The sequence below is a fragment of the Lampetra planeri genome, chromosome 10, assembly GCF_965212315.1.
Source record: "Lampetra planeri chromosome 10, kcLamPlan1.2.h2, whole genome shotgun sequence".
NCBI lineage: Eukaryota > Metazoa > Chordata > Hyperoartia > Petromyzontiformes > Petromyzontidae > Lampetra > Lampetra planeri.
In genome coordinates, this window is record NC_136116.1 from 1,008,130 (window position 1) to 1,253,727 (window position 245,598).

At 49.9% G+C, this 245,598-nt stretch overlaps 3 protein-coding genes and 1 long non-coding RNA gene across 14 annotated transcripts; all 4 read right to left on the bottom strand.

Annotated features, from left to right (window-relative positions):
• Positions 1-7,282: 7,282 nt before the first annotated feature.
• On the bottom strand, positions 7,283-126,605 carry LOC144721123 (obscurin-like). Its single transcript, XM_078598518.1, has 153 exons — positions 125,676-126,605; positions 124,495-124,611; positions 122,854-122,973; positions 121,353-121,596; positions 120,615-120,887; positions 120,063-120,323; positions 119,637-119,942; positions 119,146-119,421; positions 118,405-118,674; positions 117,667-117,933; positions 117,149-117,415; positions 116,665-116,777; positions 116,167-116,320; positions 115,003-115,164; positions 114,369-114,656; positions 113,358-113,630; positions 112,317-112,583; positions 109,302-109,571; positions 108,599-109,024; positions 107,439-107,708; positions 107,020-107,289; positions 106,657-106,923; positions 105,808-106,077; positions 105,439-105,705; positions 104,660-104,929; positions 103,387-103,653; positions 102,847-103,017; positions 102,487-102,663; positions 101,220-101,489; positions 100,857-101,123; positions 100,037-100,306; positions 99,669-99,935; positions 98,851-99,120; positions 98,482-98,748; positions 97,641-97,910; positions 97,082-97,348; positions 96,242-96,511; positions 95,684-95,950; positions 94,881-95,150; positions 94,515-94,781; positions 93,732-94,001; positions 93,235-93,501; positions 92,296-92,562; positions 91,630-91,896; positions 91,189-91,455; positions 90,472-90,704; positions 89,614-89,803; positions 87,558-87,629; positions 87,033-87,299; positions 86,610-86,882; positions 86,060-86,326; positions 85,654-85,920; positions 84,783-85,049; positions 84,412-84,678; positions 83,989-84,261; positions 82,124-82,390; positions 81,718-81,984; positions 81,295-81,561; positions 79,946-80,212; positions 79,546-79,818; positions 79,111-79,377; positions 78,732-78,998; positions 78,296-78,562; positions 77,924-78,190; positions 77,496-77,768; positions 76,349-76,615; positions 75,358-75,624; positions 74,943-75,209; positions 74,552-74,824; positions 74,187-74,450; positions 66,492-66,608; positions 65,928-66,200; positions 62,593-62,856; positions 61,989-62,255; positions 61,637-61,903; positions 61,222-61,494; positions 60,836-61,099; positions 60,058-60,324; positions 58,887-59,153; positions 58,473-58,745; positions 58,040-58,303; positions 57,265-57,531; positions 56,892-57,158; positions 56,481-56,753; positions 56,036-56,299; positions 55,677-55,943; positions 55,317-55,583; positions 54,943-55,215; positions 54,294-54,557; positions 53,935-54,201; positions 53,575-53,841; positions 53,163-53,435; positions 52,719-52,982; positions 52,360-52,626; positions 51,999-52,265; positions 51,534-51,806; positions 51,103-51,366; positions 50,744-51,010; positions 50,384-50,650; positions 49,974-50,246; positions 49,537-49,800; positions 49,181-49,447; positions 48,815-49,081; positions 48,404-48,676; positions 47,964-48,227; positions 47,607-47,873; positions 47,022-47,288; positions 46,620-46,892; positions 46,176-46,439; positions 45,817-46,083; positions 43,102-43,368; positions 41,969-42,241; positions 41,549-41,812; positions 41,189-41,455; positions 40,823-41,089; positions 40,450-40,722; positions 40,021-40,284; positions 39,663-39,929; positions 39,291-39,557; positions 39,039-39,089; positions 38,758-38,874; positions 37,639-37,905; positions 36,308-36,574; positions 35,556-35,825; positions 34,955-35,218; positions 34,264-34,548; positions 33,415-33,708; positions 32,573-32,646; positions 31,949-32,101; positions 31,211-31,411; positions 30,595-30,790; positions 30,051-30,329; positions 29,828-29,885; positions 29,298-29,422; positions 26,285-26,380; positions 25,607-25,825; positions 25,088-25,160; positions 24,628-24,674; positions 24,339-24,485; positions 24,072-24,217; positions 16,492-16,692; positions 15,922-15,956; positions 15,203-15,376; positions 14,696-14,855; positions 14,444-14,557; positions 13,737-13,901; positions 12,765-12,917; positions 12,417-12,633; positions 11,739-11,852; positions 10,834-11,001; positions 10,239-10,293; positions 9,678-9,789; positions 7,283-9,356 (listed from the first exon to the last, which is right to left on the bottom strand). Exons 1-153 carry the CDS (start codon positions 126,588-126,590, stop codon positions 8,496-8,498), a joined length of 37,581 nt encoding a protein of 12,526 aa, XP_078454644.1. The 5' UTR covers positions 126,591-126,605; the 3' UTR covers positions 7,283-8,495.
• LOC144720799 (uncharacterized) lies at positions 67,193-73,896 on the bottom strand. The gene is made up of 3 exons (XR_013585802.1): positions 73,639-73,896; positions 67,552-67,815; positions 67,193-67,459 (listed from the first exon to the last, which is right to left on the bottom strand). It is a non-coding gene; the product is annotated as an uncharacterized LOC144720799 (long non-coding RNA).
• A 3,922-nt stretch (positions 126,606-130,527) lies between the features above and the next one.
• LOC144720800 (gap junction gamma-1 protein-like) lies at positions 130,528-140,752 on the bottom strand. Of its 3 annotated transcripts, none has more exons than XM_078597851.1 (5): positions 140,557-140,752; positions 136,255-136,580; positions 134,331-134,837; positions 133,083-133,229; positions 130,528-132,972 (listed from the first exon to the last, which is right to left on the bottom strand). In XM_078597851.1, the coding sequence occupies exons 2-5, from the start codon at positions 136,554-136,556 to the stop codon at positions 132,720-132,722; spliced, it is 1,209 nt and encodes a 402-aa protein (XP_078453977.1). In that variant the 5' UTR covers positions 136,557-136,580; positions 140,557-140,752; the 3' UTR covers positions 130,528-132,719. The 3 variants fall into 3 exon arrangements, with proteins under 3 accessions (XP_078453977.1, XP_078453979.1, XP_078453978.1); XM_078597853.1 differs by having other exon boundaries at positions 140,619-140,726; XM_078597852.1 differs by lacking the exon at positions 140,557-140,752 and adding an exon at positions 137,687-137,916.
• Positions 140,753-146,726: 5,974 nt separating this feature from the next.
• On the bottom strand, positions 146,727-237,646 carry LOC144720802 (tensin-3-like). 9 transcript variants are annotated; one of them, XM_078597854.1, is made up of 32 exons: positions 237,252-237,645; positions 201,520-201,637; positions 196,543-196,580; positions 187,766-187,804; positions 184,390-184,437; positions 182,678-182,733; positions 181,811-181,982; positions 181,518-181,568; positions 180,452-180,574; positions 179,772-179,836; positions 179,492-179,575; positions 178,448-178,560; positions 177,224-177,284; positions 176,993-177,065; positions 166,267-166,399; positions 164,988-165,053; positions 163,510-163,626; positions 157,262-158,827; positions 156,822-157,015; positions 155,926-156,061; positions 155,592-155,669; positions 154,852-154,996; positions 153,455-154,035; positions 152,809-152,895; positions 152,289-152,420; positions 151,809-151,901; positions 151,083-151,160; positions 150,805-150,885; positions 150,305-150,473; positions 149,570-149,638; positions 149,433-149,462; positions 146,727-149,303 (listed from the first exon to the last, which is right to left on the bottom strand). In XM_078597854.1, the coding sequence occupies exons 1-32, from the start codon at positions 237,396-237,398 to the stop codon at positions 149,129-149,131; spliced, it is 5,118 nt and encodes a 1,705-aa protein (XP_078453980.1). In that variant the 5' UTR covers positions 237,399-237,645; the 3' UTR covers positions 146,727-149,128. The 9 variants fall into 9 exon arrangements, with proteins under 9 accessions (XP_078453980.1, XP_078453981.1, XP_078453989.1 ...); XM_078597855.1 differs by having other exon boundaries at positions 156,822-157,012; positions 237,252-237,644; XM_078597863.1 differs by lacking the exon at positions 237,252-237,645 and adding an exon at positions 232,556-232,577.
• Between the last annotated feature and the right edge of the window lie 7,952 nt (positions 237,647-245,598).

Sequence of the window (245,598 nt, forward strand, 5' to 3'; positions counted from 1 at the left end):
CACCGTGAGCGTCTCACCGTGAGTGTCTCACCGTGAGTGTCTCACCGTCAGTGTCTCACCGTGAGTGTCTCACCGTGTGTGTCTCACCATGAGTGACGCTGTGTCTCACTGTGTGTTTCTCACCGTGAGTGTCTCACTGTGTGTGTCTCACTGTGTGTTTCTCTGAGTGTCTCACCGTGAGTGTCTCACTGTGTGTGTCTCACCGTGTGTCTCACCGTGAGTGTCTCACTGTGTGTGTCTCACCGTGTGTCTCACCGTGAGTGTCTCACCGTGAGTGTCTCACCGTGAGTGTCTCACTGTGTGTCACCGTGAGTGTCTCACTGTGTGTGTCACCGTGAGTGTCTCACTGTGTGTGTCTCACTGTGTGTGTCTCACTGTGTGTGTCTCACCGTGAGTGTCTCACTGTGTGTCTCACTGTGTGTGTCTCACTGTGAGTGTCTCACTGTGTGTCTCACTGTGTGTGTCTCACTGTGAGTGTCTCACCGTGAGTGTCTCACCGTGATTGACGCTGTCTCACCGTGAGTGACGCTGTGTCTCACCGTGAGTGTCTCACTGTGTTTGTGTCACTGTGTGTGTCTCACTGTGTGTGTCTCACCGTGAGTGTCTCACTGTGAGTGTCTCACTGTGTGTGTCTCACTGTGTGTGTCACTGTGAGTGTCTCACTTTGTGTCACTGTGAGTGTCTCACTGTGTGTGTCACCGTGTGTCTCACTGTGTGTGTCACCGTGTGTCTCACTGTGTGTGTCACCGTGTGTCTCACTGTGTGTGTCACCGTGTGTCTCACCGTGAGTGTCTCACTGTGTGTGTGTCACTGTGAGTGTCTCACTGTTGAGTGTCTCACTGTGTGTGTCTTACTGTGAGTGTCTCACTGTGTGTGTCTCACTGTGAGTGTCTCACTGTGTGTGTCTCACCGTGTGTCACTGTGAGTGTCTCACTGTGTGTGTCTCACTGTGAGTGTCTCACTGTGTGTGTCTCACTGTGTGTGTCTCACCGTGTGTGTCTCACCGTGTGTGTCTCACTGTGAGTGTTTCACTGTGTGTGTCACTGTGTGTGTCTTACTATGTGTGTCTCACCGTGAGTTTCTCACTGTGTGTGTCTCACTGTGAGTGTGTCACTGTGTGTGTCTCACCGTGTGTGTCTCACCGTGAGTGTCTCACCGTGAATGTCTCACCGTGAGTGTCTCACCGTGTGTCTCACCGTGAGTGTCTCACCGTGAGTGTCTCACCGTGAGTGTCTCACCGTGAGTGTCTCACTGTGAGTGTCTCACTATGAGTGTCTCACCGTGAGTGTCTCACCGTGTGCGTCTCACCGTGTGCGTCTCACCGTGAGCGTCTCACCGTGAGTGTCTCACCGTGAGTGTCTCACCGTGAGTGTCTCACCGTGAGTGTCTCACCGTGTGTGTCTCACCGTGAGTGTCTCACTGTGAGTGTGTCACTGTGTGTGTCTCACCGTGAGTGTCTCACCGTGAGTGTCTCACTGTGAGTGTGTCACTGTGAGTGTGTCACTGTGTGTGTCTCACTGTGTGTGTCTCACTGTGTGTGTGTCACCGTGAGTGTCTCACTGTGTGTGTCTCACCGTGTGTGTCACTGTGAGTGTCTCACCGTGTGTGTCACTGTGAGTGTCTCACTGTGTGTGTCTCGCCGTGAGTGTCTCACCGTGTGCGTCTCACCGTGAGTGTCTCACCGTGTGTGTCTCACCGTGAGTGTCTCATCGTGAGTGACGCTGTGTCTCACTGTGTGTGTCTCACCGTGAGTGTCTCACCGTGTGCGTCTCACCGTGAGTGTCTCACCGTGTGTGTCTCACCGTGAGTGTCTCATCGTGAGTGACGCTGTGTCTCACTGTGTGTGTCTCACCGTGAGTGTCTCACCGTGTGCGTCTCACCGTGAGTGTCTCACCGTGTGTGTCTCACCGTGAGTGTCTCATCGTGAGTGACGCTGTGTCTCACTGTGTGTGTCTCACTGTGAGTGTCTCACCGTGTGTCCCACCGTGTGTGTCACTGTGAGTGTCTCACCGTGTGTGTCTCACCGTGAGTGTCTCATCGTGAGTGACGCTGTGTCTCACTGTGTGTGTCTCACTGTGAGTGTCTCACCGTGTGTCCCACCGTGTGTGTCACTGTGAGTGTCTCACCGTGAGTGTCTCACTGTGAGTGACACTGTGTCTCACTGACAGCGCTCCCCGTGTCTCACCCCGAATGATGCACCATGCTGCTCCCGTACTGAATGTCCCCTCGGCTCCCGCTCGCTGCTCCCTGCACCAAGAGCCCCCGTCCTGGGCCGGGGGGTTCCGCTCTCTCGCGGGGGGCCCCTTCCCCGTGTCCCTCCGACTGCAGAGCGGCCGCCTCTTCGAGCACGACAGGGAGAGAGCGAGAGAGAGAGGGGGGAGAGAGGGGGGAGAGTGGGGAGAGTTGAGCGTTCGTCGGGCCCAGCTCGCTCCTTATTTGGTGGAGTCTCTCCGCTCTGCGTCACGGATGCAGGCTGCAGGGGCTCCACGTTCACCGCACAGCCTCGAGTTGCGCTCTTCCTCCCATGCTCATCTGCCCACACCCCCCCCCAGCAGCAGCAGGCCGCACTGGCGTAATTAAACAAGGAGCCACTCGGAGAATGTAAATGAGCCGCCCCGAATTGATTTTGGAAAATAATATCCTGATCGCGGCACGGCTGGTCCACACCACACTCATGCACGCACGGACACACGCACAACACAAAGATGAACGTATGTGCTTGAACAGACTGTTGGGGAAGGTGATGTTAGCGATTAGCACCTATGAAGGCTGGGACGGCACACGAATGGGTCACCAACGTCGCTCCTGTCTCCCCAGTTGGGTCATTTGCACATCGCACCAGGTACAAATTTTTGGCTGAGTCGCACAAGGGGAGGCCCATAACCAGTTCAGATATTCACCGCTGATGTTGGCTGTGAGCGGGAATCGACCCGGGCCGCCGGGTTCGCAGCGCGGTGCGCTAACCACTGCACCACCGCTCCCCTTTCCCACGACCGCTCATTCACGCACACATTGCCACGCGGCCTTACAGCGGTGAAGAATTCTGCCGCACGTCCCGTGAGCGAACGCCTTTTAAGGACCGGCACGATACACAACACCAGCACAACGCCCAACCACCTTTGTCTCTCCGATGTGCTGACGTTTACATACTGTACCGCACAAGGTACACATTATTGGCTGAGATATCAATTACCGTTGATGGTAGCCGTGGCCGGGAATCGAACTGCGGTGGCCAGGACCCTGGCGCAGTGCGCAATTCACGGCACCACTGCTCACAGTTTCACTGGACACGGATAGCAGAGGCGACGCGCGGACACACGCGCGGATACACGTGCACACAAAGACAACGATCCCCCCTAAAGCCTTAATAGAGTGTAGGGGCAAGTGCTGTTAGCGAGCACCTATGAAGGCCGGAACGGCAGACGAGGGGTGGGTGGCCAGCACCACGCCCCGCCACCTTTGTCTCCCTAGTGGCGATATTTGCACACCGCCCCAGGTACTCATTTGATGCTGAGTCGACCTAGGGGAGGCCCAGGACCGGTTCAAATAATCGTCACCGATGTTGGCCGTGAGCGTGAATCGAACAAAGCCAAATATACTTACCACTTGAACACAGCCACAGCTCGTCACAATTTGACAGCCACGTTACCAAAGCGGTCGTACCAGGCTAGGTGCACTTAGCGATGAACACAAATACACGCGCTCGTACGTACAGTGGAGTGGCTGCCGCAACTTGGCGATGAAACCCATCGGGGCCTGCGTAGCAGCTGCACAAAGTTTGACCGCTTGGCCGCAAAGCGTCTTATGCGGAGTCGACGGAGACAACGTGATCTTCTTCTCATCGTGGGAATTTGGCCTGGACGTCAATCATTCACGGGGGGAGCGGTGGCGCAGTGGTTCTCGCTCACGGACAACACCAGTGACGAGTATCTGGACCAGTCCTGGGCGTCTCCGAGGTTGACTCGGCCTCAAAGTTAGCACTGTAACCAATGTGTAAACAATGCTACAAGGGAGACAAAGGCGGCCGGGCGTGATTCTGGCCACCCACCCTCGTGTGGGCGTGCCGGCTTTTTTTCATAGTGTTCGCTAACAGCACTTGCCCCACAACAGTGTTACGGCCACACACACACACACACACGTGTGTCTGTACACACACACGTATACACACAAACACACGTGTGTTTGTGTGTATAAATAAACCCCCAGGGCCTCGTGGGTTGGAGGAGGGGTTGGGGCTTGCGATAGTGCCGGCGGACACTCACGGGACACCACCGGAGCCGATCTCGTGGACCCCAAATGTCTCTCGCGATGTCCTCGTTCAGGCGGCGCGCCCCGCGCGTGACTCAGTGACGCGCGGGGAGGAGCGGCCGACTTGACAACCTCAACGATGCACGGGGAGGTCGAGAGAATCCGACAGCGGGGGGAAGACTTCTTAACACGAATCGGGCAAATCGCCTGGGCCGAAGCTGGTTGTAATCGCCAGCGAAACGTCGTCGTGCCTCAAATCGCGAATGTTGTGTGCGGGTCGACTCTCCGGCACAACCGGAGTGCCGGACTCGTCACCGCCACGTCTTGTTTACGTCACAAACCTGCCGAATTGCCTGTCTCGGGTGGTGGTGGATTATCGACCGGCGATCCAACCCAGCACACCCCCCCCCCTACATTATGGATATTGGTCGCGACAGCCGACTACGTGTTAAAGTGGCCACTCTGATTACGTCTCAACGGCGAGGCTGTGGCCGCGAACAATCGAGGGTCCTGACCCTCTCAAAGCCAAATCTTAACCCCTTTCACGTTCACGTGGCGACCATCCCGGAAGAGTCGATTATATAAATGTAATGTCGTTGCCGTAACAATTATCAGCCTTTCTCGCGGTCGAATAAAGCGAAGCTCAAATTGGGTCATTTGTCTCTCGTTGCTCCTCGAGTTGTATTGACCCGCGCGCGCTGTGGACGCGTGAGAGATGATGGAGGGGCAGCGAGTCGCTTGTCCCGTGCTCGGGGGGCCGGGGAATGCGGGGGCCCAGGGGTCCCCGGGTTAAATTTATCCTCCCTGCCCCCCCCCCCACTCTGCCTGGCGCGCACGCGTCACGCGGCAGCTGTCTCAGCGCTAATGGGACCGGGGGCGGTGGGGAGGCTGGGGGTGGTTTGGAGGCATCGTCGCCACCTGCAGCAGCGACAGCAGCAGCACCTCGACTTTCCCCGTCTTTTACAGACGCAGCGCGCGTTTTAAGTGCCCCTTAGCCGTGGCCCAAGGCTTCACGACCAGCCTGGCACGGGTCCAACGAAACGTCGAGGTGCTCCGCCACCTAACACGATGTGGGTGGTTGCTCTCAACGCCGGGGACAGCTCGATTCGCCTCGGCACCAGAACTGTATATTCTGAAAACCCGGCTGGGTCGATTTGAAAATCAATCCGGTACACATTCCTCCATGGCACTCATTTCCTACGGATGAAACCACCTCATTATCGTATGATCTGGATAACAGAACGCTCCAGGAACGAAGACTCGCCCCAAACGTGTTGCCCGTGTTATTAAAGTTATACAAATCTGGTGGCGCGAACACATCTACAGTATTATAAGACGCTCCTTCAACTGTTGGTGTTTTATTCAGGCGGAAAGGTAATAATCGGTAGTTCATCCCAAGCCACAGTAGCCACAGTAGCCACGGTAGATCGTGACATTCATTGCTCGGAGAGCTCTTGGCGACAGCACTCTCGTAAAAGTCCCGTCACACAACACACACAAGTTCGTGTTCTATTCAGTATCATTATTGGAGGATGTGTTAATTGTGCGTATGAGTCGGCATGAAGTTAAGTGGTGTATGCTGCCCCGTGGTGAGCGTGAGGGACATGTCCTGAGGTTGTCCGCGTGGGGGAGCGATGGTGAGCCAAGTAGCCGAGAGGAGGAAAATCAACCACGGCGAGTGATTGTCTCCAATATGATGATTATAACGGTGCATCTCGAGGAGAAATAAGAACCACGGGGAGGAAGGCTTAGCGCGTGAAAGCGGGTCCAATGCAGGCGGGAGCCAGCTGAGTTGACGGGCTCTCGTCTGGAGTCGAGTCTCCCCGAGCAAGTGACGGAGCCTCGAGTGTCTGGGCGATCTCACAGCTCTCGCTGTTCACTCTGTGACGGGCGTCCCCCAGCCCGGCCTCCGTCTTCCCCTTCCCCGATGAGTTGTGAGAAGGTGGCTCGTGACTCCGAGCAGGGAGAACTGCACGAGCCCTGACGAGGGAGCCGAGTGTCGCCTCTGCAATGGGTGAGCTGCAGCGCGACCCCTCACGCCACACCTCCACCCCGCACGATCCCCAGCGCGATCCCCAGCGGGCGAAACGCGATTTCACCACCGCCACGCACCTGCCCGCCCGCCCGCCCGCTTGACACGCAGACCCCCCCGCGGCGCGATGTTCAATACCGACGGGTACCTCGCGAGAGCGGCGGAGAGCGGAGTCGCGTGGGCAGCGCCAGAGCGAGGCCGGATCAACACGGGGGCCGCAGCCTGGGCGCTTCCTCTCACTCGTCTCCCTCTCCACTCCCCCTACACCCCACGGGCCCACACCCCCACCGCACCACCCCCACCACCACCACCCCCACGAGCCCACACCCCCACCGCCACCCCCACCGCCACCACCCCCACCGCGCGCCAGGAGACGTCACCGCGTGGAGCGCGGGGGGAGATGCCACCAGGCCAGAGGGGTTTGGGGGCGGGGGTTGATCTCTCAGCCGCATCGTCATGCGTCACGAGTCGCAAATATTTGGAGTCGCCCCTGGGTGTTTGTCGCTCTGCTCCCCCGTGGCCCGGGGCGCGCTGTTCGGCTCGGGCGCAGAGCGCGCGGAGCCGCTCACGAGGTAGGCGACACGCTCGGAGAGAAGATCTCTGCTCTGTTGAGAGGGCGCAGCCAGCTGAGAAGGGGCTCTCAGTGTCACCCTGCCTCGAGCGGCCCCGACAGTGGCCTCTTCCTCGATCCACCCCATACATCCCCTCGCCGCCGCTTGCAACCCCAGCAAAATCGGCGGCGCGGATCAATCTGTGAGCTGGGACGCGGAGCGCGCTCCGCCGGCTATGAATAGCGCGCGTGAGCGACAGCGCAGGTGCGCGGGTGTTACCGACGGCGGCGGGCGGTGGTGCCCCACTGATCGCGAACTCCTCTCACTGCTCAGGCCTCCGAAGCGAGTCGCGGTCCTCCTCCTCGAGCGCGCGGCGCAGTTAAATAACCCCCCTTCGCGACCGCGTCCCGTCCACGCAAGTCACACAAACACGACACGGGCACGGCGTAGCCACGTGCAAAGTGTCCGCTATTTTTATTAAAGTACAAGTTTGTACAATGCATTCTCATCGCATTCAGCAGCAGCAGCAGAGACGGGCAATCGGCGCGGCCCCCGAGGGGCGACCATGCAGTGAGGCTCCGCGCTCTCGCGGGCGGTACCTGCGGGCGAGGTGACGGCGTGGCGCGCACAGGTTCGCGCCGCGCAAGCGTCGACCCCGGCGTCTCGGGGCGCGCGGTCGCGCAGCCACAGGCAGCCGAAGCCGTCGCGGCCCTCGGGCTCAATGGGCGCCGAATCCTTCTGCCAGCTCAGGCGGGCCCGCGGCGAGCCCGTCACCTCCACGCGCAGCCGAATGTCGCAGTCCGCGCCGATGGCGCAGCTGGGCAGCCCTCTTGCGAACGCGGGCTGGCGGGGGTGCGGGCCGGCCTGGGTGCCGTTGGGGACCGCGGCAACCTCCTCCACCTCGGCGTGCCTGGTGGGGATGATGATGGGGGGGCTCGCCGGGGGCCTCCAGAGGGAGCGCGGAGTCTCCTCCCCTCGCGACTCGTCACCGTCGCTTCTCAATGTCATTTGTGCTTCGGCGTTATGCATTGCGTACCGCTTTAGAATGAACAGCCCTACAAGCAAACTGGCTTTTTTTCTTTACACAAACGAACAGATGTACGGCTACTCTAGGCTACAGCACCACAAACACCACACGAGACAAACGCGCGCCGCCGGGGAGCGAGGCCTCGCCACGGTCACTGCCCGCAGCAGCTGCAGCCGCCGATGTTGGCTCGGACTGGCGGCGGCGGCAGAGGCGGTTGCGCGCGCGCGCTCTCCGCTTTATTTTTATCCGCGCCCCGCCAGCCCCGAGCGGATCGCATTGCAGCAGCAGCAGCAGCGTGAGCCGCGCGCGAGAGGTGCGAGAGCCTCTCTGCGCTCGTCCCGGGGTACAGCCTCGTTGTGTTCAATGCGAGGTTCCTCCGCACGGAACCTCCAAGACCCCCGGAGCTCCTGGACCCCGGGACCTCCCCACGGCAAATTCCGGAGCGGCGTTATCGGGGCGCCTGTGCAAACGCGACAGGCGGAAACCTCGCTACGTCTGTCGCCTCCTCCTCCCGTCTGCTGGACAGCGTCACTCGCGCCCTGCGAGGTCGCGGGCGCCCACATCCAGTGTGGTCACGGCTGCGCCCGCGACCCTGCGGGCCATCGAGTACACGGCCCGGCTCGGGGTTTAACTCGTCCTACTCGAGCTGCGGAGCGGACGCAGACGCGGCGAGGTCTGCCCCCTCCACCTCCCACCCTGGCCCCTCGCCGTGTTTGGCCGTCACGGACACCTCTACGCCGCTATGTTGCGCGTCGGGGGACGGGGGCCGCGCGGGACCCCGGTGCTCTAGAGGGGATGAAACACGATCTTCAGGGGTGGGGGATCCCGGTCGTCCGGGGTCCGCGCCGGCGAGTGGCGACGGCGGCGGCCTCTCCTCCTCCGCCGCCTTGTTGTTGGAGTTGTTGGTGTTGGGGTCGCCTCGTGGGGGGGCCGGCTCCACCGGAGAGGCTCCACGCGTGTGGCTCGCGAGCTGCACCTCCACGCGTTCATCCACCTGCACCCAGCCCGCCGTGGGCCCCTCCCTCTGCGGGCCTTCTCCCGCCGGCGCGATCACTCTGACGCGAGGCACCGCGCCCGTGGTCGCCGTGTCTGAGTGCGCCTGCGTGATGGTGGTCTCCGTGAGGATCTCCGTGCGGCCGGCGCTCCCCGTGGACAGGGTCCAGGAGGAGGACTCGGCACCGGGAGGCCCCGGGGGAGTCATCATCATCGTGGTCGTGGGCTGTGGGGAGCGAGCGCGCTTGGCGGCGCTCTTCACAACCGTGGTGACCGTCTCCTCGCTGCACGGGGCGGAGAGTCCGTGCGTGGCGTGGGGCACGCGGAAGCCACGGATGCGTGGGAGGTTTGGAGGTCGAGGTGAGTGGGTGAATGGAGCAGTGGACGGGGCAGTGTAAGTGGGGCAGTGGGGGTTGCAGGAAAACAAGAGAATTACGCAGGTTAACGAGTTCAGTTGGATTAATGTCAGGACCCCAATACATTCCTGCAGTGTGAATAGACATGGCTACATGTCAGCGTATATAATTCCGAATCAATGCTCTCAAGCAGTGTTTAAGCAGGGAAACAATCTAGATTTCGCCTTTCTAGCCTGGTCAGGAGGGTGTTAAACAGTCGCTGATCGGTTCCCTGATGTTGTTATAGGCGAGCGCTCTCCACGAGCACCGCGGGGATCAGGCAGTGCAATGGAGCAACGCGGCACAACATGTGTCATGCACTGTCGCGGTGTGGGCAATAACAACACTCGCAAACAACCCAACCAACCACATCTGTGCCGTGAGCACGTGCTGGCAACTCGACGACGGGTGACCGCTCGAACAGGACCTACTTGCCCGGCCTGGATGGTCTGCCATGCGCAGGCAGCACGGAGCCACCAGGGGTCACTAAAGGTCACCGGGTTATCATCGAGGAGCAGGGGAGGAGCGCTCACAAGCCTCACCCTGCTTCGAGAAGCGGCGCTGAATCACAGACTGGCCCTGGGAGCAATCGTCTGCTGTGGACCTGCTGGCGGCTTCCTAGGCCTGGCATCTCTGGGGCTGCAGCTGCGAGGCCTTGCCGTGGTCGAGGCGTCACAGACGTGTGCAGGCAGCGCCACGCCAGCAGCGTCTTTTAAACTCTTAACCACAACCGCGCCGGGTGCCTTGCGTCAATTTTGCCACACAAAAGCGATGATGCTTTGGATAGAAGCGCTCGTAGAATTTCACATCACGGCTCTCATGGAAGCAGAACCCCAGTGGTCGTGAAGGCTCTGTGTTTGACAGCTGCTGCGTGCGGGACTGTCAACGCAGAGCGCCGGCTTGCTGTCTGCCGCCAACTCGGAGAGGCTGGTGCCTGAGCCTCCGCGCATGTCTGTGAGGGCTGAACACGCGTGGGGAGGAGCCCGGCTTACATGATGACAGTTTTCTTTGAGCTTCTGGCGTCTTTCTCAGTTTCTTGCTCGGCACCTGAACCAACAAAGTCAGAGGGCACCTGTTGGTTATTCAGTGATCGGCAGCAGCGGATGCTCACACAAGCCTCCTGAATAACTAAGGTGAGAGCCACTGAAGCAGGCGTTTCATTTGCCAAGACCTGGGATGCGAAGAACATATGGCACCAAAAGGTATGCAGTACGGGCAATGCGATTAAAGAAGTATCAAAAATATTCGAGTGGATTATTCACCCCACGGCTCGATGCCAATCGCATGATCATAATAAGTTAGGTTTAACAACAATAATGTGATGCCAAAATATTCACTGGCCAACACAAAATATGAATCGTGTGTGCAGGAAATCCGGTGTATGAGCACTTTGGGCTATACGTTTGAGATACTCTGATGTGGCCCGCTCCGAGGACAATCGTGCACCACCTCTCATCAGTGACACGAGCAATAGCACAGGGCCTGGTAGCGAACCGGTAGAGAGCCCTCGAGAGACCTATACGGCGGCCGTGCCGCGCGGGCTCCCCTTGCACGGTGTGGCGCGTGCGGCGCGAGCGACGGACGCACCGGCGATGCGCAGGGCGGCCGCGGTGTCGGCCTGACCGGCCGCGCTCGCCGCCTCGCAGCGATAGAGCCCCGCGTCGCTCCGCCGCACGCAGCTGAGGGCGAGCGTGCAGTTCCGGCCGTCGTCCACCCGTGGCTTGTGCTCATTGTCCACCTCCAGGGGCCAGCCGTCTGTGGAGCCGCGCCACGCAGGACACTCATTCACGTCGGAAGGCCTCGTCCCACGCAGCTCCGTGCCCACCCGGACAGGGGCTCGTCGGGTGAGGAGGAGCTGCCCACGCCCTGCCCTTGTCCTGTCCATCTCCTGCCCTTCCCCTGCCCTGGTCCTGCCCATGTCCTGTCCATCTCCTGTCCATGCCCTGCCCATCCCCTGCCCATTTCCTGCCCATGTGCTGTCCTTACCCTGCGCTTGCACTGCCAATGCCCTGCCCTTGCCCTGGCCATCCCATGCCCAATCCCATGTCCATCCCCTGCTCATGCCCTGCCCATGCTCTCTTTGCGCCATCAGGTAGCGCTGTAGTGAGAATCGCCAATGCTCTAAAAAGTAACGCTGCCTACAATCAAAATTGCTTCTGGGGCCCAGCGGATGAAGTAATGGGTGAATAGGAGCAGCATAATCATGCATGGCTGGAGCGGTGGGACAGGGGTTCGCGCACTGTGCTATGATCCTGGCGACCCAAGTTGGATTGCTGGCCACAGTTAAGACTGATAGCGAGCGACTGCTGAAGCGGTCCTCGAGATCCCCAACTCGCACTGACCAGCAGAGTGAAATGTTTCCAAACAGCTCACGTGGGTTGATAGAGCACTGTATATGCAAGGCTGTATATGACCCTAACAAATATCCATGCATGGGAGCGAGGTAAAGACGGGCAGGGTTCAGAATATAGCTCGGGCTTTACCGGGCTTACCTTTGTACCAGGTGATGACGGGCCGCGGGGTGCCGATCACGTGGCAGCGCAGTGTGATGGAGTCGCCCTCCCGCACGATGCACTCCTCCAGCTCCTCGGTGAAGCGCGGGGGGCCTGCGCAGGGCCACGCAGAAGCCGCGGCGACACAGACATCCGTGTTTTTGGCTCCCTGCTCTAGCCCATTGGTTTTTCCTCTGCCGACGATCGTCTCTTCCCATGAAACACAATTAGTCTACGTGGAACCTCGTTTGTCCCCGTGATGTGCGCGTCCTACTTTCTGTGCAGCAATCCGAGATGCGGTTTCATTTAGACGCTGTGTAAATCCAGTTGATTGCATGCGTGTTACACATTGCTGGGTAAATCAGGACTCGCTTCCCTTGCGATTTAATGATTGTCTCAATGCGAGAATCAATCGTTCCTTCACCATCGCGGTCCATGTAGAACATCGGGGCTGTAAGGGTCCCGTAAAGCAATTGCACACGTCAAGTACGAATACAAAATTATCAATTGTCTCAAATGATTTGAATCTAGAAATGCGAGTGAAAGATTTAGGTGGCTTAATGGATGCGTGGTCATACACATCTCGTGCACATGTATCACCCATCGACATACATGCATAGCCAGGCAGATATTGCTAATGGTGTTGTGTGTGATACAGGTGAGGTGGGTAATGCGCACCCCAGGCTGGATCTTGTGAATCCTGCGGCGGCTGCTGCTGCGTCTTCTGCGTCTTCTGCCTCCCCTGCAGGAGGTAGAGCTCACAGAGCCACGCGTCCTTGTGGGCCACGCTGGCTGCCTGCAGCATGAACTTGTCCAGCCCGCTCTCGTGCTCGTGCAACAGCTCCAGGATTCGCTCGTGCCCCTCCACCACCTCGCTCACCTCTACGTTCCGCACCTGGACGCCACGGAGGGAGAGAAAGCGCATCTCTCCGTCAATTGCCAGACGTCGGGAGCGCGCCAGGGCTGGAGATGCCGCGACCGAGAGCTTCCCGGGGGGAACGGAGGGGACCGCGCGGCGACGCTCACCGGCAGGGCGTGCAGGCACGTGTAGGCCTGGGAGGCCGAGTGGCTTCCACGCCTCGCCTTGCACACGAGCAGGTGGCTGTTGAAGAGGAAGAGGTGGCGGCGGTGGCCTCGTCGGCTTATCGCCTCGCTGCCCTCCCACGCCTCAAACACGTCCTGCGCTCGCAACGGCGGAGGTGGTTGGAGGGGTGAGCGATGGTGGCGGAGGGGTGGGAGATTCCATCCAAACGAACAAAACAAACACTGATCCTGCCTTCAGTAATGGCTCAATTAATGCTTTTAAATTAATAGGCGTTTGCCGTCTTGGACCACAGCCAGAAGCGCATGAATGGTGCAAGTATTGAACCCCCTCATGAAACCATGTCCACTGTGGTGGACTACTACGATATAAATGATTGCGATGAAATTATATGGGCATTTCGATTTAAAGCTTTCGTGACTGCAGGGATTCATCTTCTTGGTTCTTTCGGTAAAGTCACGTAGAAGTGAAGTAATAAAATAATAAAAATAAAACATAATAAAATAATTCTCACGACGTTTCGGCCACAACGCAAGCAGCCGTCCTCAGGTGGAGAACAGGTCCGTCAAGTCTCTGTCTACTTGATGGACCTGTTCTCCACCTGAGGACGGCTGCTTGCGTTGTGGCCGAAACGTCGTGAGAATTATTTTATTATGTTTTATTTTTATTATTTGATTACTTCCCTTCTACGTGACTTTACCGAAAGAACCAAGAAGATATGAGCATTTTTAATGATGACTCCATATTTTGGTGTTCCTTTTACTCCTGCAAATATCACAAAATATTTAAGTAAAAATAAATTACTTTGTGAATAATAATAATAATTCTGCAACTAAGCTGCTTGCTTCACTCGACTGAGCGCACCTGTCGAATGGGAGAGCGCTTGCTGTGTGCACGTGCCTGCAGGGTTGTTGTGTGCACTTAGTGGCGAATGACGGTTGCTGTTGTTGTTGTACCTGTCGCAGGAGTAGGCCAAGGTTGGCGAGGTTGGTGGGCACCTCCTCGATCATGGACAGCTTCATCTCGTCCTCCGCGCGTTTCGGAAGCGACGCCACCACGCCGTAGGCCTCCTCCAGGCCTCGGCAGTCGCCGCCCCGACTCGCGCGCCTCCGGATCAAGTCCTGTGGGCAGGCGGTGGCAGCGTGAGCGACCAACTCAGGGCAGCTGCGTGACACCGCTGATCTGTGCCACACTGCGGCTGCTGACCACTGAGGGTTTTTCTTCTTTCGTACAGCTGATGTAGATGTAGAGCAACAACTACAATTTCACATTCAGGAGGTCAAGCCAGACAACCGTGTTATCTGGCTTGATAACAAATGTGGGTAAGGTTGGTGGGCGGTGTCCCAGGACGGTAAGCGGTGGCCACACATGCCCGCAGCACTTGAAGACAACGGTTTGTCGACTTCATTCTGTGCTGTAATTCCCTACAAGGTGGCCAGGATGGCAGTACAACAACTAGGATTGGATGACTGCTATTCCTTTGATACCTGTGTGTTTTCCCCAGGTACTTCTTTTCTATTTTCTCGTGAAAAGGAATTTGGAAAACAGCACCATGCAGGATCCTACTCAAAATCAGTTTTGAGGCTCATTGGTTGACGAGACTTTATAGACAAGGACAGGGCGCCTTCCCTTTTCTCAGAGCCGTATGCCCGGCTGCTCTCACCTTCAGTGCCACCTGATAGACGTGCAGCTGCTCCTGGGGCAGGTCCAAGTATTTCTGTATGGACAGCACCGACTCCGGGAAGTGTGTGGACTGGCGTAGGATCTCGGTATATTTCTGCACAGACAGGAAGAGAACATCGGAGAGATTTTAGATAATCCCCACGGAGGACAATCGACACCGATGCACGACAGCTGAGGGTGCGGGTCCGTGGCTTCATCGCGTGGCCAATGGCTTGGGGGAAAGTGGAGCTACCTCGAAGGTGACCCTGACGGCGTCGCTCAGCAAGAGCAGGTCGGCCTTCGGCTTGCTGCGCAGGAACTGCACATACACCTGGAACTGCTCGCGGCTGCCCAGGATGGCGTCCACCACGTCGCTCTCGTCCCTGCACGCCCTGAGCCTGGGCAGGAAAACCCTGCGAGCACAGCACAACACGTGAACCGCCCGTCAGCATACGGCTCGCGTCTCTGCACGTGCACTCTGCTCACGTGGCTGGCAGATGGCATGCGCTCGGCTTCAGTGAGATAAAAAAGACGTTTGAAAAAAAATCAATAGCGTGGATGAAAGATTAAATTTCTTTAAAAAAACAACGTGCTCCATTCAAGACCAAAGCTTATTTACACGTTTTAATATTTTCTAAGGCCACAGTCAATCAGAAGGAGAACGAGTTGGGAGTAATTTGCCCAACATCTATCAGTGAAAACCGGCGACAGGCGTAGGAAATTGGCGAGGCGGTGGCAGCAGGAGGCAGTGATTGCTCACTGTCGGTGGAAGTTGAGGATGTCCTGCACATTTCTGAAGATGGCCTCCCGCTTGGACCTGACCAGTGCGGGGATGTTGACCTGACTCTCCACGAACTGCGCGTGATGCGACACCAGGAAGGACAGCTTCTTCACAAACTTCTCCTCCGCCGCCACCAGCTGCTGCAGGGTGACCCTGCCGCGGGAAACGCAAACGAGGGATCGTGACATTGCGCAGGCAGCTTCCGGAGCACGGTGAGGCCCTTTAAAGCCTTTTTTGATGAGGCCGGAAATTATTGTTTTCCCCCGACATAAAAAATGGTGTGAGATGGTGCAATTCTGGGTAAATTTAGAACAATGTTCGAGTTATATTCATGGTTCTTTCGGTAAAGTCACGTGGAAGGGAAATAATAAAATGATAAAAATATTAAACAAACAATTCTCACGACGTTTCGACTGCAACACAAGCAATCATCATCAGGTGTGAAATCCACAGCAAGAAAATTTCGCTCCGTGCTGGTCCACAGCAAGAAAATTTGCTGTGGATTTCACACTTGATGATGATTGCTTGTGTTGCAGTCGAAACGTCGTGATCATTTAATTGTTTAATATTTTTATTATTTTATTATTTTCCTTCTATGTGACTTTACCGAAAGAACCAATAATATGAATCCCTGCAGTCACGAAAGCTTTAATTCAAAATGTTCGAGTTGTGTGTGACGTAAAAAACCGTGGACTTACTCGATGGGTTGTTCCTTGCGACCCGTGGATGGTGTCTAGAGAACGAGCGACCGTGGACAACAGAAAATAAAGTAACCATTCGTGTTCACGTTTTTTTCTTCCTTTTGTACACAGTTATGAGCGCAGGCCCAAAAGGCCCAAAATGTCAAGCAGCCAGAAACAAACAGCACTATTAAATATGTAACCGATGACAGTTACTATTGTTAGAGCTCAGAGATAATTGACGATGATGGGAGGGAATTCCAAAGTGGAGCAGTGCGAGGGAAGATGCAGAAAGAGAAGTCTAGAGACCTGCAGTGTGGTGGTTTAGTTGAGCGAGTTCACGATTGAGTGCATTGTTGTGACCTGCATTACTGGTTGACAGCATGAGCGATAGGAAACAATCTGGTAGACTGAGTCCTCAACATGGATGGAGGCTTGAACAAGTGAACTTCACGGGAACAGTAACCGTGGTAGTAGCCATAGACGAGTGATGAGAAGGCGACTGATCACCGGTGAGCGAGTGAGTGCAGTGAATCAGTTCCGCCGGCATGTCTGGGGGAGCAGCCGTCTGGGCCGTGCTTGCACTACCTGTGGCTTTTTCTCCAGGTAGGCGGAGGAGACCCATCCCTGCTGGCACGCGGAGGTCTCTGAGGACCTGCTGCGCACGAGCCACAGCAGCGGGTGGGCACAGTCCAGCACCTCCACGTGTTCGCCCCTGCCCAGCGACAGGAACGCGCGCTCCGTGCTGGTCCACGCGTAGTCGGCCACCAGCACGTACACCTCCACGCCCTGCACAACAACACAGCGGGCAGCCCCACCACCGTCCAGCTCTCTCCACCGCGTGTCCCGAGCTCTCAAGAATTCCGGGGGCTAATGGGTCTTAGCCCAGCTGGATCGCTGTCGACCAACGCCTTCAAGCCGCAGCTGCAGGCTGGAGTACTCTGCGAAAGCTGCTGTGTTGTTTGTGCAGTACCACGGCGTGGATTTGGTAGCATCCGGACTCTGCTGGAAATATTTGTCACGCAGCAACAAACTGGTACCTATGACCAAATCACCCGGGACGAGCGCAATGCTGTCAAATCAAGGAAGCAAATCAGGGCCGAGCCTAGAGAGTGCTTGGATGGGTGGCCACTATGCGTAAACAGTTTGTCATAGGTTTGTGGAGCTGCAATGCCCTCTGGGTAGCGGGCATACTTTTATACTCCCACGTCTACGCTCCCTGCCATCACCAACCTTCGCTGACCAGCAGAGTTAAGTATGGTCAAATAAGCGCCACTTCCTGCATGTGAAGTACCGTTGATGACTCTTGGACACTGTTGGTGAGGCACACGTATTTATTCCGTACAAGTAGTCACAACTGTGGACATACAATACTAGAGGGGGTATCGGCCCCCTCACCCGGCTAGCTGGGAATACACTGCTAGCTATCTCTGACCTACCTCCTAGTCCTCCACTAACGGGCTAGGGGAGGCTGTCTGGCCCGACACTGGTAAGTCGGGCTACGGTACCCGGAGTCCCAGAGCACTAGCTCTGGTTCTCGGGACCACGCCGCTGGCTCGGTCCTGCGTGGCCCTGACAAGGGCGGCGTCCCAGGGGAGTCCAGGGCTCTAGCTAGACGATCTTCGGTCTTCACTGGTTTAGCTTTAACATTCTGCCCCGAGCCCTCTGACACATCCCCCTTTATACTCCACCCCCGCTGAGGGGTGGGGCCCCGGGCTGCCTGGTGCGGACGTCGTTGAGAGCACCCCCCCCCGTGCACTCACGTAGCCCCGCCCACTGTGTTTGTTTCCCATAAGCTGCCATGCATAACGGCGCTCTCTCTAACACCCCTACATCACCCCCCCCCCCGCATAGCTTGCAGCCGTCCCGGCTGCCAACATACAAAAAAAACGACAATAAAAGCGCATTTACCCCCTGACCGCGCGTGTGCCTCACTATTTTTCAACATAACGCGAAGAGAACAACAACAAGAACCAGAAAACCCCGAAGGGAAAACAACCCGACGCACCCCCCCTGAATAAATACGAATTCCGTAAAAGCAATGTATATACAAATCGCAAGGAACCCCCAACACACACACAACACAACACAATGTGCCAGGAGCACACCACCGACGCAGCGCACAGTAACCATACACGTGAAAATAAAAAATAAAAAAAAATTCTTCTTTTGTGCATCACAAGAGTCTGCGCATTCTTGCGCGCGTCCTTGCCGCAGGCCCGTCACACAGGGCAACCCCGGATGGCGGACCATCCGGTGGCAGCTGTCCATTTCGAAGTGAGTCTGCGCTTGATGTCGCGAGACCCTCGGCATCCCCCGTAGGGGTTGTTGGGCGGGAGCCCGTCATTCCTGGTGCACCTGGGGGCGGGACAGCCGGCAACACGTCAGGCGAGAGCAGCAGAGACGGACCCTTTGAGTCGGCCGACCCCCCACATGTTTGGCCACGCGTGTGTGGAGTGGGGCCTCGCACCGCAACGAAGGGTTTCAGCCTAGAGGGGTGCACAAACCACCGGCGCTTCCCCCATTTGATGCGAACGCACTGAGGCTGCAAAACCTCAACCACCTCGACGGGGCCCCGCCACGGCCGCACCAGTTTTGAGGAGGTCGCGAGTGGTATCTGGGGACAGTGCAGCTATGCCCTGTCCCCCGGCTTCCACTGTAGCACGTGCGCGCGACCCAGTCTGAGGCGCTCATTCGCTTTCTGACGCCTGTCGGAATTTAGCATGGCAGCATCCCGTGCCTCAGTCAATTTCGCAAGGTTAAATTTAACATGGTCGGCCAATTTAGTTTTTCCCAGCGGTGCGGGGATCTGCAGCTGTGCCCGAACAGGTGGGTCAGGTTCGCGGCCATACATGAGGAAGAAGGGTGAAAATCCCGTCGCAGCATGGGGGGCCAATCTGTATGCTGCCAGGACCCCTTGAATTTGCAAGTCCCAATCGGTCTGTGAGTCCGAAACCTGCTGCGACAACATAGACGTGATGGTTCGATGCAGACGCTCGACCATCCCGTCAGTTTGCGGGTGATAGGGAGAGGTACGAATTTTTTTCGTTCCCAGGAGCTCACAGACCTGTTGGAGGAGTTTGCCGGAAAAAAATTTTCCCTGGTCGGTCAGCAGCCGCTCCGGAGCACCTTTGTCCATGACGTAACCTTGGACAAAGGCCTCCACGATGGCTGCTGCCGACTGGTTGGCCAGGGGCCAGGCCATAGGCCAGCGCGTAAAGTATTCCACCCCGGTCAACAAATATCTATTGCCCCTAGGGGTGGCGGGAAATGGCCCCAGAATATCCAGCGCGACAAGTTCGTTCACTCTGGAGACTCTGATAGACTGCAAAGGCGGGTTTGACTCCCGTGCTGGTGGTTTTCGCTGCGCACACCGAGGGCATGATGCCAACAGATCTGCGACATCCCTCGTCATGCCTGGCCAAAAAAAATCAAGCTGGAGCAAGGCGAGGGTCTTTTGGGTACCCAGGTGGAGGAGGCGCTCATGAGCAGCCCACACCACCCTACCCCGTAACCCAGAAGGGACCACCAGCCGGTGTCGATGGGATTTCCCGTCCCAATGCATCAGCAACCCCGCGTGCATTTCCCATGCGTCGGCATCACCCGTCCCCCGCCCCGCCTCCCCGGCGCGACGACGCGACGCGAGGAGGGAGGTATCCTCCATCTGGAGGCGCCCCCATTCATTAACAGGCAAACCCAGCAGGGAATCTTTTCCCTGTTGTGCGATAGAATTTGGAAGCAATGTTTCGTTGTCGGCGGCGGCCGCCAGGACCGGAACCGGCATGTCCCCTGCTGGCTTGCAACGTCCCGACCCCAGGAGGCATGCACATTCGGAGGTGGTTGGCATGCGCGACAGAGCATCCGCGTTGGTGTGGCGAACGCCCTTACGGTAGGTGGTTTCGAAATCAAAATCCTGGAGGATCTCCAACCATCGGGACAATTGTCCCGATGGCTGTTGAACTCGCAGGGCGTACTGCAGTGCCGCATGATCTGTGCGGACGGTGAAATGCCGACCGTACAGATATGGGCGATACTGTTGGATGAAATAGACAATTGCCAACAGTTCCCTACGGGTGACACAATATCTTTGCTCCGCTGGAGACAACACCCGACTGCCGTACGCAACCACCCGTTCCACGCCGTCAACCACCTGGGAAAGCACGCCCCCAATACCCGTGTTGCTCGCATCGGTGTCGAGCAAAAATGGTTCCGAAAAATCGGGGTAAATCAAGGGAGGAGCTTTTACCAGGGCGTCCCGAAGGGAGCAGAAAGCAGCCTCCTCCTCCTGACCCCAGTGGAACCGAACCCCTTTTGATGTTAAAGCGTGTAGGGGTTTGGCAATCGTCGCAAAATCAGCGACGAACCGTCGGTAATACGACGCGAAGCCAATGAAACTCCTGACCTCTCCCACCGAGGTGGGAGTCGGCCAGGAGCTGACACACTGCGTTTTGGCGGGATCGGTAGCAATACCTGAGCGCCCCACGATGTGCCCCAAATAACGCACCGAATCGCGTAACAAATGACATTTTTGGGGTTTGAATTTCAAATTAGCAGCCCGCATCTTTAGGAAAACCGCCCGCAACCTCTGGAGATGTTCGTCAAAAGTTTTACTAAAGACGATAACGTCATCCAAATAAATCAGGCACGACTCCCATTGCAATCCAGCCAAAAACAATTCCATCAAACGCTGGAAAGTTGCCGGCGCTGAGTGTAAGCCCATCGGCAACCGGTTGAATTGGAACAGGCCATGCGGTGTACGGAAAGCAGTTTTAGGCTTTGAATCATCGTCCAGAGGAAGCTGCCAGAATCCCGAAAGTAAATCCAGTGTGGAGAAGAATCGCGCTCCCGCCAAGGCGTCCAGCGATTCGTCCATCCGTGGGAGCGGGTATGCGTCGGCAACCGAAATTTTGTTAAGGCGCCGAAAATCAACGCAAAACCGCAACGAGCCGTCCTGCTTTTTAACCAGGACGATCGGCGCTCCCCAAGGGCTGGTGGAAGGAGAAATGATGTCGGCGGCTAACATGTCATCAATAGCCGATTTGACATGGTCCTTTTCGGCGGGACTTAACCGAAACGGATTCTGGCGTATTGGCGCGCTGTCACCCGTGTCAATATGGTGACGCAGCAGATGAGTGCAACCCAAATCGTATTTGTCCCGACTGAAAATGTCGGAAAATTCCCGCAGTAGCGTTCTAAGCTGTTGGCGCTCTGAATTTGACAGGTCCGTCGATCCCGCACAAAGCGCATCGAGCCACCCTCCATCGCTGTCCGAATGTGGGTGCGGCCGGGGAGCAGTGCCGACGTGATTCGCAACAGGTTCCTCGCAGGGCACCGGCGTCGCGTGAGCAAGCACCGTCCCTTGAGGAACTACCACTGTCTGCGACCCCACATTGAGGACCGCGATGAAAGGGTCCCCTCTTACGACGGTCTGGGCCGGAATCAAATGAGGTCCACTAACCCCGGCCCTAGATGGTCCCAGCAGAATTCCCTGGTCCCCAATGCCCTCAGCGAAGGGCCGACGAAGTTTTAGAGGCACCAACATTTGAGCTCCTGGCGGCACATGAACTGTTTTAACGACGAACGCTGGTACTGTTACGAACGCCGTCCGAGCCGCAGTAGGGGAAGGCAGGAACGCCATGCGTCGTCCCGACGGGAGCTCAATGCATCCCTGGTCTATTAAAATACGAATCGGCATTTTGCCCAAGAAGTCCATCCCCAGCAGGCACGGAACCGCCAGCGAGGAGGAAACAAAAATCGGGCCCGACAATTTGATATCCCCGATACAAATTTGCGCTCGAATCTGTCCAATGATGCCAAGAGAGCCCCCGTTAGCAGCATAGAATGGGACGTTAACCGGCAGTAAAGGACGGCTCTGGACAGGTAGAATATTGTAAATGAGTTCGGAAATGATGGTCGCCGATGCCCCCGTATCGACCAGGATGCGTACCTCCACCCCGTCAATGTGTCCCACCACGGCCGACGACCCCGACGACGCGGCCACAACGCGATGGGCCAACATGGACCACTGCCTGGGTTCGATTTGAGTCCCCATAGTGGTGCGTGTTGGCCCGTCGCAGCGCAATGTCGGCCCCCCGTTCGTTGCGGTGTGCGAGTGTGTGACGAGTGTGTGCTTGGGCCAAACATGAGGGGTGCCGCGACTCGCCGGATTATGTTGATGGAGCTTGGGAGGAGGAGGGCCGGCGTCCTGTCGAGGCGTCGTCCCGCGCTGCCGAGGAGAGCGGCACCCCGAGGCGACATGGCCCCGGACGCCGCAGTTGAAGCAACGCGGGAGCGCCGGCAGCGATGACGGACGGTCGAAGTGGCTCGACCCATCCCGGCCCGACCGTGCTCCCGTCCCCTGCTGCCGTCGACGGTCGACGGCGTAAACCTCCTCCGCCGGGAGGGTGGCTGCAGCCACCGCACGCCCGGCCGCTGCCCTGCTGGCTTTCCGACGCTGTGACAGCAGGATGGCGTGGAGGAGCCGCGCAGCCTGGAGGGAACTCATCTCCGTGTCCTCCTGTGCAACGACGGCGATGTCCAGGTCGTCTGCCAGCAGGAAGATTTTTTCTGTGACCATGGCGTCCACGCCGTCGTCGTCCATTCGAGGGAAGGCCGTCTTCGCCAGGAGACTCATCCTGTACGCCAGGGGCGACTCCTTTGCACCCCGCTGGCGATCGTAAAACTGCTGCCTGCATTCCGCTGAAGGTCCGTAGACCCCGGCCAGCAACTGCAGCGCCATCTGTAGCGTGGAGCGCTTCTCCCTCAGCGCCGATGTAAGGGCGGCGAGTGCGTCGCTGTCGAGGAGCGCCGGCAGCGCGCAGAGAGCCTCAGCATCCGACCACCGTGCCATTTCTTGGTGGGCGAGGAAGCGTCGCTGGAAGCCGCCCCAGTCGCCCTCCGCGCCAACAAACTCTTTGAGCGGAGGCAGCCGTTGGTGCAGCGCAGCGGTCGCCATGGAAGCTCGCAGGCTGCTGTCCCCGTAACTCGGCTGCACTTCGGCGCGAACGGCAGATGGTATCGCCTGTCGCAGCCGTGATGACGCTCCCTCCGCTGACGGTGACGCGGCAGCCCCAGCGAGAGCGATGTTGGACCCGAGGTTCAGGCCGGCCACGCCCTCAGCAGCTGCTGCAGCGATGGCGGGAGATTCAAAGTTTGAATCCGTTGAGATGGCGGGAAGGCGCATCGGACGTCGGTTCTCCTCGCCCCGTGGTGGTCCACCAGCCCCCAGCCGCGTGATGTGTTCGAGTGTGGCGGCAGCGGCGTAAAGCAGCTCCGCCAGCCTCGCGTGAGCCAGCCTCAGCCCTTCTGATGGCGGCTCCTCTTCATCCTGATGCCCCGGTAAGAATGCGTCCGGCCCCGGCTGCACGATGTCTTGTTGAGCCGTCTCGGGCTCGACAATTTCAGCGGTGTCCTCCACCTGCGGTACTCTGGCTCGAGCTGTCCGGCGCGTGTCCATGTTCGTAGTTGTTCTGACACCAGATGAAGTACCGTTGATGACTCTTGGACACCGTTGGTGAGGCACACGTATTTATTCCGTACAAGTAGTCACAACTGTGGACATACAATACTAGAGGGGGTATCGGCCCCCTCACCCGGCTAGCTGGGAATACACTGCTAGCTATCTCTGACCTACCTCCTAGTCCTCCACTAACGGGCTAGGGGAGGCTGTCTGGCCCGACACTGGTAAGTCGGGCTACGGTACCCGGAGTCCCAGAGCACTAGCTCTGGTTCTCGGGACCACGCCGCTGGCTCGGTCCTGCGCGGCCCTGACAAGGGCGGCGTCCCAGGGGAGTCCAGGGCTCTAGCTAGACGATCTTCGGTCTTCACTGGTTTAGCTTTAACATTCTCCCCCGAGCCCTCTGACACATCCCCCTTTATACTCCACCCCCGCTGAGGGGTGGGGCCCCGGGCTGCCTGGTGCGGACGTCGTTGAGAGCACCCCCCCCCGTGCACTCACGTAGCCCCGCCCACTGTGTTTGTTTCCCATAAGCTGCCATGCATAACGGCTCTCTCTCTAACACCCCTACACATGTAATGAGTGGGCCCTCATCCAGCAGTGGACTGACAAACGGGGACATGCATGCACACCATACCGACGCTGAACCTGGCGTCTGCGGTAGAACGTGCGGTTTTGCGAGCGAGCGAGTGTGGCGCGTGGGTCAACGCACCCGCTGCTGGAAATCGTCCTCCTCGGACTCAGAGGTGGCCTCGGCGGGCCCGGGGGGGCGTGGTGGAGGGGTGGAGGTCTTCGGGGACGGGCTGTGAGCTCTCCTCTCCTCCTCTCCGGCTTCCAGTAGGCGCACGCGCAGGGACGCTGCGGGAGACCGTGCACGGTGGTCAAACACGGCGTCCCATCTAGCTGGCGGCCGGCTGCGAGCGCACCGTCGCCGCGACGGGAAAGCCAGGTTCCCGTGAAGCCCGGAGCGACGCCTCACCCTGAGAGAACTGCGTGGAGACGATCTCGGTGATCTGAGATGTCAGCTTCTGGATGAGCTCCTCCGACAGGAAGATGGGGCTGGAGGCTCGCGAGTCTCGCTCTTCCGGCACCTGCAGCTCCTCCCTGACGCGCTCCACGGCCCGATCTGCACACGGGCGCGAGCGGCTCGTTAACGTGATAAGCGCTTGGCTCGCTAATGCCAGATAAATCGCAGCTCGGTGGCCTTAGGCAAATCCCTGTTGGGGACGGACGAGCTCACAAATCCCAGCCGCACACACGAGACTCACCGCTGCTCTTCTTGGGCACTTGTCCTGCAGCGTCACCTCCTGTCGACCTGACAACAAACAGAAGAATCATTAAACTGGCATTTGCGACTGGATTGCTGAGTGCGCTCCTGCGCAACATGATGAGGCCGTTACCGCTGCCGCACATTACCTCCAACCTTGAGAGAATTCCTGCTTAGTTACGTGGACGTGAACAGCTCCGTGTCTTGGTTATTTAATTAAACCGTCGTCTTTTTTTGTCTTGTAAATCTGTCCACACAGAAATCTTCTGAGGCACGTAATGCTCTCGTCCATGGTCAGTATGACCAAATCTAAATAAATTGTTCATTTTATGGTGAGGTCGAGGCGGACGGAACGTCCACACGCACGCGATCTTGGTGCCGTCGCATGAAGGCGGCACCAAGGAGGTGGATGTGCTCAGCCCCAGCCCCCCCCCCCCCCCACTTCTCACCACCCCTCCCACCTCTTGAGGATGTAAGAGAGATGCTCGTGCTTCATCGCCGACCGCACTTCGCTGTCCCCACTGGGCCCTCGATCTGGAGGAGCAACGGTGAAATTGCGTCAAGACCACCGCAACCACCCCAACGACCCCCCCCAGCGTCGCGCACACGCCTTGCGCGTCACAGTCGAGGGCAGCCACTCCGCCATGACAGTAATGCCCATCGCATGGCAGTCAAACCGCCAGTTTCATTCTCAGACCAGGAATTTCGGCAAAATACACGCAATGCCAAATTGAACGAGATGGTCTTTCGTTGGTGACTGGGCTGAAACCATCAACTCGAGAGCCCGGTTTAACCACAGGTGGCCGCCTGGGTTCAAACCCAGGACCTTGGCCGCGCCAGCTCAGCGCTATGACTTCCGTGCCAGGCGGCCGGCTGCCTCGAGCCGTGGGTGACTTCAATGCTCAGCCGATTGACATCTGCACCCTCCTTTAAAGACGACAACGCCGTGCCGGTTTGGATGGCGCCCTCGCGAGGCGTACCAGGCAGCACCTCCACGTTCGCCGTGCAGATGGCCTGCCCCGCGGAGTTGCTGGCGATGCAGGTGTAGCTGCTGGCGTGGTGTGGTGCCACCCGCGGGATGCACAGGCTGTGTGCGGGCGCGCTGCTCGTCAGACGAAACCCTTCCGTCGTCGCCTTTATCCGGTGCACCTTGTCTGGGGACTCCTCCTTCAGCCACGTCACCAGCGGCTCCGGGCAGCCTGGGCGCACGGAGAACACGCCGACCGGCATTTTGCTTGCGTCGTCACGAGGTGGGCGGTGAGGGGGGTTGTGAAGGGGGGGAGGGTGGTACGGCATGGCAGGGGGCTCCACATGTTCCCCTGCCGGGTGCCTCCCGCAAACGACCTTTGGCAGCAGCGTCACCTGCAGTGGTGGACCATGCGGATGATTTCATCCAGCAGCAGAATGAGAATGGCTTAAGGTGTGTTGTTGCTGCTGTGTGTAAAATGTCTAACGATGCAGATTTGTTTGGCTGACATGTATTTTTGCACTCACGATGCATTTATAAAACTGTGTACCACACATAAGAGATGGGGAATATGAATCATCATCATCGTCGTGCATAAACACGCTTATACAATACACAGAGGCCGTCACTGGGGGCTGGGGGACGCGGAGTGAACCCCTGGTGGAGGCGAGGGAGGGCCGGGTCTCCGTACCCTCGAGGATGACGCCGAGTGTGACGCTCGCTCCGCGCGGCACGCGCCTGTTGGTGAACCTCTCGAGGAACCGCGGTGGCACCAGACTCTCCAGCGCTGGGAACGGCAGTCCGCGCGCACACACACACACAGAAAGATAAAGACAAAGATCCCCCGTGTGGTCTGTAACAGACTGTAGGGGCACGTGCTGTTAGCGAGCACCTATGAAGGCCGGCACAGCACACGAGGAGGTGGGTGGCCAGCACCACGCCCAGCCGCCTTTGTCTCCCTAGTTGCGATGTTCACACATCGCACCAGGTACTCATTTGAGGCCCAGGACCGGTTTAGATTATCGTCACTGGTGTTGGCCGTGAGCGGGAGTCGAACCCGGTTCGCCAGGTTCGTAGCGCAGCACACTAACAGCTACCCTACCACTCCCCACACATACACACACACGCACACACAACAACAACAGCCGCCATTTGCCACTAAGTGGCGGTGACATCCCCACGGCGAAGGCTCACTGACAGGAGGTCACGGGACAGACCCAGGTGCCATGGGTTGACTGAGATGACTGGCAGATGCACCAGTTGTGCCCCGCACTGTGCCAACTGTGCCACGCACACACACGTACGCAACACACGCCCGTGTCCGTACACAGGCCTGCACCCGGCAGCATCAGCACCATGGCCAACCATGGCTGTGTCATAGTTTACACAATTTCCACGTTTTATTGGCTACAGTTTGATGCAGTTTGTATTCACAAAACATCTAAATATGAAAGCAATGTGCAGACGCTGACCTAAACGCTCCTGAATATATAATTGGCTAAACATCCTGGTGCAGGAGCATCCTTTAAAATAAACTTGAGACGCAGCCGGGCTTTCCCGGATAAGTATATTCCATGGCGTCCGTTCGTCAGCAGAATGACAATGGGTTTTCATGTTTCACTTTTTCGCAAGGATTTAAAGTATTTGCACGTCTCCTGCAACGACTGAAAAGGCCGATCCTGGGACGACAGAAGCTGCTATTGCATTTGTCGCATCTGTGATTGGCTGCGGTCCTGTCATGGCTTGATGACTTCTGTTTGTTGACGAGGCTGCCTGATGGTGCCTTGCGCTGAGGGCACGCGTTCGTATGGGGGGAGCTGTGCCGTGATCCTGTGTGCCTTTCTCTTGCCAGAACTTTGCATTCATTGACGTTGATGTCAGAGTCTTTTGAGATTCACGCGTGTGCAACGTCCTTGAATTAACGTTTTGGGCGACCCACAAGTCTCTTGCCATTTGATATCTCAAATGTATTATTAGAGTCTCTTCGTGGAAACTGTTCTGCTACATGCAACTTGTCTGATTTGTTGCAGAAGTTGGTGTGTGTGAGTGTGTGTCACAGCCATTATTGTTCATCTTATCTCACCTTCACCCTTGGGTCTCACTTCTGCCTTTGCTTCCGCAGTCTCTGGGGCTGGAAGGTGGCACAATATCCACCACACACACACACACACGCGCACACACACAATGAAGTGCTTCTCAAATTCTATCTCTCGACATTGAGAGAATCCCTCATTCAGTAATCGATAGATCAGGGTGCAAAATGTGGCAGTGGAAGGTGAGCGGTGGGAGGTGAGGGGGGGAGGTGAGGGGGGGAGTGGAAGTGAGAAGGGGGGGAGTGGAGGGGGGGAGGTGAGCGGTGGGAGGTGAGGGGGGGGGAGTGGAGGGGGGGGGAGGTCAGGGGGGGAGATGAGGGGGTGGGAGGTGAGGGGGTGGAAGGTGAGCGGTGGGAGGTGAGGGGTGGGAGGTGAGGGGGGGAGGTGAGCGGTGGGAGGTGAGGGGGGGGAGGTGAGGGGGGGGAAGATGGGGGGGGGGGGAGGGGGTGGAAGGTGAGGAGGGGGAGGTGAGGGGTGGGAGGTGAGGGGGGGAGGTGAGCGGTGGGAGGTGAGGGGTGGGAGGTTATTGGTAAGTTGCGGGCAGTGGAGAAGCCGCAAGTGGCGTTTGGCTGACCCTGCAGGAGGAGGAAGGCCGAGGTGTAAACGCAACCAGCCATGCTGCTGGCGCACACGGCGTACTCCGCGAAATCCTCGGGCAGCAGGGGGTCGATCGTGAGCACGTGCCGCGTGCCCACCTGACACACCTGCAGCCGCTGGGAGCTGGGCAGAGGCCGCCCGTCCTTGAACCAGTAGAGCCGCGGGGCCGGGGAGCCTGCATGCCGTGCGGGGCGGGGAGCGCGAGAGCGCACGCAGCGATGATGCAGACGGGAATACCAGGGCGGACGGACACGGTCGCTCACACCGACATGGGCACAACAAACAGACAAATATCCCCCGCGCAGCTTTAATAGGCTGTTGGGCCAAGTGCTGTTAGCGAGCACCTTTGAGGGCTGGAATGCCACACGAGGGGGTGGGTGTCCAGCACCACGCCCGGCTACCTTTGTCTCTCTAGTGAGGATGTTTACACACTGCACCAGGTACTCATTTTAGGCTGGATCGACCTAACGGAGGCCCAGGACCGGTTCAGATAATCGTCACTGGTATTAACCGTGAGCGGGAATTGAACGCGCGTCGCCGGGTTTGTAGTGCAGCGTAACGCTAACCACTGCACGACCACAAAGACAACGCAATAGACGCACAGACGTGGACAAAAAGAACCTGCAGGACAGGACACATGGACACCAACATGAAGACATGGACACACACACAAGTATAAGGATATGTTGGCACGGACATACTGATATGGACACACAGACAAGGGTACAATCAAGAAGAGACAGACACAATGACAAGGACACATTGAAATGAACAGAGACACAGTCACATAAACATAGACACACTCAGAGGCAGAGCCCTAACCCACTCATGCAGACATACGGACGCATTCGTAGACGTCCAGACACGCACGGGACCACCGACTCTAAACAATCCACAGTGCAGAGAGACCGGCACCCACGTGCCAACAAGCACCAGCGAGCGGAGCGGCGCCGCGGCTGCTGTCGTGCGTGTGCGTGGTGCGTGGTGCGTGGTGCGTGTGCGTGGCCCGCCCACCTGTGACTCTGACGGACAGGCTGACGTTCTGAGCGCCAGCGGACACATACGTGTCTTGCAGTTCCTGTGTAAACTGGGGAGGTTCTTCCTCCACCTGAGACTCAAGAACCTTCTCCGATTGGTCCCTGCGAGCGAGAGGCACACAGAGCCGTTCACCCAGCAAGGCCTCACAGAGTCACGAGATAATTTTTTCAGGAGGGTCCTGCCAAGTTTTTAGCAGTAGGAAGTGAGCTTGTTAAATGTAACCCTAATTGAGTCATTTGCAGTAAAATGTTCACCATTGTGATGTTTGGCTAATTTCAGCTGCAGTGGATTTGTTTTAGCTACGGAAAGAAACCAGAGAAGCTGAAGAACAGGAGGAGAACGTACAAACTCCACACAAAAAGGCACCCATTCGGGAATCAAACCCAGGTCCTTCTTGCCATGAGGCACGAGTATGGCCACCGTGCTACCCTGCCGTCCTAATAACGACGATTGCCACACCGAGGCTCTGCTGGATGCTGGTGCAAACTCCTGCGACCCGCGCTCACCTCGATAAAGTAGCACCAGCAGCGGCGAACAGGCCCGCTCCACCGGCGTCCCCGGATGCTGCGGGGACAATGAACAACGTCACTAGGACACAGCGGCGGCGATGGCGCTTTCCAGAACGCGCTTCTCGCTCGCACCAAACCCCCGGCGAAGTACCTTTGGTAACATTGCGCTCGACGACCCACCGAGAAATCAGAGGGCGCGATCGGCAAATCCGTAGCTCACCGTCCAGGTGCAGCTCCGCACGGCTGGAGGCGATGCCGGCGCGGTTCTCGGCCACGCAGCGGTACACGCCGGCGTCCTGGGGCCCGCACGCCTGGATCACGAGCCGGTGCCTCCCGTCCTCGCGGGCGCTGATCTCGTAGTGTTTGCTCGTCTCCAGGTGCCGCCCGTCCTTGTACCAGCGCACGACGGGGGTGGGTAGTCCGGCCACGGCGCAGTGCAGCGTCACCTGCTGGCGCAGCAGCAGCTCCTGGCTCCGCAGCTTCCGCAGAAACCAGGGCGCTGCCCGACAAAGACACAACATACATCAACACCAACCATCGCATCACAACATACATCAACACCAACCACCGCGTCACAACATACATCAGCTTAGTAATTGTACGTTTCCCACTGTTAATTACAAGCCATGCGGCGACGGTGCAGCTCCGCTATTCGATGTGCAGTCCCACACCTCGCGGGCATTGCTGTTGATGCGCCGACAGTGCGTGCATGGGTGCCCTTCAACAGAAAGGGGCCCCGTTGCACAGGCCGCGTGCTCGCCTACCGCTGTCGTTCTGCCCGCTGGCGCTGTGCTCGCCGTGCTCCGTGGGAAGCCTCGGGCACGAATGCGCCAGCACGTGCCCGAGAAGCAGGCGGCGGCGCCTGGTGGCCGGGCTCGGCAGGACGGGCTGCTTGCTGACGCGCACCTCGGCTGCCCCGCCGGGACCCTTCTCCAGCAGGTTCACCTCCACCGGCGAGCCCTGCGCATCGCGCCGCCACGGCACAGTCAGCAGCACGCCCTCCGCCCATTCGCACCGTCGCAGAGCGTACGGACTGCGGCGATCGATCTCCCACACTCAGATGATTACATCAGACTGCGTACGTTTCATACGTGTCTATATACACACACGTGATCTACTGGTTCATTCACACAAAGTGAAGGGGCGAGGGGCAGGAGTTCTCAAGCTCCGTCGCTTGGGAAGCGTCGCTTGTATCATTGAAGGATCTGCCAAGGATCCGGGCCAAACAAACGACAGCTACATGGATAACCATTACGATGAAGCGGGAAGATCTGGCTATCACTAAAGTAAATCAACATCAGTGATGATCAATCCACTGTTGGATGATGGCCAAGTATACGAAAACAGCAACACACATCTCAATGTTAAATGAAAAAAGACTGGCGGGGCGATCATGCGACTTGTCACGCTGGTGACCTGTAGTCCAAAGAGCTTGCGGAAGCTCCCGGCTGCCAGGTGTGCCTCTCCAGCGTCCAGGAAGGTGATGTAGATGTAGTGCTCGTCCTCGCGGTATGTCTGCTCCGACGTCAGCTGCTGCTCCTGCTGCGTCTCGTCTTCAGCCTCGGGGGTGGCCTCGCTCGGCTGCGGACGGGAAGCACCTCGTCACTCTCGTCCATGGGTCAGAGCGAGCGGCACCGCGTGCCCTTGTCGACCGTAAAACCAGCGGGTTGAAGAGGCTCGTTAACGTGCGTGGATTATGTAACGTTTTGCCCAGTATTTACGTAGCGGTATGGAAGCTGACAGGGTTTCTCGGTGGGAGCAATGCGTCTGCATATTTGCTCTGGTTTGTGTCTCCAAATTTTGGGCAATAATCTTTAAATCTATGTGGTTGGTTTTCAACAAGGTCCCTAAAAGCAAAATAACTTTTCACTGCAGGTTGGTTCACATTGGATCATCTCTACGGGAGTTATCATGTCCCCCCCCATTATGACTGGATGACAGAGCTGATGCATATAAATGTTTTCAACCTCAGTTGGAAAGCCTAGCCATTGAAATCGGTGACATCGAAGGCAATGTCCTACAGGAAACAAAATGGCCTCAGGGGTATTACACCTCCGGCTTCTGCACACCTTGTGCGTTTGCGTGCGTAGCTGTGTGCACGCGCGCATGCTATTGCACCTCTTCGGTGTAGGACTCCTCGGTGGACTGGCGCGTGATGAGGAAGCGCCGGAGGCTGGTGCGAGTGGGCTCCAGCAGAACGGGCCCCTGAGCGTCGCCTAACTCCGCCTGCGGCTCCTGCTCTTTTTGGCTCCTGTAGTCGCGAAACACCGCCTGGCACGCGCACGGGCAGGGGCTCTCCATCACTTCGCTGCCCACCAACTCGCGCCACCCTACCCCGCCTCACCACCCGCCAACTCACTCGGTCCCCGTCGAGGCCAGGCCTTCATCTGAACACGGCGGTCTCATTGAACTCTCTCTGGCGTCTTGCAAAGCTCAAGCCAGGTGGGGCCGGACAGATGTCATTTTCACCATGTCTGGTTTTTCAAATTCACCGTGGCTGGTAGGCGTTTATATAACGTCACAGCGGGCAGGCATGACAGACCAAGAACATATAAGCAACGGATGACACAAGCGATGGTTCGAGATGGCCAGAGGGGTTGAGTGATAGACTAAGAGTCAGTGGCCCCATAAGCAACCAAGGCAAAAATCACCTCTTGTGCGAGTAGTGGAACCAGGTTGGTGCTTTCCGTGTAGTGGTCCGGGGTGATATTTGCTCATCGCACACAGTAGCCGAGGACCTACCTCCTGCTGCTCTTCCCGCTGCTTCTGCTCCTTCTCCTCCACCTCGGCGCTCCGTGGTGAGCGTTCCGTGTACTCTACACACAACACAGCGGTGGTGGCGGCGCCACGCTCAGCAGAATGCAGGCACTGCTGCGCCAGTCTATGCTGGATGCAGGAGGCTCAATGGAAAGATTGTGTTATGCCCGCAGCTCCAACGCTACTGGTTTTTCGAAGGTGCAAACATCAAATATGTACCCTTTAACTGAGCAGGGGATGGCACGAGCAATTCTGCTCTTACTCTTTTAAGTACAGCCGTCCACAGTGAAACACAAACATTTTCCATCTCCAAATAGCAGCAGCTACACAGCCAACCGTGGAAATCGCATGGATGTAAAGTCAACGCAGATAAAAAGCATTTCGTACATTTGATATTTTCACCATTCTCGTCGCGCGAGGCTATCACGAAGGTGCTGTTTTTCACATAGTCAGCAGGAGTTTCACTGCAGGGGGTGATGTTGCTGTACTTAATCCCAATTTGCAGTGCAAAGTTTTCGAATTAGGCAAATTTGGACCATGATGCTGGGCACGTAATCGCCTACCCTTTTTGAATTATGTCACATCTTTCCCATGGCTGACGTAGATGCAGCGCAACTACTACAATTTCACATTCAGGTGGTCAAGCCAGATGACCGCATCAGGAGCAGCGGAGTGTTACACCGGCAAGCACTTGGCACGTGTTGATGTCCTCGTAAATCATCACTGTGATAACCAGGGCCGGCCTGCCAGTCGATCTGCGAATCTGCGCGTCGATGGGCGAGCGCGCCGCCGCCGGGGTGCCGTGTGAGCGAGGTGCCGCGGCTCACCGAGGCGCACGCTCTGCGGGAGCTGCATGGCCTTGCTGCGGCCGTGCTGATTGACGGCGAAGACGCGGAAGCAGTAGGAGATGTCGGGGAGCAGGTTCTGCACGGTGAGCCGGGTGCTCCGCAGGGGCTGCCCGTGGCACGGGATCCAGCACCTGTCTGTCGACGGGAACATCTCCACCCAGTAGCCCGTCACCCTGCTGCCACGGTCCGCCTGCGGCGCCACCCACGACACCGTGACCGAGTGCCGCGTCACGACGATCACCTCGGCGTCCTCGGGCGGCTCGGGGGGGCCCGCTGTGAGAGGATGGGGGGGGAGGGGGGCCGATGGAAAATGGATGCGCACGGAGCCTCAGAGCAATGCCGTTACTTTGCTCATTGAGGGATTCCTGACGGTGCTTCGTGGAAGAGTGCTAATCCAGAAATAAGCGAGTTCCTCATTTCCAAATTACAACTTTAATTTTCACTGCGAGCAAGATGAGCTTTGTGACACCCTGCACGACTCTGAGGTGCGCGCTTGCGAGCACACGTAGGGGAATTCCTGTATCGGGTGTGTGTCGAGAGCATGTGCCTATATTGTGCATCGAGAGCACGGGTGGGCAACCCGCATGCGGCTCCTTAAGGATCGGCTCGTAGTCACATGCATTGAGGCTCTTGAAATATTACGTTTTATACCGAATTTGAAAAGAAATCGCTCTCGATATTTTGGTTACCGCCCCCTGAATTAGAGTGTGCCCAGGTTGAGCGTGTGTAGAGTGCACACGCCTGCCGAGACTATGTTTGGCGTGCGTGTTTCGACCGTGCGGCCAGGTTAAGTGTGTGCTTAGCACAGGCGCGTGAGCGTGCGCTTACCGGAGACCGTGAGGGCGGCGCGGGAGACAGCGTCCCTCGCCTCGCACTTCACCTCCCCGCTGTGCTGGGGCTGGGCGAAGTGGAGCAGCAGGGAGCAGGTGGCGCCCTCCTGTCTCCGCTCCCACAGGGGCGACGCATCGGCCTCCGCCCCGACCGCGACGCCGTTCACGAACCACGCCACTTCCGTGGGCGGCAGCGCGCGGTTGAACTGGCAGGAGAAGTGCGCCGGCTCTCCTGGCGCCACGCTCACGTCCGACAGGCCACGCCGCACCTCCGTGTGCCACGCTGCCTCGTCCAACAGAGAGATTGAAAAGAGGGACGCCCGCGTGAGTTGCAGCTTTCTCCACGCTGCTGACTGATCAAATCGCTAAAATACACAAAAAACAGTGCTCGCTTTGATGTGTTCTTCAGCAGGCCAGGAGGCACAATGATTTTGGCGACTGCTATCTGTGCTGTTTGTGCTATCTGTTGCCTGTGCCGCCTGCTGTCTGTGCGTTCTGCTGCCTGTGCTATCTTCTGTCCGTGCCAGTGCTACGTGTGCGTTTTTATTTTGTTCACATTGTCGGCTGCTCGTGCTGTCTGCTGGAGGTGCTGTGTGCTGTTTATATTGTGTAGGCCGTTAGCACTGCCTGCTGTCCGTGCCGGAGCGGTGCGACGTTAACGCGGGCGGCGCTGACGGTGGGCATTCAACCTGTGACCCCGAGGATGCAGGTGGTGACGGCATCCCCGCTCTTGCAGGTGTACATGCCGCTGTCGTCCAACGCGACGTGGCGGATGGCGAGGCGCGCGAGCGAGCCGTGCTGCTCCGTGACGACGCGCTCGCTGGGTGGCACCGCCGCTCCGTCCCGCAGCCACGACACGGCCGCCGGCTCCGACAGCTCGCACTCGAGGGTCACCGAGGACCGCTCCTCCGCCACCGTGTCCGATAGGGGTACCACCACCTTCACCGGCCGCTCTGCCGAGGGAGACAGGGAATGGTCACTCGCGTTGAGTGTTTCAGTCGCGGCCGTTCTTTAGCTGATGGCCATTGGTGGATAAAACAACATTAACATCGTTTATTTATCCAGGGAAGGTTTTACACGGATGTTTGTCCTTTCTTTTCAAGGGCATATTTTATAGGGGGAGGAAACTGAAATATACGGAGCGGATACCACTGAAGTCCCGCACAGACAAATTCACAAACCGACTTTCTGAACTGCCATCTACTGACCACCTATCTGACACGATGGCCCAACTAACACGTGGCGACGTTGCACAGGAGAAAGGTGGCGGCTGCACCGAGCCAAGCGTACTGTTCACGGTGAGCATCGCCGAGCTGGCGGCATGGCCGGCCCAGAAGCCGACGGGGCCTCCGTCCTGCGGGCCTGGGCTGAGCAGCACGAGCCTGTGGGTCCTTCCCTCCACCGTGATCTCGTGACTCGCGTCGCTCTCCAGCCGTCTTTCTCCCCGCATCCACCGTGCGTCATCGACGTGCTCGTGGGAGAGCTCGCAGGTGAAGCACGCCGCTTCGCCCTCGCACACCTCCGTGTCCTGCAGCTGCTGCACGATCTGGATGTCCCTCTCTGCAACAAGGGGTCAACAGCAGTCAGTTCGGTCACTATTTTTTCTGATGTTTTGCCGGCAGGTCATCGCCGTGAGTGCCACTGCCGTTGAAGACGAAAATCACCCCCTTTTTTCTTTTTAAATCATGGAGAGTGGTATTGCTCACAAAGACAAATATCCCCCGTATAGCCTTAACAAATTGTTGGGGCAAGTGCTGTTAGTGAGCACCTATGAAGGCTGGCACGGCACACGAAGGGGGTAGGTGGCCAGCACCACGCCTGGCCGCTTTTATCTCTCTAGTGGGATGTTTAAACATCTCACTAGGTACTCATGTGAGGCTGAGTCGAACTAGGGGAATCCCAGAACCCGTTCTACGCGTGGCCAGGAACCGAACCCAAGTCACAGGGTTCGAGGCGCATTACACAAAACACTGCGCCACCTCTCCCCCCCCAACGGAAGCCACGAGCGCGCACGCGCGTGCGCGCACGCGTGGGAAAGTCACCCGTGACGGTGAGCACCGCCGAGGTGTGGTCGTGCCCTGTGTGGCAGGAGTACTCCCCGGCGTCCAACAGGCTCAGCTCAGGGATGAGCAGCACAGCCGAGCAGCCGTCGCGCAGGAAGCCGTGCTTGTGCCCCGACGGGAGCGGCGTCGCGTCCTTGCTCCACGCGACGGGCACGTCCGCCCGCGATAGCTCGCACGCCAGCGTCGCCTCCGTCTTCTCCTCCTGCACGAGGTCCTTCAGGCCCTCCGTGAAGACGGCTACTTTTTCTGAGGATCAAGAAATGTATCACCTCTGGCTGCGTGTGTCAGCACGCGACTCTGTGGTAAACGGTACCAGCTTTCCCTACACCTCAAGCCTTACTCACGAGAACGAGCTTCGAATACAACGATCCAGCACTCACGGATTTACTCCAGTCACTCGCTCAATGACGGTCAGTCACCTCCCTATCGCTCTTCTGTCGCTACTACCACGGTTATTATGAAAGAAAAAGAAGAATGGGTTTTACCTTTTCTGGCAATAAAACAGGTGTTAAGAGGTTCAAACACCGAATAGAATCCTTTTGCAAGGAATCATGTCCGCATTAACCACACGTAATTGTAGTGAACATGCAAACGAACATGCTCTGATAATGTGTGCATTGTCTTTGAAACTGATTGCCCGACACCAGAGACAGCCTTATTTAGGGCCTAGTCTCACGAGCGTCAGACCAGAGACCAGAGAACGCCACAAGGTGAACAGTACAGAGGCAATGCACTACCAGATAATTTATAGCTCGGGGTGAGCAGTTTCAAAGAGAATGCATTGATAATTATCAGAGCATGCTTGTTTGCATGTTCGCCACAAGTACATGTGGTTAATGCAGACTTGATTCTTTATAAAAGGTTTCTATTTGGTGTTTGAACATCTTAACACCTGTGTTATTGCTAGAAAGGGTAAAACCTATTCTTATTGTTTTTCATACTTTGATGTTGGCAAAAAGGTCCCATTTTGTACCATGGTAATTGTTCAAATGATGTGCACTCGTTTATTCCTCCACCCATGTTGAGGTCTACCAGACTGACTGTTTTGCCTCACTCATACTGTGTTCAACCACCAAACTGCAGGTCACGACACTTCCCTTTCTGCTTCTCTCCTTGCAATACAAGACTTTGGAATCCCCTCCCATCATCTCTTCCGCCAAGTTCTTACAACTGCTCGTGCCCTTTCTTGCTGGCTGTTCGGAATTTTGGACATTTCAGCCTGTGCTCAACAACCGTGATTGAAAAAACCCCCCTTAAGAGTCATTCATTTGTGATCCTCGCACTGGCTGTGCTCCACTCGCATCCCTCACCTGTGACGGTGAGAGGGGCAGAGGTGCTGTCATCCTGCGTCTCACAGGTGTAGACGCCCGCGTCGTCCACCGCGACCGGTGCGATCCGCAGGCTCGCCGTGCCTTCGCTGTCCACCGCCATGCGCACGCGGTTGCCGGGCTCCAGCGCCGAGGCCTCTCTCCTCCAGCTCACGGGGGCCGTCTCGGAGAGGCGGCAGGACAGCGTGGCTTCATCCGTCTCCTCGACGGTGACTGGGAGCAGCGGCTCCACCACCAGCACAGGACGCCCTTGCAGGCGTAGCAACAGATCACCGACAAAGTGTGAAGGGCGCGGACCGCACACTCATCCCCTTTGCTCGCCAAAGCCAACAAAGCTCAGTCTGGGAATATGTTGGTCCAAAAACGTACACTAAAGCAACCTTACATTTCATGAAGCTCGGCAAAAAATATTAAGAATCTCAACTGACCATTCTTCTGCCTATGGAGGGGAGTTGATCTGCAATGTTTATTTGTTATGTCAAGGTTTCAGGAGTAGCCTGATGAATATTTGAACCGCTGCCGGCGAATGATCGAAGTGGGCAGTGGCGTTGCTTTGTGGTCTATGGTTTGAAATTGGTGACCACAGTCACACTGCAGGCGATTCGTAATTGTCCAATGCTGTAGAATATAACTGCCTCTGCCATAGGATGTTCTGTATGCGATTCACTGATGACTCCATCTATGGCAATCTAAAGACAGACTGTATGTATGTATGTTGAACTTCTTTCACACTGGAGGTAGCCAGCCACGCTAATCGGAAGTGTGGAAGAAGGACAACAACCTTGACACAAAAATTATTTCTATTGAAATGAGTTTTAAATCTAGATTTTAAAATGCATAACTCTCGTGGCTTTTTTATATTCCAGATGGCCACAGAAGCGTATCTAAAAGCCTGAAATGCAGTGACCATCTTTGTTGAATGGCGAGCCAAAAGCTGCTACGAGGATAACCGGAGTTCACGTGATGGTTCATGCTCCTTGACAAAATCAGCAAGGTATCGTGTTTAATTTGTGGCAATTACTGTGTGAGTAATGAGTGCCTTACTTTTAACGGTAAGTGTGGCGGAGGACGAGGCTCTTCTGGCCCGGAAGGTGAGAGTGCCAGAGTCCTCCAGGGAGAGTTGCACCATGGTGAGCACGTGAGTTCGCTCATCACGAACGCTCATCTGGTTAAGCTCGTTGTCCTGCAACCGTACGTCACCCAGCCACCACTCGACGTCTGCGCACCGATTCGACAGTGTGCATTCGAACGCAGCGCAGGCGCCTGGACACAGAACACGCCGGCGAGACAGCACCGCAGTGAGAGGTCCGTCTACTGTGAATACAATAACGGCTACGTAACCCTTAACACAGGGAACAGAAACACAAGCCACTCTCTCTCACCTGCAGTAACTTCCACATCCTGAATGCAGCCGAGCACCTCCACGGGAAGCTCTAGAAAATACAAAAAACAACAACCCATGGTCACCCTCAGGACAAACAGACATGACATGCACTCTAGCAAAGTGAATTCAAGTACACACTGTGGTACACGTGCGCCAAGCTTGGAATAAGGGCCACAGTGAGAATAAAAGTCTCAATATGAAACAAACCCATTTATTATGTATGGCCAATGAAGTGTGCAATTAGACACACCTATGACATTGAGCCTGGCGGTGGTGACATCGTGGCCAGTGTCACAGGAGTACTGCCCAGCGTCGTGCAGGCCCAGGTGATGCAGGACCAGTCTGGCCGCTCTTCCATCCTGACTCATCTCACACTTTGCTCCAGGGTAAAGCACCCCACCATGTTTCAGCCACGTTACTGGGGCCTCTTCTTTGGACACCTCGCACACAAACACAGCGTCTCCGAGTTCCTCTTCAGTCAGATCCTGCAGGCCCTTGGTGAACACCACTGGCTTCTCTGTACAAAGAAATATCATGGATGAACAAAAATTTTAAATAATATAAATAATATGAATGAAACATATTTTTGAAAATTAAAGTTGTTTTTAAAAGCTGAACCCACCCCACACAATGAGTGAAGCCGTGCTCTGCTGATCGCCGGCCAGGCAGCTGTAGCTTCCCGCATCCTCCAGCTCCAGTTTGTGAACGGTCAAACTTGCAGTGAAGTCCTTCTGGTGCACTTCAAATTTATCATCTGGCTGAATGGGCTGGGAGTCCTTCCTCCACTCCACATCCACTCTGGGTTTGGAGAGGCGGCAGGACAGAGTTGCAGAGCTGTCTTCCACAGCTTCAACGTTCTGTAGATGCTCCATGATCTGAAGTGGCAGCTCTGTTGGATATGAACAATAAGACCAGTTTCAAAACAATAACTTACACATGTAACGTCATTTTTTCGAAGATTACATTTTGTATTGACAAACCTTTTACACTCAGCCTAGCAGACGAGCTGTCACTGCCAACATGACAGGAATATTCCACTCCATCCTTCTTGGTCACACCAAGGATTGTGAGTCTTCCCGTTTTGTCCTGCTGCCATATATGGACCCGATCGCTGGCCTCCATCATTTGCCCAGCCTTCCTCCATGTGACCTCAGATGGTCCAGACAGCTCACACAGGAAGGTCACCTCCCCAGACTCATAAGCCTCAGTGTCCTGCAGTGGCTGAGTGATGTGGGCTGGACGCCCTGTGGATACAACATAATAATTTCAATTAAACCAATTATTCAAATATATTGCCTTACAGAAAAAAATTAAAACATTGAAAAAAATTAAAAGCAAGTGTAATTTATGGGCAGATATTGATTAAAAATTAGAAAAATTAACGCTTGTTATAAAATTAAAAAGCTTACGTTTGACAGTGAGTTGAGCAGAGGATGTTGCATTCCTTGCACTGAAGCTGACAGTGCCACTCTCCTCCACCGTGAGATGGTTTAAAGTCAGCACATGGGTCCTGCCATTTATGACATTGATTTCATTGAGCTCGTTGTTCTGTAGCGGTGTGTCCGCCAACGACCACTTGACTTCCTTCACATTAGCGTGGGAGATCTCACAAGTGAATAGAGCCGAGCCCTGCTCAAACACCTCACAGTCTTTCAGGGCCTTCATGATAGAGATGATGGGTTCTGAAAATGGAATTACATTACATTTCTGTGGGGTCAAAAGTGCAAATATATAATTTACATTGTCCTATTTTCTTTTACCAAAACGACCAGTAAAAATCACCTGTGACATTAAGCTTGGCGGTGGTGACATCATGGCCAGTGTCACAGGAGTACTGCCCAGCGTCGTGCAGCCCCAAGTGATGCAGGACTAGTCTGGCTGCTCTTCCATCCTGACTCATCTCACACTTTGCCCCAGGGTAAAGCACCCCACCATGTTTCAGCCACGTTACTGGGGCCCCTTCTTTGGACACCTCGCACACAAACACAGCCTCTCCGAGTTCCTCTTCTGTCAGATCCTGCAGGCCCTTGGTGAACACCACTGGCTTCTCTGTGAACACATTCCATGAAGGAATAACATTTAAAAGTCATACAATTCATAATTAATGTATGCCTTCAATATAAACAATGAAGTTGGAGCTGAACCCACCCCACACAATGAGAGAGGCTGTGCTCTGCTGATCTCCGGCCAGGCAGCTGTAGCTTCCCGCATCCTCCAGCTCCAGTTTGTGAACGGTCAAACTTGCAGTGAAGTCCTTCTGGTGCACTTCAAATTTATCATCTGGCTGAATGGGCTGGGAGTCCTTCCTCCACTCCACATCCACTCTGGGTTTGGAGAGGCGGCAGGACAGAGTTGCAGTGCTGTCTTCCACAGCTTCAGCATTCTGTAAATGCTCCAAGATCTGGACTGGCAGCTCTGTTGGATGTGAAACACAACAAAAGCTTAATAACTATAATGTACATATTCTGTGGTTTAATTGATTTTCATAAAAATTAAGAGTGGGCAAACCTTTTACAATGAGCTTGGCAGTAGAGCTGTCACTCCCAATGTCACACGAATAATCTCCTTTGTCGTCCAGGGTCACACCAAGGATTGTGAGTCTTGCCGTGTTGGCCTCCTGCCACATATGGACCCGATCGCTGGCCTCCATAACTCGCCCAGCCTTCCTCCATGTGACCTCAGATGGTCCAGACAGCTCACAAAGAAAGGTCACCTCCCCAGACTCATGAGCCTCAACATCCTGCAGTGGCTGAGTGATGTGGACTGGACGCTCTGTATAGACAAAATAAAAAGATAATTTGCTCAAATTATATCAGAATACATATTCAATCGTTCATGAATCATGGGGGATTTAATAAACTACACATTTTTTATGAATTGTTTGATAAAAATAGTAAATATGCTCGTCTACCAGATTCAAAACCTTACGTTTGACAGTGAGATGAGCAGAGGAAGTTGCATTCCTTGCACTGAAGCTGACAGTGCCACTCTCCTCCACCGTGAGGTGGTTAATCGTCAGCACGTGGGTCCTGCCATTGGTGACACTGATTTCATTGAGCTCGTTGTTCTGTAGCGGTGTGTCCGCCAACGACCACTTGGCTTCCTTCACATTAGCGTGGGAGATCTCACAAGTGAATATGGCCGAGCCCTGCTCATACACCTCACAATCCTCAAGGTCCCTGGTGATGGAGATGATGGGTTCTGAAATTGAAATCCAATTATATTATCGTCGGCAGGAAAAAGTACAATTGTATAATTACATTGTGCTATTATGTTTAAGCTAAAATGAGCAATGTGCTCTTGGACAGTGGAAGACATTTTCACTACAGGGCTCTTTTCATTCACAAGGCTATTGTCCATCGAGCTGCTCTGTGTTCGTCTGACCTGTTATTACAAAACTGAAACTAAACCATTTTTTTTATTTTACCAGGTCAGGCCTACTAAGCTACATCGTTATTTTTCAGAAGTGACCTGGCCACAAAAATTGCTCAATGAAGTCGCTTATCGTGTGGAAATTTATAATAACCAAATACTTTAAACGCATGCTCCTAAATGTGGAGGGGAAAACTGGAGGACCCGGAGAAAAATCCACGAAACAACAGGGAGAACATGCAAACTCCAAATATACAGCAGCAGGCATTAAGGGTTGGGATGGAAATCACGACCCCCTGTATTCCAGGCGAGGTAGTTAACATCTCACCACCGTGGCACCCAAAAAAACCTGCGATGCACGTTCTGATTGTCTATTAATATTTCCCAGATTTAGCACACAATATGCATCAAAGGCATTTAACGAAGCTGCCCCAAAGTGTTACAAACCACCTTGTTTCGCCTCTTGGCATCTGTATTCTACCATCTTTGTCTTCATATAAAAATACTTAATTAAAATCCCTGAAGTTTAAGTGTGAATGTAATTTTACAACATAATTGCTCTTAAGTGCGTTTTTAAAATCTGTTATTGTGGAATTATTTGATGTTGTCTGCCCTTGAATAAGAGTTTCTTAGCTCTACGGGCTTTGCTTGGGAAACAAAATTATGATTTTCATTATCATATAAATCACCTGTGACATTGAGCCTGGCGGTGGTGACATCGTGGCCAGTGTCACAGGAGTACTGCCCAGCGTCGTTCAGGCCCAAGTGATGCAGGACGAGTCTGGCTGCTCTTCCATCCTGACTCATCTCACACTTTGCCCCAGGGTAAAGCACCCTACCATGTTTCAGCCACGTTACTGGGGCCCCCTCTTTGGACACCTCACACGCAAACACAGCGTCTCCGAGTTCCTCTTCTGTCAGATCCTGCAGGCCCTTGGTGAACACCACTGGCTTTTCTGTGAATACATTCCATGAAAACATAATTTAATAATCATAAAATTCGGATTTCATTGACAAAAACAATACAATAATTGTTTTTTTACTCTTCTATCTGGCAACGAAACTGACACCTTTTTTTTACAAGGAGTCATGTTTGCATAGACCACAATACCTGCAGCCATAATGCAAACAAAAAACATAACTCTGATCATATATGCACAAAAAAAGGTGTCAGTTTTGTTGCCAGATAGAAGGGTAAAAAACCAATTATCATATTTTTTACTGGCAAATGAGGTTCCTATGGTGTAAATGCTTACCACGAGCTCTCATACTCTGATGGTGCATTGTCTTTGAGTTATGCGCCTTTTCGCGTCATCTGGTCCAACCCATGTGAGACTAGGCTCTAAGGAAAGCTGTCTCGGGTGTGGACCAATCAACGTCAAGGACAGTGATTATATGATCAGAGTTATGTTTTTTGTTTGCATTATGGCTGCAGGTATTGTGGTCTATGCAAACATGACTCCTTGTAAAAAAAAGGTGTCAGTTTTGTTGCCAGATAGAAGGGTAAAAAAACAATTATCATATTTTTTACTGGCAAATGAGGTTCCAATGGTGTAAATGCTTACCCCGAGCTCTCATACTCTGATGGTGCATTGTCTTTGAGTTGTGCGCCTTTTGGCGTCATCTGGTTCAACCCATGTGAGACTAGGCTCTAAGGAAAGCTGTCTCGGGTGTGGACCAATCAACTTCAAGGACAATGAATATATGATCAGAGTTATGTTTTTTGTTTGCATTATGGCTGCAGGTATTGTGGTCTATGCAAACATGACTCCTTGTAAAAAAAGTGTCAATTTTGTTGTCAGATAGAAGGGTAAAAAAACAATTATCATATTTTTTACTGGCAAATGAGGTTCCAATGGTGTAAATGCTTACCCCGTGCTATCATACTCTGATGGTGCATTGTCGTTGAGTTGTGCGCCTTTTGGCGTCAACTGGTCCAACCCATGTGAGACTAGGCTCTAAGGAAAGCTGTCTCGGGTGTGGACCAATCAACTTGAAGGACAGTGATTCTATGATCAGAGTTATGTTTTTTGTTTGCATTATGGCTGCAGGTATTGTGGTCTATGCAAACATGATTCCTTGTAAAAAAAGGTGTCAGTTTTGTTGCCAGATAGAAGGGTAAAAAAACAATTATCATATTTTTTACTGGCAAATGAGGTTCCAATGGTATAAACAATACAACGAAGCTCTCAATGTGAATGCATATTCTGACTACACAATCCACAAAGCCATCACCCCAACCTTGAGGAAGGAGCCATCTGAGGATCCAATCAAAACCATCACCTTGCCATACATAGCAGGGGTAACCAAAAATATTTCCAAAATCATAAACAAATACAAAATTCCGGTCCAATTTAACACAGTACATAAGATTCGTGATCTGATCCCATCTGTGAAGGACAAGATTCCTGACTTGCAATATTCCGGCGTCTACAAACTAAGCTGTATCTCCGGCAGCAGTTACATTGGGGAAACTAAACGACATGTCTTGGACCATGTTCGTCAGCATAAGGCAGGTTTGAAACACGGTAGGACCAATACTTCTGCCGTGGCTGATCATTATTTTAATGCGGCTGGCTCACACGAAATTGATTTCTCTAAGACGATGGTACTTTGCAAGCCCACTGGCTAGCAACAAAGATTTGTTCTTGAAGCCATCCATATATACAGACACAATTTCAACCGAGAGGAAGGTTATAAACTCAGAAATCATTGGAAAGATGTCATCAACCACTTTGGGTCATGACTTGATTTGTGTTTTCTTGTCAACCTCCACCATCAGCAGTGTGGGTGTGTGGAGCGAGGTGCAATGATTGCCGGCAGCCCTTTGATTGGTGTAGTTGCTTGTCTTCCTCCTACATTAACATTAGCTGCCCCGCCCATGCTATTGACACACTTAGGTAATGCCGATCTCTAAACCTTTATTAACAGTTTGCCTTTAGAGGCTAACCCCCTATTTTCCTGATGACGACCGCTTGTGTTGTGATCGAAACGTCGTGGTTTAAAATTTTAAAAATTGTATTTTTATTACTGAAAGAACCAGTAATAAGTCTACATTGTAGACTGCCAGTACGCTCACTCAGGTTAAGAACCAGGCTACAGTCTACATTATAGACTGCCAGTACACTCACCCAGCTTAATAACCATTGCTACAGTCTACATTATAGACTACCAGTACACTCACCAAACTTAATAACCAGGCTACAGTCTGTCATCATAGATTGCCTTTACACTCACTCCAATTAAGAACCAGGCTACCGTCTATATTAAAGTTTATATTTTTATTTTATTATTTTCTTTTATTATCTTTATTCACTTTATTTTTATTATTATTATTTTTCTATCAACGTGACTTTACCAAAAAAAACAAAGAATATAAACAATATACTTGGAGTTTAACCCACCCCACACAATGAGTGAAGCCGTGCTCTGCTGATCCCCGGCCAGGCAGCTGTAGCTTCCCGCATCCTCCAGCTCCAGTTTGTGAACGGTCAAACTTGCAGTGAAGTCCTTCTGGTGCACTTCAAATTTATCATCTGGCTGAATGGGCTGGGAGTCCTTCCTCCACTCCACATCCACTCTGGATTTGGAGAGGCGGCAGGACAGAGTTGCAGAGCTGTCTTCCACAGCTTCAACGTTCTGTAGATGTGCCAAGATTTGGACTGGCATCTCTGTTGGATATGAACAAGATTTCAGTATTTGTGATACAATGTACACGTGTAATGTTTAATTTATTTGAAGATACTGATTATAATTCACAAACCTTGTACATTGAGCTTGGCGGTGGAACTGTCACTCCCAATGTCACAGCAATATTCCCCTTTGTCCTCCATGGTCACGCCAACGATTGTGAGTCTTGCCGTGTTGGCCTCCTGCCACATATGGACCCGATCGCTGGCCTCCATCACTCGCCCAGCCTTCCTCCATGTGACCTCAGATGGTCCAGAGAGCTCACACAGGAAGGTCACCTCCCCAGACTCATGAGCCTCAGAGTCCTGCAGTGGCTGCGTGATGTGGACTGGACGATCTGTAGGGACAACACAAGAACGTAATTTAAACCGAACAGTGAAATATACAACCATACAAATGTACTTAAAGTAACGTAAACATATTAAATAGTAGGTTAAAGATTATGGTAATAGAAATAATTGATTTTAGTTATTCAAATTCATGTTTCTTCAGTATGAAAGAAATTAAAAAACCTTACGTTTGACAGTGAGTAGGGCAGAGGTAATGGCATTCCTTGCACTGAAGCTGACAGTGCCACTCTCCTCTACAGTGAGGTGGTTTAAAGTCAGCACGTGGATCCTGCCATTTGTGACACTGATCTCATTGAGCTCGTTGTTCTGTAGCGGTGTGTCTGCCAACGACCACTTGGCTTCCTTCATATTAGCGTGGGAGATCTCACAAGTGAATATGGCTGAGCCCTGCTCAAACACCTCACAGTCCTTCAGGCCCCTCGTGATGGAGATGTTGGGTTCTGAGAAAAAAACATTTGTCATCCGGATGTGTTTTGTAATAAAATAAATTATAGTATTGTCACCAAATGTGTGAATGCAGAATTGACATCGTACTTATGTTTTACGTCAAATTAACTCGCTTAAATCACCTGTGACATTTAGCGTGGCGGCAGTGACATCATGGCCAGTGTCACAGGAGTACTGCCCAGCGTCGTGCAGGCCCAAGTGATGCAGGACCAGTCTGGCCGCTCTTCCATCCTGACTCATCTCACACTTTGCTCCAGGGTAAAGCACCCCACCATTTTTTTGCCACGTTACTGAGGCCCCTTCTTTGGATACCTCGCACACAAACGCAGCGTTTCCGAGTTCCTCTTCTGTCAGATCCTGCAGGCCTTTGGTGAATACCACTGGCTTTTCTGTGAACACATTCCATGAAGGAATAACATTCAAAAGTCATACAATTCGTAATTATCTTCTTGGTTTTTTCGGTAAAGTCACGAGACAGCGTCTCCCCGGCAGACCTGGTCTTCACCTGAGGACGGCTGCTTGCGTTGTGGCCGAAACGTCGTGAGAACTATTTTATGTTTCATTTTTATTATTTTATTATTTCCCTTCTACGTGACTTTACCGAAAGAACCAAGAAGATGAATCCCTGCAGTCATGAAAGCTTTAAATCGAAATTCATAATAAATGTATGCCTTCAATATGAACAATGAAGTTCGAGCTGAACCCACCCCACACAATGAGAGAGGCTGTGCTCTGTTGATCCACGGCCAGGCAGCTGTAGCTTCCTGCATCCTCCAGCTCCAGTTTGTGAACAGTCAAATTTGCAGTCAAGTCATTCTGGTGCACTTCAAACTTAACATCTGGCTGAATGGGCTGGGAGTCCTTACTCCACTCAACATCCACTCTGGGTTTGGAGAGGCGGCAGGACAGAGTTGCAGAGCTGTCTTCCACAGCTTCAACGTTCTGTAGATGCTCCAAGATCTGGACTGGAAGCTCTGTTGGATATGAACAAGATAATATTAGTGAAAGCAATTTGCAAATGTAACATCTAATTTCTTCATTTTTTTAAATTATGATTCACAAACCTTGCACAGTGAGCTTGGCGGTTGAGCTGTCACTCTCAATATTACAGGAATATTCGCCTCTGTCCTCCAGGGTCACACCAAGGATTGTGAGTCTTGCCGTGTTGGCCTCCTGCCACATATGGACCCGATCGCTGGCCTCCATCACTCGCCCACCCTTCCTCCATGTGACCTCAGATGGTCCAGAGAGCTCACACAGGAAGGTTGCCTCCCCAGACTCAAAAGCCTCAACATCCTGCAGTGGCTGCGTGATGTGGACTGGACGATCTGTGGAGACAACAGTATAAATTTGTGGAATCCAACCCGTGAAACTGTGACTGTAAAAAACAATAATTAAAACGTACTAAAATGACTAAAATCAGGCTGAATCATATTTTCAAATATTAAACCACCTTAACTAATTTAAAGCAACGTTTTTAAGTTATAATTTTTTTAACCCTTACGTTTGACAGTGAGATGAGCAGAAGATGTTGCATTCCTTGCATTGAAGCTGACAGTGCCACTCTCCTCCACCGTGAGGTGGTTTATTGTCAGCACGTGGGTCCTGCCATTTGTGACACTGATTTCATTGAGCTCGTTGTTCTGTAGCGGTGTGTCCGCCAACGACCACTTGGCTTCCTTCACATTAACGTGGGAGATCTCACAAGTGAATATGGCCGAGCCCTGCTCATACACCTCACAGTCCTCCAGGCCCCTTGTGATGGAGATGATGGGTTCTGAAAATAGATTTGTTTAATGAATTTCACGAAGGAAAGTTTAGGCCTCATGTAATTTATTAATATCAAGAATCATTGAACGAGAGAACATTTAATTTAGAAATTGTATTTTAGTACAATATCATTAATCTATATCACCTGTGACATTGAGCCTGGCGGTGGTGATATCGTGGCCAGTGTCACAGGAGTACTGCCCAGCGTCGTCAAGGCCCAGGTGATACAGGACCAGTCTGGCCACTCTTCCATCCTGACTCATCTCACACTTTGCTCCAGGGTAAAGCACCCCACCATTTTTTTGCCACGTTACTGAGGCCCCTTCTTTGGATACCTCACACACAAACGCAGCGTTTCCGAGTTCCTCTTCTGTCAGATCCTGCAGGCCCTTGGTGAACACCACTGGCTTTTCTGTGAACACATTCCATAAAGGAATAACATTTAATAGTCATACAATTCATAATTAATGTATGCCTTCAATATAAACAATGAAGTTGGAGCTGAACCCACCCCACACAATGAGTGAAGCCGTGCTCTGATGATCCCCGGTTAGGCAGCTGTAGCTTCCTGCATCCTCCAGCTCCAGTTTGTGAATGGTCAAACTTGCAGTGAAGTCATTTTGGTGCACCTCAAATTTATCATCTGGCTGAATGGGCTGGGAGTCCTTCCTCCACTCCACATCCACTTTGGGTTTGGAGAGGTGGCAGGACAGAGTTGCAGAGCTGTCTTCCACAGCTTCAACGTTCTGTAGATGCTCCAATATCTGGACTGGAAGCTCTGTTGGATATGAACGAGATAATATCAATGAAAAAATTTGCAAATGTAACATCTAATTTTTTCAAATAATTGATTTATGATTCACAAACCTTGCACAATGAGCTTGGCGGTGGAGCTGTCACTCTCAATATGACAGGACAATTCTCCTCTGTCCTCCAGGGTCACACCAAGGATTGTGAGTCTTGCCGTGTTGGCCTCCTGCCACATATGGACCCGATCGCTGGCCTCCATCACTCGCCCAGCCTTCTTCCATGTGACCTCAGATGGTCCAGAGAGCTCACACAGGAAGGTTGCCTCCCCAGACTCAAAAGCCTCAACATCCTGCAGTGGCTGCGTGATGTGGACTGGACGATCTGTGGAGACAACAGTAGAAATTTGTGGAATCCAAACCGTGAAACTGTGACTGTAAAACAATAATTAAAACGTACTAAAATTACTAAAATCAGGCTGAATCATATTTTCAGATATTAAACCACCTTAAATAGATTAAAGCAACGTTGTTAAGTTATTTTTTTTAAACCCTTACGTTTGACAGTGAGATGAGCAGAGGATGTTGCATTCTTTGCACTGAAACTGACAGTGCCACTCTCCTCCACCGTGAGATGGTTTATCGTCAGCACGTGGGTCCTGCCATTTGTGACACTGATTTCATTGAGCTCGTTGTTCTGTAGCGGAGTGTCCGCCAACGACCACTTGGCTTCATTCACATTAGCGTGGGAGATATCACAAGTGAATATGGCCGAGCCCTGCTCAAACACCTCACAGTCCTCCAGGCCCCTTGTGATGGAGATGATGGGTTCTGAAAATAGATTTATTAATGAATTTCATGAAGGAAAGTTGAGGCCTCATGTAATTTATAAATATCAAAAATCGTGGAGCGAGAGAACATTTAATTTAGAATTTGCATTTTAGGACAATATCATCAATCTATATCACCTGTGACATTGAGCCTGGCAGTGGTGACATCATGGCCAGTGTCACAGGAGTACTGCCCAGCGTCGCGCAGGCCCAAGTGATGCAGGACCAGTCTGGCCGCTCTTCCATCCTGACTCATCTCACACTTTGCTCCAGGGAAAAGCACCCCACCATGTTTCAGCCAGGTTACTGGGGCCCCTTCTTTTGACACCTCGCACACGAACACAGCGTCTCCGAGTTCCTCTTCAGTCAGATCCTGCAGGCCCTTGGTGAACACCACTGGCTTCTCTGTAAACAGATATTCCAAAAATTAATAACAACTAAACATAAAATACATATTTGACAGACGTTGCAAAATGAAAAAAGAAGAGCTGAACCCACCCCACACAATGAGTGAAGCCGTGCTCTGATGATCCCCGGTTAGGCAGCTGTAGCTTCCTGCATCCTCCAGCTCCAGTTTGTGAATGGTCAAACTTGCAGTGAAGTCCTTCTGGTGCACTTCAAATTTATCATCTGGCTGAATGGGTTGGGAGTCCTTCCTCCACTCCACATCCACTCTGGGTTTGGAGAGGCGGCAGGACAGAGTTGCAGAGCTGTCTTCCACAGCTTCAGCGTTCTGTAGATGTGCCAAGATTTGGACTGGCATCTCTGTTGGATATGAACAAGATATCAGTATTTGTGAAAACATTTACGCGTGTAATATTTTATATATTTGAAGATACTAATTATAATTCACAAACCTTGTACATTGAACTTGGCGGTGGAACTGTCACTGCCAATGTCACAGCAATATTCCCCTTTGTCCTCCATGGTCACGCCAACGATTGTGAGTCTTGCCGTGTTGGCCTCCTGCCACATATGGACCCGATCGCTGGCCTCCATCACTCGCCCAGCCTTCCTCCATGTGACCTCAGATGGTCCAGAGAGTTCACACAGGAAGGTCACCTCCCCAGACTCATGAGCCTCAGAGTCCTGCAGCGGCTGCGTAATGTGGACTGGACGATCTGTGGAGACAAAGAGTTTCATTTAAACCAAACATATCACATACGTAACCGTACAAACGAACTGAAAATATGAAATATTAGGTTTTATTTCATGGGAAGATATATACCTGATTTGATCAATTTAAATGACTGTTTCTGAAATATGAAAGCATTTTTTTCAACCTTACGTTTGACAGTGAGATGAGCAGAGGAAGTTGCATTCCTTGCACTGAAGCTGACAGTGCCACTCTCCTCAACCGTGAGGTGGTTAATCGTCAGCACGTGGGTCCTGCCATTTGTGACACTGATTTTATTGAGCTCGTTGTTCTGTAGCGCTGTGTCCGCCAATGACCACTTGGCTTCCTTCACATTAGCGTGAGAGATCTCACAAGTGAATATGGCCGAGCCCTGCTCATACACCTCACAGTTCTCCAGGCCCTTCGTGATGGAGATGTTTGGTTCTGAAATTGCAATTATATTACAGTTGGCAAGAAAGAGATACAATGATATAACTACACAGTGATGTTATTTTAAGCAAAAATAATCAATATATGTATTTGAATATTAAACTTTTTTCGCACGGTATTTAGCCAACCGTGATAATCAATGATGCGATGGAAGGTCAGCAAACATCACCTATAGATATAATTCACCTGTTACATTGAGCCTAGCAGTGGTGACATCATGGCCAGTTTCACAGGAGTACTGCCCAGCGTCGTGCAGGCCCAAGTGATGCAGGACCAGTCTGGCCGCTCTTCCATTCTGACTCATCTCACACTTTGCTCCAGGGTAAAGCATCACACCATGTTTCAGCCACGTTACTGGGGCTCCTTCTTTGGACACCTCGCACACAAACACAGCATCTCCGAGTTCCTCTTCTGTCAGATCCTGCAGGCCCTTGGTGAACACCACTGGCTTCTCTGTAATCAGATATTGCAATAATTAATAACATCTAAACATGAAATACACATTTCAACAGGCGTTGTAAAATGAAAAGAGAATAGCTGAACCTACCCCATACAATGAGTGATGCCGTGCTCTGCTGATCTCCGGCCAGGCAGCTGTAGCTTCCCGCATCCTCCAGCTCCAGTTTATGAACGGTCAAACTTGCAGTAAAGTCCTTCTGGTGCACTTCAAATTTATCATCTGGCTGAATGGGCTGGGAGTCCTTCCTCCACTCCACATCCACTCTGGATTTGGAGAGGCGGCAGGACAGAGTTGCAGAGCTGTCTTCCACAGCTTCAACGTTCTGTAGATGTGCCAAGATTTGGACTGGCATCTCTGTTGGATATGAACAAGATTTCAGTATTTGTGATACAATGTACGCGTGTAATGTTTAATTTATTTGAAGATACTGATTATAATTCACAAACCTTGTACATTGAGCTTGGCGGTGGAACTGTCACTCCCAATGTCACAGCAATATTCCCCTTTGTCCTCCATGGTCACGCCAACGATTGTGAGTCTTGCCGTGTTGGCCTCCTGCCACATATGGACCCGATCGCTGGCCTCCATCACTCGCCCAGCCTTCCTCCATGTGACCTCAGATGGTCCAGAGAGCTCACACAGGAAGGTCACCTCCCCAGACTCATGAGCCTCAGAGTCCTGCAGTGGCTGCGTGATGTGGACTGGACGATCTGTAGGGACAACACAAGAACATAATTTAAACCAAACAATGAAATATACAACCATACAAATGCACTTAAAGTAACGTAAACATATTAAATAGTAGGTTAAAGATTATGGGAATAGAAATAATTGATTTTAGTTATTCAAATTCATGTTTCTTCAGTATGAAAGAAATTAAAAAACCTTACGTTTGACAGTGAGTAGGGCAGAGGTAGTGGCATTCCTTGCACTGAAGCTGACAGTGCCACTCTCCTCCACCGTGAGGTGGTTTATTGTCAGCACGTGAGTCTTGCCATTTATGACACTGATTTCATTGAGCTCGTTGTTCTGTAGCGGTGTATCCGCCAACGACCACTTGGCTTCCTTCACATTAGCGTGGGAGATCTCACAAGTGAATATGGCCAAGCCCTGCTCAAACACCTCACAGTTCTCCAGTCCCCTCGTGATTGAAATAATGGGTTCTGCAAGGTAAAATATCTTCTGTGAATGTCACATTATATATTTATCAACATAAACGACAATGTAGTATGGAGTGGAACACTTAAAGTACCTAAAAAGTACATTGCTAGGTTTTTTGACAAAATCATCAATGAAATCTACCTGTGACATTGAGCGTGGCGGTGGTGACATCGTGGCCAGTGTCACAGGAGTACTGCCCAGCGTCGTGCAGGCCCAAGTGATGCAGGACCAGTCTGGCCGCTCTTCTATCCTGACTCATCTCACACTTTGCTCCAGGGTAAAGCACCCCACCATTTTTCAGCCACGTTACTGAGGACCTTTCTTTGGACACCTCGCACACAAACACAGCGTCTCCGAGTTCCTCTTCTGTCAGATCTTGCAGGCCCTTCGTGAACACCACTGGCTTCTCTGTAAACAGATATTCCAAGAATTAATAACATCTAAACATGAAATACACGTTTCATAGTCGTTGCAAAATAAAGAGGGAATAACTGAACCCACCCCACACAATGAGTGAAGCTGTGCTCTGCTGATCTCCGGCCAGGCAGCTGTAGCTTCCCGCATCCTCCAGCTCCAGTTTGTGAACGGTCAAACTTGCAGTGAAGTCCTTCTGGTGCACTTCAAATTTATCATCTGGCTGAATGGGCTGGGAGTCCTTCCTCCACTTCACATCCACTCTGGGTTTGGAGAAGCGGCAGGACAGAGTTGCAGAGCTGTCTTCCACAGCTTCAGCGTTCTGTAGATGCTCCAAGATCTGGACTGGCAGCTCTGTTGGATGTGAACAACCAGAACAGCTTCATAACTATAAGACATGTATGCTGTTTTAATTTATTTTCCGAACAAATGAAGCACAAACAAACCTTGTACATTGAGCTTGGCAGTGGAGCTGTCACTTCCAATGTCACACGAATATTCCCCTCTGTCCTCCAGGGTCACACCAAGGATTGTGAGTCTTGCCGTGTTGGCCTCCTGCCACATATGGACCCGATCGCTGGCCTCCATTACTCGCCCAGCCTTCCTCCATGTGACCTTAGATGGTCCAGATAGCTCACACAGAAAGGTCACCTCTCCAGATTCATAAGCCTCAGAGTCCTGCAGAGGCTGAGTGATGTGAACAGGATGCGCTGTGGACACAATAGTAGGTTGGCAATTACAACTGCAGGTTATTATATATTTTTATGTCTTAGTCGGAACCTTACTAGTTTAATAGTCTAAAGTTTTTAAACTCAGGATGGTCTCATAATGCTAAGCAAATAAATAACAGTAAACTAGTCTTCATGAAACAACTTCCGGTGCAACAAAAAACAAAACCCATCAGTAACGATAACCAATAATTCGATACTTCTTATCAACGGTACCTACTCTCAAAAGCATCCACTACTAAGCTCCAGCCCTTGGGGATGTCACGCGCATGTGCAAGTTTCCTACACTGTGTTCCGAAAAAGGATTTTAAACAATTACTTGTAATCAATGATGAACATATATCGCGGAAGCATTTATAAACCTTACGTTTGACAGTGAGTTGAGCAGAGGAAGTTGCATCCCTTGCACTGAAGCTCACAGTGCCACTCTCCTCCACTGTGAGGTGGTTAATCGTTAGCATGTGGGTCTTGCCATTGGTGACACTGATTTCATTGAGCTCGTTGTTCTGTAGCGGTGTGTCCGCCAACGACCACTTTGCTTCCTTCACATTAGCGTGGGAGATCTCACAAGTGAATATGGCCGAGCCCTGCTCAAACACCTCACAGTCCTTCAGGCCCCTTGTAATGGAGATGATGGGTTCTGAAATTGAAGTTAAATTGTTATATTTGGCAGGCATTAAGTACAATTATATAATTATATTGTGCTATTATTTTTAAACCAAGACGACCAATATAAATCACCTGTGACAATCAGCCTGGCGGTAGTGACATCATGGCCAGTGTCACAGGAGTACTGCCCAGCGTCGTGCAGGCCCAAGTGATGCAGGACCAGTCTGGTCGCTCTTCCATCCTGACTCATCTCACACTTTGCTCCAGGGTAAATCACCCCACCATGTTTCAGCCACGTGACTGGGGCACCTTCTTTTGACACCTCGCACACAAACACAGCGTCTCCGAGTTCCTCTTTTGTCAGATCCTGCAGGCCCTTGGTGAACACCACTGGCTTCTCTGTAAACAGATATTCCAAGAATTAATAACAACGAAACATAAAATACATATTTGACAAACGTTGTAAAATGAAAAAAGAAGAGCTGAACCCACCCCACACAATGAGTGAAGCCGTGCTCTGCTGATCCCCGGCTAGGCAGCTGTAGCTTCCCGCATCCTCCAGCTCCAGTTTATGAACGGTCAAACTTGCAGTGAAGTCCTTCTGGTGCACTTCAAATTTATCATCTGGCTGAATGGGCTGGGAGTCCTTCCTCCACTCCACATCCACTCTGGGTTTGGAGAGGCGGCAGGACAGAGTTGCAGAGCTGTCTTCCACAGCTTCAGCGTTCTGTAGATGTGCCAAGATTTGGACTGGCATCTCTGTTGGATATGAACAAGATTTCAGTATCTGTGAAACAATGTACGCGTGTAATGTTTAATTTATTTTAAGATACTGATTATAATTCACAAACCTTGTACATTGAGCTTGGCGGTGGAACTGTCACTCCCAATGTCACAGCAATATTCCCCTTTGTCCTCCATGGTCACGCCAACGATTGTGAGTCTTGCCGTGTTGGCCTCCTGCCACATATGGACCCGATCGCTGGCCTCCATCACTCGCCCAGCCTTCCTCCATGTGACCTCAGATGGTCCAGAGAGTTCACACAGGAAGGTCACCTCCCCAGACTCATGAGCCTCAGAGTCCTGCAGTGGCTGCGTGATGTGGACTGGACGATCTGTAGGGACAACACAAGAACATAATTTAAACCAAACTACAACATATACAACCACACAAATGTTCTTAAAGTAATGCAAACAGATTAAATAATAGGTTAAAGATTATGGGAAGATACATAACTGATTTTAGTTATTCAAATTCATGTTTCTTTAATATGACAGCAATTCATAAAACCTTACGTTTGACAGTGAGTTGAGCCGAGGATGTTGCATTCCTTGCACTGAAGCTGACAGTGCCACTCTCCTCCACCGTGAGGTGGTTTATAGTCAGCACGTGAGTCTTGCCATTTATGACACTGATTTCATTGAGCTCGTTGTTCTGTAGCGGTGTATCCGCCAACGACCACTTGGCTTCCTTCACATTAGCGTGGGAGATTTCACAAGTGAATATGGCCGAGCCCTGCTCAAACACTTCACAGTTCTCCAGGCCCCTCGTGATTGAAATAATGGGTTCTGCAAGGTAAAATATCTTCTGTGAATGTCACAATATATATTTATCAACATAAACGACACTATAGTATGGAGTGGAACACTTAAAGTACCTAAAAATACATTGCTAGGTTTTTTGACAAAATCATCAATGAAATCTACCTGTGACAATGAGCTTGGCGGTGGTGATATCATGGCCAGTGTCACAGGAGTACTGCCCAGCGTCGTGCAGTCCCAAGTGATGCAGGACCAGTCTGGCCGCTCTTCCATCCTGACTCATCTCACACTTTGCTCCAGGGTAAAGCACCCCACCATTTTTCAGCCACGTTACTGAGGACCCTTCTTTGGACACCTCGCACACAAACACAGCGTCTCCGAGTTCCTCTTCTGCCAGATCTTGCAGGCCTTTGGTGAACACCACTGGCTTCTCTGTACAAATAAATATCATGGATGAACAACAATTGAAAATAGAATAGAAATAATATGAATTTAACACATTTTTGAAAATATACATTTTTTTCAAAGCTGAACCCACCCCACACAATGAGTGAAGCCGTGCTCTGCTGATCTCCAGCCAGGCAGCTGTAGCTTCCTGCATCTTCCAGCTCCAGTTTGTGAACGGTCAAACTTGCAGTGAAGTCCTTCTGGTGCACTTCAAATTTATCATCTGGCTGAATGGGCTGGGAGTCCTTCCTCCACTGCACATCCACTCTGGGTTTGGAAAAGCGGCAGGACAGAGTTGCAGAGCTGTCTTCCACAGCTTCAGCGTTTTGAAGATCCTCCAGGATCTGGACCGGCAGCTCTATTGGATAAGAACAACAAAAACTCTTCATAAGGAATAAGGATTTGCATTTTTACAGGTGCATTATATTTTTTACATTTGCTGAGCAGAGGACCAAAAGCCCAAAATGTTGAGTAGCCAGTGTCAACCAACACTATCAAAAGATGAAAGTTAACACGTTTCTTGCTTTGAGAAAATCCATAACAGCCCCAGAATCTCAAAGTGAAACGTCGTAGTCAGATTGTAAATGTTGTGGATTTGCTCCCCAACACACCGGTGTGCTGTACTAGTAACGAATTGGCCACGTTCTGTTTACGTGACAAACCTTACTCGTGCGCTGTGTCGGGTGGCGGCGGATTTATATTTACGCCATCTAACCCAAAAAATCTATATAATGGATCTCAAAGTGCTTTGCACCACATCTCAACAATCATTTAAAAGCCCAGCTCTAGTTACACTTCTATTTTGTAATGGTCTAACCATGCGCAATGTCTACCTTCATCTCCATACAAATTAATAGCAGGCAAACCTTGTACACGGAGCTTGGCGGTGGAGCTGTCACTGCCGACATCACAACAATATCCCCCTCTGTCCTCCAGGGTCACACCAAGGATTGTGAGTCTTGCTGTGTTGGCCTCCTGCCACATATGGACCCGATCGCTTGCCTCCATCACTCGCCCAGCCTTCCTCCACGTGGCCTCAGATGGTCCAGACAGCTCACACAAGAAGGTCACCTCCCCAGACTCATGAGCTTCAACATCCTGCAGTGGCTGAGTGATGTGGACTGGACGATCTGTCGAGACAAAATTTAAATATAATTGCTGCAATGAATGCAAAGTAAAAATCCCATTCTGTCATGAATCATGGAAGCAATTACACGTTGTTTACTGAAATTGTAAATTTGTTATAAATGGCTTAATATAAAATAGTAAAATGTTAGCGTTTGAGATTCCAATCCTTACGTTTGACGGTGAGATGAGCAGAGGAAGTTGCATTCCTTGCACTGAAGCTGACAGTGCCACTCTCCTCCACCGTGAGGTGGTTTATTGTCAGCACGTGAGTCCTGCCATTTGTGACACTGATTTCATTGAGCTCGTTGTTCTGTAGCGGTGTGTCCGCCAACGACCACTTGGCTTCCTTCACGTTAGCGTGGGAGATCTCACATGTGAATATGGCCGAGCCCTGCTCAAACACCTCACAGTCCTCCAGGTCCCTCGTGATGGAGATGATGGGTTCTGAAAGTAGATTGCTTTTATTAATATTATGCAGGATAAATTACATCTTGAGATAATTTCTAAACATTAATAACAACAGTTTAACAGAGGACATTTTACGTGGAATTTGTTTGTTAGGACAGTATTGTAAATTTAATTTACCTGTGACATTGAGTGTGGCAGTGGTAATATCATTGCCAGTGTCACAGGAGTACTGCCCAGCGTCGTGCAGGCCCAAGTGATGCAGGACCAGTCTGGCTGCTCTTCCATCCTGACTCATCTCACAATTTGCCCCAGGGTAAAGCACCCCACCATGTTTCAGCCACGTGACTGGGGCACCTTCTTTGGACACCTCGCACACGAACACAGCGTCTCCGAGTTCCTCTTTGGTCAAATCTTGCAAGCCCTTGGTGAACACCACTGGCTTCTCTGTAATCAGATATTCCACGATTTAATAACATGTCAACACGACCTTCACTTAAAACTTTCGTGACTGCAGAAATTCATATTCTATGGGTCTTTCCGTAAAGTCACGTAGATAGGTTAAAAAAACAATAACAAAAAATAACAAAAACAACGACGTTTCGATCGCAATGCAAGCGGTCGTCATCAGGAGGAAAAAGGGGAGGAAAGCTGCTGGGGCAGACTGTTTTAAAGGTTTGAAATGGGTGTTTCCCAATGGTCATAAACGAAGTGAGTGGGGTTATTGATGTTAATGTGAGAAATTAGCATGTTTATGGCAGATCGGAGGACGACCTCCACAACGAGCATGCAGAGGTGGCTATGTTAATGTGAGGGAAATTAGCATGTAATGTAAGATCGCAGAGCCACAGCCACGTCGGCGCACGAAGTGGCTGAGAAATTTTACCTGTTAATATAAAATGTGACATCAGAGAGCCGCATTAACAGGTGAAATTTCTCAGCCACCTCGTGCGCCGACGTGGCTGTGGCTCTGCAATCTTACATCACATGCTAATTTCCCTCACATTAACATAGCCACCTCCACGCGCTCGTTGTGGAGGTCGTCCTCCGAGCTACCATTAACATGCTAATTCCTCACATGAACATCAATAGCCCCGCACACTTCGTTTATGACCCTTGGGCTACACCCATTTCAAACCATTTAAACAGTCTGCCTCAGCAGCTTTCCTCTCCTTTTTCCTCCTGATGACGACCGCCTGCGTTGCGATCGAAACGTCGTCGTTTTTTGTTGTTTTTTGTTATTTTCTTTGAACCTATCTACATGACTTTACCGAAAGACCCATAGAATATGTAAACACGACATTCATACATCACAGATGTTGCAAAATGACAAGAGAAAAGCTGAACCCACCCCAGACAATGAGTGAAGCCGTGCTCTGCTGATCTCCGGCCAGGCAGCTGTAGCTTCCCGCATCCTCCAGCTCCAGTTTGTGAACGGTCAAACTTGCAGTGAAGTCCTTCTGGTGCACTTCAAATTTATTATCTGGCTGAATGGGCTGGGAGTCCTTCCTCCACTCCACATCCACTCTGGGTTTGGAGAAGCGGCAGGACAGGGTTGCAGTGCTGTCTTCTACAGCTTCAGCATTCTGTAGATGCTCCAAGATCTGGACTGGCAGCTCTGTTGGATACAAACAACAAAAACATATTCATAATGACTATACATTTGCATTTTATTGGGTGCATGAGGAATGTTCTCAATGACCCAGGATCTGAAAGTGCTTTACATCTGTAGAAAACTTGGCACATAATATCAACAGAGGTGGAATCTTAGTCACGCAAACTTTTAGACAGCTAAAACAGTGGATACACAGTGGAGAGAGAGAGAGACTATTATTTACGTAAAAGGTCGTGTTTGTAGTCACTCTTGATTTTTTTTTTAAAGTCTTGAATTGTTTAACAACGATTTATTTACTGTTATTTACGTATTCATTGTTACAAGCACATCCCATGGGCAATCACCTTCAGATACTTAATTAGTGAGGTGCCTTGGAAGAAAGTACAGTCGACAACACATCACATCTCTTGCTCGATCATTTTAATGCCCAGCTGTAGTTTTCAGTAATTTTTGTAATAGTCTAACTATGTGTGATGTGTCCTTTCATCGCCATACAAATTAAAGGTAAGCAAACCTTGCACAGTGAGCTTGGCAGTGGAGCTGTCACTTCCAATGTCACAGGAATATTCCCCTCTGTCCTCCAAGGTCACACCAAGGATTGTGAGTCTTGCCGTGTTGGCCTCCTGCCACATATGGACCCGATCGCTGGCCTCCATTACTCGCCCACCCTTCCTCCATGTGACCTCAGATGGTCCAGAGAGCTCACACAGGAAGGTCGCCTCCCCAGACTCATGAGCATCAGAGTCCTGCAGTGGCTGAGTGATGTGGACTGGACGTGCTGTGGACACAATAGTAGGTTGACAAATATAAGTAGGCCTACACGTGTAATTATGAATATTGAAAATAATTATTTGTAATCAATGGTAAACGGATTATACAGCAAGCCTTTAAAAACCTTACGTTTGACAGTGAGTTGAGCAGAGGAAGTTGCATTCCTTGCACTGAAACTGACAGTGCCACTCTCCTCCACCGTGAGGTGGTTTATAGTCAGCACGTGAGTCTTGCCATTTGTGACACTGATTTCATTGAGCTCGTTGTTCTGTAGCGGTGTGTCCGCCAACGACCACTTGGCTTCCTTCACATTAGCGTGGGAGATCTCACACGTGAATATGGCCGAGCCCTGCTCAAACACCTCACAGTCCTCCAGACCCCTCGTGATGGAGACGATGGGTTCTGAAAATCAATTGCTTTTGTGAATTTCATTCAGAAAAATGAAGGCTTTCGATGAAGTATAAACATCAGTAATGATTGTTTAACAAATACACGCTTTATTTTACAATTTGTATTTGAGGACAGCATCATCAATTTAATTTACCTGTGACAATGAGTGTGGCGGTGGTGACATCATGGCCAGTGTCACAGGAGTACTGCCCAGCGTCGTGCAGGCCCAAGTGATGCAGGACCAGTCTGGTCGCTCTTCCATCCTGACTCATCTCACACTTTGCTCCAGGGTAAAGCACCCCACCATTTTTTAGCCACGTTACCGAGGCCCCTTCTTTCGACACCTCGCACACAAACACAGCGTCTCCAAGTTCCTCTTTATTCAAATCTCGCAGGCCCTTCGTGAACAGCACTGGCTTCTCTGTAAACAAATATTCCAAAAATTAATCAAATAAATTAATACATCACAGACATTTGCGAATTAAACGGAGAAGAGCTGAACCCACCCCACACAATGAGTGAAGCCGTGCTCTGCTGATCCCCGGCCAGGCAGCTGTAGCTTCCCGCATCCTCCAGCTCCAGTTTGTGAACGGTCAAACTTGCAGTGAAGTCCTTCTGGTGCACTTCGAATTTATCATCTGGCTGAATGGGCTGGAAGTCCTTCCTCCACTCCACATCCACTCTGGGTTTGGAGAAGCGGCAGGACAGAGTTGCAGTGCTGTCTTCCACAGCTTCAGCATTTTGTAGATGCTCCAAGATCTGGACTGGCAGCTCTGTTGGATAAACAACAAGAACAGATTCATAAGGAATACATATTAGCATTTTTTTGGTGATTTTATTTCAATATAGTTGCTGAGCACAGAACCAAAGGTCTAAACTTTCAAGCAACCAGCAACAAATAGTAGCATCAAAGTTGCAACAGATAAGCGTTTAGATATTGACATGTTTCTCAATTTCGGAAATATTATAAATGCCCCAGGATTTTAAATTGCTTTATACGACATCTCAACAATAGTTTCAATACATAGCTCTTTTTTTCACTTATATTTCGGAAGAGCCAAACCATGTGCAATGTCTATTTTGATCGCCATTAAAATTAAGAGGACAAACCTTGTACAGTGAGCTTGGCGGTGGAGCTGTCACTGCCGACGTCGCAAGAATATTCCCCTCTGTCCTCCAGGGTCACGCGAAGGATTGCGAGTCCTGCCGTGTTGGCCTCCTGCCATATACGGATCCGATCGCTGGCCTCAATCTCTCGCCCAGACTTCCTCCATGTAACCTCAGAAGGTCCAGACAGCTCACACAGGAAGGTCGCCTCCCCAGACTCATAAGCCTCAGAGTCCTGCAGTGGCTGCGTGATGTGGACTGGACGATCTGTAGAGACACAATAAAAAAAATATATCTTCTTGGTTCTTTCGGTAAAGTCACGTAGAAGGGAAGTAATAACATAATAAAAATAAAACATAATAAAATAATTCTCACGACGTTTCGGCCACAACGCAAGCAGCCGTCTTCAGGTGGAGAACAGGTCTGTCAAGTAGACAGAGCCTGAATGGCACGCTCCAGGCTTGGAGCGACTATTTATGCTGGGATGGAGGGGCGTAGAGCTTCTTGACAAAATAATTTGCATATCAAGAGGAATTTAGCATATTTATGGGAAATGCAGATATGCGATTAGTACTACTTGTGAAATGCGTAGGAGGTTTGGCGAGGGGTTTAAAGTCATTATGCCCATGCATTATGCAGGATTAGCAGTATCAAAGGGAGGGAGTAAGGTTAGAATTAATAAAGGGAAGGAATGTTAATAATATGGCGCCGCAGCAACTAATATGCTTATTGACTATACCTTGTGTCATATTACACTATGTTTTATTCTACCCACTTAACTGTATAGCACACTGCTATATATTCACTATAAAATTACGATACTATATATTACCTCATACATTGTATTAAACATTACACTTTAATACTATTTATTATTATATAATATGCTATACACTATACCATAAACCGTGGCGTGAAAGGTATTAAGAGGAAGCAACGAAATATGTCAATGGGAGAGTGGTGGTAGGGAAGCTTGCAGCGGAGCAAAGAATCCATTCCCTGCGGAGTGCATATCAAGAGGAATTTAGCATATTTATGGGAAATGCAGATATGCGATTAGTACTACTTGTGAGATACGTAAGAGGAATGGCGAGGGGTTTAAAGTCATTATGCCCATGCATTATGCAGGATTAGCAGTATCAAAGGGAGGGAGTAAGGTTAGAATTAATAAGGGAAAAGAATGTTAATAATATGGCGCCGCAGCAGCTAATATGTTTTTAGACTATACATTGTAATATTACACTATGTATTATTCTACCCACCCAACTGTATACCACACTGCTGTATATTCACTATACAATTACGATACTATATATTACCTTATACATTGTCTTAAACATTACACTTTAATACTATTTACTATTATACAATATGCTATACACTATACCATTGACCGTCGCGTGAAAGGTACTAAGAGGAAGCAACGAAATATGTCAATGGGAGAGTGGTGGTAGGAAGCTTGCAGCGGAGCAAAGAATCCATTCCCTGCGGAGAATACAAGATATATAGTCAATGTCAGTGAGTGGAACGCGGTCTGAAAGTCACCGTAAACGTGGACACAATCAGTTAAGATCCGAAATGGTTTATTACGTCCTTCCAATGATTGCTAAGCCGGAATCCATCTTCTCGGTTGAAATTGTCTCTGTGTTTGTATATGTGGATCGCCTCATGAACGAATCTCTCATGGTAGCCAGATGGCTTGCAGAGAACCTCTGTCTTGGAGAAGTCAATATCATGTGAACCCACTGAATTGTAACAGTGATCTGCCACGGCTGAGGTGTTTGTCCTACGGCTTTTCAAGTCTGCTTCCTGTTCACGGATGTGGTCCGAGACATGTCGTTTGGTTTCTCCAATGTAACTGCTACCACAGAGGCAACTCAAACACGTACGCCAAGCTCTTAAGGCTAATGGTTACTCCGACTACACAATCCGCAAAGCCATCACTCCAACCATCAAGAAGGATCCTGTTGAGGAGCCTCTCAAGACCATCACCTTACCCTACATTGCTGGGGTCACAAAAAAGATCTCCAAAATCCTGATTAAACACAAGATCCAGGTCTGATTCAACACAGTACATAAAATCCGTAATCTGGTCCCATCTGTAAAAGATGTGGTTCCAGACATACAGTACCCTGGCGTCTACAAACTAAGTTGCCTCTGTGGTAGCAGTTACATTGGAAAAACCAAACGACATGTCTCGGACCGCATCCGTGAACATAAAGCAGACTTGAAACACGGTAGGACAAACACCTCAGCCGTGGCAGATCACTGTTACAATTCAGTGGGTTCACATGATATTGACTTCTCCAAGACAGAGGTTCTCTGCAAGCCATCTGGCTACCATGAGAGATTCGTTCATGAGGCGATCCACATATACAAACACAGAGACAATTTCAACCGAGAAGATGGATTCCGGCTTAGCAATCATTGGAAGGACGTAATAAACCATTTCGGATCTTAACTGATTGTGTCCACGTTTACGGTGACTTTCAGACCGCGTTCCACTCACTGACATTGACTATATATCTTGTATTCTCCACAGGGAATGGATTCTTTGCTCCGCTGCAAGCTTCCAACCACCACTCTCCCATTGACATATTTCGTTGCTTCCTCTTAGTACCTTTCACGCCACGGTTTATGGTATAGTGTATAGCATATTATATAATAATAAATAGTATTAAAGTGTAATGCTTAATACAATGTATAAGGTAATATATAGTATCGTAATTTTATAGTGAATATATATCAGTGTGCTATACAGTTGAGTGGGTAGAATAAAACATAGTGTAATATGACAAGGTATAGTCAATAAGCATATTAGTTGCTGCGGTGCCATATTATTAACATTCCTTCCCTTTATTAATTCTAACCTTACTCCATCCCTTTGATACTGCTAATCCTGCATAATGCATGGGCATAATGACTTTAAACCCCTCGCCAAACCTCCTACGCATTTCACAAGTAGTACTAATCGCATATCTGCATTTCCCATAAATATGCTAAATCCCTCTTGATATGCAAATTATTTTGTCAAGACGCTCTTCGCCCCTCCATCCCAGCATAAATAGTCGCACCAAGCGTGGAGCGTGCCATTCAGACTCTGTCTACTTGACAGACCTGTTCTCCACCTGAAGACGGCTGCTTGCGTTGTGGCCGAAACGTCTTGAGAATTATTTTATTATGTTTTATTTTTATTATTTTATTACTTCCCTTCTACGTGACTTTACCGAAATAACCAAGAAGATGAATCCCTGCAGTCACGAAAGCTTTAAATCGAAAAAAATATATAGTTCCAAATGAATACAAAGTAGCTATCCAAATCATAAATGAATCCTTACGTTTGACAGTGAGATGAGCAGAGGAAGTTGCATTCCTTGCACTGAAGCTGACAGTGCCACTCTCCTCCACCGTGAGGTTGTTAATCGTCAGAACGTGAGCCCTGCCATTGGTGACACTGATTTCATTGAGCTCGTTGTTCTGTAGCGGTGTGTCCGCCAACGACCAATTGGCTTCCTTCACATTAGCGTGGGAGATTTCACAAGTGAATATGGCCGAGCCCTGCTCATACACCTCACAGTCCTTCAGGCTCCTCGTGATGGAGATGATGGGTTCTGAAAGTAGATTTCTTTCATGATTATTACGCAGGATAAATTAATACCCGAGATAATTTATAAACATGAATAACAACAGTTCAATAGAGAATATCTTATCTAGAATGTGCTTGGTAGGACAGTATTGTAACTTAAAATCACCTGTGACAATCAGCCTGGAGGTAGTGACATCATGGCCAGTGTCACAGGAGTACTCCCCAGCGTCGTGCAGGTCCAAGTGATGCAGGACTAGTCTGGCCGCTCTTCCATCCTGACTCATCTCACACTTTGCTCCAGGGAAAAGCACCCCACCATGTTTCAGCCATGTTACTGGGGCCCCTTCTTTGGACACCTCGCACACAAACACAGCGTCTCCGAGTTCCTCTTCTGTCAGATTCTGCAGGCCCTTGGTGAACACCACTGGCTTTTCTGTGAACATACAGGTCACCATACGTCGATAGTGATTAACTGTGAGCAGCCAATAACAGGTATTACAATTTTGGTACCCAAAAACGGCCGGATATACATAATCTACATACACAATGTGCATGCACAATGTATGCTGATTCACTGTGAATCACCCAACCAATAGAAGATATTCATTGTAATTTATGACTACATTAACCCCCCACCCCTCTGGTCTTCGCACCTGATTGTTAATTATAATTAAGAACTGGTCCCGTAAGATTGAAAGAGGAGGATTTCTTCACAATCCTGGCTGTCGCCTGATGAGGCTGGTTGTAATTACCAGCAAAACGTTGTACTCGAATTATAAATGTTGTGGGTTTACTCTACAACACACCGGTGTGCTGAACTTGGCATGCTTTGTATACGGGACAAACCTTACTAATTGGCTGTGTCGGGTGGTGGCAGGTTTAACGACACATTTATATTTATACAATCTAACCCATAAAAAATCCCATTATGGAAAATGACAAAATGTAAACCGTTTTATTTTTATTTTCATACAGAAACATACTTAATATTGACAATAAAGATAGAGCTGAACCCACCCCACACAATGAGTGAAGCCGTGCTCTGCTGATCCCCGGCCAGGCATCTGTAGCTTCCCGCATCCTCCAGCTCCAGTTTGTGAACGGTCAAACTTGCAGTGAAGTCCTTCTGGTGCACTTCAAATTTATCATCTGGCTGAATGGGCTGGGAGTCCTTCCTCCACTCCACATCCACTCTGGATTTGGAGAGGCGGCAGGACAGAGTTGCAGAGCTGTCTTCCACAGCTTCAACGTTCTGTAGATGTACCAAGATTTGGACTGGCATCTCTGTTGGATATGAACAAGATTTCAGTATTTGTGATACAATGTACGCGTGTAATGTTTAATTTATTTGAAGATACTGATTATAATTCACAAACCTTGTACATTGAGCTTGGCGGTGGAACTGTCACTCCCAATGTCACAGCAATATTCCCCTTTGTCCTCCATGGTCACGCCAACGATTGTGAGTCTTGTCGTGTTGGCCTCCTGCCACATATGGACCCGATCGCTGGCCTCCATCACTCGCCCAGCCTTCCTCCATGTGACCTCAGATGGTCCAGAGAGCTCACAGAGGAAGGTCACCTCCCCAGACTCATGAACCTCAACGTCTTGCAGTGGCTGAGTGATGTGGGCGGGACGCTCTTAATGGATGACATGAAAAGGAGGTTTCAAAAAAGCATTTATATTAATGCCCTATAACATACAGTGAGGGAAAAAAGTATTTGATCCCCTGCTGATTTTGTACGTTTGCCCACTGACAAATAAATGATCAGTCTATAGTTGTAATGGTAGGTTTATTTGAACAGTGAGAGACAGAATAACAACAACAACATCCAGAAAAACGCATGTCAAAAATGTTATAAATTGATTTGCATTTTAATGCGGGAAATAAGTATTTGACTCCCTCTCAATCAGAAAGATTTCTGGCTCCCAGGTGTCTTTTATACAGGTAACGAGCTGAGATTAGGAGCACACTCTTAAAGGGAGTGCTCCTCATCTCAGCTTGTTACCTGTATAAAAGACACCTGTTCACAGAAGAAATCAATCAATCAGATTCCAAACTTTCCACCATGGCCAAGACCAAATAGCTCTCCAAGGATGTCAGGGACAAGATTGTAGACCTACACAAGGCTGGAATGGGCTACAAGACCATCGCCAAGCAGCTTGGTGAGAAGGTGACAACAGTTGGTGCGATTATTCGCAAATGGAAGAAACACAAAAGAACTGTCAATCTCCCTCGGTCTGGGGCTCCATGCAAGATCTCACCTCGTGGAGTTTCAGTGATCATGATAACGGTGAGGAGTCAGCCCAGAACTACACGGGAGGATCTTGTCAATGATCTCAAAGCAGCTGGGACCATAGTCACCAAGAAAACCGTTGGCAACACACTACGCCATGAAGGACTGAAATCCTGCAGCACCCGCAAGGTCCCCCTGCTCAAGAAAGCACATATACATGCCCGTCTGAAGTTTGCCAATGAACATCTGAATGATTCAGAGGGCAACTGGGTGAAAGTGCTCTTTGGCATAAACTCAACTCGCCGTGTTTGGAGGAGGAGGAATGCTGCCTATGACCCCAAGAACACCATCCCCAACGTCAAACATGGAGGTGGAAACATTATGCTTTGGGGGTGTTTTTCTGCTAAGGGGACAGGGCAACTTCACCGCATCAAATGGACGATGGACGGGGCCATGTACCATCAAATCTTGGGTGAGAACCTCCTTCCCTCAGCCAGGGCATTGAAAATGGGTCATGGATGGGTATTCCAGCATGACAATAACCCAAAACACACGGCCAAGGCAACAAAGGAGTGGCTCAAGAAGACGCACATTAAGGTCCTGGAGTGGCCTAGCCAGTCTCCAGACCTTAATCCCATAGAAAATCCGTGGAGGGAGCTGAAGGTTCGAGTTGCCAAACGTCAGCCTCGAAACCTTAATGATTTGGAGAAGATCTGCAAAGAGGAGTGGGACAAAATCCCTCCTGAGATGTGTGCAAACCTGGTGGCCAACTACAAGAAACGTCTGACCTCTGTGATTGTAAACAAGGGTTTTGCCACCAAGTACTAAGTCATGTTTGCAGAGGGGTCAAATACTTATTTCCCTCATTAAAATGCAAATCAATTTATAACATTTTGACATGCGTTTTTCTGGATTTTTTTGGTGTTATTCTGTCTCTCACTGTTCAAATAAACCTACAATTAAAATTATAGACTGATCATTTCTTTGTCAGTGGGCAAACGTACAAAATCAGCAGGGGATCAAATACTTTTTTCCCTCACTGTACATACACATTCAAACCTCACCATCTTGCACATGAACTGCCTGAAAATCTATTTCTTCACATTTTAGTCCTGTATACACAAGACAAATAGTCCAGTATACACAAGATGTATAGTCCTGTTTACACAAGACAAACAGTGCAGTATACACAAGATGTATAGTCCTCTACACACAAGACAAAGAGTACTGTATACACAAGACATATAGTCCTGTTTACACAAGACAAACAGTTCAGTATACACTGCCGCCAGAGAGGTGCCAGCAATTAGGGGGAGAAGCAGTAATTTAGCGGGTGCATTTGGGGACAGGCAGGTGTGAGCGTGGGAAAACGAAGTAGACGCTGGAGAGGCGGGAGTTGGAGATGATAAGAGAGATAGAGAGCACGTGCAGGAGGCGCCGCTGAGGCGCCAGCTTAATGGGGGTAACTGAGGACCCTTAATGAGGAGGGGGATATAAGGGTGTGTGCGGAGCAACACGGGGTTGTTGGTTGGAGTTGAAGCAACGAAGAGGACAAGAGCCGGAGAGAAGAAGCCTGGGACCTTGCCCTCCACACCTCGTCCTCCCCAGCTGTGTTGGCTGATCCCCCGCTGGGGGCAAGGACCAGGGTGGAGGTGTGAGAGAAGAGTGACAGGCTAGCGGAGTATTAAGTGACAGGCTAGTGGAGTTTTTAATCACAGGCTAGTAGAGTATAGAGAGAGGGAGTTCGGAGCAAGGGTACGTTGTGTTAGTGTGAGGAGCATCCGTACGGGATGCAAAGTAATAAAGTGACACAGGAGAAAAGCAAAAAATGTCCATGTGAATACACTCCACTATACCCCAAGGCGAGTTGTGGCACACCACACACTTGGCCCCTGAATCTACCTCACTCATTGCGTTCGGATGATTTTCGTTCCCGTCGTGTTTCGGGGCCTGAGGGTTCAGATTTTTGCTTGGGCTGACTGGCCACTCTGACCGGGTTAGTGGTCGGAGTTGGCCCATAGAGTGGTTGCCGCGGCCGCGGGATCATCCACTGTTATCGGAATGATAGAGGGGGTTGAAATCAGAATGCTCATCGATACCGGTGTGTCTGCGACTATCACTTATGAGTTGATGTTTTACATTCTGCCCCCTAAATGTCGTACCCTATGTTCCGTCGGGGTTCCGTGCTTTGCCACAAACGGCGGCTCATTGGGCATCATTGGGAAGATAATAGCAGAGGTGTCTATTGGAGATATCAAATTGACGGGACCAGTTCTTGTATCAACGTCCCTTGCTGTTCCTTGCTTGCTTGGGACTGACTTCCTTAGGAAGATGCCACTCAAAATTTGTATTGATCAGGGTTGCCTCGAGTTACCATTGGGCCGTCGCATGGCTTTTTTTCCTTCTCCCACTCGATTGTGCAAGGTCAATGCTACTGTACAAGTGCTTGGAAGTAGGACCGTAATAATTCCTCCTGGCACGCAAATGTTGGTTCCTTTTACGATTGCGAAAGCCACTTGACCAGGAGGCGACTGCAGAAGGAATCTTCCTAGTGTGCTCAGCGGAAACCCCCGTCTAAACCCTGTTATCCACCGTTGCAATCCATTCAAGTTTCCCGCATAAATGAGGTGGTTGCTCTTGATGTCCTTGGTCCATTTCCTACCACCCCTCGCGTGAATAAGTATTTACTGGTGAGCGTCGAATATTTGTCACGGTGGCCAATGGCCTGGCCGCTTCCCAACCAGTCAGCAGCGACCATCACTGAGGCATTCCTCGATGGCTATGTGATGGACAAGGGGGCCCCTGAGCGTCTTCTGACCGATCAGGATAAACATTTTTCTTCTAAATTGCTGCGGGAGGTGTGTGATTTGTTTGTAACAAAGAAAGTACGTACGTCGCCCTACCACCCCCAGACGGACGGAATGGTGGAGCGGTTGCACAGGACTCTGACGTCCATGTTGAGTCATCAGGTCAGCGAGTCCCAGCTTGACTGGGACTTGCATGTTCCCAAGTTCCTGGCTGCCTACAGAATGGTCCCTCACGCATCCACCGGCTACTCGCCAATTTTTTTAATGTACGGGAGAGAACACAACCCTCCCACCCCATTGATGTCCAATTAGCCGAGCCAAGCAAGGCTAAATCTAAAATTCCAAATTCCATGCGCCTTATCCTTCAAAAGCTTTCGGAAGTGCGCGAGGCTTCCAGGGAAAATTCCAAGTCGGGCCAATTGGCAAATGAGCGGCTGAGGGGTCTCCATCTTTCCGGACATGAGTGGGCCCCAGGTGGCAAGGCCTAGTTGCACTGTCCCCAGGTACTGGTGGGTACATCACCCAAATTGTTTAAAACACTGGAGGGGGCCTGTTGATGTTATTCGGGTCGTTTGGCCCCAGTGTGTTCAAATTCGTTGGGGTCGACGGAGCTGGTTCGTACATCCATCTCCACACAGGGGCCAAGTGTCGGGTGTGTCGGGCGAGCTGAGGTGTGTACCCACTGAGGTTGGTCCTTAGGTGTGTGATGTGATCCCGTCCTCAGGTTCCGCGCGTTTAACGTCCCCCGAGCTGCCGCCTGCGCCGCCTCCGCAAACTTCGGGAGCGGAGGGCTCGTCTGTCCGGCCGACTGCTTTTCGTGAGGAGCTGGGTTCGACGGGACATTTTCAAATTTCCCCTGGCACCCCCAGGGAGAGTACGCCCACCTCACCTGGGGGCCCGGCCACGAGGACTCGATCAAAGACTCTTCAGTTTTCGTGATCCCCATACACACACACACCGTCAGTTGGTTGTCGCACTCGGCATATCGTATTGGTCATTGGTTGAACCTGGCCTTTATTGTGCTTGTGGGTGTTGTTCCACGGTGAGGGTGGGAGATGCCGGTGATGGAGGGGGTATCGAGGTTTCGAGTGTTACTGCGTGTTGTTTTTTCTCTCTCTACTTATCTCTATCTCTCTTCCCTTCCCTCTTCCGTTGTGTACTGTTGGTTCTGTTCCCTTCTCCCATTCGTCACTGTATATATTGTATATATTGTATTTATGGGATGGGGTATTTATTTGTTGAGGCACACTTAGGGGTTTTGTTGTTGTTTTGTTGAAGGGGAGTTGACAGCCGGGACGGCTGTCACTGTGCTGGGTGCAGTGCCGGCCCTAGAGGGGCACGGTGTGCAATGTAACAACATCACGGATACCACAAGGGTGTGGGTGTAGTACCAGCCCTAGAGGGGCCCGGTGAGCGCTGAATATGATAGCGCCAGATGGCACCACGCTTTGCATACAGCGCCAGCCCTACAGGACAATGCATGTGAGTGCCGGCCGAAGGATGAGGTTATGTGAGGCCATGGGACTCTGGTTGACCCGTGAGGACACGTGACCAGTTAAGTCTACAGAGGGGCGCACGCCCAAAAGAATATAGGCCGGGTCCCGAAAGGGACCGGGGTTGTTGTTATCCTGGAAGAAACCTTAATCTACGTTCTCCGTTCAACGAGTCTCCAACACGTGAACCCGGACCAAAGCTGTTGGTCCCGGTCCGTAGTAGCGTTACGTTGTAACTAGTGTAGTTAGCCTGGTGGTCACCACCATAGGTTGTCATTCTGTTAAGGGGAAAGTTAACCCATGTGTTGGATTGAATAAATGTGTTGCCTCCAAGTACGTCTGCGACACAGTTGAACCCACTACACAGACAAGGAGACTATTGACAGTACAGACAAGGGGACTATAGACAGTACAGACAATGAGACAATAAACAGTACAGACAAGACAGAGTACGAACGCGGAAGTACAACAAGGACAGAGACAACTTTGTGAGACAGGGAGTGGTTGTCGTGCAACCAGGTAGAATGGAGCAGCGGTAGCGTGTGGTCAGGCCAAATGCTCGTGCCTCGTACTAGGCCCAGTGGGATAGAGTTAAAATGATTAAGAATACTAGTTTTTACACCCAAACAAGGTCTAATTGTTGCACTCCTTTTATAATAAAAACAAATTATGATGTTGCAAAGGAGTATGAAAACTGTGTCTAACTTTAGCTACATAGCAGACAATGGGTGTGACTATGCAGGTGGCAACAGAAATAACCTACATTTGTAATATATGTAACATTTGTAATATATGTAACATTTGTAATATATGTAATTTAAAACAAAATTAAACTGTTCTGAGTAAGTAATATTTGATAACATTTGAAAAAGCAAATGTGTTTTTTTATTGACAGAGATATCTACACGAGTAAAAAACTGCCTCACCTTTCACCCTCAATTGGCCAGACGAGGATGCGTTCAGGGCACTGAACCTGATCGTGCCGCTGTCTTGTGGCGTGAGATGCTTCATGGCCAGCACGTGCGTCCTTCCGTTCACCACGCTAATCTCATTGAGATCGTTATTCCGGAGTGGCGTGTCACCCAGAAACCACGCGGATTCCCGTACGTCGGCAACGGAGATCTCACAGGTGAATGTAGCCGAACCGCCCTCGTAAGCGACGCAGTCTCCTAGGCCCCGTACAATATTACATGGCTCTGAAAGGCATATGGAAACCAACATTATAAACATGTTTTCATTTTATGTTGGCGAGGCATTTGGTACAAAACAATGAGCAGTACTGCGATTGTTGCTCGTTACGGCACGGCCGGTGGTGGAGGAGCACCTAACCTTGTTGAGGCTCCGCACCCTGTAGTGGCTCCAGCATGATGACCGGTAGCTCTGGCGAATAAAAGGAAAATAAGTGAATGGTTACAAAAACAAAGTGATGAACACTTAAATTTTCTGCATGAGTGATATAAAATAATTGACAAACCTTGTACGCCGAGCTCGGCAGTGGAGCTTTCACTCCCAATGTCACACGAATATTCCCCTCTGTCCTCCAGGGTCACACCAAGGATTGTGAGTCTTGCCGTGTTGGCCTCCTGCCACATATGGACCCGATCGCTGGCCTCCATTACTCGCCCAGCCTTCCTCCATGTGACCTCAGATGGTCCAGATAGCTCACACAGGAAGGTCACCTCTCCAGATGCATAAGCCTCAGTGTTCTGCAGTGGCTGAGTGATGTGGACTGGACGCCCTGTGGAGATGCAATTATATATAAATCAAAATATCCACATATTTAGGAATGTTTTATGCCAAATGGTACTAAATTCATTTATCCAATCATAGTATCCTTACGTTTGACAATAAGATGAGCAGAGGACGTGGCATTCCTTGCACTGAAGCTGACAGTGCCACTCTCCTCCACCGTTAGGTGGTTTATTGTCAGCACGTGGGTCTTGCCATTTGTGACACTGATTTCATTGAGCTCGTTGTTCTGTAGCGGTGTGTCCGCCAACGACCACTTGGCTTCCTTCACATTAGCGTGGGAGATCTCACACGTGAATATGGCCGAGCCCTGCTCAAACACCTCACAGTCCTCCAGACCCCTCGTGATGGAGATGATGGGTTCTGAACATACATTAAAAACAGATGATTTAAACATGCCTGCACATAACGTATGCCTACATTAGCCTAAATATTGACATTATAAATGTGTACAGTGCTCGTAAAATAATACACAGATCACCTGTGACATTGAGCCTAGCGGTGGTGACATCGTGGCCGGTGTCACAGGAGTACTGCCCAGCGTCGCGCAGGCCCAGGTGATGCAGGACCAGTCTGGCCGCTCTTCCATCCTGACTCATCTCACACTTTGCTCCAGGGTAAAGCACCCCGCCATTTTTTAACCACGTTACTGGGGCCCCTTCTTTGGACACCTCGCACACAAACACAGCATCTCCGAGTTCCTCTTCTGTCAAATCCCGCAAGCCCTTGGTGAACACCACTGGCTTCTCTATTAAACATAACATACAGAGGTATTCAGTGGTTACATTTGGTTGTACATAATGAGCATCATGGAAAAAAACCCTTCAAAAACATAACATTTTACCTTAATGTAACACTTTACAGAAGTATAAATATAATGATCAATTTAGCCATACCTGTAAGAGTAAGCGTAGCAAAGGTGCGGCCATCCTCCGTCTCACACTCATAGCTCCCAGCATCCTCTGGTTGAACGTTGTGGATGATGAGTGTGGCAACATTTCCCTCCTGCTTCATCTCATACTTGGCACTCGGTAGCAGAACTGAGGAGTCCTTCCTCCAGGTGACTCTCACTGCTGGCTTTGAGAAGCGGCAGCGGAGAGTCGCAGTTCCACTCTGTTCAACCTCCTGGTCCTGAAGGGCCTCGGAGATCAGCACCGGGGCCTCTGTAAGAAAGATACACGAGGCCACATTATTTCGGGAAAACTATTGTTAGATTCATCTGCGTACTCATATTGTGCATAGATATACAGTATCTTAAAACTAGTATTCTTACTATCTTGATTTGAAGCTTTCGTCAAGTCACGTAGGTAGAAAAAATAATAATCGATCACGACGTTTCGATGACAACACAAGCGGTCGTCCTCAGGCGGAAAAATAATCCATCAATGGAACTGCTGAACCAGCGAAAGAGCTGTTACAAAAATATGTGGCGATGGGCGAGCAAGCAGGGTCTGAGCTGGAAAGGACTTCCATCCCCGGACGCAAGCACGTCAGTTGTGTTAATGGGGGAGATTAGGGACAGAGAGATTAGGGAGAGAGATTAGCATGAAATAAGCTTCCGTTGCCGCATAAGAGTATCACCCCCGCATATGCGCACAACAGCAGTGTTAATGAGAGATTATCACCATGAGAGTGCAATCCAACTGTTGTGTTGGCCGACTCTCTGTGCTGTATTGCATTATATTTCCAAGTTTACTATGTTTGTTTTCTCATTCATTTGTACCTGATGATGGTTGCTTGTGTTCCAATCGAAACGTCGTATTCTATTATCATTGTATTTAATTTCTACGTGACTTTACCAAAAGAACCAAAGAGTAAATAGTATTCTTGTAATAATCTGGCATGACATAGACTGGGGAGAACCAAGTTTTAATGATCACGGTTCACCTTGAACGTGGAGTTTGGCAGAGGTGGCCTCATTTCCTGCATCACAAATGTACGTCCCCGCGTCCTCTGGCCGCAGCTTTGTGATCACGAGTATTACAATCGCTCCGTCTCTGTGCGTCACATACTTCTGAGAAGGACTCAGGTGTCGATCACCTTTACGCCATGTGACTGAGGCACTGGGCTGGGAAACTTCGCAGACAAATTGTGCTTCTCCATTTTCCATGCAATGTACATCCTCCAAAGTCTTCACAAACCTTACAGGCAATCCTTTGCAGATGGTTACACATGGAGATAGAAGCACAGGAGAAAAGGTGTTGAATATCAATGGCATGAAATTGTATAGTGCAGATTTTGACTAACATTCTTCCTGCAGGAAATGGAAGCTGCCATTCCACCCCACTGAATGAGTGCAGCATAAGTCGACATCATAAATACAGCCCAAGTCCATGTTAGAAGCGGACTGAAGTAATTCCATCAGAGGATTATGATGCGATGGTGCAATCACCACCAACATGTGGCGTTGACCAATCCTTCTGATCCCGTGAGTGGGTATCGGTTCGCAGCACGCTGCGCTGAGCTACGAACCCGGCGAACTGAATTCAAGTCCTGTTCATGGCTAACACCAGCGACGATTATCTGAATCAGTCCTGGGCATCCCCTAGTTCGGCTCAGCCTCCACTCATTTTAGGATTGTTTCTATATCATAAGTTACGGTTACAACTTTCTCCCCCAGGGCTAATATTTGTGAACTGCCTTTTTTTCTGGTTTAAAACGTAGGCTTTCGCGACCAATATTATCCATAATAAAGGTTTCTGGGTTAGATTGCGTAAATATAAATGTGTCTTTTTGCTGCTTTCATGCTCCCATTGCTCGCTGTGATGTCTTCAGCCATGCTTGTCTTTTTCTCTGATTTCTCTTCTCATTCTTTTCCCAATCGTTTTTACAGAGTTCTACCTATTCAATCTCCAGTTTTAAATCTCCGCTGATGTTTACATGGACCCCTTCCTCAACACATATTTTATTGTTTCGGACAATTTGCTCTCTGCTTTTGAACCTTTCAATCCAATTTAAATTGACATTAAATACTCGGCTAGTTATTCATTATTTCAAGTGGTGACATCCATTGAAAACAATTTGAATGACCTACCCTTAATGGACAAAGTTGCTGAGGACGTCTGTTTCCCTGCCTTGAAGGTAACACAGCCACCGTCCTGCAGGGTGAGGTTGTTGAGGGTGAGGACGTGTGTTTTCCCTCCGTCCACACTGATTTCATTCAATTCGTTATGATAGAGCCGGCTCTGATCCAGCCACCACTCCACCTCCTGCACATCAGCGTGGGAGATCTCGCAGGAGAACGTAGCCGAGTTGTTCTCAAACACCTCACAGTCCTCCAGGCCTCTCACAACACGAATGTCTCGCTCTGGAAAGACGGATATTTAAATCAATTCTGGTTCTCTCATATTTACATGAGTTCTAAATAAAAACAATTAATTTTAAATGTAAAAAAACCTTCAACAACACTAGAAAAAAACCTTTAAAATTTACGTGAATGTACTTTTAAAATGTACTAATCACCTGTGACAATCAGCCTGGCAGTGGTGACATCGTGGCCAGTGTCACAGGAGTACTGCTCAGCGTCGTGCAGGCCCAAGTGATGCAGGACCAGTCTGGCCGCTCTTCCATCCTGACTCATCTCACACTTTGCCCCAGGGTAAAGCACCCCACCATTTTTCAGCCACGTTACTTGGGCCCCTTCTTTGGACACCTCGCACACAAACACAGCGTCTCCGAGTTCCTCTTCTGTCAGATCTTGCAGGCCCTTGGTGAACACCACTGGCTTCTCTGTGAAATAAGAAGACAATATAATTATCTCCCACCATTGTTTCACAGCGTGAAGGAGCAATTATTTAATCGGAAGAATGTTTAAATGTTTCATGAGAAAAACACCTTTTATTTCCAGCATTGCAGAAGTCCGATCATTCTCCGTCTCACATTCGTAGCTCCCAGCATCCTCTGATTGAACGTTATGGATAACAAGAATGGCTACGTTTCCCTCAAGTTTCATCTCATACTTGTCACTCGGGTGCAGGACTGAGGAGTCCTTCCTCCAGGTGACTCTCACTGCTGGTTTTGAGAAGCGGCATTGGAGAGTCGCAATTCCACTCTCTTCAGCCTCCTGGTTCTGAAGGGCCTCCAGAATCATCACTGGGGTTTCTGTCGTATAAATAAACCAATTTATTTTTGTATAATATACGAAACAGAGTTTGATCGAACTTAAAAAAGAAAAGTAATTACAGAAAATAGATTTAACAATTGCCAATCCAACACCATGACCTCCTTTTACACACGCATTTTTTATGCATTAAAAAACACATTGGCACACCTTTAACTCGAAGGGTTGAGGACGTCCGATCATTCTCCGTCTCACACTCATAGCTCCCAGCATCCTCCAGCTGCACATTACGGATTACAAGAGTGGCCACGTCCTCCTCTAGCTTCATCTCATACTTGGCACTTGGATGCAGGACTGAGGAGTCCTTCCTCCAGGTGACTCTCGCTGCTGGCTTTGAGAAGCGGCAACGGAGAGTTGCAGTCCCACACTCTTCAACCTCGTGGTCCTGAAGTGCCTCATAAATAAGCACCAGGGCCTCTGCAAGCAAAATATGAGGCCAGTTTATGATTGGTAAACTGTGGAACTTGGCAGAATGTCCATGTACCAAGATCACTATTATCTTTGGTTGTGGAGAACCAACACATCTCACCTTGAACACGGAGTCTGGCAGAGGTGGCATCATCTCCTGCATCACAAGTGTACGCCCCTGCGTCTTCTGGTTGCAGTTTTGTGACAACGAGACTCGCGACCGCTCCGTGTCTGTGCATCACGTACTTCTGAGAAGGGCTCAGCTGTTTATCGCCCCTGTGCCATGTGACCGGAGCGCTCGGCTCGGACACCTCACACACAAATTCTGCTTCTCCATCCTCCACACAATCTACATCCTCTAGTCGCTTCACAAACTTCACTGGTACCGCTGTGCACACCACAACGCAAGAAGATGGAGTTGGACTTTAGAGCACGTTCAATATTAATTAATACGAAGATCAACTTCACAAAACAGATATTTAGATATCATGAAATACACAGAGAACCTTTTATGGTATTAACACCAAAGATGGGCTTATTACAGTACGTAGCGTACCCTTAATAGACAAGTTCGCTGAGGACGTCTGTTTCCCTGCCTTGAAGGTAACACAGCCGCCGTCCTGCAGGGTGAGGTTGTTGAGGGTGAGGACGTGTGTTTTCCCTCCGTCCACACTGATTTCATTCAATTCGTTATGATAGAGCCGGCTCTGATCCAGCCACCACTCCACCTCCTGCACATCAGCGTGGGAGATCTCGCAGGAGAACGTGGCCGAGTTGTTCTCAAACACCTCACAGTCCTCCAGGCCTCTCACAATGTGGATGTTTCGCTCTGGAAAGAAGGATATTTATATCAATTCTGGTTCTCTTATCTAATCATTTATAAAGGTTAAGTGTTCACATATACTGAAAAAAACGTTTAAATTCTCGTGAATGTACTTTTAAAATGTACTAATCACCTGTGACATTGAGCCTGGCGGTGGTGACATCATGGCCAGTGTTACAGGAGTACTGCCCAGCGTCGTGCAGGCCCAAGTGATGCAGCACGAGTCTGGCCGCTCTTCCATCCTGACTCATCTCACACTTTGCCCCAGGGTAAAGCACCCCACCATGTTTCAGCCACGTTACTGGGGACCCTTCTTTGGACACCTCGCACACGAACACAGCGTCTCCGAGTTCCTCTTCTGTTAGATCCTGCAGGCCCTTGGTGAACATCACTGGTTTATCTGTGAAATAAGAAGGCAGTAGATTTTATCCCACCATTGTTTTACTGGAAGAATCTAGTTACTTAATTGCAAATATTTTTTGCATGTGTAGTGTCTTTAAAAATTACTCACACTGACACGTGGTAACACGTCACCTGCTTACACTTTATTATTCCTGGACTTAAAGCTTTCGTGACTGCAGGAATTCATATTCTTTGGGTCTTTCGGTAAAGTCACGTTTCTTGGTTCAAAGAAAATAACAAAAATAACTAAAAAACCCTGCGACATTTCGATTGCAACGCAAGCAGTCGTCATAATTTTTTGCGATCGAAACGTCATCATTTTATGACAACCGCTTGCGTTGCGATCGAAACATCGTACTTTTTTGTATGTTATATTTTTTGAACCTATCTACGTGACTTCACCGAAAGACCCAAATAATATTTATTACTCCTGTTCACGCGCCAGTTGTAGGCACTCCTATACCTATCTTTGCTGTCACATAGAGTTGACTTCTCTCCGCTCTCATCTTTTCTGCACCTCACCTATCCTGCACTCAGCAACTCTGCACTCAGCGACTCTGCACACAGCAACTCCTAGAACTCTGCATCTCCACCGTTGCCCTCACGTACATTGCCTCATACCCACTCAACCGTCTGTCCCGTGTGGGGGGTTCAGCCAACACCTGCCCGGCGACGGTGTGAGGGTTGAGGCTTCATTGACAGCTTGAGCGGCCGTGGGGAGATGTCTTCATTCTTGGTTCCCAGGCAACTCCATCCACTCATGCACACTACCGCTTATATCCCCCTGCTCATCCCGAGTCCTCACGCACTTCCCCTTAAGCCACCGCCTGCCCGGTGCCTGGTGTCCTTATTAATCCCTTATCATCACCCCCCATCTCCCATCACCCTGACGACAACCTCCGGCCTCAACCTTCCCACCTGTTCGACCTCGTTTGCAACTGCTTCTCCTATTAATTACTGTCAGTTTGTTGGTGCAAACCTCACGTTGTAACGATCACACTTGTTTGTCCTCAGTTGCACCCACTTAACTGCGCGCACCGCATATATCTATCCTTTACATATGTGTTTTGTGACAATAACCTTTTATTGCCAATATTCCAGAAGTTTGATCATTCTCCGTCTCGCAATCGAAACTCCCAGCATCCTCTGGTTGAACGTTGTGGATAACAAGAGTGGCCAGGTTACCCTCCAGTTTCATCTCATACTTGTCACTCGGGTGCAGGACTGAGGAGTCCTTTCTCCAGGTGACTCTCGCTGCCGGCTTTGAGAAGCGGCAGCGGATAGTCGCAGTTCCACTTTCTTCAACCTCCTGATCCTGAAGGGCCTCAGTGATCATCACTGGGGTTTCTGCAGCAAAAACAAACCATGAGTGTGTAATGGAAGTCTCATAATGTTCAAATTATTTCAAACCAATTTAGTAATTAATTACCAATCTCGTGCAAACTTGTTTTTACATACAGTATAGTAGACATTAATTATTAAAAACTCATTGGGATAACTAACCTTTCACTCTTAGCACTGCAGAAGTCTGATCATTCTCTGTCTTGCACTCATAGCTCCCAGCATCCTCCAGCTGTACATTGTGGATAACAAGAGTGGCCAGGTTACCCTCCAGCTTCATCTCATACTTGTCACTCGGGTGCAGGACTGAGGATTCCTTCCTCCAGGTGACCCTCGCTGCTGGTTTTGAGAAGCGACATCGGAGAGTTGCAATTCCACTCTCTTCAACCTCCTGGTCCCGAAGGGCCTCGGAGATCAGCACCGGGGCCTCTGTAGCAAAAAAAGAGCATCCAATATTGTATAAAGTAATATTTGACTCCGGGTTATTATTCTTGGTAGATAAACTCTTGTACAGAGGTTACCATGACTGTCGCTTGAGGAAAATCATGTGAAGATTATCACATCTCACCTTGAACACAGAGATTAGCAGACGTGGCTTCATCTCCTGCATCACAAGTGTACGCCCCAGCGTCTTCTCGCTGCAGCTTTGTGACAACGAGACTCGCGACCGCTCCGTCTCTGTGCATTACGTACTTCTGAGAAGGGCTCAGCTGCTTATCGCCCCTGTGCCATGTGACCGGAGCACTGGGCTGGGACACCTCACACACAAATTCTGCTTCTCCATCTTCCACACAATCTACATCCTCTAGTCGCTTCACAAACTTCACTGGTACCGCTGTGCACACCACAACAAAAGAAGATGGACTTTAGAGCACATTCAATAATGAATTATTACGAAGATCAACTTAACAAACCAGAAATTAAGATGTCATGAAATACAGAGAACCTTCTATGATATTAACATCAAAGATGGGTACTCTTAGGTTTTTTTCGGTAAAGTCACGTAGGCAAAAAATAGAAATAAATAATAAAATGAAAATACATAATAAATTATTTATGGAACTTAAATTATAAATCACGACGTTTTGGAGGCAACACAAGTCTCCATCATCAGGTGGGACCGTCACAGCTAAATTTACTGTATCAAGTGAGGAAAAATCCAAGAGACAAGCTCTTAAATACAAGTTAAGAGGGGGGGGGGGGGGGCTTATTTGAATGTGGTAGCCAGGGAATGGAATGGTGGGGGGCGGGGCTAAAAGAGAACAATTGGTGCACATCGACTCGGGGTTGTGGCCGGTGTTAGCTGATAATCAAAATAAAAGAAGAAAGCAGTACTGTTAAATGCTGGGGATGTCAACACTCTGTAAAGTAGAATAGTGCATGTCAAATAAGATGGTACAAATATGTGTAGTTAAATCTTTTTAACATGGTTAATAATATCTTTCCAATGATGACTCAGTTTGTACCCATCATCACAGTTGAAGTTGTCTGTGCTTGTATATCTGGATGGCTTCGTGTACAAACCTTTGATGGTAGCCAGAAGGTTTGCAGAGCACCTTGGTCTCAAAAAAGACAATATCATGATTTTTTTTACATACTGTTCTGAATCGTAAATAAAATCCGTGATCTAATCCCATCTGTAAAAGATGTCATTCCTGACTTGCAATACCCTGGAGTCTATAAATTGAGTTGCATCTGTGGTGATTATTACATTGGTGAAACGAAACGTAATGTCTCTGATCGTATTCGTGAGCACAAGTCAGATTTGAAACACGGCAAAGTTGAGTCTTCCGCCGTTGCCGATCATTGCTACAACGCTGTGGGCTCTCATGATATTGTCTTTTCCGAGACCTAAGTGCTCTGCAAACTTTCTGGTTACCATCAAAGGTTTGTACACGAAGCCATCTAGATATACAAACACAGACATAACTTCAACCGTGATGATGGGTACAAACTGAGTAATCATTGGAAAGATGTTATTAACCATGTAAAAAAAAAATAACTACACATATTTGTACCATCTTATTTGACAGATACTATTCTACTTTACCGAGTGTTGACATCCCCAGCATTTAACACCTCTTCTTTTACTTTGATCATCAGTTAACACCGGCCACAACCCCGAGTCGATGTGCACCATTGTTCTCTTTAAGCCCCCCCCCACCCCCCTTAACTTGTATTTAAGAGCTTGTCTCTTGGATTTTTCCTCACTTGATACAGTAAATTTAGCTGTGACTGTCCCACCTGATGACGGAGACTTGTGTTGCCTCCGAAACGTCGTGATTTATTATTTTATTTCGATTATTATTTCTATTATTTTTATTTTTTTACCTACGTGGCTTTACCAAAAAAAAACTAAGAGTATGAATCCTTGCAGTCACGAAAGCTTCAAATCTAGATTCAAAGATGGGCTTATCACAGCACGTCGCGTACCCTTAATGGACAAAGTTGCTGAGGACGTGTGTTTCCCTGCCTTGAAGGTAACACAGCCGCCGTCCTGCAGGGTGAGGTTGCTGAGGGTGAGGACGTGTGTTTTCCCTCCGTCCACACTGATTTCATTCAATTCGTTATGATACAGCCGGCTCTGATCCAGCCACCACTCCACCTCCTGCACATCAGCGTGGGAGATCTCGCAGGAAAACGTGGCTGAGTTGTTCTCAAACACCTCACAGTCCTCCAGGCCTCTCACAATGCGGATGTCTCGCTCTGGAAAGAAGGATACTTAAATCAGTCGTGGTTAAAACCAGTCGTGGTTGTAATGAACAGTATGATGAAATAATTATTTATATTCCACAGATGTTTGTTATTGAATTTAAATTGTAAAACTTTTAATGAAATATCCATTAAATAAATCACCTGTGACAATCAGCCTGGCAGTGGTGACATCGTGGCCAGTGTCACAGGAGTACTGCCCAGCGTCGTGCAGGCCCAAGTGATGCAGGACCAGTCTGGCCGCTCTTCCATCCTGACTCATCTCACACTTTGCCCCAGGGTAAAGCACCCCACCATGTTTCAGCCACGTGACTGGGGCCCCTTCTTTGGATACCTCGCACACAAACACAGCGTCTCCGAGTTCCTCTTCTGTCAGATCCGTCAGGCCCTTGGTGAACATCACTGGCTTCTCTGTGAAATAATAAAACGATCGAATTTATCCCAACATTGTTTCTCTGCGACAAAATTCAATGAGTAAATCACAAGTAATTTTGAATGTGTTATGAGACAAAAACCTGTTATTTTCAACATTGCAAAAGTCCGATCATTTTCTGTCTCGCACTCGTAGCTCCCAGCATCCTCCAGCTGTACGTTGTGGATGAGAAGGATGGCCATGTTTCCCTCCTGCTTCATCTCATACTTGTCACTCGGGTGCAGGACTGAGGAGTCCTTCCTCCAGGTGACCCTCGCTGCTGGCTTTGAGAAGCGACAGCGGAGAGTCGCAGTTCCACTCTCTTCAACCTCCTGGTCCTGAAGGACCTCAGAGATCAGCACTGGGGTCTCTGTAGCGAAAACAAATCAAGATTGTGTAACGTAAAGGAAGCACGGTTTGCTACGCACGGTGCGAAATACGTTCAACAAACATACATCAAGCTCATATCATAGCATAGCCCCCCCAGTCACCCCTGCCACCCACCCCACCCTGTGCGCACCGCACCCATGCACCCCCTACCCGCGCTTCCCCTCGGTGCACCCCCACCCCACGCCCGTTCGCCTCCACTCGTGCGCCTGCTCCCCTATGCGTGTGAGCCAGCACATGGCCTCCAGCCAATCCGAACGCACGCTGGCCGGCACGTTGGCAGCCGGGAAGTTAACCAGCCAGCAAATCTTTTTTCTATAATATAGTATGACTTAGCACTGCCCTCGCAACTGCATAACCAAGATGGAGAGTGGGTTGCGTTGGGGGGTGGGGGGGTGTTATGACGTCGCCACCACGCAAGAATGCGGCTCAGCGCTGTGGAATCCCGCGTCATGACGCAGGTGCGTGCGGTGATGTCACCACTGCGCACTTGCCTGCCCGCGCGTCGGACAGCAAAACTTTTGCTTGACTAATCATAATAAGATATGACAACAAATGCATTCTCAAAACTCAATGGCACATCTCACCTTTAACTCTAAGCATTCCAGAAGTCTGATCGTTCTCTGTCTCGCAGTTGTAGCTCCCAGCATCCTCCGGTTGAACGTTAAGGATAACAAGAGTGGCCAGGTTACCCTCCAGCTTCATCTCATACTTGTCACTCGGGTGCAGGACTGAGGAGTCCTTCCTCCAGGTGACCCTCGCTGCTGGCTTTGAGAAGCGGCAGCGGAGAGTCGCAGTTCCACTCTCTTCAACCTCCTGGTCCCGAAGGGCCTCGGAGATCAGCACCGGGGCCTCTATAGCAGAAAAAGAGCATCCAATATTGTATAAAGTAATATTTGACTCCGGGTTATTATTGTTAGTTGATAAACTCGTGTACAGAGGTAACCATGACTGTCGCTTGAGGAAAATCACGTGAAGATGATCACATCTCACCTTGAACACAGAGATTAGCAGACGTGGCTTCATCTCCTGCATCACAAGTGTACGCCCCAGCGTCTTCTCGCTGCAGCTTTGTGACAACGAGACTCGCGACCGCTCCGTCTCTGTGCATTACGTACTTCTGAGAAGGGCTCAGCTGCTTATCGCCCCTGTGCCATGTGACCGGAGCACTGGGCTGGGACACCTCACACACAAATTCTGCTTCTCCATCCTCCACACAATCTACATCTTCTAGTCGCTTCACAAACTTCACTGGTACCGCTGTGCACACCACAACAAGATGGAGTTGGATTTTAAAGCACGTTCAATATTAATTATCACGAAGATCAAATTCACAAACCAGACACAGAGTTGTGTTTTTTGTTTGCATTCCGACCGCAGGTATTGTGGTCAATGCAAACTTGACTCCTTGTAAAAAAAGGTGTCAGTTTTGTTGCCAGATAAAAGGGTAAAAAAAACAATTATCAGACATTGAGATGTCATGAAATACACAGAATCTTTTATATCAATATCAAAGATGGGCTTATGACAGTACGTAGCGTACCCTTAATGGACAAAGTTGCTGAGGACGTCTGTTTCCCTGCCTTGAAGGTAACACAGCCGCCGTCCTGCAGGGCGAGGTTGTTGAGGGTGAGGACGTGTGTTTTCCCTCCGTCCACACTGATTTCATTAAACTCGTTATGATACAGCCGGCTCTGATCCAGCCACCACTCCACCTGCTGCACATCAGCGTGGGAGATCTCGCAGGAGAACATGGCCGAGTTGTTCTCAAACACCTCACAGTCCTCCAGGCCTCTCACAATGCGAATGTCTCGCTCTGGAAAGAAGGATACTTAAATCAGTCGTGGTTGCACTGTAAAGTACGATGAAATAATTATTTATATTCCAGAGATGTTTGTCATTGATTTTAAAATGTAAAACTTTGGACTGAGTCTATATTTAATGAGATATGCATTAAATAAATCACCTGTGACATTGAGCCTGGCGGTGGTGACATCGTGGCCAGTGTCACAGGAGTACTGCCCAGCGTCGTGCAGGCCCAGGTGATGCAGGACCAGTCTGGCCGCTCTTCCATCCTGACTCATCTCACACTTTGCTCCAGGGTAAAGCACCCCACCATGTTTCAGCCACGTGACTGGGGCACCATCTTTGGACACCTCGCACACAAACATAGCGTCTCCGAGTTCCTCTTCTGTCAGATCCTGCAGGCCCTTGGTGAACACCACTGGCTTCTCTGTGGATACATTATAACAAATAATAAGAGGCGTTATCATGCGGTTTAATTGTGATGCAATTAGTTACTTACCGATTGTGGTTTTGGAAACCTGGTGGAATATTACATTGTGATACATCACTAGAGTTTACTTCTCTTGTCTCTCGTAATACACGGCGAAGCTGGCAATTGCAATCTATTAATTTCAGTAACTGGTTAAACAAGCGTTCATGAACATGCATACTGCCATGCATGCGCTCATGTGAACGGCGACCATACCCATGATGGCAGACAACACAGCCTCCTGTGGCAGCTGCTCCTCCTGGGTTGGCATGGCAACTTCATTTGGAGCTGATAATAACAAAAAGGTATAAGTTACAAATGTCCTATATTGTCCTGTGGTCTTTCCTTTCACAAACTACAAATTTGAATCAGTTGAAAACTCGTCACATAATAAAATTATATACACATGAATTAATCATAATCATCCATGACTTATTCGCAGCTGTATAGTTTCCCCACAAAGTTACCATCCTAACGATCCAGCGGTGCCATGATCTTTATTGCGCTCTATCTGATCTCATAAAATCCACCTGCAAAGTGGTCGACATCTTAGCTTCGGTCTGCTCTTTGGGTGCCATTCCACCGCCAGCCTCGTCCATCGTCCATCGTCCATCGTCCACAGTCCCTGCTAGCAATGTGTTCTGCCCAAGACCACTTGCTTTCATCAACTCTTGTCGTAGAGCGTCGAATTTTCATTTGTTCATCGATCTATGTCTTACTTTTTCTGTCAGTGTAATCCCCAGCATGCACCTCTCTATGCTTCTTTGAACACTTTTCAACGTTTGTTCTTTCGTTCGTGGCATGCATCCATGTCTCAAATCCACAAGTCGTATCAGGCAACATCCACTGATTGAAAACGTTGCTCTTGGGCACACTTTTCTTTGTTGCTTTTCATTACGACATAAAATGACTAAATTCACTCCAACCTGCTTTAGCTTGTCTCCTCCAGATTACCTCCCCCGTCTGTAGCGGTCTGAAGCAATAATTGCTATGGGTGTAGCAGATACTCTGTTGTGCTTCAGAGTTGTGTACTGACAACAACACATTTTATGCTGCTCTTCAGCAAACTAGTGGCGAATGCCTTTTTTGCTCATATTTCACTTCAGCCACAGTTTGCACAGTAATTTACGAAGTTCTTCAGTCATTTCCTGTTGTTTAGTACCGTTGGTTTTCACAACGTATGTTGAACTTCCTTTGCACCGTATATAGCCAACTGTGATAATCGTGGGTACGGGGAAAGGACGACACACTAAACACAAAAAGCAGTTCTACAGAAATCAGTTTTACATTTAGGTTTAAAAGTACATAGCTCCAGTGGCTTCCTAATATCGAAAGGAAGAGCGTTCCAGTCGGCCGTAGAAGCGCATCTGAAAACGTGGGATGCAGTGACCATCTTTGTTTGATGGTTAGCCAGATTACAACTCATTACAACTGCGATGTAATGATAACAGCAGCAAGCCCCAATATCTCTCCCCCTGTCGCCCAACTTTATTTCCCCCCTCTTCACCCGCTGACCTAATTTTCCAGAACAAAAAGGCCTAATTGCAAATTAAATACTTCTAAACCCAAACACGCTGGAAAGAGTAACATAAACAATGCGTGTGCATGCGTTTTCCTAACTTTTTAAATTATTAATTAGTTTTTGATCAGCTTGTATTTTTCACAGAATATGCAGGTCATGAGCTCTCGATTGACACCCAACTCAACGTAACCCAGGGACAGGGGGGCCATTGCAGAAAATATCTTCTCGTGAGCTGTGTTGTAATCCCTTCCTCATAGATAATTTTGGCTAAAAGCCTATTTTTATCCATGCGAATTATATTAATATGTAGATGAAATTAAATCCTCAACTAAAAACAGTAAAATCTATGAAAAACATTGTTTGCTACGACTCAAAAAAGTATAAAGTGAAATTTTTACTTTAAAAACGCAGAGTACGAAACTAAATATCCACTTCATTCACTTGCTGTGTATATCTCCTCAAAGACATGCGGTGTACAAGGAATACAATAAATGTTTCCTATGATTTAATAGTACCATGAATGTAAAAGTAAACGTAATACATTACATTAACTGGAAAAATACACATTAAGTTACAGACGTGCAATGCTCCCTCCAACACCTCTACGAGTGAGCAGGAGCTCACAGTCATACGTGAATTATTATCATTCTTACGTTCAAAACATAGGTCGTGTATAGAAATGTGTACCGAATAATGTTGCTTTACCTTTAACAATCAGTGATGCACATGTCCTATCATTCTCCGTCTCACACTCGTAGCTCCCAGCATCCTGTAGCTGCACGTTGTGGATAGCAAGAGTGGCCACGTTACCCTCCAGCTTCATCTCATACTTGTCACTCGGGTGCAGGACTGAGGAGTCCTTCCTCCAGGTGACCCTCGCTGCTGGCTTTGAGAAGCGGCAGCGGAGAGTCGCAGTGCCACTCTCGTCAACCTCCTGGTCCTGAAGGGCCTCAGAGATCAACACCGGAGCCTCTGTAAACAAGGTTGATGAAGAAAGGTCATGATTGCAAAACTGGACGCAACACCAGCGTAGAGTTTGTGTCTTTAAATGTTCGTGAGCTTAGATGGGGGAGAATTACCTTAAGATGATCAAGGCACCTAATAAGTGAAAATTATTATTTTTGTTATTAAGTTTCACCTTGAACGTGGAGTTTGGCAGAGGTGGCATCATCTCCTGCATCACAAGTGTACGCCCCCGCGTCTTCTGGTTGCAGCTTTGTGACAACGAGACTCACGACCGCTCCTTCTCTGTGTATCACGTACTTCTGAGAAGGGCTCAGCTGTTTATCGCCCCTGTGCCATGTGACCGGAGCGCTCGGCTCGGACACCTCACACACAAATTCTGCTTCTCCATCCTCCACACAATCTACATCCTCTAGTCGCTTCACATACTTCACTGGTACCGCTGTGCACACCACAACACAAAAAGATGGAGTTGGACTTTAAAGCACGTTCAATATACATATTTAGGAAGATCAACTTAACAAACCAGACATTAAGATGGCATGAAATACACAGATCCTTTCATATCAATATCAAAGATGGGCTCATCACAGCACGTCGCGTACCCTTAATGGACAAAGTTGCTGAGGACGTGTGTTTCCCTGCCTTGAAGGTAACACAGCCGCCGTCCTGCAGGGCGAGGTTGTTGAGGGTGAGGACGTGTGTTTTCCCTCCGTCCACACTGATTTCATTAAACTCGTTATGATACAGCCGGCTCTGATCCAGCAACCACTCCACCTCCTGCACATCAGCGTGGGAGATCTCGCAGGAGAACGTGGCCGAGTTGTTCTCAAACACCTCACAGTCCTCCAGGCCTCTCACAATGTGGATGTCTCGCTCTGGAAAGAAGGATATTTATATCAAAGTTAAGTGTTCACATAAACTGAAAAAAGAACCCTTTTTCATTCTCGTGAATGTACTTTTAAAATGTACTAATCACCTGTGACATTGAGCGTGGCGGTGGTGACATCATGGCCATTGTCACAGGAGTACTGCCCAGCGTCGTGCAGGCCCAAGTGATGCAGGACGAGTCTGGCTGCTCTTCCATCCTGACTCATCTCACACTTTGCTCCAGGGTAAAGCACCCCACCATTTTTCATCCACGTTACTGAAGCCCCTTCTTTGGACACCTCGCACACAAACGCAGCGTCTCCGAGTTCCTCTTCTGTTAGATCCTGCAGGCCCTTGGTGAACACCACTGGCTTCTCTGTGAATTACAAAGAGAGTAGTGTTCATCTCAACAATCATAAAAATCAATTGTATGGATACATGTCATGCTGTGACGTGTCACGATGTGTATACGTGTCATGATGTGACACGAACCTTGTACTGTCATTATTGCTGAGGTCTGATCATTCTCCGTCTCACAAACGTAGCTCCCAGTGTCGTCCAGCTGTACATTGTGGATAACAAGAGTGGCCAGGTCTCCCTCCAGCTTCATCTCATACTTGTCACTCGGGTGCAGGACTGAGGAGTCCTTCCTCCAGGTGACTCTCGCTGCTGGCTTTGAGAAGCGGCAGCGGAGAGTCGCAGTGCCACTCTCTTCAACCTCCTGGTCCCGAAGGGTCTCGGAGATCAGCACCGGGGCCTCTGTAGCAAATAGAAGCCAACGCCATTCTTAAACGTAGCTTTCATGAACAAAGTCATCCAGTTCTTATAAACCTTGAGAAGGTAGCATCAAATGATTTCATAATATAATTATTTTAAGTGGTATTCTGATTTGTAAGGCATAGAAAACTGTTGTTATATGCACCGGTAGCTTACCTGTGACCAAAATAGTAGCTACTGTTCTATCATCTCCAGTGTCACATTCGTAATCTCCAGCATCCTCCAATTCAATGTCATAGATTACGAGTCTAACTATGTCCCCGTTCTGGACCATGTTGTACTTTGCGCTCGGATGAAGCAGCTTGGACCCTTTTTGCCAAGCAACCGGCACGTCTGGTTTGGAGAGTCGGCAACTGAGGGTAGCCGTCCCAAACTCCTCAACCTCCTGGTCCCGGAGGGCCTCACGGATCAGCACCGGGGCTTCTGCGAGTGAGACATTATAGGGGCCAGATTACTCAATGCAAAACTATTAGTCGATCAATCGCTTTGCTGAGATTACTGTGACCTTCGGTTGGGGGGAGAACCAACACATCTCACAAAGCTTTGGCAAAAAAGGACGACAACAAATCCGTGTGGAACTTTCAAAGCAAGTGTGGCTCATAGAATATGTGGAAATATGACCTCTAAAATGATCGCAGGATCCATGCCAGACAGTGAAGTGAAGTTTTAGCCATAAAAAAAACCCCGCAATTGAGCACGAAAAGAGATGTGCACTTTCTGATCTTTTTTAAATCTGATTGGACTGAGTTATGTAAATTCGTGAAATAATAATTGCGTCAATGTATGAAACGTTGACACGATGCGATTGGCGAAGAAGAGTACCTTGTACGAGCAGCATTGCCGAAGTCCTGTCGTTGCCTGTTTCGCAGGTGTACTCGCCGGTGTCGTCCAGCTGCACCTTGTGGATGATGAGCGTGGCCACGTCGTGTTCCTGCTTCATCTCGTGGTCGGCACTGGGGTGCAGGACAGTGGAACCTTTCTTCCAGGTGACTTTCACTGGAGGTTTTGAGAAGCGGCAGCTGAGAGTGGCCGTTTCAAACTCTTCAACCTCTTGGTTCTCAAGAGCCTCAGAGATCAGCACTGGGGCCTCTGTGGGTGGATTTTTGTTTCGAACACATTAATACCATACTCTTTGGGTCTTTCGGTAAAGTCACGTGACTTTACCGAAAGACCCAATCGTGACTTTACCGAAAGACCCAAAGAGTATGAATTCCTGCAGTCACGAAAGCTTGAAGTCAACATTAATGCCAGTTATTAAAACAGGAAAACTAAACTAAAAGTAGCAATTATTTTTATTTCACCAGGTGAGGCTCAATGAGCGATATATATATATTTTTTTGAGAAGCGACCTGGCCACAAATAATAGCTCAACGAAGTTGCTTTTCACGTGGTAATTTACAGAAGCCAAATATTATAAATACATGTTGATTCTAAATGTGGAGGGAAAGACCAGAGGACCCGGAGAAAAATCCACGTGACCATGGGGATAGAGACATGCAAACTACAAATATATAGGCGTCAGGGTCGGGATCGAAACTATGCCCTCCTGTATACCAGGTGAGGTAGTTAACATCTCATCACCATGAGTCTCAAGATTCTGTGAGGCTCCAGCTTTGGCGAATTCCATTCAAGAGCTTTTGGAATGTGGGAGTGAATCCAATTACCCAGAAAATGCCAATGCATACGAGGGAGTGAAGAACAAACAGCAATACACATAGCATTTGTTCGTGAAGTACAAACACTTGTCATGTACATGGCTACCTTGCACAATGAGCAGCGCCGAGGTCTGATCTTTCTCAGTCTCACACGTGTAGCTTCCAGCATCTTCCAGCTGAACGTTGTGGATGAGAAGAGTAGCCATACCTCCCTCCTGCGTCATCTCATACTTGTCACTCGGGTGCAGGGCTGAGGAGTCCTTTTTCCAGGTGACTCTCTCTGCTAGTTTGGAGAAGCGGCAGTGGAGAGTCGCTGTTCTAAACTCTTCTACCTCCTGGTCATGAAGAGCCTCACGAATTAGGCCTGGAGCCTCTGTAAGTAAAAAACGTAATACCACCATTTGCTTTTGAGAAACACAAAATGAAAATGCACAGTATACATATCAATATTCACATTCTGCTTGATGCCAACCACTAGAAATGGATTAATTGTTCAACGCAACAATTATATGACGTTTGTTAATATTTGGGAGAATAAGATCCTACTTTAACTGTTAAACATAAACATTGCAACACTTTTAACATCTACGTGACAAAACATACCTCTAACTGTGAGCACTGCCGATGTTTTCAGAACATCCCCAATCTCACATTCGTATTTTCCTGCATCGCCTGTCTGCAAATTGTACACCGTGAGCTTAAGGATATGTCCAGTTTGTCCAATGGAGTATTTGGAGCCAGGTTGTAGCGGCGAAGTTCCTTTCCTCCATGCCACCCTCATGCCAGCTTTCGAGACGCGGCAGCTGAACGTGATGTTCCCGAGCTCCTCTCCCTCCTGATCCTGGAGTTGCTCCTCAAGATGAATGGGGGCCTCTGTGGGTGGACGCCAGCATGATCCAGGACAGGCAGCAGACTTGGGTCACTCGAGCCGTGGAACAGGGGCAACTTTGTGTTTCAAGTTTATTTTTTCAAGCAGGTGAGAACCCACGAGGTAAGCGTAGTCACTTCATGTCAAAAGATGAAAGCCACACGCGACCACTGGGCATTGCATGATAAGCAGAGCTCGCGGATTTGCGATTACAAAGGAAAGTGGCTCAGGTCACATAGCTAAAACACCATTAGCACATAAACATCACACATTTGCTGTGAATTAAATCCCTCACTAAGAAGCTAATGGTTAATATTCCCACAGCTAAAAGAGAGAAATGCACGAGGATATATTTAGAAGAGACAACTCTGATTGAAAATTTACATTTGTTAATGCATGCCTAACAACATCACTATTACATATTCTCTCGTAAAAACTCAATTTGACAGGTATCACTATTTATTCATTTAATGTTCAACCAAGAAAATATTGAAATTCCGTCATTGGCTAGAGTTTACCTGTGACAGTGAGCTTTGCTGACGTCTGGAAGTTCCCAGAGTCGCACGTGTACTGGCCACTGTCTCCCAGCTCCACTGAGCTGATGACGAGGCTGGCCTTCCTGCCCTCGCGCACCATGCGATACTTGGCTCCAGCTTTCAGGATCTTGTCACCCTTGAGCCACACGACTGGAGTGTCTCCACGAGATGTTTCACACGTCAGCTCAGCCTCGTGTCCTTCCTCAACCGACAATTCCCCAAGCTCTTTTGGGAATTTAATAGGGAGCTCTGAAAAAGAAAATGAAAATTTTAATTGGTCGTTTACATGTTATTATAACAATTACACATTCAAATTTTACCTACGTGAGAATTCAGGAGGAGCTGTACCTGTGACGTTCAAGGTGGCACTGGTTTTCTCAAAGCCTGAGTCACATACGTACTTCCCGCTATCCGTTAGCTCCACGTGACTGATCTTGAGCACCGCTGCCTTTCCATCTCGCTTCACATAGAACCGCTTGTCGCTACCATCCAGCAGCTGGTCCTCATGGTACCACTGCACTGGTGACCCGGCCTTGGAGGTCTCACACGAGAGGGTGACTTCACCCTCTGCCTGGACTTGGGTATCGGACAGAGGTTTCGTGAATACAACTCCAGATTCTGAAATAAAATATGCAGATATGTTTCTTTTAAGTCAGTTTCCGAATTAAAGACATTAAACACATGTCTTTGTCTACATAAATACACCATGCATTTGGATATCATATCATTTAGTTTAGGTGTGTCGATCATAAGGACATCAGTGGGCTTGGGCAGCATACTTTGCGAGAAGGGATGATGGTTAAGTGGATTAGACAACGGACAACCAAGGAAGAGAAGACGGCCGAGTGAATGAGCGCTGCAGGGATTGAGGGATGAGATCAGTTCATGTGCAGGAGTCGGATGGATTGTGGAATCGTGAAACCATGAGGGAATGTGATGGCGCGGAGATAAATGAATGAATCTGATGATAAACCATGTCTGATGATGATATGAAAAGTTGACATGGTAATATTTGGACATCACTATCAAGACGGGTTCTTTGATGGAAAAAAAACAATTTACACAATATCACCGGTGGTTTCAAATGCATTACAATCACAAAAAACAAAGCATCTTCGGATACACCACAGATTATTCAGTTGAATGTTTACCTGTGACAGTGAGCTTTGCTGACGTCTGGAAGTTTCCAGAGTCGCACGTGTACTGGTCACTGTCTCCCAGCTCCACTGAGCTGATGACGAGGCTGGCCTTCCTGCCCTCGCGCACCATGCGATACTTGGCTCCAGCTTTCAGGATCTTGTCACCCTTGAGCCACACGACTGGAGTGTCTCCACGAGATGTTTCACACGTCAGCTCAGCCTCGTGGGCTTCCTCAACCGATAAAGATCCCAACTCCTTGGAGAATTCAACAGGAAGCTCTGAAAAGAAAATTCACATTTTTGTTTTCAAAAGCCTTCCCTGGTGTAGACCAATCAATTTCAAGGAAAATGCATATATTATCATAGTATGTTTTTCGTTTGCATTTTGACTGCAAGTGTTGGTTGTGGTTAATGCAGACATGAATCCTGATAAAAAAAGGTTTAAGTTTTGTTTCCAGAAAAAAGGGGAAAAACCCTATTATTATATTTTGGCATTGGCAAAGGAGGTCTAATGATATAATAATTACATATTCAACTCTGAATTATGTTTGTATTCAGGAGGAGCTGTACCTGTAACATTCAAGGTGGCACTGGTTTTCTCAAAGCCCGAGTCACAGACGTACTTCCCGCTGTCCGTTAGTTCCACGCAACTGATCTTAAGCGCGGCTGCCTTTCCATCTCGCTTCACATGGAACCGCTTGTCGCTACCATCCAGCAGCTGATCCTCGTGGTACCACTGCACTGGTGACCCGGCCTTGGAGGTCTCACACGAGAGGGTCACTTCATCCTCTGCCTGGACTTTGGTATTGGACAGAGGTTTGGTGAATACAACTCCAGCTTCTGAAATAAAATATGCGTATATTTTGAAAGTCAGTTTCCGATTTAAAGACGTCAAACACATGTCGCTGTCTACAAAAAGACATTATGCATTTGGATATTATATCATCGGGTTTAGGTGTGTTGATCATAAGGACATCAGTGGGCTTGGCCAGGACACGTTGCGAGAAGGGATGATGGTCAAGGGGATGAGACGACTGATGTAGAGGCTGCCAAAGAAGAGAAGACGGCCGAGTGAAAGAGCGCTGCAGTGATTGAGCGATGAGATCAGCTCATGTGCAGGAGTGGGATGGATTGTGGCACCGTGGAACCTTGAGGGAATGTGATGGCGTGGAGAGAGATTCATGAAGCTGAGGATAGACCATGTCTGATGATGATATTAATAATTTACATGGTAATATTTGGACGTGAATATCAAGAGTATACTTTGAGGTGATATCAAAAGGTAACGGGTTCCTTGATGGAAAAGGCCCATATAAATGTGTACAATATCACCCGTAGTTTCAAATGCATTACAATCACAAAAACAAAGCATCTTCCGATACACCAAAGATTATTCAGTTGAATGTTTACCTGTGACAGTGAGCTTTGCTGACGTCTGGAAGTTTCCAGAGTCGCACGTGTACTGGTCACTGTCTGCCAGCTCCACTGAGCTGATGACGAGGCTGGCCTTCCTGCCCTCGCGCACCATGCGATACTTGGTTCCAGCTTTCAGGATCTTGTCACCCTTGAGCCACACGACTGGAGTGTCTCCACGAGATGTTTCACACGTTAGCTCAGCCTCGTGGGCTTCCTCAACCGATAAAGATCCCAACTCCTTGGAAAATTCAACAGGAAGCTCTGAAAAGAAAATTAACATTTTTGTTTTCCGTCCATGGTGTGGACCAATCAATGTCAACGAAAATGCATATATTATCATAGTATGTTTTTTGTTTGCATTTTGACTGCAAGTGTTGTGGTTAATGCAGACATGAATCCTGGTAAAAAAAAAGGTTAAAGTTTTGTTTCCAGAAAAAAGGGGAAAAACCCTATTATTATATTTTGGCACTGGCAAAGGAGGTCTAATGATATTGTAATTATACAAATTACATATTCAAGTCTGAATTATGTTTGTATTCAGGAGGAGCTGTACCTGTAACATTCAAGGTGGCACTGGTTTTCTCAAAGCCCGAGTCACAGACGTACTTCCCGCTGTCCGTTAGCTCCACGCAACTGATCATAATCGCGGCTGCCTTTCCATCTCGCTTCACATGGAACCGCTTGTCGCTACCATCCAGCAGCTGATCCTCGTGGTACCACTGCACTGGTGACCCGGCCTTGGAGGTCTCACACGAGAGGGTCACTTCATCCTCTGCCTGGACTTTGGTATTGGACAGAGGTTTGGTGAATACAACTCCAGCTTCTGAAATAAAATATGCGTATATTTTGAAAGTCAGTTTCCGATTTAAAGACGTCAAACACATGTCGCTGTCTACAAAAAAGACATTATGCATTTGGATATTATATCATCGGGTTTAGGTGTGTTGATCATAAGGACATCAGTGGGCTTGGCCAGGACACGTTGCGAGAAGGGATGATGGTCAAGGGGATGAGACGACTGATGTAGAGGCTGCCAAGGAAGAGAAGACGGCCGAGTGAAAGAGCGCTGCAGTGATTGAGCGATGAGATCAGCTCATGTGCAGAAGTGGGCTGGATTGTGGCACCGTGGAACCTTGAGGGAATGTGATGGCGTGGAGAGAGATTCATGAAGCTGAGGATAGACCATGTCTGATGATGATATTAATAATTTACATGGTAATATTTGGACGTGAATATAAATAGTATACTTTGAGGTGATACCAAAAGGTAACGGGTTCCTTGATGGAAAAGGCCCATATAAATGTGTACAATATCACCCGTGGTTTCAAATGCATTACAATCACAAAAACAAAGCATCTTCCGATACACCAAAGATTATTCAGTTGAATGTTTACCTGTGACAGTGAGCTTTGATGACGTCTGGAAGTTTCCAGAGTCGCACGTGTACTGGTCACTGTCTCCCAGCTCCACTGAGCTGATGACGAGGCTGGCCTTCCTGCCCTCGCGCACCATGCGATACTTGGCTCCAGCTTTCAGGATCTTGTCACCCTTGAGCCACACGACTGGAGTGTCTCCACGAGATGTTTCACACGTCAGCTCAGCCTCGTGGGCTTCCTCAACCGATAAAGATCCCAACTCCTTGGAGAATTCAACAGGAAGCTCTGAAAATGAAAATGAACATTGCAAATGGATACATAAATATTGTAATCATAACAATTACATATTCAAGTCTGAATTATGTTTGTATTCAAGAGGAGCTGTACCTGTAACGGTCAAGGTGGCACTGGTTTTCTCAAAGCCCGAGTCACAGACGTACTTCCCGCTGTCCGTTAGCTCCACGCAACTGATCTTAAGCGTGGCTGCCTTTCCATCTCGCTTGACATGGAACCGCTTGTCGCCACCATCCAGCAGCTGATCCTCGTAGTACCACTGCACTGGTGACCCGGCCTTGGAGGTCTCACACGAGAGGGTTACTTCATCCTCTGCCTGGACTTTGGTGTCCGAGAGATATTTGGTGAAAACAACTCCAGATTCTGAAATAAAATATGGAAATATTTAAAAAAAAGTTATTTTTGCCATTCATATACACAGTTTAAAAAGGTGTACCTTTCTACCGAAACAAAATTTTCATAAGGATATTTCACCCAGTTCAGGCGTGGGGGTCTTAAGGACATCAGTGGGCTTGGGCAGGACACTTTGCGAGAAGGGATGATGGCCAATTGTATGAGACTATAGATGTAGAGGCAGCCAAGGAAGAGAAGAAGGCCGTGCGTATGAGCGCTGCAGAGATTGAGCGATGAGATCAGCTCATGTGCAGGAGTAAGATGTAATGTGCCATCGTAAAACTAAGAGGGAATTTGATGGCATTGAGAGACATTCATGAAGCTGTGGATAGACCATGGCTGATGATAGGAATAATTGACATGGTAATATTAGGACATCACTATCAAGAGAAAACTTTGCGGTGATATCCATAGAAAGATGGTTCCTTGATGTTTGAGGCCAATGCACACACTATCCCTTGTTACCAAAAAACAATGTATCTTCGGATTCACCACAGATTATACATTTCATTATTTACCTGTCACAGTGAGCTTTGCTGTTGTCTGGAAGTTTCCAGAGTCGCACGTGTACTGGTCACTGTCTCCCAGCTCCACTGAGCTGATGACGAGGCTGGCCTTCCTGCCCTCGCGCACCATGCGATACTTGGCTCCAGCTTTCAGGATCTTGTCACCCTTGAGCCACACGACTGGAGTGTCTCCACGAGATGTTTCACACGTCAGCTCAGCCTCGTGGGCTTCCTCAACCGACAGCTCTCCCAGCTCTTTGGAAAATATAACAGGGACCTCTGAAAAAGAAAATAAACATTGTAATTGTACATATAAATATAAAAATACAATAATTACGGATTCAAATCCTAATTATGTCTGGCTGCAGTAGGCAGCATACCTGCGACAGTCAAGGTGGCAGTGGTTTTCTCAAAACCCGAGTCACAGACGTATTTCCCGCTGTCTCTTAGCTCCACGGGACTGATCTTCAGCGTCGCTGCCTTTCCATCTCGCTTCACATGGAACCGCTTGTCGCTACCATCCAGCAGCTGATCCTCATGGTACCACTGCACTGGTGACCCGGCCTTGGAGGTCTCACACGAGAGGGTCACTTCACTCTCCGCCTGGACTTTTGTATCGGACAGAGGTTTGATGAAAACAACTCCTGCTTCTGAAAGAAAATATGCCAGTAACATTTTTAAAGTAATTGTCCCATTCTAAAATATATTTTAAATACATGTCACTTTCTACCAAAATACATTATGCATATGGATATGATATATTCCGGTTTAGGCATGTCGGTTATAAGGACATCAGTGGGCTTTGGCAGGATACTTTGCGAGAAGGGATGATGGTAAAGTGTATGAGACTACTGATGTAGAGGCAGCCAAGGAAGAGAAGACGGAAAAGCCAACACGTGCTGAAGAGATTGAGTAATGAGATCAGCTCATGTGCAGGAGTGGAATGAATTCTGGCATCATGAAACCCTGAGGGAATATGAAGGCGTTGAGAGACATTCATGAAGCTGTGGCTAGACCATGGCTGATGATAGGAATAATTGACACGGTAAGATTTGGACATCACTATCAAGAGAATACTTTGCGGTGATATCCATAGGAAGATGCTTCCTTGACGTAAGAGGCGAATGCACACAATATCCCTTTTTTACATAAAACAAAGTATCGTCGGATTCACCACTGATTATACAATTCATTATTTACCTGTCACAGTGAGCTTTGCTGTTGTCTGGAAGTTCCCAGAGTCGCACGTGTACTGGTCACTGTCTCCCAGCTCCACTGAGCTGATGACGAGGCTGGCCTTCCTGCCCTCGCGCACCATGCGATACTTGGCTCCAGCTTTCAGGATCTTGTCACCCTTGAGCCACACGACTGGAGTGTCTCCACGAGATGTTTCACACGTCAGCTCAGCCTCGTGGGCTTCCTCAACCGATAAAGATCCCAACTCCTTGGAGAATTCGACAGGAAGCTCTGAAAACGGACATTCAAATTGGACAAATATATATTATAATGATAACAATTACACATTCAAATCTGCATTACGTTTGTATTCACGTAGAGCTGTACCTGTGACGGTCAAGGTGGCACTGGTTTTCTCAAAGCCCGAGTCACAGACGTACTTCCCACTGTCTGTTAGCTCCACGCGACTGATCTTAAGCGTGGCAGCCTTTCCATCTCGCTTCACATGGAACCGCTTGTCGCTACCATCCAGCAGCTGATCCCCATGGTACCACTGCACTGGTGACCCGGCCTTGGAGGTCTCACACGAGAGGGTCACTTCATCCTCTGCCTGGACTTTGGTGTCCGAGAGCGATTTGGTGAAAACGACTCCAGCTTCTGAAATAAAATATGGAGATAAAAATGCTCGTTTCTCATTCGTTAATTTCTCAATCCGCTTGTCCTGGCAACGATCACGGCGGCAGCATGTTGAATAGGGCAGTCCACAGCTCCCTTTCTCTGGCGACAGACTGTAGCTCTTCCTGGGGAATTCCCAGGCATTCCCAGGACAGCCGAACGACATTCTCGCCAGTGTGTCCTGGGCTGGCCCTCCAGTCTTCACCCAGTGGGACATGCACGGCAGAATTCCAGGGGGAATCTATCAGGGTGCATCCTTACCAGGTGCCCTAACCACCTCAACTGGCTCATCTCGAACTGGAAGAGCAACACCTCATCTCTGAGACTCTTCCCGGATTACCGAGCTCCTCACCCGATCACAGAGAATGAGCCCGGCAACCCTTTGGAGAAACCTCATTTCGACCCCTTGTACCCGCGAGCTCATCCTTTTGGTCATTTCCCAAAGCTCATGACCATAGGTGAGGGTGGGAATGTATATCGACCTGTAAACCGAGAGCTTTTTTCGAGAACTCATCTCCCGCTTCACTACCATGGAATAGTACAGTGCCCACAACACTGCGGACGCCGCACCAATTTGCCAGCTGATCTCCCGCTCCCACTTACCATCACTGGCGAAGAAAACCCCGAGATACTTAAACTCTTTCACTAAAGGCAGCTGTTCCCCCCTGATCTGGAGAGAACAATCGACCATCTCCCAGGAGTGAACCATGACCTCAGATTTGGAGGTGCTGATCCTCATCCCAGCTGCTTCACACTCGGCATCAAACCGTTCAAGTGCATGCTGGAGATCACAGACTGACCAGGCAAAGAGAACAACGTCATCTGCAAAAAGCAGCGACGCGGTAATATCCAAAGGTAAATGGTTCCTTGATGTAAAAGGCCAACGCACACAATATCCCTCCACGTGTCAAAGGTCATTACATTAACATCAAACAAAGCAACTTCGGATGCACTAGAGATTATACATTTCATTGTTTACCTCTCACAGTGAACGTTGCTGTTGTCTGGAAGTTTCCAGAGTCACACGTGTATTGGTCACTGTCTCCCAGCTCCACTGAGCTGATGACGAGGCTGGCCTTCCTGCCCTCGCGCACCATGCGATACTTGGCTCCAGCTTTCAGGGTCTTGTCACCCTTGCGCCACGCGACAGCAGTGTCTCCACGAGATGTTTCACACGTCAGCTCAGCCTTGTGTCCTTCCTCAACCGATAGCTCTCCCAGCTCTTTGGTAAATGTAACAGGGAGCTCTGAAAATACCAAATAAAGACGTTATTTTATCATATTGCATGCCATATTTTGGCTTGGAATGCAGCCATGTCTGTATTCAGGATGAGCTGTACCTGAAACAGTCAAGGTTGCACTGGTTTTCTCCAAGCCCGAGTCACAGACGTACTTCCCGCTGTCCGTTAGCTCCACGCGACTGATCTTCAGCGTGGCTGACTTTCCGTCTCGCTTCACATGGAACCGCTTGTCGCTACCATCCAGCAGCTCATGTTCGTGGTACCACTGCACTGTGGACCCGGCCTTGGAGGTCTCACACGAGAAGGTCACTTCACCCTCTGCCTGGACTTTGGTATCCGAGAGAGATTTGGTGAAAACGACTCCTGCTTCTGAAAGAAAATCGAACGGTGGTTTACTCCTTCTCAAGATACATTCAATTACTGGTTTACTTAATGCATTAACGTATTTTCAGACCTGAGTCAATTTCATTTTGGGCGTAATAATCATCACGAGCAGACTCTGAATGGACTTCGAAGGTTGATTACTTCATATATAGTGATCAAGTGGTTTACGTAATGTCGAACATTGCTTTGATGGGTGCTATAAACATTTTTACAAAGCGTCTTCAGATCGACCACAATAAATAAAATAGTGTTTACCTGTGACAGTGAGCTTTGCTGACGTCTGGAAGTTTCCAGAGTCGCACGTGTACTGGTCACTGTCTCCCAGCTCCACTGAGCTGATGACGAGGCTGGCCTTCCTGCCCTCGCGCACCATGCGATACTTGGCTCCAGCTTTCAGGATCTTGTCACCCTTGCGCCACACGACTGGAGTGTCTCCACGAGATGTTTCACACGTCAGCTCAGCCTTGTGTCCTTCCTCAACCGACAGCTCTCCCAGCTCTTTGGAAAATGTAACAGGGAGCTCTGAAGAAGAAAATCAACATTGTAATTGGATATATAAATATTATAATTATAATAATTTCATTTTCAAGTCCGAATTATGTTTGTATTTAGAAGGAGCTGTACCTGTAACGGTCAAGGTGGCACTGTTTTTTTCAAAGCCCGAGTCACAAACGTACTTCCCGCTATCCGTTAGCTCCACGCGACTGATCTTGAGCACCGCTGCCTTTCCATCTCGCTTCACATGGAACCGCTTGTCGCTACCATCCAGCAGCTGATCCTCGTGGTACCACTGCACTGGTGACCCGGCCTTGGAGGTCTCACACGAGAGGGTGACTTCACCCTCTGCCTGGACTTTGGTATCCGAGAGAGATTTGGTGAAAACGACTCCCGCTTCTGAAAGAAAATCGAGCGGTGGTTTACTCCTACTCAAGATACATTTAATTACTGGTTTACCTAATGCATTAACGTATTTTCAGACAACAGTCAATTGTGTTTTGGGCATAATAATCTTGGGCAGACCCTGAATGGACTTCCAAGGCTTATTCCTTCATGTGTAGTGATCAAGTGGTTATCTGTAACTTCAAACATTGCGTTGATGGGTGCTATAATAATTTTTACAAAGCGCCTTCAGATCAACCACATATAAAGAAAATTGTGTTTACCTGTTACAGTGAGCGTTGCTGACGTCTGGAAGTTTCCAGAGTCGCAGGTGTACTGGTCACTGTCTCCTAGCTCCACAGAGCTGATGACGAGGCTGGCCTTCCTGCCCTCGCGCACCATGCAATACTTGGCTCCAGCTTTCAGGGTCTTCTTGCCCTTAAGCCACACGACAGGAGTGTCTCCACGAGATGTTTCACACGTCAGCTCAGCCTTGCGTCCTTCCTCAGCTGACAACTCACCCAGCTCTTTGGAAAATTTTACAGGGAGCTCTGAAAAACAAAATGGGTTAATTTGTTATACTAATTAAAGTAATTATAATAATAAACCTTTAAAATATAACTTCGTCTGGCTGCAGTAGACGCCTTACCTGTGATGGTCAAGGTTGCACTAGTTTTCTCGAAGCCTGAATCACAGACGTACTTCCCACTGTCCGTGAGCTCCACGCGACTGATCTTCAGTGTGGCTTCCTTTCCATCTCGCTTGACATGGAGCCGCTTGTCGCTACCATCCAGCAGCTGATCCTCATAGTACCACTGCACTGGTGACCCGGCCTTGGAGGTCTCACACGAGAGGGTCACTTCACCCTCTGCCTGGACTTTGGTATCGGTCAGAGGTTTGGTGAAAACAACTCCAGTTTCTGAAAGAAAATGTGGATAAAAATGTTGATCTTCCCATTGAAAGAGACATGTTAAACCCATGTCCCTTTCTACAAAAAAACATTTCGCATATGGATATCATATAATCCGGTTTAGACTTATCGGTCACAAAGACATCAGTGGACTTGGGCAGGACACTTTGCAAGAAGGGATGATGGCCAAGTGGATGAGACTACTGACATAGAGGTAGCCAAGGAAGAGAAGAAGGCTGAGTGAACGAGCGCTGCAGTAATTGAGCGATGAGATCAGCTCCTGTGCAGGAGTGGGATGGATTGTGGCATTGTGAAACCATGAGGGAATGTGATGGCATGGAGAGAAATTCATGAAGCTGAGGATAGACCATGGCTGATGATGATATGAATAATTGAGGTAAATAATTGCGTTGACCAATATCAATTAACACACTATCACCTGTGGTTCAAAAGTCATTACATTCACATATATAAACTCATTGTCGGATACTCCACAGATTATACAATTCATTGTTTACCTGTGACAGTGAGCTTTGCTGACGTCTGGAAGTTTCCAGAGTCGCACGTGTACTGGTCACTGTCTCCCAGCTCCACTGAGCTGATGACGAGGCTGGCCTTCCTGCCCTCGCGCACCATGCGATACTTGGCTCCAGCTTTCAGGATCTTGTCACCCTTGCGCCAAACGACAGGAGTGTCTCCACGAGATGTTTCACACGTCAGCTCAGCCTCGTGTCCTTCCTCAACCGACAGCTCTCCCAGCTCTTTGGAGAATTCAACAGGGAGCTCTGAAGAAGAAAATCAACATTGTAATTGGATATATAAATATTACAATTATAATAATTTCATATTCAAGTCTGAATTATGTTTGTATTCAGAAGGAGCTGTACCTGTAACGGTCAAGGTGGCACTGGTTTTCTCAAAGCCCGTGTCACAGACGTACTTCCCGCTGTCCATTAGCTCCACGCGACTGATCTTCAGTGTGGCTGCCTTTCCATCTCGCTTGACATGGAACCGCTTGTCGCTACCATCCAGCAGGTGATCATCATGGTACCACTGCACTGGTGACCCGGCCTTGGAGGTCTCACACGAGAGGGTCACTTCACCCTCTGCCTGGACTTTGGTATCCGAGAGCGATTTGGTGAATACAACTCCAGCTTCTGAAAGAAAAAAGTTCAGATTAAAAAAATATGTTTAAGTTATTTTGCCATTAAAAGAGACATTTTAAACATGTGTCCCTTCCGACAAAGAGACATTATGCACGTGGATAAATAATCTGTTTTAGATGTGTCGGTGATAAGGACATCATTGGGCTTGGGCAGGACACTTTGCGAGAAGGAATGATGGTAAAGTGGATGAGACTACTGACGTAGAGGCAGCCATGGAAGAGACGATGGTCGATCGACTGAGTGTGGCAGAGATTGAGTGATGAGATCAGATCATATGCAGGAGTGAGATGGATTGTGGCATTGTGAAGCCATGAGGGAATGTGATGACGTGGGGAGATGTTTATGCAGCTGAGGATAGACCTTGCGTGATGATGATATGAATAATTAACTAGGTAACATTTGTACATCATAATCAATAGGATATTTTGAGATAATATGCAAAGGTAACTGGTTCCTTGATGTAAAAGGCCAATATCAATTTACGTAAAATCAACTGTAGTTTCAGGACATTACATTCACGTGACGCAAATCATCTCCATATTCACCACCGATTGCAATTTCATGGTTTACCTGTCACAGTGAGCTTTGCTGTTGTCTGGAAGTTCCCAGAGTCGCACGTGTACTGGTCACTGTCTCCCAGCTCCACTGAGCTGATGACGAGGCTGGCCTTCCTGCCCTCGCGCACCATGCGATACTTGGCTCCAGCTTTCAGGATCTTGTCACCCTTGCGCCACACGACAGGAGTGTCTCCACGAGATGTTTCACACGTCAGCTCAGCCTTGTGTCCTTCTTCAATAGACAGTTTTCCCAATTCCTTGGAAAATTTAACTGGGAGCTCTGAAAAACAGAATGGTTGTATGTTATACTAATTCAATAAATCATAACATTAAACCTCTAAAATATAATTATGTCTGGCTGCAGTAGACTTCTTACCTGTGACAGTCAAGGTGGCACTGGTTTTCTCAAAGCCCGAGTCACAGACGTACTTCCCGCTGTCCGTTAGCTCCACGCGACTGATCTTCAGAGTGGCTGCCTTTCCATCTCGCTTCACATGGAACCGCTTGTTGCTACCATCCAGCAGGTGATCATCATGGTACCACTGCACTGGTGACCCGGCCTTTGAGGTCTCACACGAGAGGGTCACTTCACCCTCTGCCTGGACATTGGCGTCAGACAGTGGTTTGGTGAAAACAACTCCAGATTCTGAAAAAAGGTAACAGTAATTAAAGTCTTGTTTTATCTGCATTTACTTAAATTTTCCATGACGTTTTGTAAAAGTTTACTTGTTTATACGTTTTAATTGCTGTGTAATGCACGTTTGTATCTGAAATGTGTGCGTTGTTGGACCAAACCTATGACACTGAGTTTGGCTTTGGTAGAGGCAGCTCTGGCCTTGAACGTGACATCTCCACTGTCCTTCGCCGTCAGCTGCTTCATGGCAAGGGCATGCTTCTGGCCCATGGAGCTCATCTCTATCCTGTTTCCTGCCTTCAGCTCCTTATTGTTCAACAGCCATCGGCAACCAGAGATACCCTCGTGTGAAATCTCGCAATTAAATGCAGCGCTCTCCCCCTCTTTGGCTTCCACATTCTCGAGCGCTTTTATGATGGTCACTTTCAGCTCTGTAACACACAGACACATCGCATTACACTTGTTACGGTGGCGGGATGTTAATTACCTTGCCTGGCAAGCAGGAGGGCCGTGGGTTCGATCCTAACCCGAACGCCTGTAAATTTGGAATTTGCATGTTCTCCCAGTGATTGCATGGATTTTTCTCCAAGTCCTCCGCTTTTTTCCCTCCACAATTATAAACACGCATTTAGAGTATTTGGCTGCTATAAATTTCCACCTGATAAGTTACTTCGTTGATCTATCATTTATGGCCATGTCGCTTCTGAAAAAGAGCTATATATATGATTTGCGTCTTTCGGTAAAGTCACGTAGATAAGTTGAAAGAAAATAATAAAAAACTACGACATTTTGATCACAACACCAGTAATTGTCATCAGGAGAACGATCGCTTGTGTTGTGATCAAAACTTTTTTTGTTATTTTCTTTCAACCTATCTACGTGACTTTACCAAGAGACCCAAAGAATATTAATTCCTGCAGTCACACAAGCTTTAAGTCAAGGTTTAAGAGCTATATAGCTCAATGGGTCTTCCCTGGGAAAATAATTTATTTTTAATAGTTTATAGTTTACATAAATGTTGCACAAAACAGCAAAATATAACAAATATATATTTTTGTCATTGTAAACAACATTGATTTTAAACGATTATTACTTTTTGTTCAACACGTCAACAAATAAACCCCCATGAAAAATTAACGAGGTTGACAAGAAAGATGTATTGGGAATCTTGAATTCAGAACCACATCGCAAATACTTGCTGGCTGCATCTGGACATACTGGTGTACACTGTGGAGCGATTGTTAACCAACACAAACAAACATCAATTCATGTACAAAAAAACCCCCCAGTAAAATCTAAACATCTTAATCGCTGAAGTAACCTTGCACGTGCAGAGAAGCGGAGGTGGTGTCATTGCCCACGACGCAGGAGTACTGTCCGCTGTCGGATGGCTGAAGGCGACGCACGAACAGGCCCAGGCTGCGGCCAGCCTGCAGCAGCTCGTGCTTGTCGCTGGGGTGCAGCGTGTGGGGGCCCTTCCTCCACGCGATGGCGCTTGGTGGCACGGGCCGGGACACCTCGCACTCCAGTGCCGCTTGGCCGCCCTCCTCCCCGCTCACTGCCTCCAGTCGTTTCGTGAACACCACCGGCTTCTCTGCGCACGCGGGAGAAGTATTCCAACAGCTCAGCTGTGATTCTGTGATTGGCCGCTCACGGCCACGTTCTCCCGACTTCAAAAGAGTGATTGATTTGATGACCACTTTGATTGATTTCCTATACAAATGACCACTGAGGCAGCACTCATCTCCTGTTTAATACCCCGAGACAATAGTGGAAATTCCTCATTCCTATGGCAGAAGCGATTCTATCCATAGGTTAACCTCTCTTCATTCCCCCACGAGGTAGTATCTATTTTACCGGCCCTGGGAGGAATGATAATAATAATTGACATTAAAGGTGCATTTCAGCCGTAGATCTCAATGCCCAATGATGGGCTGCATTTCACCACTTCGTTTGAGCTAAAAGAAGAATCTCAATCAAGTCAATAAAGTTCGGGATTTATGAAGAACGTTGGCGACACTGACCTCGCACGTGCAATTGAGCGGTCTCCTTCACGTCTTCCGCCGTGAAGACGATGGTCCCGGTGTCGTCCACCGTGACGTTTCGCAGGACGAGCGTGTGGCTGCTGCCATCGCGCTTGATCTCGTTCAGCTCGCTGGACACGAGGCGCGAGGCGTTGAGGAACCAAGCGACGTCCTCCACGTCGGCGCGAGAGAGCTCGCACACGAACACGGCCGTGCCTTCCTCCTCCACGGCCACGTCGCGCATCTTGCCCAACACCCCGAGCTGACGCTCTGAAGGGGCGACATTGTCCGTCTTTATTTAACCAGGGTAAACCCCCTCAGGATTCGCATTTCACTTCGGAGGGCTTCCGACGCAAACATTTTTAGTTTCCACGTAAAAACTGCAAAATCGGTAGATATGACCACTAATGCAACAGATAAATAATTTTAAAAGTCACTTAAAAAATCCCTCCTCCTTTCCCTACCCCACTTGTGTTCATTAAAAGCAAAGAACGACCAACCCTGTGATATTCCAACGATAGGCTCTGTAATTAAAGGTGCGTATAACCTATAACGTTGGGCAGTATGTTAACTGTTGGATTGTACCATGCATCGTAAAACGTGAATAAAAGATAATATAAAAATATTTAAGTAAACTAAATTAAATGACAGCGATTTCAAATGAAACGTTAAAATCAAATACAAATGACTTGAAAATCTAATATCAAATGTTCTAAATATTTGTGGGCGGCAGTAACAGGGGAAATCGTTCCGCAGCTTGTGACACCGCAGCCCTGTGAATTGTTGTGCTGCTCGCCACAGCCACCGAGCTGCTTCGTTGTGACTTCTTTAATCAATGCCTCACGCGTGATATTGTAATCCACTGCTAACATTTCCAAGTTTCATTGTTGTTCTACGCAACTGGGTGATTTACAGCATCAGCAAATTCTCCAAGAATTAAATGTCCACGAAGCAGACATTATGTTGCTATATTTTCTCTGGACAACTCAACCACTTGACAGGAAATGTGGCTTCTGGGTTTCATGCCCAAAGGAGAATCCATGCATAATTGATGGTCCAGTACCACGTGGAGTGGTAATGCAGTGGATAACGCGCTGTACTTCAAACCCGGCGACCTCAGTTAAATTCCTGGCCACGTCTAACATCAGTGGTGAGTGCTTTCTCTATGTATACTCTTAGGGTTTTTCTTTAAAGTCACGTAGGTAAAAAATAAATAATAAAAATAAGTAATGAAAATAATAGAAATAAAATAATAAATCACGACGTTCCGGAGGCAACACAAGCTGGAAGAGGTATGTGGATGACACTTTCGTCATTTGGCCACATGGCCTACCAGCATTGAACCACTTCTTGGACCACATCAATTCTAGACACCCATCCATCAGATTCACCATGGAAGTGGAGAAAGATGGCAAACTACCATTCTTAGATATTCTATTTGAGAGGAGACCTGATGGATCCTTGGGACATTCTGTCTACAGGAAAGCCACCCACACAGATTCCTACTTGAAACCTGATTCCCACCACCACCCGTCTCAAAAGAATTATCTCATCAAAACACTATACCACAGAGCTCATGGCATTTCTGACCAACACCACCTGGCCAGTGAATTAAGACATGTACATCGGGCCCTCAGGATGAACGGATACTCTGACCGCACCATCCACCAAGATGTTTCTCTCACCATACAGAAACAGCCACTTGAAACTCCGATCAAAACTATCACGTTGCCATACATAGCAGGCGTGACCAAAAATATCTCAAAAATTCTAAACAAACATAAGATCCAAGTCCGATTCAGTACAGTACATAAAATCCGTGATCTAATTCCATCTGTGAAGGATGTCATTCCTGACTTGCAATACCCTGGAGTCTATAAACTGAGTTGCAGCTGTGGTGATTGTTATATTGGGGAAACGAAACGTCATATCTCTGATCGTGTCCGCGAGCACAAGTCAGATCTGAAACACGGCAAAATTGAGTCTTCCGCCGTTGCCGATCATTGCTACAACGCTGTGGGTTCTCATGAGATTGTCTTTTCCGAGACCAAGGTGCTCTGCAAACCTTCTGGCTACCATCAAAGGTTTGTACACGAAGCCATCCAGATATACAAATACAGACATAACTTCAACCGTGATGGTGGGTACAAACTGAGTAATCATTGGAAATATGTTATTAACCATGCAAAAAAGATTTAACTACACTTATTTGGACCATCTTATTTGACAGGTACTATTCTTTAGTTACCGTACAGTTTACTGATAGACAGCCAGTTTTGTTTTTTCATGTTTAGCTTCTTTTTTCACACGCTGGTGGCCTGCTTTGAGTTTTACCCATCCAGCAGCATAGCAAGGGGCGGCTTGGTCCTGGCTTGCTTATCTGCTTCTGCCATCTACATTACAAAGGCTCAGTCCCAGCAGCCGTACTGACCATCTCACAACAACTCCTCTCCCGCGGCCCATCCTGGCTCCTCCCCCCTTAACCAGTCTCTTGGGACTTCTCTTTACTTGATACAGCAATTGTGCTGTGACGGTTTCACCTGAAGACGGAAGCTTGTGTTGCCTCCGAAACGTCGTGATTTATTATTTTATTTCTATTATTTTTTCTATTATCTTTATTATTTTTTATTTTTTACCTACGTGACTTTACCGAAAAAAACCTAAGAGTATTAATCCTTTCAGTCACGAAAGCTTCAAATCTAGAATTCTGTATGTATGTTGAACTTCTTTCACACTATACATAGCCAACCATGCTAAGTGGAGGAGCAGAGGAAGGACAACAAACTAAACACATAAGTAGTTTGAAAGAATTTAGTTTTCAACCCTGAACGAGTCCTGAGCCCCATACATTACCGACCCACACGAAAAAGCGTGGTGAAGTATGGTCAAACAACTCACATGACCTACAAACCATGAGAAATCCTTTATCTAGCAGGAGAATAGCAAATGACTGCAAATGATCGTGCTTGTTCGTACCACAACGATGGAGGGACGGTGCTGCGGGGGAAGGCTCACCGTTCACGCCGATGGTGGCGGTGCTGCGTGTCTCGCCGACGCGGCACGTGTAGGTCCCCGCGTCCCTCCTGCGCACCTTGTGGATCGTCAGCAAGGCCGTCGGTCCCTCGTGCCTCATCTCGTGCCTGTCCGACGCCTCGATCCGCTTGCTGCCGAAGTACCAGAAGGGCTGCCCCACCGGTCGACCAAACTCGCAGTGCAAGGTCACGGAGCGATTTGCTGTCACGGTCTTGTCCTCCAGCTCTCGCACCACTCCTACTGGCGTTTCTACACATCCCGGACAGCAGAAACCCAAGGCCGCATCACACACGCTCACGGCTAGGTGACTCACATCCATATTTGTGCCACACGCCATCGTGGGAGGATTTTAAGCAACTTAATTTCAGCAGTAAAATTTATCGTTAAATGTACTTTGTGACCAAAATTATGTTACAATAATGGTAATGCTGGTGTTGTACCCAATTCATGAAAACCAACCAGACAATAACTGCTAGTTATATCGATTTGGTCAGGGCTGTAAGAAAGTCTGTCCGGACAAATAAGAAAACGTAATCCTATCGTCTTATAGATGCTTCCTGTGCAACTATTACATTATGATATATTAAAATACATTTGCTGTGCAGTTCCCTCCGCATGTCGCCGGGGATGGGATAATGAGGGAATGCCTTCTAGAGCTGCTGTCAGTGGCGTAGTGTGGTTGGCGTGGCCCCTGGCATGAGGAATAAAATGATGCCCCCAGTCCAATCCATGGGCCCTGGTGCAGCTGCACCACCTGCACGCTCGATAGCTCCGCCACTGATTGCTGTGTGGAAATGCACGTTATGTTTGTAGAACTTCTCTCGCACCGTACGTAGCCAACTGTGCCAACTGGAGGTACGGGGGGAAGGACAACAAATTAAACGCAATAAGTAGTTCTAAAGACATGAGTTTTCAACCTATATTTAAAAGCAAATCGCTCCAGTGGCTTTCTAATATCGGTGGGAAGAGTGTTCCAGACGGCCGCAGATATGGGTGAGACGCACAGACACGTGCGGCAGCTACCGTGCACAATCAGCTGGGCGCTGGTCTTAGCCTTTCCGACGGTGAAGCAGACGGTGCCGGCCATGTCGTGGCGCGTGGACGGCAGCGCGAGGCGGTGTACCGCGCCATCCTGCTCCGTCTGGGCTCCGTGAGAGGCCAGGTTTGCCTCGTCGCCGTTGAGACTCCAGCGGGCGCCCTTCACCTCATCAGCGGAGAGCTCACACTCGAACGTCGCGCCCTCCGGCTCCGTGACCTCGGCGTCGGACAGCGGCCGCAACACCTGTATCTCTTGCGCTACACCGACCAGAGAAGAGAAAAAAAGATGCAGATGATAATTTAAAAAATACGCCACCGCTAACAATGCATCACGTTCGCCAATTAGTTGCAGTGAATGAACGTTCGCTAGCGCCGCGTCAAAACGGAGGATGCTTTTCCCCTGCAAAATGGATTTTGTGTGTGAAATATTTGGTGTCGCAATCTGGCAAGCATCACAGTGGAGAGGACAGAAAAGAATCCCCCACCTAGATCCACTCTCAAACAGAGCTGAGAACACGGCTCCCTTCTGCCATCGGCATGTTTTGCACACGCGGGCGCTTGCGACCAATATTGGGATTCATGATTGTTTATTGGGTCATGTCGTATAAGTAAAATGTTTGTCATACACCCTACTCCACCCGACACAGGTAATTAAAAAAGTGGTCACGTAAACAAGGGTGCCAATTTATTAGTGCTGCAATAGCAGCACTTGTATGCTGGAGAGTAATCCACACACAACATTTAGCAATGTGGATTTCATTATTCACTGTGCGACTCACGCATCCATTGGGTCATTTCACATGTTACGACTAATGTTCTTGTTATTTTCTGCTCACATGTTCATTATTGTTGTACGTGCGGGCGAAGGACAACAAACTAAACACGGAAAAACCCATTCATTTTAAAAGGGGAGCACATCTTTCGAACGCCATGATTTCTACAAATGTGCAAAAACTCGCGTTTGCACGAACAACAAGGAAGAAAGTTCAGTGAAACCTTCGACTAAGAGGTTTGCGGAGGTGCGGTCGGCGCCAGCGTCGCAGGTGTACAAGCCCTCGTCGCTCCTGACGACGCTGACGATGAGCAGCTGGCGGTAGCAGCCCTGACTCAGCAGCTGCACGCGCGGCTCCTCGTCGCCCGCGGCCTCCGAGTCAGCCAGCTCGACATCGTCGTGAAACCAGCGCACGGAGGCGCTGGGCCGCGACACCTGGCACTCCAGCAGCATCCTGTGCCTTTCCATCGCCACCTTGTCCCGGAGCGGCTTCACAAACCGCACGGGTTGCTCTGCGGTGCAGACAACGTTGCAGAGGGTCGGTTAGGCGAGCTGTCAAGCCGCGTTCGTGGCTACGAATCGCGTGCGGGGTCTACAAGGGGTTGCTGGCAGTAAAAGGCATTTTGATAAATTACCTATCATCAGCAGCTTGGCCCTGCAGGTGACGTTTTCTGCTATAAATGTGATAATTCCCGCGTCCTCCGGCTCCACGTTGCTCATTGTCAAAATATGCCTTCTCCCTGCAACGAGGAATTTAGAACCATTAGAGACAGAATGCCTTCGGGTCATACAACCATCGACGAACAAAGAGCACCGTCGTTAAAAGTCCCATGAATATTTTTGGCGAGCGCCACTCGCCTTCCTGGCGAATACGGACGCTGTAGCTGGAGCGGAGCTTCTTGTCATTGAGAAGCCACTGCACGTCCACGTCGTCGTGCGACGTCTCGCACACGAACACCGCATTGTCGTTCTCGTTCACCAGCTGGTCCTCCAGGCCTCGCAGAATGCGAATCTCGCGCGCTGCAGAGGGCAGGGCGAGAATTGGCAACGTGACCCGTCGGGGAAGTCTCGGGGGGTGGGGGACCTTTGGAAAATGGGAGCCCAAACCGTACACAACGTGACTACATCATCGCCTCACGCAGGGCCACATTAGGCGAGCAGCCGCCGGGGCATCGACGAGGCGCCTTTAGCTCCCCACCGCGTCCCATGAGAGACACGGCGGGGTCGGCACTCGCAGGCAGTACCGCTTCATCAGGGTCAGACATCAACTCAGCACCTCTGTTATTTACTGACTCAGTCAGCACGCCGCAGCCTCCTGCAAATAGCTACAAGTGGACCGCCATGCATTGTTGATTTTACACAGTTAATAGACCACCGTTGAAAATAAAAGCCCATTTATAGCCGGCAATCTATCCCTTCAGCAACCTTCCTACTTGCTCCTAAATAATATTACTTAATCGCAGCCAGCGGGGGAGTGGTGGCGCAGTGGTTAGCGTGCTGCGCTATGAACCTGGCGACCTCGGGTCGATTCTTGGCCGTGGCTATCATGGGTGATGAGTGATATCTGGATCGGTCCTAGAAACCCCCTCCTTTCACCAACCCACACTGACCAGCAGGGCGAATTGCGGCCAGACACCCTCCTTGCCCAACACGGCGAGGGGAGGTTTTCATCTAATAGCGTATTGATATAGGGCTGTAAATGATTGTGATTTTGTTGTTATAATCACAGCACGTTGGAGAACGAGGTTGACAGATGTAATGTATATACAGCATGTTGAACTTCTTTCGCACCGTACGTAGCCAACCATGCTAATCGGAGGTGGGGGAGGGGGGTGAGTGATGCTGTGAGCGGGCGAGTGACGAGGAGGAGGACACTGTTGCCAATGAGGGTGACCAGGCAGGAGATGAGCAGGCTTGTCTTGCCTCGTGAGGTTACACAGTGGGCGTGCATCTGCCGTGAGCGGCGATGCCCACGTGGTGTAAGTGGAGTGCGACATGCGTGCGCGTGTGGCCGTGCCGTACCGTGGACGTGCAGCGTCGCCGCCGTGCTGTTCTTGTCGGCCTGGCACACATAGAAGCCGCTGTCCTGGGGCTCACACCCGGTAAGGCGTAGAGAGCGCCGCACGCCGTGCCCCACCACGCGGATGCGCTGGTCCGATTTCAGCTCCGAGCCGTCCTGAAGGTGGGCTCACGTGAGTTGACCTTGCTGTCATCTTCATCATCATCACTTATTACCTCATTATTTATACTGCGCCTCACACGTGGCACTTCTCAAGGCGCTGACTCAAAGAGTTGTTTGAGATAATCACAAGAAAATATATTGGTGGGGAAGCCATGGCAGACCGTTTACACCGAGCAAAAACAATGCAATATGGACAATAATCAAGGACAAATGAGAATAAACGGAACTACAAAGCTGAATTGTGCACAAAACCCTGTCCACAGGTGAAGTCACTATTATCAACACCAATTTACAGCAAACGCGTCGAGGCAATGAAAGTGAAATTGATGACGAATCACCTTGAGCCACTTGACCTCCGCGTTGGCACGCGACACTTCGCATTCCAGCACCGTGCTGCCTTTGTGAGGGACGTGCGTCTCCTGCAGCTGCTTCGTGAAGGTCACCGGCGATTCTGTTGACATCGTTTCACAAGAGCGCACTTCTGGCACAGCCGCAAGCAGCCACCGGTGGCGTAATTGTGTGCGCGACGTGTGGCCTCGTGAGTTTGCGTATCTCTCGACCGCGGGGTGAACCTGTGCAGGCACGGCCCACGAGGGCACCGGCTGCTCGTGAGCGGCGATCCTGCCAAGGCTAATGGATGGCTCTTTGCGCGCGTGGCCACGCGCCCTTGCAGGCTGCGGAAAATTTCTAGAGGCGTATGCGCGCAAATTCTGCCACGGTTATATCTGCACGCACTCTTGAATACGGCGCACCAATAAAACAAAAGCCTCGTGTCGGTGAATATCGGACCAGCTAAAGCGGTGCACTTTGGGATCACGTTACCTGCGACTGTGAGCTGCGCTGACGTGCGCACCCCCTCAGCCTGGAACGCGATGATGCCGACGTCGTCCTCTCGCACGCTCAAAATGGTCAGGCTGTGCGACTTCCCGAAGGTGGAAATCTGGCATCGGTTGTTTTGCCGGAAGCGGATGCCGTCCCTCGACCACTGGCCCTCCACACCCACGTGGGAGAGCTCCAACTTAAAGGTGGCGGCCTCCTTCTCCATCACGGTCACAGGCTCCAGGGGTTTCACCACACGGATTGCACGCGCTGCGGGGGTGGAATATGGCAGGGTCACGTGGGAATGTGTCGACAATATCTGATTGCACGATTATATATTCCAATGACTAGATATATACTAATTAATGGAGTTGGCCATACATCACAAATATAGGCTCACAGAACTTTGGAAATTGTTGACGCCTGTTCCGGCTGCCTACCCGCGTGTGGTTTCCCTCAGAAATTGTGCGTGTGACAAGTTCCACAACGTTTTGAGGCAATACAACTACCACTGCACTCACGTTGGATGGTCACTTTCGCTTGGGTCTTCTCATGCAGCGTCTCGCATGAGTAAAGGCCTCGGTCGCCCATCTCTGCCGAGAGTATGGTCAGGGAGCGCCGGGAGCCGTCGGCCTCAAACAGGAAGCGCTTGTTCGGCTGGATCACCAGGCCATTGCGCGTCCACTTCACTTCTGCCGAGGCCTTGGACACGTCCACCTCAAGCACGAACGTCTGCCGCTCCTCCACCTCGACCGGGCCAAGTTTCCGCACGAATGAAATCACAGCCTCTGCGGGAAGGCGCAAAAAACGAACGTGGTTCATGGGAGACAGCACAAAATAAATTACTGATCGTTCCAAGAGGGGTATAAGAGAATAAAGATGTTAAGACAATTAAAGCGAAAGTCTCGATAGGGCTTAGTCTTCACTCTACAACTCTATAACAGAGATGATCAAATGAAGGCAGGACACTGCCCCGTGACATCGACACGTCATCTAACGGCCAGGTGGCTCAGCAGCAGAGCGAGTGGCTCACAATCAGAAGTCTGTGAGTTCAATTCTGGTTGGGGGTTGACTCCCTCTGTGGGAAGGAACAACAGTAGATGTCCTTTGAAAAGACTTGCCCTTGCCATAACATTGTGGAATTTCCACAACTGGCTCAGGGCTGTAAACGGGAGATGAGCACTGCCTCCGTGTTCATTTGAACAGCAGGAGATCGCTTTGACTTGATCCAAGCCAGCAAGGGCATCCCCCTGGCTCACCTTGCACCTGCAGCTTGGCGGTAGAACGAATGCTCCCCGCCACCGCCTTGATTTCGCCGGTGTCGGAGAGCTTCACGTTGTGGAAGGTCAAGCAGTGGCAGGGAGGCTCCGCCGAGATGGAGATGCGGCTCGTGGGCTTGAGCTGCACTCCTTCGCGGTACCACTTCACCGCCACGTCGCTCGGTGACACGGAGCACCTGAAGGTGACCTCCTCGCCCTCGGCTGCCACCTTGCTGGCGATCCCCGTGTTGAACGACACCGTCACAGAGTCTGCCGAGATGGGGAGACGGGCAGAATCGTTTGTCACCTCTTGGTACCGCTTGCATCTCGTCAACTTCACGCACGGACACTTGATGATGAAGTTCAATCGTGCATCGTGCATGTATGTATGTTGAGTTTCTTCCACACCATACATAGCCAACTGTGCTAAGTCGAGGTGCGGGGGTAGGACAACAAACTCAACACAAAAAAGCAGTTCTAAAGAAATTAGTTTTCAATTTAGATTTAAAAGTGCATAGCTCCAGTGGCTTCCTAATATCAGAAGGAAGAACATTCCAGACGGCCGCAGATGCGCAACTAACCTTGTACTTGCGAGGCAGCTGACGATGCAACGATGGGTTCTGTTGAATGACAAACAATGGAAACCACCAGTAAATGACAGGTCAAATAAAACAACGGCTGACCCTTCGCGCCCGTAAGCACGGCTCGCCTGTGGCGTCGCAGCAGCGTGCGGGAGCCGACCTGTGATCTGCAGCCGGAACGCGGCGTCTCCGCCTTGCGAGCGGCACACGTAGGTGCCGGCGTGAGCGCCGCTCGCTTGCTGGACGACGAGCCGCTGCACCGAGCCGTCCTCCTCCAGCAGGAAACCTCTCCCGGACTCCAGCCGCTCCCCATCCCTCAGCCACTCGACGGCGCCGCCCGCGTCGAGCAGCTCGCAGCGCATCACGGCCTGCCCGCCGGCCTCCACGCGCACCTCCAGCTGGGCACCCGGCTTTGCCATCGGCCTCGCTGCTGGGACTGCGCACCGCACGGTGGAACAAACCGCGGGTCAGCGGTCGCGCCGCACCGCCTCTGTTGTTGTTGTAACGAGCGCCAAGTGACGCATACAACTCAAAGTGGCTGTAACGATGGCATTCGACGCATGTTACATAGTTACAACAAATATACTCTTTTTCTTTTAATTAAAAAAGCCCCACTGCTTTGTCAAGCTGACAGGCACAGCTCGTACCGACCTATGTAGTACGTTCCAGGGATGTCGACGCAGAGGCTGCGCCCTGCCGCGTTGACAGAGGAGAGCCGCAGTTGGTAGTCGCCCTCCTTGGAGAAGTTCTCCACGAGCAACTCGGGCCCGGGCACGCTGGCGGATGCGTGGCAGCGTGTCCACACGCTGCTGCCGAGGCGATTCGCCTCCACCACGTATCCCTCCACGGGGGCACGGCTCCGCTCGGGAGGTGCGCACCAGCTCAGCAGCAGCCAGCTCTCCGACTGCGCCCTTGCAATGGCATCCGTCGGCGGAGCTGGCGGGGCGTACCGGATCGCTGAAAGTACAAAACACAGTGCCACGATCACGCTGACCTCCACGGATTTATCACCGCCCGTCGACTACAGGAATCATTGCTCCGACGGATAGAATCGGCACTCTCTGGTGAGGTACGCACCGGTGACAACGAGTTGCGAGGTTGTCCTGGAGCTCCCCGTAAGGAAGACGATGGTGCTCGATTGCTGCTGCGTGAGCTCCGTGAGCCTCAGCGTGTGACTCGTCCCAGAGACCTCCACCTTCGCCCGGGGGCCAGGGCGGATCTCTACGTTGTTCTGGAGCCAGCGACCCTCCAGGCCCTCCTTGTTCAATTCCACAGTGAAGCAAGCAGTCTCCTTCTCTCGTACCTCCAGCCGACGTGGCAGCTTTTTCACAATCACCCCTGCCGCGAGCAGCACAGTGCAACATCGGAGAGTGGCCGCTTACGATCTGTCGAGGTTCGTGACCCGCAAAACCCCCCCACATGCAGCACTCCACATCAAGTATTCATCTTGCTATGGCTGTGGCTACTAGTCACGTGCATAGTCCGGTCTACCAGCGACCGAGAAAATATTAAGTGAGAAATGAAGCCCTGCTTGTGATAAACTATGCCTAAGATTTTTTTTAAAACCCCAACAACAAAGCCGAAACGCGTGCGGCGCATGAGGTCTCGGGTGGCACCACCAGCACGTACCCTTGACGGTGACCTCGGCCACGGTGCGGCTGCCCTCGGACATCTCGCACACGTACACCGCCTCGTCGTCCGCCGTCACGTTGCAGATCGTCAGGCGGCGCATCGTCCCATCCTCCTCCATCACGTACTTGTCCGGATGAGGCTCCAGCTCTGTCTCCTCCAGGTACCAGCTGGCCTTCACGCCGCGGTGCGGCACCTCGCACTCCAGCGTCACCGACTCCTTCTCTCGCACCTCCACATCACGCAGCTTGGTCCTGAAGGGCACCCGTGGCTCTGCAGATGGGAAGATTCGCGACCGTCACCCTCCGGGTGCCACGTCACGCCGAGTACAACGACGGGTTCACTGAACAAAACAAAATACTGGTTTAGAAGGACACAGCTGAAAAAGAAAACAGAGTGTGAGTAGCCAGGCCAATGACTCAATGTAACTCACATCATATTAACGGTTAAATTAAGTAAGTGGGCTTGGATAGGACAAGTCGCTACAAGGGACGCTGATGATGATGGACAATGGATGATGAATGGAATGGCAGCCAAATGAAAGAACATCCACAAGAGAATAACCACAATGGAGAAGGCATGACGAGCTCAGCTTGTGAGCTGCAATGACACGCACAATGGCAATGCAGGAGCTTGGCGAATCGCGGCAACAGTGGATAGACCATGGCCATTGCGCAGGATGATGATGATGCATTATATATATTCAATGATGCAGGCTGCGCCTTCCCCGGTAAGTACCGTGCACGATGAGCTGTACGGGGCTGTAGGTCTTGCCCACGACGTTGGTGGCCGTGCAGGTGTACAGGCCGTTGTCGCACTGCTTGGAGAAGAGCACTTTGAGGATGAAGTACCCGTCGTCGTCCTCGTAGGTCAGGTGACGGCGTCCCGGGACGATGATCTCACTGTCCTTCTTCCACACGATCTCTGGCTTCGGCTTGCCCGTCACGTAGCAGCTGAAGCGCGCGTGCTTCCCTTCGGTGACCTGCACGGAGCGTGCACAGAACAATCGGGCTCACAGGGTTACCGGTAACGAGATGGGACGGCCAGACCGGTGGCTCAATAATGTCGCAGACAGGGTTGGGCTCAGCCACTGGGTGGATTTGCATGTGCAGGTTGAGCTACTGCTGGAGTAAAGCCATCATATGCTGGGCTCACCTTGAATTTCAACTTTGATATACCGGCAAATGAATTAAGTTAAGCCAACTCCAGGACTGGTGTACCAAACAATTGCCAGGTTCCTTGTCATGCAGTCGAAATTGCGGTCAAGACAATTTAAATGGGGGCTCGTAGATAAAAAAAAAACTGTTGCTTAGTACAGTCCCAAGTGGAAAGCGACAAACAACATTATCAAAGTTGTTGTGCGGTGAGTAAGAAAATAGCTCGTGATTAGTTTCTTTCAGGTTATTTTGACAGGATAAATCGACTAAATTATGCTGACTTTTTAACATTATGGGTTGCTAAAACACGAAATCAACACACGTGACAACTTGATTTGATTGGTTCTGTCGGGTGGTCGAGAGCGATAGTTGAAAAAAAATACATTACACCTCTACGATCACACGAAAAAGAACTAATTCTGAATCTTAATATTGGTCATGAAAGCCTAGGTACAATATATAAAACTGAGCTTTGTTAAAAATGTATAATTAAGCCAAATTATACATACGTTCAAAATATAAAACATGTATTTTTTCTCCAAATAATATATTACACTTGTGAAATTTGTGTCATGTTACGAAATGAACATATTTCTATTTTGAACTCTTGCAGTGAGTAATACACCACCTTCTCAGGGTACAGCCGCAGAAGATGACATTACAGAACCACAGCAGGACTGAGCGCTTGAATGTGTGCGTTTAGTCACAATAGAAGCACACATTTAAATACCCTGCAAAGGGTGTTTGTCACATGTCATTCAAGCCTTAAACCAAGTTTTATATGATTCTTTTATCGCATGGCGGTTAGCCTGCGCCCTTCAATTCACTCCACTAAACTAAGGTGGCTGCCTGGATTCAAACCCAGAATTTGAGTGGTGTCAGCTTAGTGCTCGGAGCCAGCATCAGTTTTAGCCTCCTAAGCCACCCTGCCATTTTATACGGCCTCCTAAGCCTCCCAGCCGTAATATATATTTAGGCATTTTTGTGTGCACCACCGAAGCTTGTGATTCACACATTTAACTGGAGGTCGATAAAAACGTGCCAAGCCGCCGCTCGCAGCGTCCCAGTGGTGCCTTGCGTACCGTGAAGGTTTTGGTGGTCTTGAGCAGATTCTCCGTGGAGTAGCGCGAGGAGCCCATCCTGGTGTCCGGTGTTTCCTCCACCAGGCGCACGGGAGACCGGGACGCACTCCTGCCCGGCTGCTGCCCGGCACGGCGAACACAAAGCAGACACGCGCTGGTCCGCAGTGCTGCAACTGTTCGGCCCGACTCGCTCAAACCACTCGACGTGCCTGGGCAATTTAGGGTCAACGACTCACTCAACTTCTATCAATTCAGCATACTTAAGAGGTTCAATAAACGGCATGTGCAAACGATTCAAACACGGATGTGCACAAACCAATCGCGCAGATTTCAATGTGCGCAAAATGCATTGTGTACAAGGACCCACTCGTGCACTGTGAATGCCACTGCAGAGTGGTCGGTGCTTGGGGCATAATGACTCACACAGAGTTGCTCACTGACTTTTGATCAGTAGGAAGCACTCAACTGGCCTACACTTTTAAAAAATTGTGGGCCTTTAGGCATTTGCACTTTCTGTCTGCTCATAACGGAGGGTCACTATTATTGTCGTAAAGATGATTCAATATCCATCAAATTGTAGTCGGCCCAGGCACAACTGGCTGCTGCTCAGGCACTCAACACATTTTGAAGTCCCAACTGAAGGTGCTTGGACAGCTGTGGCGTATTGGTTGACGTGGAGGGCGTCGTGACCCCGTGCTGCCATGTATCCCGGTGAGTGAGTCCAGTACAATGCCGTGTTGCAGTCAGGGACTCAGTCAGTGAGTGAGTGAGTCCAGTACAATGCCGTGTTGCAGTCAGGGACTCAGTCAGTGAGTGAGTGAGTCCAGTACAATGCCGTGTTGCAGTCAGGGACTCAGTCAGTGAGTGAGTGAGTCCAGTACAATGCCGTGTTGCAGTCAGGGACTCAGTCAGTGAGTGAGTGAGTCCAGTACAATGCCGTGTTGCAGTCAGGGACTCAGTCAGTGAGTGAGTGAGTCCAGTACAATGCCGTGTTGCAGTCAGGGACTCAGTCAGTGAGTGAGTGAGTCCAGTACAATGCCGTGTTGCAGTCAGGGACTCAGTCAGTGAGTGAGTGAGTCCAGTACAATGCCGTGTTGCAGTCAGGGACTCAGTCAGTGAGTGAGTGAGTCCAGTACAATGCCGTGTTGCAGTCAGGGACTCAGTCAGTGAGTGAGTGAGTCCAGTACAACGCCGTGTTGCAGTCAGGGACTCAGACTTTTTTTTAAACCGGCCACATTGATCGAAGAGTTGCACAAAACCTGGAGACACAAAACCAGAGGAACCTGGAATATTTACAAATATGCAAATGTGTCTGTGTGAGCCACTGAGGTCGTGGCGGGTGTTGTGTTTGTATTCCTTGTTGCTCTCTGCATCCTGCGCCGTTCACGTTCCACTGTAAACGTTCACTGATGCCTACTATATTGAGGGCAATACTGGCAAAATAAATATTGATTGATTGATGTTTTACTCAGCTTTCAAACAGTTGCAAAGCATTACATCACCTCCATGCATATGCGTGATTTGTATCATGGACGAGCAATCTGGGGGCACACACGCACTCCATCCACACTCTCCTAGGGACAATCCAGCTGCCTCTTGGCACCACGGCGTGGGAGCGAAGATGGATGTGGCCCCTCTTACCCGGTAGCTGGAGGTGGTGTGGGCAGGCGACAGGTAGTCCTTGCCGGGGCGGCTGGGGGAGGGGGCGCGGGGGGCCCGGGCCTCCTGCCGGTAAATGGGCGACTTGCTTCTTGCACGCTGCGGTTCAACACACGGGGGGTTCAACACACGGGGGGTTCAACACACGGGGGGTTCAACACACGGGGGGTTCAACACACGGGGGGTTCAACACACGGGGGGTTCAACACACGAGGGGTTCAACACACGGGGGGTTCAACACACGGGGGGTTCAACACACGTGTGCGCGTGTGTTGAACCCACGGGGTTTGCAGTCAGATTGTTGTCGCGTCACACTGCCCTCCTTGGCCTCCTCATCCTCATGAGACAATTGCCAATGCATTGAGATAATTTATATTTCATGGTTATATTGTTTCCTGTTCAAATTATAGTGTTATGCTATAGATGTATAAACTATGGGACCTTTCTTTACCAGTATCAGAAATTATGAAAAATAAGAATAGGTGGTATCTTTTCTGGCAATAAAATAAGGTGTTCTTTATATTCTTGGTTCTTTCGGTAGTCACGTAGAAGGGAAATAAGAAGATAATAAAAATAAACATAATAAAATAAGGTGTTCTTTAGTCTAACACTGGTGAGACAAGGCCGTAAAGAAGGCTGCTGCCTCTGATGTAGTCCAGTGAGTTTCACAGACAATGCATGTATTGTCAGAGCATGTTTGTTTACATATTCTGTCACACGTATATGCGTGGTTAAATGCAGACTTGATGCCTGCAAAATGTATCTATTTGGCGTTTGAGCATCTTAACACCACCTGTTGTATTGTCGAAAGATAAAACCTATTATTTTTTCCCCCATCATGTAAAAACTATACAGCTATTGTAAGGAGTTGTTATTAGGGCCATGAATTAGAATTGTGCACAATAATATTGACATAACATTCTGGGATTGTGCAGGAAATTTGTTAATCACTGGAAACATTCTTTAAACAATGATAAATCCTCACATGGTACTGCACATATATGGAACCCCTATATGAACAGATTTCATCTCATTCCAAATGGGTCCCAATTTCATTTATAGGCTGACACAGTTTGCTTGTCTGCAGTGGAGGCTCGGTGACACTGGTGACAAGGATAACACCGCTGTGGCCCCCGTAGGCCGTGGCTCCTTCCCGTGCCTACCATTGTGGCTGCGTCGCTCGGAGACAGCTGCTCTCGGCCGTAGCGGCTGGGCGATCGCGAGTAGGACCTGGTGGAGGCCTCCTCCTGCGGACGCACGGGCGAGTGCGAGTAGCTCCGGTACGAGGTGTAGGGACTCAGCCGAGATGTCAACGCGTTGCTCGAATATTGGTGATAGTCGAACCTCTTGCGGTGCATGTACGAGAGTGCCGGTGTGTCCTCCTCCTTCTTGCCGTACGCCGTCGACGGGGGCTTTGACCACAAAATCTGCTCCGACGGAACTCCCAGGATGGCGGACGCATTGACCTCCCCGGCGCTGTTCTTCACCTTGCAGCTGTAGGTGCCCATGTCGCTGGGGCGGACGCTGTTGATCTTCAGCGTGTGCATGCCGTCTCTGCCCTCGGTAAGGAAGCGGTAGCTATCCACAAAGTTGTCGACGTTCTTGCCATCCCGCTGCCAGGTGATGGTGGGCGCCGGGCGCCCGCTCACCATGCAGGTGAACGTGGCGCTGTATCCCTGGGAGACTTTCTGCGAGGTCGGCCTCATGATGAACGCGGGAGGCTCATGGGGCAGGAGTGGAGCGCTCGATTCCTGCCTGTAGCCCGGCGTGTACTCCACCACCAGCGTGACGGCCGCGTACGCCTCGCCCACGTAGTTGCGGGCCCTGCAGATGTACTGGCCGCTGTCGGACAGCATGAGGTCTCGCACCATCATGCGGTATGTGTTGCCCTCCTCCACAATCTTGTAGCGGCCTCCCGAGCGGATCTGCTTGCTGTCCTTTTCCCAGGTGACGGTGGGACTCGGGGAGCTCACGATCTGGCAGCTGAGAGTGGCATCCTGGCCCTGCGGCACCGTGCATGCCTTTGGTCGGGAGAGGAAGCGCGGTGCGCCCCCAAACAGTTCCGCTCTCCTGCTCATCTTCACAGATTTCTCTCGTTGTCCTGACAACAGAACATAATAGCACGGTGCTCATCTTAATCACTGATCCCAGGATACTGGTGGCAAATCCATGTTTCCATGGATGGGTCTAGGTCTGTCAAAAGCAAGGTTACTGTTGCACCTCACCAGGTGATGCAAATTTTACCCCCTCCAGAGGGATGGTGGACTTAATTGGAATGCTTCAGAAGGTTTTCCACAAATGTACGTTCGTTTTCAGGATCTGACTGTGTGCAGTCTCTTGGATATCAATAACACCTCATTGTGCCAGGTCATTGCCTTTAATCTGTTACACAGTGGAGGCGAGCTCAGGGAAATTGCAACGTTTGCGCATCAATATTATAGTTATTTCGAATCCAAACATATGGGGCTTAGACTAGGGGTTGCACAGTGCTTTGTTTGTGAGGACTTCACGTGAAATGGACGCGCTGGGTCAGGACGCAGCTCGACCTGGCATTGGAGTCCAGTGAGCAGTGCACGGATCCGACCAGCACATGTGTCCTCAATTTGTGTAAACCACCGTATGCCCCGGCTGACATCACTCGCAATTGGTGTACAAAGCGCCGCGCAGATTCATCGTGAGGCACGGGCGGATATTTCTGGAGGAGCCTGTTGGAGCGGAGTGAGCTGCGCCCCTCGACGCCTGTAACGGGGGCAGGGCGGCTGGACCCGCGCCCCGGATTTAGAGGCGGGCGGGCGGCCGGGGAGGGCAGCTGTCGGCACTGCTCACGGGCCCGGCCGTCAGCGTGATCTATTCGCGGCCCAGGGCTCGGGTTTCGCGCAGCCTCCACGCGCCACCCATTGCCATCCCTGCTGCCTGTGCGGGATCATGCGCCCTGCGCCCGCGTTTATTTGCGTCAACATTACCGCACGGTGAGCGCGTCGCCAGGTCTCCATCTCCACAGGCACCGCGCAAAGAATTGTGCTCAAAAACGCCATCCTCTCTGGAGTCGCTCGATAAAGTTGGTTTGCCTTTTTGAAATTGAATAAACTAGTACTATTATGCATGCTGCATTCTGGGGCTGCGTGTCCTCACGCAGCCTCCGGATTTCTCCCAAAGGACCAAACTGCCGCGATGTGATGGATGACGCTTCGCTGGATACGAGTAGGGCTCGTGTTCATCACGCCACGTCCCTGAAGCCGCATATCTGCGGCGCCAGGCAATGATTGCCATGGTCGCGCGCCTGAGCCGCAGTGCGCACGGACGAGTGAAGGGTCCTTGAAGGACATGGGCCTCGTGGGTGGCACGGCCAGACGCGGCTTCCACGGCCAACTCGGGGGTTGACATGGCAGAGGTTTCCCCCCTCACATATCAAGGCATTAATTGGACGCTCAAGGAAACGTGCAATTTGTTGTGACGTTAAATGCAACTTTGAAATGCAGAGCTAGGGGCATATATATATACACCCATATACTTTATAACCAAATTCTGGCATTGCACCTGAGCAAAAAACTGAACGTAAGACATAATTTACGTGTTGCGAAATGCGTTGAGCAACATGCAGGGTTTGTAACGTTTCTCTGTTCTCAGCGGGCACGGACTGGGTGGGCCACGCGCACCTGCAACTCCACAAGCGGAGAGCAGCAGCAGCAGCTCGATACGAGACCTGGTCACCGAGCGAGGCTGGTGCGTGTGAACGGCACGAGCGAGGGGCGAGGTGGTAAGGGGGGAGGGGGGGGCATTGCAAAACATCACGCACGACGCTCCGAGCGCGCTTACCGCAGGACAGGCGGCCCCCTTGGCGCCTGCCGCCTTCTCGTGGTGTCCCTCTCGCGCGGGGCTCCAAGCGCAGCGGTAACCCTCCAGACGCGCGCCGCTCCGACGTTGAGAACCACTACGCGCGGACTTTTGCAGAACCCGACTGGCACCGCTACATGCCTGCGATGGGAGACGGCAGAAGAGTTCGGGCCACCCTGCGCCCACGCTCCCGCCTGCTGCCCGGGGCTGTGATGCTGCGGAGTGCGGCTCGCGGCCCGCGTCCCGGACAGATTTAGCAGCGCCTGAGCGGGACGCGGTCGTGGCGGCCCCGGGGCAGGAGACCCCCGTGTTCGCCCCCCTCCTCCCCTCCCTCCCTCCCTACCCCCGTCCCCTCCAGCACCCCCGCCGGCTCAGTTGCGCCTATTATTAGGCGAGGGAGTTACTCTTCTGCTGGGCCAGAATCATCACCTGGTGAAGGTGGCGAGGTGCAGTGAGGGTGGCGATGGTGATGAGAGTGTGATGACAATTTTTATTGTTTATTTTACGAGGTAAGGCCCACTGAGCTCGATATTATTATTTTTCAGAAGCGACCTGGCCACAAACGATAGCTCAACGAAGTGGCATATCGTCACTTGGAAATGCATTCAGTCAGATACTGTAAACGCTCGTTTCTAAATGTGGAGGGGAAAACCGGAGGACCCGGAGAAAAATCCACGCGACCACGGGGAGAGAGGGGGACATGCAAACTCCAAATATACAGCAGCAGGCGTCAGGGTCGGGATCGAACCCATGACCTCCTGTACACCAGGCGAGGTCGTTAATATATCATAGCCACCGTGGCGCCTCTACGGTGATGTTATCAGGGTGGCGAGGTGCAATGAGGGGAGTGATGTTTGAGGGTGGTGATGGTACGAGTGAGGGTGGTGAGCTGCCATTGTGGTGCTGTGGGCGGCGAGGATGGTCAGGATGGTGATGGGACGAGGTTGTGAGGTGCAGTGAAAGTGGTGGCGGCGACCATGGTGATGATAGCGGTGAGGGCGGGGAAGATGGGGGTGGTGGTGAGGGTGGTGGTGAGGGTGGTGAGGACGAGTGGGGGTGGTAAGAGTACTCGCGTGGTGGGGATATTGAGCGGTGGAGTGGGGCGCAGTGGCGGTGGACGTGTTGGTGATGATGCGAGTCAGCGCGCTTCGCGGTCTGCGCCTGACAGAACATGACAGGGCAGTTCCCAGGGGTCGTCCGTGACGCCCGCTGACATTTCGGGTTTGCTGCGCGATTCCCGAAGACGCATTCCGATGGTTCCCACGCGGCGATGCACGATGCAGAATAGTTTGCCAAAACTGTAGGCGTTGATGTGATGTATATGGGAAAGACTTCTCGAGCCCCACGGCTCCACGCGCGCCACTGCACACGGGACCAAGGGTTATGCGAGGCGCGTGGAGGAGACGGCTCCCGCACAGCAACCTCGCACGGGATGAGCCAGACGCCTCGACAATGACCGGTGAATAGACATCTCGTCAACTTGCACGCAGCACAGGCGACGCATGGATGGACAACGACCCCCCCCACCTCCACCCCAAAGCGGCCAGAAGTGACTTCGCCGCTCCCCGACCACCGCTTGGGCCAATGTCTCCTTGGAGCCTCACGCCCCATTCGTGCGCAGTCTGTTCGGGGGCGAGTCGGCACACGGGTGCGTCCATCTTCACGGCTGACGAGCGACCGTGGGTGGAGGAGTTCGAGTCCCGGCTGCAGGGATCCCCACGGATGCTCCGGCACCTCAAAGCCGATGCGGCCAAAATGACAAATACCTCTCATGTTGTAGAGTCGGGCCTATACCGCGCGTCCTCGATGCCCGTTTGGAAGCGTTTTTTTTGGTTCTTTAAAGTTGAGCTCAGGCACTTCCATTTTAGCGGTCTCGACTTTATGGTTGCGCAAACCTCGTACATTTTAAATCCGCGAGTCCAGAAACATCAATTTAAGATCGGACTATATAAATGTAAACATTTTGGGTGCTTTTAATAAAATCCTCAAACGCGTGTCGGACGAGCTTGGCACACACCCTACGTAGGCCTAGGCATCTTAAGGTGTTTTGCTTGTTAATAATCTTCCATAGCTAAAGGATGGCCAAGATCCCCGGCGTTTTTGTGGACATGGCACATTGAGAATGCCCCTCTGTGTGTGTAAGCACTGCAGATGTGACGATCCACGCAGCCGACAGTGGTGTAGAAACATCTACTTTTATTACAAAAAATCAGCCCAATTAAACTACAAAGCACCACTCCACGCGCGCACCGCAACGTGGCAACGCCAATGAAGCGACTGATGAGGTCATCGAAAAGATGTACAGCACAGGAACATGATAGTAATTAAGACAAACAGTAGCAAGCACCTGCAATAAATCTGCTTATCTTGAAAACCAGAATATCCAGTATCAGAGACTTCAAGTACATTATCGGTAAACGCCGCATGGATCCCTGGAATGTGGCCATAGTTCCATTCCAGTATAACTGGAACTGGCACGACAATGATAGGAGTAACTGTAGCATGTAACTCGCACGTCTTGCCGAGTGTGCCAATGTTTCAAAATGTTGATTTGACGATTATACACAGGTGGACATATTTCCGAATTGGGAATTACTGAATTCATAATTGTGGGTAGACGTGAATGCTGTAGCCGGTTACATTAAACACTTCACGTGTAGCACTTTCCCATACGTTTGCAGTGTATAGCTACATGTACATTTACAACCCTTGGTCAATCCACTGCTAGAAGAGGGCCTCCCCGTGCCATGTGGGTGGTGATGGTTATTTGACCATATCACGCAGTTCTCAGTGTGGGTTGAAGGTGGGGAGCATGGATATGCGAGCCTAGAACTACAGTATAACAATGGCATTTGTTATCTACCCCTCTGCTGCCCACTGCACAGCCATTCTCCCTACACAAATGTCAGTGTAGGCAAATGTTCACGTGAAGTGTTTACACAAACTGGCTCGTAGCACTGAAGTACCACAGCCCAAAACAGGTACGTTAATAAGCAACTAACGCATTCCCAAAATAATGCTTTTAAGACAAATGTAAAAAAAAAGTCAAAATCCACACACATTCCTAATTTTGAAATTGCAAACAAAAGGCACGCGAGGTTCATTTTAAAGCGGAGGGAGCACCGTGACATCGGCGATGTGCCCCACTCTCCCGCATGGGGGGGGGGGGCACATCAAAACAAACCGGCGTCATCAGGTGTGGCCAAGCACATTCTGCTGCGAGCGTGAAAGCCGTAGGGGGCAACATCGCGCTGGATACGCCGTCGGGGCTTCTCGCGGTGGCATCTGAGTGCAAATGCCATCTGGCTCAATCGGCGACAAGGGGTGGGGGATGATTTGACGCTCGGCCTTGGCGCGGAGAGCAAACTTTAACATGGACACCACCAACGCGTGCATTGAGAGCTTGTTCAAATGGTGCTTAAAACATATCCTCTGGGGTCTCCAGGACACGTTCGTAATTTGCATGGCAGTGACTTCAACTGCGGTAGATAAAAAAAGTGTAAACTTCTACTTTAATACGTAAGAAAATATGTTTACAGTAATCAGCTTCGACTAGGTGTCCAAATGGCAGCATTTTTACTTTCAGATGTAAAGAAAACGTTTCAAGTTAAAACAATCAAAACAGCAGCGCATTACGACTAAGTAAATGGAATGTATTAAAGACATAACAGATAATAATGCCAAAAAAATCAATTAGCATACAAAACCCAAGGCACGTTAAGGGTGAAACCAAATTAAAATGCATCAAGGCATGGTTTACATTTCCTCTCATATCGGAAAAAAACCCTACAGAGGAATTAGAGGAAGCATCCGGCTACATTCTCTGTTAAAATAAGGAATATTCAGAAGGAGGAAGTCAATGACAAGTTCTAACAAAATAGAAAAACGAATTACCAAATCCCTCACATTGCTATGCCCTTGCTCAACAAAACCTGTAACACTTTGAGCAACTTGCATGGATCACCATTTGTTTTCCCACCTTTCCATTACACGTGGCTATGGCTGTAACCTGTGGTTGTCAGCTCCACTACCCTTGACTCTTCATTCCCAGCTTCTCAGTCCACTAAACTAACTGCTGGTGCAAGTGGTCTTAAATTTCGTACCGAAGGCAATAAGGTTCCACAGCCATAATCACGTGCAATCACGATACATGTGGTGGGCAAAAAAGTGGTTTACTTATCAAAATACATGTAAAAAAATCCTCTTTAAAAAAAATTGACAGCGTTAGGACAAAATAACAGGTACTGAGGCAAAGGGCAGCGATGTGAATACATATCGGTCGAAAGGCACTTCTCTGTCTGAGGGGGTGGTGCCGCCAACCCACGTGGTGGTGGTGCCAACCCACGTGGTGGTGGCTCAACGGCACCGGGCGGTCACTTCAGGAGCTCCTGTGCGGCGTTGGCGAGGTTCTGCTCCACCGTGACAATGTCGGTGTCGGGCGTGCTCACACTGCAGGACGCATGGGCTGTGGCTTGCGGGAGCTGAAGGGGCCCCCGGGGCCTGAGGGCCAGCTCCAGTTGCATCTGAAGGTTGCGCAGGTTATCTTGGAGCCGCCCAAAATCCTGCGGTGACATTGCGCTGGGATCCACCGAAGCTTGCCTCAGCGACAGCTTACCATCTGGTACCCTGAAAGAGTCGAAATTCAAGAAGGGTCTTTTAGTTCAAGTAAAATTGAACAAAATGTAGTTGATACTGTGCGTGTACAGTGCGGTATACAGAGTGCTCGTGAAATCCACCTGGTGTAGTTTCCGTCTGAGGAGGGCTTCATGGCCGTCAGGTAGCCTGGGGGCGCTGACGGCACGCGGACTCCGTTGCTCTCCCGATAACCACCGTTAGTCATCGTTATCTTCGATGTCACCTTCTTTGCGTGCTTGCCCGCTGACCTACAAAAATATATCAGTTGGAAACTTAAAACCGTTCACAAACATGTGTTAGCGGTACTGCATGGCGAGTGAAGAGATGTCCAAACAGTATTAGAATGTGTAATCTTGCAGCGGCTCGGCCAACATGAGAGGTGTGTATGGATGAGGCAGGCTTGAGACAGGCTGCTACGCAATGGAGACATTTAAAGTGAGGGTGTGCGTATAAATGGTATCCAATTACACGCGTTGGGCAAATTCCTAACCATAAACCTAAACAATGTTCAATTAAATAACACTACAATTAAGCCAGATAACATGCGCTGCACAACGTGGGGTGGGGTGACGACTGGAGTTTGACAACACTGCCCTCCTGCATTTCCACACCACATATCTTATCACCGTGGTGTATATTCACAACAACGTGCACACACTGTCTTGGAGGCCTTGTAAGTGCATTATCAATTCGTTAAAGGTCAATATTTAGTTCCAGCACTCAATGTGTTTGCCGCTTGTTGCAGAGGTTCATGGTTCAAATCTGACAGGCCCCCTGGTTATTACTGTGAAGCAGATACCATACCTGTCAACTCATACGGTTTACCCGTAGTCTTAGACAGGGAAATTTTGAGTTCAGGTCCATACGGCGTATAGCCATTTGAATACGGGCAACAAAATAGAATGTATCTTTTTTGTGTTTCTCCCCTTTGATGGGACTTTGTAGGATGAACGTTGAGAATTATAAGGGCACGGGGTGACCTATAAGGTCTGAATTGGTCTGTAATAAGGTAAGCACTGATCAGGGGTTGACAGGTATGAGATACGCTCCCAATCTGCTTCACAATGTACGTTAAAGATCCCGTGAGCTCATTCGAAAAGAGTAGGACATTGTATGTCATGGTCCAAATTTGCCAAATTTGAAAAATAATCCACAAATTACTCAATTGATTGCCAAAAAATGTCCACTTACAGGCCCGTGCTAAGTCACCTTGTACCACATAGGGACAACTGCCACTGGGGGTGCCCTTTGAATTGTTTGAGACGAGATGTGATGCAAGGCACTTGGCGTTGCTGAGGCATTTGAATGCCATCTAAATGGGAGGCTGGCTCTTAATGTAGCAGTCGCACCTGTCCTCCTGCTGACGAGAGCGCCTTCCGCTCAGCGAGTCGTGGATGCCGCCCAGCCCCAGGTGCCACATCTCGGCCAGGTCCAGCAGCAGACTGAGCCCGGCGGCAGCGTACATCACCAAAAGGAAGATGGTCTTCTCCTTGGGGCGCGAGATGAAGCAGTCGACGCGGTGCGGGCAGGGGTCGCGGGAGCACTCGAAGCGAGGGGTCACCTCGATGCCGTACAGCAGGTACTGCCCGAACAGGAATCCCACCTCGGCCAACGTGCGCGCCAGCAGCTGCAGCACGTACGCCCTCATCAGCCCGTCCGTCTTGATCCTCCGCCGCCCGTCGTGCTGCTTCTCCTTTTTCTCCTTGTCGTCTCCTTCACCCTTCTTCTTTTCCTCCTCCTCCTCTTCACACACCATGGGGTCCTCCTCCATGTTGTCCTCCGCCTCTTCGACCCCGCGGTCGGGGCCACGGCACACCAGTGGAGTTCGCTTCCGCTTGACACACTTGTCTTCGCTCCTGGCACGGCGCACAATAAAGAGTGCGCATTTAATTTAATCTCGAAATTTCATACGTCATAAGTAAATGAAAATCCGCGCTCTATAAAATGTTATATCATTTACAGATATAAAAGCTATTTGGCTGTCTGGAAATCCACTTTTACTTCTAATTATCGCCCCTGAGAACACTTAAAGTCTGTTATTTTAAGAGTACTTGAGCTGATACCCCCTTTTATTATTTTTAAGTAGGCTTACCGAAACGTAATTTGGAAATCATCACATACTCTACTTAAATTGTTCAATAAAACGAGATCGTAAACGTGGCAGGCTAATTATAACTGTTATACATATATAAAACACGTGTCTTGCAGTATCGCCAGGCAATATCCAAAACACAATGAACTTACGTATTCATTACTATGTACATTTATATTACTTAGGTAAACAAGTAAAATGAAGAAAAAAAACACTCCACAGCCATGCACAGGGCAACCCATGCACATTTGTCATCAAGGCATGAATGCAAAGCTACATCAAACAATAACAGATGCCAACGCTGCCAGTTTGTCACTTTTAGTCCATGAGTCCAGACCAGAAATGTTACTTGTTAGTACCAACGGCGGTGGAATAACTCTAGTGGTTACAAATTCTTTCTATGGCCAATAACAGGATATTACAACAAGATAACCTTTGAATTATTTGGTAATCCAACAATTTACAGGCAGTCCTCGACTTATAAAATGCACGCACTTACGAACCAGCTTCCATTTTTTTTTTAAAACCTCAACTTCAAATGCGAGCTCGCACAGGCAAACTGAACAACGGAACTCGTTTGTTCAGCGGAGAGATCCTCCGTGAGATGTAATGAGGCAGCCTCGTGCTCGGAGTGAGTGCCTGTGTGTGTGTGTGCACAATTGTGGGGACTCAAGGCACAACTGTGGGGATTCAAGGCAAGTACAAATATATATATTAATGATATTACTTTACACTATGAGATCTCTTTTACCAGTGGCAAAATATGATAGTAGGTTTTTACCCTTTTAACTGGAATAAAGGTGTCAGTTTTGTACCAGTTAAAAGGGTAAAAACCTACTATCACTATGATATTACTTTATTTAATATTTACTATACAATATACATTAAAATATTGCATGCAAACGTACAATATTAGTTATTTATGAGTTTAACAATGGTTCCCTTTTTCGTTGAACCTCAACATATTTCATACGTGCATTTAAATAAAGTACGGTACATTATTGTGTTCCGACTTACGAACCATTAGACTTACGGAGCTCTGAAACTGAACTCGTTCGTAAGTCGAGGACCGACCATATTTTCATTATTCGCCTTGTAAATGCATCGATGCGACGTTTTTTTGCAACCACGTGTGGTACCAATTTCCCACTATGGCCCATTGACTATTTGCTTGGTCTCACCTGGAAATGCGATGGATGGCAAAGCCGAGGTACAGGATGGTGGGCATGGCAACCATGATGATTTGGAACACCCAGAAGCGGACGTGCGAGAGCGGCGCAAAACTGTCGTAGCAGACGTTCTCGCAGCCAGGCTGCGCCGTGTTGCACACGAACTTGCTCTGCTCGTCATAGTAGATGGACTCGCCCCCGACCGCCGTGAGCACGATGCGGAAAATGAGGAAGGTGGTGAACCATAGCTTGCCCAGGAAGGTGGAGTGTTGGTGCACCTCCTCCAGCAGCCGTGTGAGAAAGCTCCAGCTCATCTTGGACGCTGTTCAGACGCAGCGCTGCAGAGAGAGAATTGCGTTAAACAATGTGCACATAAGCACGGGCAAAAGCAAGTCCACAAATCCACAAACGTTTCATGCAACACACACAAAGCAGCAGCCCTTTGTATGAAAGTGCCAACTATATGAAATGTTTAAATGCAAGTAACTTAAGTTGATCAAGATGCGTACTCCAAGAAACATTACATTACGCACAGGGAACTGTTTGTCTGGAGCAGAGAAGAGGCTTTGTCAGGGCAGGGTGAGAAGGCGGAAGGGGTACGGAGTGGGGGCAGAGGGTAGATGTAATGAAATGGGGGTTGGGTGGGTTGCCCCATGCTGCGAGCATCTGGGCCCCCTCCCCCACGAGCACCAGTCTACTCCATACTAAGCGCCAATCCCAAAGCAAATATCGGAATGTCGATCAAAAATCCTGTGGAGAATCCCATCTTCTTAAACAGGGAATTGTTGGGATGTCGTGCTGGCTGGCTGATAGGAGTGAATAAATGTTTGTTGCTCATCCTTAGAGAAGCACTCCTGGCTTCCCCCCCCCTCTTACTCCGCTCATGCTCTTTGTCCTTCTTTCCCATTATTCCCCTTCGCCTCTCTCTTTGTGGTTTTTTTCTAGAGGCTTCAACACCATGCTGTGAACATTCCCAGTATAATCAGATATGCGATGGGCAGCTATAATGTAGAGCACTCGTGGCCACGATTGCATGCAATATTTATATCATGATGAGACTTGTTGCTTTGAGTCGTTGGTCATAAATACATAAAAAAGCCTTTGAAAAGGCATGGTTTGAATCATGGCTACTGGCAACACAAAAAAATAACACGAAAATACCGTAACACTAGACGCTGGCGCTTACATTAACAACGTTATGTTTTCATTGTCCATGCCATTCCAAAGTATTATTATTACATTGAGTCAAATATTGTGTGCTAATGTATGGAAAATACATGTTTCACAGACACAAACAATCAAGAAAAAGCACGTAACCTTTAAAAACTGAAATGTGCTTGGAGCCGAAATTCCACCACACGAGACGATTAACTCCAAACAGTTGACGGCCATTACTTAAAAAGGCATTTCGTGTAAAATGAAAGAGGACAAAGAAATAACTTACCATGAAGTGGCACGGTTTACAAACACTCAGACCCTTCAGTTGGAGCGAGGGCAACCCAAGAACTAAATCTTCAGGTGCAGACTGAAGATCAGGGCTGGCACAATTAATGATGGGTGTCAGCAGCTAGCCACTGTCGGCAGGATCCCATCAATCGTCTCCCAAGGTTCCACCTCCTGCCCCTTGTCCCCATCCCACCTAACTCCAGGCAGTGTGCGAATGCTCTGGTCTCTGATTGGATGCAGGGACAGGTCATTTTTCTGATTGGCTCAGCCAAAAAATGTGCCTGAACACAAGTTATCCCTGTTTAAAGGAAATGTGCAAGGGTCAGATTCCACCCAAGCCCCCTCCTCCCACCCTACAGAAAAACAACGTTCTGCTGACAAAGGTTAAATGGAATTAGGTGAACAGCAGAGGAGTAATCTGCCATTGCAGACCACGCACCATGAGCTAACGTGATTCTTACATTCAAGTCATCTGCTGATTCCTGTGATACCAATGTGCTGGATTCATTCACATTAACAGCTGTGCATTGTTTGGAGGTCGGTTATCTCAGCACGCATTGCCAAGTAATTCTTGCATTCCCAGGAGGATGGGTAACAGACGGTGTAATTGCCGTAATGACAGTGGACCGGTCTCTCAGGGACCACTGCTATGTGGCTGCTATCTGAAAACCACCCACAGCCTGCCACTATTTGCATTCATAGCCAGAGGTGGCATTGCCATAACATTGATTGATAATACATAAAAGTCAGCCCCACATACAAATCTTAGCTGTGAATATGATCATGAACATAATTTCGTAATAATGGAAACAACATTCCTGATGGAAACAAGATGCAGTGCCTTTAAGTGCCTTTAAATGCCTTGAAGGAAGACAAAAGCAGGGAGGAATGTGGAGAGTGGGGGAGAGAAAGCACGTTTGTAAAAGGCCAGGAAGCTGTTTAAAGGGAGTGCAAACTCTGCATTGGTGTGACCAAATGTCGACTAATTAGAGGCTACTTATCACAACACACACAAGCCTGTCAGCTGCAACTTCAAGAGTCACCCACACGGATGGTCGTAATTAACGGAATTAATGCCAATGAGAGAGCATCTGGAGCGGTGGCGGAAAAGGAAACCACGGCGAGGAAAATAGAAATAAAATTAACATGCATCAAAACAAGAAAGCACTTTTATAAACAAAGTCGTCTTCATGATTTGCTATCCAAGTCAGTTTAGTTTTATGTTTGCACAGAATTCTACGACACACCAGCAGAATTATCTATTATCTTTACAATAGCGGCCGACAGAAAAATAGAATAGACGCTGAAAAGAGCCCAAAGAAGCGTGGGGGGGGGCTGCTGTGATTTGCATTGAGATACAAAGGGGGGACACGTGGATCATGGCATGCATGAAAAACAAAAACATCAAATTGACTCGCAACAAAAGTTAAGTGGGATGGAGCCAGGGCACACATCACGAGAAAGTTTGAGAGAAAGGGCGAGTGGTGGAATGTCAGCGAATAAAAAAAAAACACGGCTGAGAGGCCGGACACCGTGGAGATGGAACACTTCAATTAGCTCCAGATGGAATGTGGCGTCACAGAAACGTGGGGAGGCATTCATCCAATAGGGAATTGAACATGGCTTTATGATAAATGTGCGTTGACTCTTGATATAAATGTCCATCACAATAACAGTGGCGTTGCTCGAGTCTTGTCCTCTGCAAAAACAACCAACCATTCATCATCCAAACTATTCCGTTACTTGATATGGAACGCACTGCTGCACGCTGGGGTCGCCTGTAGCCACGTGGGTACCTTGGCCGTGCGGACAGGGACAATGGCCAGTCAGTAAACGTGCGGCACCGGCTGGCCTTGAAGGACAGGCACCGTGTGAGCCGTGTTAATATTATTTCACGTTCTCCGAGTGTGTACAGTGTACTCTCTCCATTCAGTATTGTGATTCAAGATAGCATTCTCTCTCTCTCTCTAGCAAGTGTGAGCACCCCAGCCCCCACAATTCAGCCTTGTTCAACTTTGTTCGAGATTTCACTCAATACAACCGCTTTTCCCTCCTGCCAAGTCACCACCACCCAACCCCCACTGTTGACGAGGTGTACGGGTGCCGCTCCCTTTATGCGGTCCATGAAAAGGGGCGCACACAGCGAAAGAGTAAGATACGCCATACCGAGTAGCGGCACACAGTACACACTGCAACAATGTTGCGTCCCGCGTCCCACCACATCGCCGCATATGAGTGAATTCAACCCGCATATGAGCGAGTTCAAACCGCAGGAGCGAATGTTTGGGTATAAATAGATTAGCCGCGTAGACGCGAAACCGCATAAAGCGAGAGAAACGTGGATTGATAAACCTCTCCCACGCGAGCCCCCCCCCCCCATTACTATCTCTCGGTAGCCGAGATGGGTTCAGTGTATCTCTAGATCTGACCACGACGATGAGCGTCGTGGTTGTCCGTGGACACCAAGTTCCATCACGATGGACAGAGCCGCGATGGCTCTTTTGCCCAGGCACCGTCCACCCAACTGCCGCGTGCGACCGGCGCCGAGGCGAGATCAGTTTTTTTTATTGCTTTCAAATCTTGGTAAAGTTAACAAACCAGCATCGAGGGGTTCGACGTGCCCGCAACAAGAGCACACGTCTAACGGCCGTGAAATGAATATCGTGCGAGATGGCAACTGCTCGGGGGAGGCTTTCGTCCACGACTAATGAGGACAATGACGGCGAATTACGGCGATTACAACCGAGCGCCACTCTGCGATCGCGCAGTCACCGAAACAAACTCATGCAGAGAGCCACTTGGGGCGACGAGCACGCGAGAGGCGCCGCGAACACAAAGAGTTCATCCCGACCCACGCGGTCGGCAGACCTCTCTCGGCGCGGCAGGGAGACAAAGGCGGCTGCGGCGGTGGCCGCCGTGGGGAGACGGACCACAGAGGAGAGCAGACCCTGGACCGCTCGGGAGAGGCGAGCTGGAGACGGCAGAGCGATTTCGGCGTCGCCGCTCAGCCGCTGACTGCGCTGTTTGAAACTCGGCGCAGCTCAGCGGGAACGCCTGGACGTGCGGTGACGTCAGCCCCAGTGGCCCATCCACGCGATGGGGCTGCACCTGGGTCCCCGTGGCCTGCAAGGGGTCCCCGTGGCCTGCAGGGGGTCCCCGTGGTCTGCCGGGGGTCCCTCCATCCTGGAGCAACTCCTCCCACACTGGAGCAGGTCTCTATCGGCTGGAGTGGTGACATATAGCTATCTGGAGTCGAGATAAAATTCCTTAGTCTGGAGCGGGGTCCCTCCAGTCTGGAGTGTGTCCCCAGCCAAGAGCAATTCCCCTCCTTCATTGATCAGATTCCAAGATCCTGGGGATGGATTTCCTTCTCTGGAATCAGGTTTCCTCATTCTCAACCGCATCCTCTTATCCTGCACAGCTTTCTCTGTCCCAGATGAAGTCTCCATCATAGACTCGGTCCTTCTATGCTGTCATATTCTTTGCAAAGGTACTTTTTGATCTCTATTTGCAGACTGATCCAACCTTTCACAGTAATCACCTCCCGCTTGTTCTGGAAATTGTATCGGTATTATTTTCACACCCACGTGCCTATGACCTCTCCTATAATTGCATTCCCTTGTCTTTATCACGTGGACTTCCCGGAGAGGTGTGTACAGATTTTAAATTGGTGGGGGAAGTTATTTTCCTTCATATTTACACCTGATCTGAAAACAATGAGGTAATCGTACGTGTCGAGGAAGCTTTCACTTGTGAGCTGTGGAGCAGAAACTGTTGTCACAGCTCCGTGAACAATAAACATTGTGCCAACAGCCCAATTCATTTGTTTTTATTGCACTGTCCCACACAGCTCGTGAACAATGCTGGCTCGAAAGTAGTTTGACAAAAACGTGTGCCTTTATTTACTGGTAGGGGGGAGGGATTCAACCCGTGCAGTTATTTGCCAGGCCATTGACACATTATCACGGCTACCGAGTTGGCAAACAGCTGTTTTGCCTTGCGTGGTCGATCGTCAATTCTGCCTGTCGGGGATTTGTATTAGCGTTGGTCTCTTCACAACTGCCTATTGTGTGTTCAAGAATGATCCTGTGCTATTCCTGTGCAGTATGTGATTAAGTGATGTCCCTTCAATTGTAAATAGGTGTTGAATATGATTATATTTGAACACGACTGCAATCAGATTATTTTTCTTTCATATTTATACTGAAGGAATGTAATGAGCTACAAAGCTCTCTTTCACAGACGTGCAATGCTCCACGTCATCAACATTAGGTGAAGAGGAAGTACACTGCCACCCAGAGGAACAGGTCCTAGCAATTTTTATTCATCAGTGGTGATCAGCCATGGTTCATTTGGCACGGGATGCAGATCCTTCAAGCTAATGTGTCTATGTTGATATTTTAAGGCATATATTCATTTAGTTGAAAACAACACAATTACCGTAGTTAAATTGGTTTTCATACGTCTACTTCATTCTGGTTATGATTGGATAATTACATTGATTGGTAATTAATAATTTCCGGCGTATCTTAGTAATATGCGTAACAATTTACCTCTTCGATTCGATTGTCAGTTTTCAGGGCCGCGTTTTAAGAATTGAGTCTTTATTGTCTATATTTGCCATCGCATTGTTTTTTGTTTTTTTATGTATACAGAATAATTCGCTCTATTAACCTCCATGTATTATGAGTAGAGTATATAATTTGCATACCATCATCACCAGCCATCATCTATAAATTGCTGGTTGAAAACCTCCCCACTTTGCCATCCCTCATCGTCCTGCGATGCCGCAATCCATCTCGCTCCTACCCATTAGCGAATCTCATCAGATCATGACCACGATGATAGTCCTCAGGGCGTATTATCTTCTTTGGCTGCCATTCCATCTTCAGTCTCCAACACTTTTCGCTTTTAGCAGTGTCCTGCCCAGGCCCACTTAACAGTCAATGACTGATATTTTGTTCTTTTCTGATTCATGTAATTCCTCTTGCGGACTGTCATTGTAATTCCCTGTCTGCATCTTCCCATGCTTTGCTTACTTACATTTTTTTTATTTCTTTGTCAGTGTCTATGTTCCTGATCTGTATGTTGTGACAGTAATATGAACAGACTAAAACATCTGTATCTTTAAGCAGTGATGTTTGTTTTTATTATTATTATCCATCATTATTCATTCAAGAACCCAGAATACAAAGTGGATTTCACAAAGAGGGGAAAAACCGCAGATCACTTGTAAGTCACAAACTCGGTGCAATACAGCCTCAAAAGTAGGGATCGAAAGAGGGCGTCTGGGCTCGCTGCCCGACCGCGATCGGGGTAACGATCGGGAGCAGTGGATTTAAGGGCAAGAAAATGGAAGGGGAGGGGGGCGTCGGGTGATTTGTTGCGTTTCTATGGGTCGAGTTATAGCTCGGGTCGAGTTGTAAGTGTTACTTGGATTGCCTTTTTTATCGGTCGCCTTTTGGAATTCTCTGGTCTGAAGATGGTGGGATAGGGCCATAAAGAAGGCTGTCTCAGTTTCAAAGATAATGCATATATTATCAGAGCATGTTTGTTCGCATGTTTTGCCACAAGTCCGTGTGATGAATGCATGTTTTATTGCCAGAAAGGGTAAAACCTATTCTTATATATTTTTATAATTGTTGCTTTCCATAATGAAATTCGTCATCAATTATTGCCCTAGATATACATATTATGCTGGGCTATCAGTCCCCCCCACCCCCACAATAATGATTTGATAAAAATACATTCTACTTAGAACGCGCCGTCGCCGCACACAATTCGCTCACTTTTAAAGAGAGAGGACGAATCGGAGGCCAGAAGAAGGAACCACAGACGAGCGGGAAAGGCAGCAGCCAGGCGGTGAGCCCGCCCAATCCCCCCCCCCCCAAGCTCTGCGGTCCTCTATTTTAATGCGTTTTCATCCAATTAATGAGCGTGAATATGTGGGAAAACCCACGCGTGCGAGGTGGTAACACTCTATAGTCTATCCCATAAGATGGTACGAGTACATCTGTACGATATTAGTCCGTTCTTTGTTGCACGCCTTCTCCTGGCGATCATGGGTATGGCACATCGAGCCCAGGGGAAGGGAGTTTCACAACATTTGTGTGTTATCCACCAACCCTCACTGCGTCCACGGTGCTGGATCACGGGCCTGCATAGCCATCGCCACTCGGCTTTGTTCAGCAAGCTTGTGCTTGATTTTTGTTTTGCTCACATTTATTTACCTCGAGTCCAACTTTGTAGCCATCCTTGTTTAGTTTTGTAATTTCTTGCTGCTAATTTCGATTGTTGGTTATAAAGGTAATGCAAAATAATGCATATGATAACGAATCGATGTGTACACACAAAATCCGAAGCTTGTATTCTGGGCAGGTAATGTGTTTCAATCGATGCATCGCTTTTAATCCCACGACGCTCGTTTTAGTATCATTGTTGATGTAAAGTACTTGCAGTAAAATCATAGCCCATAGAAGATTTCCACGGAGTTTTATTGAGTGCACAAGCGCAGTGCCCACGGCTTCAGAGACGCTGAGGTTAACACTTTCTCTGCCTCCGAATTTGGACAGCTGGGATATCACATGCCACATTCATGGCCAAGTTGTTAACTGTGTCAGGGCGATTTGGTCTCTTAAACATATAGCGAGAGACTGTGCCTATCTAGTTGGGGAACGATCATGACTGTCACAGAGCCTGTGGGGTTTGGCTGGGACAACTCGCAGAGGCCCTGTGGGGCTTCAGTTCACAAAGGCAAGATCTCGGGCAGGAGCCAGCCTGGCAGTCTGCCCTCCAAGTGAAGGCTTCTTAGGGTCCTGCGAATGATCGCCGTTCTGTCAAAACGGTATTTTTTTTTAATGAATTGCACTTTGGATTATCGTATTTTGTTCATTTACTTACAGTGTATTAAAATCAGGAATATGCAGAAACAGCACGCCTTAAATCATGGTAAAGTACAGTACTAGCTATGCAGATGTCGTAGATCGTCAACATATCCAGATGTCCGTTTGTTCCATGCACAGCGACATCACTCCTCCTCCTCCACCACCATTGTTACATAACACTGCCGCATACTTGAGCTCCGTTTATACAATTGTGCAAACTTGGTCTTGGTTAACGATTACCATATTAGCATTTGGCAGTGGATAACATCCGCCCCCCCCCGAGTATAAGTACGTTAAAGAAAAATAACAAATAATTATATCATTAAAGTTGGGTTAAAGCTGTCATGAGTCACATTGACAGCGCGGCAGAACTGATGACATCAACTGGACGCGAGAACGACAGCAGCCCCGCATATCTGCAAGGCCGCTAGAGACCAGCGAATGTTCAGTGCCCGCAAGTGGCGCAGTGTCACTCTCTGCCCCGTCAGTTTTGTGTTTCTCAGCTCGGGTTTCCTTGTTGCTGGATGCTGGGTGGGGGGACTGCACCGTCTGCTCAATGCTCTTCTTGTGGTGGCCGAGGCTGCTGCTGCTCCTTATTTGGGCCGTCCCACGCACGTAAATCACGAATGCGCGCGGATCAGGTTATTCGGTCACACTTTACGCAGTTTGCAGTAAATTATCGGTATTTTACGGGCACGTGGGTCATTTCGGGTTGTGTCTACGGTGAAGAGTTCAGTGCGTTCGCGCCGAGGTAGCACGGGTTAAAATGTTATGGTGAAAAAGAAAACAACGATGCTGCTCTCAAGTCACGCAGCTTACGCTTGATAAGTGTTAGTGAGCTGACACATTAGGCTGCTCACCGAGGTTGCTTTTTGAAGACGAACGACGTTTTGACGAAGTAAATCGTTGTGTAGTTGTGTTAAGTGTCATTGCTTGTTTTGTTCAGGGGTGGAATTAGGAAAGGCACAGCGACTCTACCTTTATGGACATGGGATAAAAATACACGGGGAGTGTGGGCCTGCCAAAGAGGGCTACTGCAGGGAGGCGAGAATGATGCGTGACGTGGCTTGGAGCAAGCCATCGGAAAACCTTTCCAGAGACCAGAGCGGGCGGTAACGCGACTCCCTGGCTAATGATAAAATGACCTCCAGGGAATGCAGGATGCAACGTTCACAGATTGCATCCATTGCTCTGCCTCTGTAAAAAAGGTAACATTGTTTTGTACAGTGCTACTTCACCGACCCCCCCCCCCCATATACTGCAACCTTAAGCCGGTACACGGTCTGGGTGGAAGTCGACGATGAAGGTAAGCCCCTAATCAAGGACACTGCCTCTCTTGTGAGCGACGCGGACAGGTGCGGAGTTGGTTTCACGCCTCGAGACGTGCCACGTGCATCACGGCCTCGTGATGCGCGTTTCATTTGCCTGGCGCAAACACGGTGAGGTTGGTGGTGGGGGGGGGTATATCACGTCACCTCGCTGGGACAGGGCGGGGGCAGCGTCCGTTTGGGGGTGTGCGGGGGTTGGGGGGCCGTGTTTCATCCCATGCGCTGGCCGCCTTGAATTCAGAGCCCCGTCGGGGCCGCCACCAACCTGCAAATCCATGTGTACCACCTGCAGCGTGCCTCGGCGCACAAGCTACATCACGAAGACATGAAAGAATGCCGACACCTGGCTGTGCACCTTTGATATATATTCATGAGATGCACGTTCCTGTTGTTGATCAAAAAACACGCGTGGCCAAAACATTCCGTCAAAACAGTGCTACACATTTCCACTGTAGAGAATGTAATTATCATTTATACTTGCAAGCATTGTGCATTTTTTTTTACTTTGGTTGAAAAAAAAAATGCTGGTTGCAAACTTGCCAGCAAAATAAACCCCCCGTTGCATCTTGCAGAGCGCTAAAGAGGGCTTGAGAGCGTGTGGCGCGCCTGGGTAGCTCGAGTCGCGAGTCCAGGCCGAGTTGCGGTATCCCAGCACCCCCTGCTGGAGGAGGAGGCGGCGGCGGCGGCGGCGTGACCTTGGGAATGCGATTCCTTCCCCCCCCCATAAAGCCACCAACAGCACGCAGCTGTGCCGCCCCATCATCTGAACGGGCTGAACAGGATATGCAGGCCAATGCGGTCAAATAAAACTCAAATTGAGCTCGTGTTTTAAGAGCGTATAGCATTTTAATATGCATTTCTGTAAGTTACAAGCATAGCTGTAAAGTGAACTAAAAAACATTGTTTTCATATAATGTAATTAAGATATAGGTAATGATCCTAGCTTAATTTACACATTTACACAAGCAAGAGACTTCATCGGCAAATATTAAAATGTCATTTATACAACATGGAGCAACGTCATAAATACCAAATTATAACATTTAAGTGGCATGATTTCAATGGAGGAATAATGAGGGCATTTGCTGATAATCAGCCATAACACTGTGGAAATACTGGCAACACAACAACCTTAAATAGACCGTGGATGTCTGATGTCACATAACATGAATATGACCTCGTTTGGGAAAGAAAACTAATATCCAGGATATTAACGCAGGCCTACATTTAAAATAGTTATAATCAAATAAAAATGTTATTATTTTTATTATAAAATATAAGTATAAATACATAGAAGTACACGCTATGAAATCTATCTTTAGCACTTTCCTTATACCATGCTGTATCATATTGCTTCCTTATCAAATTATTTCGATAGATATCATCCAGATGTCACACGGCTCTCAACCAACTTACAAAGACCATCTGACCCTTGGTGTGCACAGCACCAGTCCACTCGTGTCCCTTTGCAACACAATATCCTCACCATTTCCTTTCTGTCACACCCCGCGCTACTTTCCTTCGCCACTTCACACATACCCTTGACCAACATCACTTACAACGGAGCCCCCTCACTGTCTCTTTACAGCACCAGCTCCTTGTCACGTTCCATGCCACTTCCCTTTATGACTTAGCACACAAAGCCCCCCCCCCGCCCTCGCTTGCCTTCGCAACCGAACACGTGCCACTCCACGACTTTCACGATAGAAACAAAGCATCTCTCTCTGCTCCCTCCCTCCAAAACAAAACTCTCTTGGCTTTTCCTCAATAAAATGTGCCACTTGCAACCTCTCTCTTTCAGCAAAATCTCCCCAAAATCATGCTCTACCAACAAATGCCCATCACAACCTCTCCTTCACAAACCCATATTCTCCTCCAAAGGCTACATCTGTCGTCAAATCCTGCGTTATCAAACCGGAGGCATCCTCTGTTCTTTCGTCGTCGCCATTACAGCCTTGAGATTGGTTCACAAACACTGTATTGTGCAATCTTGGGTCAGCGAGGGCACTGGCTTGGTATGAGTCTCACAGAGGTCACGCTATCATTCTGGGTTGGTCAAATGTTGCTGATGGAGCGGACATTACGTGTGGGTTCGCTCTGGGGGTTGCATTACTGTCAACATCTGCTGAAGTCATTATCACGGGACTATGATATCAGGCACACGTTGATCAGCTGTGCCAATAATGGACGTATTGAAGCAATGTTTACGAGTCACACATGCTGTGCCAGTACAACACCACAATTCTGTCTTTGGTTGGCCATAGCCAAGTGCTACTGGAGAGAACAAAAGCCATGCCCTGGCTGGCCCGTGCCCACCTGGATGGCATTTTACCTTGACAACTCACGGATTCAATCCCCATTGGTCCCAGATAAATTGAAGGCATCTATCGCCGTTTACTTGAGAATTGGACAATAATTCACACTCCGTATGCCTACATTTACAATCAAACACTTTCTACAATAATCTCTGCACATATTTATAGAATGTCGAAAACGGAACATTAATCGGCTATACATATATTTTCACATAACATACGATGCGGTAAATGTGAGTTTGAAATAAAATGTTGAAATTAATACTACCAAGTTTGCAGATTCAGACTTTCTCAGCTCATCGCAAGTGGCCTTGGCTCAGGCTGGGTTGCCTCTGCAGTTCCTCACTTGTGTCGTTTTCACAGCCAAAGTGGAATGTAAGGCTTTGCATCCAAGCACAGGAAGTATGGGGGGGGGGGCACCATCAGCTGTGGTAAATTTGCAGGCGCAAGCTGCAAAATGTTTTCCTAATTCGCCTAAACAAATAGCAGCGCCAACAAGGGGATTCACATTCTTCTAACCCCCCCTCCTCCCTACACCCCGGTGAGGCTCATGACACAACTACATTGAGAAAAACACACACAACCCGAACCCAAAGGGTGACCTCTTCTCTTTGCAGTGCATCTAAGGTGGCCCATATAACCGCCATGATTTTAATTTACTGCGACGCTAATATTGGACGGAAAAAAAGGCAAGTGCTTTAAATGCATGAATGCAACAACGACTGCCGATTCAGGCTATGGTTTGCACAACGACAGGAGGCGCTTCCATCGTGGATAAGGCAGTGAAGGATCCTTCATTAACTCGCCAGGGCGATGGCTTAATTCCTGCTGCTGGCTTGAGGGCAGGCAAGGCTTTCTCACTCGCCGACAAGTGTCCACGCAGCGCCCGTCTCCCTGCCAGCGAGTGTAGTGGTCACGGGGACGGAGAGGGGACGGGCGAGGTTGGAGCGCTGCCTTGACCGCTCATCATGACCTTGGTAATGAAGCTCACGATGGCTGAGGCGGGCTGCTTGGGATCCAGCTCGGCAAATAAGTGGCACTGGTTGTCGGTCACGCTGCCCTGCTTCTTGGCCACGAAGCCGAAGATGCTGGAAACAAATCCCAACCGCACAAGATGAGCAAACGCCCTACAGCGAGCACTGACAATGTGAAATGATGCGTCCACAAAAGCCAGATTTCACAACAGCAGGAGCAGCATGTTCAGGTTTGCTACTTACTTTGCTGAACTCCCACTGTCTTTTTTCCACCTGAAGGAAAAAAAATACATTTTATTAAATGTCAGATACGATAAAAAATCGTTAATTTTTTAAATGATCAACCGTGGTGCAAGATATATTCAAGAGAAGACACCCACTTCCTGTTCTGTGGGTCCTGGTCACAGTACGTCACTGTGTCGGCAGGGTAGTGCCTCCTAAAGAACAGCCTGAGAGACACAAACATACCCACGTGTGGACACTGTACCAGTACACTACAATAATCTGCCTGTGCCATCTCGAGCTAAAGGAAATGTACGATGATTTAACATTGATTTATGATCGTGCAATATTTTAGATTTCTCATGTATTGCAGTTGTCTTTGCTCTGATCTCTAATTGCTTCATTGCTGGACTGTGATTTTGGTGACCCAGGTAATTCTTGCAAAAGAGACTCCTACTGATCTCGTGAGTTATCACCACCTGGTTAAATGGACACTGCAAGTGACCATGTGCCCTGTCTACAAAATATCCCTGGGAGTAAGTAGCCATTGAGTAACACATACCATGATAATATTCAATGCTTTTCAATCCTCAGCTGGATGAAGGCCTCCTCATGGGGACGGCTGACTGTACCTCATCACGCTGTACAGCTCGGGTTGGTGAAGGGGTTCCCAGGACCGGTTAAGATATCACTCACCACGGATGTTAGCCATGGCAGAGAATTTAACTCAAGTGACTGGGCTTATAGTCCAGGGCGGTAGCCACTGCACCCGAGTAAGACATGGCACGATTAACGATGCGAATCACATTTTGGAGTTTAACCCTAGAAAGTATGAAGGGTGATTGTAATGCCATGCTGATCGTGTGTGTGGCGGATCGGGAAAAGTCTCTTACTTGCGCTGGTTGTCTGTGAGCGTGACCCCTTGCTGAGAAACTTTGAAGTGCACCTGCGTGGGCGAGGGAGGCGCACTGCCTGCCAGCGCCTGCCCAACCGCCTTGGCCACAGCTTGGGGTCCGGTTAGGGACTCCATCTCCACCGAGCCCAGGTAGAGCACGTTACAGGCTGGGGTTCACACACGCAGCACGTTAAATTTACACGGTCTAGCGATTGGCGGATATGTAGGTCTCGGTTACGAAACTGAGAAATTCCCTCGGTGAGGTGCAATGTCTCTGAAATTCAAGTCTCCACGCGCCACCGTGTGGTATTTTTGAAGGGACCTTGGTTTTGGGTAGACACTGCCTTAAGTAATACGTAACCCAGCTGTTGATGGCCAAGTGTTGGTATAATCATCTTCGGCAAAAGATGATGAAATACCAACGGTGTCCACGCACGCTGCTGGTAGTTACTATCACCGAGGGATCCTGGGGAGACAGCAAACAAAGAGCGGACTCACCAGCGCCTTGTTTCAGGAGTTCTGGGGTCGCGTTTAGTGGATGTAATTGAATGCTGTCAACTTCTGAATGTTCTAACGGATCTGAAAGACAATATTACATGCTGTTAGTGAAAGATGCAATAAAATATAGCTTTGAAGTGCAGTATTTTATAAAAATGTTCGTTTATCAAGTTGCTTGCTTTCATATGAAAGTGTCAGTCTCCTCCCGCATGGCTCAAGTGTGAGTGGCCATGGAGGTGGTTCGCTCGCTGCGAGCTCACGGCAGACACTGCGCTCACCCTCGTGAGGAATGACGATCTTGCACGGCAGGGCGAGCGGCGTGATGGAGTGCTGGTACACCAGGGCCGACAGGCTCCCTGCAGAACAGAAACAACCGGTCAAGGAAGCAACGCCCACCACTCCACGGCAACACTCCACATTCATCTCGTCTTGCGTGTGAGTGCATACCGCGAGCTTTTCTCAAACAAAAATAATCAAAAGTGATTTTCTGCTCAAATGAGCACCGAGGTTGTGCTCATCTCTCGTTTGCAGCATTGAGCCAGTGATGGAAATTCCACCATCTTCAGGTGCTGGCGAGTCTATCCATAGGACAACCACTGGAGACTGATTTGCCCACAAGGTAGTTCCTTATTTTATTGACCCTGGAAGAATGATGATTAACCCCAAAGGGAGTCAAGCCCCAACCAGGATTTAAATTCACAACCTTCCGATAACGATCCGCTCACTGTACTGCAGAGCCAACTGTCTCTGCTTTATCAATATTGAATGTATAATTAAGGGATACATTTAATGCTCAATTGCTGCATTCAAAATGTTAAGGCAACTTGCGCTTTTACTTTTTTTTTATAATCAACTTAGAGGCATCCATCGAAGGACATTAATCGTGTTTACTTTGTGCCAAGTCACACTCAAGCTCAACTGAACGAGAAGCAACTTCAACTTTGACCTTTCACATCCGCAAAACAAGCAAGCACCGCAAGCCGGCATCGGCTCCCAGCCCTCACCGAAGTAGGGCTCGTTGGGGCAGCCCTTTAACCGCACGCCTTTTGAAGTGCACTCGATCAGGTAGTGCCGCACAAGCTCACTGGACACGTCGCCTGTAGGGAAGATACAACCAGCACACCATCAACGAGCTATCCACACACGATCAAAGCATGATCAGTGCGCGATCAACACGCTATCTATAGATGATACACACGCGATCAACACACGAAAAACACGCAATTAACACGCAATCAATGCGCGATCAACACGTGATCAAAGCGTGATCAACACATGATCAAGAAGATGATCAAAACGCTTTGGGTTATTTTTCCCGGTTGATACGTTGGCCTACCTGGAGACACGTGCGTCAGCTGCATTGCACGTGTGTGTGTAATGGCGCGAGTGGCGTGTCACGCTATGCGATATGCATTGGAGCCGTGGGCTATGCGGGTGTTGTGCTCTGCATTGGCTTCATGGGGAGACCAGAGGGGGGTAGGCACCTTTCTTCCCTTGCTGAGGGATGTTTGGTGGAGGCGAGGACACCTTCATGGCCAGCCCATAGGCTCCACGGAAAGAGTGGCTGTCACGGATCACAAAAGAACCAGGTTCCTTGTCCTTCAGCAAAGCGATGGCTGCAAGTGGACACACAAACAAAGAAACATACAGACACGGAGAATTACCGTTAACTTCCTCAGCAAGTAACGTTCTGACTGAATGTCGACATGGAGGCAAGTATCATAACTAAGTCTATTTTCAGGGTCATTCCTAACACAAAATAATCATGAGCGTCATTGTGGAGAATACAAGTAACTATGCAAAATTAGCTGAGAAGATGCAATCCCAGAAGGAAGGTCGGCTGATGGAATATATCCAAAAATACTTCATCATTTTACGTGGAGAGGCGTATATGAGGAGGCGTTTTGTCAACGTCTTATTTTTATGCTTTGAGCACTCGGATGTCCCTGTGTGGATTGTGGAGATGTGGCGATACTGTGTTATTCGTCAGAACCGGGCCGTCACCTTGGTCTCGGGAAATCTCCTTTTTGTACCAGTACTTGGTGGTGTCCTGGACGAACTTGACCTGAGCTCTGGTTTCTATGCTGCCATCTGTGGAGACGCACGCACACACAGCACGGGGCGCGTAGGGCACATTGCACACTGTGCTGGCGATAATATTGTCAAATCTCTGCTGTGACAACTCTGACGGTGATGTTTGTTGCTAGCCGCTTGGTGTTTTGGGCCTTTGGGCCTGCGCTCAGCAACTGTGTAAAAAATGCCAAGATACACATTTTTTATTTAAACGCACTATGAAAAAGAATATAAAAAAAAAATGTACATATGCACAAATACAGTATCTCAGTGCATGTGTGTGAAAGTTCTATTTGATAGCTGTATGTATATATGTATAAAATTTTAAATAAATTGCAGCCCTTTTTCTATCCAATGCTGAAATAAGGCCTCACCACGCTATGTCTGGAATAAGGGTTGTTTGGCCATACTTCACCATGCTGGTCAGTGCGGGTTAGTAAGGGGGACACTCTGGGAAATAAACTTAGGTCACTGGGTTGATGGTATAGTACTCGGTTGTATTAATGAGTAATTGATTTATTTCCAAACATAAAAGGCAAAAACGCCATTGAGGAAAAATTTAGAAAAAATCTGTCACCACTGGGCAGCGACGCCAGGCTGGAATGGCGGGAGAACGTGGGAGGAGAAGCAGAGTGGAGGCCGGGGGGAGGCGAGTGGCAGGCCAGACTGGGCGGCCCGCTCGACAGAGGCGACGCGGGTGACGCGGGCTCCCCGTTGGGCAGCCCGCAGCTCGGCGAGAATCCTCCACATTCCCCACCGCTGCCGCCACACGCAAGATGCCTCCTCTCAGGCAGCATAAGCAATAGCGGGTGGTGGTGCTGCTGCCTCTGTTCCCAGCCTGGGCTGCTGGGATGCTGCTGCTGCAGTGGACTGGACTGTTGTCGTGAAACTTCGTGGCCCGGAGAGCGGCTGCCGCTGTAGGCTCCGTGTGTGGGCATGGCGCCCACGGAGGAGCTGCCGTGAGGGACCGGAGAGCCACTGTACGTGGGCTGGCTGTGATGGTACGAGGCCGACTTGAAACTTTGGGCTGGTGGTTCGTATGCCATGCTGAGCGAGTGGCCGTGGTTGTTGGGGGAGTTGATGCCACGTTCGGAGCTGCTGGGCAAGTAGCCGGGAGAACCGGGGCTCACGCTTCCAGGCTGTGAGTTCAAGGATAGGCTGCAAGGCACAAAAATAAAACATTTCAAATGAAAATAAAAAACAACACCAGCGCAGTCATACATGACAGGACACGTGAAGATGTGCCAGAATTCCATGGCTGGATTTAGAGAATATTGGACCATAAGCCCATACAGGCCTCTCCCCAGCTCACAAATCCCATCATCTCATAGGTGGCAATCTGCTGTGATAGGCGTTAATCCAGCACAAGAGGAACAGATAGGCTGCAGCCTTTGGCCAAAGGCTTATAATATTAAGCTGTGCAGAATGGCTGAAGCAGTACCTACAGAAGCCCCTGGAGAGCTCGGATGTATACAATAAAAATAATGATTATGTCATCTGTCCACAAAAGACTCCAGAGTAAAAAAAAAATGTAAGGAGCGTTTTTTCACGTGGGAAGAAACCAAAATATTTGGAAAAAGACCCATGCATATGGTCGATTACAGTGTATGGTCCACAAGGATGGCTTCATGAATCTAGTAATGATCTTGCTTTGGCAGTGATGCACAATTAACATGGGCCATTTCCCAAAAAGTTATCTGTTATATATGGTTTTCTTTTAAGGCTAGAGTGTCATTGACTAATGTGCATTTTTCTACTTATTATACTGCCATCTTCTGGCCATCTCACAGCCCAGAACATTTGAAATGTAACAAATCCATGAAATCCACCAACCCACTGGTTCCAAAGCGCTGAATTAAAAGGTGTGCCGATTATGTCCGCCTCATGCAATGGCTAAAGCAGCATGACCAACCAGGCGACGATCAACATACACAATGGTGGCAGTGAAACAGAGAGGGGAACGTGCGTGCTCACGTGTCTGGCAGGGGACGCAAGATGAGGGGCGCGGGGATGGCACTGGAGGGGACGCACGCTGGCCCTGGGCGGTTCGCCTCTCTCCCACTCGGGTCTCCTCCTCTGGGGCCCGGCAGCGGCTGATGCCTGGCTGATTGCCGCAGGGCTTCAATCACACAACACCGCCCACATGTGGCAATTTTCACCCTTTTGGCCTTACAAATATAAATTCATTTAAAAAAGAAACAAAGGGAGAATTTACACAAACCTGATATTCACAGTGGCCAAATTCAAACCAGCTGCAACAATAAACTCTAGTGTAAACCGGCAAAAAACCCAAACCAAAGAAAATACATTCAGGGATTAAAACACTTGTAAGTAGCATGGAGATCTGATGCCAGCGCCCCAGAGTGGCTTCTGGGTGGCTGGCGGTTATTAACTCTCCATGCACCGCAGAGCACCATTGTCAACCGTTTTGGGATGGCCAGCGCACATTCACCCTCGACTTCAGATCACTGGGATGGTGCGATCATTTTTCTGTGCTTGGCTTTATTGACGCCAAAGTGGCCCCACTCCCGGCACACACAAGGGCATCTTCAACAACTGTAATTTCATGCACTGCAAAACTTGGCCTCTCAACATGGCTGCGGGCGCGTATAAAGTTTCGCCGCGCCACAGTATGGTGTTGATCACCGCAGTGCCCAGCACAAGGCTTTGTGCTCGGAGTAAAGTTAAGACTAAGAGACGACAGCCCTCCTCACCATCGTTGGCTGCGCCCTGGCCCTGCCACGTGTCGGCCAGGCTGCACAGACCCCTCGAGTAGCCTGGGGTGAGCCGACCTGTCCAGCGCAGCGCAGCAAGCGGAATGCAACAACCCGCCGGGGCGCGGCGATGAGCTGGAAAGCCAGATCAAAACAAACTTTGCCACGATTTATTATGCTTGAGCTTGGTTCAGAGTTTAAGGTCAGTCGGCTCAATAACCAAACCCATGCAGCGTCGTACTCTGCAGGGTTTCATGGCAACAACACGCGGATCGAGTCTTCCGCTCCATTTATTATTGCAGATGGCTGAGTGACAGGAGGGTGGCCGGCTCACCCTGGTTGATGTAGGGCGTGGGTGGACAGACTGGGAATGCAGGTGTGGGGGGCAGCGCCTCCTGGGGGCTGCTGTAATGCAGTGGAGCCCTCAATGCGCCGTCCATCCAGTCTGACTGTGGGGGGCCTGGCTGCATCTTGGGAGGGTGGTGGGTGCAAAACCATCCATATTCATCGCTGTCTTTAAGTTCGGAGCTCAGAAAGCCTCCACTACTGCCGCTTAGTCAACGACATTACAAACTGCACTGAACACAATCCCCTCAGGCAGTGGTTCTCAACCTTTTTTAACTTCTGTAACCTTTGTTAAATTTTGTTTCAACCGAGTACTCCCTTGCCTGACCAAACATGTTTCTGCCAAATAAATTAATGAACAATGAACATCAATATTTTAACCACTTGTTCTTTTTGTGAGGTATCCTAACTTGCTAGAAACTGCAAGTGAATAAAAAAAATGAACGGACGCTCTGCATGCGTGACGTAATTTGTTCGCGCTTGCTGGTTACATTGTTTATGATCAATGAGTTTATAAAGGTCTTTTATATCGTTCGAGGTTACCTTATGGATTCTAATTTTATCGTAGTTATTTTATTTTCAGATTCATACGTGATTATTCACCAATGACTCTTATGTATAATATAATTTCAGACATTTATAAATCATCTCACATACCCCCTGGAACTTTACCACGTACCCCCAGGGGTTCGCGTATATCCGGTTGAGAACTGCCCTAAGCTACCTGTGTAAAATCAGAACTACTTTCCTTAGTATTCGATAACATTGAACTATGTGAGACATCAGACAAGAACCCATGTTGTCAGTGTAATACAAGTAAAAATATATGACAGTAAATAAGAGTAAGCAATTACGGTGCATTGCGATGGAGTGGCGAGCACTCACCAGCACCGCCATTGATGTGGGGGTGACGGAGCCCCCCAGCTCGGGGGACGTGCAGGGGGACGGGGAGGTGCTGGAGCTGGGTCCCTTCTGTGGAGAGTGGGGCCCCTCTGGACCCTCCCAGACCGCACGCCTCTCCTGCGGCAATGCTTCCCTGTTCGGCCACTCCAGAGGAGGCGCCCTGTGCTGTCGCGCTGCTGGGACATAGTCATAGATGGGGCTTAATTTTTGCTCCAGCTGTCTGGGACTGAACTCCAGAAAATATTGTGGGAGGGTGAGAGGGAATGGGAGAGAAATTCGACTGTTCACAGATGATATAATTTAACCAACACTGGCAATTGGGAAACACGCATGCGGACACAATTTAAACGAGCCACTGAAAATCAGGAATGGGTGCCCTTGTAAAAATTATAAAAAGAGACAATGGATGCTCCTTGCTTTACCTCCGAAGTGCCCCTGGTAGGAGCCCGCATTGTGAGCCCCCGGAGGGCCGTCTTGCTGCATGGCGAGGTCCCACGGACGGGGGCAAGCAGCTCCGCTCCTGGGCATGTAGAGAGCGGCCTGGCTGTGATGAGCAAACACCTCCTCTTGGGCGTGGGGGCTGGCCATGTATCCTGCGACAACCTGGTGACTGATGCCATTCTGATGGAAGAGAAAGAGGCCAGGTGCACCCCTAAACGATGTCCCACCAACGATAGCTTTGCTTTGCACCGTCGTCTGCTGTCTGATCTGTGGCTCGCCCATAGCGCTGGGACTCGTCGTCAAGTGGTCGGGAGGCTCCAGCGGTTTGAACGTTGGATCCAGCTCTTGGATGAGCTTGTTGAGCTCCAGCAGCGACCTCTCAAAGTCCTCCTGGGCGCGGAGGTCTGGGAATCCAGGGGCGGGGCCACCATGCGGGGAGGCCGAGGCCGAGCCGGCCGCACCACGCCAAACCGCGGTGGGCCGGTCGTACGTGACGTCGGATTGCTGTCGGGTGAGCGGTCGGCTGTGGCTCTGCCAGCTGCTCACGGTACGCTGCACCGCGTGGCGGCTGCTGTTGCTTCTCTCGGGAATCTGCGGAGTCCCAAACCCGGCACCATTTTTCGTCGCCGCTCCCAGCGTGACCGGGTTGCCGTACAAGCTCCCGTTCGGCTGCCCATAGAACGTCTGACTGGTGGATGTCTGCAGATGTTGGTTAGGAGATCTTGGTGGCTGGTAAGAGTCATCTTGATCACACTCCATCTCTTCACTAGGTGCAACTTGTTTGTAATTCATTGGATTTCCCTGCCCGGGATACATCCCTGATGCTGAATAGCCAAAGCTGTTCATTCCTTTTGGCGTGCTGCCTGGTGGACTTGTTTTCTCAGTAACTGCACCTGGTTGTGTGAAGGTGCCAACCGCATCGTGAGTGTAGTCGTTTGAGGAGAGTGGCACATCAGCATTGCCCCCTCCCACACACCCAACTATTTGACCGTCTGCCGTAGGCTGCGTCAGACAAATTCCCTGCTGCACACCACCGTCCACGTCGTCATCCAGGATGTCCGTCTCTCTCTCCGGGGTGGCCCTGTCTCCGTTCACGTGGACCTGTACCGGCACCACGTGGCGGCTCCCTGGAGGAAGGACCAAGCCGTCCCGCGGTCCGCCACTTAACACCGAGCCGCCTCGCATGCTTGGTGTGGCCGCGGTGCTGGCGGCAGCATTGGCGCTGGCAGCCGGCACGGGCGGCGTAGAAATGGTAGCCGCGTTTGCGCTAAGGTTCGTTGAGTTGTGGTGGTGCTCCTCCATCATGATGCGCTCCGTCTTGGTGGAGGCAGTGGAGTTCCCCGAGTCCGTGCTCATGGAGCGGTTGTGCTGGCCCTGCCTGATGGCGCTGCTGGAGCCGCTGGCCCCGGCGGGGGCCGTGCAGGCGGCGGCGGCCGCCGCACTGATCCCGTTCACAGAGGGAACAGCCGTGCCGCTGTCGGAGGAACCTTTCTTCTTGATGCGAGCGTAGAGGCTTCCGTCTACCGGCCCCTCCGTGTGCGGAACCTCTGCAGGGAAGAGGGAGGGTGAGGCAGAGGGCCGGCCGACAGTGAGGATCGTTACGGAGCCACGTCTCTATCGACTGACTACTACGAGAGGGGCGGTGACATGGCCCAGCGGTAGCATGTTCGTCACTTGTTGCAGATGTTCGTGGTTTGAATCCAGAAGGCTGCCGTGGTTATGATTCAGGCGTATTAACTATACAATACGCTGAGTAGGCTTCACATTGGTGTTAAAGCTTCACTGTAGTCATTTGCCAAATTTTAAATATTACCTGCAAATTACTCAATTGGGATTACACACAGCAGCATCATCAACCCAGACTAAGAAACTACTGCTGACTATGTGTAACACAGTGCCTTCACGATTACAGCCTTGCGCTAAAGAATCGCGCGCATACTAAATGCACTAAATCATTAAATCTTGACTTAAATCTTTCGTGACTGCAGGAATTCATATGCTTTGGGTCTTTCGGTAAAGTCACTTAGATAGGTTCAAAGAAAATAACTAAAAACTACGACGTTTCGATCGCTTGTGTTGCAATCGAAACGTCGTAGTTTTTTGTTATTTTCTTTGAACCTATCTACGTGACTTTACCGAAAGACCCAAACAATACTAAATAATTATTAGTGATAGCGTGTATGTTTTTATTCCATATATTATTTGATCGCTGTCAGCAACCACCTGCACACAAGCTGATTTTCTTTCATTGGTCTTGCATACATAAATGCAAAGTATATTCAATACTAAAACAACTAGAATAGGGGCTATATAATTATGTTTTGATAAGATCATTGAAAATATCACCTAACATTCAGACATCTAATGCAGAGTGACTTTAAGCAAGCGCAACCCGGCAGCTCACACGAGCGACAGCAGTGATGCAAATCCTTCCTGAACGCCGGGCAAATCGCAACTGTCAGTTGTTCCCATTCCAGGGAGATGAAAAGAATAAAGGAAATAATGGATACATACGAACACGGCGTGGCTGGGGTTTCCTTCACGGTGGATCCCGTCACGTCAACGGTAATGCGGTGGGAAGGTAGCCCCCAGCAGTTATCTAACGAGCTCCCCATGCATTCGTCAAGCCAGTGATAGAGAACGTCCTGATTCAATTCCACATTTTGTATTTTCTGCGGCCAAACGTAATGCCGATAGATACTTTATCGGCACCAATGGATCTGTGCACGACGGTACGGCATGTTAAGTATAATGTACAGTACAGCCAGATTACCAATCCACAGCTGGACACAAGGCCCCTTCCAATGACGTGCCGTTCGTGAAGGTTGCTTGACCATACTTCACCACACTTGTCAGTGTGGGTTGAAGGCGGTGAGTAAAAATATTGCAGAATATTCATAATAATTAATAATATCATTTATTTATAGCCACGTGAGAATCCGTTGAGAATAAAGGTGTCTGCATCAAGGGAGACCATGGGCAAACAACAAGTACAACGTGTAACAATGACGAATTATAGGCAATTATATTTTAATTAATAAAAGTTTTATATGAAAACGTCCAAGATCAAACCTAACGGCAAAACGGAACATAAATATTAAGTAAAAATAAAACTAAGATTGAACGAAGGAAATTAAATAGACATCGCAAGTCTTTAACAAAGAAGACTATAACAGAGATAAGGTGAACACGATCGTGGGCGCCAGTGTCACGAGGCGTCGCGTGTAATCCCAACTCATCCACGCTCGTCGCATTCGTCGCCCTCCGCAATGTGACGCGTGTCATTCGGCACGACGTCCAACGTTAACCCCTCCGCGTGCTAGGAGCTTCTTCAGAAAAAAACGACCTCAATTCGGCTCCTTCGCACTTTCACTTTAACTTCAGACATCGCACTAAACAACGCGCGGTGCAACCCCCAAAAAGCACAAGCGTGAAAAACCCCCGCACAGCGATATAGCCACATTTGCTGATGCCGTGCTCTGGCTCTCTTGCGTGCTATGGAACGCGCCGTCTCGCCCACTTGGCATGCGGCGAAACGTCCCATGCCGCTCGCACGTGCCTGCGCTCCCCCCTCGCGAGCCGCATGTGGCACGGATTCCTCCACGGGCGCCTACACATTTAATCGATTGAAGGCAGGCCTTGCTGTTATGAGGTGGCGTCGCAATTCTTCTTCTTCCCGTGGCCACAACTTCCTGGCAAACCGCTCGAGCCGGAGGAGGAGAGGCGGCGATTGACGAGACGACGGCAGCCTTGCTGGCCGCACGACGGCGAGGACGCCTCTACCCGGCTCCGTGTTATTGCCTTTAAACAACGCGAGCGCACTAATCGAGTCACAAGGTGAACCCAACGAGATTGTTACGCATTGCTTTCATTACTTTAATACGAGCTAAACAAATGAGTTTCATACAAAAAGAGCCGGCACTCAATGGCGGTTAGTTTACCGCTTACCGACAACGCGACCGCTTAATACGAACAATTTACATCAATACCGCGAGTCAGCCAGCGTGCACCTCTCTAGGGCACTCTAAAGTACCATACGTGCAACTCCTGCAGTGAGCATAAACCAAGCAAGGCGTTTGTTTACATTTTGACGTTTTAACAATCTACAGTTTTACTGCTGCATCACAGCACAATGTGCGGCCATCCGCGGCCGGCCTGAGAGTGCGGTACCTATTGACGGCGGTCTCCGTTCCCCGAGGCTGTTCCCCATCCTCGGTGTGAGATAACGCGGCACTCAATCATATTCCAGGCGGCTCCCCTGTGGTTGCTCTTCCCACTTGCTCCATTCACCAAAAGGGAGTGGAGGAAAGCAGCTTTCCTCAAAGTAAAAGCCTTCATCTCTGACACGTGGCTGAGGACTTTCACACGACGATGCCTGGGTGTTCACTGAGCAAACTGGCACGGGTGGGGGGCCCGCCACCAAACCGCGCACAAACACCACACTCCAGAGCAAAGACGAGCAGAGCCAAACAACCACTCACACTTGTGCTCTGCTATCGAGCCCGCCGCATTTGAGGAAGCTCACCATAAACCGAAGCTGCTCTGGCCGTCCGCCACTAAACATTGTGCACTTTCTGGCAGCGGAGGAGAAAATTATCATTTGACGAAGAAGGAGAGGAAAGGCTCTGCCCCTCCGTTTTCCCTCCCCTCCCCGGAGAAGGTGGCTCTTTCCTAGCAGCTGGTCCAAAAAATGCCTCGGCTAATCCTGTGGCCAAATAAGGCAAGGAATATTCGAAGCGGCATCGGGTGTATTTCAAGGGGATCCAGCCCAGCGCCGCTCCAACATGGGCTCCCGACTGCGAGTGAACATTTGACCGAGGGCCCCGTCACACAGCTCCGCTGTCAGTTGGTTTCACAAGCACTCTCGTGAGATGCGCAGCAAGAGCCTTATCGTGGAACCGTGCCTCTGATAAGGGATCGCCGCTCAGAGACACGCGACGCGGCAACCGCACGCGAGACGCGACATGAAGTAGTGACCGTGGACTGGAAAACAAACTGGGTTTGCTACAAACACCAAAAAATTCTGTCAAGAACCCCGGAGCTGCACTTCTGTCTCCCTGGCTCGGGCAAATGCGATCAATCTGTGGAGTGCATTCGACTTCCACCAAGCCCGGCGGATCTCACCCCCAGGATCAACATGGCAACCTCGTATCATGAGAGCGGACATCTGAATTAATGCCTGGCTGCAATTTCTGGAGGTCCCCGGGGACGGTAAAAATAATCCCCTTAAACCCATGTGTGCGCTTCACTGTTTGCGCTGCGGGGACGGGACCAGCACCATCCATCTGGCGATTGCTCGTGATGGAGCCAGGGCTCACAGCTTTGTGTCCCAACACAAACATTTGATGAACTGATGACTCCCACCCTGCTGGGCCCATAGTGCAATTTAGGCTGACTCTTCAAGAAGATAAATCTTCGCATTTTTTGTGTTCCATTTCTGCATTTATGGGATTATCACAATGGTGACACATTGTAGGCTTTTATCTGCTTATCAGGTTCAAAAACCATACTGCACGAGGGAAGGGTGCCGTGGGGACTCAGCCGAGATGAGATTATCCTTGTTTTTTTTCATGCAGTTACAAATACCCGCTGGGTTTGATGGCTTCAACACTGCAGCCATTGCGCAACCTCTACTTAAGAATGCTATTAGAAGGAATCACTCACATACCATGCCTTCTGGTTGTTTTTCTTACAAACTCAGGATGTTTAAATTATGTATACATATATTTCGGTAAAATGTAAACATTTCAGCCTAGTCCCCTTATATAACTCGAGGCTAATTATTGGTATTGAAAATATTCTTACAGTTTTGTGGAAAGCTGCAAATGTTACAAACATGTTTTTTTTCCTGCGGCATAATATTTAAAAAATATCTGCAGAGTAAAATGTGTGCAGGATTTTCTGCAGGTATGGCAAAGCTATTTTTCCTTCATGGGATTGACACAAGTGATGGAGCCTAAACCTCAGAGGGCCATCCACTATGAGGACAGGATTTTCATCGGCATGATGTCAAGTGAGATATTGACTCTCTGGACAACAGAATACCGTAGAAAATAGTTACCTTAGCGGTATCGCATCCGCCGGAGGCTCAATATGTCTCTAAACTAAATGACCAATCTGATTGGAGTTTAGTGCCAAAAGAGAGTACTGCGAGAAGACTACGGGTAAAGGGCAAATGAGTCTTTGGTCTGCCGGAGCTCAGCAAGTAGAATGAGAACGAGGCGGGTACCTTCTAGGCTGTCCTCCTGGCGCACATTGAAGTTCTCGTAGGAGTCGCAGCGGATGAGAGGGTCGGCCGTGCCGAAGTCCACGCCAATGTCCGCAGCATTCATATAGCGCTCACCGCCTGCAGCGACAATTGCACGCAACCCGCGATTCCCTGCGCAGTAATAGTTACAATATTCTCCGGTTCTACGACACATCTTGAAAACTGAGATGTACAAGTGACCTTTGAAAATGCATGTTTGGTTACTAAACTAAACACTGAGCTTTATAGCCCTTTTTCAGAAGTGATCTGGCCACAAATGATAGCCCAATGAAATGGCTTGTCGTGTGGACATTGATAGCAGCCAAATACTCGAAACACGTGTTTCTAAATGTGGAGGGAAAAAACCACGTGACCACGGGGAGAACATACAAACTCCAAATATACAGGTGTGAGGGTCGGGATCGAACCCACGACCTCCTGCATACTAGGTGAGGGAGTTAACCATCTTGCCACTTCGGCAGTCTAGTCTTACAAAACACACTTTCAGTTGGGTTCTAAGATGTAATGCAGACAATGCAATACCAGCCAAGTGATAACGTACACATGACAGGAGTATACAGGTGAGTATAGCAGAGCCCTGCTGCTACTGCTGAGTGTAGAGGTGAGTCTGTGGAGACTGCGGCTGCACCTGTCCACAGTGCTCTGCTAGCAGCACCAGGAAGCGCATGGAACTATTTGCACACCGAGGTCACGCTGCGAGGATGACGGAGTGTGTGCGTGTGTCACAGGGGGTTATCGGGGTGACTGCGCATCTCTCACATACTCTGCGCACATCTCGCTCATGCCCGCCCACCTCTCTGCCGCTAGTTTTAACGACACGCATAGGTGTGCTGCTCACAAACAGCAGGGAGGCACCCCTTCCACCATGCCCTGCATGCATGTCACATGTGATCACCACATCGCATGTACACGCTCTCAGCCCTGTACTCGCCGCGTCGGGCCACTCGTGTGCGTGCCCACATCTGTGTGCTCGCCTGCTTTTGCGAATGTGTTTGCTTTTGTGAATTTTGTAATTTTGTTTACATTAATCTGCACGCCTGTGCGGCACACTGGCTGGGCTTTGGCAGAACCCTGCCAGATTCGAGCAGTGCCAAGGGAGCATTTGCACACAGACACACGCACGCAAGAATTTCTCGAGGCTAAGCCTCCACACTCCCTCTCCCCAGCTTAATTAGTCATCTGAACAAACACACAGAGTCGCAAGCACTTGCTCCGGTCACAACAGCCTAATTAAACAATTAGCCCAAGGCGAAGGCAAAACTCATTAAATCCAACATCGATATTGTGATGGTTGAACGTAATGAGTTACATAATGGCTTTCCGCATTCATGCATTTTGGAAACTGCTGGTTGGAATAACGCCCAGCGTGAGTGAAGCATCGTAATGATCTTCTGCCGGTGATGACTCAGAGGGAGTGCATGCCGAGCACGCGATCGTACCCGGTGGCTTCTCGGGGCCCGAGGAAAAAATGAATTCCACTCTCCCGTCATCCGGAAACTTTTCATCTGAAAAAAGGGGGAGGAATGATTCGATCAAAGATTAAAAATAACCCCAGATGTTCACTTCTAAAATTCTATTACAGAACATAGTTTGACTTAGATGCTCAGTTAAGTCCATGCAATTGAAATTATAAGACACTATGATCCAAGTCTGTTATTATAATTTCGAAATGCTGACCAGCCAATAGATGAATTATTTATATTATATTTGTTTCTGCCATTGCTGTAACTTGTGTAGTTTTATCTTTTCAGCGATGCTAGGTTGCCTCATCATGAATTTTGCTGATGACCAGTATGATATAGTGATGCAGCAATTGCCTGTGATAGTGTGAGTGTGTCTGTCTGAGTGTATGTGTCTGGTGAGTGTCTGTGTGAGTGTGTCTGTGTGCCAGTGTGGGGAGTGGTAGTGTACTGGTTAGCGCACTGCGCTACGAGAACCCAATGACCTGGGTTCGATTCCCGCTCACGGTTAACACCAGGTACAGATCATTCTTGGGCATCCCCTAGGTCAACTCAGCCTCAAATGAGTTCCCGGTGCAGTGTGTGAACATCACCACTAGGGAGACAAAGGCAGCCACGCATGGTGCTGGCCACCCACCCCCTCGTGTGCCGTGCCGGTCTTCATAGGTGCCTGCTAACAGCACTTGCGCCAACAGTCTGTTAAGGCTATACCAGGGATTTGTGTCTTTGTGTTTGTGCCACAGCCATCTCAGTCAGTCACCCAATGGCACCTGCGTGTGTCCAGTGACCTGCCAGCGAGCCTTCCACACTTCACGTGGCCTTAAAGTGCACATAGCCTGTCAAACGTGCCGTGGTGACATCACCGCCATTTAGTGGCGAATGGTGCTTGTTGTTGTGTGTGTGCGTGTCAGTGTGTGTCTACGTGTCAGTGTGAGTGTGTCTGTATTTCAGTGTGATTGTGTCTGTATTTCAGTGTGAGTGTGTATGTATTTCAGTGTGTGTCTTTATTTCAGTGTGAGTGTGCGTGTCAGTGTGTGTGTGTATTTCAGTGTGTGTATTTCAGTCTGTCTGTATTTCAGTGTGAGTGTGTATGTTTTTCAGTGTGTGTCTGTATTTCAGTGTGTGTATTTCAATGTGTCTGTATTTCAGTATGAGTGTGTATGTTTTTCATTGTGTGTGTCTGTATTTCAGTGTGTGTGTTTCAGTGTGAGTGTGTATGTATTTCAGTGTGAGTGTGTGTGCATGTCAGTGTGTGTACCTGTGCAAGCTGCATCGAGCTCTGCCTTGCCGAGCACCAGGGGGCGGAAGTCCTGCACAACGCACGTGTGGAACTGCACGCGGAAGATCTCATCGCGTGTCGCTGCTTGGCACCCCCTGTGGTAGCACTTCACCTGCCGGGCGAAGCAAGCAACCAATCAACACAGAGATCCCCTATCGCCCACGTAGACTGTTGAGAGAAGTGCTGTTAATGAGCACCAATTAAGGCCAGCACGTCGCACTAAGTGGTGGTGTGACAAAACAACATCCTGCAAACCTTTATCGCCCCACTGTTGATGTTTGCACACTGCATCAGGTACTTCTTTAGGGCTCAGTTGACCTAAGAAAGGCCCAGGACGGATTCTCATATCAATCACCACTGATGTTACAAGTAGCTAAGAATTGAAGTCAAGTTGCTAGATTGGTAGGGCAGCACGCTAACCACTTCTCCACCACTCCCCATATCACACACGCTGTCAGACACAGACATGTACAGAAATGAAGGTGCCCCTATACAGCTTGGGGGCAAGTGTTATTGGCGAACACCAGACATGTACACACACACGCACACACACGTATATGTGCTTAAGCACACATACACATTTGGCACCATGGGTCCAATATAAAGAAAATTACAGCACAGTAAAATACTAATATTATTGGACGTGGCATTTTCAGATAGTCCATCTTTTACTTCATGTGCTCCATTTATCGCAGACAAAAGCAATATCCTTTTATTAAAAAAGTTTCATAAAGAGTGGGGTGCATAAAGATGAATACAGCGAATAGAGTGTGCTCGTGTGAGCACTCGGTCAACTGTGGTGACAGTGATGAGCTTAAATTCATCTCATATTGGCCGACACCCGCGTGCCGAGGAGCTCTATTATACACCCTTCGCAATCCCTTTAGAGCTATTTTCAAGTCCCCATCGATTTCTCCTTTGTACTCCGCCTCCAGTGTTTACAGAGACTAAGGATGTGCGCCGGTGGCTGCCGTCGCCGCTTGGGAAGAGAGCGGCCCGACCGACCTCGCAAGCCGAGGGCCTCTCATGTCGCAAAGGCCCATGGGGACCCTCCGGCGCGACACCCTCCACCCCCGGGAGACAATGACTACTCCCACGTCACCTGCACCGGGGGAGGCCGCGCCATTCACCCACCCCGCGGTAACTCGGGTTTCATTTCTTTCTTTTGACGACCACGTCCTCCACGGACGCTTGAGTCAATGGAGTAGAAGAGAGTGTGCGCGTGTGTGTGTATGCCTACCGAGCCATGATTAAAACAAAATCCACAATAACATCCTGCTGCAGGTTGTGGTTAGCGGTGGAGAAAGTGGCGGCACCAGGACACTTTGAAGTTAAAGATTTGGTGGGAGGGGAGGGTCAAAAAGGGCACTTGGCAGCTGACATGTGGCTTTTGGCTCCTACAGCTACTGAAGCCCTGTGGCACGAGCTTTGGGAAATTGGTCGAGCTTAAGTGTTATCCTTTTGTTTTGTGTTTACTGACTCATGTAAATAAAGCAGCCACGTGGGATGGGCTGGGACAGCTCAAACAGAATGTCTGAACATCGATGGGGGGAGCCGTGGTGCAGTGGTTCATGCGCTGGGCTATGAACCTGAGTCTGATTCCTGGCCAGGGATAATGTCAGTGATGAAGTTTTATTGGAACTGATTCGAAGTTTTATCGGAACACAGTAGTCAGCGCGGTATTGCTGTAAAAGAGCTAGTGGGCCTGACCTGGTAAAATAAAATGTTTTATTATGAACAAACTATCCCATGACTGAGAATACATGTGAAGTATTGGAAAATGACGGCAGGAAACTCCTTGACGGGAACACACTTCTTTTATTAAATCTTGACTTGTAACAATACAACGCGTGGCCTCTCTTCTTCACAATGCGCTTCTCTTGACTCTGGATTCTGTGCTGCCGGCTCTCTGTGCCTCGTGTAGACTCCGCGCCTCGGCTACACTCCCCTCTCGCCTCGTGTAGACTCTGCGCCTCTGCTACACTCTCCACTCGCCTCGTGTAGACTTTGCATCTCTCTCTCTGGCTACACCGTACGCATACTCGGCTCGTGTAGACCTTCCTCTCTCGCTGGCTACACCGTATGCATACTCGGCTCGTGTAGACCGTTCTCTCTCGCTGGCTACACACTATACATTACTCAGCTCGTGTAGACCGTTCTCTCTCGCTGGCTACACACTATACATTACTCAGCTCGTGTAGACCGTTCTCTCTCGCTGGCTACACACTATACATTACTCAGCTCGTGTAGACCGTTCTCTCTCGCTGGCTACACACTATACATTACTCAGCTCGTGTAGACCGTTCTCTCTCGCTGGCTACACACTTATACCTTACTCTCCTCTACTCTCCATTACTCTCCTCTCCGGGCTCTATCTCTGCACCTTCGTCTTCATTCTTAGATGGTTCCACTTCTGCCCCTGCTCCTCTGTGCATCACCTTATATACCCCTTCTTCCCGGGAGACGGAGCGGATGCGGACCTCAACGTCGGCACCGCTCCTCAGTTACCCAATCCCCACGCGCTATCCCTACGATCCGGTTCCGCTCAGCGCGTGTTTCCACTCCCCGACCAATCACACCGCGCTGCTACCCGATCACTCCCTCTGGGCGCGTCACCGGCACACAGCCAATCAGCAGCACTACCCCCACCCGCGCACTGACGCCTGCTCCTCCCCGTCAGCGCGCGTCACCACACACACACCCGTACATACGCGCTGGCACACGACATATACACCCAGCGCGTATCACCACTACATCACCCCCTCCCACATAGCTCGCAGCCGGCCCGGCTGCTAACAACAACCAACCGCGACGATAAAACGACAACCAACAAAAAAAAACCCCGTAACCCCCCGAGTGTGCCCCGTAACATAACACCACAACAACAACAACAAGAATAACTATGTACAGATTGACAATGAACCCGAAAAGTCAACAATAACACGATACGAGCAAATTCGAAACGAACGCGCCCCACGTCCCTGCGACTACACGCAGTGACGAGGCGCTCCAACTGCCCCGACTCCTCACGAGGCAGGTCATGCAAAGTAGCACGACCTGGCGCGAGTCCGTCTGGCTGGTCCATCGTATGGGGCGGGACACTGACGACCGTCCGGCGGTTCCGGCTGCTCCAGACGGCGCGGAACGGGCCTGAAAGGGCCGGCCCCGCCGCGGAGATCCGGCCGCCGGTGATCGGCAGCTGTCAGTTCCGAGACACCTGGGAGCAGATCAGGCGAAAATACGTGTGGATCAGGCAGAGACATTTCCCCCTCTGGGTCGCCGGTCACGTCACACGCCCGGCCATCACGACACAAGGGGAGGCCATATGGAGGCGAGAACGGTTTCAGTCGGGAGGGGTGAACGTACCACCGGCGCTTTCCCCACTTTATCTGAACGCACTGGGGCCGTGCAACGCGCACGACCTCCACGGGTCCCCTCCACGGTCTCAACAATTTAGGCGACGTAGCCAAGGGTGCCTGAGGGCAATGCAGCCAGGCCCTGTCACCTGGTTTCCATTCGTGCATGGACACCTTCCGTGCCCGCAACCGTTCATTAGCAATTTGGCGAGCCCGCGAATTAAGCCGCGCGGCCTCCCTCGCCTCTGTCAGCTTGTGAATATTAAACTTAATATGTTCTGCCAAATTAGAATTAGTTCGTGGAGCGGACAGGCCAAGTTGCGTTTCTATTGGCGGGTCAGCTTCCCGACCGTACATCAAATAGAATGGGGAAAACCCCGTAGCTGCATGGGGGGCCATTCTATACGCGGCAAGGACTCCCGGGACCTGCAGGTCCCAATCTACATGTGCCTCGCACACCTGCTGGCACAGCATGGAAGTCAAGGTTTTGTGGAGTCTCTCCACCATCCCGTCAGTCTGCGGGTGGTACGGGGAGGTACGCACCTTCTTGGTACCCAACAGATCGCACACCTCTTGCAACAATTTACTCGAAAATTTTTTACCTTGGTCGGTCAGCAGGCGTTCGGGAGCCCCCTTGTCCAGGACATAGCCCTGGACGAAGGCATCCGTCACAGCCGCTGCCGACTGGTTAGCGAGAGGCCACGCCATAGGCCATCGGGTAAAGTATTCGACCCCCACTAACAAATATTTATTCCCTCTCGGCGTGACTGGGAAGGGCCCCAAAATATCGAGTGCAACGAGCTCGTTGGTACGCGAGACCTGAATAGATTGCAGCGGTGGATTAGCTGCCACGGCCGGTGGTTTACGCCTGGCGCACTCAACGCACCCCTTCAGAATATGCACCACATCACTTCCCATTCCCGGCCAGTAATAGTCACGCTGAAGCAGGGCAAGCGTCTTGTTAACTCCCAAGTGCAAGAGGCGTTCGTGTGCCGCCAAGACAACCCTCCCCCTCACAGCGGAAGGCACCACGAGTGCGTTCCGCCGGGACAAACTGTCCCATTTCAATAACACGCCCCGCTCAAGTACATAGGAGCCGGTACGCTCCTGGTCCCCCTCGGGACCCCCAACCTTGCGGCGCAATGCTAGCAGCGAGCTGTCCGCCATCTGGAGGCGGCCCCATTCGCTGAGCGACAGCGAGAGCAGCGAGTCCCGACCCTGAGAGGCAGTGGAATCATCCCCGATCGGTGCGCCCGCTGTCGCAGCCAGTGCCCCCATCTCCCCCGCAAGCGTCGGTTTACAGCGCGCCGATCCCGACAAACACGCGCATTCATCACAAGGCAACAACCGCGACAAGCAATCGGCATTCGTGTGTCGCAACCCCTTACGGTACGTAGTCGTAAACTGATAGTCCTGGAGGACTTCCAACCAACGCGACAACTGGCCCGAGGGCTGGGCGACCCTCAATGAATACTGTAGCGCCGCGTGGTCCGTTCTGACTGTAAAGTGACGACCATAAAGATATGGCCTAAACTGCTGCACAAAAAAAACAATGGCAAGCAGCTCGCGACGGGTGACACAGTAGCGCTGCTCCGCCGGAGACAACACCCTACTACCGTAGGCGACAACTCTTTCGACACCCCCAACGACTTGGGATAGCACCCCCCCAATGCCCGTGTTGCTAGCATCCGTGTCCAGCAAAAAGGGACTGGCAAAATCGGGATAACACAAGGGTGGGGCACCCACCAAGGCGTCCCGGAGGGAGCGAAACGCGGCCTCCTCCTCCGGTCCCCATTTGAACTTCACTCCCTTCGCCATTAGAGCGTGCAAGAGTTTTGCAATAGTGGCGAAGTGCTCAACGAACCGCCGATAATAAGAAGCAAACCCGATGAAACTACGCACGTCGGAAACGGACGTAGGTGTCGGCCACGAACCGACACAATCCGTCTTCGCGGGATCGGTGGAGATCCCCGAAGAATCGACAATGTGACCCAAGTATCTAACGGACCTACGAAGGAGGTGACATTTGGCCGGTTTAAATTTCAACTTAGCCGATCGCATTCGCAAGAACACCCCTCTCAATCGCCGGAGGTGTTCCTCAAACGTTTTACTGAAAACAATGACATCGTCCATATAAATCAAGCATGTATCCCACTGCAAGCCCGACAAAACCAGCTCCATAAGTCGCTGAAACGTCGCTGGAGAGGAGTGAAGTCCCATGGGTAACCGGTTAAACTGGAACAGCCCCCCTGGAGTCCGAAATGCTGTCTTAGGTTTCGACTCTTCGTCGAGCGGCAACTGCCAAAACCCCGATAACAAATCAAGAGTCGAAAAATATCGCGCACCAGACAATGCATCGAGGGACTCATCCATCCTGGGGAGCGGATACGCGTCAGCCACAGAGATCTTATTCAGGCGACGGAAATCAACGCAGAATCGCAGGGACCCGTCCTGCTTCTTAACCAGCACAATAGGCGCTCCCCACGGGCTAGAGGAGGGCGAAATAATATCGGCTTCTAGCATATCGTTAACAGCCGACTGAACATGTTCCTTCTCCACGGGACTCAGTCGGAAGGGATTTAGCCTGACCGGCGCCGCATCGCCCGTTTCAATGTGATGGTGCAACAAATCCGTGCACCCAATGTCATACTTATGTTTACTGAATACATCAGAGAATTCAATGAGCAACTCGCGCAGCGCACCCAACTGCGCCGCCGACAAATCGTCCGAGGCGGCACATAACGAATGGACCCACTCAAGGTCTTCCCTTGGCTCAACGTTCCGCGCGGGGCTCGAGCCCACCTGCGCAACCAACCCATCATCCCCAGGGACCTGCGCCGCGTGAGCCAGCACGGTGCCCTGCGGAATGACAGCTGGTCGCGACCCCGCGTTCAAAACCATCACAAACGGATCCCTGTCAGCCCGCACCAAAGTGTGAGCCACCGATAAATCAAGACCCCCGACAGCCTTGTTAGAAGGACCCAAAAGCATACTCTGTCCCGAAGCCTCCCTCACCCATGGTTTCCGCAACCGGAGGGGAATCAACATCTGTGAACCCGGGGGCACTTGCACTGTCTGCGTCGCCACCGCTTGTATCGTAGCGCACGCCGTCCGAATGTCAGTAGGGCCCGTCAAAAATGAAATCCGGCGACCCGATGGCAGTTCAATGCATCGTTGATCGATAAGAATTTTAATGGGCATTTTAGCCAAAAAGTCAGTGCCCAAAAGACACGGAACTGCCAAAGAAGACGAAACGAAAACGGGTCCCGACAATTTGATATCTCCAATACAAATGGACGCCCTAACCTGACCGATAATGCCCAACGATCCCCCATTAGCGGCGTAAAATGGCACATCCACTGGAAGCAGCGGACGACATTGGACCGGAAGAATATTATAAATGAGGTCCGATATAATAGTTGCCGATGCCCCCGTGTCCACTAACACCCTAATCTCAACCCCATCAATAGATCCCGTAACAACGGACGAACCCGCCGAAGCAGCCACAATTCTATGCCCCAATTCCGCCCATTCAATGTCTCCCTGGTCCCGGCCGAACCCCCCTCGCCGAACCGAATCCCCGAACCTTAACCGGCCCTCCTCCGCCGCAACGCGGCGTCCCATGTGTGCCGAATAAACAGGCCGAGCGTGTGAGGTGCCGCGACTTGCCGGGGATTGTAGAGATGACTTGGGCTCTCGGTCGTCGTCCAGCCGAGCTCCCATGGCGCGCTGCCGCGGAGCGCGGCACCCGGACGCCACGTGGCCCCGGAGGCCGCAGTTATAGCACGTGACGAGGGTCGGAGTAGATCTTGGTTGCTCCGACTTTCGGCCCGATCGCAGAGGCGACCGGGCCCCCGGCCTCCAGTCCCCTGGTCGTCCCGTGGCGAACGCCTCCTCTCGTGGGCTGACGACTTGGGGTTCGGCGACCACCAAACCCGGGGCTGCGACGACAGCAGCGTTGCAACCAACGCCTTGCTTCCGTTGCAGGGCCTCGTGCGCTTGAATACTCGTGGCGACTCTCAAAGAAGAAATATCAATCTCGTCAGCTGTGTTGATAGGGACCCCCAGGTCCTGCGCCAACTTGAGCAGCTGCTCCAAAACCATCGCGTCTTGGCCCTCCTCGTCCATCCGAGGGAACGCAGCATCAGCAAGAGCCAGCAACGCCGTGCGATAGGCCAGCGCGGTCTCCGTGGCCGCTTTCCGTCTTGCGTAGAACTGATGGCGGCACGTAGAGGGAGGCCCGTAGACCCTGGCCAACAAACCCAGCGCATCCTTCAGCGTGGAGCGGTCCGACTTCCGTGCAGCCCTGAAGGCCGCGAGCGCATCGTCGTCCAGCATGGCGGGCAATGCCCGCAGCGCCGTAGCATCGGACCACGCTGACATCTCTTGATGCGCCAAAAACCTTCGCTGAAATTGGCCCCAGTCTCCGCCTTCCGCCTTGAAGGCTGACAACGTGGGCAGGCGCTGCTGAAAAATGAAGTCATCCGCCTCGTGGTTCCTCTCCGCCTGTCCGTCGGTGTCTAAGATGGCGGCTCCAGCAGCAGACGTAAGATGGCGGACCCCCTCGCGCGCTGATGACGTCGATGCGCGCGCTTGGGAACCCACCACCACGTGGCGCTCGCCGTTCCCGCCAAAAGTAGGCCCAGGCGCAATGGCGGGAATCCCCCATTCGTTTTGGCGGGAATCTGCGGGGCGACCTTGTAAAATGTCCCCCACCGTCCCCGCTCCTCCCGACGAGCTGATCTCCGCCAAGATGGACGCGGCGGCGAGCAGCAGCTCCGCCAGTCGGGAGTGCGCCTCACGAAGCCCGGCGTCTGTCCCCGGTCGCTCGGCCGGCGCCGTCGACGGACCCTGCAGCGTGGGCAAGTCCTCTTCCTCACCCCCCGCCACCAGCGGCCCCGAGTCGTCCAGGTCTTCCTCGCGGTCAATCCCGTGGGTCCTACGGGTCTTCCTCGTCTCCATACTTGGAAGCCCGTTTCACTTCTGACGCCAGATGAAGTATTGGAAAATGACGGCAGGAAACTCCTTGACGGGAACACACTTCTTTTATTAAATCTTGACTTGTAACAATACAACGCGTGGCCTCTCTTCTTCACAATGCGCTTCTCTTGACTCTGGATTCTGTGCTGCCGGCTCTCTGTGCCTCGTGTAGACTCCGCGCCTCGGCTACACTCCCCTCTCGCCTCGTGTAGACTCTGCGCCTCTGCTACACTCTCCACTCGCCTCGTGTAGACTTTGCATCTCTCTCTCTGGCTACACCGTACGCATACTCGGCTCGTGTAGACCTTCCTCTCTCGCTGGCTACACCGTATGCATACTCGGCTCGTGTAGACCGTTCTCTCTCGCTGGCTACACACTATACATTACTCAGCTCGTGTAGACCGTTCTCTCTCGCTGGCTACACACTATACATTACTCAGCTCGTGTAGACCGTTCTCTCTCGCTGGCTACACACTATACATTACTCAGCTCGTGTAGACCGTTCTCTCTCGCTGGCTACACACTATACATTACTCAGCTCGTGTAGACCGTTCTCTCTCGCTGGCTACACACTTATACCTTACTCTCCTCTACTCTCCATTACTCTCCTCTCCGGGCTCTATCTCTGCACCTTCGTCTTCATTCTTAGATGGTTCCACTTCTGCCCCTGCTCCTCTGTGCATCACCTTATATACCCCTTCTTCCCGGGAGACGGAGCGGATGCGGACCTCAACGTCGGCACCGCTCCTCAGTTACCCAATCCCCACGCGCTATCCCTACGATCCGGTTCCGCTCAGCGCGTGTTTCCACTCCCCGACCAATCACACCGCGCTGCTACCCGATCACTCCCTCTGGGCGCGTCACCGGCACACAGCCAATCAGCAGCACTACCCCCACCCGCGCACTGACGCCTGCTCCTCCCCGTCAGCGCGCGTCACCACACACACACCCGTACATACGCGCTGGCACACGACATATACACCCAGCGCGTATCACCACTACACATGTAAAAGCCATTGATCCAGCAACGGATTGACATAGTGCTTGAAGTTACTGATTATTATTGTTTGTTCAAATACCATGGCCGAAAAAAGTCCTTTCAGCCATCCCCCTGTAGGCAGGGCAAGAGAATAAAATGAGACGCAGAGCTGGAGTAGCTATCAGTGTGAACAACTGAACCATGAGACGAGAGACGACCACAATCACACACGCTCGCACTATACCTAACTGGTTGGAACCTCCTGCATGAAAAGTGTTGTATTTCCACTACTTTTAGATTCACATTCACATATCCACACAAGCACGCACACACACTCAGGTGTTCACACTCACACTCAACAACAACCGCCATTCACCACTAAGTGGTGGTGACATCACCATGGTGCTTGTGCCAGACTATGTTCACTTTAAGGCCATTTGAAGTGTCAAACGCCCGCTGGCAGGAGGTCACAGGACAAACCCAGGTACCATGGGTCGACTCACTGAGATGACTGGCCGAAGCACCACCTGAGCCCCCTACTGTGCCAACTCAAACACACACTCACACAGGCATTTCCACTCACACTCACACCCACACAGGCATTTACACTCACACTCACACCCACACAGGCATTCACACGCACAATCACACTCACACACACACACAGGCATTCAGACAGGCATTCAGACACACACAAACACTCACACCCACACAGGCATTCAGACACACACACTCACACACACTCGTACACGCAGAGTCGTGAGAAGCAGCACAGGGTCGAGCTGTGGGCTGGGCCGCGTACGGCCAGGAGCCTGATCCCCTCTCAGATAGGCCTCAAATAACAACCAGATAAGGTCTAGAAACGTGAGTTATTGGCTTCTCACGAACATTAATACGTTTCATGCACCGGATATAATTTCTCTCCGATAAAAAAATAAGTTTCTTGTTTTATGTTAGAGTCATTCAACTATATTCTCTTCTCCGTGAACAAAAATTACGCGAAAAAAATGTACAATCACAACGCAACATCGTTCGCGTGGATACCCAGCGCTGTAGCCCGCCAGATGAAATCTCCACGAATGCATGTGCCTTCCCAGTGCCCGCAGCGCCAGGATAGCAGCCAGATCCCTCGCTGTGACGAACGCCGCTCATTAACATTGCTGCCGTGCGTGCGCTCGCATCTCACGGAGGAGTCACACTCCGGGTACAAACGGCTTCCACCATGATTCAGCTCGTGCTAGGCACTGAAGTAATGTAACAAAAAAAATAAAAAAAACGCCCTGAAAGAGTAACGAACTCTCACTGGAGTTCCGCACGGGATTAAGGTGTCATCAACACCTTCCTCACTCCAGAGTGCAGTGTGAGATGCAAGCGAGAGCGGAGAACGTACCAGGATGTCCCCTTTCAGAGGCAGCCCGGGCTCGATCGTGATGCAAAGCTTCTTGCAGTTGTCCGGAATGTTACTGGCGGAGGTGAAAGTAAATCAGCATCGAGGCAACAGGCGTCATTGGCAAAACTATGAATGTACGAAAGACAGGTGAGAGGGCATTACAGGTGACGTGACATGTTTACAAAACGAGCGGTGGCGGTGAGCAGTGGAGCGGTGGCGGCGTGCACTCACTAGACGGCAGAGGTGTGCAGCGGCTGCGCCGCCTGGTAGATCTTGAGAAATGGCCGACAGCCTTGGGGAGTAAACAGGAAGCATTCACAATACTCTGTTTGTTCAGGAACCCCCGGGTCCCACGGCCGAGCCTCTGCGGCCTGGCACAGCAGGCCCAGTGAGGGTCAGAGGAGAGAGGGAGGGTGCCCCCCCCGCCCCCTCTGCCCCCCCTCCCCCTGGGTGCACCCCCCCCCCCTCATCATTAAAACAAACATTTGGAGATGTAGGCCACTACATCTCCAATTGGTGAGAATTGTATTTTATTATGTTGAATTTTTATTATTTTATTATTTCCCTTCTACGTGACTTTACCGAAAGAACCAAGAAGATGTAGGCCACTTTTAGAGAATTAACATTTTTCGTGCAGGAAAACACGTAAGTCCCCTGAGTATACAATTCGTCACATTAAAATATATAATCCGACAAAAGAATAAACGCCTCCGTAGTGCCGTGATCTTTATCCGCAAAGTGAAATGCGGAAACAGTCCCAGCCGGAATGCGAGGTTGATGGATGCATCGTTTCTGAAAATAAGTGCTCCTAAAACAATCGAGCGCCCTTACCCCCGCCTCCACCCTCAAATGCCGGTAGATGGACGAGCAACTCTATTCACGCAGAAAAACACATTCCTTCCCTTTAGCATCAAACAGACATTGCCTTGCATCAGGTCAAACAAATGCACTGGAACAATGTACTTGCGAAGGTAGCACCGCACGCGTAGCAGCAACGCCAGCCGTTCTGAGTCACCGGAGCACCGGCAACAGCGCAAGGCACGATACGCGCACGCACGTGACTCCGATGCGGCCACGAGGCAGGAATGAACGCTAACCGTGGACTAAGGTTACGCCATTGCCAGAGTGCTGCTGTCAGGGTGTTCAATTAGGCGAATGAAGAATGAGCCAAGTTAATTTCACTAATTCACAAGTTTTGGCGCTTTAGTTAATTCCCATGTCCACGTTAGTGCAGTTTAAGCATGCCCCTTTCACTCGAAGCCAGGATTTGTGTTTGTCAGCGAAAGTGGCACTCTGCCTAACTGCATCCAGCGTGTCACTCCTCATTGATCAACTCAAGAGGAGCCTTCCGAGGAGGATCAGGGAGCGGCCGCACTGTAGTAGCGAAGCGGGCCGCACGCTCACTGCGTCGGTCGTTTAAGGTGACGGAGTCGCCATGCGGCGCCCGTGCCTTACCGCCATCATCCTCCAAGTTGGGCAGCCCGTGGATGACGATGTGGTGCAGGAAGAGTGGCAGGTTGTTCACCTTCACTCGGCCCGAGAGCAGCTCGCTGAAGTACGACACGTACCTGCGCGGGGAGGGCACACATTCCCTCATGGACGGCAAGGGAATCTGGGACACGCTGGGTAAACATTTACTTTATTCACAAGCTGCGCATTCATTAAACTGCCTCAAAACATCTCTGCATGCCACAAGCAGGCAGGCTGTTTCAAAATTAAAATCCACTCATGTGGACAAAATGCTTTCACTGTAAATTCCTTTATTGAATATGGCATTTGGGAGATTTTCACACGGGTTTTGAGATATTTTTTTGGTGTGGATTCTCCGAGCTTGAGGCAACTTCGCTCAATCCTAGGAATTGAGAGGGCAGCCAAAGGTGGACGCACGCACGCGCGCGCGAGGGGCCACACACACGGTATGCACTCCACGCATACCTTGGCTCCACTCGCTCTCAGTGAAAAACGAGAAGCAACTCGTCCCGGCGTGCACTGTCTCCCACGGGCCCCGCACGAGACTAGAGAGCGCCAGGGACCATCGAAAGCATCCACCCCTCCTCGCTCACCGTCAAGAGCGTGTCGTCTTGTGACCGCCGCTGGGGCAGTATTACATTAACTCACAATACCATGTTATCTACTCATTTAAGCATTCCAGCGTGCGTGTCCAGCAGGCCCGGGGGGAGCTAATACTGAGAGCATAGCTCGTGGATGACAATTTAGCTCTCCGATGTGGTTTCAGGTTGTGTCGCATGTCGCTCGACGCTTTGTATGGTACTCGCACACAGTTGTGCAGTGTTACATAGAGAACATCGCGCCGAGCAACATACTGTGTGGCGCAGCCCAAAAACACATCAGGGAGCTGTACAACACAATGGTGAACACCCACGCAGCAGTCCATGGAGGGAGTGTTTGCGGACCCTGTTATGATTTGCAGGAGCACTTTTCAGGCAGTGTGTGTGTGTGTGTGCTCTCCCCCCCCACCACTACCACACACCACCACACCTTCTCTGGGACGGCTGGGACAGCTTGGCAACTTTGTCGTCGTAAAACTTCTTCATCGCGTACCGGTCGAGCGCCTGGCTGGCACTGCAAAGAGTTAACGCACAAAATCCATCGCATAACGATGCCCGTGGCACACAAAGCCTCAGGCGAGGAGACGCGTCCTCCACCGTGTCCGCTGTGCACCCACGCTCAGCGTGGCCGTTTGTGTAAGTGGGAAAGGATGTCCGCGCGTGAGCCCACGACGGGACAGTGGGTGGGTGGGTGCCCGCCGTGCGCCAACCTGGCGCAGATGCCGTTGTAGTACATGTAGGAGGCCACCACCACCCCCGTGCGGCACTTGTTCCCCTGCAGGAGACACTGCAGGCGAGCAGCGTCAGCGCGCGCTCCGCCCGATGGGCACGCGTCGCACGCCGGCCCCCTCGAGCTGCGCCTTCGAGGAGCGCCGCGCGTACAGTACAGCGGAATACTCTCTCATTCAATTACACGGCGAGATGAGCATGCGGAATGGCATCACGTAACACTTCAGGATGTATTCATATGCTATGTTATCACGCACTGACATGTGGGGTGCCGAGTTGCCTTTAGCAATGGCATTAATTTGTTATTCTATAAGCGTTTAGATATGTAATATAAATCCGAGCGGAGCTGTGGCGCAGTGGTTAACGCAGCGTGCTATGAACACGGGAATCCGAGTTAAATTCCCGGCCTCAAATAACATCAGTGGCGAGTTATATCTGTACCAGTCCTGGACCTCCTCTTTCACCAAACCGGACTAACCAGCGTGGTGAAGTATGGTCAAAGAAACCCAAATGATGGGCATGACACCCGGAGGCATTCATCCAGCAGTGGATGGATAAAGGAGCGTAAACGATATTTACTATTTCTTTATATGTTTATGTAAGGAGGGATTCCGTACGGTGAGTGTATGTGTACGTGACTGGAGGGCGATTGTTCTCTTGCCTTGCAGTGGATGACCACGACGTGGGCCGGGTCGGCGTTCAGCCAGGAGTCCATGGCCTTGCAGATGCTGCACAGCACGTCCAGTGGGGGGGCGTGGAGGTCGGGCCACCCAAAATCCTTCACCTGAGACAAGAACATTGGGCTGCTATAAATGTCCGTACAATAAGCCGACCTATCATTTTTGGCCAGCTTGCTTCTGAAAACAAACTGCGTAGCGCAGCGGGGCCTTACCTGGTACATTTAAAAAGTTACATTTGAGCTTAGATGGCCCCACAGGCTCGGCTGCATGCCGCGCTCCCCCTCCCGTCAACGTAGCACGTATACAGAATGCGTTTCATCGTAGTTCTCAGGTGCGGTTTCGGGTTGTGCCGTGCGTTGTTCAGGCTGATGGAAAACGTTTCACTCCTCGTGTTGGGAGCTTCGTGTTCCTGAAAAAGCTCCCAGCATGTCGAGTAAAACGTCGGACATCCACGCCAAACAACATTCGGCACGACACGGAAACACATCGCAGCACCACACAGTGCAACAGCGAAAACCCACGCAGTAGTTTTGCACGCATTTTTCGTTTAATAAAATGAAAAGCCACAGACGGCCCTCGACAGAGAGAACTGACAACCTTGAATAAAAAGTCCATGTGTGGCTGGTGTCTGTGGAATAGTTTTGCTCCGTGCCGCGCAGACATAACCGTGAAATTAAAGGTCCTTTCTCAACGCCGACTTCACATTGCCCTCACGCCGCACCAGAACACAATTTAGGGGAGGAGAACCACAGCGAGTACGGGGCTGGCGGGGACGCGGGCTACGGAAGCCCAGCTCCCCGCGGCGGTAGGGCTGGAGCGCACCCTGCCCCCCTCCCTGGAGCCGCCGAAGGACAATGAGGTGCGGGCGTGGGGTGGGGGGCACGCGCAGCCACTCCGCTCCACCGCCAAAACCCTTTGTTTCATTTTCCGCTCAAAACCGCAAACCGCCCCCCCCCACCCCGATAACAGCACCATTTACATGGTCAACCGAGGTCAAGTTTAACAAACAACAAAACGTGCGAGTGGGAGGTGCAGGTTGACACTTACGTGCACATTGAACTTCTCTATGTCATATCTTCTCTCCGAAAGATTTATAACCTGGAATGAAAAATGTATCATGAATGATGAGTAGTCCAAAAAAAAACGGCGCATTGTGCTTTTGGCAACATCTCATGGGCCGCTGATAATTCTCTGCACGTCATTAAAGTTTAGAAATGCACGCCAGCGACTCGGCGGCCAGCACCGCAGCTTACGCGCGCAGGACGTTCGATTGGCTTATATGAGTGGGGGGCTCACCCCGTACCCACGCCTGCATGTGGGGGGGGGTGTGGGGGGCTCACCAGGTAGCCATTGGCGTGCTTGGAGTGCAGCATGCGCGCCACGTCCTGCATCTGCTGGTGGTAGGCGTGCGAGTCTCCGGCCGTCGGGGCGCACAGAGAGATGATGCGCTCCGTAATGTAGGTGAGCTCCAGGTCTCGGCCACCCTCCATGCTCAACTCCACGCCCCAGTGGCTGTTAGGAGGGGGAGGGTGGGGGGGGCAGAAGGCGATGCTATGCACAGCAGTGACTGCGTCCTCTGCCACTCGCCTTTGTGACTGCAGCGTCCCGTGGGCAGGTGTGTGCAGTGCAGTTGCTGTCTGCGGTGTGTACTGTTTGAATTGTATCTGCTTGGAAGTACACTATGTCAGTCCAAAATGTATGCTTTTTTGTGATACTGCGGAAGGCACTTGTCGATAAGCATATATCACGAAAACTCAACACAATCGTCAATCACATTGCCCTCAATGGAATAAATATACAATGGGCTACGTTTCGGGTAAAGGCCCTTCTTCATTGCATACGTGTCTAAAATGGATGTTATAAAATTAAATTTTTTTTGTACATTCGTATCATTTTGCCAGATATAGACATTGTACGATTGTTACCACCAAATGTAATAACACAAATCTTCCATACCACATTAAACACTCATTTTTAAAAAATCTAAACCAAAACGAATCAAAGTCTTTCTCAAGCCACACAATCGACATTAGCAGCCCATGAAGCAGATGTGTCAGCAGTGTGGTCATGAGACCGCGTACAGATGAAGCGTACAGATAATTTACAACAAGAACCTCATTCAGTACATTCTCAAGGATTGGTTTATTTTTTGACATTTTTTTTATCCTTTCTCTCCTTAGAATTAAATATGATTGAGTTCCACTTACTGCTGAGGTTTACATGGAATTTTGCTCCACCCTTCGGGAGTGGGGCTCGACGAAACCTGCAAACATGGAATTTGTTTTAGCATAAAAAACCCCACAATATTTCGGCAAGACTTTTCTGGGAACTGTTATGAAACACACCGGGAGCTGAACATGTGCACACGATTAAATAGAATCTGGGTAAATTCCCGCAGAGCGTTTTCCTAATCGTGAAAATGTTATTGAAATATTATTTGTGATCATGAGACCTCCTTTGCCAGTACCAAAATATGAGAATAGGTTTTCCCCTTTTTTCTGGCAACAAAACAGGTGTAAAGATGTTAAAACACCAAACTGAAACCTTTTACAAGGAATCATGTCTGCATTAACCACAATACTTGTGGTCAGAATGCGAACAAAAAAAACGTACTCTGATAATATATGCATTGTCTTTGAAAATGATTGGTCTACACCAGAGACAGCTTTCTTTTGAGCCTAGTCTCAAAACGGTGTTAGACGTCTTTTGGCATCCTCAATAAAAAACAAATGCATTCTGACCACAAGTATTGTGGTTAATGCAGACATGATTCCTTGTAAAAGGTTTCAGTTTGGTGTTTTAACATCTTAACATCTGTTTTGTTGCCAGAAAAAAGGGGAAACCTATTCTCATATTACTTGTGATATAAGATGATTGTTGTGAATTAAAAAAAACCTATTTATGGGTTTACTGTTAAATTGTGTGGGGGCGTTTTGTCTCTGTGTAGTGGGAGCAGTGGTGAAGTGGTTTTACGCACTACCCTACAATCCAAACTACCTGGATTAAATTCCCTACCATGGCTATCATGTCGTGGGACTGGCCTAGATCGACTCAGCCTTCAACAAGTACCTGGGGCCTCAGCACTTGGTAGACAAAGGTGTGGTGATAGCGACCCTGGTCCCCTAGTGCACCTTGATGACCTTAGAACATACTAGCAGCAGCTGCCTATGTGGAAGATACTTGTCTGTGTGTTTGTGTACACGTGTGGTTGTGTGAGAGAGAAACAGTTAAAACGGAGAGCGGGAGGAAGTCTGGCAACCCAGCCATGGCTTGACATTCACCATTGGGGCCCCTTGCAGTGAGCTGTCCATATCCATATGTTCACAATGTGCCGTGCCCCTTGAAGCCCCACTCGGCACATAAATCACGATCTTGAAGGGGGACTCATTGTATTGGCAGAGAGCATACAGCCAGCACAGAGCTCGCTGATTGCAGAGGAGTCACGCAGAAGGAATCTGAAAGGAAGAGCGGCGGAGTGGCGCACGTGCTCTGGGAACGCTGCACCGTGGAGCGTGGCATGCGAGCGACTGCTGTGGAGGAGCGATGCCAAACACTTCTTTGAAAAGCCGCACGTTCACCCAGGCCTGTTGCTCTCCCTCTCTCAATCTCTCACTGTGCCCGTCACATCAACGAGACGATTTATATGCTTCGTGGTTCCCTCACATGCGATACGTCCGCCTCTACTGCCCGTACTCGTAAATCAGTGACATTGGTGGCACGGCCAGTGAAACCAACTTCGATCTGCGAATATCCAAGAGGTTACTCAATATTCCACACACAGCGACCGTGCTGGTAGGAAGGCATACATTACTCTCGCACATCAACAGCTTTTGTGCGCATGGCAATGGAATGTTTTTACCGTCACCCCGAGCGGAGGGGGGTGTCACTTACAGTGACACAATACGCGGAATCCACTCACCGCCGCGGCAGCCTTCACATGCTCGGTGTGCAGGCCAGAAGCGCCGGGCTGTGAGGTAGTGGCAGGGGGGGAGGGTGGGGGGGCGACAGGGAGGGGGGAGAGGGAAAGTATGAGAACAAAAAACACCGAGAGACAGGGAGAGGGCGGATTTGGCAAAGGGAGCGTGTTGTTGGGCATGGGCGAGGAATGAGAAGTACGGGTCAGGAACGGGGGAGATGGGGCTGCAGTGTGGGAGGGGGGGCAGGAGATGTATGGGTGAGCTGGTGGAGATGCGAGCCAGATGCCAGCAGCTGCTCCCCCACACAGGGCACGTCGACATGCATTAGCGTTAACGCGGCCTCCGCTGCACCAGCTGCATGCGGAACAACCCCATCTCATGGAATTTTTTACGTAGACAAAACACAGAGGTGCGCACATTTCTATGCTGCGCACGCGTGCGCGACACACTGGGAGTTTTTTTGTATGTTCCATGCCGGTGATTATTCACATTAATGGAACTCAATGGAAGTGTAATTTGCTAAGTTGTCAGCGCAAATCAGGAAATGTTACATTTCCGTCCACACCTCGACACCCTGCTCCCCCCCCCGCTTTTCCACGCTAATGAGGAAGAAATTTAAAGAGAATATTACGTGGAAAAGCCTCAGAGCCGGGAGAGGAGGCTGGAGTCCCCGCGTGATTGCACGGAGATATCTCCGCATGCCGATACGCGGCTCGAGGGCCGGTGGGAGATGGCAAGCTGTCAATCAACGCTGATGGACCCGCGCTAATGCATAATCAAAAAGTGGAGCGTCTGATCTGAGCCACAACCGAATACTCTAAGCCCACCGCTGGGCTTAGAGTTTGCTTTTTCTTTGCTTAATTAACGATATTAATTGGTTCCACGAAAACCATCGTTAACTAAAATTATCTTTGATCGAAAATAGGACACACGTTAAACGCTTAATTTGTTCCAAGACGATAGAAAGTTGACTTTATAAACACAAGTTTATAATATTTAAGATTGCAAATTTAATAAATAAACGTTATAAGAACATATTAAAGCATTAATATTCATAGAAACATGGATTAATAATAAATAAATTGCGCAGAAAAAAGATGCATAAATAGAGCATAACATTTTTTTACCTTAGGCTCAGAAGATGGATGGCTTAAGGCAGGGGTGGGGAACCTTTTTTCTTCCAAGGGCCATTTGGATATTTATAACATCATTCGCGGGCCATACAAAATGATCAACTTAAAGATTAGCCTGTTATATTTGGTCAAACATTTAATTAACTCACCCCTAATGTGATGGCTGGAACTGCTTCTCTTTGGTGAGGCGTGTGATGTTAGCTGGTATTGATGATGTTGCTACTCGCAACTGCATTTCCAGGTTTGCTCCTAGATTGATTGAATTTCGAGTCCCGCCTGCGGTTGCCTTGGCAAGGCCAAACTAAATTATTTTGTGGGCCTTGTACGGCCCGCGGCCCGACCCCGATTCATTTTTACACTTGTGACTCGTACTTTCGCTACACGCACGGGGCAGGAAGCGAGGAGTCTAATCATCCCCTGCCATCACGTGAACATGGATTTGACGGCACGTAACTGTATCGCCGGCGCTAGAAACGAGTCCAAAAAATGTAGTGTGCTATCCGACATGGATGCTACCGATGATGAGCGAATAATTTGCTGTACAGTACTGTGCTTTATTAAGCATTCATGTACATTTATGTACACTTTATATACACTTACATTGTATACTACACTCGTATAGGCGAACTCCAACTTATGCGAATTCGCACTTACGTGGGGGTACATGGAACCTAACCCCCGCGTATTCTGAGACCTCACCGTATTCAAGAGAGCTGTTTTTCATAAACATTTAAAAGATATCAGCCAGTTGGTCTCAAAACGCTCATAAAATGGATTCGCTGATTGGCCGAGGTCTGCCGAGTCCACTTAGGAGCACTCCGATTGGCTGAAATTGGTGGCCGCGTGATATCGTAAACCATGTCGTTCATCGAAAATGTTTCGTTAATAGAAGCAATGGGACGTTATGGAACCTGGATCGTTAATCGAAACATCGGAAGGCAGCCAGGCGGTGAGATGACGCCAACAGTTTCCGAAGCTCTGCAGTCCTCTATATATTAATGTTTTCAGTCAATTAACGAGTGTTCATATATGTGGGTAAAGAGTGAAGCACCTCGAGCAATCCCACGTACGCGAGGCAGCAACACTCGATCCCATACAGAAGGGATAGATGGTAATAGTCCACGCTCTGCTGCACTGCTTTCTCCTTGCCAGCCAGGGTGTGGCAGCTCGCCGCCCACGGGGAGGAAGTTTCACAATATGTGCATAGCCACCACAGCCCAGCTAAATATTGCATGTGGCATCGCAGGGACCATTAGGGTTGGTGATAGCAGGGGGAGGCCTTCACCCAGCAGTGGATAGACAATGGCTGCTGCCGATGATTATGGTGGTAAATTTTGCGCATATTGCAATAATATATATTGCACAGCACGGCAAGCTGCATGGACAGTGGCGTGGCGAACAAAGACCGAGCTGTTGTGTGGGGTCTCTGTGAGAGTTTGTGTATGGGAGTCTGTTTGAAATGTCATCAGTGTGGTTTTAGTTTCTGAATGCGGCAGCTGTGACCTGGGAGCAATCATGTTTGTGGCACCAACCTTCGCCGACCTGTGTAAAGCAGTTTCATGCTCCGGAATCCAACAAAACCCACTATTGAAATACTTTAAATGCTGCCCTTTAAATGATTAAGAATGTTTACTGTTATCATTATTATTTATACGTCCTGCCATTTTTCGATGACAACAGCAGCCCTCATTGTAACATTTGAAATGATCACGTGCCGCAAAATAATGCACTATTGATTCCCAGTGTCATATACCGATATTCGTTATTAGGCTTTCAGCAACGACGGCCGAAATCTCCAAATTTACACGACGGTCATGCGCCAAGAGCCTCCTGTGTGAATTGGTGGGGGGTTCTGCTGGGGGGGGGGAGCAGAAGAGCGTCGGGTGGAACATGCTGCCACGGCTCCGCTGGATTCTCGGCAACGCGTGACGATTGGTCACGTCGACACTCGACAAACATTAAACACCGAGACGAAGCGACGCAGGCGCACACCGCGGGGGGCGCGTGATTACGGTGAAATATTTCCAGAGAACGAGCGGTGCAGCAGCAGCAGCTCTGCAGCTGTGCCACTAAGTTTGCTGACATGCAGGTAGTAGACGGTAGACGGTGCTTTATTCAATCCATAGACTCTATGACAGCAGCTGGTTGCATGAACTTGGAAGTCTTAATTTATTTTTAACCCCCCCCACCCCGCTGCTCAAAAGGCCACCCCACGCAGTGTGGCTGACACAGCTCAGACACTCACCAACTGGTAGTTAACCGGAGGGGTGCACGGGGTCACGACCTGCAACACAGCGAGGTACAGGGGGCACTCGGGTCAGCTGACAAACACGCACATTAGCAGGGACCCAGGCCCAGCTGCGGAGCCGACCTTCATCGCTCAGTGTCTGTTGTTTGCCGTAAATCCTGCGATTGCATCCCCCAAGTTTTATATGTAAACAACAACGTGCGCACAGATACCTGCCGTTCCATTCTCAGATTCATTGAATGCAATGCTCCTGAAATTTTCTGTAAAATTGTTGTTCGTTTTGCTTACATTGACATGCTAATCTCTCACAATACAATGGCCACCTCCCAGCTCTCCGATCTTACATTAACATGCAAATTGAATATCTAGCCCCGCCCACTTCGCTTATGACCCTTGGGCTACACCCATCTCAAACCTTTATAACATCCTGCCTCAGCAGCTCTCCCGCTATATTTTTTCACCTGATGACGATTGCTTGTGTTGCGATCGAAACGTCGTGATATTTGTATTATTATTTTTCTATCTACGTGGCTTTACCGAAAGACCTAAAGAATATGAATTCCTGCAGTCACGAAAGCTTTAAGTCAAGAAAATTATGAAATTACACTGCAGCGATTTTTCTTAAATTTTAATGCATTTTGGAAAATACTGAACACCAACTATTTCTTTGTAGTTTTATTGCACCAGAGAGGCAGCGGTGTAAGAATTTAGCAGTTGGCCCTCGCTAGCTCACGAAAACTCCCCCCCACCTCCAGCTTACCCTGCCCACCATGTAAACACATGTTGAAGAGCCACATTCACATTCAGCAACTATAATTCTTGTGAATTTTTACTTAAGATTATCCTCAACAAGAGTTCGAGTAAACACAAAAAAATGTGGCATCTCTTCAATCCCCTCAGCATTATAAAAAATGGGATCTAAGAGACGCCAACAATCCCGCATACTTTGCTTTCCTACGCAGTAAATATGCCTGCAGCATCTTGCAGAGTCCCATGCCCCGTGTTCGCAGGGATCGCCGCTGTGGCTGTAGAACAAGGAGCCACAGGACCAGATGGAGATCCTCCCAACACTCGCCAACTTTCAGCACCTGGCTGACCAGCCAGCGAGGCCCTCCCCTTTGCTTCACGGGAAATTACAAGTTGAGTAAGAAGTGGCACATAATTTATTTCCCAGAACGCGTACAAACATTCTCACGTGGCGCACACGGCACAACATCATCTCAAGACTGTTAAGTGTATCAGGGCGTGCCAGGTGGACTGGTTGCCCTCCACGTGGACTGATTGCCCTCCACGTGGACTGGTTGCCCTGCACATGCTGCAGGAGGCTGTTGCAACATGACCCTGTGGCTACCTGGGCTGACGTACACTCAAGTACATGTGCACGAATTTCATTATTTACTTCTCTTGTGTATCGGGCACACTAACTGTTTGAGAGTCACGTGTAAAAGCATTCGCTAAAATAGTGTGTCCCTGAATGGTTGGCACAAGTGGCACCGTTGGCGTGGCCAGAAGTCGAAGGAAGTGTGGCTCTCTTAGGCCCGACTACGACTACGCGGGTTGTCGCGGTCGTGCTGCGCAATCGTGCTGCACGGTGCTGCGACGCGTGTTCGGGTTGCACCGCATGCCGCGCTGCACCGCACAGAGGAGCTTTCAGCTCCTGGCACTGAAGCAGTGACAAAAGCTCCCAGCACGCGGAGCGAAACGTCGGATAACATGCCGTACAACACGCTCCATATATATAAAAACAAAACCCGTTATGCAAATGTCCGTCGCTATGGAACTAAACCTTTCCACCAGGAGCACTGCCTCGCAAATTTTTATTTTTAGCAAACCTTCTGCGCTGATGGGCTGGCGGTTAATTCGTTTTGAGAGTTAGGCAATTACCTTCGTGAACTTTAAACATTTTGGACGAATGCCAATCCCGGTTGCAAATTCCAAAGCTGGGACTCACGAGTGCAATGTTTTAAATTATTTACAAGGTGATCCTGTCTCACAGGCATGTACAGTGCACACAAGCTTGTGTTTAAGAGAAACGTACGACTGCTGTAACACGCTACAGCTTCAGTTATTCATTGCACGCTACTCATGAAGGACAAAGGTGTTCTCTTTGAAAGCACTCAGGATAATTTGTATCAATAAAGGTAAAGAATACCACAGCCTTGCTTTTTAGTATGATATAATTAGCTTTGTTTACCCAGAAAGCCTCAGAGCATCTCAATGTTCCTTCTCATGAAGGTCCTGCACTGCGATGTTTGGTTCTATTGCCCGAGTGATGCTTTGCATGATCAAGGAACCTGCTGTGTGTAGTCACCTGGAGCAGACGTTACAATGCACAATCAGAATGTGTCAAACACACGCACTCGACAACCCACCGGTCCCTGATCTTGAACTCGGCACGTGAAAGTCTCGAGGGCACAGTCTCGGTGAGGAGTCACACACTGGGTGGGGGGAGAGCCCCCTCCCTCCCCAGACATGTGACTTATAAAGCAACTCCACCACGGCAGAATGACTGCTCTCCCTGCTAGGGACTCTTCGGTGACAAGCGGCGCGGGGACGGACGCGAGATCATCTCCCCGCGTCTCCCCGCGTTTCGCCGTGCCGCCCGTGTGTTCACAGCGTCCCCGTGCAACTTGCAAGAGCGCCCACCTAACAGACGCCGGCCTGTGTTTGAAACATGTCGTATTTTCATAGTTGATCTCACTTCGTGTAAACGTGCTCGGTTGTTTTAAGGATTTATTTCCACAATTATGGCAAAAAACGAATGGGAACTTGTTGAACGACGCTGGCCCTCGAACGTGTTTCTGTTGGCGCGAACAACACTGTCGGGGGGCCTCCTTCGACCTGACCTTATCGGACCCAAGCATCTGAGGAATGCTCAGAGCTCAAGGGCTCCCAGGCGTGGGGTGGCGGGGAATGCAAACATGCCGGGCTCGGGCCTCGCCGGCGCGCTGTCCACGCCATGGCCGGCTCGGCCTGTGCGTGCGTAGGTGCTGGCCCCTTGCACCTTACAGTTCCTCAGGCACAATAAGCGAGCGAGCGCCAGTGACGGACCACTTTGTATTGCGAGTGTGCGCATTCAGGTCGCTCACGTGGAATATGATTTTCCTTGCATTGAACCCGCCGTGGATCTTATTGTCCTCGTGTCAACAAGGGGGACCGTGGGAACGCATGACTACAGCTGCTGGACCCAGAGAATGTCACCGATGTTTAGGCTGCCTGAGTGCGAGATCCCTGTTTGTGGTCTGTCTATGAGAACAATGATCCACCATATCTGAGTGTCAACAATTCGCTGTCCTGTCTAGAGTATGGGAGAGATCCTCTAGCCTGTAACAGTACCAAATAGAGGGTGGTGAGGTGTCCAAACTTATTTCCAAACCCCCAGCAAAGCTGGCCCGTCTGTAAACGTCAGCCCAGCTAAATGAGAGTAAATGTTTCCACCACGTGCACAGGATTCCTCTCTGCAGGCTACCTGATAAACGATAAAGCCACCACACTTTGCATAACGGCCTTTCTGTCGTGGTCTATAAGACCACTGCAGATAAATGATTTGGGAAAAGTGGCAGCAGAGATGGCAGCCCTTGTCTTTGAAGCATCACAAAGCGCGGGAGCACAAAGGCGCGTACAGCTCGAAGCTCCCAGCCTCTGCGGGGGTTTCAGGTGAGATGATTTGGCAGGTATCATGTTCGCACTGCTATGGTGCGGATGCGCTGCCTGTGATTCTAGCGTACTTGACAAGCTGTCATTCTTCCACTCGTGTTGCAAATGTCAAGAGGACTCCACCCTAATTACATCAAATTTAAATGTAAAACATATACGTAGGCCAGCTTGATCCAAAGCACCCGCGATCACGAGGCAGCACATTCTACGCGCTAAGCCCGGTGAACATCGAGTGAAGTCGTCTCTGGCAGCAGGAAAATCGCACTGAATTATTCCTCTAAATCCATTTGTCAACAACACTAATCCTGCGCTGGTGCGATTTACAAGGTGTCAGCTCAACGAAGGGGTGACCTCATTGAGTGCCGCGTACAAATGAGGACCACGGAGAGACGGCTGCCTGATATTTGACTTGACGCTCGGGGTCGTCGCCAACAAATATCACGTCAGACGTCACCACACTCCTGGTGAACACTAATATCCCCAAGCGCCCCTAATCGCACCTTCAGAGATTCCCACATCAGCGTAAAACAACCACAATTAAAGTTGAATTCAACTCCATTCCCGTAGCGCATTTAAGCTTTTTTTCACTGCGATGTTACCGAATTTGCTCGCCATGTGATCCACACTACTGCGCTGTCGGGGTCGTGGTCCAAGGCCCCACATTCTCAACTCCCAGCCAGACATATCCCCTCCACTGCCCTCATCTCACCTCCTCCTCACGTGTCCGTTTCATGTTCAATAGGACAAGTGGAGCCACGTAATGAAAAGAAAACAACTCGGTCGTCTCTGACGCATCCCAACGCTGACACTGGCCCCATTCAAGCAGACACTGCTTTGTTCCTCGTGTGCTTCCTTCCATGTGTGCAAGTTGAGCAATCACTTCAAACGATGCACACGGCGCCGCCAAAATTTTATAACATAAAATCTATCACAGCGTGAACAGTTCCTTTAGTGCAGAAAAAAGCCACATATTTCAGTCCGCAAGAAATCAGTGCAGCACGGCTTAGCGCACTGCAGATAAACTTAACATTCGTAGATTTATACCTCACCAACAAATAATACAAAAGTATAAAACTACAAACTGCATCATTATTCCGCGGCAAAATCAAGAAGTGACTTACCAAGCTGGGGCAGATGGAACCTCGCCTGGCCAGCAAATCACAGTGACAGGGGATGGAAGGCGAGTCTCACTTCTGTCTGGTCGACTCCGTTTCACTTGCCCACAAAGACTGGGACATGCGTAAAACATTCGCGTGCAGCGGTGGCGGGGAGCGTGCCCAGCCCCTTAGCACCCTCCAGCTGTGAGCTCCCCACACTTGTTTATCCACAGAGAGGGGAAGCAACGCGCCAAAAACTCCGCTCGCAGCACGCCCAAAAAAGAAATCTGGCCACCTCCCTCCCATACACTCCCCTCCCTCCTTCCCGTAGAAATGGGAGCGCTCGTCCACTCGGCTGGCCGGCTGGATGTGCCACCCTGCCGTACCCCATGGCATTCGCGCTCAATGGATGTCTCAGGCATGGCAGGCACGCATGCGCCTCTACGCACAGCAATCTCCAGCCAAGTGTAATGTTTAAATGTGACAAAAGGAATGTTTTACGGACTGTGGTGTCTGTACTTATTATGCAATAGTACTCGTCCACAAGGGTGGTCCCAACCTGACAACGGTGCTTTTATAAATATCAATTGTGTCCGTCTCTTAAACGTCACTAAATTAGTACGAGTCCTGCTAAATTTCCAAGTCTCACAAGTATGGGAAGTATGTATTTGAAGGCGATGCGGACGAGATGTCTTGGCTGACCCTTTGCTTTGCTTTTACTGTGACGCTTATGCGTTCTCCATCGCCCGTCTGGATCTGGCTCCCTCCTGGAATCAGCTCCATCACCAAATCCACCCCCGCACCCCCCCCAACCCCAACATTTAAAAATACTCAGTCCAATAATGTTTTATTGTGCCTGTTATTTCACGTAGCAAGAATCTGCTCGTGTAGCAAAAAAACATGTTTTCCAAGCGAGGGAATGAAAGATCCCATTTGCCCAAAATCGTCACCCACCACCTCCCCCCACCCACGCCACCCCCCATGGCTGCTACATTTCAGTGCACGCGCCCGGCCTTCTCCCTCCGGACCGGCTGAGCTCTTCAGGCCAACGAGCAGACAGATCAATGTCTTCCTTATGCCTGATGTGAAAGGGCTGCAAGCAAAAACAATGCAACTCGCGGTGATTGCACAATCTGCGCACGCAGAGAAAATGTCCGTTTGCCGATTGGGATCCAAATGAGGAGCTCAAACTTTTGATAATATCCAGCTACTCTCAGATCTACAATTTTTCAAAACAAATCTGATGAGTCTGAATTATTTTTAAAGTGCAGTAATGTAAAAGCCAGGCGCGCTTAAGAGGACATGAGGACCCTGGCAGGAGTGTTCTCGACACCCACGTTCGCTAGGAGCGCTAACGGAAGCTCGTGTCCTGTCCATGTCGGGCTTGCGCTGGCTCTGCCTCGGGGCAGGTGTTTTGTCTTCCGTGCAAGTGGCCTGTTGGCACGCCATGGTTGATTAAACCACTTCCTTGTTATGCGCAAGACTGAATAATGACAGGAAACTGGTGCTTTTTTAATTATTTTGCTCCAAATAGGACAGTGACTCAAGTGTAAGTGGTCAGGATTGGTTTCGTGAAAGCTGCAAACGACCACATCCAGAAGTGCAGGTGCAAGGCCGCCTCAGCCAGCGCCACAAAACCACATGGCACCGCGCTCTCCCCTGGTGGCTGAGCCACGTGGGTGCGCTCCTCTTACGAGCGATTTGGAGCACTTAGCCGCACACCGTGCAACAAAGCATGTCTCGGGATTTAAGTGAGTCAATACTCATCAGGAGCACAGATCGTGCACAGAACTCCCCATGACACCCAAGGATAAATGACACACATGCCGCACCGTGGATGAGACATGGCTAAGCTTGACACGAATGTCGATACGCGAATGCACACGAGATTTAAGACGATATTTTGTTTCAGGTGCCCGACTGTTATCTAGCACTGTGATGTATTGTGGGGATCCGCCTCCCCCAATCGGTTAAACCGTTCACTTCAGCTGTGAAGTCGACATGTCTTGCAAGTTGTTATTTTATATATTTACTGTAGCTCAAGCAACCTTTCACACAAAATGTCCACATGTGGCATAAGCTATTACGTGTGCAGTCGGTGCAACTGCACCAGGACCCATGGACCGGAGGGGGGCCAGGCGCTGAGCTATAGAGGAGGTAGACATTAAACATGAAGGTCCCATTCCTTTCCTTGCACCAGGGCCGAAGCCAACCAACGCCATGCCACGGGCTGTCCACCTGCCCCGGGTGGCACCAGGTGGCCAAGAGATGGCGTGAGAAGCAGGAGGTGGGTACAAATCCAGGTGGTATCGATGCGTTGTGGTGGCGCGAGTGGCAATAAAACCCAAACCAGCCTGTCTGGTCTGTGGCGAGGCGCCTGCGAGCCGTGGAGACGAGGAGGAGGTGACATCGCCTGATAGATCCTTCCAAACGCACCACGATGGATGAGGTTGCGATGACCTCAAGATGCGTGTCCTGCTGCGATAACCCCGGGGAGCTCGGTGCACCACGGCACGGGCGCGTCATTATTCTCATGGTGCGCCGTGCGTGTGCAGGTCTATGGGATCCGTCGACAAACCACTGCCAATTAAGTAATTCAATGAGGGGCAACATTTTTTTATCACTACTTAATTTCGCATGGCACATTAATGTCGCCACATTCTTTGCCATCTCGCTGTCCGGTGTCACCCTCATAGCCGCGGCCGAGGGTTGATGCCCATGGCAGATGCCCTCCACCGTTTGTGTGTTTCAGCGTCTCCCATGTCTCTGTCTCACCCTGTTCCATCAACTGATCCATTTCCTCTTCCCCCTCTTCCCTTTCATGTTCCCTTGTAGCATCACCTGCGTCACGTCTTCAGCTGATCCTCTTCGGATGTATCCTGTATACGCCAACCTTGATTCTCTTTTCACCACTAAAACTCATATTGCTAAAAACTGTGAATAAGGCAGGGGCTTAGTAAATATGTGAGTGTGTGGCTCGCTGTGTGTTTAGTTGGAGGAAGCCACGGTTACGATGCAATGACACAGTTTGCTTTGTTTGGTTTTATAAGGCCAATGCTGAAATAAACACACTTTTGTGATTGTTACACAAACAAATAATATTTAGCAAGCCTGATTACACTCCTTGATGCTCGAGATTTCATTTGTTTTTATTTGTAGCTCAGGGGATGTTGTGCTTGTTATTATTTGTGCGTTTCGTCTTCCTCATTTGGCATACACAGTCCGATCGTAGAACATGTCTTACGGTGAACGTTAGGTGGGACGGGTCCATTAGCTTGACTCTGTTTCACTTCACTTTCCTCATATCGGGGGTTCTTATTTTGCTGTCGGTAAAGAGCAATGGCAAACTCACGCACCTTTCACTTCCTGCCAAACGCGAAGTTTTTTTCACAACAGGATGTGAAGATGACCCCGAGTTCGACCCTGAGTTCACACACCCGGCGCTGGCCCCAGGAAGACGGCCACTGCCTCTGCCATGGGTACCCCTTAACTTGTAGTGGCGAGATGTTAACTACCTCGCCTGGTAAGCAGGAGGTCGTGGGTTCGATCCTGACCCTGATGCCTGTATATTTGGAGTTTGCATGTTCTCCCTGTGGTCGTGTGGAGTTTTCTCCAGGTCCTCCGGTTTTTACCCTCCACATTTAGAAACATGCGTTCAGGGTATTTAGCTGCTATACATTACATTAAATAAAACAGTTTAACTTTTAATAGTCTAACTCCACTGCGTAGAACAACTCGGCTCTAAGAATGAGAACATCGCAGATGTTCCAGACCGCTATCAAGACTGGATAGTCAAGATGTTATACAACATGGTAATGGCAAAAGGTAAAGGCGTAGCCCTGCAATTTCTTGCTTACGCCACTGCTGCTACAATGGCCTCCACCAGGGAGAGATCCCCTATAAGGGGTAATTTGAAGAGGGGGGCAGTACTCACACTTTAACCCCACCGCACGTGGCCTGAGGACAGTATCTCAGAACATGGATGCACACATAATAGAATGAAAAACTCCACAGTCTTACCTTGGATTCACATTTTCTGTGGCAGGTGAACTTGCAGGCTGCAACAATGAAAAAGTAAGATATGAAAATTAATATTTTGATGGAAAGACTTACAAATAAGCACATTAGAGTCACAGTGAATAATCACCATGGAGACACTGCTCACGGCGTCGCTGCTGTGGCAAGCACTCTGGGTGCCACTTACGGTTGCCACATCTGAGGTAGAAGAAAACCAGAATATATCATGGTAAAAATACAATCTCACAATACCAGAATATGGGAGAACTATAAGTGAATTAATTGTTTTAAGTGGTGAATTATTATCATATTAAAAAAAACGGGATTTTAATGTTCTGGAAAGACTTATAGATTTCCCAGGACAGCTACCTCAAAAGGAGCATGATCCTGGAAAAACGGTTAATGGTGGCAACAGTAGCACTACTCTGGTTATCTGCTCAGTAGCGATGACATCGACACAAACTCTGCAGTCTCTGACCTCTCAGGCCACGGTCAAGGATACAGCTCTGCACCAGCCCCGGCCCGAGCCACATTACATTTCTGGATCACCTCTCAAAGAATATTGACACAGCAGAGATTGGCAAACGCAAGCTGAGGGTGGTGCTAGAGAAGGGCTGACACCTGGAGCTCCAGGCTGTGAATGTGCACCCTGCACAGCGGTTAGCACACTGTGCTACGAACCCGGCGACACGAGTTCGATTCCTGCTCACGACCAACACCGGTGACGATTATCTGAACAGGTCCTCGGCCTCTCCTAGGTCGACTCAGCCTCAAAATGAGTACCTAATGCGTTGTGTAAACTTGGCTACTTGGGAGACAAAGGCGGCCGGGCGTGGTACTGGCCACCCACCCCATTGATTGCCGTGCCGACCTTTATAGGTGCTACTCGCTGACAGCACTTGCCCCAACAGTATATTGAGGCTATATGGGGAAACTGTCTTTGTATTCGCACCATGCACTCCACCGGCCACCGCGCACGGCCCTCAGTGCTGCTCCACCCGCCCTGCTGGCCAGCTACAGGTCAGCGTGCGGCAGCGAGCGCGGCAGGCCTTGTTTGGGGTCGTTCTGTGCTTCAGCTCCCCCCTAGCGGATTCCAGAGAAGTGAGCAGCGTGTGGAGTGCCATTGTACAGCTTTCTGCCTTAAAAGGATTGTTTTGGCTGCAAAATCTGATGTTGAATGCACCAGCCCTGTTTGGTGATCCTTGCAGGCTGCTCATTACAATGTACCATTAGAGTATCTCACTTTACGAATGAATAATAATAGCACAGTTATAATAATAAAAAAGTGCATCTTTGGAAATATTGAATATTGATTTACCCTATGTCTGGTTGAATTATTTTTGTTCACAGGTTAAAAGACCACTGACCTTATTTTCGGACTGTTCCACGTCACATCTGCTCACGACATTATGAAGGCATCTTGAGAGATCAGTTTAATACGTAGGCTTTTACGACCAATATTATCCATAAGAGTTTTTTTGGTACTAATAACGAATTGGCATGTTTTGTTTACGTGACAAACATTAACCATGTGTCAGGCGGTGGCGGGGTTAACGACATATTTATATTTACACGATCTAACCGAAAAAACCCCTCTATTATGGATCTTGAGACATGTTAGCCTGACCAGGACTGCAAGGCAGGACTGCAAGGAAGGGTTGCTGGAAAAGCCACAGAAATATCGACACAAAATGGTGTGTCCAGTGCTAAAGCTGCATAGAGGTTTATGCCTGCATCCTGCAAGGGTCAGAGAGCACTAACGGCTACAATGTCCTCAATGACCCTTTCCTGCAGGACCCTAATGCAATTCTAGAGTGACCCCTAACTGTACCCCTGTGACCGTTCATGTTATTGCAAGCCACAAGGCTGACTCACAATCCAGAGGAAAATTATTACAATTTCCAGGGCCCCATTTTCATCCACTTACAAAATAAATGCGGGCCGTATAAGGTCAAAATTGTACACCAGCTATTGGCAGTGCATGTGACTGTGGTTGTCTCTCCCGTTAATACGTAACAAAAATCATGACCTTATTCAGATGTCTTTCATTAAGCCAACTGTCAGCAGAACAACAAATACTGCAAGCGGATGTTTCTCCCAAGTCCAAATACAGAGGCATGCAAGGTATGCTACAGTGTCAATGTTTACATGTCCCGCTTAGTCTCTTGTCCTTCGATGGGCGCCCATCGATCCATTCCAGGGGCCCAGAGGTGACAGCATTGCATGCCCTCGTGAACATTACAAGGGCTGCAAAGCCATATTTACTGGGCTGTACAGTTGGGACACTGGGCTTTATGGCTGGGACACTGGGTTGTATGGACGCTGGGCTACATGGCTGGGATACTGAACTGCATGGCTGGGAGATAATGAGTTGGTTGGGCTACATGGCTGGGACTCTGGTCTACATGGCTGGGATGCTGGGCTGCAAGGCTGGGACACGAGTCTGCATAGCTGGGACACTGTGTTGTATAGACGCTGGGCTGCATGGCTGGCACACTGGGGTGTATGGCTGGGACACTGGGTTGTTTGGCTCAGTTAGCGGTGCTGCTCACTGGCAGTGGTGAGCTGCAGAAGCCCGGGAGCTGGCAGCCAGTAGGGGCCGCCCGACACCGACCGTGGGCTGGGGACGTTGCCGAGAACTCAGCGGCTAATGTCACCGCCCGCCATCTCGACCCAACTCCCCCATGCCTTCCGGGCAAGGGGCGCGCACTACTAACCTGCACAATTAGGTGTCATTTAGAGCTCTCAGCCGCACATAATGAGTGGAGATAATAGGTTGGTTGGAATAAACGGCACAGCTGTGATTGTGTACCCATTGGAAATGCCTCACTGATTAAGTGAACAGATTTAACAAGATGTGCATATGACCTCAATGTATTAATTTAATATGAAAAGGTAAAGAATCGTATTTAGACGCGCTTCATCATCCACTTCATATGTATCGTTGTTGCTCACATTCCGGATGTGTTGATTCAAGGTGTCCAAAAAATAACAAACACAGGGCCTGTTCTACTCTTTAAAAATAAGCTAAAATAATACACTTTTCAGTCCAACTGCCCAATGGCCACATGCACACACAAACCCTAATCCGCATCCAGTGCACACACCATGGCAGATGATGCAGACACCTGATGCACAAATGGAAAATTAAAAACTCTCCAGTGTGCGAATGTGGTGGTTCTCCAGACTAGACTGTACAACATATAATGATCCAATGCCCAATACACAAATACAAAGGAGACATCACAGTAATACACTCCGCTATTTGGGCTTGACCACCTGAATATGAAATTGTCGTTGTTGCTCTGCATCTACATCAGCCATACGAAAGAAGAAGGGCCTTAAAAACAAATGTCTTACAACAACAGAGTTGGGCCTGTTAGACGCATGCTACTACTGTGTTGCCCAATGTTCTCGGTGAGAATAATCCACAAACACCTTGGGGACCTGTTCAGTGGAGTACAACAATATCTTTACAAAATGTGTATAGATGTACTATGATAGTCGATTGTGGATAGTGAAACCATAGATATACACCGTCTACAAAGAAGACTAATGGAAAACACCGGTCCAGAAACCCCATATGCCGATGCTAATTCATTTAATGTTGAGGTTGTGAAACAATAACCCTTACTTTCTATTTGCAGGTGTATCACTCCTAATCCACCATGATGAAACGTTATCTATGTGTAACAATGAGAGTGCTTCTTTGATTATTTACAATGTATGTATGTTGAACTTCTTTCACACCGTACATATGCAACCATGCTCATCGGAGGTATGGGGGCAGGACAACATACTGAACACACAAAAAGCAGTTCTAAAGAAATGAGTTTTCAATTTAGAAAGGATACAATGCCTAACCTGTGTAATAAAGACAATGAAGAATTTAAATATGACAACCAGCCGGTGAGATGCATTCATTCAATCTAAAATCAAAACTCTGCCATGCATTTGTAGCCGCGTTGCATAAATCACACACGTCTGCTGTGCGTTCAATGCTTATCGCGGCCCTGTGATTTGCATTGATGTGCCAAGGCCTGCAGTGCAGTGATTCATCAGCCGTGCAATTTCTGCAAGTTGCCTGCGAAGAAAACCATTCGTCATTCAATAACAAATACGGCGCTACGAAGTAGTGATGCATGTTATGACCTGTGTTGGTAGTTCAGCTGCTCCTGAAGGTTTTATAGATTGGACTATTTGCGATATCAATCTCTATATCCTTAGCACGCACCGGTGTGGTATTTATTTCATTGGGCACTCATCTTTGCAATGGACTGCATCAATCTTCAACCACTCTTCAGCTCTGCATGGTTGGCTACACACGGTGTGAAAGAAGTTCAATATACATACATAACGTACACACTTAAACTCCATGTGTACGCCTTAAAGTTTGTTATGCCCGGTAGAATTTGTGCTATATTAAAGTTGTAAAAAACGCTAATAATTGTAATGAATCAATATCTGCGAGGACGTCACTGCTGTGCACAGGCTTATGCACTTGGCTCCGGAACCACACAAACTGCAATAGTGGCAGCAGCGGAGACAGAGCAAAACCGCAAAATCCTCAGAGCGACCCACAAGCCTGACCCACGTGACATGGCCAGCAGCCCAGCGCTGCGGGGCTCTCGCCCAATAATTGAAGCCACATCTGCAGGTGGGCGGGAATCTAAGTGCGAGTGCATGCGGCTGGGGAGAGAGAAAAGGGTGGGCGGGCAGTTAGGCGAGTGCTTGAGTGGGTGGGTTAGGGGGTAGGTGGGTGAATGGACACGGGTGGGTAAATGTGTGTAAGAGGGTGATTGAGTTGCGTACTTGTACACTTGTGGAATTGGCGGATTAGGTTGTTCACGGGTATTGTGCATGTGCGGAATGAGTTGTGCACGTGTATGTGTATGGTGCTGCATATGTGTGTGTGTACATGTGCAATTGGTGGGAGAGGATGTGCATGGGTATGAGTGCAGGGGGCCGATGTGTACTCACTGCGGCAGGAGGTGGCATGCTGGGACACAAGCTGCCGGCACACCCCACACGGCTTAGGCCTCCGGAGGGTCCGCACACGAAATTTATGGCCACCAAGGGCTGGCACCTCCTCCTCCGGCTACAGAAAACAAAAAGACAAAGATCACACATTTAGCCTTTAACAGACTGTTGGAGAGCAAGTGCTGTTTGCGAGCAGTTATTAAGGCTGGCAAGGTACACGAGAGAGTGAGTTTCCAGCGCCACCCCCGGTCACCTTTGCCTCCCCAATGATGATGTTGACACACTGCACAGACGAAGATAAAGTCATATACATGTACAGCCCCGCAAACTCACAAGCACACACAGATACACAAAAACAAAATCAACACATGTGCACAAACCCACAGGTACACACACATATAGACACAAACACACACTTGTACACATCATTATTGTTTGCATCAACTGTGGACAGGACGTTTCAAAGCGCTTCATCTCCTCGGATTGCTTCAGCCATGCCCTGGCCAAACAAGGTCTTTCTCGACAGCAAGACATGATGGTCCTGGTTTATCTCCAGCTCTGACCAAGCCTGAGGATTTGTTGTGGATGTGGTCTGCACACGGCACTTTGAAGAGCTGTTGCTACCATGACCTGATCACTGCGCAGTAAAGGCACCGGCCGTCTTTGTAACGGGGATTAAATGGAAAATTCGAGGACACAATATTTATTTTAATATTCCACCAGAACCCTGCAGGCAAGGGGCATGTGTGCGTGCTGTACGTTATGTGTAGACTGATTAAAGGAATATAAAAAATGGGTAGCATTACATACTCGACTAACACACAACCTCACTATCCTCACACAGTAATCAGCAATCAGACACACACCATTTCACTCTCCCCACACAGTGATCAGCCCCAGACACACACCACCTCACTCTCCCACACAGTGATCAGCTCCCAGACACACACCACCTCACTCTCCCACACAGTAATCAGCCCCAGACACACACCACCTAACTCTCCCACACAGTGATCAGCCCCCAGACACACACCACCTCACTCTCCCCACCCAGTAATCAGCCCCAGACACACACCACCTCACTCTCCCACACAGTGATCAGCCCCCAGACACACACCACCTCACTCTCCACACACAGTGATCAGCCCCAGACACACACCACCTCACTCTCCACACAGTGATCAGCCCCCAGACACACACCACCTCACTCTCCACACAGTGATCAGCCCCCAGACACACACCACCTCACTCTCCCACACAGTGATCAGCCCCAGACCAACACCACCTCACTCTCCCACACAATGATCAGCCCCCAGACACACACCACCTCACTCTCCCACACAGTGATCAGCCCCAGACACACACCACCTCACTCTCCACACAGTGATCAGCCCCCAGACACACACCACCTCACTCTCCACACACAGTAATCAGCCCCAGACACACACCACCTCACTCTCCCACACAATGATCAGCCCCCAGACACACACCACCTCACTCTCCCACGCAGTAATCAGCCCCAGACACACACCACCTCACTCTCCACACAGTGATCATCCCCCAGACACACACCACCTCACTCTCCACACACAGTAATCAGCCCCAGACACACCACCTCACTTTCCCACACAGTGATCAGCCCCAGACACACACCACCTCACTCTCCCACACAGTAATCAGCCCCCAGACACACACCACCTCACTCTCCCACACAGTGATCAGCCCCAGACACACACCACCTCACTCTCCACACACAGTAATCAGCCCCCAGACACACACCACCTCACTCTCCCACACAGTGATCAGCCCCCAGACACACACCACCTCGCTCTCCACACAGTGATCAGCCCCAGACACACACCACCTCACTCTCCCCACACAGTGATCAGCCCCAGACACACACCACCTCACTCTCCCCACACAGTAATCAGCCCCAGACACACTCCACCTCACTCTCCACACAGTGATCAGCCCCCAGACACACACCACCTCACTCTCCCACACAGTAATCAGCCCCAGACACACTCCACCTCACTCTCCACACAGTGATCAGCCCCCAGACACACACCACCTCACTCTCCCACACAGTGATCAGCCCCCAGACACACACCACCTCACTCTCCCACACAGTGATCAGCCCCCAAACACACACCACCTCATTCTCCCACACAGTGATCAGCCCCCAGACACACACCACCTCACTCTCCACAGTGATCAGCCCCCAAACACACACTACCTCATTCTCCCACACAGTGATCAGCCCCAGACACACACCACCTCACTCTCCACACAGTGATCAGCCCCCAGACACACACCACCTCGCTCTCCCACACAGTGATCAGCTCCCAGACACACACCACCTCGCTCTCCCACACAGTGATCAGCCCCCAGACACACACCACCTCACTCTCCCACACAGTGATCAGCTCCCAGACACACACCACCTCACTCTCCCACACAGTGATCAGCCCCAGACACACACCACCTCACTCTCCCACACAGTGATCAGCCCCAGACACACCCACCTCACTCTCCCACACAGTAATCAGCCCCAGACACACACCACCTCACTCTCCCACAGTGATCAGCTCCCAGACACACACCACCTCACTCTCCCACACAGTAATCAGCCCCCAGACACACACCACCTCACTCTCCCACACAGTGATCAGCCCTAGACACACACCACCTCACTCTCCCACACAGTGATCAGCCCTAGACACACACCACCTCACTCTCCCACACAGTAATCAGCCCCCAGACACACACCACCTCACTCTCCCACACAGTGATCAGCCCTAGACACACACCACCTCACTCTCCCACACAGTGATCAGCCCCCAGACACACACCACCTCACTCTCCCACACAGTGATCAGCCCTAGACACACACCACCTCACTCTCCCACACAGTAATCAGTCCCCAGACACACACCACCTCACTCTCCCACACAGTGATCAGCCCCCAGACACACACCACCTCACTCTCCCACACAGTGATGAGCCCCAGACACACACCACCTCACTCTCCCACACACAGTAATCAGCCCCCAGACACACACCACCTCACTCTCCCAAACAGTGATCAGCCCCAGACACACACCACCTCACTCTCCCACACAGTGATCAGCCCCAGACACACACCACCTCACTATCCCACACAGTAATCAGCCCCAGACACACACCACCTCACTCTCCACACACAGTGATCAGCCCCAGACACACACCACCTCACTCTCCCACACAGTAATCAGCCCCAGACACACACCACCTCACTCTCCCACACAGTAATCAGCCCCAGACAACCACCACCTCACTATCCCACACAGTAATCAGCCCCAGACACACACCACCTCACTCTCCCACACAGTAATCAGCTCCAGACAACCACCACCTCACTATCCCACACAGTAATCAGCCCCAGACACACACCACCTCACTCTCCCACACAGTAATCAACCCCAGACACACACCACCTCACTCTCCCACACAGTGATCAGCCCCCAGACACACACCACCTCACTCTCCCACACAGTGATCAGCCCCAGACACACACCACCTCACTCTCCCACACAGTGATCAGCCCCCAAACACACACCACCTCATTCTCCCACACAGTGATCAGCCCCCAGACACACACCACCTCACTCTCCACAGTGATCAGCCCCCAAACACACACCACCTCATTCTCCCACACAGTGATCAGCCCCAGACACACACCACCTCACTCTCCACACAGTGATCAGCCCCCAGACACACACCACCTCGCTCTCCCACACAGTGATCAGCTCCCAGACACACACCACCTCGCTCTCCCACACAGTGATCAGCCCCCAGACACACACCACCTCACTCTCCCACACAGTGATCAGCCCCCAGACACACACCACCTCACTCTCCCACACAGTGATCAGCTCCCAGACACACACCACCTCACTCTCCCACACAGTGATCAGCCCCAGACACACACCACCTCACTCTCCCACACAGTGATCAGCCCCAGACACACACCACCTCACTCTCCCACACAGTGATCAGCCCCAGACACACACCACCTCACTCTCCCACACAGTAATCAGCCCCAGACACACACCACCTCACTCTCCCACAGTGATCAGCTCCCAGACACACACCACCTCACTCTCCCACACAGTAATCAGCCCCCAGACACACACCACCTCACTCTCCCACACAGTGATCAGCCCTAGACACACACCACCTCACTCTCCCACACAGTGATCAGCCCTAGACACACACCACCTCACTCTCCCACACAGTGATCAGCCCCCAGACACACACCACCTCACTCTCCCACACAGTGATCAGCCCTAGACACACACCACCTCACTCTCCCACACAGTAATCAGCCCCCAGACACACACCACCTCACTCTCCCACACAGTGATCAGCCCCCAGACACACACCACCTCACTCTCCCAAACAGTGATCAGCCCCAGACACACACCACCTCACTCTCCCACACAGTGATCAGCCCCAGACACACACCACCTCACTCTCCCACACAGTAATCAGCCCCAGACACACACCACCTCACTCTCCCACACAGTGATCAGCCCCAGACACACACCACCTCACTCTCCACACACAGTGATCAGCCCCAGACACACACCACCTCACTCTCCCACACAGTAATCAGCCCCAGACACACACCACCTCACTCTCCCACACAGTAATCAGCCCCAGACACACACCACCTCACTCTCCCACACAGTAATCAGCCCCAGACAACCACCACCTCACTATCCCACACAGTAATCAGCCCCAGACACACACCACCTCACTCTCCACACACAGTGATCAGCCCCAGACACACACCACCTCACTCTCCCACACAGTAATCAGCCCCAGACACACACCACCTCACTCTCCCACACAGTAATCAGCTCCAGACAACCACCACCTCACTATCCCACACAGTAATCAGCCCCAGACACACACCACCTCACTCTCCCACACAGTAATCAACCCCAGACACACACCACCTCACTCTCCCACACAATGATCAGCCCCCAGACACACACCACCTCACTCTCCCACACAGTGATCAGCCCCAGACACACACCACCTCACTCTCCCACACAGTGATCAGCCCCCAAACACACACCACCTCATTCTCCCACACAGTGATCAGCCCCCAGACACACACCACCTCACTCTCCACAGTGATCAGCCCCCAAACACACACCACCTCATTCTACCACACAGTGATCAGCCCCAGACACACACCACCTCACTCTCCACACAGTGATCAGCCCCCAGACACACACCACCTCGCTCTCCCACACAGTGATCAGCTCCCAGACACACACCACCTCGCTCTCCCACACAGTGATCAGCCCCCAGACACACACCACCTCACTCTCCCACACAGTGATCAGCCCCCAGACACACACCACCTCACTCTCCCACACAGTGATCAGCTCCCAGACACACACCACCTCACTCTCCCACACAGTGATCAGCCCCAGACACACACCACCTCACTCTCCCACACAGTGATCAGCCCCAGACACACACCACCTCACTCTCCCACACAGTGATCAGCCCCAGACACACACCACCTCACTCTCCCACACAGTAATCAGCCCCAGACACACACCACCTCACTCTCCCACAGTGATCAGCTCCCAGACACACACCACATCACTCTCCCACACAGTAATCAGCCCCCAGACACACACCACCTCACTCTCCCACACAGTGATCAGCCCTAGACACACACCACCTCACTCTCCCACACAGTGATCAGCCCTAGACACACACCACCTCACTCTCCCACACAGTAATCAGCCCCCAGACACACACCACCTCACTCTCCCACACAGTGATCAGCCCTAGACACACACCACCTCACTCTCCCACACAGTGATCAGCCCCCAGACACACACCACCTCACTCTCCCACACAGTGATCAGCCCTAGACACACACCACCTCACTCTCCCACACAGTAATCAGCCCCCAGACACACACCACCTCACTCTCCCACACAGTGATCAGCCCCCAGACACACACCACCTCACTCTCCCACACAGTGATGAGCCCCAGACACACACCACCTCACTCTCCCACACACAGTAATCAGCCCCCAGACACACACCACCTCACTCTCCCAAACAGTGATCAGCCCCAGACACACACCACCTCACTCTCCCACACAGTGATCAGCCCCAGACACACACCACCTCACTCTCCCACACAGTAATCAGCCCCAGACAAACACCACCTCACTCTCCCACACAGTGATCAGCCCCAGACACACACCACCTCACTCTCCCACACAGTAATCAGCCCCAGACACACACCACCTCACTCTCCCACACAGTGATCAGCCCCAGACACACACCACCTCACTCTCCCACACAGTGATCAGCCCCAGACACACACCACCTCACTCTCCCACACAGTAATCAGCCCCAGACACACACCACCTCACTCTCCCACACAGTGATCAGCCCCAGACACACACCACCTCACTCTCCACACAGTGATCAGCCCCCAGACACACACCACCTCACTCTCCCACACAGTAATCAGCCCCCAGACACACACCACCTCACTCTCCCACACAGTGATCAACCCCAGACACACACCACCTCACTCTCCCACACAGTGATCAGCTCCCAGACACACACCACCTCACTCTCCCACACAGTGATCAGCCCCCAGACACACACCACCTCACTCTCCCACACAGTGATCAGCCCCCAGACACACACCACCTCGCTCTCCCACACAGTGATCAGCTCCCAGACACACACCACCTCACTCTCCCACACAGTGATCAGCCCCCAGACATACACCACCTCGCTCTCCCCACACAGTGATCAGCTCCCAGACACACACCACCTCGCTCTCCCACACAGTGATCAGCCCCCAGACACACACCACCTCACTCTCCCACACAGTGATCAGCCCCCAGACACACACCACCTCACTCTCCCACACAGTGATCAGCTCCCAGACACACACCACCTCACTCTCCCACACAGTGATCAGCCCCAAACACACACCACCTCACTCTCCCACACAGTGATCAGCCCCAGACACACACCACCTCACTCTCCCACACAGTGATCAGCCCCAGACACACACCACCTCACTCTCCCACACAGCAATCAGCCCCAGACACACACCACCTCACTCTCCCACAGTGATCAGCTCCCAGACACACACCACCTCACTCTCCCACACAGTAATCAGCCCCCAGACACACACCACCTCACTCTCCCACACAGTGATCAGCCCCAGACACACACCACCTCACTCTCCCACACAGTGATCAGCCCTAGACACACACCACCTCACTCTCCCACACAGTGATCAGCCCTAGACACACACCACCTCACTCTCCCACACAGTGATCAGCCCCCAGACACACACCACCTCACTCTCCCACACAGTGATCAGCCCTAGACACACACCACCTCACTCTCCCACACAGTAATCAGCCCCCAGACACACACCACCTCACTCTCCCACACAGTGATCAGCCCCCAGACACACACCACCTCACTCTCCCACACAGTGATGAGCCCCAGACACACACCACCTCACTCTCCCACACACAGTAATCAGCCCCCAGACACACACCACCTCACTCTCCCACACAGTGATCAGCCCCAGACACACACCACCTCACTCTCCCACACAGTGATCAGCCCCAGACACACACCACCTCACTCTCCCACACAGTAATCAGCCCCAGACACACACCACCTCACTCTCCCACACAGTGATCAGCCCCAGACACACACCACCTCACTCTCCACACACAGTGATCAGCCCCAGACACACACCACCTCACTCTCCCACACAGTAATCAGCCCCAGACACACACCACCTCACTCTCCCACACAGTAATCAGCCCCAGACACACACCACCTCACTCTCCCACACAGTGATCAGCCCCAGACACACACCACCTCACTCTCCCACACAGTGATCAGCCCCAGACACACACCACCTCACTCTCCCACACAGTGATCAGCCCCCAGACACACACCACCTCACTCTCCCACACAGTAATCAGCCCCAGACACACACCACCTCACTCTCCCACACAGTGATCAGCCCCCAGACACACACCACCTCACTCTCCCACACAGTGATCAGCCCCAGACACACACCACCTCACTCTCCCACACACAGTGATCAGCCCCAGACACACACCACCTCACTCTCCACACACAGTGATCAGCCCCAGACACACACCACCTCACTCTCCCACACACAGTAATCAGCCCCCAGCACAAACTGCCTGGCAAGCGTCACCATGCTTGTGCGTGAGAGGGCATGACATTGACAGGGAAAAAAAATGAAATCAATTCTTTCTCAATGCGAACACATTCGAACAATACATGGCAAATAGGGCTGTAGATTGTTGGTGGAAGTGCTGTTTGTGAGCACCTATTAAGACTGACATTGCACGCAAGATGGCGGGGCAAGCAGCATAATTCTCAGCTTTCCGTCACCTCCCCAATAAAGTGTACTCATGTTGACCACCGCTGCACCAGAAACTCATGATGTCGCGCTGAGTTCACTCGCCACTGACATTGAGTCGTGGGTCTGTATCAAACTCGCATCGCAAAGTTGCGCACCGCAGTGCACTGACCGCATTCATGAAGACATTACCCACACAAACAGGAGTATACGCACCTTACAAACAGAAAAAAAACATCAAACAACAAAACATTCTCAACCAAACCCCCCCCCCCCACCTGTGCACAGGTCAGCAGCTGGCATTTGCTGCCAATGATTGCGCAACAAAAACACATTTCACCGTTAGAGCTGCTTCAGTGCCAAGGAATGAAAACAGCACATCTCCAAAAACAAATTTCGAGCCCTGGGGCACAGTGCCGAGCATTTTTTTCGTGCTCAAAATGAACAAGTGTTGCTGCTCCATCTGCCGCAACGACCCTGACACAGGTGAGACTGAAAAATGTTTGTTTCATCGGTACACGTGTTTGTTTTCGCGGGCGAGATGTGTGTTTGTTTAGGTGTTCGCTTCTTTCTCTCTCTCTATCTCTTGATTTATTCTGCTCGCGGTCTGCGGAGACGCCCGGCCACAGGCGGGTAACCCTGAACCCCCTGCGAGCGCACCAACGCCACTTCCCGTGCGCCCGAGCGTTGCAACAGAAACCCACAGCCACATCACGGTGCTGTGCGCCCTCCAGATACGATGCGCGCATGACACAAGCGACAGATCCAGCGATTGCGGACAAGAGGCACCGACGGTGAGGCCGAGACGAAGCCCTTGGAGACCTTGGCTCCCACGCACTTCTGTGCCCCAAATGGCAACTGCGCGTCTGTGTCACAGGGGAAGGCCCACATTTAAAAAAAAAATTGCAATCGAATTCTAAAAGCAATTGTAAGTAACTAAGGTGACCAAAGATATACCCTTTAGAGGATAAATATGAAAATATGATTTCCAATACAGGTGAATTAATTATTAACTCACCATTCTTATTACATTACCTATCCAGCCTACACATATATATACAGTGTATGCAAACGTTTCCAATATAGCCTCTGTGTTAATCATAACAAGCACCTATGAAGGCTGGCACGGCCAAGACCATGCCTGGCCATCTTTGTCTCCCCCAGTGCTGATGGTTACACACTGCACCAGGTACTCTTTAAAGTCTGGGTTAACCTAAGGGTGGCCCAAAACCGGTTCATATATTCGCCACTGTTTTTGGCAGTGAGCGGGCATCGAACTCGGGTCGCCGGGTTTGTGCGCTAACAGCTACACACACATGCACATTCTTTTATATATACTTCTACAGACTAATTATAGGTCTCAGTGGGTTTGATAAAATGTCACAGCCTCTTAGTAGCTCTAGATATTGCTTGGAATTACAGAGTGAGTTTAATTAAAGATGCTGGGAGAAGCCTGGTTGCTGGGAGCTGTCTGCAAAGCCGCTGGGACACTGCACAGACACAGCACAGCAAGGCAGCCAGGCCCTCCACCTTAGCCCTCCAGCCAATCCATCAACTGAACCCTCCAGCCGAAACCTCCAGCAGATCCTCCAGCCAGGCCCTCCAGCTGAACCCTCTTGTAGGCAGGAGTCACAGCCAACATTGTCCAAGCAGTCAACCTTTGTAGGCTCTATGCACAGTCGTTCCAGGCCGATCACTCAGCTAGCTCCCAATCCAACCCCAGATCAATTTTAAAATCACATGCAATTTTCTTCGAGATCTTGTGGACTTGTGCCTGCCTACCTCTTATCTCACGCTACTCCTTTCCACAGACTCTCCTCTATATCATCTCATCTCACTCTACTCGCCTCCAAACATTCTCCTACCTCTCCCCTCTCATCTTAGCACAGTACTCATCTCTGTGCACTCTACTTATTCCCGCTTATCTCACTGTACTCCTCTCGACGCACTCTCAGCTCCAGCAAGCGAGGCTTTTTGTCGAAGCCCAGTCAACCTTCGCTCAGTGGGAGGTCGCTCATTTTCCTCTGCTGCCATCATTATCAGGAATTCCCTTCGGCCAGCCGTCCGTGCTGTCGACTCCCTGTCCCTCTTCAAGTCCAGGCTCAAGACCTTCATTTTATTTTGTCGATGACTGACTGCCTCTCTCTGTAAAATAAATAAAGACACCCACTGTTTCTGTACACCACCTTGAGAAGCCATGTCCAGAACTTTTTGAATTCACAGCTGAACGAGGGCTTCCACACGCCTCATGTTTATTCTATAATCTACAACTGCAAAGAGCATTTTGAAGGAGACCCATGAAAAGTGAAAAACAAGCCAGATAAAAGATAAAATATACAGAGCTATGAAAACTCATTAGGAAAGAAATAAGACATTTAAAAACACAAACTTGAATGAATCTCATAACAAACAGTGGAAGCTTTAAAGCAGCAAAAAGTAAGTTGATTCTAGATTTTAAGCTTTTGTGACTGCAGGGATTCATACTCTTAGGTTTTTTCGGTAAAGTCACGTAGGTAAAAAATAATAAAATTAAATAAAAATAAATCACGACGTTTCGGAGGCAACACACGTCTCCGTCTTCAGGTGGGACCGTCACAGCTAAATTTACTGTATCAAGATTATTATTTTTTACCTACGTGATTTTACCGAAAAAAACCTAAGAGTAAGTAAGTTGATGACTGGTAAATCACACACATTGATGCATAAAACATGATACCTGTTCTGGGCCTGGTTGGGATGGACCCCACTTCCTGAGGTTTGATTTGCCTCAGCCGGCACTGGTACAGAGGCGGTTCAAGCATCGCTAGATCGCCTGCGGTTTGTTCTGACTCCGATGAGAAGAGTCTCTGCTACTCTCATCTTAGCAGCTGCTGCCGCTGCTCGCAATCATGCGAGAACACTCGAGGAAGTAGTGTGAGCAGACACTCACCCCGAGCCAGCGCCGCTTTACGAGTTCCCGGTGGCGTCAGCTGCCGACCTCTTTCTTTCCTCGTCTCTCCTGAACCCAGCAGCGGCCATGCGTGCTCGGCGTCGACTCGCGGCGTCAGAATCCACGGCGGAGAACCCAGCTGCCGAGCCTCGGCCCGACTGAGCACCTCGCCCAAAACTTCTCCTTTAATATCACCACGCGATTGTAAACAATGAGCCTATGATAATGGGGCCCCGCTGTTGACACATGGGGGAAGTTGGCCGGAGAGAATGTTTGTTTGGCTCGTCCCCGAGCCCCAGGACCCATTCAGGCAGCTCCTCGCGCCACAGCCGGCACGGCACAGTCTGCGGCCTCCCATTCTCTCATTTCCCACAAATGTGCGTTTGTTTTTTATTCATTCATTCGTGATGTAAATTGAATAGAATACACTTCCAACCACCGATATTCTATTTCTATGTACCAGGATTAAGCATCCGATTACATTCTGTTCGCTCTACTATTCTATGAATCATTAACAAATCTCGGAATGGGTTGCATCAATGAACAATCGTTTTAAAAGGCTGTCCGAGTGGCAATATTAACTTTCGGCTCAGCGTGCTGCCGAGGATGGCATTTGTTAATAAAAGAAAGCAGCCCATCCATTTCACTGAGCATGAAACACAAACGCTTTCTTAATTGACGGGAAAGTTTCCTGCACGCAATGTCAACAGCGACTCTATTCATTACACGCCGCATGAGGAATTGTCGAATCGCCCCGACAGCAGCAAGAGCAAACAGACGGGGCCATGTGGACACAGCGGTGAGCTCCTGCTCAGTGTCAGCTCTGGCTGCAGGAGGTCCTGGTCCGTGCCACCAGCGATGGTGCCAACTCCAATAGGAACAAACGCAAACTTGAGACATCGAAATGACAATTAATAAAAAAAAAGTGGGCTTGGGCAGGACCCATCGCTAGATGGGATGATGGCCAATGGCTGAGACCGGTGATGGAATGGTAGCCAAAGGAGAAAACACGTCACAGAAGACGAGCACCGTGGAGATGGAGCGATGAGATCGGTTTATGTGCAGGAGCGAGATGGATAGTGGCACTGAACTGCCTTCCTCCTGCAGAGGGCAAACAGTGGTTGATGATGATTAATACTTTGATGGAGCCAGGCGACGTGCTGCTCCCCAATAATAGTGATTTTACTCCCAAAGCAGCTGAGTTGCAAGATGGCCAGGAAATGGCAGTAGAGCAAGTAGCTTAATGAAAGCATATGTCACAGAACGTTTAGAGCTTGTTTGGGTGGAGTTTATCCGGCTATTCTGATTTCCTTGCAAAGGTAAAACACTCATTATAAATGGATTTAGTGAAAAAATCCCAATCAATGCGGGTTCCCTTTTTGAAACAGTCTTGAGACTTGGTGGGGCTTGAGCACAGCCCCAAGGGCTCAAGAAGCATCACTGACCAAAGCAACACTTCTCTCGTTTTTGCAAGTAAGCACGTGGCACGACATCTCACGCCAGGTCACACCGTGCGCCAGAGGCCTTCTAACGGCGTTGAAACACGACAGGGCAGGCGCACTCAATAACCGTGTTTTGCGTGATCCCCACACTGAGGCGGCGAGTGTCAATGCAAGGCAGCTGCTGCGGCAAAAGCCACCGCCATCCCCTCCTGCCCCCCCGGTGTCAACCCAGGTCCCCCCTGGTCCAGCGAGAAGTGGAAATAAAACCACCAAGCCCATCCACTGTTAACTGGATAACGGCGCCCAACAGCAGCTCGGAGATGCAGCTGCCAATCCATTCAACCGCGCATGAAAACAAACGGGCAATAGATCACAGTCTGAAGTGGCGACCTCCCAACCCCGGCAGGATCTCACGCACGAGAACACTACTTCAAGGCATCTCAAAACGCTGGCGAGCATAGCGGGGACAGGATGTCCTCGCAGGCGAGCTGACCCACTTACGGCTCAAATGTCACTTGTCTTTAATTTGGAATGCGCTGGCGGAGGTGTTTTATCGCAGACCTGGTCGTGCACCCCGTAAGATGAGTGGGGGTTTAGTAGCCACATTAACCGACCACTCAAACTTCAAGCTTCGCCAGACACACTGATAGCCGACCTTCAAACTGAACCAGACCTTTGGCTCTCATTTGCGGGCATCCACTGCGTTTATTGACTTGTGCCGATATAATTGTAATTGACTTGCATGAACGTAATTAACATTTTCACTTCAATCCACTACTCGGTATGACTTCAATTTAAATACAAAAAAGGCAAAGGACCCCATATAGCCTTTAACCGACTGTTGGGACAAGTGTTGTTAGCGATCACCTATTTAAGTAGGCATGCATGGTGCATGAGCGAGTGCTGGGGCCAGCACAATGCCTGAACACTTTTGTCTTTTACACACTACGTCAGTTACCAAATTATGCCTGTATCCGCTGAGGGGAGGCCCAGAAACAATACAAATATCACTCACCACTATTAGCCATGGACTGGGATTCAAACTCGGATTTACAGGTTCATGTCGCAGTGTGCTAACCGCCGCACCCTACTAACAAATGCACACGCGAGCGGAAGCGAGGAATCGCTGGCGTGAGGCTCGAGCCCAGCCAGCGCAGAGCCTCTCCAGGCGGGTGCAGAGAGGCATGCACAGCTGGTGACCGCATGTCTGTCACGGCAGCCCTGGTGACGGATGTAAACACACCCCTAAGCCGTGCCCCGCGGGTCATCCCAGCGCCAAAGGATCCAAGAAGTGAAAATCATCGCCGCGATATTTAACCACAACAAGTTCTTCTCCTGCCAGTGCTCACCGGCCACGGTAGACGCCCCCGGAGATTTGTTTTCCTCTCCGCGCCGCTCATCGGGTAAATCTTTGGGCGTCGGGGCGTCGGGGCGACGCGGGTACTCCCTCGGGACCACGCAACCGGCGCGGACGGCGCCGCCTCGCCCGCCACCGCGGAAACAGTAGCTACCGGCGAACGCGCCACGGCCGGCGTGCCGTGCACACACGCTCGAGCCGCTCCACAATAGCCTAAACAAATAGTGATTGACCCACAGCCTGATCATTTAATCACCAAGCAGGAGAGAGGCTTCTGGGTTTCCACCGGCCTGAACAAAACAGGGGAGGGCGGGGTGCGGGGAGCGGTGGTGAGAGGGGAGCACTCGCAACACGGGCCAGGAATCGGCCGCCGACTCTTTAATGAAGTGGAGACTTTACAAGTGACCTTTGGCATGCCTTGTCAAGCGGGCACCTCCATGTGCTCCCCTCTTTCCCCCTTTTGCCGCCCACACCCCCAACCCGCACGTCTGGCTCTTCGCTAATGGGCTGGCACGCTGCCAACTTACGCCAGCATTGCTTATATCTTCACCATTTGCGTGTTTGTTTGAATCATTTTGTCAGGACACATGGCTGAGCTGTCGCTTCGGCTTTTCCAATTCTGGTCACAGCAGGAGCTCAGGGTCCCTGGCCCTTTCCCAGAATGCAACAGGCCTTCATAACTATACATTCCTCACAGTTTGTGCATTGCAAGTCACTGACAAAAATAGCCAAGAAAAATCCAGTGCACAGAGAGACAGGAATATAAGATGTGCATTGCACCTCTGGACCTTTGTAAAGCTCTGTCGGCTGAAACGCTGACCATCGTTTGTTAATTTCTCTTCACTTTGCTAATGCAATCCATTGCCATTGTTGTTTGACAACTGCTTTTCCCGAGTGACTGACAGCTCCTAGGGGCTTGGCCTATACGTGTGCAGAAAGCACCTGCAGAGATTTAACAATAAGAACAAAGGCGAATAATGATCATAATGGGATGGGTGATAATGGGAATGCACGATTGATGAAAACGACAATGTAATTAACGCCAGAGATAACAGACGACAGATGGAGACGTACGACGGCGGTGAACGTGGGAGGATGGCAGGCACGTCTCAAGGATTCGCGGATGTCAAAGAGTTCACAGGCTCTCCTTTTGATCATCGTGAGCAAACCTAAGAGCGTTCTCCCATCCGCGCCTCCCCAGCTCACCCCTCCACCCTTCCACCTCGCCCCAGACCCTGTGCTCTGCCACGCTTTCCCTGAACAGGGCCGTCAGCGGGATGGTGTGGGAATCTCTCGCGGTCCTCAACGCCCCCCCCCCCTTCCTCCGTGGCCCCAGAATCAGCCATCCGGTGCTGCTGGGTTAATCTGACGCCTTTTGTGCTCAACTTCCTTGGCAGAACTGCCGGAATTAAGCAGCTTCAGTTGAATGTTATGTAAATAACCCATCTGGAGGATTCCAGAGGAGTTAATCTTGCGAACCAGCCGTGCACACTGGGCGGCAGTTTAATTGGCTGCCTCGAGCTAAGTCACCATGCAGTTAATAAAACATGTCCTCAACTTAAATACTACCCATTGCCATGTCAATAATAATGGCAGCTTCCCAAAATGTATTGCATTATTTATAGCTTATGCAACACAATTGATAAGCAGGGGGCTTGTCCAGAGGCCAACAAAAACCTCAGGCTCAATTAACCAGGAGCAAAGGTGCCCTAATTTAATACCGCTCTATGGTTGTGATGATTTTTAGCTGCTCTGCACGCGCAGTTGAGGTGCGGAGAGGTGAGCACCAGGCCAGGCCCCAGGGAGGCCCAAATGTTCACACTGCGGTGCAGACCCCTCTCCCTGCGAGGGCCCCGCATTCTCACGTCGACGGGGTCGCGTACAGCGTGAGATCGGAGGGCACGATATGTGAGCGAGCGCTCAGAATGCCAACTATTCGAGGCCCAGGTGGGACTCCCCGGGAGCCATGTGAAGGCAGCGGCGCACCCCGCTGTGCTTGCGCTCGGCAGAGGTAATGAATCACGGTGGGATTAGCACAGCGTGGGTGCTGCGTGGGAGCGCACGCGGCGAGAAACGGCGCCGCTCCTCACCCCGTGTCTGTGCATGCGGCAACTTTCACGTGTTGCTCCTCATCAGCAGCAGTCTCGGACACATTTCCAAAGCGCATATCTATCTGTATGTTGAACTTCTTTCACACCATACGTAGCCAACCGTGCTGTCTATTTACGTGCTGCGAAGTGAATGCCGTCTAACAGGCCAGTGCACTTCCAACGGTGTTATAATACGATATGATGCACCACACGCAGCACATCGGCAGATGGCTATCAAGTTCGTCCGTCAGTCCACGGCCGGGTCCAAATGCATTTGTGCACTCCCCACTGAGCTACGATGGCACCGGGGCAGCGGCGTTTGGCCTAGACTTGGGCCCTCGTCGCTCGAGTGACAACTGGATCAAAAAAAGTGCATACGGTTCGAGCAAATGTGCGGAGGCTGTGAGGTGCGGGGTGTGGGGCGAGAGAGTGGGCCAGGCAGCATTGTATTATCCGCCATACAATTCGGTTTCCGTTCCCTCCGAATTTCTGTTTTGAAGGAGGAGCGTGTAGGTTTGCAAGGCGGGGGAGGGGAGCCGTGTGCCGTGGAGGCAGGGTGTATTTATCAGCTCACAGTGATGAAAGTAAACACCAGTGTGAGCTCCTTCACATCCTCAAGTCACAGTCTCAAGTCACGCACTTTGCTGAGGTGAGTTACAGCGCGTCGTGACCCTGCCACGGTGCACAGTGAGCTAGAGCCCGAATATTAAGACTTCAGCCGGACGGCAGCAAGGAATTTATGCCTGCCGTCTGCCCAAAATAAATCTCTGCTCTCGCAGACCGATAACATTGGGCAAATGCAATGGTAGACTGCTCCCCACATGTTCACATCGCGTTCGCTACGCGTCAAATTTGAAATGCGGTTGAATGACATGGCCCAGAAAATAAATCTGCGTGCGTGCGGGACGGTTGAACTCGCTGGGTGGGCTACATGGCTCCCTATCAGCTCACACATCGCTTCACCACAATCTGATTAGCGGCGAGCAGCACACTCGAATGGTTTTTCAGAGCACTTTTGCTTTTGTGTGACACGCCACACAATCGTCCTGCGTACGTGTAAAGAGGACTGCGCACTACCTCAGCTGCAATGTGCTGCTGTGTTTGGTCCCAATGTCTCCCACTTCTTATTCGTAAATGAGAGTAATTCCTTTGTCTTTTCCCCTCCTTGCAGTCCAGTGGGTATCGAGTGAAATCATGTGGGACACCTGTGGGTGCTCGGGGGTCCTTTGTTAGCTCTGCACAATGACAGCAGCCCACCTAGGAGGGCACGCCGATTGAAAGCCTCCCAATTGCCCGTCCGATGCGAAGCCACCCACACCGACCCACAAGCACACCAACCACATCACCCTCACCGACCACAACCAGACCAACATATACCAACCCAATCCAACCCACAAGAGTACACACCGACTACACCAACTACATCAACGACATGATTATACCAATATATACCAACTCATGCCAGCCTACAAAAACACACTAAATACGGCAAACATGTAATCAATGTACATCAACCACACCAAGACACGCCAACGTATAGAAACCACACCAACCATGCCAATACATAGTGATACATGCACCTACACCAATCCACACGACACGCACCGTCCCACCCAACACATACCAAAAAATACCAACAAGTACCCATATAACCCAATATACTTCAACCGACAACCAAGTCACCAATGTACACCGACCATAGACTGACACCTGACCCAGACTAACGGGCAATGGACCAGAATACACCTCCGATTAGCACGTTTGGATACGTACGATGCGAATACAAGTTGAACATACATACAGCCAGCCACACCAACAAAAACATGTTTTGGTAGTGCTTGCTTCCAACTCTAAACGATTTAAGCACACATCACATTGCATCATACTATATCGCCATTAAAGGAACACAATAATTTCTGCTCATGCTCAATGCACTCACCAGCACAAACAATCGCAGTTTGCGTCTAATCAATGAAATAGCTTATAAAATGTCAATACTTTTTTTGAGAATATAACAATTTCTATGAAAGAACTCGTCAGTCCACATATTTTGACATATATATAAACTTTCAAGGCAAACACTGAATGAAAGTACAGAACCCTTTTATAATTCTCAATATAAATTGAAAAACACACAAGAGGACTTTGAGCATAACTACAAACAATCAATGAGAAATAAATGTTTATATAATTTCCCAAGCACAGGAATGAATCATGGAAAACACAGAAAATACATTTTCTCATCCATTTGTTCATTGCATTTATAAAATCTGTAATTCACATCTAGGTAATTGTTTTCTGCCTGGACACAATGTACACATTTACAGGCTGAAACAATTCGACTTCTGTTCCCCAGAGAGGACATTGAGCGGCACAGACAAGAGAAATGTCCAGTGATAAAATTGCTTGGGTGGGAAGAGCCTCACCTTCTTGGAGAGAGCTTTCCTTACCCAAGATTGTTTAGACATTCAACCGAAATCCCAACGGCCACGACGAGCGTTCGTAACGGACGACGGCGCAGAGCGCCGCGCACGTGAAGGATGACCAGGCACACCGCTACGTACCCAGAGTGCGCACGACCCACAGAAGAGGGACATTGGCGCGATGCCCGAGCCGTGGACAGCGCCGGGCGATGGTGGACCTCCTGAGCTCGACGGCACCCACCTGGTCCAGTCAGCCGTGCTACATGTGCACGCCACGCGTGTGCGCCGGGCACACGTGCACTCCGCGCAGGCAGCCGGCCAACTCCAGATCTCGCTACGCTCACAGGCAGGGCGCAGCACGCGCACGCAAACTCAACGCACGCACACCTTCCCGCCAAGGAGCATTAGGACCCCACCCAGACACCCGGCCCCGCACCGCTCACACCATTTACAAAACAAACGCTCGCCATCCCTACCCAACCGTTTGCCGGGGCTGCCGTCCCCCCCCTCCCCACTTCAAATGTTGCTCTGCATCCCTAAGATCACCCCCTGACCCACCCCCAAACCTCAAGCCGCCCCTGCTGGCCCCTTCTTCTTATCCCCGACTCCGCCCCCTCTTCCCCTTCTCCCCGAGCTTCCCGCACCCCCGCTGGCCCTACCCCTTCTAAGTTTCACCTCCCACTCCTCTACCTCCCGTCTCTACCCCACCCGGTCCTAATGCCGCCTTCCTCCTTCCGTCCCCAAACCCGCTCTGCACCCAAAGTCGTCGTCCCCCCCTCTCTTCCCTTTAAAAAGTTAGCTCAAAAGGAAAGAAAGAGGGTGTGGTTGTTAATTCTCCATGCAAATCCTCAAACACGATCACCCCCGGCTTGAGTTCGTTTCCTGAATCCTGAGCTCTCTCATAATTTAATTGCCCCGTGCCCCCTCAAGCCACGGCTGGGTCTGCGCACGGACCGAGAGGCCCGCGAGTTGCCGTGCGGTCGCCGAGACGTTCGAGTGTTTCATGCCGGTGCTCGCGCAGAGCTTTATCATTTGTCCGTCACCGACCGGTACGCCCCCCCTCCCCCCATAGAGAAGCAGTGAACCGCTTCATCTCAGAGTTCCATTGTTGTTGGGATATGAGGGCAGACCCACAACGCGGCACACGGAACTGGAGAGAGGACGCTGCAGATCCCACGCGAGTTCTCCAGCAGAGCCTCGGCGCTGCCGGGGAAGAGGCGGTGGCAACTCTAACGAGCCGCCAGCAGCTGTCGTCTGCTGCACTCAGCTCCCACCCCCGCCCAGCCCTTTTACTCGCTGCCTTCTCCAATTCCCCACCCGCACCCACCCGCCCCACCCAGCAGAGACAGAGGGTACGCACATCACCTCAAGAGGGGGAAATGCACGGAAAAACCCGCCAGGGGTTAATGTTGTCTAAAAGTAAATGAAAGGCTGAGAACCCTTGGGCCACGAAACACTGCGTAAAAGCTATGCACATTTACAAAAAAAAGTTTCCTGCCACTAAGTGCAAGCTACATCAGCGTGATGGAGAGGCACAAAGTATGATGTGGTGCACGTAATTCACTCTATTTCTTTCTCCGAGCCTCACAATTTAATTGATATAAGCCCATTGCCAGACAGCATTACCCTCCATTAAATCCAGCGGAGAGAAATGGGGGTGGACAGGGATTCTTGGCTGCGCCACCCCCGAGGACACGCGGCACAGACAGTGACCCCTGGCTGCTTCGCTGTCACATCGCGCCGAGCACATCCGTCTCGCGCACGCGGCGAGCAACGTCGCAGAAAGCACTGGACGCCTTTTCCAATCGGGTTAATGCACCCAGAGATTTATTGGCGGGTGGAGCCCTTTGCCACGACCGCTCGTGCGACTGCAGTAATTTAATCATCTCAAGGTGAGTGCTGTGAATTTACGGCGATGGCGTGGCCGAGACGAACAATGCATTAATGCCACGGGCCTCGTGGACAAACAACACGCCCTACAGGTGAGATTCGCGTGGAATTTTTAAATCGTCTCCCGCTCATACAGTGTGTGACCAACAACGTCTGCTGCCAGAAAAGATCAGAATAAAAGCATTCCAGCAAAATTGTCATAAGTTCCAAATGAACTAAGCCTCCTGTCAGAACGCCTTTGAATTTTTGCAGTGGAAGATCATGGGTTCAAGGGCAATAATCCCTCCCGTGGCATTGGACTATTGCCCTGCTCATGTCTGCTTACTAGATTAAAAAATGGTCTCCAAATAACATTTTTGCTTCACAATACAATTTAAAATAGCGTTTACCTGGGATAACCCACCAAGTCAAGTGAGGGCATACACACAGCTAGACGCACATAGAGAGATGCAAAGAGATCCCCTGTACAGCCATACAGTGAGGCAATTACTATGAATGGTCATTTTTAAAGGCCGACACAATATATCGTGCTAGAGCGTGCAACATCACACAGGGCCACCTTGGTCTCCCCAGTTCTATATAGACAAATCACCACACCATGTACTAATTTAAGGCAGTCACCCAAAAATAGGTGCAGTACAGATTCAAATGCCACTTGTCCCTTATGTTAGCCATGGCTGGAAATCAAAGCCAGGTCACTGGGTTTGGTTTGGAGTGCTATGTGCTTACCACCATGCCACCCCTATTGACATTCAAATCCCCTTCCACAAACAGATACACACAGATATATAATACACACACAGATATACAACACATACGCGCAAATATATAATACACAACACAGATATAAAACACAAGAAAAATATAGATATCCCCTGTAGAGCCTTAACCAGTGCTGTTAGCGAGCACCTGAAGGCCAGCACGGCACGAGGTGGTGGGTGGCCAGCACCACGCCCAGCTGCCTTCATCTCCTCAGTGGCAATGTTTATGTGCCACACCAGGCACTCAGTTAAGGCTAAGTCAACCTAGGGAAGGCCCAGGACCGATTCAGATGAGCATCACCGGCGTTGGCCGTGAGCGGAAATGGAACTTGGGTCACCGGTTTCGAAGTGCAGCGCACTAACCGCGATGCCACCGCTCCCCAATATACAAAACACACACAGATATACACACGATCAAAGAGTTTTTGAGCAGCAGTTACACAGCTGCTAGTTCAGTGCTTATCTGCATTACAAACGGAAACATTTACAATTCCGATAGTTGTTCATCGAATATTATATCAGGTTAGCGGTTAGTGAACATGTTCCAGTACATGTTCACATACAGGCAGCATCTGGACACAAGCACATTGTAGCTCCAAAAATATGTCCTGGTGCCATTACAGAAAGTACGACGCACGAGTCAGAGATCACGGAGCCTCGAGAACATTCCAGTGATTAAACACCAACACCACCGGACACGATCACTGACTGCTGTTACGCAATCGCGATGATCATCATAATACATTATTACCATTGGCTTCTTATGAAACCAGCCGGGCAGGAGGAAGGATAGTAGTGCCTTGAGAGACCGCAGGGCGAGGTTGCAGCACGGCTGGACGCCGGGCATGGTGCTGGCGGCAGTGGGCACGTCACGCGTCGATGCGCGATGTTCCGTGACCGATGGCCGCTCAGCCAGGGTCCAGGGGCACCACCGTTTTCCACCACACCCAGTTTTACCTTCCACAAAACGTCGATGTGAAGTTGGCCGCCACTTTCGCAAATTCAAAAGTGGCTCCTATGACAACTTCCTGAGCTTGGTCGAAGGACTCGTACGTTCAGGTGTTCGGAGCGAAAACAGTCCCAGCAATGCATTGGGGATACGAAAGGACATTCTCTCGTGGTACCCAGCAGAAGTAAGGCATCTTAATTCCATTACTGCAGTGGGGAGCAGTGGGAGGTGGGAGGGAGAGGGTTGGCAGCCAGTCAACTGACACACGCGGCATAGGAAATGAGCACTAATCTTGGCGCACAGATTTTGCCTGGGCTGAAAATAGTTTATACGACACCCTCATATTTGTATCATTTGCATGTGAGCACGCCTATTATTTTTGTATTAGTGTACGCCTAAAATAGTATTAAATCACGGTGATAATTCGCAGCGCCGACAGCTTCTTAGGGTGCACAATGTATATTTTATGTAAAATGACATGCAGTCCCATACCCCCATCAAACAAGATCCCCGTACAGCAGGGGTCGGGAACCTTTTTGACTGGGAGAGCCATAAAAGCCAAATATTTCTAAATATATTTCATTGAGAGCCATATAGTATTTTTAACGCATAATAAATTAAATATGTCTTTTAATGCGACTTCTGGTGCTGCATGGTTTTGCTGATGGCCTTGTAGTCTGGTTCATACGTGGTGAGGTTGAGCTTCATGCAGGCGTTGAGGCTTCCATCAGTTAAACGTGAGCGTAGGTTGGTCTTAATGTTCCTCATATGCGAGAATGACTGCTCACATGCATATGTAGAGCCAAACATGGTCAATACGGCAATACTCACACGCTGCATTGTGTGGTATGTCACAGGAAGCTCGTTCCAAGTTTTAAGAATCAGCTGGTCTTCAGGTTGAAGATTTTTCATTTCTGTCCACTTGTGTTCCCTCGCCAGCTCTGCTCGCTGTCGCGCAAGACTTTCCAACTCTCGATTAAGTGACTTGAACTTACTCATCCACATGTCTGATGCCTTCAGGTCAGCAACTTCCAGCTCAAAGTCTCCGATAGAGACCCCGGGGATGCATGTCAGGTCGACTTTGTCCACTGCACACTCATGTGGATGAGTGATGAACTTGAAAAGACCAGTGGGCGCACGAAATTCTCCAAAACGTGCTTTGAATGACTGCAGGAGATTGGACGTAAAGCCAGCTAGCTGCTGGAGATCCAGATGTTAAGTGGAGTCACTTGCTAAGCATGCACCTCTAAATTGTCGCAGTCTTTCAAAGTGCAGAAGACGACCTGTTTCAATGTCCCTGAGAAAGACTTCCAGCTTGCTTTCAAATGCAAACACTGCTTGTTGAAGGGATGAGATTGTATTTCCAATACCTTGCATTTTCACATTGAGCTGGTTCAGATGTCCAGTTATGTCCACGAGATAGTGAAACTACAGGAGCCAGTCAGTGTTGTCTAGTTCAGGATGCTTGACACCTTTCATTTCAAGAAAAGTCCGGATTTCCCTCAGGCAAGCTGCAAAACGGCTGAGCACCTCCCCCCTTGACAACCAACGCACGTTGCTGTGTAAAAGCAGACCGGGATAATGATTCCCAACTTCTACTAACAGAGCTTTAAACTGGCGATCATTTAAAGCTCGGGCAACAATAAAGTTGACCACTCGATTGACCAGCGACATCACCTCACCAAGCTCCTGGCCACACGTCTGAGCGCAAAGCGCCTCCTGGTGTAGGATGCAATGAAAACTTAGGATGGCTCTCTTTTCATGTTCACGGAGAAGTGCTACAAATCCTTTGTTTTTCCCCAACATACAGGGTGCACCATCAGTACAGACAGAAATAAGTTTATCCATCGGTAGTTTTTTTTTCTTTAGCAAACTCCATGAAAGACGTGAATAAATCCTCTCCTCTTGTTGTCCCTTTCATTGGCAAAACAGCCAAGCTTTCCTCACGCAGTGTGTCACCTGCAGCATACCTGGCAATTATACTGAACTGAGATAGATGGCTAACGTCTGTTGACTCATCTAACGCGAGAGAAAAGTATGTCCCGGCGTTTATGTCCTTAATTTGTGTTTCCTCGACTTGATTTGCCATCATGATGCTACGATCGTGAACAGTTCTTGCTGACAGAGGCATGTCTTTTATTCGTTTGATTATCTTGTCTTTATTTGGGAAGTCATCAAACAGTTCATTGGCCACATCAAGCATGAATGTTTTGGCATACTCGCCATCTGTGAATGGCTTTCCATTCCTTACTATTTCCAAAGCACCCGCAAAGCTAGCGGAATTCCCGTCACCTTGCTTGGTCCACACACGTAGTTGCTGCTGACTCGTCTGCACTCTCTGCTATAGCTCTTCGCATGCCTTTTTCCTGCTGTCCCCCGCTGGATATTTCGATGCAAATGAAGCATGGTGCGTATCGAAGTGCCGCTTTATATTTGACCGTTTCATCGATGCAATTTTATTATTGCATATAAGACATACCGCAGATCCTGCTCTCTCCACAAATGCAAATTCCTCTGTCTACGCAGCCTGGAATGCACGGTAATCATCGTCTTTTTTTCTTTTCGCCATCTTTTCCGTTACAAGGGTTGAAGCGGATAAACTAGTTGGCTATCTGATCAAATGGATTTCTTCACCTTTACAATGACCCGTGACATGCTCGCGAGCCATTGGTTCCCGACCCGACCCACGGGTCACGGGTCTGTTTACTTTAAAATCATACAGTATTATTAAGCAATATCACAAGTATTTTAAAATCAGTTCCAAACTGATTTTTTTAATTTATTTTTTATTATTTTTTTCAACTCAAAATTGTCTGGGAGCCATATGCCGTCACCGGAAGAGCCATATATGGATCGCGAGCCATAGGTTCCCGACCGCTGCCGTACAGCCTTCAACAGACAGTTGGGGCAAGTGCTGTGAGCGAGCACCTACGAAGGCCGGCACAGCACACTTGGGGGTGGATGGCCAGCACCACGCCAATCCCGCCTTTGTCTCCTCAGTGCTGATATTTACACACAGCACGAGGTACTGTACTGATTTAAGGCTGAGTCGATCTAGGGGAGGTCCAGGACTGGTTCAAATATTTGGTATTGTTATTGGTCGTGAGCGGGAATCGAACTTGCGTCGCCAGGTTGATAGCTCAGTGTACTAACCAGTTGACTACTTCCCCCACACACCCTAAAAGAAGACAAAGACACCCCATGTAGCCTGAACAGACTGTTGGGGCCAGTGCTGTTAGCAAGCAGAAATGAAGACCTGCACGGCACACGAGAGGTGGCTAACACCACGCCCGGCTGTCTGTCTCCCAGTGGCGATGTTTACACTCCTCACCAGGTATTAATTTGGGGCTGAGTCGACCTTGGGGAGTCCCAGGATCGGTTCAGATAATCGTCACTGGTGTGGGCCATGAGCGGGAATCGAACTCGGGCTGCCATGTTCGTAACGCAGCATGTTAACCGCTACACTACCGTTCCCCATACACCTCTATGACACACAGCACAACCAACCAAAAATCAAATCACTAATCTGCAGCCCTTTAGGATCCAACTCCTTGATGAAAGCCTTCCGATGCTGTCAGTCACTGGGATTGTTTTATAAGGGGTCCCCGATATACGTCGCCACGATATACGTTGTTTCACACCGTCACGTCGCTGACTTTTTGAGGAACCCAATGTAAAATGTCCCCGCACATACGTCGTCACGTCGATTTTGACTCAGTTCTGCTTAACACTGTACAGAAAACGTGTAACTCCTGTCTGCTGCTTCTCAGCCCCATCATGTTCTCTCACATTGTGCGTAGCGAGTGCTCATTGTAATCGGTCCTAATCCTCTCCCAACACCTCCAATCAAGCCAATCGAGCATAACTCATCCACGCCTCAAAGATCATACAAATTAAAGGTGAAGGTAAAATAAAATGCTGTTTAAGATTCTGTGCTCTTACACTAAAAATGTATTTCTCTTCAAGTCATTAGAAAAATAAAAACGTGTTAAAGTGTACAGGGCTGCTTTGAAATGCTCATAAAAATAGTTTTCAATTCAGTGTTTGTTAAATTATAAATGCTGTTGAAAGGTCCTTGAACTCAGAATTGGTTGTGTATTGTATTGTAAATATAGTACAGATACTGTACAAGTACAGTACGTATTTTGGTTGCTAAGTATGAAACACGTTTCCCTAAGTTACACTCCCTATCCCTACCTTATTCCATTGCTTCTTATGGGAGAAATTTTACCGCTTTGAGTCGCATTCCCTTCTATAATCAACCAAGAAATGTCTGTCCGTCCCGCGTGTGACGTCACTCCACATGAGCACCCCCCCCCCGGGTGACGTCACCCCACATGAGGCCCACCCCTCGATTATTAATATTCATAAGTGGGTGGATTTTTACACCAACGCAGAGGAAGGTCGAGCTGAATTAAATCATGTATTATGCAGTCGCTTCAAATCTGACGTTTCTTTACAGAAAGTGACGGTAAAAAATAAATATACGCAGCACAGTGCTACATCCGTGCATGACGGCTCTGCAAAAGAGCCCCCCACCCCTTCATTAATATTCATGCCCGCGTGGAAATTTACACTAACGCACAAGGTCGCGCACAGGAACCTTGGTGAACAAGGAAACCACATCAAAACTGACAAGCAGGTCGTCTGGGGACAGGTTCCTGTGCCTGACACCATCGCAATCATTGAAGACTTGGTTCATCAAGGACTGAATACTGGGGTACCCCCCCTGGTGAGACACTGCTTAACCAATACATACTTCACCTGGAATGGAACCTTCTACAAGCAAACTGAGGGCACCCCAATGGGCTCCCCCCTATCTCCGGTTGTAGCCAACATTTTCATGGAGAAATTTGAGACTGACGCCATCCAGACTGCCACTCTACACCCGACCTTATGGAAGAGGTACGTAGATGACACTTTTGTCATCTGGCCACATGGCCGGCCTGTTCTAGACCAATTTCTCGACCACATCAATTCCAAACACCCAGCCATCAGATTCATCATGGAAGTCGAAAAAGATGGCAAGCTACCCTTTTTGGATGTCCTAATTAAAAGGATACCTGATGGTTCAATGAGCCATTCTGTCGACAGGAAAGCCACCCATACGGATGCCAAACTAAAACCGGATTCACACCACCATCCATCCCAGAAGAACTCCCTCATCAAGACTCTATACCATAGAGCCCAATGCATCTCCGACCAGGAACACATTGCCAGTGAACTCAAACACGTATGCCAAGCTCTTAAGGATAATGGTTACTCCGACTACACAATCCACAAGGCCCTCACTCCAACCGTCAAGAAGGATCCTGCTGAGGAACCTTTCAAAACCATCACCTTACCCTACATTGCTGGGGTCACAAAAAAGATCTCAAAAATCCTGATTAAACACAAGATTCAGGTACGATTCAACACAGTACATAAAATCCGTGATCTGGTCCCGTCTGTAAAAGACGTGGTTCCAGACATACAGTACCCTGGCGTCTACAAACTAAGTTGCCTCTGTGGTAGCAGAAACCAAACGACATGTCTCGGATCGCATCCGTGAACATAAAGCAGACCTGAAACACGGTAGGACAAACACCTCAGCCGTGGCAGATCACTGTTACAATTCAGTGGGCTCACATGACATTGACTTCTCCAAGACAGAGGTTCTCTGCAAGCCATCTGGCTACCATGAGAGATTCGTTCATGAGGCGATCCACACATACAAACACAGAGACAATTTCAACCGAGAAGATGGATTCTGGCTCAGCAATCATTGGAAGGACGTAATAAACCACTTCGGATCTTAACTGATTGTTGTTCACGTTTATGGTGACTTTCAGACCGCAGTCCACTCACTGGCATTAACTGTGTATGTTGTGTTCTCCACAGGGAATGCATTATTTGCTCCGCTGCGGGTCTCCTGCCACCGTTCTCCCATTCACATGTTTCATTGCTTCTACATATTATTAACATGCCCTCCCTTTGTTAATGCTACCCCCCCTCCCTTTGGTGCTGCTGATCCTGCATAATGCATGGGCATAATATGACTTTGAAACCCCCCCGCCCACCTTCTACGCATTTTTCCATGAATATGCTAAATTCCTCTTGATATGCACATTCTTTTGTTAAGGCTCTCTTCTTCTTCCACCTCCAACTCAGCTTATATATAAGCTCCTAGCTTGACAGTGTCTCATTCTTCACCTGAAGACGGCTGCTTGCGTTGTAGCCGAAACGTCGTGAGAATTATTAGATTTTATTATGTTTTATTTTTATTATTTTATTACTTCCCTTCTACGTGACTTTACTGAAAGAACCAAGAAGATGAATCCCTGCAGTCACGAAAGCTTTAAATCGAAACAAAACATGTGATGTAACATTGAGACACAAATTATACTTGGTCAGGTTACTGGCTGCCAATTCTCTCTCTCCCAACCTCCCTCTGCATTAATGGAATTGTAAGACATAAAACGTGAGACAACCACAATATATATGACAACGCATGGGGCATTAACGCAAACGGTAGAGCGCATACAATTCCAGGAATGGGCGTGCGCTGAGAAGAGCAATCGATACACGCGCCAGCAGAATCTGTATTTATCCTGGAGAATCTGATGAACTATGAAGCTCGTTTTCACTGATGCTGAGTAGGGGCGGGTAAGATAAAAAAAACATGATAGGACTGCTAAATATAGGAAAGGTAAGCAAATTACTAGAAATAAACACATTAAAGCTAAACTTTTATTTTACCTGGTAAAACCCACTGAGCTATGAGTTCTTTTTCAGAAGCGACCTGGCCACAAATTATAGCTCAACGAAGTGGCTTATCATGTGGAAATTTATAGCAGCCAAATAATCTAACGCATGTTTCTAAATGTGGAGAGAAAAATGGGAGGATCAGGAGAAGAAATCCACGCGACCACGCAGAGAACATGCAAAACTCGAAATATACAGCAGGCGTCAGGGTCGGGATCAAACCCACAACCTCCTGTATACTAGGCGAGGTAGTTAACATCACATAAAAGTGAACCAAGACTCAAGTTCCCACCAAGAAGCCCGCTGCAAGACTCCATTTCAATGTGGATTTGTCCCGTGCCCAGAGTGCACTGCAGCATGCGGATGAATGGAAATACGAATTTCTGTTTAACACGTCGCAAGCTTTCGCGACCAATATTATGCCTTATGTTTTTTCTGGGTTAGATCGCGTAAATAGAAATGCCTCGTCAGGCTACATAAAAAATTATGGCTGTAGCCTGATGAAACTGGTTGTAATTACTGGCAAAAGGTCGTACAGTACTCAAATTATAAATGGTGTGGGTTTACTCTCCAACACACGGGTGTGCTGAACTAGTAACCAATTGTCATGTTTTGTTTACGTGGCAAACTGTACAAATTGGTGATGGCGGGTTTAACAACACATTTATTTTTACGCGAACCCCAAAAAAACCTGCTACGGATGCGAATTTGTTTCCCATGTCACAAGAACACAGAGATCTGATGAAGGCTTTTCCACCACCAGTCACCCCACCTAACGCACCTTATGGGGGGTGGGGGGGTTAAGAAGCAGAGAGCCAATTTAACAGAGAAGAGCAAAAAGGGGCAGTGAGTGAAAATCTAAAGGGAGACAATCTGAGACGGGGAGAGAGAGGGGGTGATGAGGAGAGACGAGAACTCTGTGGATGGAGGGCTGCCAAGCCGTGCATTAGCGTGGCACATACCAAACCCGCGGGACACACCACACACACCCACAACTCAACTGTTTACCATTGCCCGTCACGGGTTGTTAGACGCCTTTTTTAATATCTGAAATTCATTTATGACTGTTTACATAACGGCAGCTGGGGCTGTAATTATTAAACTTCGTGAAGAACTCATTTGCAGACGCGTCTTTACCCGCTCACTCCGAGGCGAATATCAGTCACTGATGGACGACTTTCCTCGGAAGGTGACGAGACGGTGCAAATTGTTGTGATATTTGCCATGCGCCTTGCTCCCGAGTGTTCAAATCGGCATGCTAGTTGAACGCGTGTTCCTCGGCGTTACTTTAGAAGTTAATATAAACAGACACGCCGCGGTCTCGATTTGAATTCGCGGGATGATTCAAAACGTGAGAGGCAACAGTCGCGTGTATCCCACGTGCCCGCAGCGGGTTGACTGCGAGGTCAATTCTAATGGAAAATTACATTCTTCACGAGTCCGTCGCCACCCTGAATTGTAAATGAGGCCGTGACGGGGGCCTGGCTGGCTTCCCTTTGTCCCACGTCTCAGGGCAGTGGCCCCGCGTCCCATCACGAGGGCCCCCCAAACGTCCCCCACGCAGATGCGGGCCAACATCAAGAGAGAACCCACGACTCCATCCACCACGGGCAGAGCCGACAGCAACATGCCGCTTCATACGATTACGTTCATTATATTTCCATCGCGATGGAGATACTCGAGCAATAAGACACGTGTCAACCCCGACAAGAGCTTACATCTAATAAGTTCAGGTGCTCGGTTGCTCTGACACCATCTGTGAACCTGTTAAACACTTGCGTTAATCCCACAGCCACGCTTGCGTGTGGGTCCCTGAGGAAATGCTGAAGGATTAAGAGTCTCACACACACCGGCGACCCGACAAGGCAGGTTGGGTTGATTCACGACGGTCTAATGCCTTGACACGTGGAAGGGCTTTACCCACACAGCGGGGTCGACCATGGCCGGCTAATGACGGCTACAGACGACACAAGAGGACAACTAATCGTACCGCAACAACGTGGGCGCTCTGTGGGGGGCAGTGATCAGACAAGAAGCAGAGGTTGACTTCGCATGGTTGGCGACCGTGTGGACCGACTTGCACGCTTGCAGGGCCTCACTGCGAGATGGAGAGTGGAGGGAGAAGGCCTCGCGTTTTCTTGCTCTTACAGCAGCATGGTCACGTGTTTCTTGTTGTTCTTCTCACAAATGAACGCCAACACCTCCACGAATCATACCTACAAGGGTCCGTCACCGCACCTGCTGTGTTGTACACGGAATCCGACGTGAGGCTTCGACCTGTGGCCGAGCGAGAACGAGTTGATGCGGTCTGTGTTACCAGTCCTAAACTAGGCAGGGGGGGTGCTGTAAAAGTCGACGACGACTCCCCCCCCCGGGGGTTGCTGCTGCTGTTGTTGTTCGACACTTCACGAGAGCGCCACCGTCAGGAGGCCCGCGGTGAGGCCACCGCCACCACCGCCACCCCCGCCACCACCACCCCACCCGGCTGAGCCGCCACGGGAAAGTGGCCACGCTCCCAACACGTGGATCAAGCCGGGCACGCGTGGCGCGCAGGGCTGGTGTGTGTGTGTGAAAGGGGGGTTGTTTTAGCTGTCAATGAAGTCACTGTGTAGCGAATCCGGGCAGATTAAGTGAGTGGCTTACCTCAATGTCACGACCACCAAAACTCTGGACGTAAAACCTCTGCTCTGCCCTCGACTGAACTCACACAATGAGATACACCGTCTCTCAGGGTCATTTCTGATTACATGCCCTCATATAATGGAAGGGTAAATGTCAAATAACCTTATTACCGGAACATGCCGTTGTTAAAAGTGTGCTAACCTTTCAGAGTGAAAGTCAAAACCTCGGCCTGCTTCATTCTGCCTGCAAAAGTATCTGCATTATTCACATCCTCAATCATTGCCTCTCGGCCCGACCCCACTACAGTATTCACGGGGCGGAGAGCGGAACTGCGATGCAGCAGGTGCGGGCCACATCACAACAACATCAGCAGCAGCAGCGGCGGTGGTGGATGTGGCACAGCGGCCTGCTGTCGCAACGTCTCGTGTGGCACGAGCTCGCAGGGAAGTTTCAAAATCGACCTTCCGCTCACCACTCTAAGATCTCTTGAGCGTGGTGAGGCCGAACGGCGCCGCCGCGATTATTGCAAGCGGCAACACTATCGGCACTTGCGAGTTTCGTTGTTTTTTTTGTCCCAGCGAGTGCAGCCCAAGCGCTTCTCACCACCACTGCTCTGGGACTGGGGTAATGAAACCCAACCTAGCAGACAGGTTCTCCTCCACACTCACTACACAAAGGGTAGTCGAGCGTGTCAAAGTATAAACAATAATGATAATGTACGGCCCTTTGACAGTCAACTGCTGCATGAGGGCCTCCCCATGCCCATATCAATTATGGGGGGTTGTTTGACCATACTTAATCACACTTGTAAATTCTGTTCAAATACCACTTGCCATTGATGTTAGCCGTGACCAGGAATCAATCTCAGTTAATCGGGTTTCGAATGCGGTGTACTGCTCCACCGCTCACATTTCAGTGTCTCAATTATCTGTGCCAGCCACTTTTACTGCCGCTGTTTGGAAAACGTTGGTGCTGACATGACCCATACCTCACCCACGTTACACCGAACACATGCCACCACCTCGAGGTACAGGTCGCCTCTGGGTAGCCATGGAGCTCCCCAAACCTCTTCTCCAGTCAATGACAATACCTGACCACTGGTTAGTCCGTTGCGGTTTACTGTCATTAAACATTGATTTCGAGAAATAAAGCCAAATATTTCAACAGTGATGGTGTTCACCATCTCAGATTCGCTGACACAGTCATTCTCGCAACAATTGGATACGTGCCATCGCAAATGAGTGAAGGACCTAACATGTATGCTCTAATATGTTTGCTGAACTAAAGGAAATTACAACGGAAAAACACAACAATGTAAATGTAGGCATTTATTTAAGGCAGACCAGGATCAAAGGCGGAATATAAGCGAGAGTAAGTTGGGCTGCTTTTTGATAAATGCATTTTAAGTGCAAAGCAACACACACATGCAACATGCCTTAAGATGTGTTTAAATCATTGCATATTACCTCCCACAACATGGAATGGAAACATGGTTCTGGCAAACAGCGTTAAACAAAAACAGAAAAGCACGAAAAACTGATTTTTTGGTTTAGTTTCCCTTCCCCCGCACCTCCGATTAGCACGGATGGCTGCGGAAGGTGCGAAATAAATGCAACATACATACATACCAGAGATCCACGCTAGGAATTATACTGCGATTCTAGATTTGAAGCTTTCGTGACTGCAAGGATTCATACTCTTAGGCTTTTCGGTAAAGTCACGTAGGTAAAAAATAAAATTAATAGAAGTAATAATATAAATAAAATAATAAATCACGACGTTTCGGGCGCAACACAAGCGTCCGTCATCAGGTGAAACAACCACAGCAAGAAACAACCACAGCAAGAAACAAATGCTTCAGCATTTCGGATCTTAACTGATTGTTGTTCACGTTTACGGTGACTTTCAGACCGCAGTCCACTCACTGGCATTGACTGTGTATCTTGTGTTCTCCACAGGGAATGCATTATTTGCTCCGCTGCGGGACTCCTGCCACCGCTCTCCCATTGACATGTTTCATTGCTTCAACATACTATTAACATTCCCTCCCTTTGTTAATGCTACCCCCTACCCCCTCCCTTTGATGCTGCTAATCCTGCATAATGTATGGACATAATATGACTTTGAAACCCCCCCGCCCACCTCCTACGCATTTACCATGAATATGCTAAATTCCTCTTGATATGCACATTCTTTTGTTAAGGCGCTCTTCTTCCACCTCCAACCCAGCTTATATATAAGCTCCAAGCTTGGCAGTGTCTCATTCTTCACCTGAAGACGGCTGCTTGCGTTGTAGCCGAAACGTCGTGAGAATTATTTTATTATGTTTTATTTTTATTATTTTATTACTTCCCTTCTACGTGATTTTACTGAAAGAACCAAGATGATGATAGCTGATAGACGAGACTGGAGATGGAATGGCAGCCAAAGAACGGAACACACCCAAGAGGATGACCAGCACAGAGAGGTGGTGATGAGCTGAACTCGTGCGTGGGCACAATACTTATTTTGGCATCATGGGATAGTGACGGATGGCTACAATTTGGGGAGGCCTGCATCCAGCAGTGGATACATAACGGCCTGATGTTGATAGATTTAAGTTATAAATACTTTGGGGACACCACGTTGGCGGTGCTTGGTGAATCAACTTCAGTGCAGCAGCTTGAAGCCAACGATCGTGTTATTGAGAGCAGCATCATTACCAGTGCTACACCACAGGATTATCTGGGAGGACACCTACTGTTCAAGTCCATGAATAAGTCAGAGTGGCTCGAGGTCATGTTACGACAAGCGCTTGATTTACCAATGTTAGTGTAAAACCATATATCATCCTCTGTTCTAACTTTTTGACAAATTTTACAAGAAACGTTGCAATGTTCGTGCCCCCAAGTGCTGGAGAGACCCACATGGGAGGTGGCGCAGATAAGAAATGAGCTACGTGGTCATTTGCATAAACTGCTTTGAAAGAAGGCTATCGATTCACATAGCGGCAATTGCCGTTGAGTGATTATCCTGCGAGTCGCATGTATAGTGAACGCGTTTATGAGAGGAATTGCTCCCTGGGGCCGCAAAGAGGCCTAGGAATTCAAGGTTGCAGTCGCCGGAGCCGAACCGTCCGTAAGGCAAGGGCAACTGGGGGAGCGGCATCTCTCTAGTTTCGTGCCACGGGATCAGCGCGCTGACAGGCTGGCGGACGGCGATACCGCTGGGAAGTGCTGCCATCACGTTCGCTTACAGGATGTCACGTCTGCTGTGCTCGTACAACAGCCTTCTGTCTGAGCAAGAATTTTCCAAGTTTCTGCAGCAGAAATATTAAATTTCCATACCGTGTTGAAAGTAGATGCTAAACCCTTTTGAGAGCCCACCACCTACATGTCTGCCTCCCCTCTCTCATTCTCTCCGTGCTTCTGCGTCTCTCCCGTAATTTTCTTTGCAGCTGTCATAATGTCATCCACACAGTAAGGCTGTCAAGAAGGCTACGAGCCCTCCCACGTGACTCTCCGAGGGCTGTTGTCTCCACATTTCTCTACATTCAGGTGGAGGGCGACTCTCTGCCCCACCCCCACGTACCCCTTTAGCGAGCCTCTTCTCGTCAGTGTCATAACGCCAGGATTTAAAAGAGAAACGGCCCTACATAGCTCCTTGTAATTCAGAAGAATTTGAGTGAAAAGCGATCTAAAGAAAACGCTTGCACAAACATAATATGGCAACAAACAGCACAAGAAAGAAGCTGTCAAAATATCTATGGGTCGTACGACCTTGACCTTTGCCCCCGAACCCCCAAACAGTGAGGGCTGTTGCACGTTTTGTGGAGCACGCCCAGAAATGTGAGCCAAATAAGCTTTTATATTCACACGCTAACATATCTGGAGTAGACCGCAATCAACGTACAATAAAATGTTCATAAATCGAGTGCTGTATTCTCAACATGATTCGTACATTATATTGCTTCCCAGCTTTAGAGCGGCACGTAAAACAGGAAATAATTTAGACATTTCAGCAAGTAGCTTGGGAGTAGTGGAAAGTTGCTTAGCATAAAAGTATCGTCTGAAATTCCCTCTTACCTTCCTCATCTCCTTCACGTCATCGTCACATTTCTTCGCCGCTTTTTTCCTTCCTCTCTCTTTCTCTGTCCTCATGGCCGACGGATGCCCCGGTGCTCCCTGCAGATTCTCCTCGGCGCAGCAGCCGAGGCTGGTGGTGCAGCCCATGTGCAGGTTTTGTGTGCGTGCGCGCCCGTCTGCAAGCAGCTATCACTGCACGCCAGCCCAGCCCAGCTCTGTTCCCTCCCCTCTGTGGCCCCCTGCTAGCTTATTACACCATCACGGCGCTAACGATCTCTCCCTCTCGCTCAACTGCGGAGTCGCTGCTGATCGATTCACACTCCCGGCCGTCACAAGCACGGCTAACATCTTCAGCGTCGGAGCGAAGGATTCTGCCGAAAGTGTGCCCCTGCAGGGACTCCACGCGGTATTATACGCTCCGGGATGAAACTTTTTTTTTCTTCAGTGTCCCACCCATGTGCTCTGGCATGAGCCATGCAGGCAGCGGCATGCCGGCCGCAACCACTCACAGGTTACTTTCCCCAGAGGTGTACCCCGGCTCCGCAGGCGAGCCGTGGCGCAAGAGCCACGCACGCGCTGCCTGGCGAGACGTCGCTGCGCGTGATTGTCCGCGAGCCCCCCGCCGGTGCCTCCCGAGTGGAGTCGTTCGGAGCAGGCTCTATTTGTACAGATGCAATCTGTGCATCCCTTGCCAAACATTCCCCGTTTGATGCAGAGCAGTCGGTGTTAAAGTGGCTTTGAGGTGAACTTTTCTCAACGTTTCACAAAATTCGCACTGGTTCATGGTTACTGAGAGAACGCTGGAGGGATCATTCTTTAATTCATTTTTGAAGTTTAAGGGTGTTTTTTGCATTAAACTGCTTCAATAATCCAAGTCTAACCAGTGGCACTGCGAACACATTATTTGGCAGCACTGCGTCGGCAATGGAGCGTAAAGACGAATAAACAAAAACATTCGTCAACAGCGCTACCTGAAAGGGGGGAATATTACACGTAACATGTGACATTATTGGGCAATTGTATTTCAAAGTAGATTACTGGGATGTCCACTCCACACCAACCACAAATGAGCCCTTAATTCAGGTGAAATGGGCTGCACTGGGTTAGAAGAGTAACACAGTTAATTGAGAGCGAACAAAACTTGACAATGGCGGGGTGCTCACACACAGCTTCGCTCTGCTGCCCACCCGCACCCCTTTTATTTACCCGCACTTGGACTCCTGCCTCAGAGTAACAGCGGCGCATGTGAGACACGCGTGTGAGACGCCTCGTGATGGACACGCCGTGTGAGACGCGCCGTGATGGACGCGCTTTATCAGACGACACGCTGTGGGAGACGCGCTGTGTGAGACACACTGTGTGAGACGCGCTATGTGAGGCACGCTGTGTGAGAGAGACACGCTATGTGAGAGAGACACGCTATGTGAGGCACGCTGTGTGCGAGAGACACGCTATGCGAGGCACGCTATTGCGCGATATCGCCTTACGGAGTGGGAAGGCTGCGTGCAAGCGGGCGCCTCGTGGGCGCCTCGTTACCGGAAAGAGGGAGAGTTCAATACCCCCCCCCCTCCTCGTGCATCTCGCACCGGCAGCGAGAGAACAAGGAATGCGTCCCGCGCGCCAGAGTCAACACACCTCCCTCTAACGCACCCCGACGTCTTCGCGACACCCACAATGGAAGCGGTGGCGGCAGGACTTATGATGTCAAATTGAGGCTATAATGGACTTCCTTTAAACGCTTTGAGAGGCGCTGAAAAAGGGCTTCGCAGGTATAACATCAACAGCGATGCCAGCGTTCAGAGGGATAAAAGGTAGCTGGGGGAAAAACAACGTCTGAAAGAATTACTGCCCTCCATTTCTAATTAATCTTAACACAGCATGGCATTTCCCATTTCCTGCTGGTTGTAATTTCCCAAACGCTATGCCTTCAGCAGTGGGGAGTGCAAGCCGGTCGTTGGAACTGTGTGCTTCCACGCACGTGCATACTTGGATATCGCCATTTCAATACTTTTTGACGTGCCCCCTCCATCCACATGTATGCCTGTAAATGAGCTGCTATACTGACCTCACAATCCCGCACATCCCATTACCACGGTTGGCTACATACGGTGCGAAAGAAGTTCAACATACATACATCCAGGGTGGGGGAGGGCGAGTTAAATTCCTGACCAGGGACTGGATTTGACATCTTAAGACATTAATTCCCGCTTCCACCACAGTATCACCCCACAGTGTATAAGTCACTTGATGCTGTTGCGGGTGAGGTAAAGATACGTTCAGCTCCCACTATCCTTGCGGCCCTGTGGCTCAGGCACGTGCGGAGGAGAAGTCGGTGGAAGTGTGATTTTACAGCTAACATGAAGCTGAAGCACCCAATCATGTGGGAAACGTCCGCACACAAGGGAAATAATGTCGCATTAAATACGTTATAAACGTGCCCTTTTCTGTATTACCTATCTAGAAACATTAATCAAATATGCTTAGCGCACACACCGGCATCACACAATACATGCCTTTAGACTTGTCAACATTCCATCATGTAATGCACTTAACACCCCTGGCCTAAGAGATGCTGCCCTATTTAGCACATTTCACGCACGGCAAACGCTGCCCGAGTGACGGCTAAGTGCTGCCCCCCGAGGCAAGCGGCGTTGGGAGCAGCTAAGACGCCACAACATTAATCCCCACCAAATGAAAACTGGTAATGCCCTAATGAATGCTCCCAAACTCGTACCGTTGATGAAGCAGGAAAATGCATTGCGAAGACAAGCGGGGAGATTAAGGAGAAACAGCAAGAGGCTGCTGTTTCCACAGAAATGTAGGCAGCTTTATACTGTGGCCTGAACAAAAAAAAGGTCAGGTTTCAACACTGCACGTCACCCCAATGAATCTGACAAATTGTTCCTTTCAAAGCGGGCCCAAGGCTGCGGGCTCCCAGCAAGGCAGGAGCACGGCGCAGCGAGCACGACTGAACCGAGGTGCACTCACGCCCACGACAGGCGCGGCACACGGGCCAGACGGCACGAGCGCGGAGCTCATGCAGCAGCAGCAGCGGCGGCGGTGGAGGCGGAGGCGGAGTAGAGCAGCAAAACGTGAAATGCTCTCAAGATGGGACCGTCTGGTTTTCAAGTCTAATTTTCTAAAAAATAACAACCCCACCCCACGTGTAATTCTTTATACACCCTAAAAGGATTTCGGTACACAAAGCAGACACTCGCTTCCTGTAATTCGGTGCCAATTTTCGACACTCTGCTCGAGCAGAGAGCGGCTTCTCCCCGTCCTTCCAGATTTACAATCACAGACTCACACGTGTGCACAAAGACCAGGATCCCCCATATAGCCTCAATAGACTCTTGGGGCAAGTGCTGTTACCAAGCACCTATGAAGGTCGGCACGGCACACGAGGGGATGGGTGGCCAGCACCACGCCCGAGCCTCGCCTTTGTCTCCATAGTGGCGATGTTTACAGATCACATCAAGCAATGTACTCATTTGATGCTGAGTCGGCCTAGGGGAGGACCAGGACTGGTTTAGATAATCGTCACTGGTTTTGGCCGTGAGCGGGAATCGAACTTGGGTCGCAGCGCACACGCACACACACACACGTGCGTGCACGCGCCCGCACTAAACCACTGCAGGGTCCGCCCGCTTCCATGAAGCTTTCCGTCGCCGCGCATTCACCCAATGTGGTTGCACTTATGCACTGTAGCTGCTGCGCGCGCGTTGCAGGAGAGCAACGGGTCCAGGTGCGCGGGTCCCGGACGCGTGGACGCTGTCAGAATTCACGGGAGCCCGATCAAGTGGCCAGGTTTCGTTTTTTTTCACTTCATCACGGTGACGCAAACGAATGTCGCGCGTGACGCTTCGCGCTCGGCCTTGTCACTCGCGCTTGGCTCTTGCAGAGCTTTGGGAAGAAGAAAAAAAAACCGAACGAGAGGCGCGGGAAGGCAACTCAACGATCTGCACACTTACGAATTAACCTCTTAAAATCCTGGCTCAAACAACGGTCTCCCCCACACCCGCACGCAGTCATCTCCACCGCTGCTGAAGTTGATTTCCCATGCCGATTTTTGCTCAGACACAGCACCGCAAAACACGTGTGCAATCCGGCAACCCCCCCACCGCCCACACTGAACTGAATTTCCATAACTGTTAAGAATAGATTCTGGAAAAAATAATTATGGAGAGTAGGGCCATGTTGCAATTTCCTTGGTAAAGAACTGTGTGTAACATTCTTTTCCGAGGCCTGGTCACGTCGCACCAAGTGGACAGGTGTCCGTGAGAGTCTCAACAACACTTCTGCAATCTGAATACCGTATTTACGACCGCGAGAATGGCGTGTCCCGTGCACCGAATCACATCCGAAGACCGCATTTCGCCAAGGTGTGACAGCGTAACAAAGCGTCCAATATAAACATGTGAAATTGACCAGGTACCAGGTTCGCGAGTGCTCAATGGGAATCTCAGAATGGATTACACCTATAGAGCATGCACTGCCACTTTGCCTCTCAAAACAATCTCAATAGTGATGATCATGTCGGCGAGCTGTGAATGCGATCGCAATGCAGGTGAGATTCCGTGTGCAAGGCAGACTGCTTGAGCATCGAGACTGGGCCCTGACACATGCTGCTCTTGATGTGCCAGTGACGCAGACCAGGCCAGCTTGGTACTCGGCTATAATGACTTCTGCCTGCAGATTAGCAACATTGTTTTTTTTTGTGTTCATCCAGACGCTGGCCATTATCTGATTATGGCAGCTGCACATCAAACATTATTACTGATAAAGCAAATCAAGCAAAAACCTACCGTTACACAATCAGTGCCAGACTGGCTCCATTAGCTTTGCCAATCATAGAGTTACATGCTTCACAGCCTTGGAGAATGCCTGCCATGCACACAAAATGTGACTGATAAAACTACGTATAAAATAATATTAATAATTTACAGCATTGCAAATCCACTGCTGCATTAGACCTTCCCATGCTGTGCCAGTCATTGGGATGTTTGACCATACTTTACCACGCCAGTCAGCGTGGATTAAAACTAAACTTTATATTTTTAATTTACCAGGAGCGTGGATTAAAACTAAACATTATATTTTTAATTTACCAGGTAATGCCCATTGAGCTATATTGTTCTTTTTCATAAGCGACATGGCCACAAATGAACGAAGTGACTCATCATGTGAAAATGTACAGCAGTCAAATCCTCTTAACGCACGTTTCTAAATGTGGAGGCAAAAACCGGAGGACCCAGAGAAAAATGAACGCGATCACGGGGAGAACATGCAAACTCCAAATATACAGGCATCGAACCCACGACCTCCTACATACCAGGCGAGGGAGTAAACATCTTGTCAAGTGGGTTAGTGATAGAGGAATCGAACTCAGGTATTCAGGTTCGGGGAGCAGAGGTGCTAACCAACGCATCACTGCTTCATTATATTTGCAGTGCATAAGGAGCAGCATATCAAAATAACCTGTGTGAAATACCATCGTGGGGTTTTACTGCCGCAAGCATCTACGCGAGTCCCGCGCGGGTGGCAGTGGGACCTACAGCGGGGTGAGGGACAGCGGCGGACAGGGCCAGGAGAGAGGGGCCCAGATACACGGGGCTCTTGCGGCACAAGCGAGAGTTGCCTGGGGGCGGCCGGGTCCTCTGCTCCGTGTGCCCGCGCGCCGTTCCACACATTCCCGATCCATTGTTGACGTGCCGTGCTAAGGATATCGGGAAAGTTGGCCAAAAGCGGTTGTATATTTTTAGTTTGGAGCCAGAAAGGGAAATAAATGGGCGTGGAGGAGCCGCGAGCGCATAACAAAGCCACCCGACGCGCCCAAACCGATTTTACTAAAAATATCATCGATGACATCGCAAGCGCACATCCAAGAGCAGTAATTTAAACAAACATCCCACCAGATGGAAATGTACAAACCTCCCTTTCACATTGCAAAATACCATTTTTAGAACCGTGCACACGGCAGATAGAGTACAGCAAATACAGAGAAGCTGAGAAAATACACATTGATGTTCGGCATGCACACTCCACTCTATATTCAGAGAGTTTAACCATATGTGCCATGGGCTTGGACAATTGTATAAATACACATTCAGGCTGCGGACATTCATCAGCGCCCACTCTCCACGCCGCTTCTGGAATACAGAAACTGGCACAGACTGATCTGCAAGTTTTAAACAATCTATGTTTGCATAAAATCGGCTTCCTGTTATGGAAATAATAATAAGCTGTGTACATAGAGATTATACCCGTGTGCGCCTGACAAAGATGAATGTTTTTATAAAGGCATTTTAAGTGTAGGTACAATCTCAGACTCATCAGTTCAATTTCCAACACCCGTATAAATGAATCATCCTGTCCGATGCTAAAGCGTGTTGCGAAACCCCTGCATTAATGTGGGATTGCAAAACAATCCCATTATGAGGTTTAGGAATAACCGTGTTCGTCCTGTTCTACATGTACACAGCCATTTGACCAGCACTAATATCTCTTTGTGATGGAGAGTGGTGGAACAGTGATTAGCGCACCACACTATGAACCCATCAATCTGAGTTCGATTCCCAGCCACAGCTTATATCAGTGGCGAGTCATACCTGACCTGGTTCTGGGCCATACCTAACCACTGTGGTGAAGTATGGTCAGAACCCCCCCCCCCCCCCCTTATAACCCACAAGGCATCGGGAGTCCTATATCCAGCTGTGGATTGACAAATACCTGTAAATATGTCTTCAATTATACTGCTTATGTATGGCACAGTGGATTCATACAGAGAGTCGTTATCGCATGGGAGATAGCTGGAGAGTTGAGGCCAGGTCTGTGTATGGGAATGCTCCATACGCCTGCCATGCTGGTCGTGACACCCACAGGGGAATCGCCAGGCCTGTCGTACATTGTAACTGACTCGCCCCAAGTCACTGTGCTCCTTATCTCAGTGGCTTCCACCGGCTGATAACGCCACAGCCTAAACATGCTTGATGATGATTGGGGATTGTTTGGACATACTTCACTACATTGGTCAGTGTGGATTGGTGAAGTCGGGACGGGGGAGGGGGTAGGTTAGGACCGCTTGAGATGTTTCTCTGCCTTTGGCCGGAAATCAATTGCAGGTCGTCCCAGTTCACGGCACGGCTAAATGCTGCGCCGCTGCTCCGCCTCAACAGGGTCACAAAATAAACAAAGATAGAGCTGTAATTGTTCCAATTTCGTATTTATAATGTAATTTATCTGTGTGTGGATTAAACTGCAGTTTATGACTGGTGAAGCAAATCTGAAAGTGTTATGATGAAGATAGTTTCAATGCAATGGCCCAATCAGCAACTGGTGACACAATGAAAGCGACACTTTATTTGAGACCCCATGAGGGATGCCTAAATAAAGAATTAATCACAGTGTTATTATCAATTCATTATTATTATATGGGCACACTGCTGTGATAGCTACTGGGGGGCACTGATGCGGTTTTCATTTGGACTCATGTTCAAGCACGCAAGGCTCCTTCATTCGGCATCAACACGAACTGTTCGGAGCATTTACAAGGACTCATGTCGAATATGTACCCACGTAGGTTCCAATAATGTTTCATAATAACACATGGTATCGTTCCAAGTTCCACCTTGAAAGTTACAGAGATCTGATATTTTTGTTTAATTAAACGATTCCATCAGCAGTGTAATTCCTGGCAAACCAAGACCAGCGCTCTACAGTTTTTAAAACACGTGACAGACCAAAAGGACCCATCTGTAGCCCTCCAAGCTGTGTTACTCAAATCCGCTGCACGCGAGAGAGAAGTTCTAACCTTGGTAAGTGTGGAGCAGCGTGGGCAACACCGCGCTCCGTCGCACACGCTCTCGTGAGTATCCCAGAGCTAGAGACGATGGCCTTTGGTGACCTTTAGTGAATATACATCACTCAATGTAATTGAGCCTCACACGAGATCACTGTCAACTTGTGGTTTTGGAGTCACACGGTGATTGAGCTGTGGCTTTGTTTTCATTAATCCACGAACCGCCATATGATCACTCATGGCTAAGACAGAGACCACAGCGATGCAGGGAATCACTCGGCAAGCGAATATGTTGATTCATACAGAGCGAGCCAGATTTTTTTTGGTACAGCAGCAGCAGCAGCCATACCCCAACGTGTATGAAAACAATCTGCTAATAATCTTCATGTAACACTCACGCGAAGTGAGATATATGCAGTTCTTGTGCCTGCGGAGGAGAGCGAGCTTTGGTGCGCCGATCGCATTCTTTACTGGCAGCGGTGAGCTTGCGGTGAGAAAGACGAGCAGGGAAACGTGGCCGCAAATGCAAGTCCGTGCTTGCTCCTGCGA

Coding starts and splice junctions, on each gene's coding strand:
- LOC144721123 (XM_078598518.1), bottom strand. CDS start 126,590: ATGAGCAGGAGAGCGGAACTGTTTGGGGGCGCACCGCGCTTCCTCTCC. Junction 84,262..84,411: donor TGCCAGGCTGATTGTCACAG/GTGATTTATTTA, acceptor CCTTCTTTCCAG/AGCGAGACATCCGCATTGTG. Junction 56,754..56,891: donor CGCCAAGCTCATTGTCACAG/GTAGATTTCATT, acceptor TTTACCTTGCAG/AACCCATTATTTCAATCACG.
- LOC144720800 (XM_078597851.1), bottom strand. CDS start 136,556: ATGAGCTGGAGCTTTCTCACACGGCTGCTGGAGGAGGTGCACCAACAC. Junction 133,230..134,330: donor TCTCGTCAGCAGGAGGACAG/GTGCGACTGCTA, acceptor ATATTTTTGTAG/GTCAGCGGGCAAGCACGCAA. Junction 132,973..133,082: donor TCAGACGGAAACTACACCAG/GTGGATTTCACG, acceptor CGACTCTTTCAG/GGTACCAGATGGTAAGCTGT.
- LOC144720802 (XM_078597854.1), bottom strand. CDS start 237,398: ATGGGCTGCACCACCAGCCTCGGCTGCTGCGCCGAGGAGAATCTGCAG. Junction 187,805..196,542: donor ACAGAAAATGTGAATCCAAG/GTAAGACTGTGG, acceptor GCTGTGTTGCAG/GTCGTGACCCCGTGCACCCC. Junction 182,734..184,389: donor ATGTGAAGGCTGCCGCGGCG/GTGAGTGGATTC, acceptor CCATGTTTGCAG/GTTTCGTCGAGCCCCACTCC.